This window comes from Tyto alba, unplaced genomic scaffold (genome assembly GCF_018691265.1).
Source record: "Tyto alba isolate M040663 unplaced genomic scaffold, T.alba_DEE_v4.0 Super-Scaffold_45, whole genome shotgun sequence".
Taxonomy (NCBI): Eukaryota; Metazoa; Chordata; class Aves; order Strigiformes; family Tytonidae; genus Tyto; species Tyto alba.
The window spans coordinates 10012541-10300898 of NW_024881321.1; the positions used below are offsets into that span (position 1 = coordinate 10012541).

Sequence of the window (288358 nt, forward strand, 5' to 3'; positions counted from 1 at the left end):
AAAAACCCAATGAACAAAAAAATCCCTACTCTACCACAATCTGGACAACAGAGCATACAATGTACTAATTCGTTTGATGGAAAAGTATAGATTGTGTGCTAGGATTGTTTAGGCACTGGGTGTTTTGCTAAGCCACCTGCCAGGTTAAGCCACTCCAGTAATGTAACCATGGTAATACTGCTGGTGTCAGCGTGAAAGACTGATTTGTGCAGCCAGTAAGGATTGGGCACCTTAATGCATTAACAGTGGCTGTTAGGAAATGTTTGGAAATAAATATGTAAAATAGGTATAGAAGGTTGTTTTGGGTTGTTTAGTGTTTTGCTTCAGGCAGTATTTGTTAACAGCAGGCCACCCTGTTTGTAGGGCTAAGCCAACATGGTTGCGAGCACTGAAATAGATAACAAACTGCTTGTAGATTCTGTTCTGCTGCTTTGATATTTGTGCTTTGATGGGAAACAACTGTTTCATTTTTAGCAGTAAAGGTGTGTTAGCCCATGCTTGTGTATCTGCTGATATAAACCTGAGACTTAGAGCAATAATTACAGAAAATCTGAAAATAGACAAACCCAACAAAACTTGAAAGTTTTAATTAGGCTCTATAAAAATGCTCAGCAACTTGGTCAAGGTGTTGCTACCACATTTTATGCCTCTTCTTCCCATACCTCTGTTTCTTCCCATGTGCTTTTCCCACACACACATTTCCTGCCCTCACATTTGCCTTTCATATGCCCCTCAGTTATGTGCTCTCCTCATACCTCTAATTTGCAGCTACAGTGCTCCACAAATAATAGGTTTGTTTTTTTCCAGAGAGGCAATGATCTGATGATATACTGTCTCCAGCATCAGTGCTGACTTAATTAATTTCTACCCCTATGTCAACACAAGTGCTGCAGGACTATAATGTGAATCAGATCAGAAAAGAGATCCACTTTAAAGTAAAAACCTCAGCACCTATTCTCTCCATCTCTCCTTTTTTTCAGCCAGGTACCTGGTTCACATGGTAGTCCCACAAGCGTAAGCATATGTAAACAAAATTAAAGGAACGCCTCCGTGAATTTTATAGAGGGTGGAACAGAGTTCTGATGATTTCTGATTTTGTGGACAGATGAGGGAAAAATATAAACTTATAAAATCTGTATTCACCCTCCATGCCAGAAGTCAGTTTGTATGAGAAGTAAAAACGGAGTCCTTAATGACCTCTCTGTACATTTTTATGTTGTGTCTATTTTGGTTTGCTTACTAGCAGCATTATTTGATGTATTACTGTTTCATGATTAGAAATTATTTTAATTCGTTGCATCTTATTTTACTGGTCTGAATTCCAGTTGACGCAGGTAGACCAAATTTTTGCTCTAGGCTAAGGCCCCGTTGTGGCCAACTTTTCTTTATTCTCTCAATATTTTATGGTTCTCCTGTAGAGCTTTTTCTTCTGACCTCTCATTTCTCTTTTTTTCCCCCTTTGCTCATTTTTCATGGTGAATGCCAGTTCTCAATGGTTCACTAATTTGCCAGACAGCACTGTGCTTTCTGGAGCGTATTTGTGTCCCCCAGGCTGTCAACTGTTGGATTCTGCATAGAGTAGTTGCTGAATTAGCATCTATATTTGCTTCTGAACTGAGTCAGGATTTTTGGGGTAGGCTGTGGAAAAAGTGAACTTATGGTTTAGCACCGAATTAAAGAAATTACAGCTTTTAAAACAATTGTGGCAATGGGAGCCCACTTGTGGACTTGGGGCTATGCAACTTTTTCAGTTTCTGAGGCTCTTCTCTTTGTTCTTATGCCCTGTTGTTGTATGGACTCCATTTGAAACATCTTAGGCACTCAGGTTAAATACCACAGCCAGGGAAGTTCAAAGTGTATACTTGTAAATAATGATAAGTTGCTCAGGGCTCTAGGATTTCTGTTTTTTTTTTTCATTCCTCATCTTTGAGAACAGCAGAATTTAACCTAAAATTTAGATAAAACGTAGAGTTGGAAAAAGAATATTTTGCTTTTAGTAACTCAAAATATGTAAGGCTGCTTTAAGGATAATTCTGTAGTTCCCTTCATAATTCTGCAGCTACTCAGAATAAAAGGCCCAATTCTCCATTGAAAGGAGATTAAAAACCTACTATGAAGATCAGATGATTCTTTCACATTCTTTTTGATTCTTCTGTTTTGATAACAGGCAGGAAACAAGGAGCACTGAGGACAAAATAATAACCAAAATCAACAGACAGAAAAGATACATAAATAAAAGTACAATCGGAAGAGAAAGGAACTGAATCATTCATAAGTGAAGGTCAGCAAATAGCATGCCCAGTTATTGCATTCAGTAGTTGGAAGTGTTGATTTTGCTGCTTGTTGAAAGTTTTTAAGAAATTTAGTTATTTTTCCAAACTGCAGTGGTTTGGGCCTGCAGACTACAGGGGAAAAGCAGTGGTAGGCAAAAGCTGCCACATCTGAATAGGAAAGATGCATGACACTGTATATTTTCACTGCCAGGAAATACCACAGAAACATTATTGCTTGTTTAGTGTGTATTCAATCATGGATAGAAAGTCGACTGCTTAGCTGGAGCCTGGCATAGATTTCCAATATCTTTCTTTTCCTCAAGCACAAATGTATGACAGCATTTGAGGAAGACCACAGAGTGAATCTTTTTTAATCCAAAAATAATCTTTTTAGATTTCCATGAGAAAATAATATTTATTTATTCGGTCTTTTTTTCCCATCTTGCAATTAAGTCAAGTGCTGACATAGATTGCTAGATCATTTATGTCCCAAACTGTTCAGATAGAGATGATGTCTTCTGGTATTGTGGATATACAAAATTAAAACTTTATGGCTTCTAGTAGTATTAATAGCAAAACCAATATACAGAGTTACTACATAGCCATGTATATTGCTCCATAATAGGTAGTCACTGATTTGCTGTACAGCTGTGCTCTGCAATCTAATCTATGTTTATAGTTAAGGTCATGTTCTGTTCAGGTACTCTGCAGGATGATGGTATCTATGCCTATATTGCTCTGATGGGTTGTTCTACTGGCTTCCATCATCTGCAGTGTTTTGGGTGTTGCTGCCCTACCCTAGAGGAATGGGCTTAGCTTTAACAGGGACATCCGAGGGGCTGAGCAGGCAGCTCTAAGGTGTTCCATCCGTGCCCACACTAGCAGTTATTTTATGTCACCCTGAGAACTACCTGGCACTGTGTGAGGTGCCCTCTTGCATGACACCTATTCCACAAGTCCTTTAGCACATCTGGGAAGGCCCTCCAGGTGCCTTCCCTAACTCTCCTGCTCCATATATACGCCATCATTTCACTAAGCAGCCCTTCATGAGCAATTCTGCCCAGCAGTGTCCATTAGTATCAACCTTAATTTCACTAAGACAAACTGACAAATTCAGCTGGAAAGGCAGGAGAAGCATGAGTCTACAGAGAGGACCTGGCACTCCTACCTGCTCTCCTTCTAACTGAGGGCACTGTTGCTGTCTTGTGCATCGAGTGACTGTATGGATAGCAGTTGGCCTTCAGCAGTGTCTCCGCTGTTCCTGAGTATTGTTCAGTTACATCATGTGTACCAATTTCAGACGTGAATTGACTGCCAGTGGGACACTAATTTCTCAATGTATCAGACCATGTTCATAGGTCTGGGGTAGGAGCTCTCAGGAAGCAGCAAGCATGGGCTGCCCCACAAGGGAAGAAAGCCACAAACTGCAGGCAACAGCAAGGCAGGGTGGGTGATCATCCCATCCAAGTGGGCACAATCCCACAGTAGCTGAGCAGGTACCATGCTGGTGAGCAGGGTCAGCCAATATTCAGGAGTACTAGGCATGTCTGCAGTGATGAAGCAGGTGCAAGGTCAAGCCAGCAAGATCAGTGGTTCAGATCAGTGGTTCAGGATCAGCAATGCACATGTCCAGGCACAGGCATACCTCAGGCAAGTCTCAGGGATGGAGGCCTGAGCTTCAACACAGCTTCAAAGCAAAGGGCAGGAGGCCCCATGAGGTTTCCCATAGCTCCTTCTCACACAGCTCTTTCCCCAGCAGCCTGATCCAAGGCTACAGCTGCACCATATCAGAGCTGGAATGGAGCACAGCCAGACGAACCCCAAGGAGGGGGGAAGAAGCTACAGAGCCTTTTGGTGCACTCAGAGTCCTGACAGCAGCATGCTTATTTCCAGATTTCCATTCAGTCCAGAAGGTATCAGTCTCTTAAAAGTAATCTTGTTAGAGAGGAGGCACAGCTGTTCAGGGCTGGGATGTTTACTGCAGCCTGGTGAAAGTCTGCAAAGCCATATGCCGTTTGATCCTCTGCTCCCTGGCTATTTACCAATTCAGTGTCCAGAGGACCAGCAGGTTGAGCTGTGCCAGAATCACTGACAAACACAAGCCCTTCTGCTGGCCCTTAGGGGGCCCTGCCACTGTCATAATTATATGAGATGACATTCTGCTGTACTTAGTGATCCATCGTACTCTAGAGACCATTGCAGTGTTCATCTGCACTTTCAGATCTGAACTGTCCACGTTTTGATAAGCAGCCACGCACAGACCTGGCAACAGCATCATCAGGCCATATATAAACACCCCCATCCTGACAACCACAGTGTCTCAGGAATTATCTTCACAGCAGTGATGCTGTCTTTGTGACTGACATCATGCCAGCGTGCACTATACCTTCAAGGTCACCATGGCCTGCCATGTACCTAGTGATTTGCAGGAGAAAGTGGGAAGCGTGGTCAAACTGAGGAGTTACGGAAGTGGACAGTCAGATGACAAAATCAGAGCAGCCTGACAAAAATGTTAGCCTTGATCTTAGTGCAAGTTATCTCTCCTTGCAACTTCACCTGAACTACAGTGTGTGGCTATAGGTGGTGGCATTGTGTCCAAGACTTCATAATGCTTAACAATTTCCAGGCTTCAAAATGTGCCTCCTGTTTGTCTCTCCTTCATCCTGACCCTTTCTGAGCCTCTCTTCTTCCTCTCCCCCATTAAAAAATCATTAGTTCTGAAATTTTCCTTTCTTCTCTTTACTCTGTGAAAAGTCAATTCCTTCTCCAGTTGCCGTAATAGATGACAGCCGCTTGGTTGCCTTGAGACACAACAGGTCAGGCTTGGCCCCTCGCTCCCAGCAGACGCCTCCCCAGTGTGAAACACTTGTAGTAACCAGCCGTCTTTGCTCTTTGTCTACAATCCAGGGAAGTTCCTGATAGAAGAAGGATAAGGAGAAAGACTGAGTGCTGACTACTGCCCTTCCCTTTCAGATAGAACACATTCACAGTATTTTGGCTGAAGTGTAACCATACATGCAGTAAAGCTGATCCTTCTGACTGCAGCCAAATCAGATCAGGACTTGGCCCATCACAGGACATGGACAGATAGCCACTTGCACTGAAACCCCAGCATACTCCTAGAAATACAGTGACCAGAAGTGAAGGCCCTTTACCTTCAGTGCCCAGTTACTTTCAGCTACAGATCCAGGGTAAGGATCATCTGCTCTTGCAGTCAGTAAGAGGACTGGTTACCTTCAGATAATGTAATGAAAAAAGCGTATTCTACAGAAGATGAAATAAAAATTAAGACCAAAGCAGCATTGTTGTCCTTTGTGGGGACCTCCCACTGAACCTGGTGTTCAGGGTCTCCATCCTGCTGCTGTTGGTTTCAGCACACCAGGTTGGGGTGCATGATGCCATAACTCATAATGAGCGTTATGGGTTTCTGCTCTTGCCCATTTCTGGCAGGTGCAGTCAAGTTTCAACTCCCCAGTCCTGTGAGCCCTCTGCTGAGCCAAGATGATCGGAGCTGGAGTTGGTAGGTGATCAAGGCAACAAGGATGAATCAAGCCACAGGGTGATAACCTGTAGGGCTGTTGCAAAAACTGGCTTTGGCTGTCCTGCCCTGTGCATTAGTTCTTTCTGTTCTCTGCCTCGCTGGTGCCCTAACCACGGTGCTCAAGTAGATCAAACATTTTAGGTACATACAATTACAGAGCATTGTGGAAATTACCTCTTTGTCATAGATTCAGTTGTCCCAGGCCACATGGGCAGCGGTCAAGAACTGCGTTTTAGGCACATCTTTACATGCCTATCATTACCTGGTATTCCAGAGGAAGGGCTTCCTCCCTCAGTCACTGGATGACATGGTGGATTTTGTGAAGAAATCACAGGGTCTAGTTATTCTTTGCTAAAATAAACAACAGGAACCAGTTGCTGCCTAAATTCAATTTCTGCTCTTAGCCTCTTGCATTTCTAATAAATAAGGCAGATAAACACAGGATATACAAAGTGATAGTCATACAGCATTAAATAGTAATACTTTAAACTTTATTGGTTAATAATCTGAATGTAATAGAAAAACAAGTTGTACTGCATAATTAAATATGGCTTAGAAGCAGAGCACAGCACAGATGAGGGGTCCTTACTACCTACTTTGGTCTTAAGTTACATTACTGGACATTGTTGTATACTTGCAGTTAGCATGCTTAAGATGGCATATTAAGTAATTTTTCCCCATTTACCCCCTCTACCTTTTTAAACAGCCATGTCATACCTTGAACTTATATAATATCTAAAAGGCAAATTTAATAGATCTAAAACTTAATGAAACAATCATATTGATTTAAGAAGACCTTATTAAAATGTAAATAGCTTTATGCATAGCACTTTGAAGATATAAAGTACTACATACATTTTATTTCTTTGAAGAAGATCAATACAGATAATTCTTCAGTTTTCCTTGAAAGCTGAAATCCTTTGTAATAGATGTACCAGAGTAAGCTGCTAAGTCTCATGCTTTAGTTTTGGATGATGCAGAATACTGTTAATTAAGCCTGTTCCTGCTTAAAACACTGAGAAACCTGTCTTCAGAAACAAATGGTGGATAAGCGAGTATGTCACGCATCAGACCTGTTCACACATTAATATAGCAGCAGAACTGTCTTATTCTCAGGGCCTGCAGCACAGCCCCCTTCTAGATGAGTTAGCTGAGTCAATGAATTTTAGCTGTCTGAGTTCATAGTCAGTTTTGTTGCCAGTGGGAGCTATTGTAAAGAAGGTAGAAGTGAGGCCCTGCCTCTCCTTTCCCATGGGAGTTACATTTAAGCAGTGGCCACACCACCAGCCCCTGCCTGGGCTATATCGCAGCCGTGCCACAGCTATGTCTGGGCTCGGGCACGTGCCTCCTCCGTCCTGACCTGGACCCACACCTGGCTGCCTGGCTGCGCTCGGACCTGCCTCATCCCGGTGGTTGTGCTGGTGTTCATGTCTGACCCTGGCCACCATCCCTGGGCCTCATCTTAACCTGGACTTGCCACTCCAAATCCTGGCTCCTTACGGTGAGGTTACTGCTCCTGCCTGCTGTGTGGTCTGCGCCGCACTCCTGGCTTGCCTCTCCTTGAGATGCAGCCAGTCCTCGCTGCTCCGTGACACTTCCCCATGTCCTTTGTAGAATGCCTGGTTGAAGCATTTCTTAAAATTTAACATAGCTGATTTACACACATAGCATTTTTAAATAGGACTGTTAACAAGTCATGCATGGAGGTGCATTTGTGCACACCACCGCAATGACTAAAAATTACAATTTTTTTTTAGCCAGTATTGACATCTTTCAAAAGTACTGCAAAAAGTTGTTTTGTATCACAAATTATCCTGAAGCTACATATGAAACTTAGCAGTGTTATTCCTCACAGACCTTGTTTTTTAACCTCACATTTTTCTGTGGCTAACACTTTGAAACAGACGCTTGGAAAGAGAAATTGGAACGAGGCTTTCAACTTCAGTGAAGTATATCAAACTAGATTATGGTTTGGACAGAAAGCGTCCACGTGAATTTTGTGAACAGTGATGCACCAATTCATCTTTAGTAACATGTATTTTTCAGAGAAAGCTATGGAGGCACAGAGCCCCTTACAGGTGTGCTGGAGTCTAGGCAGGGTCCCTGTATAGCCCCAGGTACTCTGACCCTCATTAGCTTCAGCAATGTCATTTATTCTAAAGGTGATGGATATGGAGATATGCTCTAAGAATGTTTTACCATGAACAGTTGGTACAGAGGGTCTTATCCCTCCAATTTGTGGTTTTCTGACTGCCTGGCAGGCATTGTATCACCTTCTGTTTTATAGTGGAGCTAATTATTTACCTCACTGCAGCACAGCTAACAGCAGCTAGAAACAGCAAAGACTGGGCAGTGCCCTCTGTGAGCAGAGAAACATGTACTAATGGGGACTTCTCACGTACAAAAGGACATGTATGTATGTGTGTATGTATGTATGTATGTATGTATGTATGTATCTATCTATCTACCTATCTATCTCTCTATCTCAGCTTGCATGTGATTTGTTAGAACAGATGCCTGCAGACCTTTTAGAAGGACAGCGCTGAGTACTTCATTTTATTTATAGATGGTGCTTTGTGCCATGAGGTCCAACAGCTAGCCATATGCTGGCGTAAATTGCTGGTATAATTGTCTGATGATTTCAATGAAGATTTAAGTAAGCAAAAGGTTCTATGTCTTAAACTAACATAAAGTAATGCATAAAGTCTGTAATTCTCATTATATTCTCCTAGGTCATACTCCATCCTTTACTAATTGGTTCTACAGGCACCCCTTTTCGAGTTCCAATAATGTTTACAACCTTTTCTTGATAACCTAATGCGCAGCCAGGTCAGACTCCAAATGCAAGGTGCTTGTATTCCATTTCTTTTGTATAGTAAGTGTCTGAACTGGCACTACACTTTCACCTACCTGCTAGTGCTTTTCCATGTCAGCAGCTGCTATGGTTGTTATGCGTGCAACAAGGGTGTGTGGCTTGGCCACTAACATTTCAGCATGTCTCTTCTGTTTAACTTTAGGGTACTCCTCAGCACTAATTTAAGGGTTTCTTTGGTACAGACATAAAGTAGGTCTATTTCAGGGTCCTTATCTTAGTTATCCTTTGGAAGCTCATATTCACCAGGAGTCTTGTCGTGATCAGGACAGCACAACCTTTGAAAATTCAAACAAGCGATATGGTTCTTCAGTCCATGAACTATGCAGCTGGCTGGGTTGGCTCAGTTTACTGAACTCTGTGTAGGTGGCTCTGGTGACTGCTCTCTATGAGCCTGCATCAAAAATGTGTTGTTACACTTTCCCAATCAATAATGCTCTTTCTGATATATTTTTTTTTTAAATGATCAGCATGAGGATTAAAACTTCCCCATGTGCAATACTCATTGCTTTGAGAATTTTCCTGAGAGATTGCATATGTCAGTCTTCTAAGTGGAGATTTATTATTTTAGTGTAGACTGCATTGTTTCTGTTAAGACTCCAGATCAGAAAACCTTCAAGGGTATGTGTAATGTTAGACATCGCTCAGATTAATCTCAACAATATAGGTTTTTGTTTCCTTCTTCTGTGTCAAGTTTGTTATAGCTATTGATTTAAAAAAAAGATATGTACGTTCTTGAAAAACAGCAGCCATGCAGGACACCATAGGCACTGGTGACAAACCCTTTGTCCTGGTGTATATAATCTATAGATACAAAAGAATACAATGAATGAGTAGCACATAGTAAAGAAAGAAAAAGCCAGTAGTGTTGACCAGCACAGCAGAAATCACAGCTTATTGCTTGTAAAACTCCTGATTTCTACTCAGTATAGCAAAGAGAGGTTTTCGAGTGGATCAAAAAAAAGAAAACCAGCGACCTTTGACTTGAAGATGCTGCACAAAAACTGAAACATCCCAAGAATGAGAATTACCCATGAAGAAATGTGCATCTTTAATAGACAAACATAGCTGGTAGCTAAGTTTTGAAATGTCAGTACAGTAAAAAAAGTAATTGTTTGGCACTGATGGGTTAGAGAAATAGCTGGATGTGACTCACTAATGAGGATCATTGGCAGAAACCCTGAGTGCCAAGGCTTGGGTGGGCATTTTCTTAACTTCTGACCCGCTCAGGTTCCCCGCCCTGGCAGGGCTGGCACCCAGAGCAGGCCAGCACTCCCACCCCGCCTGTTACTGGCTCCTGAGGTAACCCGGCACTTACAACAGCAGTAACGAAATAACGTTATTCTTTTAAAATATAATTCCCAATAAAAAGGCAGATCATGCAAATGAATGTTCATGTCAGTGCCCAGCATCTTAGGGCAAAGCATTCAAATAAACAAAACTGACACAAAAGGCATTAAAGAAACACAGGAACAGCCTTTTACAGCTTCTCACTCTAAAGGCCTCCTCGTCCAAAATAACCACGCTGAGGGCACGGAGGAGACTCTTTTCTTATCCCGTGTTATTAGCAAAAATGTTATTTGTGGATTAAATGCGCTGAAGAGGAAGGCTTCCTGCTATTACACGGGGGCAGGCTGCTGGCCCCCACCAACGCTCCCGGAGCCGAGTCCTGAGGGATCCCCGCGGCCGCGCTCCGCCGCCTCCTCCTCCTCTGCCCTCACTCCTTCCCTTCTCCGACATGGCGGCAGCGGCTTCCAGTCAGGCGGCAAAGCGCCCTCACCGCCCCCCCCCACCGCCGCCGCCGGTCGCGGGCTTTGTTCGTCTCTGCCTGCGCCGCCTCCGCCCCTTCCTCCTTCCCCTCCCTCACTCTCCCGCCGGAGAGCTGGCTGGGCCGAGCGCCCGGAGAGGGCCGAGGGGCGGGGGAACCACCGGGCCCCGCGTCCCTCCTCCACACCGCAGCGCCCGGCGGCCCCCGCGGGTCCGTGGGTGAGCGGCGGCAGGAGGCGCCATGGCCGACAGGGCGCGGGCGGCGCTCTGCGAGGCGGGCTGGTAAGTGGGGGCGACCTCGGCTGCGCCCGCGGCCTTGGCTGCCGCCGCCGCCGCCCGGCGAGTGCCGAGCTGCGGTGTGGGGCTCCGGGGGGGGGTGGTGGTGTTTCTCCTGCGTTTGAAGCGCCCCCCTCTCTCTCAGAGCTACGTCCTGGGAGTCGGTCGCGGCGTCCCGGGGAAGCGGGGTGAGCTGGGGGCCGGTCGCAGCTCTCGGTCCCTTTTGGTGGCCCCGCGCACCCCGGGACGAGCCGCCAGCCCCCCCGCGGGGCCCTGGGGGGCGGCGGGGCCCGGCGGCGGCCTGCCCGCCTCCGCCTCGCCGGGCTGCCCTGCCCCGCGGCCCGCCTCGGCCGGCTGTCGGCGGCAGGAGGCCAGGCGCCTGCCCGTAGTTCTGTTGTTTTTAGCGACGCTGTGCTCCCTCTCGGCGAAGAAGGAGGGGTGTGTGTGTGTGTGTGGTAGAAGTGGAATTAAAGTAGGGTAAATACGCACGCGAGGGTCGAGCCAAGGTATTGGCGTCTTGTAGTCAGCCCTAATCTTTGGGAACACCGTAACAGTTTTGGAACAGCGTGCTTCGGTGAGTTGTGCTTTTCCAAATGCTGAGCGTGAACTCTGCATCTCACTTGCTAGCTTAGAGGTGTTTTGGCACTGTTGACTGTTTTCTTTTTTTTTAAATGATCAAAGTCGTTTACTTACTAGTCAACACTTAATCTTTTTTTCCTTAACTACTTACAAGTCTTTCACCAAAATAAAAGCTCATTGCTAACTACCAAAACACAAAGTAACTTACTTTGGTTGTAATTGAGAAAAATTGCTCAAATTACGAGAGGCATCGTTATTTCCTATAGCATTTTGGGGATATTTCTGTTCTGCTGTTTAACTTCATGGTTCTCCTGGACTGTGATTTCATTTATGGATAAGTTGTGAAATATTAAAACAGATGTCATATGGTTTAGAATAGAATATTTCATCTGGAAAGGACCTATAACAATTGCCTAGTCCAACTGCCTGACCAATTCAGGGCTGACCAAAAGCTAAAGCGTGTTGTTAAGGGCATTTTCCAAATGTGTCTTAAACACTGACGTGCTTGGGACATTGGCCACCTATCCAGGAAGCCTGTTCCAGTGTTTAACCACCCTCTTGGTAAAGAAATGCTTTCTAATGTCCAGTCTAAACCTCCCCTGGTGCAGCTTTGAGCCATTCCCATGCGCCTTGTCACTGGATCCCAGGGAGAAGAGCTCAGCACATCTCTCTGTGCTTCCTCTCCTCCGGAAGCTGTAGAGAGCAGCAAGGTTCCCCCTCAGCCTCCTTCTCCAGACTAGACAAGACCAAAGTCCTTAGCTGCTCCTCACAGGACATGCTTTCCAGCCCCTTCAGCTTTGTTTCCCTCCTCTGGATGTATTCGACCTTCACATCCTTCTGAAATTAGGCACACAGAACTCAAGGTGAGGCCACACCAGTGCTAAATGCAGTGGGATAATCACCTCTTTTGACCAGCTGCTTATACTGTGTTGATAGCCTAGCTTTTACAGTGTTACTTTGTGATAATGCTAACCAAATTGAGAAAATTAGTGTCTTTAGGTCTGCTTCTTGGATAAGCATATTGTATATTTCAAAAATACTGTTCTAAGCAGTTCTAGAGTGCACAGTCCGGTGATTCCTGGCTATCACTGAATTGAAAGAGTCTTAACTATGCTAATTTTCATAACATTAGCTTATTTAAAGGGAAGTTTTGACTGTGACTGGAAACTCATCCCCCCTCTTCTTCCATGCTTATTCCTCTCTGAAAAGGATAAACCTTTTTGTAAAAGTATTCTTTATTTTCATAGTTTTATTTTCTTGCTTTCTATTGCCTATTCAAAATTTTATCACACGGTTTTCAGTTCTTAGTTGTTTTACTACTTTGTCAGCTGAATGACTGCCATTGGTAAATGGCTTTCAGGTTTTGGCAGTATGAGGCGCCTCTGAAACGATCTGTTATTCCGCAATGTTTGACTCTCCTTGGGGGCATAAACTCTTGAATGGTTATAAATACTTGTTATTCTTACAGTACTGCAGGGTGTGAGTTGAAGACAGACTGAAAGATGATCGGACAAGGAGTGGGCTGATTATCAGGCCCACTGGAATTATGCCTTGACCTAGTTGCACTGGGAAGGAGAAGGAAATGAATACATATACTTTTGAGGAACATGAGATGAAATGGAAAATAAATAATGCTTCAGTAATCTTGTTTAGCTAAGTGTACATGCACTTAAAATAATGTAGACATCCATGCTTTTTAACTATTTTGCTGTTGCTCTTATACTTATGACTTTTCTCATATTATTAGTAGATCTTAGTTATTTAACACATGTATGATTAAGACTTCAGCAGTATTTAATGTAGTATATTTCTGACTATGCTTGACTACACTGATGGTTAAATCACGTTCTGTACCAAATTGGTTGTCACTGTTGCTGTCACCTCATGTCAGAATGGTATGTTTTCTAGTACAAAAATGAAGCTGGGTTTATATGTTAAAATCTGTCCCTACTTAAACTTCAGAAGCACCACTTGGCTTTTCAAACCACGAAAAAAAACTGTTGTTCTTCTATAGTTGCAAACCTGCTAGCTTGTAAGATACTGCCTGTACGGATTAGATTTTTCTATAACTTCCTTAAATCTTTAAAGGTAGGAAAAGTTAATATAGACACTCATTTATGTGAATGTCTTCAATTAGTTTTTATTTTTTATGATTCTGAATACAAACTAAAGTTATTTTTCAAATAAGGCAGTAACACAGTGTAGTTAATATAGCATAGTAATAATATGTATATTTTTTTTCCAGTTAGGTATTGTAAGAGAGTCATCTATTGTAAAATCACCTCAAGATTTATAATATTTGACTTTTAAGCTCATTTCAGTATAACAGTTTTTACCTGTTGCCCTACCTAGTAAATGGAACAGTGGTAGCTGAAGCTGAGAAACTTTTTTTTTTTTTTGTTAATGATGTTTCATGAAAATGGGTAAAAGACCCCTGTAGTTTGTATGCAGTTTTGTAGTTTTTTTGAAGTGATGTCCTTGCAGCTGTCTTTAAAAGTATGCATATTTTGAGGCTAGTTCTTTTCATTACGCACAACACTGTACCTTGGAATGAGATATTGACTCTGCCTTTAGAGATGAGATAAGGTGTGTTTGTATTATGTTGCAGTGAAAAAGACATTCTGTCTTGGAACAGAAGTTCTGTGTTAACTTTTTATTTAATTACCCAGACACTTATGAGGAGGAAGACTAAGGGGCAGAGAGAATTACCTTCTTGTATTGTTACAGCTGCATTCGCGAATTTTTTAACAAATTTTCCAGTGTTCCTGTTAAAATAACAGACCTTAATGAAATCTGAGCTGAATCCATTTTTCGTACCAGAAGGGAAGTCCAGAAGGACTGCAGAATGCATCCTCCTTATGTTAGCAATGAATCACAGAACACTTCTCACTGGCTTGCAACAGAATTTTTTGTTTATTTTTTCGGAAATCTCCCAGGTGGCATTTCACAAGAGAATGTGACAAGCCAGGACTTCTTCAGTGTCCTAGATCTTTGCAGAACTTGTGAATTTATTACATGGAGATGTCTGTGCATTGTCGAAAATGAGCAATATGCCATGACCTACAGCAGGTTTAACCTGTAGTCCTGCAGATCTTTGGTCGGGTGACTGATCTCTCAGTGTGGGAAAGCAATACATGCAAACTGGATAACTAAATATTTTTTTAGTACAGCTAAATGTACACGTGAGTTCCTTGTCAAGTAGTAGAGACTTTTTATTGCAGTGTGTGATGCCATATAAAAATTAATAAGTTTACAGCAAAAATATGTAATCTTGTAAAACTTCATGCATTTTGAAGATTATGTAAACAGTATTCTGACTATGGAAATTTATTCCTGGAGATTAAGAGGAATTGGCATTGTACTCGTTTGGTAAAAGAACAGTGTTTAGTAGTCCATGAGAAGACCCTTATATCAGTGTGATACATTTTTTGTTTCATATACTTAGTAAGTGAAAAACTGTATAGTTGGTGTGTACCAAAGTATTTTAAAATTAATTTTAGGTATTTCAGCAAGTAAGGTGCTGCATACTGGATAACTTCAGGTTTAAGACTGGTATCTTCAAACTTGCTCATTGTAGGCCTGATCATGTGAAGTGATGCAAACTGTAAAGCAAAAGCAGGTGCATGCCTGGAAATGCAGGGAAGTGCTCACAGGAGTGAATCTTAACACCTCTTTCGAAGAGTGCGTTAGGAGTTTGGCCAATTTGTCAGTTCCAGGATCCTGCAAGGTGATCTGCTTTTCCTACACGTTCTTTTGCTGTTAGACTGAAATGTGTTTGGAAAGCTCAGCTGAAATTGGTCCCTGCATATGGAGCAAGCCCAGGCTGGATACAAGATGTTCCTTAGGCACAGGGATAACACAGTGATTCACAGGAGAGATGTGTTTGTTTTGAGATTCTTGACACTCCTTTTCTGATGTATGTCATTTTGTGAAGTTTGGTTGGTACTGGGGAATCTCAAAGTGCTGCATTATTGCATTCTTCGTTGGTTCAAGTGTGTGCCTTACTGGCCGATCTGATCAGTTTCTGTTCTTGCTGGATCACAAATAATGGGTAGCTAGAACCTGAATTCTTTGTCATTTTCACTGGGGAGGAGCAGAAAAGGTTCAATGTTTTACCTTCTGTTAAGGGAAGCAAGCCCAAGAAACTCATACAGATACTATTTTTTAATTTATTTTTAAAGAAGATGCTAGGTGATAACAAATGACTGATATCGGGTGGATTCGTTACAACTTTTACAGAAAACTAATTGAAGGATATAATTAATAGTTTAAAAGGGGCAAAGAAGGGTAGTTAAAATAAGGAGATGGAAGGACGTAGGGGACTGAAATGTTTGAAACTTCTCAATTTGCAGAATATAAAACTGTGAAGGGAAAGAATTTTGTGAGATTTATGTAATCTGCAGGCAGTACATAAGATGAAAGTAAAACTCTTACCAAACCCTGCAAGATTATTGCTTACTGAATGCTGCAACACTAGAATTAGAGAGTACTTATCAAAGCTAGTAGCAGACTGGTTTGAAAATGGGTAAAATATTTGACCAAAGACCTCAACCAAATCCTTATTTACCAAGGATAAAAAAATCATCCTATGTTATTAGTACAGTTGGTTAAAAAAAGAGAAACTAGATAAATCAATGATTGCTTCATGATGGAAAAAAGTTGCCAGTAGGCTTCTGCTGGAATCTAGGGGTTCTTCATATTAAAAAATAGTCTTAAGAAATGGCAGTGTTGTGGCACCGTAGCAGTTTGTTGAGATATGAGGATGGGTAAAATCTAAACTGTAGCTGCATCAAAATCTTATGCTACCATTGCCCAGTGCTTTTACATACAAATGTAGTTCAATTTTGGTGAATGCCAAATGATGCTTACGCAAGGGGAAATAATGCAAGCCTATCTACACAGTGATGAGTTCTAAATTTGCTAATGTTACTTGAAGAAGGGCAGTTGTTGGAAAGCTGTTGGGAATTGTTCACGAAGACTAAAATAACTGTTAGGTCATTATGTATATCAATCATGTGTCCAAATTGTTAATGGTGTGCATTGATGTAATCACCCTGGCTCAACAAAGGTTTCATAGACAGTGAAAAAGTGGGTGAGAGGTGTGGAAGATCTTCTCTGCTGGGAAGATGAACATCTTTAGTCTGGAAAACAGAACAATAAGAGGAGAAGTGATAGAGGTCCATAAAATCCGTAGATAATACAGAAATGACGACTGAAGCAAGAATAGCTATTTAATTCACCACTGGCCACCCAGTGAATTAAACCTGCTACCTGATGAGAACTAAAGTAGCTTTTCAAGCAGTGTGTAATTAAATTGAGGCACTTAATTGCCACATGATATTGTGGAGCAGAAAAATATAAGTGGGTTAAAATTGTAATTAGGCAAAGTCAGGTAGCATGGGTGCACAGAATACTGAACTTTGCGGTGGAATTGGACTACCAACTCTGAAACAGCTGTAAGCTAGGAATTATTCCAGATACTTCCAGATATTTCCTGTGTTTTACATTCTTTACCTGAATCATCTGCTGCTGGCTACCCTTGAAAAAAGGGAACTGTGTTATACCTAGACTGCATAAGTAAAAACATCATTTACATTCTTTTTTTTTTTTTATGTTGTTAAGTGTCTTTACGTATTAGTTCTGCTGAAGAAAGGATTTTCTCTTTTTGATTGGGGGTTGTGAGTGGGATTTTGGAAAGAAATGAACAGGACTGTTGGAAACAGGACAGAGAGAAATGACAAAATAAGTGTGAGAGTCCCCTGTGCACTCAGTCTCAGCTGTGATTTCCCCTGCCTTACTGCAGCTCAGCTTCCAGGTTTTCATTAGTTGCTGGGAGAGCCTTCCCTCCTCTCATCTTGTTATGCCAGATCTCATATCGATTTATGTATCATCTTTGGGAACACAGACTTCACCTGCTGGTTCCTGTGAATAACCCAGTAAGCTGAAGCACTAGTGTAAGACGTCCTTCGTTTATAAAGTGTTGCAATTTAGAGTGGAGATGTATGTGGCTACTGTGAACCCTTTACTCGAAAAAAGGAGGAAAAAAAAAAAAAAAAAGGAAGAAAAACAACTTGGTCTACTTGCATCACATAACAGCTGGAAGTCCTTTAAATTGTTACAGACCTTTTTTTAACACCCACCTTTTTAGTGGCCTTACCTTCCTTGATACAGTATGTCTCATGTTGATTTTCTCCAAGCAATGAGTTCTGTAGGAGTGTGTCGACTTTCCCCGTCTAATCTCCTTTTTTGAGACCTTGGAGACTTCAAACATACTGAGTCTTGTTTCAGAAGTTATTTCCCTACCCTTATAATTCAGACTTTGCAGTCTTTTTGAGACACAGATACTTTACTAGGACAAGTGTCATTTGATTCAATGACATAGTAGTTTCCTTCTTTCTGCCTCTCTTTGTCCCTGGGGTATTTGACTGACCTAGGGTTGAGCAGTGCATGTTATCTTTGAGATGGTGATATCTTCCAAGTTTCAAAATATTTTCTATCAGTTTGTTGGTAAGCTAACTGATATCATGACCTAAACAAGGTGATTGGATGGAGCTTATTACGTGACTGTGACTGACTCGTGGGCTGATTTCCCTCTTCCTTCCCACAAATCTTGTTTCTAAGTGTACTGTAAGCAAAGCATGTAACAAGGTGATTTTGGTAGGGATTTGAGAGAATGACTTGGGCAGGATGGAATAGCAGCAAGCTTGATTATTATTTGCCTTTTCCAACCAACTCAGATGAACCTCACAATGAAAGTGAGTTAATAAAAGCAGCAGTATGTTTAGGTAGTCTATGTTTTCCTGATGGTCAGTATCTTACAATTTGAGCAAAAGTAAAAGTAGGTGTGTTTTAAAGTTGTGAGTTCTTGGAGATTTAAATTATTAGTCAGAAAGCCTGCACCTTCTAGAAAGTGGAAATTTGGGGCATTTGGAATTGGTGTTGTATATAGTTTAACCAGATCTCAGGAGAAAGCCCTTTGCAAAGATTTTGCGTTCTGAAATCATGTTATATGAGACTCTTAAGACTGAGGGTTTTTTATCTCATCGGTCTCTTGTGTGCTCACATTCCCCAAATCCTGAGTCCCTGAGCAGCAAGCTGGTGGGAGGCTAGCTGGTGATTTTGGAGTGAGGTGCTGTTGTTCATACTGATAACTGATACTCAGTAGGTTTTTATATTCGCATATTCTACATAAGGGTTACTGCTGGATAAAATACAGCTTAATGTAGACAATAACTGTAGGAGTATGTAAAAGTATGAAGCTGTCCTGAAGCTCAACTTAGAATTACGCTTAGAGATGTTGGATTTTAACTTATTTTTTTTATGGGTTGCTTATTCTGTTATAGTCATAATGATATAACTAAAACAAATTTAAGGCTTGGTTTTCCAAGCTGTGTGTATTGTTTGTATTTTCAGTAGCATGTTTTATACTTTCTTAGAGCAAAAGGAAGATATTTAATTCCAACAACAGTAATTGTAATACAGCTGACAGAAAGAAGGAAAGGCTCTCTGGGTGGTGAATGCTATGTGAATATTTCTAATCGTTTTTTATGTACTTAATGTAATGCATAGTTGTGAGGTGTCAGAATTTAGGAAGACTGGACAGCTCTAGGAGTGATGTACAACCGTTGAGAGCTGCTTCGCATATTTAAGGAAAAAGAAAGTTACTGGTTTAAATAATCTTTGTAACACTGGTGAGTAATTGAAGAGTGATGGGCATTCTTGCATTGTCATCATTTTGAGCCCTTCACTTGGAGAAATGTAGCATAGGTATTAGAAACATGAGTGATGACATTAACTGACAGCAAGCGAAGACTCCCGAGTTTAGAGAGCAGACTGCTGAAATTGCTTCTTTGACAGAGCTTGCTGTCTGGGGAGCATGGTCAAGACTGGCTTTTTCTTTACTGTTGTTTGTCTCGTAGCGTTCCAGAAATGGCTAGGAGCTGCTTGTTCTGTGTCATGTCTGAAAAAGAGCTGTTGAGGAAAGCCAGAGGAGAAAATGCCATGTGTGTTCAGACAGCTTCAAGATACTCTGTGGCGTGGCAGCTGTGCCTTTGGCATGGCCCCAGCCTTAGAATATTTGCATTCAGTTTAACACTTTAGAGCGGCTGCCAATGTTTTCCTGGGGAAATGTGAGTGAGAAACAGTATTCACAGCTTGTATCTGAGCAAAAAAAATAGTCGAATTGCTGTAGCCTGTTATGAATCATAGAGAAGCAAATCTTCTCAAGGAGCAAAGCACGCAAGAGCTCTTGTCCAGTGCTTTCTGACTGCAGGGGCTGTTTCTAGCATCTGCTGAATTACAGCCGTGCTGCTTGCTGAAAGCTTATCTTATCAAAGTCTGGAGTTAGCGAGGTTATCTTGGGCACACCTCTGTGTGTTACCTGGGAAAGTTTGACATTTTTGCATTGCAGCTATTACTGCCAGATAAGAGTATGTGTACTTATCACTAAATCGCTTCTATTAAGTAGTTGTAGAGACTCATGTTAACGCTGCTTTTTTTTTTTTTTTTTTTCCCAAAATTTGCTGAAGTTTCACTCATTATTTTTACAGTGGTAAGATACAGTCTGTTTTTTATCTTAATATTTAAGTTCTTACATAGATGTAAATCAGGATATACCATTAAAACGTGGACTAGAATGTATGCTATCCAGGACCCTTACTGAGTACATCAATAACATTATTTTCCCATTTTATGAAGGTATGAAATCACTGATCTAGCTTTGATATTGATGGCAGTATATTGAATGGGGAAAATAAAACTTCTGACAGCTAGATCATCTTGTTATATAGTATCGCTTGATAGAACAATAGAAATAAATGTTACCATTTATTATGGAAGCACATTTACACTTCTTTCTTTTAGTTGATATTACTGTTAATTACTGTTAGGGTCATTGTACAGTGGGAGTGGGGGAGGCTGTAAAGGGCATCAGGGTAGTTAAGTTTACTAGGAGGTTCCAAGTACATACTTATTTTGTTAAACTGCAGTCCTGTATCCAAGAGAGTTTTAAATACAAAGTGGAGATGTTGAATTCTAAATTACTTTTTAGAATGGTAGCACTAATGAAGTATTACATTTTCAACTTCTTAGAATACTTTCTGCTTTACAGTTTGAGAGTACTTGAAAGTGCTAAGGTTTTCATTTAGTTATTTGGAGGAGAGTGTGAGGGGAAAAAGGTCAGTGAAGGAGCTGAAGAGAAGGTGGGTGATTTTCAAGGTCTGATTCTGACTGCAGAGTAGTGACTTCTGAATTAGGCATATTTTGTGCTGAAGCAAAGAGCTGCTCGGGAATGCTGAGAGGATCCTCATGTAAAAAATATGATCTATCATATTTGCTTTCTTTTCAAATCAGAATGTATAATAAGAACAGTCATGTTTCTTGGTTTTAAGAATTTATTCAGTGTTAGCTTTTTTAATTTAGATGTAACATATGTATAGATCTGTGTAATACACATAATAATTACTGATAGACTTGAAAGTTCATTCAACTGCTCTAAGAAATATCTTGGAGTTCTGCCATGTGGCAAGTACTTGGCAAATTCCTCTGCAACTTTTCACTTAAGTGTTATCTGCAATGTTTTATCTATTTTTCATAGAAAATAATATCAAATTTGTTTGTTTGGAACTATGAAAATAAGAATAAATGAAGTAGATGCATCAATGTGTATACTTAAAATATTAAGCTATACCAGTTTGGGTTTTTTTAGTAGTTTAAAACTGGTTTTGAATATGCAGCATATAATGATTTCAAACCATTTTTGTGTCATTAAATAAAGTTAAGTATGTGACATTTATTTATTTATTTATGGATGATGATGTGTCTCTGTCAAATTGGCCTGAAACTTTTCTTGCATATGTTTCAGAATTTCCTTTTGAAGGATTGGCTAAACTGGAGAAAATCCATGTGGAATGAGCAAATGAGGAAAGAAGAATTGGAGTATTTTTTATGCTTGAGGTGTTAAGTTTTGTTATTCCACCAAGTTTTCAGTCTTGATAGGTACTTATTACAGATATTCACGATTGATGCTCGTTATGATCTTGGATACTTAGGCAAAAAGATTCTCTATTATGTGATTTTTGAGATGGAAAAAGATTTCCTTGGACAGTGCTGCTAAAGGTTTACGAGTATGTAATCTTCTCTAAGTTTAGGAATGGCGAAGAGAAGGCAGGAGGAGACGTCTTTCTAATCACTTTGTTACTCACTGTCTCTTCTGTTTTCTTAGTTTATGTTTCAGTTCCTAACCTAACCATGTTGCTGTGTGATAACATGAAGAAATGGAAAAATTTTAATTTAATCTAGAATAGTAATTGCTGTTATGTTCTATGCTATGATCATATTTATTTCATGCTGTTCCACTAGAGAGATGAACTTAGTGCCTTGTAACTGCAGAATTCCACTCTTAAATGTTTTCAATTTTTTCTCTTTAGGTTTGAGTTTGTATTTTTTTTTGTTGTTCTGTGCAGAATAATTACTGTGTTCCATGGTTGTTTGTTTCTTAAATTAATAACATAATCTGCCAATAGCAGTTAGTAATAACTGACTTCCCCTTCCCCCTCGTTATTGGCTGTCCAGAAAAAAGTAATTTTCTGTCAGATGAAATGTTTCTGTGACTGAATTAAAGAGGAGAGGAAGTACAGGCTTGAGTTAGAACATCATTCAAAAAAAGCAGGGAGAACAAAGACTGTATGTTGCTCTCCTGTTATGCATTGTCTGGCTGGGAGGTTAGATAAATCTCTGGACTGTTGGAGCCCTTAATTTAAATCCTTCCTCTTCTTGAGCCTGCAGTGCTAAAATACTAAATGGAAAATATTAATTAAGCCAGAGAATATGAAAATAAAGCCTAGTAGTGAAGGAACTTTTAACCTCTTTTTTCAAAGAATGTTTAAGTAAACTATATGAAAGGGGACATCATTTGGTGTTGTACCATGTTTCTTTTTTATGCTTTGTAGCAGTAGCGGAGAAGCGCAATGCAGGTTTTAACTTGTGCAAACTGGTCTTTTAGTTCCTACTAACTTTGAAAAGTGTTTGCTCTAGTAAAACTTTGCTGCTATAGCTACAAGCATTTTAATAAACAATACTACCAGTTAGGAAAAGTGTGCTCCTGGTTGCATGTTCAAACTGCACTTACGGATACCTAATTTAGTTTTGCAGTAGTTTGGCTGCTCACCTTTATATTTTTTACAGACAAACACTTGTCTGTAAGTCAGTGGTTGAATGAGTCTTCTGTAGCTTATGTGTAGCTGGTGAACTGCAACTTGGAAATAATCATTGGAAACTCTTTAACAGATGCAGTAGTATTTTTCAGTTTTAGAAATACATCAGTCTCTGTGGCTGTAGAGCTTTTCAAATTAATTGTAAACACATCTTAGTTTCAGTGTGTGTACTTTTACCTTTCAAGAGTGTGCATGCCTTTGATCTGCTTATTTTGAGTGGTTTTTAGGTAAATATGCTATAAATCTGGTTTTAAAGGTCTGTAGAAATGGCTATTTTTAGCATAAAGTAGAATAAAATGAAACCTGCTACTTCTGAAGAGTTGAAAATAACTTCAGTCTATGCAGAAAAATTTGCTGTGCTGAGTTAAAATTATGCAATAATAGAAATAAGGATGTGTGTATTCTAGGCATTGATGACCACATCTATAAAAGAAATTACTTTTTCCTTGGCATTTGCATTTATAACATACTTCTTTGTTTCAGTAGCATTTATTCATCTTTCATCCTTGTCTTCTGAGCAGCTTGTAACTACTTCTTTTGCTTGTTTGTTTTTGTCAATTTTGATATGTAGGAGGGAGGGATGTGCATGGGGTGTCTTCAAAAGTTATTCTTTTTTAGTTAAAGCACTCAAACCAATGCTGTAAGAACAGTACCACTACAGCAGCTATTCTTGGGGACTTGGTGATAAAATTCTGTTGTAAGTATTGCAAATAAAACTGAAGGCATTTGCTTAGCATCTTGCTTTGTGAGTCAGCAAGCCCCGGGGATGTTAAGCTGCTATTATTTCTGAAATTAATACAAAGTGTCTTGAAGCAGGAGTAGTCTAGGGCTTTGACACTGATACGGAAGACATGCTTTAATAACAAAATACCAATTAATAATGTTTCCAAGTTTCATTTTGTAGTTTTATGGTTCAGTGCATTTTCTGTGTGTTAATAAAGTGAATACAGCTTGAATTGAGAAATTATTAATAGTCTCCTTCATGAGTACAGTTGATAATCTAGGTAAGGTGATTAGAAATGATCAAATTGATAATTGATCTGCTAAAGATACAGTCTTTTGTTACTTAGATATGTGAATAGTATATGTTACATATTCCAGTCTCAATAAGCCAACTTTTAAGTATCCTTACTGGAAAAAAAGGGACAAAATGATCAATTGAGAAAGCATTTTTAGGAACTGAGTCTTGTAAAGATGCCAAGTTTTGCTTTGTTTTGAAATACTCAAAATATAATTAAAAAAAAAAAGTTTGCTTAGACAACTTCTGGAGAGGCCACCCTAGTCCCAGCCCTTGCTCAAAACAGGGCTAAGTCTGAAGTTAGATCAGCTTGCTGAAGGCCTCGTCTAATTGGGTTTTGAATATATCCAAGGTGGCCTGCTTCAGTGCTTAGCCACTCTTGGAGAAAATTTTTCTCTCCCTTATGTCCAGTTGTAATTTCCCATGTTTCAGCCTGTGTCTTTTGTGTTTTATCATTTTGTTCCACACTTCTCAGAATTGGCTTTGTCTCCTTAAAGCACCTTCAGATGGTGGGAGTGAGGGGAGGGGAATGAGTTCCTCCTTTGGCCTGCTCTTCTCCTGGCTGAACAAACTTGACAAACCAAATGTTGCTCTCAGTGTCTCTGCCTATGACATGGGCTCCAGCCCCAAAAACGTCTTAGTGGCCTGTCTTCAGTTTGTGGGTGTGCTCTCATAATGGGGACCCCAGAAACTGGATCTGATATTTTAGATGTGGTTTTGTGCTGCAAGGAACGGAATAATGACTCTTGATTTGCTGGCTACAGTCTTGCTAATACAGCCCAGTATGTCGTTAGTCTTTACCACTGTATGGACAAGTTGATTTGTGTTCAAATTGTGGGTTCGTGGCAAAGAACAGAGCTCCTTTCTGTCCAGCCACTTCCCAACCTCAGTGGTTGCAAGGGATATGGCTCAGTGATTACCTTTGAGCTCTGTGATGTTCCTTTTGGCTGAAGAACTGCTACAAGTGGTGCTTGTCATGTAGTTTGGTTTTTACTAGCATGTCATCCCCTGCACCCTCCCTTCCCAAAAGAAAAATTGAAAATTAGTTCTGTTATATTTTTCTGGATGAAAAACTGTGCATCTCTTTTAAACTGTAAAATGTTTGTTAACGTGATTTTGACATGCTTATGCTAGTACAAGCCATGCTGATGTGTAATGAAAAAACTGTAGTCACAGAATCGTAGAATACAGGTTGGAAGGATCATTTGGTCTAACCTTCCTTGGCCTGGTCTAGACAAGGTGGCTCAGTAGCCTGTCCAGCTGAATCTTAAGTGTCCAATGTTGGGGAATCCACTTCCCTGGGGAGATAATTCCAGTGGCTGATTATTCTCATTGTGAAAAATTTTCTTCTTGTGTCCAAACAGAATCTCCCCAGGAGTGACTTGTAGCCATTACCCCTTGTCTTTTCCATGTGACTCCATGTAAAAAGGGAGCTTATATCTTCTTCATAGCCACCCTTTAAATACTGGAACATTGTGATAAGGTCTCCCCTAAGTCTTCTCTTTTCAAGGCTGAACGAACACAATTCCCTCAAGTAATGATCTTGACTTGGCTGAACAAACCCAATAATCTCAAATAATGTACTACTTGATTATAGAAAATGTGTTATACAAAAAGTAAGTGCTTAATAAGAACCATTACTAGAATGCCTTTTTTGGTCTGTCAGCTACTTAAATGTCTTATTTATCAAAATTACGAACTGGAGGCTAACACAAAAGATGAAAGACCTCTATTTTATGTGGAAGTGGTATTTTGAGTTAACTTTGCTACACATCCAAGAAACTTAACTCGTTTGTTCCCCATGCACATCTTTCCGTGCTTGGTCTATCTTTCCGTGCTTGGTCTCTACAGTGGATGATCTTGCTCTGTCTTTTGCTGTATTGATCAGAGTTTCTGTCCCCGTACTGTGTCTCTAATCAAGTGCAATAACTGATATCTACAGAGAAGCCTGAAAGTGTGACAGATAGTCAGAGATGATGTCTCAGAATGTTTCCCCAGCTTTTAACTATTGTCTTTTCAGCAATTTCCTCAGATGGACATTTCTGTTAAATAGGCTTTTGATGAATTGGTTTTGAACATACGTAAAATTTTAGCAGGCACAAAATAGTGTGTAACAACTTTATATGCTCTATAAAGCACTCTTTTCCTAAGTTTGCTGAATTTCTCACTTGCTAATTTAGAAACAGTGCATAACCAATCCTTTTTTATCTCTTCAATGTCACTTGCAACCATATAGATACGTTAAGTCCCTTCTTCGCTCTTTTTCATGGTGAAGAAGCCTATTCTGTGTAGTTAATCTTTAAAAGAAAGGTGTTCTGTATGTTTGGTTCTCTTTGTTACTGTCAAATAAAGAAGAGCAGACGGAAGATGGGATTCTGAGAGAAGCGAGGGTTTGAGAAAATAACTGATCTGAAGAGGACAAGGAGAAAGAGAAAAATGACATATCATTCAATCTCATTTTAGAGGAAAGTACCAAATGACTGGGAAAACGTGATATGGTGCAAATGTGGTAATATTCAACCCCCTACCCTAAAAAAAGTTAATTAACAGCTTATTAAGCTAAATATAATGCATGATAAATTACATGTGAGTTTCAAAATTGCAAGTGTGTGGCCTTTGGGTGGTGCCTTTTAGCCTGTCGTACTTGTGAATTTGGACAGAAGAGTGAGTGTAAGAATGTCAGCAGTCTTTTGCAGTTACAAGAGGTAGGGGCTTGGTGACTGGATGTTGGTATGTCACCGTTTGAGCCTGCTCAGCAGCTAATGCCCCGCAGCCGCTCACCCACCCTCCCCCCACGTGGGAATGGGGAGGGAATCGGAGGGGCAAAGGGAGACTCGCAGGTTGAGATAAAAACAGTTTAATAACAGTAACAGAACAATACGCTGACAGCAGTATCAGCAGGTAATGTACAATACAGCTGCTCACCTCGCACCGACCGACACCCACCTGCTCCCAGCCAGCGATCCCAAACACAAAGGCCCCACAGCCACACTCCCAGAAGTGAGAGCCCCTCCTGGCCCACTCCTGCCTTTATATAGTGAGCACAATGTCACATGACATGGGATATCGGCCAATCGGGGCCCAGCCCTCCAGCTGTGCTCCCCCCGCCCCCGCACACAGGTGAGGGCACTGGGACCTGGGGAGCCCCTGGGGTCTCAGTGTGCTGCAGCACTCCTCCTGCTGCCAGACCAACGGGAGCTCTAGTCCAGCCCCGACCAGGACATGGTATGTTCCTGTGTTGTTAAACATGCAGAATAGAAAGGTTTAGCTTTATCACGCTATCTTCATCTGAAGTTGATATACCTGTTTTACTACTTGACAGATGGAGTGTGTCATCAGTTACTACTACTCAGCTGAGGGGTGGTTATTTCTTGAGGTGTCTTCTCAGCTGGTTCTTGCTTGTCTGCCTGCATCCACTGGAGTCATGACCCCACCATATACTGTGAATTATATTTTTTCTGTGGAATGCAGATGTTTATTCCACTGTGCACTTTTTAGCTTAATATTACTTCCCAAGTGTTGTAAAACACTTGATTTCACTATTTCTTAATCAGAATATTAGGGCATAAACTTATAAGTAACTTGCATTAAAGAATGTAAGTAGTCTGGTTTTGAGTCATACGAGCATTGTATGATTCTCTATAGATGAAATGAAAAACAAGCTGAAAAATAAGCTTTTGAGAGCTATGGTAATCTGAGAGTGTAGTTGTCTTCAAGCTTGTGCCCTCCACTCCCGAAACTAAACTTATTGTAGACTTTCCTCTTTGACTCCTGTGATGGCCTGCTGCAGTGTCCTTGGTGCTCTTTAGCGCTTTTGTACTATCGTGCCTTCATTTCTTTCTTGTGGTCTGTCCTACCTCAGAACACATTTGGCTTCCTCTCACGTCCTTCTCCATTTGGCAGGCACCAGTATGTGTTATGGCTGGTTTGGAGCTAGGCGAGTGCTTCAATTGACCAGTTGATTGCTGCTGCTTGAAATGGATGAGAGCCAAGTTCTGTTTCCCTTTTCCACAATGCAACTATTAATTTGTATGTCTTGCTTCTACTCAGCAGCCGATTTCTGTGAAACTGAGGGGAACTTGGTGTCTTTGAAACCTCTGTTTCTCTGTCAAATTTGGCTGAAATTGTCCTGTGTGATTAGAATTCATCGGTGTGACAGGGCTGCTGGACAGACTGCATAATATATAATCATTGTTTTCTAAGGGTAATTGAATTCAACTGCATTTTAAAAACTTCTGGATTTATTCACTAAAACAAAAATGAAGAAACTAGGCTTCATGTGAAGTGGCTTATCTATTTAATCTGTGAAGTATCTGCTTTTTCCAAGTATTGAATATGAAAGGAGGGAGGAGAAATTTGGTAATAGTGTCTGTCTCTTCCTTGTGCTTGTTAGTTCAGCAGCTAGAGTGTTTCAGTGTAGGTGAAGTCACGCCTCCGTGATGCCAATAAGATCGTAGCCCTGCAGGTGTGAGCACGTCTCGAGCTCCTCTTGTTTATTCCCCATGCTACGTGTATTTGCATGTAGCCATTTAAGTTGGGCCCCTGGTGAAGCTGACTTAATGGCTGGAATTCCTTTGTGCTGCTCTTCAGGCACTCTCCTGCTGATCTGTGATCCCTCTCCAGGCTCTGGGCGTCTGTTGCTGTCACTGGCATCAAACTGGTAGGAGTGGGATGGACTGAGGTTCCCCTCTCCTGGCACCTTTAGTTTAAATCCCTCTTCACCAGCTTGGCAAGCCTATGACTGAAGATGTTCTTCCTCTTCTCTGAGAGGTTCACCCCATCAGCCCCCAGTAGACCAGGCTTCTCAAAGCAAGTCCCATGATCTAAGTAGCTGAACCCTCTGGCTGTGGCACCAGCCCTATAACCATTTGTTGATTCACCAGATTCGACTGGTGCTTTCAAACCCTTTTCCCTTGACTGGGAGGATTAATGAAAAAAGTACCCGTGCTCCAGAGTCTCTTACCACTGATGCCAGGGCTCTGTAATCCCTCTTTATACTCCTCAGACTGCTCCTGGCTGTATCCCTGGTGCCCATGTGAAACAACAGCAGCAGGTAATAGTCAGTGGACTGTACAAGGCTCAGTAGTCTCTGACATCCCTGATACGAGCCCCCAGTAAGCAGCACACCTCTATAGAGAGTGTGTCAATTTGGCAGATGGTGTCTCTGCACCTTTCAGAAGAGAGTTGCCTGCTACTATCACTCATCATTCTTCCTCCGTTGTGCTGATCGTTACACAGGGAGCAGATTGGCCTCCCTTAATCTGCTCCAGTGTCTCTCCTAATGTGATGGGTCTTTCCTCTTCAGTCTGCAGAGTGGTGAAGTGGTTCTGCAAGGGCACCTCAGGCTTTGGGGGAAGTCTCTTCCTTCTGCAGGTCTTTGCCATTACAAGTTTCCATTCTTCTGCATTATTGGCCCCCTTCCCTTCTGTGTGTGCTGGTGGGGGAGTTGTTTGCAGTTTGACTGTAGGTCCACTGCAGACTGCGCTTGGAACCAGCTATCTCACTCCTCCTCAGCCTCCCTGACGCTACTCGGCCTTCCCACCACCTCTTGCAGCTCATCTGCCTGCAGCAGGAGGGCCTCCCCCTGGGCACGCCTTTTGCAGGCAGCTCTGCTGCCTGCCACTGCCCCGGCAGAAAGGTCCGGGCACTCGCTGCAGCTTCTCCCTTCAGCAGCTCTGCCTGGGGGCACGCATTGGCCACTGCAGCGGCAGATGGTGCAGACCCCCTATGCGGAGCTGCAGCCTTTGCTGTTAGATGAGTGCCCACCATCTTGCCTTGAGGGCCAGGTAGGACGGGTGCCCTTGGCCTGTGCACGGTGCCCGGTTTCTGCGTTATGTGGACTTCAAGCCTCTCCACTCAGCCCATGGAATCTCCCTCCCTGGAAGAAGTGCCTTCCCCGCGTGCCCTCCCGTGCCATGCCCTGGCTGCCCGCTCGGGCTGCTGGCACCCCCCAGGGCTGCCTGTTGTGGGAGTGGGGGGTGGCAGCCATTACTCCTGGCCTTACCCATGCCCCGTGAGAGCTGGTGGGTCTCCGCGCTCCCCTGGGGTTTCCCTGGCTCAGGAACTCTCCAGTTCACTGTAATCTCCCACTCCACTGCGGGATGTGCCTGCACTGGAGCTGATCACCTCCATGAGTGAATGGATTCTGTTCCCCTAGCTCAGGCCCTGGGGGTTTCAACCATATGTTCTGCTTCCCGCGAGAGAGTGCTTTGTGGATCTGTAATATATGCTGTGGTGAAATAGTCTGTCTTCTGTCATGCCATTCTGTGTTTTATAAATAATCAGATTTCTTTGAGTTGCCTCAGTATCTCAGGCAAATTACCCCTCACATTCGTATTTTTTTTTTCCACTGTGTCTGTATTTTAACACTTAGCAACTTCAACAGAAAGTATTGACAAAGGCTCAGATACCTAGCAGTGAAACTGTGGAGAGATGTTAATGTTCATGCAGTGCTATTATTTGAAATCTAATTAATTCTAATTTTTGTGCACAATGTTACTTGTTGTACAATTATTCACTGCAGCTATTCTTTGCTAGGAAAATATGCTGCTGCAGTGAAGTATTTTTATTCCCTTCATGCTTTTAGAAGCAGATACTAAGGTCATCACCCAAGACAGGTTGGAACTGACCGTTTCCTGAAAGACTTGAGGTAGATAAAATTTCAACAGGCGCAGAAATAATTTTATCAGAATTTGTCCAAAATAGAAATGGCTGAGAGGTATGTTCTCTTATGGTTTAGTTTATAGGGCTTATATGGTTATTGACAGATAATTATCCTGCAAAGCATAATAGAATAATTTTTGAAGGAGATTTTCCTTATAGATAACAGAAGTTTCAAGACATCTTATTGTGATTTCAGGCAATGCCTTCAAAATAAGGAAGATGATGGTCCTAAGTGTTGCTTTGCAAATTTTACTTTTTCCCCTCACTGTGATGAGGCACCATGACGTGTCCTAACTGTAAGTTAGTCACGTTATTCTCTTCTGCTTTCTGATTCCCAGGGAGAAGTTGTGAATTTAATTTTTCTATTTATCCTAAAGCATTGGTTTTGCTTGTTGCAACCTTCTCCCTTACCTGGCAGAGATGAAGATCGGATGTGTACTAAGATGTTTAGCTTTTAATACTTCAGACGGAAGTAGACTGTAATTTAACTGTCTATGAAACCTGTATGGAAAACAGAACCTGCAGTAGCTGGACAGAGGGAAGGAGTGCGTATTAATGAAGAATGATAGAATTGCAGATAATTCTAAGTTTTAATTAATCTTCAATACACTGAACAGATAACAAGAACATGGGTCTCTTGTTACCATGTTTCCATATTTTCTAACATATTAACTAGTCAACTCTAAAGCAAGAACAGAAAAAAAAAATAAAAAAAAAAGGAGAAAAGGAAAGAAAAGCTTTTTAAAAAAGCAGCTAGTTATCTGACAGAATGGCTGTCATGCTAGTTATCTGTTTATGATGATAATGTCAGACTTCATGTTGCTCCATTCTTTCTGAATATCCTTTCTGAATCCTGCTGAAAGAATATCAGACTGCAGAAAACAGTGGTCTTGGTTGAAGTGATATTAAAAAAAAAATATAGTCAGAGACAGGGTTACTTACTTTGTCATTTTTTTTCTAGCTTTGTTCTTCATCCTTATGTTTCACTTCTGTCACCATTTTTTTTTGTCTGGGTCCTTTGCATTTCTTCATACCAAAGCTTCCAGTTTTCAGTCATGAGCAGTTTAAAGAGATTTCTTTGGCCAAGGGAAAGCTGCAGTGTGTAAATGCAGCTGATGGCTGGAGCTGAACACCTCAAGTTTTAATCCCTGTACAATACCCCTCTACACTCCATGGCTTGCCAACAAATTACTCCATCTCACCTCAATGAGAAACATAGGTGGAGCTGTGAATGCACTTGTACTTAATGTTATATAAGTTTTGATGATATATTGTCATGTTGCCTCTAGAAGATGGAGCTGGAGTTCACTTAATTCAGACAGAATGCATCAACTTAATTCATATCAAGAATACTTTGTGATGTGCATGTTACTATGCAGTTTATTGTGAGATGAAACTTCACACTGATGTTTGTGATCACTGATTCACATCATAAAAATTTTCTCCCTTACATCTAGTCTGAATCTACCCTCTCCTAGTTTAAAACCATTGTCCTATCACTACACTCCCTGATAAAGAGTCCTTCCCCATCTTTCCTGTAGGCCCCCCTTAAGTACTGAAGGGCCACTATAAGGTCTCCTCAGAGCCTTCTTTTCTCAAGGCTGAACAACCCCAGCTCTTTCAGCCTGTCCTCATAGGGGAGGTGCTCCAGCCCCCTGGTCATCTTCATGTCTCTCCTCTGGACCCACTCGAGCAGGTCCATGTCCTTCTTATGTTGGGATCCCCAGAGCTGAACACAGCACTCCAGGTGGGGTCTCATGAGAGTGAAGCAGAGGGGGAAGAATCACCTCCCTTGACCTGCTGGCCCCACTTCTGTTGATGCAGCCCAGGACACGGTTGGCTTTCTGGGCTGCAAGTACACACTGCTGGCTCATGTCCAGCTTTTCATTCACCAATATCCCCAAGTCCTTCTTGGCAGGGCTGCTCTCAATCCCTTCATCCCCCAGCCTGTATTGATACCGGGGGGGCTTGCCTTGACCCATGTGCAGGACCTTACACATGGCCTTATTGAACATGGGCCTACTTCTCGAGCTTATTCAGGTCCCTCTGAATGGCATCCCTTCTCTCAGACGTGTCAACTGCACCACAGCTTGATGTTAGAAAAACAGCAAGCCAGATGCCAGATTGCTTTGTCTGAGCATACTTACCAAAGTACTTTTTAGCTTCCTCCCTGTCTCTCTGTAACACTTTGCTGATGGTCTCCTTGTTTTTGGACAATGATTAAGAGAAGATTGCTTTGCATCAGATACAGGTGAGAAGTGAAAGGGTGGGAATTCTGACTAGGAATGGAAGCAGAGCAATGAGGAAAGCTGGAGTCAGGATTTTCAGAAGTGCGGAGCTTGTGGCTGTTGTACATTCAGTGTATACCTTTAAATTCATATTAAAATGCTAACTACTTAGACAAAAAAAGTGTAGTTATTTCAAGCAGGGCATGCAAAGTTAATGGTTGTCTTTTTGATGCTTTTAACTAAAATCTAAATGCGCTTGTTTCCATGCTGTGAAAGGAAGGTAATGTCATCTCACCTTACAGAAGCCCTTGAAGACAGATTTAATTATTTCATATTGTTCACTTGGATTCTCTGATGACAATATCTGAACAACAATAACAAGAAAAAATACATCTTAAGGGTGGCATCATATTTTATTTAGTGCAGACTGTAAATAGTAGCTATTGAAAATAAGAGTGACAGTGTATTATGGTATTGCCTATACCTGAAGTGGTGTGTGTAAATACACCTAAAAAGACTGTTTATGAAACCTCAATTTGACCTTCAATGTTTGTATTTTCTTTCTCTTCTGCTACTGTCTTTGAAACCTTAGTGTGTCTTTAATACAACTTCTGTGTAGTACTACATAGGTTTTGAAAGCAATCTGTAGATTTTCAATATATCCCATAGGATACATTTTTGAGAGCTTTATTTTTCTATTCCTAAATTTTCTATCTACATGTGAAAGTATGTGTATAAAGTCAACTTGAGAAAATTGATGAGAGGCGGTGGAAGTTGAATTTTTTTGTGGTGCTCATAGGGTGAAACAGAGTAGAGATTGTAAGATTTTGCGTTACTGCTAGTGTTAGCTGGCTGCACACTACTTGTGGCAAATTTGAGTTGCATGAGGTAGATTTAGTTTGGTGTCTTTCCAGTGAAAAAATAATAGCAATTTTTTTTCTGAAATCAGACACCTGCATTAACAGACTTTCAGAGGTATTACAACTAGGTGTGCCATACATAGTTGACACTGTGTATGGCACACGTCATGGGTTTATTTCTTTAATGTTGAGGCAATCATTTACTTTCTGGTGGCAAAATATTTTAGACTGGACTATGCAGGTAGTTTATGGCTGCTATTGTCTGTGAGAGTTGTGATGTTGTATGTGCTTGGAGATAGTGATTTTCAGAAGGGATGTCATTCAGTCATCCTGACTTACGCTGTCTCCTTTCTGCGCACTTCTGGAATCTATTGCAGCTGTTGGTACAGTAGGTGTAAAAGTAACTTAGTGTTTGAAGTAGCAGTTTCCCTGAAATCATCCAGATCAATATATATAATTTTCGTGAGTCAACAAGTTCAGTCATCCGTGGAGGATGGTAAAATGATTTGTTAGCCTCTTGGACAAGTCGTCTACAAGACTGACTGTTTAGTAGTTGTTTTTGTCTTCCTATTACAGAAGAGTAGGAAGCACAAGTGTAGTTCCTCCTTATGACTTTCTTCAGTATTCAGGAAACTAGGGGATTTCCTGGGATTCTCAGAAGATTTTGATTATGTATATATGTATTTTTAATTGTTGTTTCTGATGAGAGAATTTTATTTTCCCTAGCATTATGATTCTGCCTATTTTGCAGAGGCTTTATTTTTTTCTGACTTTCTGAAAACCTATCTTGCAGTTGCTTTCAAATACTGGGTAAATCTTAGCTTGTGCTTCAGAAAGTATAGCTCTTGTCTTGATGCCTGTTATCAAGAATGTGTAGTCTAGGACTTGTGTCACAAATTTAATTCTCTGTCCAAATTTAGCTGTCTAAAATTTAGTTGCCTGTGTTGAGCTGGTTACTTTTAAGTCTCCATTATATTTATAGAAATAATTACCTCCAGAAGGTCATTCATCTCATTCTAAGCTAGGTGTCTAAGATAAGAAAGATAAATTGCTGTGGTGATTACAAATGGAGCAGAGTTACTCATTCAGATTCAAATATCTAGCTTACCCTCTGCAGTACTGTTCAGATGGCACTAGTTCAGCTGCACATTGCAGTTTCTAGCTGTGTACATATATACATGGACATCCAGGCATGTTTTCAAAGAGCATCAGTGAGGCTGGTGGAGGGCCTGGAGAACAAGTCCTGTGAGGGGTGGCTGAGAGGAGGTTGTAGTAAGGAGGGTGTTGGTCTCTTTTTGCAAGTAACCTCTTACAGGCTTGAGAGGAAATGGTTTTAGGTTTCACCAGGGGAGGCTTAGATTGAGTATTAGGAAAAATTTCTTCACCAAAAAGGTTGTCAGTCATTGGAACAAGCTGTCCAGGGAAGTGGTTGAATCACCATCCCTGGAGGTATTTAGAAGACGTGTAGGTGTGGCACTTAGGGACATGGTTTAGTGGTGAACTTGTCAGTGTTAGGTTTACAGTTGGACTTGATGATTTTAGAGGTCTTTTCCAACCTGAATGATTATATATATATATATATATATATATATATATATATATATATATATATATATATAATTTATTTAGTTAGTTAATTAGTTATTTAAAGTGTAAGTTGGCCCTGTCTGCGTGCCTTTGAGGATCTGGAGGTTTGGATGAGTTACTGCTGTTTGCTTCACCTTTTGATTCTGAAGGCCCAGTTCAGAGGGTCAATGGTGGTTCATAAAATACTCCTTTTCACCTGAGTCATTTTTAAAGGAATATTTGTTTTCTCGGTTGTTGAGACATAGTCAAGATGGATGTATAATACAGTCCAGTGATTTTTATTTATTTTTTTAGACAACATTAATTGCTTTTGCTATTTAATTATGTTTTTAATTATATCAATAGATGTAATAAATCACCATATATAAAATAAATGTGCTTTTTCATGTGCCTTTCCCTTGGAGGATGTGAAGGAAGATAATAGAGGAAGGAGTGTGTCTTTGTGTGTGTGATCTTTGCAGTATTACTGAACACGAGGTATAATAGCTGTGCTGCTTTAAATCTTCAGTTGTCGATTAAAAAGACTCCAAATTTGCTCATAAAAATACCCATTTCTTGTCTCTGAATGCTTCCTACCTCAAACTCAGTTCTCCCTTCAGTGCTTCTTTGAGTTAGAGAAGCGTTGTTGTTGCTCTCTTATGGATGGCAGCTGTGGCAGCTTCTCTTTTTCATTGTAAGTGAAGAGGGCAGGGTGCCTGGGTGAGCCAAGAGCCGATGCCTGTAGGCACAAGGGCTCCCTTACCTTACCTGAACAGGCTGAGGGCTGGAGGATGGGACACACGACTCCTATAGGAGTCTGATATGCACCCGAGCTGGAAGCTGATGGTGTCTCAGATAGTATTAATAGGTGACTTAATAGAGAGCTCTTTAAATTGACCACATGATGATTTCAAGATCCTTGTAACTTTTGGAATATTCTTGTAGAATTTGAATGCACCATTTCCTGGGGAAAGTAAAATCATCAGTCTGAACTGAAAATCTGTGCATTTCTTCATTACTATTAGCTGGTGAATGAATTTCTTTTTACAATAAGAAACTTCTGAAACTAAAGCTATTTATACAAAGAAAACATAACTTTTTTTTTTTTTTTTTTGTTCCAAACATAGGCTTTTCTCATTTGTGAAAAACACGCAACATGCCCTGTTACAATTTTACTGTGTTTTGACTTAAATTATGACAGCTTGGTGCAAAATTTTTTGTGGCTCACTATGCTGAGTTGTCATGAGCGATATTATGTTGTTAATACTGTGTTAATATATTAGCATATATGTAGGAATACGTAATTGTAAAATAAATACTCATGTTAGTGTATTGCAATTCATATTCACTGCTTAGATTTTGATATTTTTTGTTTCTCTCATGTAGTTAAAAAAGACAATATAAGACTAAGTGAAATGTGAAAGTTTCACTTTTCGTTAAGCATTCACAGCTGTACTGGTAAACCTGGATTTCTTTACACTCTCACAGTTTGAAGAGGAAAGGTATGCTGTGGTTGTGACTACCTCAGAAAATGCTAATGATGCTAGGCATGATGCTACAAGACCTTACAGTCATAAATCCTGAGAAATTGTATTTGCTGCAATATAACACAGACAACTTACTTTGGTAGTGTATTTCCTATTTTAACCTCTATACGGGAGATATAAAACAGCAATTCCAAAACTTAGGGTTGTTATCCGAATTGGGGTTTAACAGGTAGAAGCAGTGTCACAACAACAAGGCAAAAATATTTTTTGTCAGTTCTGTAATAACTTTCAACTGATGATCTGAATTGTCTCAACTGTAATTGCATAAAAATGCATTGGATTTCATGAATACTGGGTGTGAAGCTGAAAGTTACAGTTAGCAGTATTAAAGTATCAGAGAAGCATTAGAGTCTGAGAAATGTAGTTGTCAGGGCTTTTGAAATCTGGTCTGGTGCTGGGACACCCATTAGTGTGTCTTCCCTGTACCACAGAACATTCACAGGGGAACTTGGGTGAAGGTAACAGTTGATTATAATTACATTTCAAAAAAAGTTTTGTTTTCTTGTTAAGAAATATCTAAGATTTTACAGTCTCTGCATTTTTGGGGCGTGAAGTTTGTTGCATACTGTACGTTCATTCCTAAAGAGGGGACTATTTCTTTTGTCCTGTCACTGAAAACTCTTCTTCCTGGCTGTTAGTAACACTAAGGGCCCTTTGCTATCTAATAGTTTCTCCTGGTTTTGGATCCATCTTAGTGTAAGTTCTGAGCACAAAGGAGCTTTGTGGTTTTTCTTCAACCTATATGATTTTTACTTTTTTAATGCTCTGAAACCTTATATTTTGTTATCATCCATTTTTTTTTTTCCACTTTACTCTTCTATCTGTAATAATGGTAGCCATAGTAGATATGTTTCCTCATCAAGAGAAATGAACTGTAGAAAGAAACAAAGTTTCTTGAACAACAGTTACAGTAACCTGTACATGGTTGGAGGGAATCAGCTGTTTGTTGTGTTGTCTTCAAGTTCAGGGATCAGCATGTTACTGTCAACACAAAGACATTTTTGCAAATTATGAAGGAATCTACTAACTGCTTAATTTAGTTGCTTATTGTGACTTAATTTATTTGCAGTAGCTATTAACTGTTGTTTCATTGGTCATAGTCTGTAGCTACTGTATGCGAAACAACATTATAAGAGCATAAAGGCAAGATACCTTTAAAAGTACTGTGAGAATCTTCTCTGCAAGCAGGTGATCTGCTTAAAAACAAATGCTACAATGTATACATCACTCTGAAGTGGACTCTTTGTTAGTGTTTGTTTTTTTTTTTTTTTTTTTTATTTATTTGTTTTTATTTTTTTTTTTTTTTGTAGTGTTACTGTAGCTATGATTGGCCAAGGATAAAAGGAAGCAAGATTTATAGGAAGAAGTAATGAATTTGGGAAAAGTGAACAACCTTTTGGGCTCAGAATTCTTTTAGTTTTTAACAGTGAACAAAATGTAAGGTAAGTGCAGATCAACGCAGATAAAGTTTTTTCTGGATAAGCAGCTAAGCTTTTATACTTCAGATGTCTTGGGGAAGAAAAAAGGGAATTTAGCACCCAGTAGACAGAAGGAGGAAAAGGTGGAAGCAGGGACACTCTTTCCTTGAAGATCATGCCTGAGACCGAGGTGTGTTATTTGATTTATGAAAAAGTTTTTCTTGGTGTCTAGAAGTTTTGCTTATTGACTGTTTGAATTCCTTCAGTGGAGCAGTAGCATAGTTTGGTCTGGGAAATTTTTCTCTGTATGTTGAGCCTCTCAAATGTGAATACCCATCTGCTTAGTGTGTCTTGGCTTTAGGAATCTGATAAAACTTCATGAAAGCTGCATCTGTGTGTAAAATTGGGAAACTGTGTTCTGAAATGTTTTGCCATGTCATGATGTTATCTTTTACCTATCAAGAGGAGATAAACATCAATATACAGGTGCATATTTCCACCAATGCAAAGCTGTTTCAGTATGCTGAAAATTAGCTTGCTTTTGGTGTATTCCCCTCCTGTGTTAGTAGGATGAGAATAGGAATAGCCCCTTGCTCAAACAGAGTTTGGGATAATAAATGATCATTTTTCTTCATGGGCTTGTCGTGGTTTGGGCCTGGTCGGCACCCAACCACCACACAGCAGCTCTCTCTCCCTTCTCTTCTGGCAATAAGAAGGGACAGAGAGCCAGGCTTGAGGTTCAAGATAGGACTCGGATGGGGAATAAATCCTCCTTTTATGGTCACGAGCAATAGGCAGACTTTTTGTTAGGGGAAGAAAAAAAAGAACATACATTTATTACAGACACTAACAACACATAACAGAGAAGGACAGTGAGAAACATTGCCACATCTTGAGAACACTTTCCCCCCACCCCTCCCTTCTTCCCGGGCTCAGTTCTGCTCCCGATATCTCTACCTCCTCCCCCAGCGGCACAGGGGCAGGGAATGGGGGGTGCAGTCAGTGCTGCTACTTTTTCCATCTTCGGTGGGGGAAGCTTCTGGAACTTGTTCCCCCTGCTCCATCATGGTCCCCCTCTCACAGGAGACAGTCTTCCACAAACTTTCTCCAACATGATTTCCTCCCACGGGCCTCAGCGTTCCCCACACTGCTCCATCATGGGTCACTAACTTTCTCCGACTGGATTCTCTCCCAGGGCTGCAGCCCTTCCCGAGCTGCTCCGGCGTGGGACTCCCCCGCATGCTGCAATCCTCCCAGCGCTGAATTACAGCAGCGGGGCTACCTTTTCCCATGAGACCCCGGCCTTCTTTGGGCACAGAACCTTGATTAACCAGGTGAAAACCACAGGCCATAAATCAATGTCTGCTCCACCGTAGATCTTCATGGGTGGCAGGGGGGGGCCGCCCTGCTGTCTCACCACAGGATACAGGAGGGTCTCTGCTCCGGCACACCTTCCCCCTCCTTTCTTCCTCCGTTCCTCCACTGACCTTGGTGTTCATGCAGCTGCAGCAACTCTTCCTCACAAGTCCCACTGCCCGTCACCACGTCCCTTCTTAAATACGTTATCGCAGAGGCGCAGCTGATTGGCTCAATTTCCCAAACAGAAGTGGAGCTGACGTGGAGCTGGGGGAGCTTCGAGGAACTTCTCACAGGGGGCCGCCCCGATAGCCCCCTCCCCTGTCACCAAAAACCTCCACCACTCACTCAATCCAGGACATTCTACCCCTTGCCTCTGCAAATCATGTATTTAAGAATTAAGATATCCAGCATTCAGTACAGAATATAGTATACCCATCAACATCAGAACAAAGAGAGAACAAAACCAAACTGAGAGGAGAAAAACTTCCCCACACCCGAATAAAAAATAGCATTGACAAAATACTGAGACACAATACAGAAAATCCACCCGTAGCCCCTTCACCACAGCCAGAAAAAGAACTTCCCCACAATTGCAACTACAGACATTGTAAAGATCATTCTACTAACGGAGTTCAGTCTGTATTTTGCTCGTTACCTCTCCCAATTAATATCCTTAGCAAATTGCAACCCTCTGCCCCACGTTGGGCTGTAAGAGGGCAGTTTAGAAGCAGTATATCTTGTACATCTTGATTAAAAAGCTTGACAAATGTGCTTTTAAAGTAGGTTGTGAAGCCTCTGTACTTCCAGTAAAAAACAGTCACCTCCTGGAAGTTTGTAGGGACTGGGATTGGGAAAATGTGCTGAATTGCCTAACAAATTTACAAAAGAGTTTCTACAAGCCAAGATACTCTCTAACACAATTACCTTCCTTTGTTAAATGAAGGAAGGGAATGGATTTAACTTTTGTGGCTAAAGGCGATCGTAGTTACTTGAACTACCTGCAAGCTGCTCTCTTGGTTGCAAAGCATACCACGTCTCCGTAAAAGGGACTGGAACTGCCACTGCGGGGGTTCCAAATAATCTTTGCCCTGAATTTCACTGCTACAGATAAGCATAGTTCCTTTTTTAAAATTTTTTTTTTTTTTTTCTAAATTTTTATTTTTTTATTTCACGGGAAAGATATATGAAATCTTCTCTATTGATTGGTACAGCCACCTGACTTCATCACAGCAAAAATTTTTCTGTAAGGTGCTGCCAGCAACTACTTGGCTGCCATCCTGCAACAGGAAGAGCCAGCATCCAAGTTCTGATGCCAAATTGTGTAGGTTAACCTTTGTAACCCATCTCAGATCGGCGCGCGCTCTCTCTGGGGAACAAAGCTGGCCTATTTATAGGAATACTCTGCCTGTATTAACTTGCATGCAAACTATGCGATTAATGCCCCTAGCAGTTGTTGCTGAGAAGCTTCCCCACTGTGAGGCAGTGTCTGTGAGAAACTACCTCTGTAGAAAGTAAATCCTTTTTTCACCATAAGATTCCATATGGCTCTGTCATTGAATATGGAAGTAGCGGTAAGGTGACTGTCGCTGAAATAGCGTCGTGTGCAGGAACAAGTTACAGTTCATGTCTGTTCACTTTTCATCTGACATATGACATGAATAGTAACTAGCAACATTTAAGTGAAAGATGTTGTGACCTGTGTTCTGAAATGTCATCTGAGGACTGTAAACATGACAAGGTGTATTGTAAGCTGACATCAGTTAAATTTCTGATGCCATACTTGAATGCTAGCATTAAACATAGTGTAATGGTCTGTATATCCACTAGCAATTAGCACAGAAGGAAAGTTTAAATGACCAGGTGTTTTCCAAAATCTGAACAGTAGGACAAATTGTTTGAGAGGAAAGTTGGTAAATGTTTTGTTTGGTGTTTTGTTTGTTTGTTTTCTTTCTCTAAACTCTCTTTAATTAGGGGTGAAAAATAGTCCTTTCGTTCCAGAAGATAGTTCTTCATCTCTTCCCTTTATCTTGTATCACAAGGAACAGGTTAAGGTAGGGGTTTTATTGTCTGAAGTACCCCTCCTTTGTCATTTTATACCTTTAATCTATTAATTTGGATTATCTCCATCCAGGATTAGGTTAAATTGTTGGCCTATAGTTGGGTAGCAAGATTACCTCCAAAATGCCTGGTTTTCTGTATATGTAGAGTTGAATGATTCACACTTCACACTTTTGTAAATGCGGCAGCAGAAAAACACTAGTAGAAAAGATTATTGGGCTTTAGCCATTGTTACTGCTTGCTCCTTTAGATTTTTGTTCTGTAAAAATGAGAATCTTAAAACATACAGGCTAAAGTTGTGTTCTGTGAACGGCTTAATAATTTTTCAGTGTTTTTATAAACAAACAAACAAACACAATAACAAGCAACCACAAACAGAAATTTAAGAAACAAGGCATGACAAGTTTTGACAAGGAAAGAGCAGTACTGTCATGTATCTTTTAATGAAGCTTTTCGGGTTTTCTAGGTACTTAAGAGAAAATGTAGTTTACATACAGCAGACAGAGTTGCTTCTGAGTGGGGGATTATTTAAAGTAGGAAACAATATCTAATATGAAGGGTTGAAAGCATTTCAGCAGCAAGTCTTTAGAATTTAAAACCAACTTTGTAAAGGGTGTGGAATGGAAGGGGAAACAAGAGCAATGCATTTCAATAGATTTAATGCAGATTCTGTTGTGGGTGTAGGTGGGATTACTCACCTGCATATTGTAGGGTTCATAAGAAGCAGTTCTGCAGAAAATACTTGGAGGGTTTTCTCCTACTTTCTTATACACAATACAGAGTATGATGCAGTATCATGCTGTTGAATGGGGCATAGGAATCAACTCTTCTGGTTGTTAATTAAGGATGGTATTTGTAAGATACATGAAAATGTTCTTTTGCTTTGGTCCATGCTGTAAGACATTAGCTGGAGTTAGTGTCCGGTTTGGGTATAGCACAGTATGAAAGGTGTGGGGATGGAGAGAAGGGAAGAGAGAAAAAGAAGTCCAAGTAGAGAACTGGAAAACAACATGACCTTTTAGGGAAAAACTGAAACAGTTGGGGTAGGTTAGTTTAAAAAGAGAAGCCTAGGAAATTCAAGTCTTCAAATATTTAAGAACTATGCTCTCCTCTCATAGCCGTCTGTAATACTTTTAAGGGCAGTACTGATCAAGGTGTGGTCAAAGAACGTATACTTGACTTGTACACTTATTTCTGCACTTACCTCTACAAAGTATATTTGGATAAATTTATTTTGCTTGTAGGATTAAAGTGTGACCAATACTGAAAATAAAACCAGTGTCAAGTAGATAAATTACTATATGATTTATAGGCATGCACATAAATCCTGTATATGTGAGTGTAATAATACTGCAGTAATGTGGAGAACGGTGTACTTTCAAGGAAATGTATTTATATTGTGACCCTTTTATCTTCTCTGAGAATATTGTGAACTGCCCATATGAAATATGTTTTGTTGGATCTTCGTCGTAAGGCCCTGGTATCTTGCATGCCTTCTTGTGTATTACATGAGGTCAGCTTACATTTTTTCTGCAGTGCTTCAGTTTGAGAGTAAAAACTGTTTAGATCCATGGAAAGGGAAAGAAATAGAAATGGATTCTTCCACCATTAAAAGTGCTATGTATGCTTATCTTATGGATTCAGTTATTTTAGATAAATGAGGAAACACATCATCCTCGTGGGCTAATTAAAAATGTTGACAAATAATGGCTATACTTATAATGTCACTATTTGAAGACAAAATGAATAAAACAGAGGCAGGCTAGAAAGACGAGCATTTACAGAGATCCTTGCCATTGTAGTTGTCATTGGTAAGGTGAAATCTCAAAACATATAATAAGGTTTTGCTGAAAATTTTATCCAGTGTTGTTGATGAACTCAATTACTTTCCCAGTATTAGCTTTGAAGTTCAGAAGACTGAAATAAAAATGTTGATTTTGATGATTAGGTAGTATTTCTAAAAACAATTCATGGACTTCAGCAATAACAAATCCATTAATGATTACTGTGAGGAAAAAAAAAAAAACCAAACCTCATGTTTGTGTTTATGCTGGAATTGCTTTTCCTTTGTCTGAATTTTGGTGTGGTTAATGGAATTTACTTTTTGCTGCCATGCTTCACGTTTCAAGTTTTAAAATGTTACGTTTTGTTTTGGCAGAGAACTAGGTGTTTTGTGATGGTAAACTTGGCTTTTCTATGCAGTGGAATGCCGGAAGCATCACTGCCTCACTTTGTACCTTGCAATAATAATTTAGCATAAACACTATAATTGCTCTATTTACCTTAATTTTATAAATTGGAAAAACATAAATTACATGAATTTAGAAGGCAGCAACATCAGTTTGAGTGCAGGAGGGAAAGAGAAACAGTACTAAATTGATTAAAAAATGGAATAACCAAGGTGGATCTGGAACTACATATTGACAAATGACAAATGCTTATGAAGATGCAATCCAAAATGTGACAGCGAGATAATGACTTAAAATTCATGCTATTTTATGCCAAATCAAGTTCTTTTGTGTCATTTTTATGTCATCATGCTTCTGCTGGTAATAATTACTCAATAGCCTTACTATCATTTTTTCCACACCCTAATTCTAATTCTACCTTTCTTGTGTGCCTGCCTTGAGTAAGAGAATGGTTTCTGTGGTTGGTCAAGATTTTCTGTGATGTCCAGTTAGAGCCCCCAAAGATGGTCATTTTAGCAGTGGTTTGTGTCACTGAACTAGAGACTTCTGTCATTTAATCAACTAAGTGATGGTGGGATCTTAACTTTGGATGACTGATGATGCTGGTAGACTGGAATGAATTGTTGAGTTCCTGCTGGGTATTGAGCAAAGCGATCTTAAAAAATCCAGCCAAACAAAATCTCTAATTATCAGTTGTAAAATTACATCCAGATTCTTAAATGTTGTTATATAGCACTTAGAACTTGTAGCTGTCACTGATTTGGAGGGAAAAGACTAAATCAATATCAGTAACACAATGACTCAATTGCCTACATTTATCTATGTGATAGTTTCTTACAGATCTGTTTCTGTATTGGAGGCATTATTGATTCTCAACTCCTTCCCAAGTCATTAGTTGATGAAAATACATGCTAAGTTCCTGTACAGTAAATTACTACTTCATTAGTTGTGTTGTATATGCTCAGACCTGGTCTTGGTTAATTCTTGTCTGGCTTTTTATAGATAGCTGAGTTCTGTAATCTGTCATGTGATCAACTTGGTTACACAGAGGCCACATATGTATCAACTGTTTGCTGGTATGTCTTATAAATGTTTGTAAATTAGGACTTTGAATTACAGAAGAATCGTAACATTTGAAGGCATGTGCCTTGAACCTGTGCTGAGGCAGCAGAACGAACTACAACACTTGTGGAAAATGTACCACATGGAGTATTAGATGTGTTCTGAAAGGAGATTTGGTATCTTTATCTATCTTCCACATTATTAGCATCTGACTTCAAGTTTCTCTTGTACTTAAATGTAAAATGTTTATGTTAAGTTGTTTGTTAAAGGTTTACCAAATCAATTTATAAAAGCTAAATAGCTTTTCCTCCAAGGTATGAAAGACAACAAGCAAAAAACCCCACTGACCTGATGGGCCAACAACATCTGTGAAATTGTGCCATAATTCCAGGTCATGTTAATTAAATCTTTTGCTTCAAGAAGTACTATAAATCAGGTCAGCTGTAGCTTTGCCTAGCTGTCTTGAAGAGGTCCAAGGATGGAGGTTCTGCAACCACCACGAGGAACCTGTTTCTGTGCTGCAGTGTGGAGAAAGTCTGCATTTAAGAATTAAACAACTCATCATTTTCAGCATTTATAACAGAAAGTTATTTGCAGCAGCACTGTTGCTTAGTAATTCTGATAGGATTTGCATTGTCTTACAATGTTGTGGCTTGTGTTGTTGTGAGAACAGATCCTAGTATTCTTTGTGTGTGTTGGACTGCTACTGAGCCATGAGCTAGTGTCTAGAAAATAACCACATGACTACATATGTTTCATGAATGATAAGTAAGTTAGAGCTCAGGACTGTGCATGTTGTGTTAGGATTGCTTTATTCTCCTTGTTCAATACTTTGTGTTCATTAATGTTGAAATTCACCTGACGTCTTATCCTATGGTTACAGAGGGCAGTGAGCTTTAGATTTTGGTATCATCTAAAACTATGTGTAATCATCACTGCCACCTTGCTGTCCAGTCCTTTGTCTTAAATTTTGTGGTGTGCAGTGCAGACCAATGGAATATATCCTGTTAACTAATCTAGAAGAGGTGCTGTTATATTCATACCCCTCATTTCCCATCTTTTAGCATGTGAGAAAGGATTCTTCTTTCCTTCTGTTCTTTAACTTTTCAGTCTCTTTAAGAACCTTAGGTGAAGGATTTTACCAAAGCTATTTCAACAACAGTCTTTCTACCTCCTCCTCCTTGCCTCCTTCCCCCTCCACTCATTTTCTTCATCTTTCACAGAAATCTAATAGCTGTGGGTGGGACATCTTCTTTCTGCCAGAAGGATTGTCTTCACTTGAAAGCTCATAGCGTTCTCATGAGCCTACAAATTCTAGTCTCTGTTATAGCTTATATGAGTTTACTTATAAAGTTCTATATAACTCCTAGGATTTCATGTGATTGCTCCTTTTAAAAATACTGTGTGATGTTTTACTGTTTTCCATTCTTCTGATAGTGGTGTTGATATGAAGCATGTCAGTAGATTTGTATTTTGACTCTTGTAGAGCTCTTGGGTGAATATTTGCTGGTCCTGGTGTGTTTTGTTGTCATTGCTTCATTTATTCTAAGACCTTTTATATTGTATTCTCAGTTTGAGAAACTTGCTTAGATATGTATTTCAACAATATCTTTAGTTTGGAAACAATCCAAATCTCTGTTGTTGAGATTTAGTTTAGAAATAATTTTTTTTTTTTAAAAAAAAAGCTTACATATTACAGCTTTTTCTTTCTTTATCAATCCTTTAACGTTTCAGTCACTTATTAGCCCTGTCATCTGTCAAGTTTCTTGCATCTGGATTGATTAATAGCTTTTATCAAATGAATCCTCCAGAATATTTTTGGTTAGTCTTTCTTTTGACTTTTTTTGTTTGGTGGGTATAATTAACCTCTCTTTTATGGTTGAAGCATGTCCATTAATTTGGGAGTTTTAAATATAAAATTCACTACCCCTTAACCATTTTGCCTGAAGCCATCAGTAATAATGGCCATGGAATAAATTTCTCTTTGAAGTCACAACATGAAACATGTTGGCTTGTTTTTTTTTTTATCATGACATAATAATTCATCACCGTTTAAAAATTTTTTTAGTATCTTAAGTATCTAATTTTTCCTGAGCTTTTGGCTGTTTTCTTGAACTTGGTATCAACTCATTCTCTGTATCTGTAAGATTCTATATGTAACTACCTACATTGTGGAGCAAGAAGTGTGTATGTGTTTAATCTTCACAGTAAAAAGACAGTATGCAGCTGCTGAAGTAGAATAGAGTTCTTAGTTTGACTCAGATACTCTTACATGTATGATGGTGAAATAAGTGATTTCTGTGTCTGCATTTCAGTGTGATTGATGACTTTTGGATTATGGAACTTGGTTACTTCCGGTAGAGAAAGTTAAGCTCAGTCTCCTGTGTTCATGCGGGACTGAAGAAGTGGAAATACAGTCATGGGTGAGACGGGCAAAAGTTCTTTCTAGACTGAGGCTGAGCAGCTGGTGATTTCAGTCTTTTATTCGGGGAAATTCTGTTCTCTTTCATCCTTTCAATCCACTTAATTCCCTACTTCCTAACAAGTGCTTCAGATTTTGACATCTTTAATATGAAAAATGTATACTTTGTTAGATAACTTCTGAATGTGAGCCACCTGTCAAATTATTTATCAGTAACTTTTGCAGTTGTTTTGAAGTTGAAAATAAAATGGCTGTTCACTTATATAAGCCTTGAGGGTAGTTACCTTTGCATATACTCACAGTGTTGCTAATGCAATTTAAAAGTATATCACAAATAATACCCTAAAAGTGCAGCTGTACAATTTATTAAAACCTACCACATGCAGATCTGACAACTTAATTTGTAGCTTTTATCCTGTCCTTCAGTGATTTCTTACCCTGTTTACAGATACCAGTGAAAAGAGATGAGTATTACAGCACTCAGTGAAGGCCATCTAATTTCAGCTTTTTGAAAACATAAGGAAGTAAATTCAACAGCTGCGCAGCCCTTTCAGAGAGTACCCTGCTTACTAGTTCCTTGTGTATTCAAGTGAGGCTTCTCCGCATGCATTTCTCCCTTTCCCAGTCGCTTGCTTGGAGAAGAACGGTGGGTGTCCTGAAACCAGCTTCTTGTAGGACTGTGTGATGAGACATTCTCAAATTTCTAGGATTTCTGACTCTTGTTCAGGGTTTTACAAGTGATGAGTGAAAAATACTACATTTGGGGAAGAGCAAGCAGAGTCTTAGGTTTTTGATGGTTGCGTTATTGGAGATCGCTAATGTGGCTGTAAAAGTGCTGAAAGTTCTATGTTTGGTTCAGGCACAAAGTTTTTCTTATTTTTTCTGTTGTGAAACGTGTGCTGCCAGTCTCATAATATAGTTTTAAGCCTTTTTTGTGTTATAAAAAAACAAAATTGCATTTCCAGCAGTAGGAATGTTATAGAAGAAAATAGACTTGCAAAAAGCCTATGTCACACTACATAACACACTATTGGAGGTACTACTATAAACACCTCACTAACGCAAGTGTTAAAATGTCTTAAAATGCATGTTCTATGTGTAAGAACTTGATGAAGAGTATGCTGAAAAGTTGCTGTTGATAGTTAATTTTTGGAACAGAGTAATTTCAGGGAGGCTGGAGGGAAAGAAAAGAAAAAACACAATACATGTGCCAATAATTAGAAAGACAAGAGTGGTGTGTGGGTCTAGGGAGGTGTGAGAGAGAATGATGGACTGTCAGGCTAATCTAATAATAGATGTATTCTGTTTGCATGTCAAACGTATTAAAGAATAATTCAAAAACTAGCACTGATTACTCAAGCTTTTATATAAAAATAGTCCTTGTCTTTTGGAAATAGATGAGAAGCTGGATTAGTAAAGGTGACTAAAAAGTCATGACACAAACACAGACTTCGAAGCACATGAAGTATTGCAGGGAATTCTGGGGTCCCTCTGCCTTTGGTGACCCCTAGCAGAAATCTCCTTACCACCAAATCCTGTCTCAGGACCTACTGACCCCCAGGTATAAGGCCTCCTCTCCCCTACTGTTGTAGTCGAGGGCTAAAAAAAATCTGCTCATTAGGGAGAGCAGATACATCCAGACCCTTCGACTCGCCCGTGTTGGTAGGAGGGGAAGGAGCTGGGTGGGGAGCAGGAGGTTCCTGCAGGAGCAGCACAGTGGGTGCTCGTGTTGGGTCTCACTGTCAGATGCTGGACTAGTATTGCTTATGCAGTGAAGTTAGGTTTTGTAGCATGTGGTATTGCATATGTTTAGGACTGTAATGCTGCTAAATTATTTTTCTTCATCCCATTCCCACTGAAAGTTTCATGTAGAATAAACCTAGAAAGTTTGGTTTAAAAGCATTGTGCTTTTTTTTTTTTCTCTTTTTTTTTTTTTTTTTTCTCGTTTGCTCTGAGTGTTGGCTGTACTTAGGTCGTCATTTCACTGACAAAATAGATTTTACTGCTAGATAATTAAGCTTAAACACAAGATAAATGTCCTTCGGAATGTGAAGCTGTGAGTGCTCGGGGTCAGAGTTCAAAGTGATGTTAAAAAATTGGAGAAATAATAGGAGACCCAAGATACACTTGGATAGCAATAATCATCAGTGGAAGTATGAGATCTAGAGGAAGATATAGCAGATGTACAAGATACAGAGCAAGATGTGCAAGAGGAAGTAAGTCTTTAAATGTGATTGCAGAAAGGGAAGACACAGTCTCTTTGCCATAGGTATATAGAGAAGGAGAGGCAACAGAAGGCAATGCAATGAGACGAGATGTTAGGAAAAATGTCACTTTTCTGGGTGTGAGGATATTAATAGTAAAATTGCCAAGAATGCCACTGAATCTAAATTTGTCATTCATTACAGATATTTGCCTTCTGGATAAAAGAACAGTTGGCCCTAATTTTGGCAGGGCTTTTGAATCTTTCTAAAATCTTTTCTGTTCCTTTTTACCCGAAAGTTTTGTTTTCTTTTGTCTGGTAGTTTGTATAATAGTACATTATCCTTTAAATAAAAAGCTCAGAAGTTGAAAGGAAGAACAGAGTCACTTGCCTTCCCAATATTGTCATGCAGGCTGTTGGGGTATGAAGAAACCCTCTTTAATATCTCATTTTCATATTTAGCATAATAATATTTTAACGTGTGTCTTTTTTTTTTTAACAGTGCTAATGATAGCCCCTCAATAAAATTTGTAACATTGCAGTGTAATTCCTTTTTACAACCAAAATTTAGCAGAACATTTTGAAATCCTATTAAGAGAACTCTGAAGTTTATAAAATATGTAATATAGGAGGACTGTTTTTTCTGTTATGGAACAATACTGTCACCCAGTGGTGGTCTGGTATTAGTGCATTCTTTGAAGTTGCAGTTTGCTTTGTTGTTAAAATTGTTATCTCATTTGTCGTGTTACCAAGTATGAGAAATTTGAAAGCTCTCTGTGATTTATTTATTTTTTTTTCCTTTAAAACCTTATCTTTTTTATGGCACGATTGTATAAATCTGCCTTCATAGCGAGTAATGGAATGAACATTCTGATTTCTGCATACATGCATTGAAAATAGCTATATAAAATTTACTATAAAACGTCAACATTGTTTCATGTGGCTGGCACTGAATTACAAGAAGTACTGTTAGTGCAGTTTGTGTTTTCTGCTAATATCACAGTGATTCTGTGAAGAGTTGTGAATCTGAAATATGTAAATTTTATAAAGCACGCTTATTAATATTAATTTTCCTTATTTACTACTTTCCTTAAATTAAGCTTGTTCATAAAATGTTAATTGTAGAGATGATAGAAGAAAATTACAGAGGATTTCTAGAAAAATGTAATACGGGATAGGAAAAGAATGGGAGATTAAAGATTTGTGTTTGAGCATGAACTCTTAATTGCAAATAAAGAAAACATGCTTTTCAAGGAAGCTGCTTGTGAAAAATAAATATTATTAGGCAAGTTGCTTACCTGGTGGATTTAAGCCTAGAATAAAGCTCTTATTTTAAGCCTTTTAAAGTGTGTGTGTGTGTGTGTGTGTGTGTATACACATGCATGTTTGTGTGCAGATCAGGTATTTGATCTAGCAGTATAGAGCAGACAAGCAAAAACACATCCTTGATACTGCCAGATTCTTCAGTGTTTCAGACATAGGTGGTAATAGTGTAGCAGAACAGAAATCTGTCTATTTAGGCCATGTCAGGTGTAATCTGTTCTTGATGAAGTAAAGTGGAAGATAAAATGAGATAAGTAGAGGCGCCAGTGAGATTGATACTACAGAGTTTTAGCCCTTAGCAATGGGAAATAAAAAAAAAATAAAAAGAGAATGTGCACACCTGTAATGTGCAAAAGTGGGTTATTAAATTGATACCATACTTGATATGAAAAAGCAGTGGGAAAACAGCTCTGCCTGTCACTGTTGTAATGTGTTTTTCTGTGTATTACAAAGGAAGAATTACTGAAATCTGTTTTTCGTAGAAGCTTATTGAGAACATTTGGACAGAAGAATTGCAGATTTGAATTAATATGTGAATGGTTCACATAGAAAATGCTGATTCGTTACTAATGGCTTTGTTTTACTGTTTCATTTGAAGGTAAGGTAAGAATTTAGGTACTTTCTAGATGTTCTGACAAAAGCTATTTCTGAGAGGATTGTAGTGCTACATGTCTCAGATGAGTGGAGCTGGTGGGGGGGGAGGAATAAGTGAGGTACCCCTCAGGTTTCAGCAAGCATAATGTGAAAGAACTACAGTAGAAGCATTTATTTTCTTCTCTTCTGGTCTCCTCTTGCAAGAGAATTCTCTACAAATAACTGTCTCAATCATCTGTAGCAGCTTTGTGCCCTTTCGGTTGTATACTGATTTTCTTTCCTTTTTATTTTTTAATTTGTATTAACGTTCCAAGTTCACAAAATCCCTGTGTGACTCATTCAGCATTACTTGCTGTATTCCTTTGAAATCAATTGAATTGTCTGCATTTCTTAAATTTAAAACTTTTGAGATTGTTTTAAAACATGTGCCAGAAAGAAGTCTAGTGAGTACTTCTTTTGTTGGAAACCAAAGGTGTTTGTAATGTACGTTGTTCTAGTTACAAGTCCTCATAGAGGAAAGCTCAGTGTGGTTTTGTTTGTATTGGGGCGTTTTTGTGGTGGTTTTAAACTTTTTTTTTCTTGTTTTTTTTTTTTGTTTGTTTGTTTGTTTTGTGGGTTTGTGTTTTTTTTTGTTTTGTTTTGTTTTTTTAATTTCCTCAAAAATATAAACATCTCTTTAGGTTACTTAAGATTTTTGGTGGATTAAGCCAAAAATTAAGATGCCAGTTGGAACACAGTTGTCTCCTTTTAAGTCTTGCAGGCTCATCTTCCAGGACAGTATTATCTGTATTGTATGTTAAAGAAATATTTTGCCTTGTTGCTGTCAGTGTAAGATGTAGGTGATCCGCCAATTATTAGCCTTTGACTTCTTAGAGAGCTTTGTGGAGCTTGACTGCTTCTCACTCTGTTTCTCACCCGTTTATTTCACCATATATTTATTTGCTCTTTTGCCTTAAGTGAAAGTGCGTAATTCTGAAATGTTTGTTTATGGGAAGGACCAAGGGAAATTTGTTGACTGTGGCAGCAGCATTTCAGTTCCCGGTTATTCCCTGTACCCCCATGCCTTTTAAAGAAAAGGTGGGGACAGTTTGGGATGGAGGTGTGGAGAGCAAGAATTGATGAGGACACTGTGTAGCAGCACTGCCAGGTACCTCTTGGGAGTTGGGAGCTGCTTCCATCAGTGCAGTCTGGTTCGTGGGTGCTTTAAGGATTGCTTCCTACCCTTTGGCAATAGGAAACGTGTTGTATTAATGTAATAGGATCGCATTGTAGTTCGCCTTCCGTTATCTAAGGTTGTGATAGGTTCTGCTATTTTGCAAAATGGTCAGAACAGATAATGTAGATGATGTGAGGCACTTGAATTACTATAATAGAGAAAGCTGCTGGGCTGGTCTCTTCTGACTCCAGAGGAGGTTTTTGCTGTCTCTAGTTTTGTTCAGGGTCAGATTTTTTTTTTCGTTCATCTAATACAGAGAACAAAACAATAGTGGCCTTATGTGGGAGGGTCCTACCTTCAGCATATCACATGCCCTTATGAAGAGCAAATAGAAAAAGAAACTATTTCCTTCAGAGCCTGGAAAAAGAATTTCAGATTTAATAATCTGATGTTGTGGGGGGGGAAGGATTATGCCAGTTGAAGAGTTAATTTTGCCTGTTGTAACTCCCTCTTCATACTTGAGAGATACAGATATATGTTTTTCTGTATAAATGCATTTATTTTAAAACAACAGTTTTCTAAAAACACTGTTTGTGTTTTTTTTTTTTTTTCTTTTCCTTAAATAATTTGGGGGCCTGTAGCAGGTAATATTCAAAACTAAAACTTCAGTAGTTTTTATGGGAGACTATACAATGAAGAGAAGATAAAAGAATTTATTTTAAATAAGAAATTTCTGTACAGTTGTAAAGAAAATCTAAACATGTAATTGGAGTGCTCATTGCTGTACAAAACAGTCTGTTTAAGAACGCAAAATAGAAAAGGCTGTTATTTGACGTATACCGGTTCCAAGCTTCTATTAAAGAAGGAGAAATCTCTGCTTTTTCTAATTCTGGTATACAGTGTTTCCTGGTTATGGTTTGTTCCCCAAAAATTTCCTGACCATCCCTGATGAAATCTGCACTTCTACATCCTGTTGCACAGAAGCAACACCTGATGTGTTACTGGAAAGCTCTGCTAATTTTGGGTTCTTTCTCTGTTGAAGTTATTCAGCATATTTTTGCTGACATAGTTGTTAATTTGACCTTTTTTCTTGAAAGTGATTTTGATCCCAATCTTATGCATTTAAGTAATTTATGCTTTCATGTAATAAATATCTATAAAAACCAAACCAACCAACCCCAAACTATAAAATGTCCCCCCACTTTGATGTTCACAGATTTTGCTTTTTTGAAGACTGTTTTAATAACCATGTTAATCAATCTTCTGCTGAAAAGCTTTAGTGTTTGCTTAAATCAAACTAACAGATGTCCCCAATGGCATTTCATGATTGGTGCCTCTGTTACATTGGCAGAGATTTCAGTCAGGTGGGCAATGTTTCTGCTAAGTGATGTTGCTTAAATTAGCCCAAGTCAAAAATGAATAGTCTTTCCCAGTGGGTTTCTCTTTATCTTTTGCTCTCAAAAAACTTCCAAAGTAATGAGACAAACTAAACTGAAAATTTATATATAAATTTGAAAAGTTATAAACTGACGATTTTGACTAAAGCAGGGTGGGATTTTTGATAGCTGTGACTCAGTCTCAAATTGAGAAAGTAAAACATGACTCAGCAGTGGATTTTGTGATAGCAGAATTAATCTTGTCCCATATAGAGAAGATTTATTTCTAGGTGAGGTTCTTGTTTATTCATTCTCTATTTTTTTTTTTTTTTTTTTTCCCCCTGGAAAAACAGTAGTGCTTTAATCTAAATTCTAGTTTAAGTAAGACAGCTACAGTCCTGGTAGGTTCAGTAAAATTGAAGAATGATTTAATTTACATTAGGAGCAGAAGAGAAGGAATGTTTCCATGACTTGCCTGACAGTCTAAAATGCTGCTTATGGATTTTGTACTCCCCCTAACCCTTGGCATTGAATTTATGTTCAATTTTATGCTGGAGATAACAGAAGGTGAACTTGTGGAGTTTATGATATTGCTCTTCCTAGGCAGTCTGTTGGTGTAATTAAGCCATAGTTGAAGCCTTGAGAGTAGGATAGTGCCTGTTGGCTCTATCTGTTCTAGTTTCCTCTGGCACAAAGTGGGAATGCTGTTCCACTTTACCTTCTGACTCTGGCTAATGAGATGTGCTAATTCACAGTAGTTACCTGAATCTTCACAGATCGTAGTATTTGGGCTTAGAGTCACTCAGCTGGGAAATTCTGCATTCCCATGCAAGCCACCAAATCTTGCCACCTTATTTTTCTCAAGTGTCTGCCTTTTATATAAAAAAAAAAAAAAAAAGGAATGTTTCTTATATGCATTTTTTTCCCCCCATTCAGTGCATCTGAGTTTAGGATTGTTTTGTTTCTTCTTGGTAATGGTGCTCTGGTCCCTCAGTATTTGCTGAGATGTCAGTGTCCAACCTAAACAGTTGGATCCCATCACGTGTCTGGGTTAGAGCACAGCTTGCATCATTAGTCTGGGAACACTGGCAGGGCTGGAGAGGGTGATGTTAATGTTGGGCTGGGCTAATGTGTCATGGTTTAGGCCTGGTTGGCAGCCAACCACAATGCAGCACCTCTCTCTCCCTTCCCCTCCGGCAATGAGAAGGGACAGAGAGCCAGGCCTGGGGTTCAAGATAGGACTGGGATGGGGAGAAAATTCCCCTTTATGGTCATGAGCAGAAGGCAGACTCGTTGGGGGAAGAAAAAAACCCCATACATATATTACAGACACTAACAACACATAACAGAGTAGGAGAGTGAGAAGCATTGCCACATCTTGAGAACACCTTCCCCCCACCCCTCCCTTCTTCCCGGGCTCAGCTCTGCTCCCGATATCTCTACCTCCTCCCCCAGTGGCGCAGGGGCAGGGAATGGGGGGTGCAGTCAGCACTGCCATTTTCTTCATCTTCGGTGGGGGGAGTGTCCGGAACTTGTTCCTCCTGCTCCATCGTGGTCCCCCTCTCACAGGAGACAGTCTTCCACAAACTTTCTCCGACTTGAATTCCTCCCATGGGCCGCAGCGTTCCCCACACTGCTCCATCATGGGTCATTAACTTCCTCCGACTGGATTCTCTCCCATGGCTGCAGCCCTTCCTGAGCTGCTCCGGCGTGGGACACCCCTGCATGCTGCAATCCTCCCAGCGCTGAATTACAGCAGCGGGGCTACCTTTTTCCATGAGACCCCGGCCTTCTTCGGGCACAGAACCTTGATCATCTGAGCAGGAGCCACAGGCCATAAATCAATGTCTGCTCCACCGTAGATCTTCATGGGTGGCGGGGGGGGGGCCGCCCTGCCATCTCCCCACAGGATACAGGGGGGGTCTCTGCTCCGGCACACCTTCCCCCTCCTTTCTTCCTCCGTTCCTCCACTGACCTTGGTGTTCATGCAGCTGCAGCGACTCCTCCTCACAAGTCCGACTGCCCGTCACCACGTCCCTTCTTAAATACGTTATCGCAGAGGCGCAGCCGATTGGCTCAATTTCCCAAACAGAATTGGAGCTGATGTGGAGCTGGGGGAGCTTCGAGAAGCTTCTCACAGGGCGCTGCCCCGATAGCCCCCTCCCCTGCCACCAAAAAACTCCACCACTCACTCAAGCCAGGACATAATGTAATATCTGGACTAGAATCAAAAAGACCTATGAAGTGTCTTTTCCTTCAAAAGTTTTGTCTTGTTTCTGTGTTACACTGTGGATGTTATTTGCTTTAAAAAAAAGTATGTCTTGAAGCATTCAGGAATATTTAATATTTCTTAATGTATATTAAGTTTGTTTTCTTAAATCATTATTCTTTGGGGAATTGTGATTTCTTGGTAGGTAGCTATTTAAATGTTATTTGGGTAGGTACTATGTTTCAGACTGAGTATCTAGCAAATATCAATTACTCAATGATTGCTGTAATGTATTTAAATAAAATGAAGAGCTGTGCAGAGAAGACAGATTGCCAGCTACATAAAAATGAAAAGTGGGGCTTTGAATAGGAACTACTAGACAAAATGTGTAACAAGTGTGACAATTTCTGACCACTCAAGTTTAAAACTATCTTTCTTTTTTTTTTTTTTTTTTAAAGTGCTTTTGGAGGTTAGAATAGGTCAGTATTTTTGAATTTATTAGCTGAATACATTTAAAACTTAGTTTTCAGATGAACAAATTTACTATATGATCACAGAATTTTTGCAGAAAGATACTGATCCTGGACTACCACCATGAGAGTCACAAATGCCATTTCCAAATGTGATTGTGGAGGATATTTTCTATTCTTATTTAAACTTCTTCACCATATTAGACACTGTAATGAGCTTCCATTTTTATTGATTTCTTTGTAGCCCAGGCAAGCAAGAACACATTTTATAGGAAGGCAGTGCCATTTATAGGATGCGTTATCCCTGAGGGCTTAATTGTGCAGTGTTGCTCTTTAGAAACAATGTGGTCGTGTTTTGTGTTGTGTGTGGGATAGGGGTTTTCAAATTTGTTTTGTTTTGTTTCCTTGCAAGTGCATGAGTGAAAGTATGCCGTTTACATCAAGTAAAGTTGAAATGATTGATTTTGAGACCAGGTTCCTACAGTTTTGGGGGGCAGGCATCAAGAGTGTAGTGTTACCCCCATCTGACATAATTGGGATGATGACTGTTTTTACTTTCTAAGTAGAGTTTTCTTGCATGCTTGTTTGTTTAGGAATTATGGAAGAAGAAATCTCTTACTCAACCTCATGTCAGTGTAAGGAAACTGATTATATGAAGTAGTTTTTCAAGTATTTTTAAATCTATTCTTCACCAGCACAAAAGATTCAAACTAAAGACAATAATCTTATAGATGGAAAAAATGTTTGCTAATAGATGTCATGTGATATTCTAATATTATTTTTCTTCTTTAACAGGTATCTTTCAGATGAAGGAATTGAAGCTTGCATAAGTTCCTCTGAAAAAGTTAATACAAATGACATTATCCTAGTTGCCCTTAATGTAAGTTATGATTGTGAAAACTTTTTTTCTGACAAGTCACGCTAAAAATGATATATCTAATGTCTTAAGTGTAGGTTTGTGTGGCTAACTAAGCGTACTGTTGTCTGTGTGATTTATGTAAAGGAAAGAGTACCCCTCTCTCTCTCTGTGTATGAGTTGTGAATTTTATTTGGAAATAACACTTATTCCGAACTGTGAAACCTGGAAGAGAAAAATTAACATAATTTGCAATAGGAAGATGTTTTTATGAAATGTAAATCTGAAGTCAGATTAGAAGCAGTAATGAAATCAGAAGTGCTTTGTACTGACATGGGTATGAAGTTGTAGTACAAAATACTAGTTTGTTGGGATAAACCCTTACTTAGTTTGACTTGTGGACATGATATTCCTTAAAGCATATTCAAAGTAGCAGTGGATTTTCCTGTGATGTGTACATATTTATGTAACTGCAAACAGTTTTTTTATTAACTGTAGAAATCTGGATTAATAGTTGTTATTCCTGCCAACAAATAAATATGAAAATACACAAGATGGAGAAACAACGTGGACACAATAAATCTTAAGACTTTTTAGGACTTGAGAAAGGTGTGCACATGAATTCTTATTTTTCAGAATTCTAGTATATACATTGTTGGTTTGGTAGACATTAGTAAGTCTGCTCTCTTTCAGTAACAATGAAGAGAGGGCAGCTACTTAATTCATGTATTTGTTAATTATTTTTAATTTATTTTACCAAATCATGAGGAAAAGTTTTGAGAATTTTACATTTTCTGTGTTTAAAACTTCTCAGTCATCCATACTCAGAAGTTTTAAAGCTTGTATACACTGTATATGGATTTATGTAAACTTTGTCATTTGTAATAGCTGTATGTAGTTCCAATGAGAAAAACAAGGTAGTAGAGTGCTTAAGAGAAAAGTATTCTTTCTTAATCAAATTGTGAATGAGAATAGTTAGGAAATATTTTGTCTATCTTCGGGATTTGGTGACTGTTGGTTTAAGATGATACTCTGTAAAGAGTATTCCCTCTGCTCCTTTCATTTATTCTTGGAAGCATGTGTTCAATCACTTGTATGTATGAACCAATTCATGTAATGAATTTGAAAAGTACTAAAGTTATAATGCAAAAATGCAAAGAATGTAACAGAAAACATGCAGAAGGTAAGAACTTGCTTTCTGGACTGTAGTAGCAAACCTGTGTGTATATTTGAGAATGTATTACTACTTTATAAAAGACCAAAATACTTCCAAGTTGCAGAGTATTATCCTGAATGTAATTGTATGCTGGAACAAGGAATAACATGATCATTTGTGCATGTATGTCTTATATTTCCAGTTTGTTCGATAGATAATACAAATAAAATAAACCAGAAATGTTACGTAAGTACTTCAAAGCCAGTTTTAATTGCTTATCAATATATTTGTCAGTAAATCAGTTGTTTTGATGTCTACGAGATTATTAAGTTGCCTGTTGGGTACGTAGGGAATAGCAGTGTGGCTTGAAGGATAGGATAACAGTGAATTTAGATTCCACTTACTTATTCACAAATTCTTTGACTGCTAGGGACACCTTTCAGGCAAAAGAAACCAAGAAGTCAAATTACTTATTTTTTTTTTTTGTGTGTGTGTGAATTGCTTAAATAAGTATGTAATAGACATAAATGTACCTTCAGTCCTTCAAATGTTTTTATTTTGTATGAGATCTTGCAAAGAGTTTGTAGAAGTTGTGTCCCCTTCCTGCTGCTGTGATTGCAGAGCACCTTGCTGGAGTCTTGTCAATTATACGGATACAGAACATGTGGGAACAGTTTATAGGAGCCTGTGTGCTACTCAGAGATAAATAACTGACTGGTGACCCATCAGTTCCCTCAGGTGGACTCAGCTAGAAAACTGAATGTGTTTTCATATCACTATCTAAGGCTATCTTGTGCAACAGAAAGTGGGTTGAGCATTTGTCCATTCTACAGATACTCAGAGTAAATACACTAAAAGAGCATCTCTACAATTAGTTTTCTGTTTGTAAGATAACAATGATTCTTGCTGAAAAACAGAATAAAACACTTGTTTACAGTGTTTTAGTTACTAAAATATGGTGCTGCTCATTCTAGGTTAGGATACTGGAATATTTTAGTGGCAAGTTAACGTACAAGTTCTAGTAGTAATTACATTTGGCCTTTCTTTTGGGAGTGTTTATGATCATAATAAATAAGGAGGGTTTTCAGCGTCAGTACAGTAATCTTCACCATCGTGTTCTACTTAAAACAACAGGCTTACTTCAAGCAATGGTGCTTGGAAAACATGGGTGTGTTAGGCTGAACCACTGTGCTTTCTTTTTTTTTCTTAACACATGTAAATACACTAAAAACCTAATGTGCAAAGTTTAATTAGTTTTTATTCCATTTCCTATTTTCACATGCTGCACCTTTTAGCCATCCAGTGCATCCTTTTGTCATACATCAACCTGATTGATATGCATGTCCAAGCAGTGTTAGGTGAGGAAAGTGCTTTTGTGGAGATTTGTTCTTTTGATCATATGAATTCTTCAGTTTAATGTTGTCAGTGGCCATGTTGCACAGTTGCTGAATAATGTCATGCAGCTATCTCACTTCCAAAAGTAGTAATCTGACTTGTAAGCTAAAAAGCATTTAATGGAAGTATGATGTGAGCTTTTGCTGCAGGTATAATTGCAAAAATCATCCCAACCCTTTATGAATGATTTGTGCATGTAGAAACACACAAACTAAAAATGCTTTTCTCCAAGTGCCAGATGGAGAGCAAAGAAAGTTTATCTCTATTTAACCTCAGAATTATGTCTAGTAATTAAACATTACTTAGTCATCTTGTTTCATTTATTAAAAGCATTTCAATCATCTTTGAAAATGTGATTAAAACAAGAATATAATTTTAAAAGCAAAAGGATTTCTTTTGTAAACTCTTAGTCTTTGAATTTCTTTCATCATATGCTGTTAGAGGAATCTTTTTTATAGTTATAAATAGTTGGCATTATGGAATTCTTTTTCATATTTTAAGATAATATATATTTTTTTTAATAGGATATTTTAAGTTAATATTCTTTTGTCTTCTATATTAATTTCAGACAGATTTAAGAACGATTGGCAAAAAATTCCTGCCCAGTGACATCAATGGTGGAAAGGTGGAAAAGGTAGATGATATTTTTGCTTCACTTTTTCTGTTTGGTGATTTCTGTGTGATGATAGCCTTCTATCATGCATTAGTCTGGTTTTGTCATTATTATGTATACCAAAGAACCCCGTATTTGAATATATTATAGGGTAAATATATGAACATATTGCCCACTAGGCTTCGTAAAGAGAGGACTTTTTTATTTCTCAACATTGAAATGCTTAAATAAATGGGAGCAATCCTAGCAACTTAATTTATCACTCAGAAGTCATTTAACCTGTTTAATCTGAACATGGTATCAGAAGTACATTTTTTCTGCTTTATTCATGCGAGAACAACATAGGGGGTTAGGAATAAAGTAAAGCAGCTGTATGATAATGATACATAGTGACACATGTTGATGCTGTAGTTAACTTACTGATATACCTGATTATAGATACACATCTTAAGTAATTTTCCTATGACTCTGTATCCTATAGGTTACGTGGCTAAACCATGTTAGACGGTATAACATTTTATATGCTACAGAATAGTATTATACTTGTTAAAAATCTAGCACATGCAAGTTTCATGTTTTATGTTTAGATAAAAGCTAAATTTGGCCCCTTCAGTATACCCTTCCTGTTGTCTTCCATACATTCAGTTAAGAAAGTGGATAAATTAAGGAATTTTATTTTAAACTTAGTAGTAGCTCTCGGTTCAAATCATTATCCCTAACTTCCAAATATTGACAGTCTATATCACTGATGTGAAAGTTCTGGGAAAACAAATTTTATTACTATTGAAATTCAAATAATGATAAATCAAAGTGGGTTTGTTTTAAGAAAGCAAGATTGATGAGAAGCTGTTAAGAGCTGTTCAGGTTTGTTTTTTTTCTGCTGATGCTATTGTCTAAATGGAGAGGTAACTGCTGTAAACACAGACTTTTACAGAACAGCAGCAGGAGCATTATTGTTGGATATGCAAAGCATGCTTAAGAGATATTTTATTGCAGGATCATAGTTTCTAGCCAGGCAATAGTCTGTGCACGCAACATTTCTTCTTAAGCTAACTTTCTGGGAAAAGTTCTATTAACTGTATTTCTTATTATGTAGAGCTATGTCTTTCGAAGGTATTACTTAAAAATAAACCGAATCAAGGTGATATTTTATGAAATGGATTGCTTACCTGTTTAGGTTTCTGGATAACATGCTGTTCTGGATATTTCCATGCTTAATTAATTTCTTACCACCTAAAATAATTTTATTTAGATGTTTCTTATATCAGTGATGATAACGTTTTTTCTTCCGCTTCAGCATCCTGTTTTTGAAATGTGGGAAACAAGCGAAATAATTGCATTTTGTAAATTTTTTTTTTTGCTCTGTTTCATTTCTCAGTTGTTTAATTGGAATATTACTGGATTTTGCATTTCAGATCATGTAATATTCACAAGGTCCAAATGTATTTGTTTAATTCTCCAGAGTGTTGAAGTTGTATGTGTGGTAATGCTTGCCTTATGTTTCAACAGCAAAACTACGTGATTTCAGTTTAAAGTGACTTTAATAGTACGTTTTTTTCAGAGTTTTGTTGCATTATGGTAGACTTTCTTTAGAGGTAGTTGTTCAGTTTTAATTCAACACTTGAATATATCTAGTAACTTGTCCATTTCCTTTAGAGAGGATGTTTTCTAAATTTGGTGTCATTATGTAATTCAAATGGTCAAGTAAAAGTGAAAGTGTCCATCAAAGTTTTGAGGAAATTAATGATGTTATACGTGAGAATCTACCTCTGTGCTTTAAAATACTTAATTCTAGTTTAGCTGCACAAGTCACCACTTGGGTTTTTTCACGTTTCTCAGCTCAAACTAGAGAATGTGCAATTGTGCCATTTGTTGCTTGAAAACTGGTGGTTAGTGCTTTGAAATACCTGTGGGATAACAGTTACCCTTTCATGGGAAAAACCTTCTGCACCTGTACACACACAAATACTTCTATATTTTGTAAAACTGAGCATCTCAGAAAATTAAAAGGTGGAAAAGGTGAGAAAAATCTAATTCTAGTTTAATTTTCAAGGATCCTTATTAAACTTGCTGCTCTCCCCTCAATGTCTGTTCTGCTTTGTGTTACTGTGTGTCCTTTTGAGGGTTTTCATTTTTGTTACTGGCGGTACAAAACGGTATATATGTAGGATCCTAAAAGAGAAAAAAGGGATTGTTGTTCAATAAAGCTTGATAAATTTTGGCATGGGATTGTCTTACAGTTGATGGAGATGGAGGACTGGATAGTAGGATTGAATGCTGCAGGAATCCAGTACAATCCAAACTTTCTCTTTGAAAGTTGGTTTGATTCAAGGTATTTCTGTTTTCCAGATTGTCAGATAGTTTATAGAAACCAGTGCTTACAGACTCTTTCAATTTTTAATGGTTAAAGAATGAAAGTATAGAGGAAAAGGGTATTTTTTCTTCTTAGGTCGTGACTCCTGACAGCAGCAGCAGGAGTTTCAAGAAGGTGGAGGAAACAGGCAGGACAGAAGAAAACTGTGGCCCCTAATGGTCTTTGTTAAGGACAACCATTTGTTTAACAAGTGGTATTTGTTAAATGCTAGGGACTTACAAACTTCTGTCAGTATTGTTAATGAGTCATGATTTTTTACATGTGAATTTCCAGTAAAATTTAGTTCGGTCTTACTTTAATCAATTGTCTTTACTTGGATCACAGATCTTAGAAAATTATTCTGAAAAAAAAAACAGACCAAAAGCAATACTTGCAAACCATTTGCCGGTGGATGATAATCCTCCAGCTTTTGAAAAGAAGTAGTGATTACACAGAAAAAGTTTGTGTTTGACTCCTATTTATAGTTTTTAGCCTCGACTATGTAGTGTACTGAATCTTTGCATTCTCAACTGCAGTGTTTTCTTTTTTTGGGTAACATAAGGCAAATCTGACTATTTAATAAATGCTGCTATTTAGCTTGCAGTGTATACAAATATTTTATGTTACAGAACTGTGTGTTTATAAAGGAGAATATTTGCTTTATTCAAATAAAGTAGATGGTTGGAACAAGAATGACTTCTTAGTACAATCTCTATGTAGAAAGTGGTCATTTGTGGTTCAGAAATGCTTCAGAAAACAATAGAAATTATATGCTACTATTGCTCCTCTCATCGGAGACTTAGGATCAGTATTATTTATCTGTATCTTGAGAACACGTGATGTATTTCCTTCTTGCATAGAAAATAACTATTTTATAATATTAATGTAATAGACAAGTATTTGCATAAAAGCTGGCATAGAGTCCTAGTGTAAAATAACATCGGTATTTGACCATTATAAGTGGTTATCAATTTCAGTCATTAACATACAGAGATATTTTATTCACTCATTTAGATCTATGTTTTGTATGGATTTAAAAAAATCAGTATTACCAGCATTAACCACAAGATGGCCACATTTGCATAGGATTTGAAAAAGCTGAACCCTCCCATTTCCATCTAGATGACTATATACCATGAATATATGTTAAGTATTTTTAATGTAATAAAAATGTGAAGAAGACCATAAAGTTATAATGTATAATTTAGTAATGATGTTACATGTAAGGCATAACTGATTTTCTTTTGAGTATTTATGTTCCATTACAATGGAAACATTCATTCCAGATAAAGCATTCAGAAAGGATTTAATTTCTGAGCTCAGAGAGGTGCTTTCTGAGTACCGACAGATTGGTGGCTAGCAGTTAAAAGATAAATTGCTAGCGATTCTAATTCTTGTTTAAGGTTAATAATATGCTTCCCAGTTCCTGTCTCATTACTTTAATACAACTAACTGTCTTGTTGCCTTTTAATGTCTCTTTGTGGTTTCCTACAGGCTTTTTTTAATTTATTTTTTTTTTAAGGAGTAATCAGATTTGCTATTCCAGTTACAATTCACCTGCATTTAAAAAAACCCACAAACCCACCAGTCTCGAGGTGCTTATCTTTACCTTCCAGTGGGACTGTTTGCTATATCATATCTCCTGATGTAACTGCATTTGAAACTGCATGTGTCAAGAATTATCCTGTGTATTTTTAGTTGTTTCTTTTTTTCCAGTTGAGATGATTTTGACAAGGCTATTCGTACAGTAATGCTGACAGATAGAACTGAGTTGTAGTCCTTTTAGAAAGCTGTTTGGCAGCCTTAGGTAAGCTGTGGGCCATGAGCCCTTCACCTTGATCAGTATCTTGTGTTCTTAGCTCCTCATGCCTATTTCAGGAGCTCTTAAAAAGCTGTGATTATTTCAGTATTTATCAGAAAAATAATATAACGTTAGTTATAACAAGGTAAATCTTTGTGAGAGGCTGACTAGTTTTTTTGTTTCAGACCAGTTTGAGTGTGCCAAAGCAATGCTTCTAGGAAGACGGTCCAATAACAGTCTTGAAAAGCATAGAATATAATCTAGTTGTTGTATTGCAAAACCTGTTGAAAATGATTAGCCCGCTATTGGGCATTGTTTAAAATGTTATCTCTGTAACTTAGGGATCCGAAGAGATTAATTTATTAGAACAATATTGTGTACCTTGATCAAATTGGTAAGTACGCTTCCAGACATTTTGTCACCCTCACTTGATCTGGAGAATCATGGATGATGTTTCTCATCATTCCAGCCTTAATGTGTGTAGTTGCTTGTCCAGTTTGTAAGTACTTCCGGAGAGAGCAAGCTACAGCTGTACTGTTTGAAATTTAAGAATGAAGGCATTACCTAAATAATAATATTGGATTGTATACAAGAAGGCAGTCATAGGTTCCCAGAATGGTTCAGGTTGATACAGAAATTGTCTCTTATATTCAACATTACTGTTCAAAGTGTTAGTAAGGGAACTGAAAGCTGCATTTTTGTAATGGAAAGTGACTCACAACCTTAAGATATAACCTGCTTTACTACTTAGGACACTTGATAATTTACTAGAAACTTTTTCCTGTCTTGTTTCTCACAATGACACTTTAAAATAGTCCACACAAGGAGTACTGACATAGATCTCCTGGATTCACCTGGAATCCAGTGGTGGTTGGTTCTGCAGGAAAACTGACTTTTCTTTTCCCCTGTCACTATGAGCTTGTTTTATGTGATGAGAAGGGAAGTGAGTTGGACTGGGCCTGGCAAATGTGGATGCGCTAAGGTCCTGATTAAGTCCATAAAAATAATTGTAGTGTTATTGTGGTATATATTTGAGAAAACTATGTACTTCCATTCCTGTTTTGCACCTGTTTTCTGAAACATGTAATTTTCTGACATGAAATTTTCTTTGTTAATGAAGTAGACACTATTGTCCAAGCTCAACAAAGGTACACCTCTGCTTTATTGTGATGTATACTTGACACTGTAGACATAAAACGCTGAACATGTTGCATGTACATTCATAGTTAGCCTAGCCCTCAATTCTTTGCACTTCAGAGTTTTTAAAGATTCTGCTAAGCAATTGTTTAAAACCAAAAGCAAGTATGGAGAACTTAAATTTGATCAACATCTGTGAAAGAAATAGCTATCATAGTAAAGCTATTAGTCAGCTGAGTGACAAACCTAGCTGTGGTTAACTAGAAAGGCTTCTCAGCTGCCTAGGGTTTCTTCATCTTTACTTTGAAAACACTGTATGATGTTAAAAACTGTTAGTGTTAATTTATGACAAGTGTAGACTGTTGTTGAAGCAACCCATGAGTATGGCACTGTGGTTCATTCACCACTACAGAAATAATCATTCCGTACAAAAAATCTGGAAGACATTTTTTTTTTTTTTTGTGGCTTCTTTGCTTTAGTTAACTGATAGAGGAGGGGAACTAGTTTTCATACTGTACATGAGATTATCCAGTTTTGCTTCTTTTGAAATAAAGGGGAAAAAGATTCCTTTTGTATGAGAAACAGAATTGATCTTTCAGTTGTTACTGAAAGAAATAAGGTTCAGTCAGCATCTACTAAAAATACTGTTGTTCTTATTTATGCTCATTTCTTCAAACTTTCAGTATTGAAGAAAAAAGGTAAGAAAGCTTCATGTTTCAGTAGATTCCAAATAAACAACCTCTTCAGCTTTTGAGAAATCCTCCATTCCAAATACTGTATTTTTCATGGTTTGATCTGAGGTTGTAGACAATGCAGGTGCCTTAAAATTTAACATTTATTTGAAAGTGTCAAGAATAGGAAAAGTATATTACTAGCTGTTATCTCAAGATGACTAAACCATTTAAGAAGTGAACTCTGCAGGATGCTGCTTTTGCTCCTTTTAGTGACTTTTCTTCCTCTTCTTAGTACAATTTCATGCTTTGCTGGTATTCCAAAGTATTTTCCTTTCTTTTTTGTTCTCATCCTAAGTGAAGTTCCTGTTTCTTCTAAATTATCTAGTGTTACTACTTCTATTCTTATATTTATTAATTCCTCTTTTCTTTGTATATATTTACCTCTGGTTATCTCATTTAATTTTGTGTTCTTCTGGACCGCCTATTCTGTTTCTCAAAGGGAAGAAGCTGATGAAATGCGCACTTTTTCATCTTCTCTGCTGTCTCAGGTGCTAGAGATCAGTTGAGCAGCAACAGATTATTTGTTTTTATTTCTCAGAGGGATCAGAATGACTGTGTACTCAGCTATAACTGAAATGTGATGAAGTGGTTTGGTTGGTCTGTTTTGGTTTGGTGTGTATAGGAGAATATGCAGCATTTTTAGGTAACCAACACAGTGATATCCCTTGAGGTTGTTACGTCCTGCTTGCACCCCTGCTTGAAGAAGCCATGTTTTTAGTTAGTGTTTACAAAGCAGTTGTACTTGAAATGTACTCCTGATACAACCGGATAGTCTTCAAAACTGTTTTTTTTTTATTTCTTTAGAATGCTTTGTCAGTGAGACCCTGAGGCACAGCGTGTGAAATCTTATCTGGACTCCATAGTATGTTGGAAGTGACAATATTTATGTTTTTGTTTTGACCCCCCCAACTCTTTTCATTCACTTCTTTTCCATAGTTGGTATCGCAGAGATGTATGAAGTATCACAGCTGTTTCTCTGAAAAAGCCATTTTTACCATGCTTTAGAACATACAGTACATGAGTGATAGAAATTAAACATGACTGCCTGATCAAATTATATTTTCCTTTGCCTGGAGGCATCTGTTAGTGTGTCTAGCTATTATAGTGTGTTTGCTTAATGATGTTAACAGTTTTGTCTTTTCTGTTTTGCATATATAGCTGGAAGGGCCATGTGTTCTGCAAATACAGAAAATACGCAATGTTGCTGCACCAAAGGATAACGAAGAATCTCAGGCTGCTCCCAGAATGTTACGTTTACAGATGACTGATGGACACACGAGCTGCACAGCTGTAGAATACAGTAGCATGTCAAAAATAAGGTGAAAAACTTTGAAAATAAAGTTTTGCTTTGATACTTAAACATCATTAAAATAATGCAAGTGTCCTTAGTAATATATGTAGAAAAATTGCTTGACAAAGCAGGCTTCCTTCTTGGGTTTTGTATGTAAAGGAGAACCTTAAATTCAGCATTCAAAGGTGTATACTAATAAAATTTACAGTAATGTTTATGCTGAAGTACATGATGGAGGAAAGTGGATTTTTGCAGCCATCTGCTGTGTGGGAGTTGACATGGCACAAAGCAATTTGGGTGTTTGCAAACTTAAGCCAAATTCCCAGTTTTTAGTAGGAGATCTTTTGCCTGACTGGTAGCAGGAACGTCACAGGCTTGACACACTTAATTTAATGCACCTAGTGATGCTTTACCATGGGCAAGGCTTTAGCTTGGATTGAATCAATAAATATTTCTTCAGTTAAAAATAAAGGGTAAGAGAACTAATTACTGTTGAACATGGGGATTTTTTGTGTGTTTGATTATGAAGATGCTGAAAACTATCTGTAGTGTTCAGTCTCTGGAGTTATGGTGTGCTTTGCTCTTCACTCTAGTTCAGATTATGTTGATGGAAAAAGAAAGATTTTCTTCCTCACTCTTTCTTTACTAGCTGCAACAGTTATAGATAGATATATACTTAATTTCTGAATGTCATCTTTTACTGTAAAGCTGCTCCTTCTGAGCCAGGGCCAGCCTGCAGTATTAGAGTGATGCTGTCTTAAAGAACAGATCACTTAATGATATTTTAATTTTAACTTGAGCCAGCAGAACTTGCATTGTCATATTCCAATGTGAATATAAAGAGAGCAGAAAAGGAAGGCAAACAAGTTCTTGTGTAAGTAGATTCTAGATCATAAAATATTTAAAGAGCAACACCCGGTAGAAGACATAATTTGAAAGCTTTTAGATAAAATCTCAAAAATATCAGAGAACACAACACTCTAGTAACGATGTGAGCTCTTCTTTTCTAGTAACATTGTATGAAAATTTAATTTGTGTTGTATGTGATTGTTACAGGTTTGAAGTTGGACTATTAACCTGGAATAATATGCTATTTCAGTACATACTGTTTCTTTAAATAAGTTAATACCAATCACAGTCATCTTCTAATTTAAAAGTTCTTCATGACTAGAGTTTCCATTTACTGCTCTCCTCCCTTTGCATAATTTTCATATTTTGCCATATTTCTTGTCTGTTTTTTTCTGTTTTAATTTTCTTTGGTTTTATCAGTTCAATACCAAAAATCCATGAATATTGCTGAGTTTAATGCCACTAGTGCTGAAATTGGCTGACACCCCTGTGTTCCTCACTATGTGGTATGGTCCCGTGATTGTAATGATATCTTTAGCATATTTTGAAGAGATTATTGTCTCTCAGTTGAAAGGTTATAACTGACTGTGTCCTGTTTCTCACAAGGAAAATAAGTTTCCAGATTGTGCTGCTTGTCATATCTTTCAACTATGGGTTGGAGATGTGTGATTCTTTCATACATCTGCTGTTGTCTTTCATAGGGTAGATTCACGTGAGAAGAAGGTAAGGTACCTCCTTGAGGGAGCTGACCACAGAGAGCATCCATATGTCTTTAAGTGATAGAGTACTAAGAAAAGCAGCACTACAAGATGCATGCTTTTTATATTTATTCTCTTACAGTCCTGGCTGTTAGTAATGTATAGAAAGCTTATTTTAACACCTTTACACCTTTTTTTTTTTTTTTTTTTTTTTTTTTTCCTTGTAAGTTAAATGTCTAAAACAAATGAGATTAATAATCATCTGGAGATCCTCCGTTTATTAACTATAAATACATCCTAGGATGTTGAACTTAGACAACTGACTTTGAGATATCTTCTGTTAGTCTAAACAAATCACATCCTTAGTTTGGTATTGTTGAATTGGATTTTAACCAAACAGACAATTTGCAAGCATTCATCTCTGTTAGAATCTAATCTGCAATATGGCATTTTTGTGTAATGAATGGGAAGTGTTCCAGTAAAGCTATTGAAAGGTACTGTGGATACTGAAGGAATCATTGCAACGGATTTTGATGCTAATTTTTTATTATTAAATATGTCAATGTTGGAAGTATAATAAGAGTAGAGTTTTATGTGATTTTGGTGGCAGAATATTAATAAGCGTATTTGAAATATTTGGCTTTGTTTCTACTTCTAGCTTGAACACTCCACCTGGAACAAAAATTAAGCTTTCAGGAATTGTTGAAGTGAGAAATGGATTCTTGCTGTTGGATGACAGTAACACAGCAGTTCTCGGAGGTGAAGTGGAGCATCTTATAGAAAAGTGGGAATTACAAAGGGTGAGGTAACACCACTGGAAATGCTTGTATTACAGGATTTATATTACATTTAATGACATCAAGCTTAATCTGTTGACTGTGAACTTTCAGTGATAAGCTTTTAGAACTTTATCAACCTAATATTTTTAGGGATGCAGCCAAATACATGTAAATAGGTCTTATGTATGATGTTTCAAATGAATAAATTATAAGTGATCTTTGCATGGGAACTGATTCCTTTCGTAGTCTGCAGGGATTGAAAACATTAATCAAATGTACTAAATTAATTTATTGTGCAGTCATGAGTAATTGATTTCCTAAACAGTGTGTTTGGTACCAAAATATTATAGAATGGTGCCTTTTACAATTACCAACTACAGACTGTATATTTTTGAGGCAAAAAGGTAGTAACTGTATGGAAATCATTGAAGTTGTTAACCATAAGTATGAATTTGGTATTGCAGATTTCATCAGTGCTTTAGGTAAATTTGTGATTAGAAAGACAAATTGGAGGTTTTAAAATCTTTCAACAAACCATAAATACTTGTAAGCCCCTTTACTTTGTTTTACCCTGGTTCCTGTCCCAGTAGAACGAAAGTTGCTGCAGAAAGACTTTTTCATACATTTCTTCACAAATGAGTGGAAGTTCTTAGGGTGGGAAGTTGTGACCCTGCTACCAGTAGTCCCAAATACTTGCCAGATCAGCTACCACTTCTACTACCGCACACGTCTGTATTTTTACATCCATGTCTCTGAAGCAGAGTAGCTGCTTATGTACACAGCGGTCATTTCTGTGCTAAGTACTTCTATTGGTGCTGATGTAAAGTTTGGCACAGTTGTTTTTGTTACAGGTAGTCTTCTTTGTTGTTTGCATTTTATAGATGTGAGCAAACTGGGACAAAATTTATTTGAACGTTTGTTTGAGTTACACAGTGTCCATTCTAGTAAACTCTGTTTGGCATCCTTTTTGAGCTTTTATAGTTGAAAGTAGTTTTTCAAAACCATTCCTGATTTTAAATGAAGCTGCCTGTTTGATTAAAAAGAAGGTTTTGGGGCCAACGGCAGAAACATCCCATTTTATCGGTTTTATTACTATTTGCCATGAAGTCTTGTGAGTTCTCTCTCCAGTTAAAAAACACTGTTTTAAGACTGATGGGGACAGAAGAGAGACACTGAATTAACATGTTCTTAAAAATACCGTATGATTTGTAAGAGAAGGGTCAATAGTATTGGTTAGCTTCCTTGGTGATATTTTAGACAGTCTGTTTTCATGTTTCTTCTGTCTGGGCTTCAATAAATAAATGTTGCTTTATAAATATTAATTTTTTTTTTTGAGGTCAATGTCAAGAAATAACTGAGAACGTGTTCTGTTAACAAGAAAGCAAACCATTTAATAACCATCGATGTGCTGCTGACTACAACAACTTTCAGCACTTGTTAGCCAGTTCTGTGGTTCTGTTGGGTTTATGAGATATGTTTAAAAGAGAGGTAACTAAGTTATCACTGATTTAATCTGGGAAGATGAAGTATAGAAAATTAACTATTGCCTGTTGCTATCCCCTCAATTATTTGGTTCCATCTTGCAATTTGCTACAGTATTGTTTTCTTTTTCTTGTTGACCACCTTGCAGCACATGATCAGGTTCCCAGCATGAATGTGGCTATGTCAGAAAACCTGTGGGTGACAAGAAATCAGTTTGGACAGGTGAACCATGACCACTGGAAATCATAGTTCCAGTTCTATATCCGGACTGACAGCTAGACAGATAGGGCTCAAACACATCTATAGAAGCTAGATGCTACTTTGATAGCAGTTTCCTCATCAAATTAGTGTTTCTGTCCTATTCAGAAAGCTTTACAAAGAGAATGGTTGACAAAGAAGCAAGATTGTCAACTCTCAAAGATATTTGAGTGAGGATATTATCACTCCTTGCCTAATCTTGTCACTGAAGCTTAAATGAAATGCTGAACTGTGTTTGCGTAAGACAGAGAACTTGTATTTGTGTTACTATTTCAAATTATGAAGCCAGTTTTTTTTTCTTTCCACTACAATGTCTGAGTAGTGTTCATTTGGCTTCTTGTGTAGATGATGGAATATGTTTCTTTTATAGATATTAAAAAAGTTAGTGCTATGAAGTCAAATAATATTACAAAACTTTAGAAATAAAGTTGTTTATCCAGTCTTAAATTGTTGTCCTTTCACCTACTTGTCAGCTTACAGTTGTGTAGTTGAATTAGTATATCGTTCCATCCAGAACAATGTTTGAAATTGCTTTCGGGAGGAATCAAGTTTTAGTAATGAAAGACTCTCACTATATCACAGTATATGTGGAATGAATGCAATATTATCACGCTCCACGTGGAAGAAGTAGGGTATTCCTTGTAGCATTCAATTTTATCATGAGGTAGTTCTTGCCTAGAAATTTCCTTTTTTTTTTTTTTTTTTATTAAGTGTCACTGTTTATGCAACAGTAAATAAGTAAGAAGTAAATGTGAATGTTACTTTGTGATGTTTTTGTCTAGACTTTTTGAAATACAAGGTAATGTGTTATGGACTTCTTGAGGTGAGAATACAGTTTCAAAAAATTACTGCTTCATAGTGTTCCTAGTGTTCAGTGGTGACCAGTGTTTCTATCAGTGAGGATCAGTATTGGTGAGATACTGCTGTTACCTCCCCTATGAAGAAAGAGTACTTTGTATTGCTGTTAATCAAAATATCAGACAATCCATAAGTGAATACTGAAACAAATTTTGCTGAGATGATTGATAGGACTGGTAGGCCTTTATAATTTTAAAACATGGAATCTGTCAAGTTCCAGATAATCTAAAAGTAAAGTTTTTCTAGTATGCTTAATGATTCTTTGAGTCTGGTGAAGGTGAGACTAGATATTGAGGTTACCTGATAGGAAAAGGGAGCAGTTTTATGTATACTTCAAAATTCATATTAGAAAAAGGTGTGAGGGTATAACAATATATTAATATCTAGAAGTTCAGTCTCATATTGTAAACCTTGTTTCTTAAGAGATTCCCTAGGAAATACTTTTTTAATGTCACAATCCAAATACAGCAGAAAAGGGTAAAAGAAGTGTACTATATGTATTTATAACAAAGCTTATTGTGTATGATAGTTACTGCTGTGCTACAGGCAAACTTAATTGTAAGTTAAAAAACATTGTTCATATTGCGAGTTTGCTTTTTATTCGGTGCAAAGCGATATTTAATTTTCAAAGCAGTTGTTCTTGCTTCTCAGCAGACAGTGCTGCCTGAGAAGAAAGTGTGAAGGCTGTTATTTACCATTAGGCAGAGTACTTTCACTCTGGATAACAATTTTATGCAAAAAACTGTTATGATTCAAAATCCATGATGCTAAATGTTTGTAAATAGTCAATTTTTAAGTGCTTTTTTGCTATTTACCAAATTACATATTTGAGCAGTAGTTTGGAACAGTCTTTTTCTTCTGTAAGTGTTCTGACTTGGGAAAGGAAAAAAAAAAAAACTGTGGCCTTAAGCATGTTTTTCCTGATTATCGGATATGAGGAGTTAACTGTGATCAAATGCTTGAGTTTTTAGGCTAATATATACATATTTTTATTATAATTTGATTCAGTGCTGGTGTTCATTCCAGAATTGCCTACACTTCTCTAGATCCAGACAAACAAAAAAAGTGTAGGCTTTACTGGACCTAGAGTGTGTACCTTGGGGAAGCGAAGTGGGTTGGCCATGAAATCCGCGTTGTACTGTGCTGCTTCGGTTCATAGATACGGGAAGGTATGAGCGTGCTACAGTGATCATGCCTTGGTTAGCTTATAATTCTAAAGCAGCACTTTAAGTGAACTGATTGAAAGTAAGCCAGAAAAATTTTGTGTTTTTTGCAGTTCTGAATGCTTTGTTTTGAATACTTTATTGAATACTTCATCAGTGTTTTTTGCTTCAAGGCATGAGGAAAAGTATATTTAATTTTTTTTTTTTCATCCTTGAAAGGAGTTAATAACCATAAATGATTTAGAAAATAGCTCCTGAATAAAAGTAATTAACTTGAAAAGAGTAGACCAAAAGTTTTGATTTTGGTATTTGTTAGCCAAATTAATCTCTTATTTTATGAAATTCTCTGCTAGTATAATGGCTTAAAGCATACTCTCATTTATGCTACTGTTCTCACATGATGGAATTAAATTAATTTTACATCAGGCTAATAAATTAATAGGTAAATGTCATATATAGCCTTAAGCAGTTAAAACTTTCTCTGCTGGTGCAGAGTAGTAAATGATGTATGTTATCATACATGGCTGTCCCAATGAGAAAAAAGGGATATTAAGAAATGAAGCTGATAAAACAGATGCATTACAGGAAATGCAATTTTAACAGCATTATAGACCCATTCTTTTTCTACTTCTGAAACCAAATATTCTGTGTAATATGAAGTAATTAACACATAAATTCACTGGAATTAACATTTGGTTAACTCTATTGCAGGTTGCTGCTGTTGTCACAATTTGTAAATAAAAAGTGTATCAATTATGAATGGATACTTAAATGCAATGTTTTACAAATCTATCTTTTCACAGTTGTTGGCGACTAGTAATTTGTATTATTTGGGGATGATATGTTTTCAAGCCTAGCTCACTGATTGACTGCTTGTGGCTAAGAGTTTAGAGTACTTCAATAGATACTGCATAATCAGTAATTGTTATGCTTATTGTTAGGGTCTTTGCAATCCAAAGATCTGCTGATCAATTTAGGATATATACTGTACTTTCCATAAGGCCATAGGGGAGATTTCCTTGTGGCACAGTATTTTATTCCAACAACAGGGAAAAGATACGTTTTTTAGGGAGAGCAAACAGCCTGAGCTCTTATAAAGCCTTGGCATCGCAGAATTGTTGTATTATGTTTTATCAGGGGATACAATCCCGACTAGTCCTTGCAGTATTTGCTTATGCATGGGTTTATGAATCTTGCAGAATAGTTAATGTTGGAGGGGACCTCTGGAGATCATCTGGTCCAACCCCACTGCTCAACAGGGCCACCTAGAGCTGGTTGCTCAGGACAGTGTCCAGACAGCTTTTGAATATCGCCAAGGATGGAGACTCCATAGCCTCCCTGGGCAACCTGTGCCAATGCTTGGTGACCCTCATGGTAAAAAAAGTGTTTTCTCATGTTCAGAGAGAACCTCCCGTCTTTCAGTGTGTGCCCATTGTCCCGTCAGTAGGCACCACTGATGAGAGCCTGGCTCCATCTTCTTTGTACCGTCCCTTCAGGTGTTTATATACACTGATAAGATCCCCCTGAGCCTTACCTTCTCTAGGCTGAATTGGTCTGATCCCTTTTTAAACATGCTAACACTATGCCTTTACAACCTCTAGTGGCAGCAAGTTCACTGAGCGCTGTGTAAAGAAACATCTGCTGCCTATTTGTGTGCTGCTTTGTTCTGGTAGTGTAGATTTTGGTATACAACTGAATTTTCTGCACTTGCTGTATGTGTTGCCTTCATGATTTTGCAAATCTTCATAATTTGCTTCATCTTCCTGCCCCTCATCCAACTTTCTCCTTAAGTGCCCCAGGATATTAAGTATATCTTTATTTTTTATGCCTAAAAAGTTAATCTTGCAAGTTTAATGTACTTTCTGAAATAGAGACATTTATTGTATGTTTTCTGTTTGCTATTTATTAATGAGCAAATTTATTTTACAGAGTTTAGCAAAACACAATAGAAGTAACATTGGAACAGAAGGTGGCCCTCCCCCTTTTGTGCCTTTTGGGCAGGTATGGTGTCCTTTGTCATTTCATGAAAAAAACAAAAACAAAAACAAACCTGTATCATGATATATAGGGGTCCTGGTTCCAGTTAGATAAAGGCTATGAAAACACCTTAGATCAGGATGCCTTGGATCTAAAAAATGTACCTGTTTTAAAAAAATTTCCATAATCCTGTCACTTTGTTGTAGCAATTTATATTTAACATTTTCCTCTCAATTTTAAATTTGAAATTTTATTTAGTATGTGGAGCCTTTGATTCTGCCAGTCATAGTCCCTTTGTAAACACCAAAGGTATTTACAAGGATCATACTAGCTACATCATGAACTCCAAGCTTAAAATGTAGAAGTCATTCAATTTGGCCTTTCTAGTGGACCAGAGGAATGTGCTTTCAGCAAAGACATCTAGATGTCCTAGGTAGACATTTTTGCAGTCATATTCTTTCGATAAAGTTGTGCTACTCTAATGGAATAATACTTTTTTTTTTTTTTTTTTTCCAAATGAGAGTAGGCAGAAGAGTTAATTAAAACTTTCTTTTGCATTTTCAGAAATGTGCATCTCACGTGCAAGTGGACAGCAAAGAGCTTGATCGCAGAAAGACTCTGCAAATGACAAATACTGTAAAAACTGTTGTGGACAATGATGAATTTGAAAAGCAAAGAACAGCTGCTATCGCAGAAGTAACAAAGAGCAAAGAGGTTGGAATGCATGTGTTGTACCATTTTACTTACTGTGATCTTTTCTTGTTGTTTTAAGTAATTCTCTCTTTAATGACACATGCTTTCTGATGCTTTCCTGCTTGTAATTCTACTCATGTATCTTTAAAAAGATGAATCAAAAATAGAGTCCTTCTGGATTGATAATAAATGTATCATAATATAAAACTAGTAAACGTATCATAATATTTTATTGTAGGCATGATTTTGTTTTCATGTCACTATTAAAAAAATGTGGGTTTTATAATTTAGCTAATGAGATTTTAAGTAATAAATACAGGTTCTCAGTTTTCATGTGCTTTTTTCAATTCTCAAAAGTCCATGATTCCCTGCATTCAGTCTGAAAGAACAGCTAGGAAGTTTAGTTCTAATGTGTCAGGGTTTTATGTTCTCCCTTGGTTTTCCTTTTGGTTTATTTTTCAAATTTGCTTGATAAGTCATAAAAAATAGAATTATATACCCTTTTTACAGCCTCACTTGGGCATACAGGAAAAAAATACCTACTCTAATAAATTAATATTTTGTGTGTGTGTAAATTAGTGCTTTTTTTGTTGACGCAAAGCATAATCATAAAAAATACAGCTGCAACTAATTTACTGCACTTTTTCTACTAGCTAAATAAGGCTTATTTTCATAAATTCTGTTGACTGAAATGTTATTTTTGTGCTTATCTAAAGACCAAGACCTTTGGAGGAGGTGGTGGTAGTAGCAGAAGTAATCTCAGTGTGAGTGCTGGAGGGAATCGAAACAGGGAACTGTTCCAGAAGGAGAAAATAACAAAACCTGAGGGAAAGAATGAAGGTGTCTACCGAGAACTGGTAAGATGGAAGACTTAAATGGAGCCTTAAACGTGTACTATTAAAAAACAAAAAACCAATGTAACAAAATTAAAGCCAAAAACCCCTGAGGAATAAGGGATTTCCTTTCAATTTATTTTGAAGTCTGTTTAGAATACTTAGGGTGCTTTTGTACCTGAGGTAATTAGGAGTTTCAGTGTGATTTTTGTAAAAAAAAAAAAATAAAAAAAAAAAAAATAAAAAAAAAAAAATAATGTTGTCTTATCCAGCATAATTTAAAACCATGTCCTCACAGAAGAACAATAGTAGTATAGTAGTGTATGTGGTATAGGACATTACAGTATATTTTTATTTTCTTGTTTAGACAAGCTTAACATTTTTGCATGTTAACATTTATTAATTCATTTTGGGCAGGAAGACTTTCATCCTTCAATTTCAACACATGAAATAATATTTTAATGTAGCTTTTCTTCTGAATTAATATTTATTTAAGAATCTGTTTTAAACCATTTTTTTGACATTGAGAAAACAAGTGGTACTTTGATGTTTAACACAGCAAAAATACTTTTGTTGTGACATGGGAATGTCATACTTACGTGATCACAAGTAATGTCTCCTTTTGAGTAAGGTGGATTACCACTGGAGAATCTGAACTGTATCCCTTAATCCAAAACATCACCTTCCAATGTATTTCATAACTTCATACTTACTGAGAAGTGTTCTTTGGGATCATTGCATTGAGTTAAGTGGGCATAAGATGAGCAGTCATTGAAGTTTTGTTTTGATGACTTCAATCTAAAGGTTTATGATGGAGTAAGTATTTGTTATCAAGAACAACTCTGGAGAGGAATTTCTAAGTATGCAATAACAATTAATGATTCTGATTTGAGTCATGAAAGACTGAAAAAGGCATCGCAACAATGTAGTAACTCAGTAAACCAGTATTAAAATATTGATTATAAATATAACTTATTATTGAATATTTTCTACCTTATTTACTTTTACCAAAGTTTTAGCAATAAGAAAAGACATTTAGGAACAGTAACTGCATGTTATAATTTTGTTTGTATAGCTATGTGTTGTCATCTTGCAGCAAGGAGAGCCTCCAGCAGTGCTGCCTTCAGCACTGTGTTCAGAAATGTCAGTATAGAATTGTAGAAACACAAGCTGAGAGGACCTCAAGAAGTCATTTAGTTACCCATCTGGCCAGTGTAGCACCAGTGGTACATCTTGTCATTCTTGACAACTGCATCTTGACCTAAGTAGGCTTAAAAAAACCCCCAGACAGATAAAAAACCCAACCAAAAAATTGTGACATCAAGTAGGTGTAATTGTTGACTTTCTTGTATATTGTTGACTTGTGTGTATATTTAGAAATGGTTAAAGGTTTTTAATACATCTGGTTTGTTACTGTCTGAGAAACCTGAAGCACTGTATCTTTACCTACAAAGTAAGAAACAAAGACGTAATTTTTCGTGTTTATTTGTAGACAGACAGTAAATTGCAGCAGTCAATCATCCTGCTCTCGTAATAGTCCTTATAGGATATGGCCTACAGTTTTCTTTGTCTTTTTAGTGTTGTATAGCAGAAGCAAGATACGCTGTGTAAATGAAGTTGTAGGGAGAGATTTTGACATCGAAAGATAATTAAGATACTACCTCTTTTCTCAAATAGTCTTTGTATCTGGGAAATTGACATTTCCTTGGGTCTCAAACTGTGACTGATCCAAGATTTTCTTTTATCAATAGCTGAGAGTACAGGTACTGTATATATGAGTCTTAATTTCCTGCTAGTCTTTGAATGTAGCTGTTGTACACAGAATTTCCACTGTTGAAAGGAGGTGATGAAGCAGTAATGGCTAGAATTTCTCTTCTTATCCAAACCAGCTACTTGTGTACAAAGGGGAGAAGAGTGAAGCAGATTTGCTGAGGAAGTACTTCTCTCTTTTGGACACTTGTTGCCATGCAGAAGAATCTAGGAAAATGGTCCACAGGAGGAACTGTTATATTCTGTCATTAAAAATAAGACTTTGTTTTTAGGCAACTTGAAGTCAAGCTCAAGTGGAATGGTGATTCCCTGTAGACACTGAGATCATGTTTCTGCCCCATTGGTCTTCAAAGACATTTTGAATTGCTATTCCTTTACTTAGTCTTTGTACAGTTAAATTAAGAGTATTGTTGAGTTTGGGAATGAAGAAGGCTACATGAAAACACTGGAGTTAACAGTGCTGAGCACATGGGAGTTGTAGCCAAGCACTGCAAAGTCATGTTTTGCCCATTACAGTGATTTTTGCTTACCTAAAGGTAGTTATGAAAGTTATTTGAGTTGTTATATCTTCTGGCTTACTCTATTGAGGTGTCTCTGTATTGAGATAGCAACCACAAACACTGATTTTGTGCCTCTTCCGCCAAAAGGAGACCTGCTTACATCTGTTGTCCCAGAGCAGTGTGTAGCTGGAATTGAGACAAAAAGTGCATGTATTAAAACATCAGAAGAAATGAAGATTGGAGAAATTGCATCATAAGACTGTGGAAAACAGAGGAGAGGAAGGGTTAAATGTTATTTGTCATACAACTCTCATGCAGTTGCAATTTAAATCATTCTAGCAATAAAGTTCATGTTCTTTTAAGCAGTTGGGAGAAAGAAGGTGTTGTGTATTTTAGATGTAACGTTCTGCTGGGTTTGGGGGTTTTTTGGAGGGTCACAATATGGCTATTTCGGAACCTGTAAACAAAATGTTATGTTTGTGGGACTCCAGCTAGTGTATTTGGTTACAGCTGTTGCAGTAGATGGATTACTGGCATCATCGTGGTTGGGTATAGGATGAGGAAGGACAGTAGGGCCTAGTCCCATTTCATGTTTAGTGAATGTAGGACTGTTTGCAATGGAAGAGACAGTTCCCAATTGAATGCTTTAAAGCACAGTGCAGATGTAAGGTTATTTTCTTTGCCGTTTTATCATGCTCTATACAGTTTATAATAAGAAAGCCTGTATTTCTGGAGAAGTAAATTGTATTTCTTTGCTTTCTTCTACAGAACGTCTAGTGTTTATATTTTCTGCATGCTTTAAGTGTATAACTGGGTTCTATATTGTCTGTAAAAGTTGTGAAAGGGTTCAAATGGGAACAAAGGGCTAGTTCTTATACCACTATTACTTTGAGAGATTCCTCTTAGTTTTCATGTCAGAGAATAGATATTACAGTCTGTCATACTATTCCAGTGTGTACAGCAAAGGAAGAGGTAGACTAGGGGAATTTGTACTTGAAATCACTTAATATTAGAACTGAAAACTGATGAATTAAAAATCATCATCATAATAATATTATGAAAAAACATCTACTGGCTAACTGTTTGGACCTAAGAGAGATCATATGTGAAGATTTTATATAAACTGAAATATTTATCGTCAATTAAATATGAAATAGTGTTTCAGTGACAAATTAATGACAAATTTAAGTCACATCTGGTGTTTTTATACAGTCTCTGTTGTATCTTATGATTAGTTCTATGTGTACCCTTTTATTTCAGGTTGATGAAAAGGCTCTAAAACACATAACAGAGATGGGTTTCAGCAAAGAAGCAGCAAGACAGGCACTTATGGATAACAGTAACAGCCTGGAGGCGGCATTAAATTTTCTTCTCAACAGCAGTAAACAGAAACCCATTCAGGGACCACCACCTAGAGGTAAACCTTGCAAAGAAATACTTTAAAACAGTGTTTATGAGGAAAGGATTTTGTGTATGGTGGATTACTTAAGTAGTTCTAGAAGGGCATATCTGCGTGGTTTTTTCCTTCAAGTTAGAATGCATTGCAAACCTGAAAGCAAATAGTTAGAAAAGGCCTCCCTATTGTATTCTTGTCAGAATTTTTGAATTTGAAGTCACATATTTGAATATCCTTAAATGGAAAATACCTGTATCTCTTTTTTCCCTGATAGATTATTATCTTTTTTTTTTTTTAAAGATAGAAAATACAAACATTTTATAAATCAAAAAAGTGTGCACTTTTTTCTTATCTATTCCCCACTCACAAAACACTTCTGATGTTTATAGGTAAAGGGAAGGGCCGAGGCCGAATAAGACCTGAAGATGAAGAAGAACTAGGAAACACCAGACCATCTGCACCAAGCACGCTGTTTGATTTCTTAGAATCCAAAATGGGTACCCTAACAGTAGAGGGTAAGTTACTGAAATTAATGTATCTGGACCAATATTGGACAGTGTTGGTGGAATTCTTTTTCCTAACTTTGTCATCTAAGAAGTGGTTCACAGAGCTTTCTCCACTGTCAGCTGTAAAAAAAAAAAAAAAAAACAAGGAGTGCTAGGTAGGTATTCCTCTCCTTTGAAGAAAGGTCAAATAAATTACACCATGGTGGTTTGTGCTTCTGTCTTGATTATAGAAGAGTTTAGGGTGTTTGTTTCAGGTTTATATGTCTAAAAGTCAGTAGTTGTGAAATAAGGTGACATAAATCCCAGTTTGTTCATCTATAAAGAAAAAAACATAACTCCAGTCCTTCTCCTCCGTTATATAAACAGCACGTTTTGTGTGCTGCCCAGTTAAGAGTTTAGTAATTGTGATAACCTTTATCATTTTTGTATTCACTCTGTGGAGGGGGAAAAGAAAAACCACCTTTTTGGCTGCTGTAAAATATTAAACAACTATTTCTCCTGGTTTTCCTGTTTAATAACTGTAAGGACTGAAGGAAAGGTAGGGTTTTAAAAAGAGGGAAGCCAAATAATCCCACAGATTTAATGCAAAAGATCTAGGATTTTTCTTTAATGTCCTTTTAGTTACTTTTCTTTCTTAAGAAGCCATATGAGAATGTGGTCTCTATGTACCAGGATGTCTGTTTAGGTCTAAATCATTCAATACTCTGGAAACTTGAACAGGCAGATACATTTAAAAAAAAAAAAAAAAAAAAAAAAAAAGGAAACTTCATACATCCTGAGGTCTCTAGAGGCTGCTGTAATGTTGAAGTGGTGGTAAGCTGAGTAATAAATGGAGATAATTTTTATTTTGGGGTATGACCTTGGAGGTGTTTCAGTGGCCAATGTGAAATGAAAATATCTGCTCCTATTATTTAACATGAGGGTTTTGTGATGGAATTGTAATTTTTTTTCTCCCTAGAAAATTACACTTTTCATAAAGGGTGACAAAAAGGTTATACTAGTTTATATGAACTGTTTGATATTTTGGGGTTTTCTAGTGCATTTAAAGAATGACTGCATATGTATGTAATTATTTTTTTAAGTTCCAGAATAATCTTTCTAGCTATTTATCACAGACTCTAGCTTTGTGTGTTTTCACTGGATTTGGGATTTAAAAAAAAAAAAAAGGTAATGTGGAAAACAAGCTTGCAGTAAATGAAAGCGAACAGGTCGCCCTTTTGGGAAAGTTACAAATGTCTGTCATGTCAGTATGCACCTGCATCAGACATACAAATAGAACATCCCCCTTCCTCTGGTGAGTTGAGTGAGAGATCTTTTGTTGAATGTATTATTTTTGTTTGTAGCTTATATGTATTAAAAATGTGTAAATATTTATCATCTTTGCTATAGCAGTGAATTTATAGTTAGCTGTGTTTGAGAGTAATTATTGAATTAAGAATGGAAATATGAAACCATTGTAGACTCTGTCAATGCATCAAAACCTCAGCTTTTTTGAGAATTACAAGGACTGTCTGCTTACCATTAAATACATGGCATATTTTTTTCAAGAGTTATTTTTTGTTAAATCTTTCAGAGCTTAGAAGCTGCACGTACACAGTTGCTACTTGCATAAGTAGTGTAGCATTTTACATTAACATATTTGAATATTATTTTTTCTTCATGTAGCATCTAAAATTCAGTATATTCAGGTGGAAGGAAACAGCAGTTGAGAAATTCAGTTCTTGGAGCTGTAAAGAGGATGCCTTTGTCCAAAAATGAAAGAACAAACAGCGAAGAAAAAGGATGCACATTTTGTCGTAAAAAACTTGCCTTAACAGATGGGCTCAGGAGTTAGAGAACCTGCTAGCAAACCCACTGGTCTCTTGCTGCTGCTGGTAGAATTAGATGCATTGTGAATCATTTAAAGTTCACTGAACATTTTTATGACCTGCTAAGGTTGATGTATGAACAGAAAGGCATTTGCTTATAAATGTGATAGCTTACAGTTCTTTTGATAGCAAATACTATATTGATGCTGTATCTAAGTTGAGTTTCATTGCAACAGTGTCTCTTTTGGCCTGCCAAATAAGTGATTTTAAATAGTTAAAGATAATTTTATATTTTAGCTGGGTCTAGGTCCTAACACAGATTGTAGGAAGTGAGCAAAAAAGTTACAATAGAGTTCCTTTTCTTATGTATGTTGTATATAGTTTGTTTATGGTAAGTAGCCACAAGTTTATTGGCTTTCTGAAATGCAGCTAGTTGTAGATTGAACATTTATATTATGAGTCTTCACTGTATTTGTCAGAAATTTAAAATACGTAAAGAAAATACCTTTCAAATACATAAGCATTCTGCATTAGCTGATAAAATTTTTTAAACTGTTCAGATAATGAATATAATCCCGTTTTCAAAAGCATGTGTAGGGAATTATACTTGAGATCTATCTTTTGGCAACTCATTTTGCTTACCAAAGAAGAGTTAGATTTTTACAATGAACAGAAATTAAGAGAGTGATAGTGTTTTTCTCTCACATTATCGTCATGTATTGTCATTGTCATTTGTCAATTGTCATTGATTTTTCTTTGGATAAGTTTTGTGCTTATATTGAAAGATTAGAGAAGGCTTTCACGTGTGACTGAAAGACATTTAAGGGAAAGAAAATAGAAGTAATCCCTGTGGGATATATACCTTTCTTATTGTCAGTAATTTTAGAGTAAGTAATAGTAATTTACCAAGAGTTGTAAAATAAGTTAATTGCTTCTCTTCAGATTATATTACTGAATAGTAGTGCTTGCTCAGGCGGACTTCTATGATCCTTTGGTTCAGTACATGTATGTACCCAACATTCTGTAGTGTAATAAAGCATAGTGTTATGCGAGTAAAAAAAATGGTTATGCTAGCATATATACTTCAGTTTATAATCTTCAATATTGCGTTTTAAAGATAAATACGCTTTGCTTTTGTGTGTTTTTCCCCTCTTAAATAAAAATAAAAAGATTCCATAAATGTCATAAGAAGAAAAAACATAATTCTGTAAAATCTTTGTAAAGGCTTTGTACTCCTTCAGTTGCCAAAAATTCTGGCATATATCCTAACATGCTACACAGGGGCTTTGGGTTTGTGTTTTTTAGCACTATGTTGTTTTTTTGGTGGTGTGTGTTTGTTTTTCTTTTTTTTTTTTTTTTTTCAGCATTACCTGAATGATTAATATATAATCTGGTATACTATTCCTGTGTCATGCTTTTTGGAAAAAAAAACAAAACAAAACCAAAACTAAACAAAACAAAAAAAACAACTTGTTAGCATTTTTGAAGAGTTCAGAAAATGTTCAGATTACTTTCAGGTTGGGTTTTTTTTTTTAGAATATTTCAGTCTTTTTTTCCTTCTGAAGAAATAATAATACATGTTCTTGTACTTTCAGTTATTTGGAAGTCATTGGGCTTTAAAGTGGTTGCTCAGTTTAATTTTGTTAGTTTTTATTTTCCTTACTGAATGTGTCTAGCCCATAGGGTTGTGTCTATTTCTATGCCAGGTTTTATTTTTATCTTCAGAGTCTAATTCAGATGGATTTTTCAAGAAATACATATGCATATGCTGAATTACAGGATTTTTGTCTCTTTAAAAGAGCGTTTGTTTTTTTTTTTTTTTCTTTGCCAAGTTTGAGAACCTGTGCAGTCTGAATTCAAGCACATATAAAAAAATCATTTATTGAAAGTGTTACTTTTCGGCCACTTTTATGCCTCTGGTTGAAATTAATCTCATTTAAATTCTTAATTGTTAGTTGTCTTAAGTTCCATGTGAACTGAGATGACGTGAACGTTAACAGTGTTTGTAGCATGATGGGGTATTTGCAGTGATTATAGTTAATGTTGTGAACACATTCATCATGAAGCCTGCATCCAAGAGTTTGCAAAAATATAGGATATATACTATTAGCACCTTCTTCATTTCATTTGGTACTGTCAGTTGTTCATATAGAATCATAGAATTGTTTAGGTTGGAAAAGACCTTTAAGATCATCAAGTCCAACTACTAACCTAGTACAGCCAAATCCACCCCTAAACCATGTCCCTAAGCACCACATCTACACGTCTTTTAAATAACTCCAAGGATGGTGACTCAACCACTTCCTGGGCAGACTGTTCCACTGATTGACAACCTTTTCAGTGAGGAAATTTTTCCTAATATCCAATCTTGGTGTCATCTGCAAACTTGCTAAGAGTGCACTCGATCCCCTCATCCAGATCATTGATAAAGATGCTAAACGTAACTGGCCCCAGTACTGAGCCCTGGGGAACACCACTTGTGACTGGCTGCCAACTGGATTTAGCTCCATTCACGACAACTCTTTGGGCCTGGCCAGCCAGCCAGTATTTTACCCAGTGAAGAGTACATTACACCTGTCCAGGCCATGAGCAGCCAGTTTCCCCAGGAGAATGCTGTGGGAAATGGTGTCAAAGGCTTAATTAAGTTCTGCATAGACAACATTCACAGCCATTCCCTCAACCACTAAGTGGGTCACCTTGTCATAGAAGGAATCAGGTTAGTCAAGTAGGACCTCCCTTTCATAAACCCATGCTGACTCAGACTGATGTTGTCCTGTACGTGCTGTGTGTTGGCACTCAGGATGATCTGCTCCATAACCTTCCCTGATGCCAAGGTCAGACTGGCAGGCTTGTAGTTCCCTGGATCCTCTTTCTGGCCATTCTTGTATTTGGGTGTCACATTAGCTAACCTCCAGTCAACTCAGACCTCCCCAGTTAGCCAGGACTGCTGATAAATGATGAAAAGTGGCTTGGTGAGAGCATCTGCCAGCTCCCTCAGTACCCTTGGGTGTATTCCATCTGGCCCCATAGACTTGTGGATGTCTGAGTGGTGTAGCAGATCACTAACGACTTCCCCTTGCATTATAGGGGCTTCATTCTGCTCCCCATCCCTCTCTTTCAGCTCAGAGGGCTGGGTACCAAGAGAACAGCTGGTCTTACTATTGAAGATTAAGGCAAAGAAGGCATTATGTACCTCAGCCTTTGTCACTGTGTTTCCCTCGTCATCCAATCAAGGATGGAGATTCTCCTTAGCCCTCCTTTTTTTACTAATGTATGTATATAAATGTTTTTTATTGTCTTTTAAGGCTGTAGTCAGATTAAGTTCTAATTGGGCTTTGGCCCTTCTAATTTTATCCCTATATAAACTCACAAATCCTTCTGATCCACCTGAGTTGCCTGCCCCTTCTTCCAAAGTTCATAAACTCTTATTTTTTTTCCTGAGTTCCAGCCAAAGCTCTCTGTTTAGCCAGGCTGGTGGTCTCCCCTGCCGATTCATCTGTCTGTGCATGGAGACAGGCTGCTCTTGTGCATTTAAGATTTCCTTCTTGAAGAATGTCCAGCCTTCCTGGACTCCTTTGCCCTTCAGGATTGCCTCCTAAGGAACTCTGTCAGCCAGGCCACTAACAGGCCAAAGTCTGTCCTGTGGAAGTCCAAGGTAGCTGTTCCGCGGACTCCCCTCCTCACTTCTCTGAGAATCAAACTCCAGCATTTCATGATCCCTATGACCAAGATGGCCTCCAACTGTCGCATCACCCACAATTCCTTCTCTGTTCACAAACAACATGTCCACCATGGCACTTTCTCTCCTTTGCTCACTTACCAGCCTGTGTCAGGATATTATCTACCACACACTCCAGGAACCTCCTGCCTAGACTGTTTCCTCTCTGCTATATTGTATTTCCAGCAGACATCTGGTAAGTTGAAGACCCCCACAAGAACAAGCTATAGCGCTTGAGACTTGTCCTAGCTGCAGATAGAACATTTCATCATCATCATCTTCCTGGTTGGGTGGGCTATAACAGACTCCCATCATGATATCTGTCTTCTTGACCTTTTGCCTGATTCTTACTCGTAAACACTCAACCCTATTGTCACCATTATCAAGCTCTAGACAATTAAAACACTCCCTAACATACAGGGCTACCTCACCTCCTCTCCTTCCTTGCCCAACCCTTCTGAAGAGTTTATAGCTGTTCAGTGCAGCACTTCAGTGGTGTGAGTCATCCTACCGTGTTTCTGTGATAACAAATATGTCATAGTTTTCTTGCTGCACAATGGCTTACAGCTCCTCCTGTTTGTTGACCACGCTGCAGTGCATTGGCATAGATGCACTTTACTTGGGCTATTGATCCCAGCATCTTTGTTTGGGGAAAAGTCCTAATTCCTATGTAACTATTCCCACGCACTTCTGTGGTTTCTAACACGTCAACAGTCCTTGCATCTTTGCTGCTTCATGGATCTCCATCCCCTACCTCCACTGAGATGGCAGACTGAAAGACCTCATTAGTACACCATCAGTGGTGTCCTGCCCCCAGGTTTATCTCTAGAAAGCCTGGGTTTATCCCTTTCCCCCCTTCAAATCTACTTTAGACCTCTTTCAGTGAGCCATGCTAACTACTGTGCAAAGATCCTTTTCTGCCCTCTTGCCAGCAGGCCTGGTGTGATGTAAACCGACCCATGATCAAAAAATCCCCAATTCTGCTGGTGACACCAGACTCAGAGCCAGGTATTGATCTGCTGGGTCTTCCTGTTTCTTTCCTCATCATTCCCTGCAACTGGATGGAGAGAGAACATTACTTGTGCTCCTGATCCCTTAACCACATGTCCCAAGGCCCTGAAGTCTCTCTTGATAGCCCTCAGGCTTCTTGTTGCAGCTTCATCACTGCCTACCTGAAAAAACAATAATGAATAATAATCTGAGGGCTATACAGGGTTAGAAGCTTTGTCTTCATCTTTAAACTGGGCCCCGAGGAGGCAGCACACTTTCCTAAGAAGTGGGTCCTATCTGCATATTGGGCCTTCTATTCACTTCAAGAAGGAGTCTCCTATGACTTACCATCTTTTCATCTTTATAGAAGCGGTTAGAGACATATAGTTTTCTCTTAGTATTAGAAAAGTAGTGGTCAGAAATGAAAGGCACATCAGGGAAACTTCTAGAAACAAGTCAAATATGTAACGTTATATAGGCAAGAATAAGGTCTCTTCATTGATTTTTCTGCACAGTAGCTACTAAAGAGAGTGCAAGCAGGCACGTTTTTCTGCATTTATATGTAGCACATTACAGCTTCCACTGAATATAAAAGAAGATTGTTTGTTCTGCTACATTTCTGACCCCTTGGTATCCCATACGGTCTCTAAAATCCCAGTTTGTTTTTTAAGTAGTGAGAGAGATGGCCTTTGTATAGGGATAATGGTTTTGAATAAATGAACATACCCCTACTACTATACTAATGCACATGATCAGGAGCCTATGATTACCTGGAATGGCCATATTTATCATTATCACAAGCATTAGACTTCTGTATACTTCAGTCGGATTGTAATTTCTTCTAAATGACTTGAGAACCTGTGTAAAGTGAAAACTAAAGGCAGTTTTGCTGAACTGAGATAAATATTTTTTAATTCTGTGCTATGCCACATTTTTTTCAAGATTGTTTGTGATCTGGGGAGAAAGTGTCTGAAAAGAAAAATTGTTTCTTTTCAAGTACAAAAAGGATTGATTTGCTTTCCTCTGTGTATCCCTTCTTAGGGATAATTATCTACTGCTTCTAATTGCACCTGAAACCTCAGTACTTCTGAGAATTTCTAAATTCACATGTGGATATGCAGTAACTAGGCTAGGTGCTTCCATTTGTGAACAGGAACTGCAGAACAGTTGTTCAGTTTGTTATCTTGATTTGGTACATTTTCATAGTTGGATTTAAACCAAGGAGAAAAACATTGATTAATTGAAATACTTTTGTATTTTGTTTAGGAGATACTTCTATTCCTTTTTAGAGATAAGACAGCATATTAAGCTCTTTGTTGTGTTTAGTGTTGGTTTTCTTTTAAGAAGTACAAATTAGTCATAAGAAAGTAAGGTCTTTTGCTCTGTAAGTGGTGTCTTTTGAGGGTTTTTTTTAGGTTTCATCTCATTTTTTCAGAGTTAGTGAAATACAGTTTTAAGTAATTACAGCTGTCGCAAGTATTAAATACCTGACTCCATGATCGACTAGTTCTTTAATTATAAAACATAGCGTATAGTAAACATACTTTATTTAAATGAAATTCAAAGAATAAAAATTCAACCTGTAGTTTCATACTGCATATTTATTTATTTTAACCGTGACTAGTTGGTGAGACCTATGAAAAGGTTTCTGAGTTGAATTTAAGTACTTTCAGTTTTGGTTGGCAAGAGAAACCTGCTGACTGTGAGAGATAACAAAAATAGTAGACAAAATTGCTGTCAACTAGCTGCTTTTGCTTGCACTTGTATTATTTCTGCTACTGAGCACAAAAGATTTTTTCATTAATCTCTTTCTTATTTTTCTTTTGTTATGAGGAACAATTCATCCATCTTTGCCAGTTTATATAAGTAAACACAGGGATTATCAGGGAGAACAAAACAGCACCAAGAGCTTTGACTGTAGAACTAAGGAATAATGGACAAAATGCTGAGAACCAGGCACGTTTCAGATGTTTTTTCTCTCTTCAGTTCTTAGGGACTGAAACAGGCTGGTGCTTCCATTTGCTAAGGATCCAAAGCCACAAAAGCTCTTGGCAGACATCTGTGTCTTTGAAACACTTGAGCAATGATCAACTTCTTAATATTTTTTTTTTTTTTATTATTACTAAATAGGGTAGGTAGTGAGAAATATAACAGTGGTTTTGGTTAAGACCCAGAACTTAGAAGGCCAAAACTTTTTCAGTTTTAGATTTCATAGAATTGCCTCTTCAGTCCTCCAAAGAGACGCTGTGTGCTTGGGGTGGACATTTGTTGTGGTTTGAGACCAGAGGGCAACCGAGCGCCATGCAGCATGTTCACTCACCCCTTCACCCTATCAGGAATGGGAAGGAGAAAATGAGGCAGAAATGGCTTCGGAATCTACGTAAGGAGAGGAAGGGCTGCTCACCCATTATGCTCATGGGTAAAAGACAGACTTGTTAGGGAAAGAAAAGAAAAGATCACCTTAATTCAAACGCTAGCAAAGACAACACTTAACAGACAAGGTAAGACAGTGAGAAGCGCTACCACATCCAATAACCCTTCCCCACAGCCCTCCCTTCTTCAGGCTGACCTCTGCTCCCAGTCTCTCTCCCTCCTCCCCCAGCGGCGCAGGGGCCAGGGGATGGGGGTCACAGCCAGCTCGCCGCTCCTTCCTTCTCAGGACATGGGGTGAACGCCGCACATCCCTCCCCTGCTCCACGGGGCTCCCCTCTCACTGCAGACAGCCCTCCGTGAACCTTCTCTGGTGTGAGGCCTCCCCACAGGCCACAGCCATTGCCGAGCTGCTCTGGCGTGGGTCACCCCGGCGTGTTGCAGACCTCCCAGCGCCAAACCACAACAGCAGGAGCCGCTTCTCCCCTCAGAATCCCGGCTTCCTTTAAATGCAGACTCCTGTCCTGGTGTGGGCTCTTCCACACGCTTCAGGTCGACCTCTACTCCACCATGGACCTCCATGTGTGGCAGGGTGGGCGGCCCTGCCATCTCACCACGGGATACAGGGGTCTCTGCTCTGGTGTGCTTCCCCCCACGTTCCTTTTCCTTCCTTCCACTGACGTGGGTGTTCCCATAGGTGTCTTTCTCACAACTCCCAACCCCCTCTCCGGTTTCCCTTCTTAAATACGTTATTGCAGAGGCACAACCACTGTTACTAATTGGCTCAGCCCTGGCCAGAGACAGGTCCAACTTGGAGCTCGGGGAGCTTTGAGAAGCTTCTCACAGTGGCCACTTCTGTAGCCTCCTCCCCTACTACCAAAGAAATGCACGAGAGAAACCCAACGCAACATATCATGCTCTTCTGTTAAACTGAACCTCCTGTGCAACAATCTACAACATTAATGGGATTAAAGGAAAAGCAAGTGAGAGGCACCATGTCTACGTAGCCTGTAAATAGGGCCAATTCAGGAGAAAGGAGAAAGTCAGGTTGTAGTCTTGGTTTCTTGCTCCAACAGTTAGGCTTTGACTGAAATACAAATTTAGACGTGCAGTTTTGATTTAAAGGTGGTGAATTAATTCTACTCCAGCATTGTTTCAGCAATTAGGGATCAGCATTTAAAAAAAATAATTTTCCATTTCTAATCTGAATTTTAGGTACTCAGCTTCTAACTGCTGTATATTATGGCTTTCTTGCCATGTAGGGAGCTATAAGAATTTGCTTTCCTAGTAGCTATTTATAAGACATAATTGACCTGTATTTTATCCATCAGCTGCGTTAGCTGTGTGGATTGAGCTTTTCTAGCCTCTTGTCAAAAACTTTTTTTCCAGACTGCTTTCTCTCTTTTCTCAACAAATTTATTTGTCAGTTTTCTTCTTCAGTTATGCATCCCATAACTACAGATCGTACTCTTGTGATTTGAGTGATGCTGTATAGCATCAATATCATGTGGACTCTTGCCTCCATTCACTGTACATCTGAGCATCCCATGTAATTTAGCTGCAGTTACCCTTATGTTCTCTACTGCCAGTGCTGTCTGCAGGAGATAAGTGATGAAAGAGGTACTGACTGTGTAGGAGGGTTTGCAAACAATTGCCTTTGGCAGAGGTGTTCTTACTGTCTCATACTAACTCTTCACCCAAATGTCTCTCAGAAGAAATAGGATTTTAGTTGAAAGTGAGTGTTTATTTCAAGCAGGATACACACCCAAACTCTTAGTGACCCAACCCCAGACATGTCAAAAGGGACAGGGCATTTCTGTGCTTTCTAATTTGAATTTCTGTCCTTCTACTTAACTGTTAATGCTTGAGGTAAACCAGGATATGTGATGTGTGGGAGTTTTTTGTTTTGTTTTTATATGGTAACATAATCTTTGGACAAAATGAGGCTAGTATATCTTGTCTAATTTCAACAGTCTTTTTCTTGTTTTAGTCCATTATGCTTTATTCACAAAATAAGTCAAAGGTTTGAAGTGCATAGGTAATGCAATAGAATATAATTATAAATTATTTGTTTCATTTTTTGGTCATATAATTTATTTGAATATCTGGGGGCAAGGCAACTTGGGAGGAAAAAAAGAATCTGACCTCAGTGTTAAAGGGAACTTGTAACCTTTGGAATTTATCATTTAGTAGCTGTGGTTTCAACAATCATGGTGCTCTATTGATAGTAAGAGATCTACATTGTAAAATAGTTATGTTTATTATGCAGCTTTACTTCTAAAAATTGAACTTCAGTCAGTGTTAATTGTGAATATCAAGAAAATAAAACTTTTCTTTTTAATAGTATTATGTTAGAAATGGTGATGTGTTAAGAATCTTTTTTTAGTTTAATTTTGTCAGTATCTTCTCTTTTACTATATTTTTCTCTCATATATTTAATTTCATACATTTAAAAGATTAAAAAAATTACCAGCTTTTGTTTCAGTCCTTTAATCCTGTAAACTAAAGTTTGTAGTGAATGCAATGGCAGAATGTTTTTTTTTTTGCCACTTCGTTATCATTTTCCTCAGCTTGCATTTTTTTTGTTTCAGCAGAAATATGAACTCAGTGTCCAGTTATTCAGTGTTGCTACATTTTATAAAGAATGATACTGGTATTTATGTAACAAAGCTCTTGAGTAATTGGAATTTTACTCCATTACATGAAGCGTATGCAAATGTATCATTATTTTCCTTCTAATTTTTGAATCTTTTGGCCAGTATAAGACAGAACATGCCCAGGGTAGGGGGGGTGGTGGGTGGGGATGTTGTAGCTCTCTCAGTCATGCTTCCATAAAGTTGCATAAAAATATAATTCAAATTGGAAGGAGAAGCCCAAATCATTGCCCCCAGTGTGGTAAGGGCTGTTGACTTTGAATTTAAACACAATATTAAACATGATAAAATCCATGGGAGGGAGAGAGTTACAGGAAAATGTACTGCTTAAATGCCATTGTGCATGGAGCTGTGCTTTTTAAATTGTGTTGGCTGGGATCTCCAGCTGCAGCAGGTCCTGTTGGTTTCTTGTAAACAAGGGAGTGTGATTGGTTTTGTATGGTCTTCTTGTGTCAGCACATATTAAAACTAAAGTGAGTAAAATAACTGAGTGATGTTTTCAAACTAGGAAATGCTTGTTGTCATCGTAAAACTACCCAGTAGATGACAAAAGCCCCATCATTAATTTTGAAAGAGCTTTTTCCCACACCACGTTCCCAAGCATCCAGTTACAATGGTTATGACTGGGCTGATGCATCTTGCTGCTTGACAGAATAGCATATCAAATCTTCTTGTTAAATGACAAATTAATATTTGTTTGTTACTGCCCTGTAGGAACTAGTACTTTTTTGGGAACATTAGCTAATGGCTTGTTGGAGGTGGGGCAAGAAGTAGAAGCAAGGAACAACAGCTGCAGTAGACAATCTGAAAAACATTCCTCATCACTTAACTTTTTCTGTTAAAGAAGCTTTAGGTTTCATTCAGATTTTTGATGATGAGGCCAGACAGCACAAATTCATGAAGAACCTGTCATATTCTCATCTCTAGCATTTTTTCGTTGACTACTGCCAACAAAGTAACATTTACTGTTATTTGACAGTTCCCATTTGTGAATGGTTTGTGCTTGAGCGTTAAACAATCGGTTAACATGTCCTTCTCATTTAAGGCTATTGGATATGATGTAGTCCCCTGGGAAGCTTTTAGCAAACTAACTGCATCTTTGTAGAAGACATCAGTTCACTAGATTTTACATATCTTAAGGTTAAAGTAGAAAAATGTCAGGTGTTAGTTAGATGCAAAAGCTGCTCACAAAGGTAGACCTAGAAAATAGATGCTTATGTTCACTGTTTTGAAATTCTCTAGTCTCTTACCATGCTGTCTAACATTTAGTATTATTTTAGTTTTCCCATGCTATTTAGAAAAATTTTGTAACTGAAAGTTCCAACACACTTTAAAGTCAGTTTGTTGTTTTTATATCATAATCACATTATGTTGGGTAAAAATAATTTATTTGATCATCTTGCTTTTGCAACTGATATCTTAGAAATTTGTTGTTGTTAAATAGGTCTGAAACAGATGACATTTTCTATTAACATTCTGCTAAAATTTCTGTTGCTTGAAAAAAGGAGATAATAGAAATTCTTTGTAACTACTTAGTTCTGGGTGGAGCTATTCATGCCAATGTTTAAAAGTGTTGCTATTTTTTCTTAGCAGTTACTGTTTTAAATTTTCATGCTGCTTTGTGGAATAGTGGATTATAATTCTAAATGAAACTACTTAAAGTCCTATTCTACGGGTAATTTTTGTTAAGTAGATGAATAGCATTTGAGTTCTGAGTTAGTTCTTTCTAGATTTTGAAGATTAATATTGCCTTTCTAAAGACAGAAAATATTGTCTTATGTGAGAATGCTTGTAACTTTCTATTGGAAAGTAGTAGGTCAGAGAGGTGGAAGAAGGGTTGAAAGCGAAGATTTCTGCAACTGTGTGAGAGAAGTAGGTTGCTCGGATACCTATTATATCCAGATTTTTTGGTATCTAGTAAAACTAGATATTTTCATTAAGGTGCCTAGACAATAGCTGAAATTACTTATTACATGCTATGAAATGGCATAGAAATTTCATTAATCTTTTTCTAATTATGGAAGAATATATATATATGTTTTTCTCCAGGCTTTAACTAAAGTATTATAAATGCTCTATGCTTTGGGAATAAGTCCTGTACAGAGCCCTTGTATGTACTGGATGCTGTCTGAGGTGACTACCCATCTCAGCTCAGAAAATGTTTCATCATTTAGAAAACGGTCAAAGGACAGCCCTTCAGAGGAAACATTTAAACTCTAAGTCAGTCCTAAAATCCTGCCAACTAGCAAAATATTAACATGCCCCATCTAGTCTTTGGCCCATTTCTGCTTTTACTGTTGGAACAATTTTTCCCTGTGCAAGTGACTTTGTTTAATGAATTTCATGTTCCAAAATATTAAATAAGAATGATTTATAATTAAGTACTTTAGAATTCTATACATATTTTCCTTTAAAGGTATGTGCAAAGCAGTAAACATTCAATCATATCAGGTGTATTTAACATTAGGAATAGTCATGAGAGCTTACGTTTAGAATAGGAAGAGTGGAAGCCCAGGGATTTAACTACCCGAGGAGAAGTAGTATAAATTAGAATGTCATGAACGAAGGTTGTTAACTAATTGGGAAGATAAACCTCTCTATAGAAGTAGGAAAGTGTAATGAAGATACTGACAGAAAAGTTACAAATATAAAACAGAGACAAATGGTATTTTCATATTCTGTTTTTAAAAGAGAGGTAAAGAGGTACTTTTAAACTTGAAGGTTTTAATCTCAAGAAATTAAAATTTTAGATATTAGAAGATTTTAAAAGTAATATTTTCCTTTTTAAAAAGACAATGTATATTTATGAAACTCTTGGTTCCTTCTGAGTAATACTTAATTATATATTTATACATTAAAAAAATGACTAGTTTGAGTCATGAATTTTGCTGTAAGACTTACTTTTGTCAAGATTACAATCATGCTAAGCCTCATGTATGCTAATGTAACTTAAAAAAACACTGTGTCTTTTTAATCAAACCTTTTTGACTTCTAAAAGTTTGGGTGAATCAACTGTACGTAAAAATAAAACCACATTCCTATTAGCCAGTTTAGTCAAATGGATAAAAATTCTTTGAGCTATAGATGATAATATGGTGCTTGGAAGTATTTTTATTTTTTTAGAAAGGATAAAATTTAAATTTTAAATTTAACTCTTACCATGTAGCAATTAATTATGAAAAGTCATATATTTGTTGTCAGGTGTCAACATTCATTGTTTCTAGTGATAACATGTAAACTGAAGTTCCTAGTTTTTCCTGCCCATAGAAGTGTATTCAGGGCCAGGCAGCAGAGAGACTAAGTGCATCGTTCCACCAGACTCATGCACATTAATACATACGTGGCCAACTGCCACAGATGGACACCGGCAAGTGAATGACACTTGTGCAGGCACCCACATGACACAAAATTGCTCATATAAACTTGAGTCACTCTAATGGGTTTATGCTTTCCTTTTCAATCAGGTTCAAAGTCTGCTAGCAGATTTCATACCCAGCCACTCACATGCACACGCTCACACGGGTCTCTCCTGGTCCCTAGAGCCTTGACCTCTGCTACCCACCTCAGATTGCTGTTATCCAGCTTGCTGGCTAGTACTACTTAGTTTGCAGGAGAGCTACGTGGCCGTGGTTTTGTGGGTCTGCCCATTATTGGAGCTCAGACCTGTGATTTCTGGTAGATGGCCTTCAGACTCATGGTCTCTTCGGTATTCAGCTGCCAGGTCATTCTTGTCCCACTTACCAGGTTATCCTGTCTCAAGTTTGCCAGCAGGTTTAAAAACATGTACCCTCACACACCCAATAGAGAACTTAATCACACAGAAGATTTTTAGAAACAGATTTTAATGTGCAGGGGTTGACCTGACAATTGTGTTGACCAGAAGCCTGCTTACTTGCAACTGTTGTGTTTAATCTCATTCCTCCTTTATTTTCTCATGCTTATTCTTCCTGGATTCATCTTGATCTTTCCCCTCCTTTGGCTCTTCACCTAAACATCCCATTAAAATCTCCATGTTTCATGTTTTCCTTAAAAAAAAAAAAAAAAAAGATTCCCTAAGAAGTTTCACACATCCCCACAATTCCCCTTCTCACCAGCATCACACAGTAAGTTTGCTCTTTCTCATGAGATCCATGAGAATCTTGTTTTTCTTCTCATCTATTGTAGTTCTGGTTGAATCTCTTGAAGGCAATGCTTGAGTAGTTCCTGTTATGGCTCATTGATCAGGGTCCCCCAACTTCTGTGCTTTGTTACTATTCCTGTTATCTGTAGTTTGTCAGCTGAGTTCATTTTATCATTTCTACTGCTTGCCTTTGTCTTTTATGCTGAATTGCTGTTAACAAGTTATTTGTACAGAAAGTTTAAATTCAGATTAAAAGTGTTCCTCTTTTCTCCTCATTTTCTTCCCTTGTCCTTTCTCCATGTTGGAATTCTATTTTTCTGTCTTAAATGGCTGTTAATCAAGTGAGTTACTGATGTCCATAGGGAGTAATGAGTAAGCTGGAAATTTATGCCTGGCTTTTCTCACACTGGTAGCTGGTTCGATTCTAAGTATAGCCCAGAGTAGTGTATGTTTTCCTATAACTAGGAATTGCAGTTCAAATATCTCCACTGAATTTTCTGTGTACCATTCAATTTCTGTATCACAAAGGTAAATACTGCATACTTTTATGAGTAATATTGTTGCTTTATCAGTTAGGGTCTGAAACACTATTTCTAAAATATGTTGTGTGAAATATGTTAATAATTGCAATGATTTTTTTCTTTGTAGAGCCAAAATTGCAATTTCAGCCACCACATCAAGTACAGCACAGAGTTATGAATACAGAACAGAATGGCATCAAAGAAAATCATTCAAGACACATTTCTCGCAATGACATGAGACAACCAAGGAATGAGAAACCCCCTCGTTTTCAAAGGGATATTCAAAATTCAAGGCAGGCTTTGGAAAGTGGTGGGTTACCAAGAAACAGAGGTCCTGAAAGGCACAGCTCTTTAGAACATTGGACAGATGAGAAATCTAAAAGTGACAGACATTATCCTAGAAATGACAGGCCAAAGGATTTGGGTTATCCCTTAGCCACTCACCAGAATGATACTACTTTCAAAAAAAGGGATAACAATATGCAAAACAGGGTAGGAAAAGGGGTGTCTTTCACAGAGTTCAAGGAGAACTCTGCTGCTCAAGATACTACAGACAACAATAACCAGAAACGTGGAAAAAGGGAAAACCAAATGCACAATTCTGAAAATTTTTGTGATAGGAAGGCACGAACAATAAGTAGTGAAGCCTTTATGGTAAAAAGTGAGCAACATTTTGGCATTAATAATGATTACCAGAATTCTGGTAGAACTGATAATTTTCATGCTGTACCAAATGGAGATACTGAGCATCATCAGAAAGGAAGACGAGTAGGACCTATCAAATCATCAGGACCCGCTACGATTCCATCTTTTGATGATAAAATGTTGTATTACAACACTGGTCCCAAAAGGAGATCTGGGCCCATCAAACCTGAGAAAGTATTAGAACCATCATTTCACATGGAGTATGGAAAAAGTTGGAGACCGGGGGATGAATGTTTTGCTCTTTATTGGGAAGACAACAAGGTATGCCTTTGCCAAATGAGAAATACCTCAAAGTGTACCTTTATTGTTCTTACATACGTGTGGGAGATTTAGCATGCTAGCACAGAGACATGGGCTTTGTTCATAGATGTGTAGTGTGCTTCTTGGCTAGCTTCTTATTATATTTACTTACTTATTTATGAGATATGTTGCTTGTATTGATTCCATGAAATGTTAAGCACTTAAGTCATCCTGAAGGTGATTGTTTCTCTCATTTAGATGTTTAGGATGACGAGGCTCCTAATTTAAGCATTTGACTTAAGTGTCAAAAGTTTGGAGGGATGAATATGGATCTAGGTGCCTATATTCTTTTCCAGGGAACAAGAAACAGGATGCTGTGCTACCTAGAATAGTCTGTAATGGTAGATATTTAGATATCTACCATATGGTAGATATGCCTTTTTCTAGAACAAGTCAGCATGCAACCTTTACTAGCATGAGGGAAGACCAGAGCCTGCAGGAATGGGCGACTGTTTAAAAAAACTTTCTATTTCAGTTGTTACAGAAAGGAAACAGCAAAAGTCTTATTTTCTATTATCACTAGTAGACTGTTAGCTGAAGAATTTGTGGAACAAGTGAGTTATGCTGCATGATAGCTTTGTTTTACTGATTTTTAGAAGTTTAAACACTTCGTTTTCAGCTGTGTTTCGTATTAATAATATTTCTCTTGTGGTAAGACCACTCTACTTTCATCTTCTCCTTTGCTAAAACAAGTTTTAGGCTATTTGCTTTGATTTGTTATTATCTGTTCAGGAGTACTCTGTCACTCTTCTTGGGTAGTTTCTTCAGTTTTTGACCCTTTCTGACAATCTTGAGAACTACCTCAAATATTATTGTTCTTTGAATGTTTTTTATTGCCACCATTTTCTGTCTTTTATTTGTTGTTTATTTTCTGTTAGTTATTTAAGATTTTTTCCTTTTCTTGGTCTTTTTACAGGAGGTAGTTAGTGTTAGCTCAGCAGCATGACTTTATTTTTTCTCTTTTGTTTGTATGACTAAAACAAATGCTAAAGTATGCAAAATTTTTGGTAGTGGCAACAAATAGTGAGTTGACTCTCTGAAACAGGAATATGTAGCTTGGGTGGATGGATTACTGTGAAATATAATGGCATATGATGGGATTGTTTTCTGTTTTGAGAAGCATATTTTCATTATTGTGAGATGAGTTTTTGAAATTCTGGAAAGTATGACCCTTGCAAAATAAGTAGATATGAGGCAATCCCAAGCTGTTACCTGAAAAGTATTCATCACATTAGAACAGGGGCGGTTTTTGAGGTGTTTTTTTGTTTGGTTTTTGTTCTTTTTTTTTGGTAGTTATAATAAATTCTGCTCCTCACATCTCGGACAATTTTGAAATGTGATGATAAAATACAGTTAAAACTGTATTTTGATATTATGTATTATATTATGTAATATTATGTATTATATTATATAATATATTATATGTGATATATTATATAATATATTATATATTATATATTGTATTATGATAAAAAACAGTTAAAACATGAGCTTAACCATGTTAGGAGGCGGTGATTTCTTTGTGTTCAGTAAGACCTTCAAGAAAGGTGATCTGTGTGTGCATAAATGTCAAAAAATCAAGTTCTGTGTTTTGAAAAAGGATTTCTTGAAGGGGCAGTTTTATATTTTCATCATATTTTATTATGTGTTAAAATAGGTATATATTAGTGTGTACAGTATATGTGGCTGATAGGCACTGATACATGTGTATTGAAAATATTACAGTAACACTTCTCTGTATACAACAGCATTTTTGTTAGTGATGAATTCGTTCTACTTTCAGAGAAATTAAGTCTTTTGAATGTGGAATCTAATTTCATAAACTGCATATTTTCTTAATGAGTGTTCTGTATACATTCTGTGTCCTTGCAGTCTACCGTGTGCAGTTTTAATATATCTGGTTTAATATCTGATACAAATATTATTCAAAATACAATATGACTAAGACTATATATACACACATATAGATATATACACACATACACATATATAAAAATATATATATATATGAAAAAGGGAGTTGTTAAGCTCTTTGTGGTATTTCAGGTAGTATTTTGACCTTTGAAAATTTCTCTTAAGTTCTACAGGGCAGAAATTGAAGCTCTCCATTCTTCTGGGACAACTGCAGTTGTTAAATTCTGTGATTATGGAAATTATGAAGAGGTGCTTCTCAGCAACATCAGGCCTCTTCATGCAGACACATGGGTATGTGATAACAAATTGTATTAAAAAATATTAACTACATAGTCTGTACAAAATCTGTAACCATACAGAAATTAATACCTACTCATGCAAAGAGTGCTAATTACATGTGTAGAAAAATAGTTAAGAAAATACACGAACAAAATCTCAACTTTTAGTTGTCTATATGAAGCTTCATAAAAGTGTATTATCATGTAGTATTTTTCCTGTATAATAAATTTCAATTGTATTGTTTGAAAATGAATCGTTGACCTGTCAGACAAACAGTTCTATGCATATTTTCTCTCTAAAAGTTGTTGCTTCCTTTATTAAACAGTTTTCTGGTTTATTTCATGTATATTTTATGTTGTTCTATACAGTTTGGGAAACAGTCTTAAAATATATATTCTGAAGGTTTTTACCACGTGTATGTATAGCTAAAAATAGACATCTGTATTACTTTATTTTGTATCATGATTTTATTCTTGTTTCAATGATTTCTTCTTTGCCAAATATTGTGGTGGAGGTGTATGTCTCAAAATCTGTTTTATGAGGTTCAGAATGTATTAGCCTTATGGAAGTTGGAAATTTCAAAAGGCTTTATTTGTGGATGTCATGGGAAAAGAGGTACATTTTGATTAAAAAAAAAATATCAGGAGCGCACAATTCTTTGCTGTTGACTCTTACTATAAAAAGCTGCACTTTTATATTCATACCTGTATATTGATTCCTTAATGATGAGTTGATTGTGCTTATCTTAATTTCTTACCTGTGGCTCATATAGTCATGTTACTACTGTTGCAGAGGCTGAAGAGTCAACCACTGTTTCCTACCAGTGGTCTTTTAACTTGTGGTGTTGCCTGTAGCTCTCAGATGCCTTTATAGCCTCTGAGATGACCTTTTTCTACTTAAAAAGATATCTGAAGCTCTTCTCAGATGATGCATTGCTGCTTTTATTAAAATTTACCCTTTTTTTTTTGTTGTTTTTTTTCTTCTTTCTTTTTATCCCACTAGCTGAGCTATAAGGTGCTAGTTTATTACTGGATGATTGTATTTATTTTGACCCTTTTTCTGGGTTAATAATCAGCCTTCATGCTTTTGATTACAGTATCGAGGAGTGGCTTTTATTTTACTTTAACCCTCTGAAAGTTAGCTCTCACAGTCTAGGGACTTGGCCTGGTGTTGATCTAGTAGTGAGGTACAAACCTGAAGCAGTGGTCATTCATCCTGCCTCTTCTGCTTATCTGACTACATGTTCTTCCCTCACCTCCCGTGTTGGATCGTCAGTCATGTAAGCCACAGGATGAGTCAAATGAGGTGGACCACTTTTTTGTTCCACCCAGGTATCTTTTATTTCAGAGTTAGTTAAAGCAGACACGACATGGTGGGACAATGTATGGAGAGGGGATTCTGCCACTGAAGTAGCATAATCCTAACATCATACTGCATCCTGATCTAGTCATTGAGGCTTTCTCAGATGATACTGGGGAGAAATAACGATTTTTCCAAGGACCTTTTGGTCCATTCATAAATGAAAGATACCTTTCTCAAGGTTTTTTTTTCTCTCAAGGGAGTCTAGGTAAATAGCATAAAATCAGACTACTAAATTTAGATCACTAGAGTTGCATAAGATAAATGCCAAACAACATCTTCATACTAAACAAATTTTTTATGGTTTCTTTCCCAGTTTTTACCGTTTTGTTGCTAAAAGCTCCTTGCAGTTACAGGATTTTTGCAGGAGAAAGTTGTTTAGGACCTTGCTCTTCACTTTTTTATGTTTGGATGCTAACTCTAGTCCTCATTACGCATTTGCAGTTCTTAATCACCCATTGGATTCATGCTCAGATACTCAGGTTTCTCTTTTAAGCTGAACACTGTTGGTCACTTTTCTTTGTCTCAATGTTCATATTAGTAAATGAATCTAGATAGCACACACAGACGCAAAATGAAGTTCTCATGCTGCTTAATACTTAATTCTTTGTCATAAGATTTAAGTAACTTTGTGATATTTTCTCTTTAGAAGAGAACAAAACAGATTTTAAACTGACTTCCGTAATTACTTTTCTTTCACTGATTGATGTTATCAGCAACAATTAACTTGTTTTATTAGAAGAGTTATGCTGAGCTTTATTTCAGTCCTTCTAGGTAACTTATAGCTATGTCTTTCTTAGCTGTCTGTACTGAAGACTTATTACTAATGTAGAAGCATATTGTATGTGAGTTCTGATGTTCTAATATTACCAGGTTTTCAGACTCTTTTTTGAAGCAGTTGTTGATACTAAGAAAAGATTTAGTGGCATAAATTTAGTTTATGTGTTAGAATTAATTATTCTTTACTGTTTTCTCTAGCACACCTTTTGGTACTTGTGTTGAATTTACTTTTTTTTTTTTTTTTTTTTCCTAACAAATATATACTGGTGAAAGTATACCACAGGGAGGAAGGGGTTAAAAAAAAGGGCAAAATCTTGGTCAACTAGTAACTTGAAAAAACAGCCAAACTACCACAGTGACCTTATTTTGATAACATGACCTATTGCTTAAGCACCTGAGCTTTTGATCTACTTTTGGGAACCTTTATAATTATCAGATAAGTAAATTAAATAAAATTCTTCACATTGTTAGTACGTTTAATTAATTTCATTTTTCTTCACCCCCAGCTAGTTAACTGTCTTCTCTCTTTTTCTGTTGTCTCTAATACTGAACGACACTGCATTAGTACAAGTTTTGTGGTCTTGGTGGTTTTAGCTTGGTTTTTTGTTTGTGATTTTTTTTTTTTTTTTTTTCTTGACTGTAGATTGAATTTTTCTGATATTCTCAGAATACATTGTGTTTTCCACTTTAATGGAAAAAGTGTTACTAGATCTTAAGGCTTCTTGCTAATTGATTGTATATATTGTCCATCACTCAGTTTGCCCTGAGTCTGTGCAAGTTTTTAGTCCCTCTGACATATAATATGCTGCTATTTATCTTTCTGATGGTTAGAAGCATAAAACACAAGGCTGTGTTTTACATAAGGTAAATCAAAAAGCTAGTGGGGAATTTTTTTTCAATAATCACATACAATACCCATATAAATATATGTAAGGATACTGAAACTGTTTTGTTTTTTCTTTTTCTCAGTGCTTGCAAAATGTGTCTTAGGTATGCAATTCATAAATATTTTTAATAATAAAATTATATTTGGATTCCACTGTTTTAGAGTTCTTCTAAATATCTTGTATGTAACACTACAGTACTGTATCCTATTTCCCTCAATGTAGCAGGGGTCCTTAATGAAAATATTATAAACCCAATTTTAAAAAATCACTGAAAAGCCATTGTAGAAATAAAAACTGCTTGTTTTTCTCTGTAAAATATGTAAGATTATGCTAACAACTGAAAAGCATGGAATATTTAAGGGCCTTCCTGACTCAATAGTTTGTTCTGTAGGAAAAAAAAAAAAAATAAAGTCAAGATAATACTTTAAGTCTTAATTTTATTCTCTAACTTGTAGGATTTTTTTCCTTAATAAATTATGAAAATGAGTAGTCTAAGTGCTTATCTTTTGACTTTTTTCCCCAAAGCCAAGTCTTTGCTTTCCCTTTTCCATTCTGTATTTCCTTAGTCATGTGATAGGCCTTGTTGCACCATTTACACTATGATTACCCATCTTTTTTTTCTTTTTCTATTACTATATGAAGGAACTAAAGATTGCAGTTTTTTAATCTATATATGTTATGGCCTTATTCTGATTGCTCTTAAGACAAGCTAGAATTCATACAAACTCTTTGATTACAGCAATTCACTTAAAAATACTAATTATTAAGTCTGTAGTTTATCTCAGTTTACTCTTTCTGTATCTTGCACTGTACTCTGCCTAAAGAGGTAAGAGGGCAAAAGCTATTATTAAGGTATGTATAATGCTAGTTCTTCTATAATTTGTTTTGTTCTGTCGAGACGGAAAATCCACTTTGCAGTTTCCTTCAACTCATTCCTCCAGTAAGAAATGAGTTATGGAAATAGCAAAGGGTCTTGGATTCATGCTAGCAGACAATTTGAGAGCTCAAATTTGGTAACGTTGGGTCTTGTACCTCACAGAGCTCTAAGAGCATCTAGAGGTGTTGAGTTATCTTAAATAAAATTATAATTCAGAGTTCTCTTCTAGATGTCCCCTTTTTTCAGGTAAGTGAAAAAGTAAATTCCTGTGAGTTTTCTGAAGGTGTTCGAACCTCTCTCCAGCTGTGTAAAGAGCAACACTGAAAACCACTAAATGGTAAAGGCTTATAGCTGCCTCTTTAAGCTGGAGAAGACTTTTGCCTATTGGCTTTATAGAGGCTTTGAACCTGTTCCAGTGTCTTGATTTATGACAGGCAAATATTTACTTGAAGGATTGGGTGCCATTTCTTTATGTCTCTTCAGCCTGGATGGCCTTGGTATCACACTATGATATTTTTCTGTTGTGTGTCAAGCAGGAAGTCTTTCCCATTGAATAATTAAGTAGGTGCAGTAGATAAATGTGTCTTGGTTGGATTTCTTATCTAGCTTCTGTTCTCAATGTCTATACTAAAAACAAGGCTGTTAGAATTGTACAGTCTACTTAACCAGTTCTGAGGTTGCTGTAGAAAAAAATGTCCCTAAATAGTTTAATTGGACAAGAATTTGATGTCTTTAGTTCTTTGTCTTCTGTACTGTTAGAAAAATCTCTAGAATAATTTTAAAGTTTATAATTACTCATTGACTAAATGAATTAAAAGAAGCCTGACTGTTTTAGTCTACCCTTCTTCTTGAGTGGTGGTGTTTATTTATTAATTAATTTTAATGTAAAAAGTTACCATTGTGAATTTAGTTTCCACAAAAGCCTATCCTTCTGCTTTATTAAAACACTTCAGTTTTAGACAGTTATTTTGTTGCAATGTGTCTCATTTTCCATCTCACCAATATGTGGTAATTTCAGTTGCCTCTGTTCTGCCAGGCTGAAAAATTGCTTTTCATGGTCTGTCCTAAACTTTTTTTGTAAATTTTCTTACTAGAGACTTTTTTTTTTTTTTTTTTTTTTACATACTGGAAATGTTGCCTTAAGTTCCATCACAGCTTTTGCATTATCACACATGCCTTTACACAGAATTAGCTTTTGGGTGCTACCAGAATAATTTTTTATGTAATTTCTTTATTTCACTAGCCTTCTTTTAAGAGGCAGTATTTAGAGACAAGCATTGTGAAAAGCATTTATCCTGATAAACTACTAGTAAGTATTTTTCTTTACCACCTATATCCTCTGAGAAACTACATAGTTTTTCAGACCAGCTTGGTGTATCCATGTTGGAATATAGACAGATGATCACAATATAAATATTCCTCTGAAAGTTACTGGCCCTTAGCTGAAATGTAATAACTGACATTTAAAGGTGGTTAAGGAACTTCATTTTACTTTTTAGTAAACTAAAAGCAGGCAAATATCAGTTGAGAGGAGGTAATTTATACTGTTGGTATAAAACAGTTGCTTTCAATTTTCTATCTGTATCATTAGGCATTGCAAAATATGTTTGAGTCTTCCACTTGAGCATTTCCTATTCATCAGACTATGAAATACCACTGCAAATTATTTCCAGCTGTACAAATCACATTAAGGATGCATTCTTCTTGCAGTTTGTAGTTACTGAAAACTTTTGTGACAGTTAAAGCAGCACAGTTGGAGCATTACCGTGTTCTTCTTCTCCCCACCATCTTGTTATTAAATGTAATTGCATATGGTGATGATTCATTATTTGGAGACTCCATAAGGACTCCTTAAGTTGTTTACTTAGAGAGAGACTGTTCCTAACTAAACACCTTCCTTTAAAGTGACTTGTGATTTTGTTTTGAGATAGTATAGCTTAACCTGTTTCAAGTATTGTGTTTCATCCTGTTCTCATGTGATGGAAGTTCTTCAGATTCTCATTTTGAGACTTCTGAAGGGTTTGACGCTCGGATTTCTCATTACTATGTGTGCTGAGGTTGAACATAGTGAGTATGTAAAAGAAGTCTGATGTGTAAAAATGTCTGGACTATTCCTGCCATCACCATTTCTCTTCTGATTTCCCTCTCTACTTCACATTTCAGTGTTCTGAGTTTGTTCACATTTAATAGATTAATTCAAATGATTTTAATTGAAGAGGAAAGTGGAGGAATTTGTGTAGCATTCCTGACTGGCTGCTCTCTAGGGAAGAGAGACATGATACTGTTGGCTTAGCATTGCAGAAGAGAAGCAATGACAAATCTAATTTGTAGTGGGGTATGTGTATATGATTCCAGATCTTAATTCTTCTTGTGTATATAGCATATGTTGAAGAGACATATTAAATAATGTACTGAAGTTTCCCTTGTACAGGGATGGTTAATGACTGAATGCCAGGGGTGGGGTGGGGTGTGGGGTTGAGGGTTTTGTTGTTTGATGACCTGCAAGTGTTATCAGTAATAATATCTGTAAACAAGAAGTCTCCTATAATGTATGACCTAAAAAAAAAAAAGGTGACTGCAAATGCAGTTTTTTGCGGAAAGGTGTTTTGTTTTTTTATTCATAAATGATGAAACACTTGTAATTACTCCTTTTAGGTTTGTTTTTTTTTTTTTTTTTCCCCTTTTTTTTTTTTTTTTTTTTTTTTTTGAGGGGCAGAATTTGTGGTTTTGTGTGGGGGATTGGGTTTTGGTTTTTTGTAGATGTGTTTTTCTGCTTCTACTTTCTAAGGATATATTTTGTAAGGTTTGTAAAAATGACAAGGGCTCTACTCATGCTTTATTTCCTTCATATTAATAATGTCATTTGCAGGTTTCTTTCATATCCCAAGAGAGACATTTTACAGACTATCATTAAATGAGTGCATACGGATGTCTGAGCTATACATAATTGTTTGTATTGTCAAATAATAGTAGCAATCAGATTTTCTCAGAATATCCTTAGAGAGCATAAACAGAAGAGGAAATGTTTTGGTCTGACATCTTTCCGACAAAATTTGCTTGCCTTCTCAGAACTTGGCTGGTATATCTAGATTTTCAAAGTGAAGTAGCATTTACTTCAACCTTACACAAAGCACTTACGATCTTTGCTAAGTTAGTCAAGATACATTTTTTTTTTTAATAAGTATAAAAATGACTGATTGTTCTGATTTATTGGGGTAGACGGGGTAGAATGTCAAAGATTTTGAGATTAATTCAATATTCCTTTTAAAAATTACATGTGGTGTTGAAGACCTCTTTGCCAAAGTGGAATACCTATTTCTCCAAGAGCAAGATTTGGTTAACAAGAAAGCAATAAATATGTGATGACCATATAGAGGTTTTTTTTTTTCCAGGTTTTGTTCATTGATTGTGTATGTCCCAAATACTGAACATCAAACATCTTAGGATCTTCTAACTGGGGACATGCTATCATGCAGGAGGATATCATGGAATATCTTCACTTCTCATACTGTTTCAGATTCTACTATGCTTATGAGGCATGTTTACTGGTAGTCTTTTTGTTTTTGTTCTTTCATCACCCTATATTCACAAAGTATTTTCATTTGTTAGTACCTAGTTGGAAGTGTTATTTCTGACTTCTTACTGGAAATCTTGAGAGATTATTTCATGTAGGTTCATTTCAGTAGATATGAAATATTTTGCTGAAAAGGTTTGTGTAATTATGTCATATTATCTTGTTTCCTTTTTTAATTTGTTCATTAAGTTGATCTGTTTTCTGATGGCCTGGGCATTTTCATTCTTTCCCTACATTATATTTGCTTATATAGGACTTTCACTGTGGGTCAAATGGCATATAGGAGAAAGTGATAACAGTGATATTTAACTATTGCAGTAGTCTTTGTTCCTTTCCTGACAGAGCTCTCTCAGTGTATGTTTTCACTCTAGGACAGTGATGATGAACCTTCTTGAGTGCTAGGGCTGAAAGTAAAATTTTGCAAGATACTGGATGAAGACTGGGTAGGGCATTTTGTTTTGCTTGCTTTCCTTCTTGGCCCATTCCAGTCTTGCTTATTTTTGCTTTGCATGTAATGGGCCTTCTTTTGATGTATGACACCCGTTGGGTTATGTCGGCAATCCTCACTGCTGGACATTGTGAGGTCCAGCCATTGGAAATTACATCATAAGTCATAGAGTTTTCAGCATCACTGTCCAGGGAGAGGGGAGAAGTTGAGTCCCCAGTGAAAGAGTTGAGACTCCCACAAGTTCCAGGCCAGTTGAAGGAGGGAGGTACTCAAGAAAGGTTGATCTCTTGACCTGGAAAAGGACTTCATGTCAAGAAGGAAGGGAAGAACTGTGGACATGAGTAAATTAGCGTGTGGGGGTGTTATTATGTAATGCTTTGCTTTTCTTACACATGGAAAAGTTTGGGTTGTTTCTTTTTTTTTTTTTTTTTACTTTGTTCCTAATTTTTTGACTAATTATATGTAGATATAAAAATTTGTTGAAAATTTTATTTTAGAGATTAAGAATCATAGAATTTTTTAGGTTGGAAAATACCGTTAAGGTCGTTGGGTCCAGCTGTTAACCTAGCACCACCAAGTCTGCCACTAAACTAAGCACCACATCTACATGTCTTTTAAATACCTCCAGGGGTGTCAACCACTTCCCTGGGCAGCCTGTTCCAATGCTTGACAACCATTTCAGTGAAGAAATATGACTTTCTTAAATTTATGTGACTCCGCACCACCTGTGAGCAGTTTTGTTTGGGGCGGGTTGTTTGTTTGTTTGGTTGTTTTTTTTTTTAATTAGGAGTTGGGATATATTTGTTTGTTCAAAAATTTTCTGTATGTTTACTTAAATCCCTATTGCCATGTTTTACTTTCTGAATTTTTTTTGGTGCAGTTGTTCATTCACAAGTAAAATCACGTAGACCTTTGTTTACTGGATACACACATGTGTGTTTGACTTCAGGGATTTTTCTGCCAAATTTTGTCATGTGTGTGTGTGTTCATACTTGATTCTGTTTCACCTAAAATGTCACCAAAACTCACAGGTTCCCTGTTTAGGTTTTGATAATGGTCTCATGCCCTAACAGCAAAGCATTAGATAATTTCTCATAGTGTCACTCAGTGTTTCTTTCTGAAATTTTTGTTGGCAGACTTTTCTGGTTAGATACTAGACTAAATCCAGTAATACAGCAAATATTTATTTCCTCCATATGGAAGTTTATGGTTCTGCTTACAAGTGTACTTAGTGCAAAGAAACTGAATAACAATTTTTTTCCCAAGTCTAAACAAGTATTCTTTTTCACTATATGGTTAAGACTATATCTGTATTACCAACATAAACTAGACCTTTCCAGAGGTCTTCAATGAACTTGATGTTCTAAAAAACTGGATGCATACTTTATTCAAAAATCAATTAAAAAAAATGTTGGGGAGAGGGAAGGGCTGACAGCTGTATGTGGGAGGAGGAATGGAGATGGACCCTTAATTTGCTGCTCTTTTCTGAAAACTAGTGCAATTAGTCCTTATAGTAACATTACTCTTTATGGCACATAACTCCTTATAGTGGTTACGGTTACTGATTCCCTGTTGTTAAATATGTCTTTTGTTGAAAAGATTTCCACTTTGAATTTGTGGCTTTCTTTTTGCTGAATTAAGAAAACTTGATGTGTCATTTTCTTGCATGTTACTTACACTGAAGTGAGATCTGCTATATATCTACTTTTCTTTTAGAAATTATTGAAAATAAACATTTAAATATGTATAGTTTGATACTGATACTATTCAGTGTGAAGAAGCTTTTACTAAAGGAAAAGATATGGTGTGAATTGCTTAAATATGTATTTTTAAGGAGCTTTAATTATTTCAAATAATTCATCACTTTTTTCTGTATTGAGAACATAGTGACAACTTGCAGGAGAGTATGTTTGTTTCAAGCACAAACCTCACAAGCAGAGTTGCATATTATTTTAATATGTGCCATAGGGAATGGCTGCAAGTATAAATAACCTGTGCAATACCCTTAAAGAGAACAGATAAGCTAGCACAATGTCTGTGGGATAATCATGTCCCAGGCTTACATTATCCTAGTTTTATGGAAATGTAATTGGAATGTAGTCTATTTAGAAAAACAAATGAATGGTTTGTTTTCGGAGTTGAAAAGCAATGACGTACAAATAAAGTCTGATCCAAGTTAAGTGCTGTGTTACTTTTAGTCGTCTCAGATGTAAGTATGTAATTCTTTTCCTTGTCCATCCATCCATTTTTAAATTTCTTGATTTTCTTCAGGGGAGTCTACAAATTTTCTGTCATTTGGTATCTAATGTTTGTTGCTTCCCTCAAAACTCAGGATGTATATTGTCTTAACAGAATCATTTAAAAATTAGCTCTGAGAGACGAAAGCAGCTCCTCCTTCCTAATCCTGACCATCCTTTTGAACATGCATTAGTTAAAGATTGCAACTGTACGTCTGAGCAAGAAGAAGGAAAGAATGATGAAAAAGGTGCATGGGAAGAGAAAGGAAACCAGTTTAAGCAATATCAAGACATTACATTGGTACAGCTCTCAATGGCATTGCAGCCAATATGTCAGAATTAGGTCGTAGATTTGAGGGTGTCACATAGTTGATTCCTTTGTTTAGTTACAACAGATTTAATTGTAGTGTGCTGATACACTTCAGAAGATCCAGTCAGGAGTTAAGTAACGATAATAATGGTCTTATTGTTAACAACCCTAAATGGTATAATAAGTGGTTAATTTAAAAAGTTGTCATACTGCTACGTTATAATTTTTTTTAAAGTAACATTTTTTATATCTTTATAATTAGTTATATGTAGTTCTATTCATCAGTGATACATTACTGCAATGTCTTAATATGTGTGAGCATACTAAAAGTATATTTTTCTAAATATGTAATGGTACCCTGACTTCTTTAAAGATATGTTAATAGGGCTAAGAGTTTATATAAATATCTGACAGCAGCGAGGGGTCAGCTCTATGTAGGTCTAGCAGTACAACCTTGAATCCCACTTGTCCTCATCACTCATAATTTAACTCAGAAATTTGTATGGCCATAAGCGCAGGCTAGTATAGATATGTTGTGTACTGTGAAAAAAAAAAATGTGAGCATCTGCAGGCTCAAAAAGATTACTCTGTGAGATTACTTCGTGAGAGGAACAGATATTTTAAGTAACAAGTATAACTTGCAAAGAAAATTGATCAAGAATAAATATGCTGAATTAATCTGTAATAGACACTTCAAAAATGCTCTTGTCATGATGTCAATGCTTGGTTAAGATCCTTGAAAAACCTACATTAGTGGTAATTTCTCATTTGCTTTGGATTTTCACACCTCATTAGAGCATAATTTCAAAAATTACTATCAAAAGCTGCTCTAAGGTCTTAAAACTTGTGCTTATTAAATGACAGAAACCTTTTTTTCACAAAATCCTGTTTCCATTCTCAGTTGTTATGAAGTTCTAAGAATCCATTTTAAGTATTAAAGAAGTTAGATGAATTAGAAGTTTAAGGGAATACTGTAGACACTTTAGGCAATCATTTTTTTTTCCTTACAAATAAGTTATGCAATATATTGCAATTTAAATATTTAAGTTTAGCTTTTTCTAAGAAACTTGTTAAGTTTTCAGTATGGCCATACTGTGATTGAGTTTTCTGTTTGGTTTCTTTTTTTGATACATCTGGAAAATCTTACAGTCTGTTTTCAAGTGATAAAAGCACAGGTAAGTAGAAACTGCAAAAATCAAGGACTAAAGTACTCAAGGAGATCAACACTGGATAATTAAGCAAAAGAAGAATGTTTTAAGAAAGGAGTTTAACCAGCAAAGAAGAGATCACTTGGTGTGTTAACAGCAGGAGACAGCTGTTACCGGCATAGTGGGCAATGAAAAGAGGCATTAAATCGGGCCCAGGAAATGGCAGTTGAAATGCACATGAAAGAAAAGTTCATTTTATAAGGAAGCCAACACTCTTTCTTTGTACTGAGTCCAGCAAGTTTTTCATACATTGAGCATGTGGATGAAGCTAAAACTACAGCTGAAACTGGAACAGTGGTTTGACAGTACTGAAATGGAAGATGTCCTTTGCTCTCTTTGCCTTCTGTCTCTTTGTCCCGTGGTTCCTGGCCATGGTTCCTCCCGCGCTGCTCCTGCAGACCTCCTTGCCTAGGCTCTGGTGCTCATCCCTTAATAGCCCAGAGAGAGCTATAATTGAACAGCCACAGCAGGAGGGCCCAGCGAATAGATCAGAATTTTCTGTTCATAAGCAGGAATAGACAGAGGTAGCTAGTTTGTAGGCAGCAAACTGTTGGAGCTACTCAGCTGTGACTTGCAACTGCATGCTAAATGTACGTGAGCATAACATTCAGCAAACCTTTTGTGTCATGCACAGCTTCTGTCCTGCACTTTACTGTCATCCACCTAGTAATAATTCTCAGAAGTTATATAGTAAGCATTTACTTCAAGGGCTGTATTTAAAAAAAAAAAAAAAGTTTCTAAACAGTTCTTTTGAATGTGCTGAAAGAAGTCTTGCAGTTGAAATTCAGTGAGAAAGCTTTTAATTAAATACAAATTTCCTCTATTGTTAATTTTAAGAGTAAATTGGATGCTAAAGTATTTTAAATGATAGGTTTATAACTTTATTGTGCAGCTATGAAATCCATTGTATTATTTTATGTAAAAGCATGCTGATAATTACTTGTCTGGACTGAAGTTACTTGCTGATTCACCAAGCTCAGCTGGTGAATTATGGTGGTGGTACAAGCTCTTCATAATGTATGGATCCAAAATGAAAGCACTGAGTGTGGATATATATTCCCATTTTACACCTGTTTAGTTCTTGCTTGTCTTCTGGAAAATAAATATCAAAAGTAACAGCAGATTTTTATGGCAAAATTTTTAACAGAAGCTTAAATTTACAGTGACGTGTGTCCCTGTTTGCCATCTTTTTTTTTTAAATACCTAAAGAATGCTGACATCTTCCACCCTCTCTCTCGTGTCACTCTAACCTGTTACTGCAATAATTCCTTTGTGCATTTTATTGTTTTCATAGTAAACCCTTCCTTGCTTTTTCATATTGATCTGCTGGTTTTTGCAGTTGTGCTTAGTGGTATCATTTAATAAGAGGTACATAGCCCTAGGTAGGCATTGTGCAAGTAATTGAAAACTCAGTCCTGGATCCTGGAATATTAGACAAATAATGAATAATAAGCTGAAAGATGGAGATAATAAAATGTGTAAGTTTTTGAGGTAGTGTACTAAATGAAACATCTACTGGTAACAGAAGGAGAATGAAAATGCTCTGAGAGATTTGTGGCCACCTTTGCTTTATAAAATGTAATCTTGATCTTACATGGATAAGGAAGTAGGAAATGGAGTAATTCACAATGTGTCACAAGCAACTGATAACTTGAAAGCAAGCAGCAAGAAAAATAGAGCTGGTGGCAAAATGCGTGATCTAATTGACTGCAGTGTTATATTGGAAGAAATGTAGACAGCTGAAGTTTTTAGGATGAAGAATAGAAAAAAAAAGGAAGTGAACATTAGAGATACTAAGTTTTGCCTACAGAGGTTGGATGGTGTTCCAGAAGAGGGATGGCGAGATTTTGAAGTCAGTTGAAATAAAGATGAAACCAGAAAAAAATCCTTAAGGTGGAAATAAAATATAATGGCAATAGAAAAAGGATGAAAGATCAGCAGTGGTGGATTGAGAGTCAGTGATCAAGAAATGGTGGAAGAAAAGGCATGCAGTTACTTGCAAAACAAGAAACAATGTTTAATATAGGTATGGCTTGGCAAATTGTTATATTGGAGAACATTAGATCCAATTACAATCAAATGGGAAAAATGTAAGACTCAAGAAACAAAGGGCAATGCGTCATCTGACGTGAAGGTGTCAGACTTCGACAAGACAAGCAGTAACTGATTGGGGAGCCACTGCATAGAGAAGAATGAGGGAACAGTTGAAAGGTGTTCTGTCACTCATTTGTTGTTATCATTTGCTGCATTTCTCGCTTTCATTTCATTCAGAGCCTTAAGAAAATGAATGTGATTTCACATTTCATTCTTGCCTATTGTAATAAAAATACTTTAATTGGAACACATTTCATCTGAAGCTTTTAATTCTGTGTGTAAAGATGACTACACCAAAATGTCAATGTGTAAAACAAATTCTAGTTTTAATTTGATTTTACTGAATTCAGAGGATCAAAAGCATTAACTTTGAGATTTGATGAAGATTTGCACTTCTAGAAACTTATTCTGATATCCTCAGAAAGAGTTTGGCTATTAGTAGGTGAGATGTGATGCACTGAACTATTTAATTTCTGTTCTTTTCGAGCAGAGACTACCAAGAAAAGATTCACATTTAATTTGCTACAGTCTCTTGAAAACACTAGCATGCATTGCTAAATTTTCAGTCATGCATATATGCCATTTAGTTTTCCAGTTTTGGAGAAATCCAGATGTCACGCACGTGGAAGTTCACCAATTAATTCTTGAAGAGTGAACTATTTTATGTTAGATTGAAGCTTTGGCAAAGAATTTTGAGAAAACTTGCAATTGTGTCCTTCCTTACTCTTTTGGCATATTATATGTGACTATTTTCAGTTATTCACATTTCTTGGAGTGTACTGAAAGAGCTAAAGGTTTAAATATACCATTTTAGGCATCTAGCTTACCTTTTGATGTTTTGATGCTTGTGCAGCTTTCATTGTCAGTGATTGGAAATTACTTTGTATACTAAGTTGAGGGTTTGCACTATGGCTAATGGTATTGCAAACTGTGTGGATTTTTTGGTTAGACATCTGCTTTTCTATTTATTTTTCTTTCGGATAATCAGTGTCTCTGAACCTTTTTAGTACTGCAAGCAGTAAAAGAGTTACACTGGGAAAAGTAAGTTTTATGGCAGAATTCCATGCTTCTCAGCTTTTGGCTACAGTGAAACTAAAAGTTATAAATCAATTTTGCTGTATTCAGTCAGGTTGAAAATCTGTTTTCTTCTACAGTTGTTGCAGACTCTCTACTGTTCTGGAAACAGCTATGACCATAGACATGCACTGTAAATAGGAGACCTTACCATGAGGATTGTGGTTGTCTGTAACCGTTATTTTAAAAATGCATGTTTATTGATATTCAAGCTGATTCAGAAAGAGATGTTTCACGAGTAAGATCTGACTTTTTGCAACAAAGAAAGTTAGGCTGTAGGTTTTCCTTTTTGTCTCTTAGAGTGAAATACTTTACTGCTGTGACTTGTTTACTCTTTGTTACATGCTGCTGCACTTTAAGACTCTTCCTGGGTGTTGGAACTGCTGACAAGCTTTTAATGAATTATTCAGTGTTCTTGGTTTGTGTTCGTGTATGTTGCTACGTTTGAATGAAAGGTTATTAAGAGTTATATACTCAGTACTTTTTCCAAAACCTGGATTTCTTACAGCATATTCTCTCTAGACCTGGTGTCTGCTGCAGTGTAGTGTTAGGATATTAAAGAAATTAAATAATAATTGTTTCTCTGAGACACCATTTGACAATCATACTCATGTTCAGAAACTTTTTTTTCCAACCTGTAGTTTTTACTTATATATTTCTCTTTGTTATCAACTCTAATGCTCTTAAAATTCATCTCTGTCTTTAATGTGTACCACCTTCAAGTATTCCATCAGGTGAATGTTTTTTCTTTCAGTATTTCTTGACCAAAGTAAATATGTAGCATTTTATTCTTCCTTTGTAAATCATTCTCCAATCTCTTGATTATTTTTGTCGGTTTTTTGGTTTTTTTTTTTTTTTTTTTTTTTTTTTTTTTTTTTTTTCTCTGAAATAATGTAATTTGTCAATATCTTTCTGGTATTGAGATGCCTAGGAGTGAATGCAAATATGTAATTACCTCTCTTCTCATTATTCAGAGGTTATATATATTATTGTTGCACATAGCAAATTCACATCTAAATTGCTGTCCACTATAATTGTAGGCTTTTTTTCATTATTATCGTATCACAGAATTTTATTTACTGTTTCAGATCTGTGTTTCTAGCAGGAATATTACCAGATACTCTTCCCTGCATTTCCATTTCCTAATTCTTTTATTTCATTCCACGCACATTTCTAAACTTCCAAAAGATGGTATTTCTCTTGCTCTGGCAGGTTATCGAGGTTATCTTGTTTCTTGAGTTTGTTGCCTGTATGACTCTTGGAAAATAATTTTCCTTTAATATATATGGGGGTTTTCTGCAAATATTTAATAACTTCTGCTGCTGCCCCGGGGATTGAATTTTGAGATTGTCCATCTTGGTTTTGTTAGCTTCGCTAGGTTTGAAAAACCCACTCCCATTATCTCACTGTATTAAGCAGTCATCAGCACAAAAGCAGCAGTTGCTATGTGTGCATGCATTCATACATGTATATGTGTGTGTGTGTTGTATGTATGTATGTATGCTTATACCTACTCATGTATAATACATTTTCTTACACTTCCATTTAAAACAATGCTATTTACCTGCAGGAGGAGGAGGAAGAAACATATGAACAAACTCTAGAGTTCCGCAGAGGAGGTGATGGTCAGCCAAGACGGTCCACACGACCTACTCAACAATTTTATCAACCTCCAAGAGCTAGAAACTGATTAATAAGAAATAAAAGGTAAATATATGATATTGGCATTTTATTTATGGGTTTAGATTTCAGGAAAATTGTATCTGAATTGTTCTATACGTCAATGTTCTTCGGTCTTTGTAAAGTTTGTGAGAGAACTTTCTATAGCTTTGCCAGTAGCTGGTTGTATAAGAACCCTCAGTGTTAGGTTGCTGATAATTAATATTTTGAACAAATAAATTATTGTAATCACCATTTTACAAGCAAATAGACAACTTAATTCCTAGAAGAACCTTGTTTCTTGTTTAAAAAAAAAAGTACATGTATGACCTGCTTTGTTTAATAGCGGTGATCTGTTTATAAGGACCATGCACAGAGCAGTGATTGCTACACCTATGGAGGACCGATATTAAATCAGTGTCTTACCATATGGTTGTATCCTTTTAGTTTAGAAACTACTTGTTGCCATCACCTACCTGGAAGATACATTTGGCATATTACTTCTACATTTTGTTAGGAATATTGGTATATTCATGATAGAAGTTGAGTATCTCTGTTTCTCTGGATTCTGTGGCTGTAGGAAGCAACTTAATACACCTGTGGGAAGAGGGAAGGCAATAAAAACACTTTGGCAAATAGCTTTTTAGCTCTGTGTAAGGACTCATGTCATCTGAGCAAGCTTTTACCTGGTACTTTTTCACCTGAGAGCAGCAGCGAGTTGCTCTCATTCACATATATTGGACCAGCTTCTCCTCTGAAATAAGTGGCTGCAGTCCCTGCTGAACCTAGAACTGTCTGTCTCTGTCCCAGGTCCCATATTCTCCTTTTTATGAGACATTTACGTGAATAAAAATTCTTTCTGTTGTTTTGCTTGGAGAATTTGCAACACTAAAATCTAAAATCATGAGCTCACCATTGAATAGTGAGGTACAAGACCTAAGAATATTTACCATACTCTGAATGTTGACGAAATACTTGCACCTATGCTTTATTAATTAGGTAGAAATTAAGGTAGTATATATCATCCTCAAAAAATACACCTGATACGTACGTTCAGAAATCTAGAAAGGCCAACGAGATAGAACAGTTATAATTCTTTTACTAAACAAATCAAGTATGCTGACTGCTTACATTTTACATGTGTATCTTCTAAATCCTTTATTTTCAACTTTGATTAAAAGTCTACCCTCAGTAATGAAAGTTTTGTAAAATCATGTGCTATTCGGTGTATATCTGCAATATGTCTTTGTCTTGAATCTGATTTTTTTTTTTTTTTTCCCCTACTAGTCAGTTTGTTTTTACAGAGCTCTTTGTAGTTCCTTTTCTTGCTCCAGGCCTCCATGCCTCCAAGTTGCCTTAACAGGTGCTGCTTATCTCTGCAGCTTTTGATACTCCTGACATGCAGTAATGTATGATTTTACTTTTTTTTGATCATATGCTAAAATACCCTTTTTCGTTTGGGGGAGTACTGGCAATATAAGAGCAAAATTTATTCCAGACTCTTGCCAAGGTGATAATTATTCTATTTTTGCCCATATAATTTGATTTTTTATTTTAAGGAAGTGTATCAATCACTATCAATAAACATGCCATGGGATAATTTATGCAGAAATAATTCTGGCATATGCCTGAGCTGAGTTCTAAACTAGCTCAGTTAGTTCAAAGGAGTGTCGATGTTCTCAGTGTAGACAGCAGTCAAAATCGGGGGGGGGGGGGGGGGGGGGTTGGTTGTATCTTTCATATTTTTAGTATTTCTCCAATTTTACAGTATAAATCTGGAAAACTGTGTATGGCTTTGGTCAGCTGGGAGAGAGGGGAAGACACATCCAGAAAGAGTAATAGTAACTCTTGTATCTCAAGATGAGCGAATGAATTGTTGGGAAGTGCGGAACAACCTTTCTAAGGTACAGGTGGTTGTTCCTTGCAGGTGTTCTTATACCTTGCTTTAAAGATTCTAGCAGGATCAGGATTTAAATGGACAGCAGACTTGGTATCAAAACCTACCTACCATAAAAACAAACAGTTACAGCCCTTCCCCTGACCTGTTCAAATACTATTGTTTTCTGACAGACATCTGTAAATAAAGGAGTTATATTCAAGTGGTAAATAGAGTCAGTTAAATAAAAGTAGAAGCATTTGTCAGCAAGTAGCAATGAACTCTTCTCATCCAGGAAAAAAAAAATCAAGATACATTTTGGAAAATGTGTCATGAAGCTGGATACAGTTTTTCAGCAACTACTTATTTTGCTTTAGAAATCACATCTTTTATTGACAATGCTTCCAGATATATCCTTATTTTTCTTCTTCATAATTTAAAGTTTTCTTCCTCAGTTGATGAAATTAGGTATTTCCTGTGTCCTCTTTTGGCCCAGGACTATTTACTTCAACATCTGCTTGAATTAGATAGATAGTGCCAATCTGTCATCCAAAACTTAAGTTGCTAACCCAGTGCAATATACAATCAATGGCAGCTTAAACCTGGTAAATTTCGGATACTTTTGGAAGTCCAACTCTATTGGAATATTATGCACTTTCTCTCCTATGATAGAAGTAGCAAATACTATGGGAGTTTTACATACCTTAACTAGTCATCACCGTAAATGCAATTCATTATTAGAAAATAAAACTTTGTAATAGGAAGATCCATTCCCTCTGTATCAAAAGATGCAACGCAGTCTTCTTTGGCTGCCGTAACTGAGTTGTCTTGAACTTTAATTAAGTGGAAACTATCTCTAAATGGCTAAAATGTAGTCAGTTAGAACATTTGTGTATTTTATATTAAAATAATGTGCTAAATCTGGCTATTTTAAGTAGCTGGTTTATTGAATTTAGGTTTGTATTTGGAAAATTTCCAGTATTAAGCTCAACTACATTTCAACATAAACTAATGCAACAGCTATTGGAAGTTAACTCCAAAAAGAAGTCGTCAAGATATCAAATTGGTCTGAGATTCTTGAAACACTGGGATCACTCTGGTAGAAAAACAAGAGAGGCAGGAGATACACCTTCTGTATAGAGGTTGGGTGGTGCTACTTAAGTATAGTTAGCTCCTATATTAGTTCCAGTCAAAATAATCCTTTATTTTGTCTAGAATTCATGATACGGATTTTTTTCCCTCTGCCTCTATGTTCTAGTAAATAATTGGAAAACTGAACATCTGGTTCCTTTCTCTTCAAGAATGTGGCATTTGTGGTCATCTCTGAATGTTGCCGAAAGTGGAAATTCTTCCTCAGTTTAAGACCACTATTACCAATATTTTTGAGGATGAAAATATTGTAGTGCTGTATCCAGAAGCTTTTTCTGTGTAGCACAGGCAAGATTTAGCCTGCTAGATTTGTTTTCTGAAGCTAGTGTAGAGTCCAGTGTAGCTGCTCTCTTTTGCCTTGTTTGATAGGTAAAGTGATGTGAGAAGGTGTTTACTGTGAGACTGTGGTGGACATATTTATCAGGTATGGCTTGTATCTCCTCATAGCACATCTCATGCTACTGTGTATCTTAGATTGCATTTTGAAATGCATTACACTTACCTAATGAGGCTGAAGACAGTGAAATTAGAGAGAAACCAGTAATGAAAATCTATTAGGCTTTTCCAAAAATAAGTGGTGAATGTAATCAGTTCTTCTCTGATTTTAAATGTAGGCAGAAAATCAAGCATAATCCTTTCATAAATTGCTTTCATCTTACCCAGACTTGTACAACAGTATAACTTTAAAGTCTTGACATATAAAAGTTCAGGAATATTGAACGTCAGTTCCTAGAAGTGGGTTTCTATATGGCTTTTCCTCATTTTTATTCCTCGGACCTTTTGAGAGCGTGGCATATTTTCTTATTTTCTTATAACCTATTAGATGAAGACATGATTTATCAGGGGAAGTTTTAAGGGATCCAGTGATAAATAATTTTACCCCAACTTTCCTCTGAAGGATGCTTTACTTCTTCACCAGATCACTGATTAATGACACCTTTACTTCCTGAGAAAGGAGTACTTCAGTATTATGTAAAGTAACTTGATTTTTTTTCCTGAAAAGAGATGAAGAGCCCTTGATAATTATATTATAAATTGGTATATTCTGTAGAATTTTAATATTACCGTATTTAATATTTGAAATGCTAAGGTGCCTTGTTTTCAAAAGCAACTTTGACAATTCTGGAAGTAAAGTTTGCTGGCCATATTTGTATTGAGTATTATAGGGTTGTATCAAAGATGAAACATTAGATCCATACAGTAGACATACCACCTCCGACCCAAAAGCTTTTATATATATCATGTTACATCACTTGACAGGGAGGACTTACAAGCACCAGTACAACAATGCAGAAATATACTGTTATAGTGCTTCCTGGATTAATTTTCAGCACAGTCATTTAGGTGTGGAAGTTGCCCTTGGGAATCTGGAATTACTATTGACAGATATCAGCTCATAATCTATGTCCACGGTGTAATAGAGTCTTAATTGTGAAAAGGCTTAAGTTTTTAAAATCCTAGTCGTTTTTTAGAAGTGGAATTTGATTCCATTGGTGTGCCTGGAGAAGAGAAGGCTCCAGAGGGACGTTATTGCAGCCTTAAAAAGGGCTTATGAGAAAGATGGGGACAGACTTTTTAGCAGGGCTTGCAGTGATAGGACAAGAAGTAATGGTTTTACACTAAATGAGAGTAGAATCAGACTAGGTATAAGGTATAAATTTTTTACAATGAGGGTGGTGAAACACTGAAACAGGTTACCCAGAGAGGTGGTAGGTACCCCCTCCTGGAAGCGTTCAAGGTCAGGTTGGATGGGGACCTAAGTATCCTGATCCAGTTGAAGATGTCCCTGCTTGTTGCAGGGGGATTGGACCAGATTACCTTTTAAAGGTCCCTTCCAACCCAACCCATTCTATGATTCTAATCTTGTGAAAAGCTTCTTGCCACGCTGTTCTACTCTTTGGGTATTAAGAACAATTCCTGCAGACCTGCAAGGAGTCCTGACCTGGTGTTTATTATGACGAGCGATAAAGTAGTCACGTTAAGGTGAAGTAACAGAAGTATGGGGTAGTCAGTACCTCACTGGTTGCAGTTGACCTAGACATGATCAGTTATTAATATGCAGCAGTGTGAGGTAGAGAACACTAACTCAGAATTTTATCAGAGCACTACACTGAGAGCCCTCGAACCCACTCTAGGGTATGACTCAAATACTAGCTTTAACAGGTCTGTAAAATATGATATTCCTCCTAGAGAATCAAGATATAAGAATTAGAATCCAAGAATAACAAAAATACATCCTGAGCTTGCACTCCTATATAGAATGTCATGATAGTATAAAAAAGAAGAGGAACAAGCAATCAGAAATGAATGTTTTGAAGGGTCATAGCTTTTGGAAGAGCTTGAAAGAACCTAAGAATGTGAACCTCTTAAGTGCTTGGTCATTATCTGTTTCTTTGGTCATCCTTTGCTCCATGACAGAATTAATCTACACCTTGTCACACTTGCTATAAAATCTGTATTGAAGTCCTTACCAATGGAGAAACTGCATCTTTGTGAGAACTCATTGCCAGAAAGCATTCTTTCTGTGTATTATACCAGTCATATTTATTGAAGTGCAACCTTCTAACCTATTCTTTTAAAGACTTAGATCTCTGTAAGTAATGAAAAGCAGATATCCACTCTTTTGGAGGAAGAAAATGAAATAACAGTAAAGCGTATGTTACACAGAGTGGAGACGTTTTGTGCTTATTTTTTTTTTTTTTTTTTTTGTTCAGAAACCTTCTTGAGTGTGGGGAAATTCACTGGCAGCTTCAACTTACTGAAGACTTCTAGAAATTCTGGCATTTTCCAAGCAGCAGGATGGAACAAAGAAAAAGCTCATGTGAGCTGAAGGAATTTGGACCTGACACTACAAGAGACTTTTTTAAAGTTCTTAGTTATATGAAGCTGAATAATTTTTACATATGAAAGAGGCAAATTGTCATTGCTGCCATCAATAAAACGACAGTGCACTATTCTATTCTTTGCCTTGTATTCTTTTTACTGAGCCTCCATTGTTAACATATTACTAATGTACCATGATTTTTATTCATTTTGAATTGATTTTGGTTCTAATATTGTTTCTAGTAAAGTAAAACTTATATTTTCTCAAAAGCAGACACTATTGGGCTTTTAATTTAGGTTTTAGGCTAGCATTAGTGAAACATGTTAAAAATTTTCAGCTAATCATTGTACAGTGAAATTCTGAATAGGTTTTTACTGTGTTTTCTGTTTTTTTTTTGTTGTTGTTGTTTTCTTTTTTTGTTGTTGTTGTTTTTTTTTTTTTTTTCCCAAAGTTGCTGAAGGCCAAATTATGAATTTGCCTACTACGTTTCTCGTGATCTGTGACTAAAAGGTCAAAGGGGAGGAAAAAAACACATTGTTTTCAATAGTCATTTTCTAAATAATTTTAGGTAAATATTTTCTTTTTAGGAATATTTATATTACACATATAGAAACATTTCTAGAAGGTACAGGAAAGTAGTTTAAATAAAAAACACTGAAAGATGCATATGAGTATTTTAAACGTAAATATGTGTATACATGCATACATGTGCCACCTGTTGATAGTAGTTTCTAACTTGTAGCTTTAAACTCTGCTTTTACTGCTTCATATTATTAGAATTTTTTCAGTTATCATTGATGCTTGAAAGAATATTTTGTCAAACTACTTTTCATTCTAAGCTGTATCTGATTCTTACGTGATTTTGACAGTTTCTTTAGCTGAGAAGCACTCAAGATCTATGTACCATGCAAATCCTTTCTGAGCTTTATTCTGATGATTTAAATAAGATTGAAATAGCACATATGTTTTGAGGTGGTTCTTTAAAGACAGACTTTTACCTGAGAGATATATTGATGGTATGAGTTTGACAATTAATTCTACTGGATTTCTCTCTGAGTGTTCATACAAAACTGGACAGAACCTGGTTTATTTGGATGAAAAGAAGTTTTATATTGATGATGTAATTGAATGTATTTGCAGTACATAATGTGAATTACTGTCTGAATACAGTCAGATCTTACCAATCACATAAATATTTGCAGAATAATAAGGAACCAAATGTTTTGCTGACTTAATGGATCTTAAGCAGCTTCTTGAAAATTCTAATGCAACTCACTAATAATTCTAAAGAAATTCAGAAGCTTAAAATACGAGCTGTACAATGTTGAAGTTCTTCACTATCAACTGACACACAACAAATTCTAAGAAGTTTGTTCAATTTAAGTTAGAAACTACTTTCCAAATACTATGAATCATCCTGGTCAGTTCTGCTAAATTGTACCAGCAAATAAATAAATTGTAGATCTAATACATGGGATGTTGGATGCTTTACTTCCAGAATTATTACTAAGACCACTCATAGCAGCTATTCAGCTTCATAAAGTGATGCAGCCATAATATTGTTTTAAGAAGCAGATTTGATTTTTCCTTAGAAATAGACTCTGCATTAAATGAGCCCTGCAGTCAGTGTACCAAAGCAATTTCTGAAATTAAAATAACTTCTATGTTCTTTTGAGCTTTTGTTCTTGCTGTGAACTAAATCATAAAATTCAGAAAAGCAGTCTAACTTAGTGAACTGTAAAAAATAAAGCCTACTTATGACAATTTGAAGACTATAGAAATACAATGCAGCATTCCTCTGTAGTGGTTGTGGCATTCTGAAATTACCACATGTATGTACAGCTGTCTGTAGGCTAAAGAAATGTATTTGAGATTGTTGGGTTTGTTTCTAAAACAGTAAAGGCGGTGTCCTGGTCTTTTCACTGGTGTTGAGGAACTGGAAAGCCAGAGTAAGCAAGCAGCTGGAGAGTCTCCTTGGAAAGAGATGTTGTCTTTGTGTGTTTTATGATTGTTTTCTCTTTTGGTTTCAACTGAAATAACTTCTGAAAGCTCTGCCTGTTTAGGATATGAAGAACCAGTGATTGAGTAGATGAAAAGTGTTTGCATTAACCTGTTCTGATATATTCATGCTTATTGATCCCTATATCTGGAAACAATACGATGGTAAACTAGGTATGTATATAAAACATTTTCTTGAGTTACATAACCCATTAAAACCAGAAATATAATAACTTACTAGTCATATTGTAGTGAAGTTTACATACAGAAGAACAACAGTAATTTATTTAGCTTTTATGTTCAGAAAAAGTCATCACGGCTAGGTAGGTCTTCAAAATGATACAAAAGTTAACATAATTTGTCAAAAGCAACAGCAAAAGCAAGCTACTGAACTTTGTGAGGAGACATCCGTGTAGTTAAATAAAAAAGGCTGATAAGGAGGACTGGATTCTGATCATCCATGCTATTTATTTACTGGCTTGATTTCAGACTATTTTGGAGTGTTCTTGACTAGCTGTTACTAAGACAAACCTGTCACAAAGAAACTTTACCCTTTGTAAGCTGGACATGAGCCAATCTGTGCCTCTTGACCTGTATGTCCCTGCTCTGTGGCCCTCCTTTACTAGGGTTATAGATACAGCTTATGAGAATTTCTGTCTTAAATTTAGGAATTCAATTCTAATGAGATGTTTTCTTTGCCATGTGTTTGTATATAGCATTTTTTACCTAAAGGATATTTTAAATAGTTAGAATTTTTGATTTAAATTATTCTAAAAGTTGTGTGCCAAGTTGGTGGTAATATTGGATTTTTTTTTCTCCTTTATATTGTTGAGATATAAAAATATTTTGAAACAAAGAGTGGAAATGTTCTGGTTTTATCTTACATGTTTTTAGAGTTCTATAACAAAATCTGATTGAAGTTGTCATGTTTTCATTTAAAATTCTTCCTTGCACTAACATCTTCTGATAGATACTAATATATATTTTATATATATACTTAATATAGCTTCTCCTTTTGTCACTAACAGGTACTTTCCTATTAAGTTTTTGGCAAAAACTGTACAAAGCATTTTGAGGATCGCCTGTCAAGGTCGCTCTTCCAAGAAACACTGCTGGAATTGTCTCTTCAGAGTCTCTCTGTAATGACTTGAGCCTTATGCAGATTAAACTTGTTGGGAATATGGCCTTCCAAGGCAGTATTAACAACATGTATTTCCATTAGGTGTCAAAAGGCTGATACCACAGGAAGGACAAATCGTATCCATGAGATGTACTTGGCATTAGATACAGAGTGAGTAAAAGCTTAATGGAAGATGAAGATTTAGCTTGAAAATCTGAAGAGACGTTTGCAAGAGAACTCCCAGACAGCCAACCTAGCTACTGATGGTTGGTCTAGTGTTAGCCAGGTAGCTGAAAGAATCTGGCAGTGTAGCTGTCATGGCTTAGGCCCCGAGGGCAACTGAGCACCTGCTCCCTCCCTCCCCTGTCACAGGGGGTGGAAATATTGAGCAAGAATGGCTCAAAGAATCCAAGGACCGGGAGGAGTAGCTCACCCATTATGGTTACAGGCAGAAGACAAACTTGTTAGGGGAAGAAAAAACATCACTTTAATTCAAATGCGAACAGAGACAACACTTAACAGACACTGTGGGGACAGTGAGAAGCCTAATCACATCCAAAATACACCTCCCCCCACCCCTCCCTTCTTCCTGGGCTCAGGTGCGTTCCGGATCTCTCTGTGTCCTCCCCCAGCGGCGCAGGGGCCAGGGGATGGGGGTCACAGCCAGCTCGCCGCTCCTTCCTTCTCAGGACATGGGGTGAACGCCGCACATCCCTCTCCTGCTCCACGGGGCTCCCCTCTCACTGCAGACAGCCCTCCGTGAACCTTCTCCGGCGTGAGGCCTCCCCATGGGCCACAGCCACTGCCGAGCTGCTCTGGCGTGGGTCACCCCGGCGTGTTGCAGTCCTCCCAGCGCCAAACCACAACAGTGGGGACCACTTCTCCCCTCAGAGTCCCGGCCTATTTTAAGTGCAGACTCCTCTCCTGGAGTGGCTTTCTCCTCACACTTCAGGTCAGCCTCTGCTGCACTGCAGACCTCCATGTGTGTCAGGGTGAGCAGCCCTGCCATCTCACCACGGGATACAGGGGCCTCTGCTCTGCTGCACCTCCTCCACATCCTTCCTTCCTTCCTTCCACTGACCTCAGTGTTCGTCCTTCTCGCAGCTCCTCACAACTCCCAACCCCCTCTCAGTTTCCCCTTCTTAAATACATTATCACAAAGGCACAGCTGGTTGGCTCGGCCCTGGGCAGAGGTGGGTCAGCCTTGGAGCTGGGGGAGCTTTTGAGAAGCTTCTGGCAGTGGCACTGCTGTAGTCCCCTCCCCCGCTACCAAAAAAAAAACCCACACCACAGAAACTCAGTAGCATAAACAGTCCCTTTCTAGTTTATGGTTGGAGGGGACTTGATACAGAAGAATCTGCAGTGTATTTGTGCATACACAGGAAGATATAGATCAGAATGATTGCCTGTAGATGCTTTATTAAAGGATCCTAGTTTGACTAGGACTTTCATCACGTGAATCCAACTCCTGTAAAATCTTACAACTTTGAGAACTATATAAGCCTCAAGAATGGCTAATTGCACTATTTAGCTAGCTTAGTTTAGCTTTTGACTTGTTATAGAACTATTGAGGTGTTCTCTTGGGCGTTTTTTTCTTTCTGAAGTGTTTTGAAGCAACCTATTGGAGGAGAGCAGCTAAACTGTGGAAGGTACTCCAAACATTTTCTCATAGTGTGATATACATATGTAAAGCTTTGTGTATTAGTAGTATCTTTCAATACAATGATAAAGACTCATAATTACTTTTTTTTTTTTCCTGATACTAGTTTCATATCAGTTGCTTATGTTGGTACGTGCTGGCTTTAAATCACAATTTTATTTTGAAGTTTTGAGAATAATTCAAAATAATTTAAAAAATAAAGATAGAAATTACATCATGCCTAATTTTTGCACAAGATTGAAAGACCATAAAAAGTCAGTTTCCATACAAACACATGGGCTGTTGATGGGCACAATTATATTCTGGAAATTATGATGGCATGAATGAAGCCAGAATCTAGTAAATATTAAAATAAATCTTACATGTCTTCAAATAAATAGGAACTGTGAGAAGGCAAATGATTAGGTTTATAATAGCAACAGAGTACTATAGATTGTCTAAAAAAAATTCTGCAGCTGCTTCTAAGGGAAATGTTTGCAGTCATATTTTAGTGCCTTGTAATATTTCATGCAACTCGACGAATCTATTTCTATCTTAAAATGGATGCATAGGTAAGTATTGTGCAGAACATATTCGTGCCATTTTTAGGCAGTTTAGTGTGTCATGGGATCTTGAATGCTTTGATTTTATACCATGTGTTTCTAAACTGCAAAGGTTAAAGAACATAAGTAATGTTTTATATTTGTTTTATAGTCAAAATTTTCTTAACCCCAAGTGTATTTTGTTAGCCATTAGATAAATGGCTATGCCTCTGATAAAACAAGTGTAATCTTACATGACTGCACAGATTTAAGTCTCAATTAACCATCTATTTTGTGCTGATTATTCTTCTGTAGCTATTTAGCAAAGGAACTTGGTTTGTTTACAATAATAATAAAAGTAAAAAGCAGAATAAATAAGGTGTGCTCTATCATTTTGACATGCCACAAATGAAACTGTGTTTTGTACTAGGGGACCAGAATAGCATATACAGTGTTCCATGTGCTATTTGAATGAGTGAAATAGCTTTCTTCAAAATCAATTTTTTTTTTAATGTACAAATTTTATTTTCTCTTCTTCCCCCTGCTAATTAAAAAAGACTTCATCCCAGTTTAATTGATGAGATAAAACAGATGATCTACTCTGGCATTTCACTGTTTCTGCTATATCAGTCTCTTTGGGTATGTTATGATCAAATGTTCCCAGTAAGAGATACTTTGGATGGCCAGGTACTGTGTTTTTTAATCCAATTTGTTGGATTAAAACATATACCAAGACTTGATTTAGCATTGTACGTGGCAAAGTTGAGATAAATCATGCTGACATTAATCAGAAGTAGGAGCTATAGCTAAATTTCAGTGTACTACAGCTACAGGAATGACAATAGAATTCAGCACATGCTGCTCTATTTTATTTAGTTGCTTTAACTTTGAACTCTCATTTTCAAAAGAAAAAAAAAAAAGAATAAATTCTTACAACTGTACATAAACCACTGAAAATGTGACCAAATTTAAAGCAAGAAGCTGACGCCTACTACATCTTTTGCAACTTTTTGTTTCTTTCTAGAGTTGTGAAATGTGAAAATGTGCCATGCACATCAGCCAAGAACCTTTGCACTCTGTGTCTGTGCAATTTGACTTTTCCAAAATACTGAAGATCTGAACAATTCTGATATAGAACAGTCATATTTGAAAACGACTTATCCCTGCAATTCAGTTGGTGTTTATACCCCGTGAGGAACCTGCCTCTGCCTCTGACACTGGCTTTCTCACAGCACTTTGCAAGAAGGCAGACAACATTTGGGAGTCTCAGATGAAAGTTGATAGAGAGGTTAAGATACTGATGTTGGTTTACGAGTTCCTCCTAAGTTAATGTGAGAGGCTGGACGCTATACTTGAAAAATATAGAAGAAGCCAGGACACTGCAGTTGAATAGTTGTTAAGGATGAATGCTGTATCATTAATGTGTTGCAAACTGCAGTTGTGCGTACTTGAACAAGGACAAGACAGGTGGAAAAATTAGCTATATAAATGATTACATGCTAACAGTTTTGCCACATAAAATATGCCATCTGCAAAGTATTTAGCATCCTGAAATGCAGACACTAACTGGTAGAATGCACAGTATTTCTAGAAAGAATCTCAAATCTAAGCTCCTTTGAATGTGTCATATATATCAGCACTACTTGTTCGACTTTTCTGTGGTTACCTTGGTGTGGATGTTAAGAAGGCCTTTAGCACCGTTTACCTGAGGTGTGGGTGAGATGCTGTTGTTTTCTAGTAGGCCAATAAAAATGGACTGCCACTACATTATTTGTTTTCTCTTTTCTTTGGTGGTTAGAAACAATGATAGGTATGTGTTGTTGCTTCCTTGGTACTAATGATGGCCACTCTTTCACTAAGAGCAGGCCTTATCACCTCTTATGAAAGAATTGCGGGTCATATGCTTAAACCCAGCCAATCTGTGTAACTGAATTTGTGTCCTCATCTGATCAAAACATGGACATCTCCTGTAATTTTTGTACCTTCTACTATAAAGAAAGCATTCATGAATGATGAGTCACACTGTATCTTTGTTTTGTACAGTTATGTTCACAGTGGGCAACAAGTGCCCATGGGATGATCCATGTATCTCTCAAGAAAATATGTGTCTGAAGCGTTTTTCTGGACCACACTGTTCAGTTGGGCCATTTCTGATTTGCAAGTTGTAAACTGTGAACCATTGCATTAGTCGTTTTTGTGACTTTTCCCTAGGTAACATGACACCTACAATTCAAAGCTAGTGTAATGCAGAATAATGATATTTGGTTTGGTTTTGTTATGTTATTTTTTCCCTGGCAAAGTATTCTGCTTCAGGATTAAATAGGCAGGAGTAATACAACTATACTTTTGTGTCGGATCCTTTCATCCAAGACTGCTTATCAGTGCTACTTTACATTTTAATATCACATTTTTAAGGCAGTTTTGACTTTTATCACATAGGCTGTAGACTTTTATCCAGATATTTCTTCAGTATAGCAAATAGGAATTTCCTGACTCCTGTGCATATGAAGACTTTGTTAATTTTTTGTGGACATTGATTACCTTTATTCCTCTGATAAAGTTCCTTAGCTCTTGAAAGCACTTAGCTCTGTTATTCCCGATTACCCCTATTACCAGATTGTTCCAGAATTTAATTCCTCAGAAGTCTAAAAGTCTTCTAATTACATCCTAAATGTGTTCAGTTTTACACACTTGTGCATGTGTCACCATTGACCTCCACTTTAAAGAGCTATCATCTGACCCTTGAGGTATTTGTAGGCAATTTTTAAACCCTGTTGAATGAAGACATGGAAGAAAAAATATTCTGTGAATCCTGTTCAATAACCATTTGTAGTCTCATAGCATGCTATCACAGGAGGTTCTATGACTCACATGGTCCTTCATGCTTATGTTGTGTGCAGCAATTTCTGTTCAGTTATATATGCCTTCACTGAACTGATGAATTCTTTAAAGTTGTAGTTCCATGTGCTTTTCTTCTAGTGATCAGGGTTTTCCCTGACTGTATAGTATAACAGATCAGTGCAGGTTAGAAAGGACCTCAGGAAGTGTATCTCTAGGCCAACCTCCTACTCAAACCAGGGTCAGCTATGAGATCACATAAGGTTGCTCGGGGCTTTATCCAGTCAGATCTTGAAAACATTGAGGGATGCAGAAGCATAAGCTTCATGTGCACCCTGCTCCAATGTTTGACTGTCTGTCCTCATGGGGAAAAAAGCCTTAACTTACATACAGTCTGAGCCTGTCCTATTTCAATGTGTGCTTGTTGTCTTTTGTCCTTCTGCCATGTGCCACTGTGAAGAGCCTGGCTCTGTATTGGTAAATCTCCCTATGGGAAAGCTGCTGCTAGGTCCCCCTGCAGCTGTGTCTTCTCCAGGCTGGGCAAGCCCCATTCCCTTGGCTTCTCCTCAAAGGGCAAATGCTCCTGCCCTTGACCATTGCAGTAGCCAAAATCTAAAACTGTATGTGATGGTGGGGTCTAGTGAGTCCTGAGTAAAGGAGGATGATAATTTCCTTTGATCTACTGTCTATGCTCCTGTTGATATAGCTCAGGATAGTGTTGGCCTTCCTTGCTGCAAGAGCATACCACTGGCTCATACTCAATTTGTTGTCTGCAAACACTCACAAGTCTTTTTCCACAGAGCTTCTTCCCAGCCTGTAGCACTGCAAGAGGTTCTTCCTTCCCAGGTGTTGGATGTTTTATTTGTCCTTTGTTTAATGAAATTCCTGCCAGCCCATTCCTCCAGCCTATCTAGGTCCATCAGAATGGTAGCCCTGTCTTCAATTGTATCACTTTGCTCTCTTCCCAGCCCACCTCCAGTTTGGTATAATTGCAAACGTTATGAACAACCACTTTATTGCCTCTTTCAGGTCACTGATAAAGATGTTAAACAGGACAGATCCCAGGGTAGACCCCTGTGGTAGCCTGTGTTTACTGGCTTCCAGGTCAGTAGGTTTGTTGGTCATCTGCAAAGACATAGCATATCAGCACTCAGTGACTGCTCTCATCCTTGAATCATCTTCTATATTCTTAGTCAGCATAGCTCACAAAGGAATATTGCTAGGACAAAGCTTCGTTGGTAATAGCAAGAGGTAATTATTCAAGTAATTGGAGGCTTGTCAGATAGTAACAATCTGTGCCTCAGAAGACAAGTGAAACCTTTGTTTAGCAAGAGGGATTTGCAATAATACTGTATGACAGGTAATACCTGTAACTGCAACATACCATGTGATATTTATTATTTTAATTACAATTTTGATGATTTTTTTTTTCCATCTTACAATGTCTTATCTCCTTCTGTAATATTAGGAAGATCCAGAAATAGGTTCTTTTAAAAATAATTTAAAGAAAGCAAAGACAGGGGTATAATTGTGGTAGAAAGAATAACTTGGATCATACAGTCTCTCATGCTGGCTGATCTAATGCTGCTACTGTGAATTTGCGGGTGAAGAATTGAGCACACGTACAACACAAACTCAGACAGCAGCAACTGAACCTGGGGAAGAAGAGGTTGCTTATTATGTTGTTATTACCAGTATGAAGCAACGCTTTAATCTTAAATATGCTGCTTGGAATGCTCTGAAGTAGGGCAGGGAAACCATCTGCTGACAGCAATACGTTATGTGATATGGTGGGACCCAGAAGCAAAGCAGTCTAATGCTGTCAGAGTAAGATCTCTGTGCTAGCTACTTGTATTTCCAGTGTGGAATAGAAATGAGAGTCTTGGACGATGTTGGTAGCAGGGTTAGCCTTGGGCACAAGATTAACAAAGTCTGACGAGCACTGACTTGGCAACAGAGAGGCTGGACTAATGTGTCTGTTCCCAGCAGCGGGACCTGAGGAACAGGTTGCTCCTGGCGTGGTCCCCAAACTGCCTCCAAAGAAACTTGGAACTGTACAAATCATAAGGGTAGGCATATCCTGAGGTGCCCATTTAACGAAAAATAAATGCTCTTTTCCTCCAGGACTTTCTCTCAATGGGTATGTTTTATTTATATGTTTTATTGCTATCAGTTACTAGTAGAAGCTGTAACATATATCTGTTTATCCCATAAAACTTGGAATAGACTGTGCTGGTCACAGAGTAATCTGAAAAATCAGAATACCTTATTTTCTATTAGCTTGCCACATCACTTTAAGTACATCCCTTCCTCTATATTTGCCTGTGCACTGTAGAATTAAAGCATCACCTGAGGATTTATGCCAGAATAAATTTTAAGTATGCGTTTATTGAGCCTTTTTCGGTCCAATTCCTCCAGTTGCTTATTTGGATGTACCAAATATGAGAGTTGCTAGCATATTTAAAACTTCCCTTTGCATGGAGATTTATACTGTGATTTCATTTATTATGAGCTATGATATGCTGTGAAGATAAATAACCCAAAATACGGTATAAAAGTCAACATCGATATGTGATTAATTGAAGGAGTTATGGAGGAGAGACCTCAGCTGTGCTTGACAAATTCAAAAATTATTTCCAATTTATCTAATGCCAAGCAATATGTAATGAACAAGATCAAATTATAATGCTATGGTCTATTGAGCATGGTTGATTAAGATCATTGTTCATTCACCTAAGGCCTGTCATTTAATATTTACATTGTTAGAGAAATGCATGACTTGGAGCCTAGTAGTGCTTACCTTTTCAAAGAAGAGCTATTTATAGAACATAGTTCTTTATAAATATCTTAATACAGGTAAACTTGAGCCTAGAATACATTGAAATGTTCTCTGCCTATTAATTAGATCACGTAAGTGTATACTTTTTCTTTCCTGAGCTAATTATACTGGTCGAAATCCTCCTATTGCAAAGATTTATGATCATGTAAAGAGTCATTCCCTTTCCCTTATGGAAAGAGATTACAGTTGTCTATATGCTATGACTGTACCAGTATAGCCAAAGCAGAACGATTTTTATTTGTGCCCTTGTGTCTTGCATCCATGGCCTCTGTCATACAAGCAGGTAAAGAGCTGCTCTTGAGGGCTTGGTGGGCAATGTTTGAAGACACCCTGCCCCAGACTGTGGGTATGACTACCTCTGCACCAGGGAGAGACAGGGGTCTGTGCTACTCTGCAACACAAAGAATGTGAATGAAAAGCATAATCTCTTCCTTTTTCCTCCTCACTGTGTAAACAAAGTAATCCATGCAACCCATTTCCAGTGAAGATTCTGCCCATACATCACCCTTCATATTTTTGGTTATGTAGTAACGGCAATATAAGAATAGGTGACCACCTCCTATGTGTCTTGCCCCACCTACACTGTGTTTCATAGTGTGGATTGTAATAAAATGGTATAATTTTTCTTTTCCTTTTTTAGCTTTTCTGCACAGGGAAACAATTCTGCAGTCAACAGAGCCTACTATGATCAATAAGACTTTTACCTGGTAATTCTTATGATTATCCATTGCAAGTAGGGTATAACTTGGCAACAAATAGGAGTGAATGCTGGCTGTATTTTACTCATTTTCTAATTGAGAAAGAAAATAGAGAAACTGCTGCTGCTTTTATTATCAATTAATGGTAAATCTAGAGCAGCCAGATGGGCAATGTCATTAATTTCTCTGTGTTCCACATATTCTTGATTTGCTACGCTACTTCCGTACATTGTCTTTGCCCACTTTTTGCATTTTTCTCAGTCATTTTACAGGAATCCAGATTTGCATTAATGGGTTTAAGTGCTTATTTAAAACCATGCAGAACTGCATTTTTTCTAACTAGTGCTGAGGATTTTGCACTACAAAAATGTTTTAAACCTCTACAAACAGAACAGTTTTGAATACCTAGAACATTATGTCAGTGTCTATTTTTTTTTTTTTTTTTTTTTGTAGTGCAGGAAAATTACTGTATTAGAAGGCTATATGGTGTGATATAAAAACATACTAAAAAGGAATGTCACAATTGCAAATAAGCATCTGTCTCAAAACCAGTTTAAAAACTCTGCATATAGATTGTTGAAATCATCCCTTCTTACATGTGAATAAAAGTTGTTGCTTTCAGAAATAATACTTAATTGTTTTGAGTTCCAGCATCAGTTTTAACATTTTTGCTCCGGTGCTGATATCTTTGTTTTGAATTGTAGCTTCTCTGTTACAGTAATTCTGATATTCGTCATGGTTTATAGGATACTTTTTCTAGGGAATAAGATCTTTCTGCATGCTGATATCCCTAGATTTCAGGCTTAAATCTGTTAGAAGTAGCAGAAATTTAGGTCTCTCCAGGATATACAGAAACACTAATTAGTAATTTTCTTATTTGTACAGTAAAAAATGGGGCTTGATTCTAAAAGGAAATCTTAATGGCTTTTGTAGCCCTTAACTTGAAATGTCAGCTTGAATGACAGGAAGCTCATGGAATTTGTATGTTGAGCTAGATTAGCTCAAAGCTCACATTTCTATGATGCAGTAACAATTACGTAACGTTTTTCCTGAAATGAACAAACAAAACCATAAAAAAAAAAAACAAACCAATTTCCTGCATTGTCCTTTTGTGGCTCCTCCCCGCCTTTGTGGCTTTTAAAATAGATGTTATAATAAAACATTTGAAATTATCTTTCTGTTTGTATTGTGCTCAAAACATAGTGAAAAGGTGTCTCTGACTATGAATGCTAATAGATTCACTAAATAACCTTATAAAATACAGAAATATTTTATCTCTAATCTGTTACTTACAAAAGAATATTCAAAATTGCTGTTCATATGAGGAGAAGCACTGTATGACTATTTTAAAATATTTAACTAGGAAGTGCTTAATCTAAACATACAAATTTCCTTTACTTTTTCCCTGAGATACATGGGAAATTGAGAAAATGTGGCTCATTCTAGTTCTCTGTCAGTCTGTATGAAAGACTAGAATAATTATAAATAGCAAAGAAGACTAAACATGTTTATCTACGCATTGCCTACTGCCAAAAATTGAGGCTTGCAGGAACTGGAAAGGAATCTTGCCTGCTCCTATTAACACCTGTGAAACAGCTGAGTTAACTTAATTGAAGTCTTTTACAGGTTGCATGAATTATTTTCCTCACATGGTTAAGGTTTCATTATATGGAAAATTCTTCAGCAGCCTTCATTTTTAAATGCTTAATCATTTCTACTACATTGGAAGATTTCATAACCTGAAAAATTAATGTAATCTTGGATCCCTTTGAGGGATCCAGACCTAGAATTCCTTGTTATAGAGCATTTGAATGCTGCATAATGAATACCATTGAATAGGCCTGTAAAGAAAAAATACCTTTGCCCTTGACAGCTGAATCATATTAATGTGAGAGCTTAGGATAGCCCATGTTTTCGGGGGTTAAAAAAAAAAAAAAAAAAAAAAAAAAAAAAGGCAATCATGTTTATTTGGACAGAAAGCACTTTACATTCAGGCGATACATAGTTTTTGCCTCAAATTCCTCAACACAGTATACTTCAGTTTTCCATCTCTGAGGGAAGGGGAATTAATGGACTTTCTAGAGTTAGTAAAAAATGGATCTTAATTCTTTAGTGATATTCACATTAAGAATATCTAGGCAGCTGTCTCTGATGTGTGTTCTTCAGAGTGCTTATGTTGAATACTTGAATTTTTAGCACCTCTTGACAGAGTTTTGTGATTCTCTGGTAATTACTTTGAGAAACATCCAGTCAGTCTTTCAAACTGAATCCCTCCGGTTTTGAATGAAAAATGTCTAAATCAGAGTTTTTCAGATTGTGCAGAAATTTAAGAATATGGCTTGTTCATTAGGGATAATTTCAGGCAGATGCTACTTGTAACAACGGAGAGGAATATGCCTGACAACTGCAATTTCCTTTTTACCTCAGATGTTATGTTTCCTTAATGGCTTTCTGTAAAAGCATCTGACTTCTAGAGCAGACTTATTTGAAATGGAAGGTATGAAAACATAAAAAAAAAGCAACTGGATTTCTATCCTATTTCAGTTATGTTTGTCTTTATTAATAAACCTATTATGTTACACCTCTATCCATTCTGGCTAAAATTGCACTGCACTGTATTTTAACTAGTGATGTTCATGGTTCAATCTGTGACCTTTAGTAGGCTTGGGTCTAATGCTGTGTTAGAAAGCTCCTCCCAAATCCTTGTAGTCTATATTTATGGCTTATGACTATGTAAACATAGTCATTGTACTCACTGCATCACTTAAAATACAGCAGTTGCCTTTTTTTTTTTAAGTTGGATTTGATTTCAGCCTTTTATTTTCAAGGAAATATTGTATCCTTTGTTATCAATAAGTAGATTGTTGTTGATTAACAGACCTGCATTTAGTAAGCAAATTTAACAGTTTGTTTACAAAAGTGAGATGGAATCACTGAGCTACAGAGCATGACTGCATGGCTACCTTGAGGGCCATCCCTTCTTCCTCCTATCCCATCTCAGGGATGGAAAATTAAGAGTGCAAGCCAGCGTTATAGATCTTCCTCACAACAAACAATCCTCAAAGCATCCACATAGAGGTGATTGATTGTTGTGTGTGAAGATTTGAGAGAACCACCTGGATTTTCACAGGTAAATTTATCATAACCTGATACTGACTGAGTGAAGTGCTTGAACTTTTAAAACAAAGTTCTGTGAATTTCCATGTAGAAGCAGCTCTGGCAATGTGATTTACATTGACTGTCCAACCAGGGACACTAGAAGCATATGGTGGTTTGTGACTTCTGCTGCTGACAGCAGACCTTTTGGTGGGAACTCGGGTGGGTTGCATTTGGAGTCCATACATCCCCTGGCCATTTCCGTTGTGGGGCAGAATGTCCTGGTGGATGTCCACAAGATGGGTCTTATAAGAGATTTTTGTGAATTTTATGCTTCCCACTCCCCATGTTCATGTCACTGGGCCTATTGTTAGCCTGACAGCTAAGATGAAGCAGTGGAGGCTAACTGACTTTCCAGCATGGTTTAGCCTCTTAAAGTGAGGTACCTTACTGTGAACATCAAGACTGTAGTTGCAGGCAGTAATGGACAAAAAGCTTAAAAAATACTTGTGATGGAATGTCTTTATGTCCAGCTGAGGTGTACAATACTGCTTTAGGGTCTCAGTTTGAGTGGTCATTAAGTCTTTTCATAGAACACTATATTTTCCTTGGAGTTTTTTGTTGTTTTGTTGTTGTTTGTTTGTTTGTTTTGTTTTGTTTTGTTTTTATACACTGATTTTATTTGTGAAGTGATGTAAAGGAAGTGTACTCCGAAGTAATTGCTAGTTGCTTTATCAATCCTGTATTTAAGACCACTGTCTTTTCTAGTAATATAGCAGTATCTCTTACTGCAGGAGGATGTTTATCTTTCTTTGGTATTCTTAGTTCCAGAAACTATATACAGTTTGGATAATTTGCTGGTTTTCTGTTACACAAAATTTTGCCTTTCTCTACATTACTTCTCTTTCTGTCCTTAGAGAGAAGGTACTTCTCACAAAACAGTGCAGAAGTTTCTGGCTAAATGGGCTGCAAGGAGGAAATATATCTGTCCAATTTCCATTTTTATTGCACAAGGAATCTATTAATCTGTATTGGTTTATAAAATAGAGTGAAGTTCAACAGCGAAGGACTACTTTTCCCATTGTCTCTTGTTTTCATCTAAAAATTGTTTCTCTGTTCAAATTTTCTTTTATATTGCAGGGAAAACCTTACATTCTATTTAATTTGCCTTTTTTGCCTGTATTCAAAGGGAGAGAATTTAATAAATTTTAGAGTTAGAACCAAGTCATGCAAATGAAACAGAATAATCCTAAGAGAAGACTTGTTCAGACTTGCTAGTTGGCTGTATTAATGTGAATATCACAAATTGTTATGAGTTTCCAGATGTTTAATTGGTACCTCTAGCAGCATATTCTTTTCAGCTCTAGGCATAGTCCTCAGCTCTGCAAAGTGGCCATAGCAGCTCTACTCCAATGAGATGGAGCTCGACTTCAGTTTCTTTCTTTCTCACCAGGGTTCTCCCCTTTCACATAATTTTGTTTCTTTTTCAGAAACGCAACCATCTTGGGAACACGGCAGTCAGTAGGTGTTTAAACCTGCACATGGCAGTACTTTGTTCATCTGGGAAACACAGTATATAGAGTTCTTCAGTTAGCACAGAAAATTGAGATGTACAGATGCATTTTGATCACCCTGCTGCTTATACAGACATACATGATTTTATTTCCTTTGCCCCAGGCAGCACTATGTGTATCACAACTAATGCTTACTTTCACTCTCAGTTCATGGGAATAACTTCTGTGCTCTCTTCTTAAGAACAGGAGAGGACGTGCAGAAAGGTGTGTTTTTAGCCCAGGAGTACTTCTGCACATTAATGGCTCAGCTGCTTCTCCGTATCACATCTCCAAACAGCTCCTAGCACACTTTGTTTCTTTCTGATAGAGGCAACTGCAGAAGGGACTAAACCACACACCTCGCAGCAAAGCTGTTCACCCCTGCTGCTGTGGTAGATAGCAGTTCAAGATACAGCAGGGAAAATCAAATAATGAATACGTTCCATGAATATACTACAGTGATTTTCCATTTTCTCCACGCAGTTATACTGGTTTGAAACTATCTGTCTTTATACAGAGCTGGAGTCTTCAGTAGTGCATTCTTTTGTTATGTGTAGGGCTTTTGCATATGACTAAGGGTCATGTACACATAAAGTGTGAAAAAAAGAAAAAAATTGCAGAGATTAGTTCAAATGGAACCTAGACATTTCAGATCTCTAAGGCTGAAGGTGGCAAGTGCACGAGCTAAGATCCAAAATCCCAGTGTGACACACAGATCACAGTATTAATAAATTCAGAGTCTAATATGACAGAAGATAATATACAGGAACATAAATGTACAAACAATTTTATCAGATAGAAGCTATATCCCCAGGAATTCCCATGATGAAGGAGCCCCCTAGGACTGGGAGATGATACAATTACAGTTTGAAGAGAAATACAGCAAGCATGACTGACTAAAGGTAGAAGTTTCTGAAAGCATTAGGAAAAAAAGAAATAGTTTGAAAGACTGTGTGTGAGAGATAGGTTCACTTTTTCATATTAATAAAGTGAGGATTACACCTGTCCTTAAGTTCTGGGGTGAGTGGAGTCAAGGTCCTTGGCACTGGGCTTGGATGGGCTTGCTTTCCATCCTTTATTCTTTTCTTCTGTTTCTTTCTCCCTTAGCCCCTTTTGCTATGTGCAAGCTCCATATTTATGTGAAAAAAATTACCCTGATTCTTACGGAGTCTCGTAAGAGCCACCTGTGCTAACAAAAAGGGACTCTTACATTGCAAGCTCTGTTTGGGACAGTACCAGCAGAGAATAAAAGCCAATCCTGGATTGCCAGGAGAGTGGCATATGGCTTCTTCCCAAGGGAATGAAAGGGAAGTTCCAGAGAGACATCATCTTGGAAATTCTTTCCAGAGCAGGATCATCAAGATCTACCATCTCTTCCCAGCTCTCTCTAGGTACTGGCAGTTGTCCAGAGAGGGAGGCTATATTATCATACCTGGACCAACAATTCTATGATCATGTATTCCCATTCCAGGTCCATCACAAGTGTTGCCATTCCTGAGCTAACAGAGAAAGCCTCCAATTAGTTCAGAAGCATTTGAGATTGATCAAGCTAATCTACTCTTTGTTGTTAACTGAGCTGCCTGAGCATGCCTTTAGGCATGGCTGGGAAAAACCTTACTGTTTAACCCTTGCTGCTTTGGATCTGACCTTCAGTTTCAGCCAACATGACTGTGAGTCAGTAGATTGGATGCAAGCTGTGTTTTTGTTGTTGATGGTGTTTTTTTTCCTTTGAATGCACAGCAGGGCTTAGAGCTGTCTTCTAGTTTGTTTGTTTGTTTTTTTTTTTTTTTTTTTTCTACTCTGTCAAGTTTTCCAATTCTAATGGAGTGACAAGGACAAACAATATAACTGTCAAATTGTAGTAAGTGGAACAGCCTATTGAAGAGGAAGGTGCATTCTTGTTGAATTACCCAGAATATACAGAACTTTAGTAACAATGGGGTGGTGCTAGGGAGGAGATTGTTATAGGTCTGTTCCTCACAGGTATGTTAGAAAGGAATCAGTGTTATGGAATAGATTGTAATAAACCTAGTGTATGAGCCTTGGAAAGGTGAATGGCTCTACTGACTAACATAAATAGGTGCAGCTGATGGCAAACAGCCCAGAGGACCTTATTTTTGATTTAGAAGTTTCAGAGTTCTTCATGTTACATGAGAAAAGCTTTGGATAAAACAATCCTTGAGATAAAGGAGGCTGTCAGTGTAGAAGGGAGATCTGAAGTGCACTGTTGTGTCATTTACAGCAAAGCAATGTGCCCTTGCTGAAAAGAAGGCTGATGATATCCTTGGCTGCATTAGGCAAAGCATTGCCAGCAGGTCAAAAGAGGTGATCCTTTCCTCTGCTCAGCACTGGTGAGGCCACACCTGGGGTGCTGTGTCCAGTTTTGGGCTCCCCAGTGCAAGAGAGACATGGATATACTGGAGAGAGTCCAGCTAAGAGCAAAGAAGCTGATGAAGAGACTGGAACATCTCACATATGAGAAAGGCTGAGAGAACTGGGACTGTTCAGTGTGAAGGTAAGGTTCAGGGGGATCTTACCAGTGTATATAAATACCTGAAGGGACAGTACAGGACAACTGAGCCAGGCTTTTCTCAGTGGTGCTCAGTGACAGGACTAGAGGCAGTGGCCACAAACTGAAGCATAGGAGGCTCTCTCTGAATGTTAGGAAACAGTTCTTTGCTGTGAGGGTGGCTTATCACTGGCATAGGTTGTTCAGGGAAATAGAGTCTTCATCCGTGGAGATATTCAAAAGCTGCCTGGAGATTGTCCTGGGAAACCAGCTCTAGGTGGCCCTGCTTGAGTAGGGATATTGGGCCAGATGACTTCCAGAGGTCCCTTCCAACATCAACCATTCTGTCATTCTGGGATTTTGTGAAAATAGAGTTATTTTCTCTTAAGATGAAATCAGTAGAAATGTCCTTTTTTCCTTTTTTTTTTTTCCCCCCCCTCTTTTTGTTTGAGTGGATAAAAGAGTATCTTGGAGCTTTTGTTAATGAGGTGGTTAACAGGAAATAGAACCAGTTTATGCAAAGTGAAATGCAATCAAAATGGCTAGAGTGTTGAATAATGAGTGTCTGGTGACAGGAATAGTATCATCTCTTGACCTACATAACAATTATAGCAGCAGTTCTTGTTCTACCTAACAACTCCTGGGAAAGAGAGACCTTAAGTGGGTGCAAGGACACAGAAACCTGCAATAGATGGGTGAGTGTTCACAGCAGTGTATAATTTAAACTCTTCCTGCTGTGATACCTATAACTAGCCCTGGAATGGATTATCCATCCGGGGATACATCATTAGTTAATGAGGAGCATGAGCTGTTTAAGACTATATAACTATTCTAGTTTGGTTTGAATTAAGATAAAAAAGCCTTTGTGAAGGCTGGAAGTGATTAAGCAGGAGATACAGTTCTCTCAGATTTTAGCCCTACAGAAGTGACTAAGAAGAAAGAGCTCCTGAACCCTATGACTGAAACTGGAGATGACTTTTCTATCAAGAGGCAGCAAAACAAGTGACCCTAGAAGAATTCTTCTGGGTGTTCCCAAGGGGAGTCTGGAAATGGGACTGTTACAACTGTTTGCTGGGCCTAGAGATGGCAGCAGTACTGGTAGAAATTCAGCTGAAAGTGTACCTAGGCAGCGGACCATCAGAAAACTCCAGACCCTAAGGCATTTTACTTGCAGAAAAGGGAATTTACACATTGAGATGTTCTCATCTGCTTTTTTGTTTCCCACAGCTAAGCTGAACCATCTCTTTCCCATATGGCTGTTGGAAGCAAGTTCAGAGATATCTTCTCATCAGGAAGGGCAAGATTTACTGGCAGAAAAGGAAGGGTCTGTAATTCCATTACCTTTGGTAAGGACAGCCAGAAGTTCAGAAGCTATTCCTGCCAAAAATTGATCATGCTTTTGTTCCTATTTCAGAAACCGGGGAGGAGTGGTAAACCTGCAAGGTGATGTGGCCCAGTATAGCAGGAGGAATTTAGGCTCTAGTCGATGAACTCCAGGCAGGTGTTTCTTCAAAAACAGCTTAATCCTGGGGCTCTGTGAGAGCAACAACTTGCAGCTGTGGACAGAGGCCTGGTAGATAAAAACCTGAGGCAGGCAATTTATGCATAGGTATGTATGCAAATAAAACTTCATAGAGCAACCGTTTTTTTGGACATACCAAATTATTTTGGCTCTATAAGAAGTGACACTTCATGAACTCTAAACCCACTCATGGGTTATATTTCTCTTCAACTACTAAATACCCTTTTTGTATAGGTCAAGATGGAGAAAGAGAAAAGGTCACATTTGTATGATGAAACCCTTAAAAGCTTGTGAAGTATGCTGTGGCCAGGTGGTTCCAGCGCATCGGGACATTAATGCTTCAGGTTTTAGTGACAAAGGTGAATCTGAAACTGTATAGCTGCTTTTTGTCAGTTTTTAATCAATACCATGAGGAAAAATTCCTGGTCTGCAAAGATGCATATCCTACTTGTATGTTGCAGTATAACTTTACCCCAAGATGCTTCCTGTTAATCAGTGTTGCTTGTCCAAACAGAAAAGGGAGTGTATGCTTCAATTCTGTTTGAAGGGAGGGAAAGAAGCCTCTGGGATATATATATAATTAGGTATAAGGCCATTTAAAAATCCAGGAAAATATCTGGAATTGTTGTATAACATAAATAGGTACAACCGATAATAGTGGAGAGAATATAGATGGATAAATACTTATTTTACAAGTTTCAATTCTCCGTTTAAGAAAGAAAAAGAGTTTTCAACAAGAAGTCAGTCTCACGTACAGACTCAAGTTCAGTGTCTCGTGTGGGCAAAGACTCCTGCAGTTATCTTCCAGCTGTTCTGGTCTGTATTCCATTTCTCAGAGAGGACTTCAATCTCAATGAACTGTCTCAGAAACTGTTCTTGCTTGTGGGTACTCACCCCTATGTTATTTCTGCTTGTGTTGGAATTTAGAAGAACTGAAGTGCTTTTTTGGGGGGTTCTTGTTTGGGTTTTTTAAGAAAGATCCACTCAGCTGAACGATGCCTAAGGTATTAGCTTTTGAGATGAGAGAAGGCTCAAATTCAGTAACTGTGTATAACTTTGCTGTTGATCTGGAGTAAGGGCAACTCAGTAAGCTCTGTCTGACTCCACAAAGTCAGGCCCTTTCATATTCTTTTGTTACCTATGAGACGAGGACGATCAGAGAAAGCAAGGCAAGAACTGTGCTGCTGGATGTGAGTTCTTGCTGGCAGCCTTTGGCAGTGACCAGTGAGTGGTACTCTTGTGCAGGGCTCTCTATAGCTCAGCTGCAAAATAACCTTCCCAGACTGTAAGACCCATGCAGACCCTTCATTTGGTTTGAAGAGTTTGACAGGATTATTTGTGTGAGAAGCTGATTTTAATTGCTTAATAATTTGAACATGGGCATAGGGATTCCTATATCACTGGATCATTAACTGATTGCAACAACAAATTAATATAAATTGGCTATGAATACATGTAGGCTGGAAATTAGGTGTTACCTAAATTAGTTTGGAAACAGCCCAGCATTAAATATACTGTTCTCAAGTTCATTTTGACCCCTGTGAAATTTGCCAAAAACTATCACAGCCCCCCAAATGTCTCGAAGGTTAAGTACACAGTCTTGACTCTGGGGCTCAACACTAGGTTCTACTGTGCCTTTCGTGTCTCAGGAGTCATCTCAGCCATTCTCACTCCCTGGCAGCAGCTTTCAGTTTCAAGGTCTGCACAATTCAGTAAAACACCTAACTGTTTGGTCTCTATCCCTCATCTTCATGCAGCTGAACCCCTAGACTAATCATACTTGAAATACCTGCTAACCTTGGATGAGGAAATCAATAACCATAGCCTTGTTTCTCCCAGCACCTTCTTTCATCCTAGCCATGTTGGTCTTGGAAGACCTAACCTTTTTATACTCCGTGCCCCAATTCCAAATCCCAGTTTAGTTAATTCTAGCTAGATTTCTGGCTAGATCACCTCTTATTATACAGACTCCTGACTGTTCCCTGGCCCAGATTAATGATGTGCAGGAAGTTTAGCTTTCCCACTGCTGGTCCAAACACAAATCCTAGCCACAATCCTGACCGTAATTTGAATATCTTAATTTTGTAACCTTTATATACTAATTCTGCAATTCTCTGAAGAACCCTGCATAAGGCAGTTATATTAGCTTCTTTCTATCTGGGTTATCCTCAAAAGTTGCAGCAGGTTCCTAACTGTTCCTTTAAGTACAACTACTGTGACCAGATTGACTGATCTGTCCCAGACTTAGTTGTCCCTGCTGGTGTTGTAAGTCACCTTAGCTCTGTGTGCTGTGGGCCATTCACTAGAAAATTTAATTTTTTCACTCCAGCCTCATAAAAGCCTAACCTTTCAGACTAGCAATCATGTTTTCTTTGCTAGAAGGCAAAAACTACCAATATGACATTGAGGTCTTCTATAATCTCTGATATGTATATCCAACAAACAAATAACAGATCTCCAGCTCCTCCTATCCCAAAACATTACTTTCTGCTTAAGGCTAGAGTTAAAGCCATAGTCCAGCAAATGTTTTCTACCTCAAAAATAACCAAAAATCCTTACTTTTTACTATCTGTGACCCTTATACTACTTATATGGACAACGTAGGATACTACAGCAATCAATTAATATTAAAAGTAGTTTTCCAGACTTCTGTCTCAAGACATGGGTAGCCCTACCCCTGTACTTACCAAACATCTCTACCTGCCCCAGGATCACCTTCAATTCAACATCTCTATGACATCATGTCTTGCATTATCCATTGTTAGTCTTCAAAAATTTGTCAATAAATCACCCTTCACATACTTTGTCCCCCTGTCTTATTTTTATCTCCCAGCCTTAACCTCTCTCTGCAAAATCCAAACCGATTCTTTCTCTCTTTCACATTAGTGTATTATGTCTTCTAAATCTGTAACTTTGAAAAAAATCATTAAATGCATAAATAAAGATCATCCTGTTACACAGTATACATGGAGTTCAAACAAACTTTTGACCTGATTTTTAACTGAAAGTTCTTTTAAAAAACTAAGATGCTACCAGATAAAATGGAAGTTACGCTTTGGCAGGGGTTAAAAGATTATGAAGTGAAGAACAGGAGTAATCAGTTTTCCAAAAGGGGAAATGTCACTAATAACAAGTTTTATTAAATAGATCTGTACTGTTTAACATAGCCATAAATAATCTGGAGAAAAGGAGTCTCTAGTGAGGTAATTCAGTATGAAGACAGAGAATTGTTTAAGGTAGTTATAACCATGAAGGTATATGGAGAAGAAAAATAGATACTGGTTCCTCTGGCTGCACTGAAGGAGGAATGATGGGACAAGGATACCTAATGAGGTAGTAAGAAAGGATCAACAAGAAAGGAATCAAGGGGATGTGTGAAACATTTAAAACTCAGTAGATCAGCTCTCATTAGGGTAGATGAGAGGAAACCATTTGAAAAACAACACAGGACTGTGAACAGAGGAAGGCAGGTAGCAGAAGTAAACCTACAGAATATAGAAGGAAAAGTGTATAGGAGGAGACCTAGCCAGTGACTTAGAATAAGGTTTTGTGGTAACAACAATAATGGGAGGGCTGGGTGTGAGAAAGAGAGGGTCTACCCCTCTCTTCCGCAAGCACTGTGTAGCCTGTAGGTGTGAGACAGTCAAGGGCCATTCAACTTCAAAACTATGAACCAGTACCCAGACCTCTTTTCTGCACAACAATAAAGGCTTCACCTTGGTATGTATGCTTACATGTGCACATAACTTTCAGCTTCTACAAAAGTTCGAAGTATATGTACACTTTTTTTTTTTTTTTTTTTTTTTTTTTTTTAATAGGAGAAGGTGTGAGTCCTCTCTGTAGGATGAAGGAAGGGGGAAATTCTTTTATTAAATGAAAAGAAGAAAAGGAACAGTCCAAGCGAGGCACTTACTTCTGTCTGGAATCATGGTGGTCTTGGCCTGGAAGTTTGATCTACTCAGAATGATAGGATAGGGGGCACATGACCTCTGACTAGATCTGGCGTGGACAGGAGCCAGTGTAATAATTTAACAGTAAAGGTTGGGATTAAGTTTAGGGATACCAGAATCTGAATGGCTTGGTTTGTTGGTGGATTCTATGAGCTTTTCAGGGTTAAGATGGAGTCATGTTCTGGTAAGGAAAGTTAGGTTTGGGATGTTGTTTTAAGATTAGGGTTAGGTTTGGGATGGGGACAATATGGCATAAAAAATTGTGTCTACTGAAATACTAAGGTATCCTGAGGGATAGGGGGGATATTAAAGAGACAGGTGAGCTGAAATTAAATAGGAAAATGAAAAATGAAGTTAAATTCTTTTAGATTTTTATATGTCACTTCAGTACAATTTACCTATTTCTTTAAAATCAAATTACCACCATAACTTAAGGGTACTTTCCAACTAACAGTATCTGTGCATTTAAGCACTCATCTGTAAATACAGACAGAGAGGTGATATTCAAGCCACCTACACACTGAATGTAATTACTCTTTGTACAGTAGAAGCTTTAGAATAATGTTTCTGGAAAGAATAACAAATACATTTTTCCTGCATCATAAATCATAGAATGGTTTGGGTTGGAAGCGACCTTAAAGATCATCTAGTTCCAACCCCAATGCCATGGGCAGAGACACGTTCCAGTAGATCACGTTGCTCAAATCTCCATCCAACCTGGCCTTGAACACTTCCAGGGATGGGGCATCCACAAGTTCTCTGGGCAACCTGTTCCAGTGTCTTACCACCCTCACAGTAAAGAAATTCTTCCTAATATCTAAATCTACCCTCTTTAAGTTTAAAACCATTACCCCTCATCCTATCACCACCATCCCTGATAAAGAGTCCCTCTCCATCTTTCCTGTAGTCCCCCTTTAAGTACTGGAAGATCACTCTAAGGTCTCCCCGGATCCTTCTCTTCTCAAGGCTAAACAAGCCCATCTCTCTCAGTCTGTCCTCAAAGGGGAGGTGCTCCAGGCCCTTGATTGCCTTTGCGGTCCTCCTCTGGATTTGCTTCAATAGGTCCATGCCCTCCTTCTGTAGGGGGCCCCAGAGCTGGACACAGTACTCCAGGTGTGGTTACACAGGAGCTGAGTAGAGAGGCACTAACACCTCTCTGGACCTGGTAGCCCTGCTTCTCTTGATGCAGCCCAGGATACAGGTGGCTTTCTGGGCTGCAAGCACACACTACTGGCTCATAGTTTTCCATCCACTAATACCATCCAGTCCTTCTCCACAGGGCTGCTCTCAATCCACCCATTGCCCAGCCTGTATTTGTGCTTGCCATTGCCCAGACCCATGTGCAGGACCTTGCCCTTGTTGAACTTTGTGAGATTTGCACGGGCCTGCCTATCAAGGTCCCTCTGGATGGCATCCCTTCCCTCCAGTGTGTCAACCCCACCACACAGCTTGGTGGTGTTGGTGAACTTGCTGAGGGTGCACTCAATCCCACTGTCTGTGTCGCCAACAAAGATGTTAAACAGTGCTGGTCCCAATACTGACCACTGAGGAATGCCACTCGTCACTGTTCTCCACTTGGATATTGAGCCACTGATTGCAACTCTGAGTGAGACCATCCAGCCAACTCCTTATCCACCAGGTGGTTCATCCATCAAATCCATGTCTCTCCACTATAGAGACAAGCGTGTTGTGTGGGACATTTTCAAATGCCTTGCACAAGTCCAGGTAGATGATGTCTGGTGCATCATTTGAGTAAGAGAAAAGTGAAGACAAGTTTGAAAGAATGAAATATAAGTCTTAAGAAAAACCATCTGGAGACTGAGAAAAAGCTCAGATACCTCACCCAAGGGATGGGTTTTTCCTGTTGTGCAATGCATGATGACTTTTCTTGCCTGTACTTTGTTTCCTCTGAGATAAAGAACTGTGCAAAATTTATTTTCTTCCCATGCTGAGTAGTATATATAGGGTGGTTACATTTCATCATACTATGAGATTCCACATTGTTGTAATTTGATTCTGTTGTAGGTTTTTTTTTTTTTTTTTTTTTTTAATCACATCACTTTACCTTTTCTAAATCAATAACCAATCACTGTTCCTTCAGGAGGAAAAATTGCAGTTCATTAATTCTTGCTTGAAAGAAAAGTATGAGTTTTATTTCAATAGCATGCATGCAAAAGTTCACTGAATCCTTTAAATCTTTTTCATTGTTTTTCACTTCTCATGGGATGGAAATATCATTTTGGAGTTGACAGAGAGCAAGGTAGCAGGACTAAACCAGAAAACCCATTTATAAAACACATTTTACAGGGTTTTCTATCTCAACAACTTTCCCATTCTTGAGAAGGTTAATCTTACTGATGTTAACTTAGCAATCACCAACATGTGCTTTTATTCATGGGCTGAATCTGTCTTCTTCAGTTTTTCTATAATGCAATCTTTCAAAATTCTGTAGTGTCACAACTATTAAAATAGTGATGTTTGCCTTTTTCCCCATCTGTTTCCTGTGCATGAACTGATGTCTTCGGCTCTCTAATGGGACAAGGAGTTTTTCCTTCTATAGAGAAGGTGGAACCAGTCTCTCTTAAATAGTACACAGGTAAAGGATGGAGGTCAATGGACACAATATGACTCAGGGAAAATCCTAATTAGACATTAGGGAAAAAAAATCATAGTAAAGGCAATCAGGTATTGGAACAGGTTGCCTCAAAAAGTTGTGGAAGATGCTTGAAAATACTCTGAACTCAATTGGATAAGGCTCTGAGCTACCTTATCTAATGTCAAAGCTTTCCCTGGTGTGTGGTCAGGTCAGATGACCTCCTGAGGTCCCTTTCAACTTAAATTAGTATATGATTCTGAAACACTCACCAAGAAATAATCAATATGCCTGTGCTGACTGAGAGCTTTCCTCAGACTGTACTGCTACAGAGAGCAAATTACTTTAACTGAAAAAAAATGCAATATTTTTCCAAGTATAGTGCTGTTACCTGTTGAATAGTAAGTCTGTCTAAGTTGATATAAGTGGTCCTGACCTCCTTAGTCATTGACACTAGTGTGCAAATTAATGTTTTTGTCCTACCACATCTGTTTACTGTCACATATTGGTAGGGACAAATAGTAAAGATTAAGATCTACATCCTTCAGTCTATGAAAATGCTAAAGAATTCAGTAAAGTTGTTTTGACGTATTTTGCCTCTGCTGTTGAATTTCCCTTTCTCATGTGGTAAACTTTGATTTAGCAGTGGAACTCAAGTTATCAACAGAACTGGTTCAGATATTTTTGTAATCTGCAAAATTTAGTTCAGTCTTCTAAAAGACAAGAAAAATCAAGAGACTTGGGAGTTTGACTGTGATATTTGAGGCTTTCACATATATGTTTCCACATGTAAAATTATAAGCCTTCAGGATCCATCCAGTAAAATATAAAATTAGATGTGTTGGTATATATTGCCATTTAAATCTAAGAATAATTGGAAAAATTAAGAAGATAGGCAGAAAGAAGATAGTAATGAGTTTATCACTCTACACTGTAAATTCTTGAGCATAAGCTAATGTACAAGCAATTATAACCTTCACAGAGAGGAAACAGAGCACCCTAGGCTCTACTGCCCTTGTCTGGTTTTTGTGGTTTGGCAGTGTGGAGAAGCTGTAGAAAGAAAATCTTGTAAGCTGAGTCCATGCATTTATTTTTAGTTTTATATGAGGCTTTTGCTAATGGCAAAATGTCCTTGAGGTTAGGGAAAGTTTTTTTGGCACAGCTGAGTTTCTGCATTCCAATTTTATTATGATCTGCTCTTTGCAATTAATAATAAAGCAGTCTGAGAGGAAACCAATGAAAGCAATGAGACTAGAGAGGCCAAGTTATTAACTCAGTGTTATTTCCCCCCTTATGAGCAACAAATATAGTCTAGGGCACACAGCTACCATTAAATCTATCCCATAGACCATCTCCTATTTGTTTCTACTACAGGTTTACTCTCATATAACCTCCTTGACTTCAAATGATTTCAAAATGCAAATTCTGCAGGAATGTGGTACTGGGATGATCAGGGAATGGAGGGCCAATCTTTCCAGAACAAGTTAAAAGAAACAGACTTGTTTAGTTTAGCAATAGAAAGTCTGATTGAATAGTAGAAACATAACCAGGGTAAATGTTAGGGAACAAGAGTTAAAAGAGAATGGTAGAAGAGGAGCCAGATATATTATTTTTTCCATGGATAAAGTCAGGTTAGAAACTAGAAGTAGGTTAGTAACCTTCAGAAGGATGTAGGCTTTGGATATGTTTACTAAAGGTGAAATAGCTTGTTTGACTCCATTAGAAGACAACGGCCTTGATTCAAGAGCTCTTTCTATTCCATATCCAGGGGAATTACAGAAGGGTATGGAGCAGTGTGTGACGTTTCTTACCTCTCCCCAGAATCTTTTGCAGTTTAAAGAAGTTTCTGTCTGCATGAGAGATTGTTCCTGCCTTTAATACGCTGGTGATTGCTTGTTTTCTGGGGTATGTGATTTAAGCAGTAAAATGCCATTCACCACAGGTGATACAACATGCAAAATTGTATCTTGTTTTGGCAGAAAGCTTTTCAGTATGTTCATTTGCCTAAATCAGTCATTATCTGTAAGATAATTTGCAGTTTTTGTCAGAAAATTTCAAATCACTTTAAAAGTATTTTTATAGCATAGAGAGAATTTTATTGGTCAGGCTCACTGAGACTGTGCTTGTATAATTTTCTAAGCTTCCAATTATTTTATTACCCACTTTTTCTTCTTGCCTCCTTGCCCTTCAACAGGAAAATGTTTTCTATGGATGTACTAGTAGAATGCATTCTCACTATTTTTAAGCTGGTTTTACATGGGTCATATCACCTTTAGTCTTACAGTATTTTTTCTTAGTATGTGGCTTGCTATCTTTTGATTAATTTCTTTGTCTCCTGGGATTCAAATGTGCATTTGTGATCTTTGGGTTGAAGACCTGCCATGAATTTGAGCTTTCAACTGCTTTCTAGTCTTTAATTAAGCATATTGACATATTGTTAGTAAGGATTATAGCTTCCTATGTAATAGCTGGCAGCAGCACTGATTCTGCTGTTATTTTTATTTATGAGGTATCACATTAGAAGGAATCATCACTTTGTTCACTGAAATCTTTGTAAATCAGGAAGAATCGATCCCTCTCCATGTGGAGAAACTCTATTATTCTCATTCTGATTCAAAGAGATGTTTAGAGGTAGGGAGGGGTGACTGACCTCAGAAGTTTGGAGAAAATTACCAGGTGAACTTGGTATGTTTTTTAAAGGACTTCAAGAGTAAATGAAACACATCAGGGCAGATTCTCAGCTGGTGTAAATTAGCATCACTCCACTGAAATGAGTATAGCAAAAGCAGTTTAACCAACTGACAATCCCTCAGATTATGTATTTCTTTCTTGTTTTGTTGCTGTTTTTGAAATGAGAGGACTCCAAGTGAACTTTTTGACCAAATTATTCTGTTAGGGGTCAGAGCAGGTCATGAATAAAATAAAGAGTACAGATCAACTCTGAGCTCTTTCCACATGAATTACGCCCTAATCATGGCCTCATGCACTCCCAGAACTCAATTCCCTGCAGCCTCTTTTTTGCTCCTGCCTGACCCTGATCTGGAATTAAATTGTTATCAGAATCACTGTAGCATATATTGTGTATAACAAACAAAAGTTGGAATCTTGGCATATTCAAGACTAGGAATGATCTCATCTACCTTAAAGCACTTTCAGAGAGCTGTTCATCCAGTGAAAGCACCAGCATCTCCAAAATGCTCCTACTAGCAAGGCTGAAATTTAATAAAAATAAATTTATGAAGTATTAAGACAATGTATGATGTGATCATTCAGACAGCAAGTGAGTTAGCTCATACTAACAATCCTGATCAGATTTCATGGTGGGTAATGCTGTGCTTTGTCAGATGACTGACATCCTCAGTGTTCAACACAACACCATTTTTTTTGTGGAATATTTTCTTATGTTTAAAACATAAAGATGTTTAAAGAAAATAAAAAAGAGAAGAATTATTTTCTTCTTTGCTGCCTGAAAAACATTTAAAAAATGATGCTGCAAACTTCCATTTAAATTTAAATGTTAATGATACAAAGTCTGGCAAAATTGTTCTATTTGCCAAAAGATTGGTGTTTATTTGATAAATAAAATTAGCTTCTAGAAACATTTTTTCAAAGCAAGTTCATACTTCAATGATTATTTTCATTTAAATAATTTATAAAAATTTAATACCCCCCTGAATTAAGCATGTGTTTCCTCCACTTAGTGCAAGTAATATTTCCATGTGCATTGTTTCTTATGTTTTCAGCAATCAGAGAGTCTGAACTTTAATTGTGTGGTAAGCTACTTCCTTCTGGTAATTATGTTTTGTAGGGGCAGGACTTCTCTATGTACAGACCCCACAACAGGTAAAGCCAAAATATCATTCAACCACATGTCATAACAGGATTTCACCAGCTGCTGCTGAATTTTGTAAGGGAAGATATTGAAATGCCAGGTTGATCCTTAAAGGACTAAACCAGTCTATGACACATCTCCCTTCCTTGATATCTACTAACCATACAGGTGTGTTCAGTAGCCTAATGAAATTAAACATTTTTGATATTTTATCTATGATTCAATGATGGTTTTTGCCCCAGGGTTACGGAATTTACACGTGTATCAGACCTGACAGGTCTGATAGCAGAATGGGGCTGCCTTAGTTCCCCTCCTCCTTAAACAGAGAGGTCACTCTTTTAAACTCATCAGACACTTCTTGTTGTGAGATTAATTTAAAAATTAACTAGTCAGTGTGTTCATATCCCTCCTTTAAATAATGCATATATTTACCTTAATTTATGTTTTAAATGTTCTTCTATTAGAAGAGTTTATATTGGAGTACACTTCTAATAGAGTAACTGTGGAAAGCTATGCAGCATAACCATCCATTAATAGATATTAATTATTCTGTGAATAAAAGCTATGGACAGGAGTGCTGCTGCATGCATGTGGTGAGAATATGATAAGAAATAGAAAGTTTATGTCATACAGTGAAATAAGGCTCTTTTTTCTTTTTTTTTTTTTTTTCTCCTATGAATTATATTTTTGTATTTCCTTGAGTTTTGATTTAGTTTGGAAGAGATTAATTATATAAATATGATTTTTATGTATTCTAGTTTAATATTAGTAAATTGATACATTGTTAAAACAACATATGATGCAACTATTCATTTTGCACAAGTTAGATTTTTTCGGCTGCAGTGAAAAAAAAGCTTTTTTTCTTTGTCTGTGATTATACTATTTACACTGTTTTTTATTTTTCCTGTATTGTGAGCATTTAAACACTGAACAGCTTGTTTCAACCTTTGAAAAGACAAGGCTTAATGAAATATTTTAATATGATCAGCTCTAGTTTTTGAAATGCCTACATTCTGCCACTTTGCTCTTAAAATTTAACATTTTCAATGCTTTACAAAAAAATGCAAATGATTGAGCCAGGCCTAGTTTCTTCATAATTTGTACATTTTAGAAATTCAGGGATAATTTCATATCTTTTTCTATTTTGTAAACTGTGCAATTTAAATTGCAACAACAGGTTTTGTTCTGTTGCCACTTGAATATACTTGTACTCTACATTGAAGTAAAGATGATGTCTGCATGAGGACTGAAAGTTGTATGATGTGCACTAGTGGAAGTAATTATAGTCTGAAGTGACTAAGGAACTTGGAGGACAAACTGAAATCTTTGGAATTACAGAAGAAATGGAGCACAAAAAAGCTAGCTTTATGCTACTGCATGGACTATTTTATGAAAATAGCATGCTTCTAAACATGTAAAAGGTGCACAATGTCAACTTCTATTTCTTTGACCTAGTTTGTTCTTGGATATTTAGACACAGCCCCACCTCCCAAAGTCAGTATGAAGCAAAAATCAAAGTTGAGTAGGAAGAAAATGAGCAACCAGAAGTATCAGATTTGCTTTGTGATGAAATATCCTCATAGGAGCTCTCTTCCCTTGGGCTGTGAGCGCTGCCAATTTATCTGGTAATGCCAGCTGACTGATACGGTCTCTTGGTATCTTGTGGACATCTCCAGTATTTCTGGAGATCTCTCTTGTGGCTTAGGACCTCAATTTAGGCTTATATAAGGTTCCCTGACATGAGAGGGATAGCAGTTGATCCATGCTTTGATCAATGTTGGCATTAATCCACAGGCACTTCTATCTTCTGTGATGCTGTTCTGGGTCATTGCAGTTAATGGCCTTTACTGAAAAATGCAACATGAATTACTGAGAAATGAGGCGAGGACTCACAGATGAACCAGAGGAGAGCAGTCTGTTTGTTCTTTGAAACTTCTGTTGTATTTACATAGTTATACATGTATGCAGTCTGGTTTCAACTGCCTTGAATGTATTTATTGTAAAAATATTCATGTACAGCTAGGACTCAAACTTGGCTCTTATGAATGCAAAGACGTTCTCTAACCAAAAAGCTTGCATTACTTGTGGACAGGCGCACAGCTTTAAACAGGTGGTTTTGTTTCATTTTTTTCAGTGCTGGTTTCTACGTGTGCTGTACAATTCCCTGTGCGATTTGGAACAAACATGTTTATTGTTCCAGATGAGATTGACTCCCCAGGGAGTTCACCTGTGCAGCAAACATCGATGTACTTTGCTTTAAATTGGAGCCAGAGGCAGTGGAGAAATCGCTATAATAGCTCTGTCCCACTGGAGGGCTCCCCAGCACTTGAAGTAATTCTACTTTTTAATAGTTATCTCAGTTTTAGGGCTGTCTCTTGCCTGCAGTGCAATGCAGAGCTGCTCCCTTACAGCAGAGAAACGGGTTTAGAGATGTGAGGGATGCAAGACTAAATCCTGCACACCCTTGTGTGTAATTTTAATCACTGCCCTCAATATTTTTATCATGCAAATAATTTGATAAATACAACTCAGAATTTAGTGTTGCTCATTATATTTTGAATTTTGTGTTGATTTCTGAGTGAAGTTGGCTAAATATCTTCACTGCTTCTTACCTGATTACAACTTTAGAAAGGTAATGACAGTTGTTCTGGAATTTTTCCCTTTATTGTACTTGAATTTTTAATAGATGTCTTTAGTATAATCCAACTACTTAGAAGTGTTCTAAAGGGAAAGTGACTACACTTGAAGTTGACTACTTTTCTCTTTCTCAATCGTGTTGCTTTTACCTCAATTTAGAGTTAAAATCATTGCTCAATTTAATTCATGAATGGTTTTAAGTTTCTTTTGAGATTTCAAGTGGTTGTTGAGTCTTGGGAGTCACGTGTTTTAGAAGGATACTCTAAAGTGTATGAAGGCAAGTTAGTGGTCTGTTTTGTGTGTAACAATGGAATAGCTTTCTATGGCCCTCCATCTGAAATTAATTAGATGTGGCAGGATATGTTGGAAAATTTCATTAATTGTAATGAACCTTTGTAACTATTCTGACTCTTCAGCTACTCTTAAAAATGTGAATTATTGGAAATTTCTACATTTTCTTCACAATTACATTATTCTAACTTCAGATTGGAATTTATACTGACTTATCTTGTAATTTAGCTAATCCACCTTGTTACTTTTGAATTCATGATTGTTTTTTTTCCTGCATCAGTTGCATAGTATTTTAGAAGTCTTATATTTTAAGTTGAATGCAAACATCAGCTTCTTCAAGAGATTTTTTTACTTTTTGTAACATGTTAGGTCATCTTTGATCTTGTCTTTAAGATAGCAATAATCACCTGAACCCAGTACATTTTTATTGTCAGCTTATGGAAAAGGACTTCTCCTGGGGCTGTTGACTCTAAATCATGTTTCTTTCATATAGAAATCCACTACTAAGATTTGCCTGTAGGTATCTAGAAATGAGCTTTCAGATGCATCTTTTTAACCACACTGGCAATTTCTTTTAAACTATCAATGGTACATTTTTCTTCTTGTTTCCCAAAGCAAATTTCTGCAGCCTTTTGCTCGTCCCAAACTGCTGCAAATATTGAGGCTTATTCTGGGATTTAAAAAGAATTATCCTTTCGTTGAGTTCACTGAGTGTTACTTGAAAGGGACTTCAAACCATAATTTAAAAAATCTCCATTTATACCAGGAGTTGTTCAGCTGTGAGGAAAATAGTTATTATTAGTGAAACTTTTTTATCCAGCCAAGATCTTAGCCAAGGGATATTTTGTGAGTTTAAGTGAATGAACTTTTGTTCATCCTTCTTAATGCTCTACTGATATTATTTACTTCCAATTTGCCCTGACAAAATAAAATATCCACATCCAGGTACAGTAAAGCTATCAAAATGTTTTGTGGTCTTCACTTAGAAAGAGACAGCAGTGTATAGAACATTTCCTAATTATTCTGAGCATGGAGATATTAAGATTATGTATTAAATAGAAGGAAATTGTAGCACAGTGGCTTGTCTGATGAGTACCATCTGAGGAGGTTACAGCACTTTTTTTGGTTTGTATGCCATGCGTGCTTTGTAATTTCTGTTTCATCCTAATAGGCTACTAGAAATTCAACAGCTCATGTTGACCGTTTACAGAGTTGGTGAAGAGTACCTGTGTGGTCTGGAAACCCTGTTAAAATTCATGTGGCAATAAAAGTATCAGGATTCCTTTCCATTAGAGATATTGTAGTGTCAGTGAAGCGTAACATACAAAACAATAATGAACAGACTGTATGGTTTATAATTTCTGAGCTGCACAAAATGTTAGGTCTATAAATATATTTTAAAAGACCTACCAGCAAATATTTAAAAATAATTGCAAATTTTTCAGTGATGTAGACACATAAGTGAAGGAATTTTGCTGAGGCAATTATAGTGTCTCCTGCTGCTGTGCCAAAAGTATTAGCATGATACATGAGACCTCACACTGTTTGCAGATCCCTGCAGTAACCGGAGATTTAAGGTTTAGAACTTGGAGGTGAGCTGAAAAGATGTTGTAAATAACTGCACAGATTTCAAATCTAACAGGATGACTGTGGTGCTCTAATACTGCTGCGCTTGTCCAAAAAGATTTGCCACTGTCTATAAAAGCTTTGGGATGGTTTGTCTTTGTAAGTATTTCAGGAATGGACTATAATCAAAACATCTAGACAAATGCTTGTTAATGTGTTTACAGACTAAAGAGATGTAATTTCCAGATCTTGAACATTTCTGTATATACCCCAAAGAGCTGATGATGTCACTTAACTTAGAGAAAAAAAAAAAATGGAAAAAAAGTCTTTTAATGTTAGTTTTTCTTCATCTTTTATTTTCTCTAACATGATAAATTTGTTGCCTGTTTTCTCTGAACATCTCATGACACCTCTCTACAGAAGGACAGGAGGGCACCTTCTCTGGGGTCATAAAGGCAGTGAACAGCACAGCCAGAAACTGAACCCAACATCCTCACTCCCAGCCCTGTGTTACATTCTTTTCCCTGATGGCAAGCTGAAAGTACCATGGATATAAGTAAGTAAAGAAATCTTGGTATGCTACTTAAATCCAAATATCTGTGACTTTTAAATTTATATACACTTCCATGAAATTAATAATGTATTCAGAAATGTTTATTTTTTTTAAAGCTATTTGTGCTTTATATATCTCAATCTCTCATATTTTATTTTTGAATAAACTTGATTCAAATGCTGATTATGTGAATTAACATTTCCATATTTTCTAGTTACGAATAAGATGATGAGAGTTTTGAAAGAGTTTCTCTGAAAAAGTGGAAAATTTAAGATTTCTTTGATTTTTTTTCTTCAGTGGTCATTAAAAATCAAGAAGAACATACATCTGTGATTATGAGATACTTTAGTACTCATTTTTAAATAAAATAATTAAGATTAAAAATGTAGAGAATTATTATCTTCAGGTATGCTTATACTTAAATTATGGCTCTTCTATTTCGGAGGTGCTTTGTAGGTGTTTCTGATTTCGTACATATCAGTTAGGATATGTGAACTGAAGTGTGACCATAGCCAAAGCCTGTGGGTGTTTGGATCTCTGTTTACACTTTAGGACCAACAATTTTACCTGGAATATTGCTGCTACGGAAGATCTATGTGTTGGGTTTGTGTGTGGCAGGGTTTTTGGTAGTGGAGAAAGGGGCTACAGCAGTGGCCCCTGTGAGAAGCTTCTTGAAGCTCCCCTGATTCCAACTCAGACCCACCTCTGGCCAAGGTCAAACCAATTAGTGATAGTGGCTATGCTTCTGTGATAACGCATTTAAGAAATGGAATCTGAGAGGAGGAGTGGGAGTTGTGAGGGAAATACCTATGCAAACACCGAGGTCAGAGGTAGAAAGGTGTGTGTGTGGGGAGGTCACTGGGAACATAGACTCCCTGTGGTGAGAGGGCAGGCTGTGCCCCTGCAGCCCACGGAGGTCCATGGTGGAGCAGATGCCCACCTGCAGCCTGTGGAGGACCCCCATGCAGGCACAGTTTGTGAAGAGGAAGTTCATGGAGGAGACTGTGTCCTGTGGGAGGGACCACATGGTGGAGCAGGGGAAGAGTGTGAGGAGTTCTCCACCTGAGGAGGAAGGAGTGGCTGAAACGACAGGTGATAAACTGACCACAATGTCCATCCCCTGTCCCTCTGCACAGCTGTGGGGGGGGATGAGGTAGAGAAATCAGGAGTAAAGCTGAGCCTGGGAAGAAGGCAGGGGTGGAGGGAAGGTGTTTTTAAGATGTGGTTGTATTTCTTACTGTCCTACTTTGTTTGATTGGTAAATTAGTGGTGGTGGTGGTGGTGGTGGTGGTGTCTAAATTAAATCGATGTTCTTGTCTTTCTTCCCTAGAGGAGTCTGTCTTTTGCCCTGACCATAACGGATGAATCATCCCTCACTATCCTTGTCTTCATTCCAGAGACTTTTGTTGTATTTTCTCCTCCTCATCCATGAGGTGGAAGGAACGAGCAAGTAGCTGCGTGGTGCTCAGTTGCCCCCTGGGCTTAAACCACAACAACCTGGAAACAGATCCTTAGATATGACCAAAGTGTATTTTCAGGTCTGTAACTGAATCCAACCTATGTGTGCATCCGTGTGGATGCAGATGTCAAAGTACTCTTGATCCTACTCTGTAATTTTGAATTGGGGATGAGTATGAAAATGCATGTGAACACGCTGAAAAGCTCTGCTTAGAGTTTATCTTGTTCACCAACATTTTAGCACTTAATAGGTTCTGATATCATAAAAAAACCCCAAATATTTTTGTTCTTATGAGTGTTACATGTTATAGGAAGACATGTTTACTTCTCCATTTATTTTTGACATTGTTAAAACAGAGAGTTGGTCCAGTTGTGAATCTATCAGCTGTAAACAGTGCTCTTTGCCTTTGGTCAAATTTTAGTCTCCTAGAGTTTTCACTCTGCCTGAAGTGAATCTCTGTGAGCAACAAAACCCTGAAAATAAGAACATATAATGGAAAAGCTGACAAGACCTTTAACAACAACAGAGCCATTTGTTTTGGTATAAACAACATAATAACAGAGTGGATTTGAATATCATCTTAGAATTTCTGTCTTTTGTTGCATTTCTGTCCAATTGCCTGCATGACTGTTTCACAGCAATACCTCCTGGAATATTCCAAAAGCTACAGTTATTCATCTACAGTCTCCTGCCACAACCCGGCAATAAAATGCACATTAGAATGTTAACTGCTCTTGCTTTTATAACAGAATAAATGTAGAAAACCTAGGCTCGTATGGGATAAGGTAGTTAAATTAAGCCTAAATACATTGTCCTCTGTTTGCAATGTGCTGCGATATTGAGTCTTGTAAGCATGAGGTGCTGTGACAGTGCCTAGCTGTGTGCTAATGGGTCACAGTGTGAAGCTTAAAGAAGAGCACAATCCCTCTTCTTCTCCTTCTGTCCCCGTGTCTTATTTGAAATAAAAGGACATTGGACTAAATGGACATGTAACTACTGAAAGACACTCTTAGTCCCAAAACAGGTATCTGGGCTTCCCAGTACAACACATTGTGCAACCAGCCCTCTAGGAATGGGATTTTCAAAACTTAAGAAGCTCTTTAGAAGGGAACAAAGATGCAAGAGAGAGGGAAGTTGGCTTGCATTTAGCTGCTATCTTCTAGACTATGAAAAGCCTCTTCATACTTCTCTCCTTCCTCTCCGGATCAGAAACTGTAACCCTTTTTCTTTGGTCTCAGCCCCTTGAGGTTAGGGGAGGATAATGCTTTGAGTGTGACCTTTCTTCTAAAATATCTGTAGTAGTTCCAGTGCTATTGCCTTTCTCCTAATTGGAAACACATTATTTAAAGCACTCAGGGAAAGTCCAGTCCTATATAATTAGCTCATGTACATATTACTATTAAAATCAGTGTCCCTATGGAAGATCATAGCAGCCCTTATTGCTCTTCAAAAGAGTAGATCTCTGTTTTGCCTAGCCCTGAACAACAGTAGCAGCACTCTGAATAAAGATAGGTTTTACTCATGATTCACACTTAAGATGATGTACCCAGCCCAGGAGCCAGGAATAGTTCATAAAGAATTTGACTGGCAAGCTTGTAAGATAAACTTCAGATGAAGTTTAGGTGCTTTGCTTTATGCTACTAAACCAATAAATCCACTAAAGCCACTTTTAACCCATAGGGCTAACATAGTTCCTAATTTTTATTCATGTGGCAAAAGCTAAATGACTCGTTTTTGTTATCTGATAAATAATGAGCTCTTCAGTCCTTATTAGGATGTGTGGAGGGAAAAAGTCAGAGTCCTGGAGATAGGGATGGGAGAGTAAGGAAAGAAGACTATTCCTAGACTGCATTATCTCCGTTAATTCTTTTCCTTTATTCACGTCCTCAGAGCTACTCTGCTAATAAATTGGAAATAAACAATTAAGATTCCAGACTTGGGGAGATTCAGGTCATACTGAAACATATTAAATATAGACTTATTATTTTCAATAACATGCTCTCATACTTCACCTGTCCTTGACTGAGTAAGATGCAAGAAGCCCCATCTGCAGTTGTGAGGTTACAATTCAATAGATAATCCAATTATATGGCTTTCTGAAGCTAGATCAAGATTGCGTACAGAATTGTATTGATTACATTTTAATGCCAGCACTGCAGCAGAATGGCAAAACACCGGTCATCTGCCACAGAGCAGATGGGTTGCCAATACATACAACATATGTAAGCGTTGTGAAGAAACTCTATGCAGTTTCAGTAGATACTCAGATATTAAATATGTGATGTCTCTGAAAGGTAATGACTTTAAAAGTCACCACCTAAACCTGCTGATAATGTGGTTAGCTTTTATCTACCCTGGTGGCCTGTCCTGAAGCTGTGTGTTTCAGTGTAGAGTTCTGATGAATGCTGTGGTTTGCTCATGTAGGAGAGTCCCAAACACTGAGATGCAAAGAAAAACCTCGATCCTTTATGCTAAAGCTGTAGTGAAATTTCATCAGTGAAGTGCGAATTTGTAATCTATTCGTATGCTGCCTGATATGAAAGGGCTTTGTTTTTTGGCCAGTGCCTAAATTTCAAAAATTCCCAGAAATGTCTTGGACTTGGTTTTCACACTAGTACCTACCACTCACCAAAGGACAACTGGACTCCAGGCACTTAACTTTCTTTCTGCTTATGTTCCCCTTTTAAGATATTGCAGAACAGAAACAGGAGAAGGTGGTAACGATGTGAGAGTATTCACAGATAACCTGAAAATTGTGGTCTCCCACAAATTGCCTTAGCTATTAGGCAATAGTCCATCTGAACAGACAGTATTTCCTCTTCTACTGTTGAAAACCTGCTGATGTGCAGGAAAAAAACCCCAAGGCTCTTCTAATCTATCTGTTCCTTCCTCTTAATTCAACCTCCCACTTAAAAGTCACATCTCTTTTTCTTCTAATTCTTTTTGTTACTCAGTTTTGTGCTCTACCCTCCAAACAACACAGTGTACTTCAGAACATTATGGGAGCAGAGTGTCAAGGAGAGACCCATGGTTGGCAGCAATGATTCCGAAGCTATAATTCTGTAAGTATCAAAGGTCTCTAAAGACTTTCCTGAAGTTACATGAACTTGATGTCTTAAGAATTGAAAAAGAATAAAAATAGCAGCTGAGGGTGCTGGGAGGATACTCTATGATTTTCTCTGATGAAGTCATCTGTAGAATGAACTGTTGAGAGATTTGCTGGGCTGAAACAAAAGCTGTGTTCCCTTATGTGTTCCTTTCTGGAGTTACAGAGCCATGGTGTTATGTTGCTGGAAGCTATCGTCCATGGTGTAACAACAGATGCAGCTCTTCTGTGGGTGCCATCTTCTGTCCACAATGTTTAGAAAAGAATATTAAAACACTGAAGACTCTGGATAAGTTTTGTTAGCTGTCTTTGTAAAAGACAATACTATATACTGTTTTATTGCAAATTCATAGAAAACCACAGTATTCTTCCATTGTGATGCTGAGAGTGATTTAACATTTTTCTGGGAAACAATTAGAGCTTTATTTTAATAGTTGAGGGTTCACTTGTTTACTTTAAAAAAGTTGTCTCATAATTCAGCTTCATGGAGCTTTTGATAGATTCTTTCTGTAAGGGAAATGATAAATTATATGAGCTACAGAGATCCTTGTGTGTGTGTGTCTATATATATATATAAAAACATGTATACATGCACACACATATATGTAAGTGTGTATATATGTGTGTGTATACATATATATACACACATATACACACACACATATAAGTGTGTATTTTCTAAATACCTCTGTGTGTGTATATATACACACAGACTTGTATACAAAAGGGTGCATATTCCCCTTTCATATTATGGTCAAAGTTGTTGTCCTGAAAAAATTATTTTGCAAATCTTTTAATGAGATAAATTTAAATATTTTGAAATTAAAACTATAAAAATTGAAAACAGAAATTAATAATTTATTTGCTATTTGAGAAGCAGCATTGCTTGGAGAATACTCAAGAGACATGACTTTTATCACCTCAAAATAAAGAAACACTTTGACATTTACTGTACATATACAATAATATGGTATTTGGTAGGCTTATATTTGAGGATTGTTTGTGAACAATTATGATACAATCTTAAAGTTTTAGTATGAAATATTTTCCTTAATGTTAACTTTTAGTAACTTCTTCTAAATCTTATTCTCCTTTATGGTTTTATGTACCTGTAGTAGATCCTGAAATATCTTTTGGAATTGTAATCTGCTCAGGATCAAGAGACTAGTATGTGTTTCATGGATTTCACTTGACGGACTTGAATGATGATTTCCTAGGGGGTTTCAGATGATGAACGAACGAAGATTTATCTCTCCTTCCTCTTTAATACTATGCAGTATGATATATATTCAGAAAACTCAGCTTTTACAAAAAAAAAAAAAAAAAAAAAGAAGAAAAATAAAGATTGAGCACTAATCATTTCTGCTCATAGTGCATCTCTCCCTTTGCATTCAAAGCTAAATGGCCTCATTTTCCTCAGTACCCAGCATGAATGGTTCAGGTAGCTGTGGGTAAGAAATCTCCCTCTGCCTGGTTGCTTTGCAGCATGAAGTTTGGTTATTATTTATCTAATGTATTCAATCTTGTGGGTTAAGGAGAGAGAAAAGCAGGGGCTGTGAAGTTAATCACTGCAATCTCCTCTAGTGAAATAGCCTGAGAATTGGTGGGCTCTGTTACAGGTCTGAAAACAAAAACAAACCTGTGCACTGGAGAAAGCAAGAGATTAAAGGTGAATGAGTTCAAAAAACCATGGCTATCTTCGAGAGAAAGTCCTGACAACAACAGCAAGGCGAGTCTGGATAAAGACCTTTTTTTACTCTCTGCTGTGGCTGTAAACTATCTTTCATATCATCCCTTGAAGGTAATCACGTAGAGTCTTATAGATTAAAGTAAAAATCTTGCATCAAAATCTAACAGGTTTATTGAGAAACAGATTGGAAAACAGAGCTCCTAAGATGTGAGTTCACTTAAAACGGACTGCAGTAATACATACTACCTGCAGGTTCAGACTAGCTTTGTGTTTTGAGGTAAATCAAATTCTGTTTGGAAAGGCCTAGATATTCTACTTTCCAGGAGAAAAACATGTTCTTTTTCGTTCCACCATTTGGGTATAAAGAAGTAGTTCCAGATATAGCAACAAATTACACATCTGCTTTAGTGTAGTTAAACATGATGTTCACAAGAGAATGCTTAATGATTATTCCAGATTTCCAAGATACTTTTTGCAAAAAGGTGGGAAGATTATGGTCCGGTACAGACAGTTTCTCTGCTAAATTTTCAGTGGCTAATGTGAACATTTAATCGTCATGGCTGCATGGTGCAGTGTCTGTAATTAGCACTCAGTGGGAAAATTGTTTAACTGTTTGCACTAGATATTTTAATACATGCTTTGCAGCCACTGTCTCATCCATCTCACAGTGCAAAGAATTGCTTATATTAATATAATGATTTGTGATTAAGCAAAGTCAAAACTTTTTTTTTTTATTTATTTCTTTTTTTCTTGCTGGTATTAGTTACTCTATTATGTTAGGCTTCAGGTTTCTGTGGAAAAAGTAATTCATTACATGCCACCTGCACAAGAGGAAGTTATGTAAGGCTTAGGAAATATTGTCCTTTATTCTTTAATTTTACATTACATACTTGTATGTAGCTCTTACAGGGATAATAGGACCCACTGTGGGATGCAGGTGAAAGGGCATTTTGACAATTGTATAGATCTTATTATGGAATATTTTAAGGGAATTGTGGCAGTGTGTGAGACTTACACATGGATTGTGGAGGAACAGTATGGGAAAATAGAAAAGGACATTAAAGGACATAGTTGAGTGTCATCAGGTTGCTGGTCAGTACACTTGTCTGTCTGATCCTTGTGCTTAATTACCACAGTTTACCATATCTTCTTATTAAACCCTATTCTTACTGTCTGTGTGGTTGAGCTCTCCATTCTGAGTGTGTGTGTGTGAACATTAATGAATTTTAAACCGGAATAGCCAGTGAGTAGTTAGTACCAGCAGCTGGAGTGGGACCATGAACCTCCAGGGGCTCAGAGATATGTGTGCCCACAGCTGGGGAGACCAGAGGAGGTAGGACCAGCTACTGGATAGACTGGGTATATAGGCCAGTTGCTAGAGGGATCAGTATTGCACATGCACATATAACATGTACGTATTTATAATTGTATGTATGGACTCCTATGGTGCTACATTCTAGTGACAGACTTCAGTTTTGATCAGCTGGAGGGGAGGAACAGGGATCAGACTGCCTGCTCGTATGAGTGCTGTGTGTTTTCTCTCTGCATTGATCCATGTGATGTGTATGAATATGGATATATCTATATATGTACACTATATAATGCACGTGTGCTTACTGGGAATGAATGCTCAACGTCACTACTGGTTGCAGATGGGGTCACAGAGGTGCAGATACCTTGCATCTACCAGGCCATGGGATCTGACAGCTTCTAAAGAGAACTCCAGTCTGAGCAAACAAGGCTCTTTAAAAAAAAAAAAAATCCTTATGTGCAAACATACGTTTGGAGATGGATTTATTACTGCCAAGCAAGTTTAAACCTCCTGCTTGTGGTTCATACATATATCCTCTAACATTGCTCTGTAATCCTTAGAGACTTTATTTTCTTAAGATTGTGTCACAAGCTATTTTCATAGAATAATGAGACTTTAAAATGAGCTTACAAGCAGAAGAATCATAAGTCATAAAACACAAAGAATAGAGAAACTCACTTTATTAAACTGTCTATTTTGAACAACAGAACAAGTAAAACCTCTACTTCTTTATGTGTGATACTATAGCAATGGTGACTTTGCTATTACAAATTTATACTGCAGCTGGGGAAATGGCTAGCTGAGGTTCATTTTTGAGGGTATGGGGATAGGTTGGGAAGCTGATTCAAGGACTGCTAAAGACAGTGCCTCTAGGCTTCATAGGTATGTTGATCTGGCCTGTGTAGAGGAGTAAAAAGAACTTGCTGTGTTCATGATATAGAGCATTCTATTAGCTGTGTATTTTTATTTGGTGTGGTGATGTAGGAATTCACTGCAGGTGATTTGAATTCATATGATTTTAAAGCACTTCTAAATCTTATCTGCAATTATTCTATACATGGTATCTGCTCTATGTAGTGCTTTGTTAGGTGATGGAACAAATTGATCTGTTTTTTTAAGCAAAAACATATGAACCATGAAAAATAAGATGTTAAAGAAAGCTTTGCTAAAGAGTACAAGACCAAATGACAACATTCCTAGTAGGGCCTTGAGCCCCTGATCCTGTTCTTTCATTGCAGCCCTGCCCAGCCCTCTCAAATGTCCTGCCTTGGTCCCCATCAGAATGACGTTTTTGTGTACCATGGTTTTTCTTTTTGGCTGATTCCTTTGGGACACCTAGGGGAGTAAGCCTTTTCCCTTTTGCACTATCACAGGTCTGAAGATAACATGATTTCTTAATGAAATCTCTCTGTGTAGGAATAATTACCTTGCATGAGAAGTCAAAGCCATCATTTCCCACTTTCTCACCTCTGCAGCATGCTGGTTCCCACAAATTCAAAGGGCAGAAGAATTTATAATGGTTCAGGTGATACAACTGTGGAGCAGTTCAATGTTTGTTCCACTAGTGCCACGTGCTGGGCCAACACAGTCCACCTCTTGCTGAAAGTTTTTTAGCCTGTGTCACTGCACTCTGGGCTTCACAGTGTGTGTGCTTATCTACCTCCACGGAGACTTCCCTCTTCCCTCAGCCTTGCATTTTGCTAGTCACGGCTTTCCTGACTAGCCTCTTCCTGCCAAATAAAATCAATCACAGAATACCAGGTTGGAAGGGACCTCAAGGATCACCTGGTCCAACCTTTCTTGGCAAAAGCACGGTCTAGACAAGATGGTCCAGCACCCTGTCTAGCTGAATCTTAAATCAGTGTTGGGGGAATCCACCACTTCCATGGGGAGATTTTTACAATCAGCCATTGGAATAAAGTTATCAACCAGACAGTCATAGTCTTCTCTCATTAAGCTCCCAGTTTCTCTTCTTCCAGCCTCCCCAGACTTTTTTTTTTTTTTTTTTCTTACTTTTGTAATCAAAACAGATGGTTTCCTTGTCCATTATGCTTTTGTGCATTGAGGGGAAACTGGTTGCCACTGATACTAGATGTAGTCTGGGTTCTTTGTTCTTAATTTTGCCTTTTCAACCAGCAAATGACAAATCATCCTGGAAGGAATTGGCTTGGCCTCCAGCAGCCCCTGCGTGGAAAGAGTTAATGAATTCATGTGGATGGCAAATGGAAAGTCTATTTGTGCTTAGAAACTGTAACAAAGTTTTCTCAGTGCTTATAGAGTATTTCATGGTTTAAAACATTAAAATTGAAATCAAAGCACATAGAAAATTTTGGCCTAAATTGTCCAATTTGTTGAAGCCATAAAAACCCAAACCCTATATTTTTATAATAGAAAGTGTTGCAAACCTGAGTCCTCTACACCGTTACAGTCTTGCAGGAGCTGTAATTCCATGTCTATTTAAGACTCAGCTGGATTCAAAATTCTTTAACTAATGAGGTGAATTCTCCAGGGGGCAGGTACCTGTTATTCAGTTAAACTGTCAAGGGAAGACAGGTTGTAGCAAACAAAAAAAACCCCACTGACAGTTACCACAAAGGACATCTGTCTTTGAATGGGAGAAGAAGTTGCTAATTTGAGACACAAACTTACAGTGATCATTTAGGTAATTATATTCAATTATGGTTTATATAAGTAATTATAATTATTTTGTTATGACGTAAGTCAGAACAGTTAGATTCAGTCATGAGGCATGTTGGTGTCTTGCCCACAGAGGGGGAATACTCTCAGACATAGTGGGTCTCTATCTCCTGTGAGCCACTGCATCCAAAACTGGCTCAGAGTCTCTAGTGCTAGTCACACAGCTGGAAGCTCATGGAATGACAAGCGATGGAAATACGAAAAAGAAGCTATGTACCTTGCCTTCTAGCCTATGAAGGCTTGTCCTGGGAATACTTTTTCTAACAATATGTCTGGTGAAATTTAAAATTCCTGAGTGCTTCTCTGCTTTTTATTATTTTCCCCAAAAGATTATGCCACTGTTTAATAGTTCCCCTTATCAGAATATTTTTTTTCTAATAATTATTTAACGTTTTCATTTTCAATAATGTAATAATATATATATTTTTTCTAATTATAGCTACTATATTTCTTATCTGACTAAAACAGAGAGGATTATTTTCTCACTACTGTGATGTGATACCTCAATTGGAATTGCATTGCCTTTTTTGTTTGCCTGTCATATTATGTAGTAATCTAATTCATTCCCAATTAAAATCTCCATATCTCTTTTGGGATCAGTGATTTTCAGGTTCTTCTCACCCAGAGGCTAATAGTTAAATTATTTTTCCCAGAAGTACTAAATTCTAATCCTGTACAAAGACTTGTGAAACTGCTCAGTTTTATCATTTGTGACTATTCCTATTGAATTAGATAGGACTACTCAAGAGTGCATAAACTGAAGCACATATACAAGCCTTTGTGATTCTAGGCTTTTATTACAACTAATCTTTATTAAAAGTAAAAGCGATGTTATAAATATCAACTTTTAGATCTCTTAACCCTTTGATGAACAGGTGTTTACAGTTTGTGTTGAATATGGTGTATCGATAATTTCTGAGTAAAATCAGAATGGATTGTTTAAATTAATATATATTGTTTTAGTCTAAAAATATTTTATGTCTCAATGTTTTTTTATTTTTCTGAAATGAGAGTGTAAAGTTTAGAATTCTAACGAAAAATCTGCTTGTTTTACTAAGGAAGTTGAAATATTTTTTTCCACCTCTTCATGCATTATTCAAAGCAGCCAGATGCTTTGGGTATTCTGGTTGCCTTTGGAAGGAAGGAAACTAACATTTCCAGTTTAGGGTTATAATTTAAACTGAAATATCTAGGTCTAGCATAGTTAGTGTACTTTATTGCTCGCTGTCTGATTGAACGCAAAAGACTGAGTTATCTTTACAACTCTCCAGTTTTGATTTATCTCACGTTCTACACTTCTTTGTTGAGGTAGATTTTCTTCTGTGTTCCAAAGAACTGTCATTTCCCAGCAGCTTTGAAAAGTTTAATATTTTGGCCCAATTTCCTTTTTTAATTCTTTCTTGATAAAACCTTTTGATATGCTCTGGCTCAACCACAGTTACTGGACCCAAAGCTGGATATAATACATGTAGTCTGTGTTACACTGCAGAATAGACTTTATTATAGCAATGGTGCTACTTTTACCCTTATCTGAATCTCAGAGTTTATGTAAAATTCTGATTTATAAAGAAGTGTGGCTGTTTGAACCCTGATTCAATCAATCATCCTTACTTTGGAAACCTCCAATGCACATGTGTATTGTAGAATGCTTGTTGAATAGAGAAGGATGAAAGGATGTGTTTATGTTTTGTTGAGCTACTGTATAAAAAAAGGTTAGAATAGCTGAAGGTTAACAGATGAGGGAATCTCTTTGTATTTTTGGTAGCTCTTTAGAATTTCTGAGCTTTGACTTCTTAAAATATTTTAGATGACCAGACAAAGAACATGACTTAACATGGAATTGAACAAGCTGGGTAGCTAGTCCTGGATCCAGAAGTCTGCATAGGTATCTTTACTCAGATTATGAAAGTCAATGTTAGAGATACAGACTAAGTCTCTTTCTGCTGATCTGTTTGCTTGCTGCATGGGGAATTATCTTTCCATCTCCTCTGTGCTTATGGAAGGAAACAAATTCTTCATTTTCTATTCTCTTTGGAGCATTTCAAGCAAGTAAGACTTTTCTTTTGAACATTCCTGTTTTCCCACCATCCTTATCTAGGTTCATTCTAGAGGGAGACAGTGACAGATTTTCTAGGAAGTGAGGGAGAACACCCAATCTGGTAAGAGCATTTAAGAATATGACGAGAAACATAAAACAGGCCTACTGTGTCAGAATGAATACCTGATATGCAACAGTAGCCTAAGGAAGAGTACATGAAGGAAGTTGGCATTCTGTATTTTCCAGAACATTCTCCCAGCTTCCAGTTGTTCTTGACTGATGGATTTGACTGGGGTGTCTTTGCATTTAACAGTCCTTGGTGGATTTTTTTTTTTTCCCATGATGCTGTCCTGTCAGTTTTGAACCTACCTAAACTTTTAGCATTGGCAAACCTCAGTAGCAAGGAAATCTACACTATGGGGTCACACACAGGAGATAAAGGAAGGTGGTTTATTCATTCTGACACCTCCAGTTTAAACTAGCTCTTCTTTTTCTTGACAGACATCTTGGGTTCCTCTCAAGGAGGTTAACACCTCATCTTTTGGTACAATTTTAACACTCTTCTACTGCTGCAATCTTTGTATAAACATGCACACACTCTCACACATCACTTCCCCATGGACTATTCACAAAAAACTCACCATGCTTTGGTGGCCAGCAATCAATTTCAATCAGCTCTGTCTGTCCAAATCTGTTCATATCAGATTGCAAGCCTTGGTCTATCAGCTGCTGGATAAATTCTCCTGGGCAGCTGAAGGAGAAATGAGCCAGCTGCTGGCGCTGCCCTGTTAGAGATAAGGTTATTTAATTGTGATTCAAAGCCAGTTACTTCCTTTCCAGTGCAAAACTGTTTCTGTGAGGAGAGAAACTGAAAGTGGAATTTGCCTTTTGTTATTTCAAAAATAAACAATGTATGCATATTTGAGGCCAGACTGACTTGGATTGAGCAGCCTAGTTTTAGTTACTTAAAATAGGAACATTGCCACTGGCCTCTCCCCAGTCAGCAGAGTGAGTTATCTGTTCAAGGGAAACCTGGACCTCTTCCATTTAAGCTCCTGCATCAAATTACTCTGTAGAACCTTACCTTTTTCCACTGACAATAAAGGGAGTGTGAGGAAACTGGATAACTAACTTGAGCATTAAAGTCTGTTAGCTGAAATTAGGCATAAATAAGTTTGGGCAAGGGAGGTATGTGGGATATTGACCACGACAGTGAATGGGAAGCTATCAAATGCATTAATTATCTGAGCTAGGTTGCTAGTTACAGAACATGAGTCTACTAGTATGTTAATGACCAAAGCTGCCTTTTAGCTGATTCTGTAGAAACTCATGCTTCACGTCTGAAGTCCTTTATCTGGTTCTGCTACCCTGTCTGGACAGGGATCTGTCTTGTTAGTATACATTTGAAATACTTTAATCATGAGTAACTTTCTTCTCTGCTCCCAGAAAAACACGATGTGCTCTTTTTTACTGCACTTGTAGGATAAAAATTTATTTGAAAGCAGAGCCCTGCTTGTTTGCTGCTGTGGTACTTTGGTATTCTAATCTCAATTCTGCCTCCTTTATCCTCTTAATAATACATTATAGTGTAATTTATAGGTGGTACCAAAAGAAAAAATACAAAGTGAGATCATAGCACAATGTCAATTTAGGAATTTAAAGTTTAATTGCTATCCATTCACTGTACATTAAGTCTACTCAAAGAGCAGTACACTGGATTGATTGTTGTCTATTAATCTGTGTAGGAGAAAAAGTTTAGGCAAGTACAGTTGAGCTTTGTTCTGACTTTCAACATCATGCCATAAATTAGCTGTACTGTGTGATGCTGCAGATGGTATATGTGCTATTTTTATTGTTGCATTTTTACTCTTTAGCTTTAATTTCCTTATTGCCCTTTATAATCACTGGGCAATTGGTAAGAAACCAAAAAAACACTCAATTCCACAGACAGGCTTTTTTTAACGGGATATATTTTTATTAGGGTGAGCTGATCAAAGGCACTGAGAAATAAAACTTTAAAATGAGGGGAATACCTCAAATCAAGAAGGCAATAACTCTGCAGTTGCCTGGTGAAGCTGGCAGAAGATATATGCACCTTCTTTGGCAATGATACCTTTTTTCTAAATAGCTAAAAACTTAATACTGTTCACCTATGAGTGTCCCACTGAAAAACTCCACTAGCAAGAGAAAGAATAGTTGGAAAATAGACAAAAAGTGTCTTGAAATTTTGTGATATACAGAATGTAGTAGATGAAATATATGACTCAAAATCTATCAGCAGCAAGATATACATAGTTTCAAGTTCTTTATCAAGTTATGCAAACTCTTTGTGTTACTAAGCCCTTTGCATTTTCTAATTATTGCTTTACCAGTGTTGTTTGGTGTTTCTCAACACTGCTATGTGAATGTAGCTGGCCAGCTGCCTGGTGGAGAAGGACCTAGAGGTGTTGGCCTACAGCCAGCTGAATATGAGCCAACAGTGTGCCCAGATGGCCAAGAAGGCCAACAACATCCTGGCTTGTATCAGAAATAGCGTGGCCAGCAGGACTAAGGAAATGATTGTCCCTCTGTACTCAGCACTTATGAGGCTTCACCTCAAATCCTGTGTTCAGTTTTGGGGCCCTCACTGTAAGAAAGACATTGAGGGGATGGAGCATGTCCAGAGAAGGGCAATGAAGCTGGTGAAGGGTCTAGAGCACAAGTCTTATGAGCAGCGGCTGAGGGAGTTGGGGTTGTTTAGCCTGGAGAAAGGAGGCTGAGGGGAGACCTTATTGCTCTCTACAACCACTTGAAATGTCAGTCTCTTCCCCCAAGTTACAAGAGATGGTATGAGAAGAAACAGCCTCAAGTTGCACCAGGGGAGATTTAGTTTGGATATCAGGAAAACTTTCTTCACTGAAAGGGTTGTCAAGCATTGGAATAGGCTGCCCAAGGCTGTGGTTGAATCACCATCCCTGGAGGTATTTAAAAGACCTGTAGATGTGGCGCTTAGGGACATGCTTTAGTGGTGGACTTGACAGTGTTAGGTTTAAGGTTCACTCAACTTGATGATCTTAAAGATCTTTTCCAATCTAAATGACTCTGCTGGTCCCTGGTCCAGGCAGGGGTATCAGGCAGACAAAGGGTCTGTGCTGGTATTCTGGGGGACCCATGAGTGTGGGGTGTCTGTGGGACAAGTGTGTGTGTTGCATGTGTGCAGTGAGCACCCAGCTCTTCCAGCTGGTGAGCTGGGGACCCGTGGAATGGGTATGGGGTGCTAAGATCTGAGCTGGGGTGCTGGGCAGGCAGAGGGGCCATGCTGGTGTTCGTGGAGTCCACAAAGGTGTGGATGCTTGTGAACCTGGAGAGCGAGGGGTGTGTGCTGCACTAGTGACCTCCTGCCTCTGCCAGCCCAAGCAGAGGAGGGGACGTGGCTGTGTGTGCCTGTGTCTGGTGCGAGTCCTGAGTGTGGGCGCTGCTGGGGGCAGCGCCTGGCCTGTGGCCGTCTGTGTGTCTGGGATATGCGCTCAGCTTCACTGCTGACTGAACCTGCAAAGGGGACAGCAGAAGCCACATCCTTCAGCCTGGGCAGAGATCCCAGGTCCCTGAAGTACTGATCTGGGCTCCAGCAGCAGGACAGGAGGGGTCTTGAGCTGCGGTGGCTAGAGGAGATGACCACTCTTAACTTCCCTTAACAGTACAAGGCTGACCCTTCTGTTTGTACAGGGCTAAGCCAGAGCTACTGAATGCAGGTAGGGAGAAGCTAACTCTGTATGGAGACATCTGCATTTCCTTCCCTCCTCCTGCTTCAGGTTTTGAGCAGGAGGCAAACTAAGATGTGTTTTTTCTCTTTCTCAGTGTGGTAATTATTGAAGATTCATGAGCTTCATTTCTGGGGTTGTCAGCTGATAGTGTGACCTGACTGGTTGGCCAGCAGCATTCCCAGAGACCGTCTAAAAGTGCTTATGGGTTAGTTTGATCCACTGTCCACACTTTAATCACACCTGTTCTACTGCATTAGCTCTACAGATAAGGAACAGTTATGTCTCAACTAAGACTACCATGAGGAATTAATCTGTCAAAACATTATCTTCCCTAAGCACCATGTTTGTTTTGCATCTTTGAACATCTAGTTGCTGCTAGAGATGCATTTCTGTTACCTCTTGCCTTCGCATAGAAAGGTATTAAATCAGCTGGATTATACACACTTTAGGAAGAGGTCAGAACTGATCTGTCTGATTGGAATGCCAAACTAGAAAATCAGACATCTTGCCAAGAAATTGCAGGAAGAACTATATTTTCCTTTTTAAAGTTTTGTTTTTTGTAAATTTGTTTCATCTCCTTAAACAGCTTTCTATCCAGCACTTGAGTGAGAACATGCTGCAGCTGGAAGTCTGAAAAAGGTCATTTAGCTGAAACATTTGTTGATAGGCGCTTGGGGATTTTTTTGTGGTACTTAATACTCAATATATAACAAACAAGATGCCACCTTATCATATGAAACTGCCAGAAAAGAAAGTGCATACAGTAATAAGAAACCAAGGTGTAGTAAGTGAATCATGTCTTTTTCAGACAGTAAATTAATTGTTAAGACCTTTTTCATAATGCTCTACATGTCTAGCTATGTATTTCTTTTTTTTTTTTTTTTTAGGTTGATTCAAGAAATCCTATTTTTTCAGAGCTATGTCTGTAATTCCACCGTAACTGACAGAGGTTTAGAGTATGCTGAACTGTGTTCTGAAAAGAGAGGACAGGAGGGAAAGGAAAAAAAGACATCAAATATAGCAGTGCAAGCAATTTACTTAGAAGCCTTTGGCTTTCTATCAATGAGAAGTGATTAAACTTGCATCAAAGATTTAACACACTGATGCGGCACACTGTGCAGCTGTACACTAAAGTATATATTAATAGTACAGAAAAAACATCCTGTTATAATTCCCGGTGATCTGCACAATTAAGGCAGCAACATTTTTGTATTTTCTCCTGTACTGGAATAGAATGCTGCATCAGTGGCTTCATTAGTATGCATTGTTGTATGAACTGATTCCCTATTGTAGCTGTAGACTGTCACTGGCAGCCACAGGAAGTCTAAGAAATTATACAAGTATGGATCAGAGAATGATTTTTAATTAAATGTGACAAATAACAAAAAATCTATGGTTTATTTTGATTGATTTATATTACGATAATAACATTCTCTTGATAATGCAAAGACATTTTATTTTAAATTTTTAAACTTTTTTCCTAGTAATTCAGATTTTTGATCTGCTGAAATATCTGTTAAAGGAATTTGTATATATTAAGTTCTATCTGAATTTTCTGTTGTTGGATGTTCATTCTGCTACAAATCAAAAAGCCTCTGGTTTCTCTGTATTTGTGATATTCCTATGGGAACGTTCTCAAGAACTGAATGTTCTGTGCATGCCTGAATCTATTTATTTTGCTTCTAACATTATCCTTCATGAAGTAGTATTTTGATTCATTCCTGTGGCATTTGTTTCTGAGAATTTGTTAACAAATATGAGTCATCTAGAAAAGAAGAAAATTCCACATGGCATGTAAAATATACAAAGGAAGTAACAATTCTTACAGGCATATTTTAACACTTTAGTCTGTCATGATGCCTGTTGAATGTTACTTTTAATCAAACATTTAATAATTTTGCCATATGTTTTGATGAAAGCACTAGCCTAAGTCATGGTGAACCTTATATTGTAAACTTCTGTTCTCAGGACTTTTGTTCAGATATGGACACATATATATGCATATATATGAGTGTATATATCTCTATATCTTAAACAAAAGAAAACAATCTTAAAGGACAGTCTTATTCCTATTCAAATTCATGATGAAACTTTTATTTTGTCATTATGTTTCAGTAGGAGGAGCCATAGGGCCTCAGAGCGACTTCCTTTTAATTTAAAATGAACAATGCACTTTTAAGACCTAATGTATAAATATACTTTTGACTTTTCTGCTTTCATCCCATTGATTTTCCAGATACAAATTGTTTATGTAAATCAAATATTTCAGTTTTTTAGTTCATATCAATATTTTTCTTTTAATTACTTCTTCCAACATTTAAAGGAACATTTTATGAAATGGCAGCGAAAACTGTCACTGTACCTTCATCATCTTTAATTTTCCATGCAGTCAGTGTTACTGAAACATTGTAATGCACTGCTTCCTATGACTAATCTTTCACATGGAAATGAGTCCTACTGTGATTATGCATCTACACTCTATGATAGATAATAACAATGTCAAGAATTCCACTACAGTGTAGTCAATTGGTATCTGTCAATCTGTCAACTGAGACCTGAATGCGCTCTGTGGTGTGGGTCTGTAAAACACATTAGCAATAGTTTACATTCAGTATTTGTAGCATTCTCAATCATGACAGTGTATGTTGTGAATGCATATTAAGAATAATGTGTCATGCTCAGCTAATTTTTGACATACTGGTTGACATGTTCACACCCCCAAACACCTTCTAAAAGCTGCTGCCTTTTCTTTCTCCAACACAATATAAGATGCAAAATGCCATGTCTTATGTTCACAAAATGTTATAGATTTTATTTAAAGTCTCAAAAGCTCTACACTGTCTGTGTTCCTCAGGGATTTTGTCATAGGAATACCAAGCCTTTTGCTGGTAGCAGACACCTTAACTTAGTACCATCTGAAGACTGCAAGGTAGTCCCTGCGAATTGGGCTGGTAGCTTCAGTCCTGTTCCCAGGGGACAGATATCCACATCATAAAACAGCCTTCACATTTGTTACTGGGCATGTTTGTTGATGTTCTTGCATGTACAGAGTGGAAAAAAGTGATATTCTGTGAGCAATTCTGAAAGTGAATGGCTTCAACATCCTCCTGGAAGTGGTCCCATCATAAAGGATTTGAGATACATTGAAGAAAATCATGGGAGGTATACACTCCCCTGTACTTGTCTGACACTCTTCAGGGGTGGATAGGTATTTTGTTTCCTTCTCGTAGCAGCTTTTTGTCTGTATTAAGTCCTCATAATTTCTCAGCAGGTGACACCTGTTATTAATAGGGAAGTTTTTCTCTTGTGCTATTTTGAGCATCAGATAATGTGCATGACTGTCAATTGTTCCCATTGGAACCTGGAAGGAGTAGAGAGAGAATAATAGCAGATTGTTCCAGAGCATAAAGGAGATTACGATTTCTTCTATTACTACTAATGTTCCAGGAAAAGCCAGTATATTTACCCATTTTTATAGTTAGCATACTTTCTAGATACATTGTAGTAAGGATGGAAGAGAAAACATCTTTTCTGAACAGGTTTTCATTACTTAATGAGTTTAGGTTAAACAGAATAATTCGTGAATTTTTATCTGATTTAGTTCAGGGAAATCAGCTTTATGGAGGTCATGGTCATTGTGACTGCTGCTGTCTTTAATTGGATTTACCATGCACAGCTCATTAATAGTGGTATTATCAGATGACAGCGAAAGACACAGTGTATTGTTATCTAATTCAGAGGGTGCTCATGTTGTTGATTTATATGAACTGTAGACATTCTTATTAAAGGACGGAATGGTAAAAGGAAAGGCAAAACCCAAACATAAATGATGAATATATTTAAACTCTATTCCTGGCAAACAAAACATTACTTTCTACTGTTTACTGCTTCCTCTGTTGCACTGATGATGGAGTAGATCCAGAAAAGGACTGGTGGCTAAAGCAAGGCTGTTAGAATGAAGGAGCACAGATGTAAAATTGTTTACCAGAGACTCACCATTTCTATCTTCCTTATAACTTGTTGTCAGGTACTGCCTCACAATAAACATAGTCACTCATTATATGCCATTCTTTTTAAAAATTTAACGTTTACCAGATTTCTTGCACCATCATGCTCTATTTATAGCATTTTGTTGTATAGCTTCTACCTTAAATCGCAAAGGGCCAGACCTACTTTTCATATCTTGAGGAAGCCTAACACAAATTTCTTTCCTTGCAAAAATCAGACATTCTCTTCTTATTTTGGAAAGGAAAAAGAAGTCATCAGTCTTTCCTGTAACAGACTAGTGATTACTTCACTCATCCTGGAAATTGGAGAGCTGGCTTTGGTTGCTACATCTGTCTGAAGAGCTTCTTCACTGGAATGGTTCCTTTCCACAGGTTATATGCTCAGTTGCAAGGGGACTTTCCCACCCACTTTGTGCAAGATATGTGTGATTATGCAAAATCACTTCCTCTGTTGTGCTTCTTACTCATGAATTTCCCTGACCTACAGGCCTCTGCCTTAGTGCACTTTAGTTTATAGTAAAGGTAATTATGCAATACCTGTGAGACAACAGTTCAAAATGCAGTGTTCTTTGAAACACACTGACTAAACAACAATAAAAAGACTCCAGTTCTTAATGAGATAGGTGTTATATCATTTGCTATATTCGTGTTTGAAACTGAGCCCACAGGACTGATTGGCTTTGTAGTGTGGATCTTCCCCAATTAAATGTACCGTGGCCAGAAAACATGTTATATTGGCTACCTATGTGTGAGTTTGGCAGTTTGGTGAGTTGTCTTGTGAGTGACAAATAGGGATGAAAATTGAGTAGCAATGTCCAAAAGCTATTTGATGGCACTTGATTATTGTGAAATACATGACTAATGACCATAATCAGTGAAAGTGTATCTAATATTTTTGAACTGTCTTTGAATACTATTTATTTCAAAATTATAATACTGTTTTTTAAAAAAACCCTCATACTCTCTTATTTTGAACCAACTTAATTTTCTCCCATCTGTCTTAAGAAGAAAAATAATAACATGCACAAAGAAAGAAAAACAGCATTTGGAGTCATAACTGGATGGTGGTTGTGGTGTCTCTGATTTTGGAAATAATTTATTACCAATTTCATTGGCCTCAAAATGAGAAGTGTCCTAATGAATCCTGGGTGGGAATGAGTTGATTACCCTCTAGGTAGCTTATTGACTGCAAGAAATAAATGTAGTAGTGTCCTGCTTCTGCAGATCAGTCTGAGATCCAGTAATTAAATGAATGCTTATGTATCCCATATAGAATTTCATTAGGATATTGAATCAAGTTAGATCTCATTGGGAAAATGGCCATAAACATGCAATGTGCTATCATTTTCTGCCTGTGACTCTGGAACTATGTTCTGTTTCCCCTTCTCTTACTTTTCTAACTGTGATGAGTAATCATCTGTCATGTTGTTGGTGAGTTTCTACTCAGTGTTCCTCACCTTGTAATGAAAGTGAATGATTAGATACCTATTAGGCTGTAGTACTATTTTGGTTTACATAAATTTATTGATATTGGCCATGAGTCTTTTTCATTTATCTATGTCTGCCTCAGCAGATGGATTCACCATTTGAGCACGTGATTCCATTCACTCTGAAAATGACCTCATCACTTGGGAAATCTTCAGGAGCAGTCAGTGATGTAAATGGTGTAGGGGGGTGGTGGTGAAAAGAGCTCTGCAATTCACATTAAAAATGGTAACAATGGTCATACAGCCTTGAGAAGTACAATATGTTAAAGAAAGTTAGCAGTAATGTGTTTTCAATAGGACAGCTTTATGTACATATGGAGTCTTACTAAATTCAGTAAGGTAGAGATGAAACAGACATATACAGGGTTAGAGGGACTTTTATCAGATTAGTCAAAATATTAATGGAAGTGTTTATCACTTTGCTATTGGTAGGCTTCATGTACCTTCTTCATTTTTTTGGCGGGGTAATTGTATCCCCACATTTCATTGAATCACAGAATGGTTGAAGTTCGAAGGGACCTCTGGAGGTGATCTGGTTTAACCCCTCTGCTCAAGCAGGGCCACCTGGACTCAGCAGCTCAGGATAGTGTCCAGACAGCTATTGAATATCTCTAAGGATGGAGACACGGTGACCTCCCTGGGCAGCCTGTTCCAGTGCTTGACTGTGACCTTCTCTGAGTTTACTATTTGTAATAATTTAACCTGACTTTTTTTGCTACTTGCTGCACTGCACTGTGGTTAAGCTGTTTGGACCTGTCAAACTTTTTGAAACATCTCAAACCCAAATAGTACTTGGGACAGCTCTATGACTATGCTACTTGTAATGAAACAGGGAAATTACAGGAGTGAGAGATGATACATACGGAGACATCAACCAGATAAAGCGTGAATGTGCAACGTTTAAATGGTACTTCTGAGAAATGGAACATTCAAATCTTATCTGACTGTTTCCATACATACATGGGGGACTGTGTATTCATTAGATCAATCCTACATCAGACCACTACCTTCTTTCTTTGACTAGTTAGGAACATACTCGCTTCAATTATCTTTTTTTTTTTTTTTTTTCTTTTTTGTTAATTTTCATTCATCATTGGCTACTGCAGTTCTCAGTGTTTTTAGAAAAGTTCTGCTGTCCCTCATACTGTGGCTGTACCAAAGGTTTATTTGTAAATTTGGTTACCACATTTTCAGTTGAACAACATCTCTTGAGAGTTTTCTTAGCAGTAAGTGCTGATGAGATTCAGTGCACATATCTTCAGGTCCTTTGCTTTCTGCTTTCAATTAACAGCTCATTTCAAATTGTTCTGCCTTTCTTATGGGTGAATTGCATTGTGGCTTGCTGAGTCAATCATTAAGGGGTTCTGGACTATTAAACACTTCTTGTTTTTCACTTTATGGGATGTTGGATTTTGTGGCTGGGAGGGCAAGTGACAGATGGCTTTAACTCAGCTTAAATCATAACATTACATAAGTTACTACATCTTATGCAGTATGTTATCTTTTCTGGATATGTCACTTTCCTGTCAATTATTTATGTTATCTCATCAGTCCATCTGATTTTTGTCTGACTTTGTAGATTAGTTACTATTAAAAGAGGTCAGTATATTGATCCACTACACTAACTTGATTGAAGACCTCACACTAAACCTTACCTATATTGTGATTTTCTTGTGCAGCATTAATCCATAAGTAGTCTTAGGAACTCTGTAAACTCTGTTGTCAATCTATACTCAATATGTGACTTTTCTTTTTTGAATTTTAAATATTAGAAAATAATCCCCTTTATAAAACATATCTAAGGAAAAATAGTAATCAGCTTGGTTTTACACATGCTTCATAAATTAAGTCAAGGTCTATCTGTTTTCTTGACATCAGTGGACCCTCACAAGCACCACTGTCAGCACTGTTGTGTTGTCGATAGTCATGACTCCCTATCACAATACAGTTTACCTCTTAAAGGCAAAATTGGATCAACTGTTGAAAGTAAATCTTCTTTGGATACCTCACTTTATATTTGTTTGGAATCTAACTACCAGAAGAGATTAGATGGATTGTAAACCTTGCTGAAAGTACAAATATAACATTTCTGTGTAACTCTGAATTGCATGTTTTCTTGATGAGCCACTAATTGTATTTTCTTTTATAGAATACATTTCTGGAATTTACTTCCATCACTCTTTCTCTTGGCTAGCATTTTGAACTGAAAAAAGGGGAAAGAAAACTGTTATGAAAATGAAGTCTCTGAAGAGATTGTTAGTTGCTAGGATGTCCACAGATATGTTATTCCTATCCTTCCATATATGTATCTTCAGTCACTGGAGATACTATGTAATTATCAGAATGGTGATTGCACTTGGTAATGCCAAATTGTAATGAGTCCAAATTTACATAGTTGAAGAGTGAGAAATGTGAGTTAATGAACTATATAATAGGATGATAGCATTTGGGTTTGTTATAAGATGCTAGAAAAGCAGAAATCTCCTTTCTAACTAAGTCTGATATGTAGTCAGGTGGGGTTTACTAACAGGGGTAGAAGATGAGTTGGAGTGTTACTATGTAGTAAAGGGAGTTAGGGAAGGGAAGAGAGGGTTCCTGGAAGAAAAACAATAATGAATAACTAAGATGAGAGAAAAGCTTACACAGAGATTTATATTGCAGTCATTTAAGTTAGCCATAAGGCAAAACACAGGGATTCTGGGAAGTTTTTGTTAGTTTCTATGTTAGAAACTGTGTTAAAGCAACATCTGCTTAGAGCTACACAGTGCTTAGCAGGGAGAATGTATTTTTGGCCTAAAGCATGTAAAAACAATCAAATGCAATCAATATGGAATGGAGGAGTGTCTGTGGACTAATATTTGAAGATCCACTTGCACAGAAATTGTGTAATACATTCTTAGTCCAATGGGCAGATGAGAAGAGCAAGCAAACAATCCTGCCCCTCACTCTAGAGATTTCCAGCATGTTAGGGTTTTTTTCATTGTTTAGCATATAGGCAAAGTCTTTATATTATTCTATTGGAAATGAAAAAAAAAAAAAAAAAAAGAAGATAGTTATTGAAATGTACCTGACCTGAATAAATACATGGATTACTTTTTTATCTGTGGTCATTCTCATTAACTTTCAGAGAACCAAAGTCCTGTATGGTGAGTACAGTGCTAAAACACAGGCATCTAGTGATAATGGTAAGATGATCCTGTAGAATGGACAAATGGGGTTGTCATCATGCTGAAAGGCCAGCACCGCCTCTGGCTTAGGATCCCACTAATTAAAAGCTGTCTTCCCATATGCAGGGATCTACAGAACTATCCTGCATTCAGCATTTCATGGAAGAGACATTTGGCTCAAACTGGGTAAAATCTGTGGAAAATGTTAATTAAATCAGAAAAAAATGTGGCAGATTTAACATGGAAGTTTCAGCATCGAGTAGAATGAATATATACTAATACTCAAGTATCCGTGCCCCAGAGTATTTAATGGAATTTTTCAGCTGTCTGTAACTTGCATAACTGCCAGCTACTGCAGAGATCGAAGTGTGGAATGGAATAACAATACATAGATGTGTCATCCTAGATTATTTCGTCCTATAATCTACAATGAAGCATCAGTATAAGTCTATAATTTGCAGCATATGCACCAGTCAAGTACTGGCTGAGTATTGTTTAATTCATAAAGGTTTGTATAACTTTTTCTTATTCCTAATTTTCAGAAGAAATAAGTACCTTCTAAAAATCATATAATGATTAATTTGGCATCTTCTTAGTAAAGCTAATATGTTTCAGATGAGTGAAAACCATAGTCATGTTTTATTTCTTATTTTCTATCTTTTAAGTGTTGTCTTGGGTGAGTATCTAAAGCAGAAATTGTTTGAACAAAAGATGTAGTTGAGCTATAGTACTCTTTGTAATAGATTTTTAAAAATTTCTCTTAAAAATGAAAGCTGTCAGAAACTTTTTGTATTTTTACTATATTGCAAATGCCTAAAGTGTGCTATTATGAAGAGCTCATTTGAGTGATACAATTTAGGCAATTTACGATAGTCAAAGGTCTATATAAACCATGCCTTTCAGAGTGAAGAAAAACTACTTTTCCTACTCAACACAATGCTTCCAATGACAATGGAGAAGAAATTGGCAGCAAGGAACAAGTCTCCACAGTTCAGTGAATTTTTCCAAAAGTAGAGAAAGTCCCATGTTAATATTAGTACTGATGAAGTTCATAAAGTATATTTTAAGCCTCTTTTTCCCTATTGTCATTTGATTTTCTGGCACATCTGTTACAGATTTGATGTACTGAGATGTATTTCAGGGAAGGTCTGGGGAAAATAGATATGGTTGGAGTCAAGAAGATTTCTCCAAGTGGTTCTTCAAAGTACAGTGGGTCTACCAGAAAAATACTGATGTATCTGATTCTATTACTTTATGGTGAAGTATTTTGGAAAAGCATAGTTTAAATCTTTGTTCTGTATTTAACAAAGGACTATGTAATAGTAAGTTATGTACCCTCTGGAGCAAAATCAAGTTTGTAGAAACATTATTAAATTACAGGCCACACAAACAAGGTTGTTTTAAGATGATTTTGCAGGGAAGTGAATGTTTACATGGACAAGTAATGTTTTTTGTTTGATCAATTGGTGCACCTAGAATAGATGCTTCTGTGCAGAAGCTCTTCACCTGGTGACTTATTTTCCTGTTCCTAATAAAAGGTTACCTCTCCGTACGAGTCCTACCTAGTTCATCACAGTTTCAACAACATTAAACCAAGGAAACATCCATATAGAACTGCATTAGAAACACAACTTATAAATGTTGACTTTCCTTTTTGCTTTCAACACACACAAAATGAGAATAATATCATGTTAAATCAGTTCTTTGAGTGTATTCACGAATTTGGGGGATCAGCTATATGAGAAAACTTATATTGTTTGCATACTCAACTATCAGTATTTTTTGATAACCATTTCATTTTTTAAAAAAATGAAAAAATAAACAAAATTATTGTAAAGTTTTTGCTGTATTTGCTACGAACTGTATGAGCTGTTTTCTCATCTTATGGATGACATTTCATCTGGGAAAACAGGTGTTGGTCACTATCCCTCACTGGTGAAGCGTGTGGCTCATTCTGTTATTTCCTGCTGCATTGATATCTGAGCGGAAGGCTTTGATTAAATTCAGATTAGTCACTGGGTTTGTAACTATCACTGTGCTCATTGCTGTCTTACCAAGAAAGGATTCTGATGTATTTAGATATCCAGGGGCAAGGATTGAACATATTATATACTGACTTTAATGGATGAGTAATAATAAGTTTCAATCTAATGTATGATGGATAGCTCTGTTACTATAAATACAAAGTCTCCCCCTTTGCTACCGGTTCAGCCTGCTGGATATATTAAGCTTGAACATGTAGGAATTACAAGCTATTCCTTCTACTATAGGTGCTGTTTCCCTGAATATGTCTCTGAATGTTGTATCTGTATGGAACAGTTATTTACTTATTTTTACATAAAAGAATTTGGGGAAGGAAGAGGAGGTTAGAAAGGACTCAGTCAGATTTTTCAGGAAAAAAAAAAAGTAAGTGTTCTGTAAAGCAAGTTACTACTGAAAAACCTAAACCAAAAATTAAATCTTACCTCCTGAGTAAATTTCACAAAAGAAAACAAAAGCACTTTAAATGGCACATTTAAATTCTGTAATCAAATGGGAACAACTCAGATCAGGTCCTTCTTTGAAAGTGCATGGCAGCCAGCTGTTTACCAGCCTTGCTTGGTAAGTCATATCACATTGAAACCGTAGTGCTTAAAAAATTTTTTTGAAGGACACGTATTTTGACATTTTAGTTTACCAGATTGTACATCATGTATGAGGATTGTTATCTTGTTTTTTAAAATCTTCTCCTGTGCTAGTGTTTCCTCTAGTTTATTCTTACAAGGTCTTTGTCTCAGCTCTCAGTGCATTTTTTAACTGCTGAGCAGGGTGATAAGCTACCAGTGTTCTCAGAAAGATAATCAGGAACCACAGAGTACCACATCCATCAAATATGTCAATTATACATGTATTTTTCTAGTGATTTTTCATCCTTGTTTATAATTGGGAAAAGAAGAGGACAAGAATAGGTCATTTTGGCCTGAAGTCGTGCTGCAACATGAAGCTTAACAGCAATTGGACAAAAATTAATCTGGAAAGCTTTTGTTGACAACTATTGGCAGCTGCTCAGTGAGGAAAATAATAAAAGCTTTAGAACATTTTCTTCAGTTATCAAAGCCATTTATTGGCTAGATTCAACACCTGGTTTATGCAGATTTCCCAAAGCACTCTGAGAAGTGCTCTTTGGCTCTGGTTTTCTGACTTCAGAACAGAACAATTCAGCCTCCAGGGCCTGATGTCTCCCTCCACCTGTTTCTGGGAGGTGGATTTCACTTGCCTCCTTATCTGTTCTGTTCAGTTCCCCTTGCAGGTCTCTGTCGCCTTACCTCTATTTGCTATTCCCTTTATGCCAGCAGTCACAGTCAACTGACGCCTTTGCTTAATTACAGTGATTCAGAAGTTGCATACTTGTATGACTTTGGTGGATTAGATGCCCTGTGAGACAAAGTTCCTGATCTGAGGAGTTTAGATATGAAGATGATAGGTGTGTTGAGAATGCCTAATCTAGAGAGCAGGACAGATCTAAATCAGATGGATGTAGTGCAAACAAAAGATGAAACAGAGGGATGGGAGCCGTGGTGGAAGGCTGTGCCAGGGCACACTTTCATCTGCCAAGCTATTTCTTTTCCAAGTGTAAATTGGCTCCATATCTGTAAGCTTTTTGATTCAAGTCAACCTCAAACCCACAGCTGCATATTTTGTTTTTAGGCAGTACACTGAAGAACTGAAATATTAGGCATTGCTAATTCATTAATTTGTTTACAGGTCATCTGATCACAGGGTTGCTAGTTCTTTGCTAAACTTAAGTTATAAGAAAAAAATCAGAAAAAAGTCTATAATAGGATTTTAGGCCAATTTAGATTATAAACTTATCGCTGTTGCTTGTTTTTAGATTAAAATGTTTGGGTGTTTTTTGTGGGAATGAGCTTTGTGTAAAAGTATCAAACTTTTACACAGAAATCAATTTTTTTTTCCCTCTAAGAAGCTGAAAACATTAAAATCTATTTATTACTTATATGCACTGACATCCATTATTAATTTTATGTCCGACTTTATTGCTTTCTTCAGGGCAAAACTAACATTCATTTGTTGATCAGTGATATACAGTCCACACAAGGTGTGTGTCTGCTGATTAAATAACAAGCACATTATGATCTTTATTTTCTTTCCAGTTTTTTTTTTTTTTTTTTCCTTTTTTTTTTTTTTTTTTAATGAGTACTGGCAGTAGCTGCTGCTTGACAGTCAGTAAAGGGTATTTTGCTTGCTGCCCTGGTGGACCAGCATTGCTCAGTGTCCACTTTCAGCCACCAGCCCAGAATTTTTTTAAAATTCTGAAGAATTTTCTCCTCTCTCCATAATTGGTAGTTAACAGTATAGAGGTTTTTTTCCTAGACTCGATAATAAAATCTAAGTTGCACATTTATCCCACCTCAGTTAGGCATTTTTGTTGGAAGTGAGGTCGCGTCTCCCAGAGACTGAGAAGGAGGAGAGGAGAGAGGGAGAGAAAGATGACTTCAGAGAGAAGTTCAGGGCTTATGTGTGAGTGAATTGTTTCCTGGAGATGCTTGCTTTCCTCTGTGGGTCAAAGAGGTTACATCAAAGTTGGCTGGAATGGTAACAACTCCTATTTTATGTGGTTCAGGTACTGGAAATTAAACAGGGCTAAATACTCTGCTTCTGAGCCTCTGTACCAAAGGGCCAAGGGCACAGGTGTCGTGACAGTGTCTCTGCACCCTGTCATTGGGTGTGATAACTGCATGGGCCAAGGCAGTTCTGAGCATGGGTTAAGACAACTTCCTTTCCAGCAAGGCTGCTAGATCAGCCACAGCCTTGCCTCATCACCTTCCAGCTCTGGGAAAGGTTTCCTAGGAACCTGGAGCTTCAGTTGGCACATACCCCACACTGTCATATAGACCTTGCAGAGGATGTCCCTCTTGTCACTGGAAAACCAGATATGGAAGATGACATGGACTCCTTTTTCTCATTGTCTAAGACCATCTGTATTCATTATGCCAATTTGTGTTGCTACCTCAATGGCATCTTGACTTCACCAAGGCAGTATCAATTTGGCTTTATGACCTCTTGTGCTATTAAGCCTTTATATGAGATTGAAAAGATATTGAAATTCAAAAGACTCACTGTATACTTTGCCAAATCATGTAATTGGCTCCCACACCAGGATTTTATGGTGGTTTTTTTTTGTTGTTGTTTTGTTGTTGTTATTGGTTGTCTTTTATTATTTAAGTCTTTATGTAATGGTCAAAATGAGGAACCAGAATTGGTGGTACAATTTCAAAAGACGTACACAAATTCTGAATCATTTGTTTGCACAGATCCTTGTTTCATGTTTGTAAATGCTCATATGCATTTGTAAACCTTTGGAGATAAGGCTATACCTGATGTAGTTCAAGTGATTCTTCTGAGGCTTAAGAGGAGAATAACTATAGGAGATTTAGGATTAGTGTCACTCTAGTGTGCCATTTTATAGCAGAGATTGGTGTTTGGTTCAGGTTTATACAAATTAGGTGAAATATTGTATATGCAGGCCCTCATAGCAGTTCTGAACTCTCTTTTGGTGGCCCATAAAAATTCAAATACCTGTTTGTAGGAGGCCTACTAGCTTCCTCTCCTTGTTTAAAATACATTATTTACTTACAATGGACTAGCTGCAGTGAATGGATTTACTTCTGATACTCCATTTGTTAAAATGGGGACCTCTTCTTTTTTGGGAGACATATTTATGCCCTTAAAGACTAGTATTTCAATGTTTACACCTATCTATTGTGTATTTCATTACTCCTGTTGGTCAAGAGGAATGATGAACTATGTATCTGTCATAATATGTATTGATCTTCTTAGAGATGATTTAAACGTCTATCAATACTCTCTTCTGGCCTCCATATAAGATGAAATGTTGTATCTTCTCTCCATTTGCAAATCTTATTGTGGCATGAAACCCTCACACAATTCTTTTCATTCCCTGTAGCAATAAGTCAAAAATATCTATATATTTTAACAGTTAATCAATTAATAGAAAATTACTGCACTGGATTTAGGTTGTTTTTCTGATGTTAACTTAATTGTTATCATTCAAGCTCTCTTATTGTGTGTAGTTTCATTACAACTTGTTTTCTGGTTTTCAACAGTAGGACTCAGTCACTCTCCTTGATAATGTTAGTCCAATTAAGAGACCAGAATAAAGCATTGATGAATTTTACTTTTCTGTGACTGGGGTATATCTTATGATAGATTAACTATGATCTAGATTTTGAATGTAATTATGAGCTTTTATCATTCTATTTCAAACACCTAATGTTCAACTATCTCCTTATTTTCTTTGATGTTAATTTGGAAATCATGTCTGGATGACTACATTCAAAACTACATTATGTAAGCAGTGGAAATGCCCATAATAGCAATAGAGTCCTGACCATCATCTCTATCCCAGCAGCTCCACGGATACTTAGCTTCCTTCATTGCTCTGTGTAGGATATTGTTCACCTGGATATGTTTTCACTGCTTTGGAATATTTTTTAACATAATTGATTAAAGTGCCTCTATATAAATTGAATTTCCCATGTGGACTTTTTAAAGCCTTTGGAACCTCATAAGCTCTTGTAATAGAAGAAGAAATATTTCACGTGGCTTGAAATCCTCCTTGCGTAAAGGAACATTTCATCAGCCACCTTCTGCTCTGGTAAACTCTGCTGGCACTGTGACACCCGAATCCCATAGTCTAACTCTAACTAGCTTTTTTGTCCTTGCCTCAGGGTAAGAGATTCAAGAAAGTTATTTTGTTGTTCAGCAACAGAAGATACTGCTGAGCCAATGCATTAAAGTAACAGAAAAGTTCCTCTCTTCTTGGAGACAACTTCTCATAAATTATAAAGGGTATGCCACTCTCTGTGGGGCTCTTTGGATACAACTGCTTTAAAATACTTGGAGTAACTAGCAAACCATTGCGATTCTAACTTGATATAACAAAAAGGAGGGAGATGAAGAAGTATTAAACACATCTCGAGTTAAATTAAAAGTAAAACTCAGAACAAATATAGCTTAAACTTCAAGCTTGGGGCAAACAAGCTAACTTCAACTCATTTAGGAAACCCATCCTTCCCTCAACCTGAAAAACTTCACGAAGCAAACCCAAAATGAAAGCGAATAAGGTAAATGTTGAAGGCAGGAAGTACCTTTGAAGGCAGATGACATTTAAAGGCATGGTCTGTGTGAAAAAGTGTGAGCTCATGAGAGGATTCAGAGGATGTTTTCTCACCGTGCAGCAGGCATCCTCAAAGTACAGCAGCAGAACATGTATCCTTTTCCTGTTTTAGCACACAGGACAGAAGCAGTTCTTCAGTTTAGAGGCCTTGCCCTATTGACAATCATTTTAACTGAAACAGACAAAAATGCCTAAGTCTGGTCTGGGAATCAGAGTGGATGCTGCAGGGTACTTCTTTAGCTTCTGCTGCTATGACCTAAGTGCATGTTTCATGCCATGAGTCCACTTTTTTCCCCTGGTATTGATTTTATCCTCTCAGTACAAATTCCTGTGCAGCAGGAGTAGTAAATGATATCTTTGCTCATGAAGCTATCAAGCAGCAAAATCTATTTTTTCACAGCTGTTCAGATACAAAGGAGATGAGAAAAAGAAAAAAACTTCATGCACAATATTTTTGTACACTCAATGAACATAAACCATGAGAAAAATGCACATAAGTCAAGAGAAAAACATCAACTGTGTTCATGGAGTGTCTAGATTCAGTGTGAGATGAGAAGAATATTTTCTGCCGTGTCATCTGCGTAGTGTGACACTGTACAGTGAAGTTCATTCTCCAGCTCTCACCATTATTCAGCAACAGTGTATGGCTTAATTGCTTCAGTCACTGGGTTACTCATCTTGAGAGGTAAGTTGTCTTTCATACAAGAAATTGATTTCATATTTTGTGCATGTTTTTTCTATTGCTTTATATAGCCTTCAGTTTCTTAAACTAAACTGGCTTGCCTTTAAATTCACATGCTTATTCTTAAGATGGCAGTGAGAAAAGAACAGCTACCTAACACGACTTTGTCTCACAACACACAGCTTGTGAACATATTACTTGTCCCAGTTGATATAAATCAAAATTCATAGTAGATTTCATCATAACTGTACTTCCATGTGCTTTTCCATCGTGACATGCATCCCAATTGGTAAATCAGGACAGTAGTCTCATATCTCCAGCCAAGTGATAGAGCTGAAATCAGATGAACGCTTTCTGATACATATGAATGTCACTCCATACAAAGTATCAGTTTTGAAATTATTATCTGTATTTTTTTCAACAGCATAAGAATAATCATGGGTAAACCTGGCAGCTTGAAGCCTAAGGAGAAAGGTTGATCTTTCCCTGATCTCCAGTGAGATGGAAGCCTGTAAGGGCTTTCAGGTTCTGCCAGGAAAACAGGCCATAGGAGTTCAATAGGCACACTGAAACAAGTTGGTTTGTGGGTCTCAAAACATCTGGAGACATTTCTGTTAAAATCAATTAGTTAAAAGTTGGAGCAAATGTGAGATTCATAATTACACTGGAGAAACGCAGACAAGCCAACTGGTCTCTATGTGTAATGGTAGGAACAGATAACTTAACCTGATGGCAGAGCTTTGTAGTCCATATGTGAGAAATTTTATGCAAGGAGAGCTGGATAACTTTTTTTCTCTGAAAGGAAAGAAAATATATGCTTAGGAGGGGCTGTTTGTGGCCCCCCAGTGAAGACTGCTGTACTGCTGTTAAGAAATAAAACACTGTGAAGGTGAGTGTGAAGTCTGGTTCACGACGCCTGGGCAATGTGCACGGCTGGTGGGGAAACTGGTCATGAGAAGGACTAACAAAGAAAGCAGTTAGTAGCAGGAGCTAGCAGAAGGCCGAGATGGCAAGGGATTTCCTTGCTAATCAGAGACACAGGTGATATATGATAAATGCGGGTGAGTTACTCAACCTAGTAAGTAGGGAAGAACAGCAGCACAACACACGATCGAATTGAGCAGACCCTAGTGGGACCTGTTATTCCAACAGCCTGAACACAGAGTACATTGTATTTAATGTCATTAACACACTGTTGTTTGGGGTCCTGAGAGCCTGAGATTCAGCAACAACTCGCTACTGGAGCAGTTATGTACAGCTAAAGGAGAAGGGCTTGTTTGGGAGTATTCCCCTTGTATTCTGAAAAGTATTTTGCTTTTCAGAGAATATGCACATTTCCAAAAACGTCGTATCATTGTGCTTTTTCTAACTCCAATAAAATCTATTTATTTAAATATTTTTTTGTTTGCTTGTTTTTAGCTTTTTTTTTTTTTTTTTTTTTTGTTTTTTTTTTTTTTTGTGAAGTACAAAATATTGTTTACTGTGTGGCCAGACAATGTAGTTGCTGTTCCTGGATTTCTGGATGGGGACTAAGGCACTAGTTCTAGAAAAACTGAAAAACTGTGTCTGTCAATAAGTGCCTGGCAGAAAAGTTACACTTCTAAGATATTTTTACTTTTTTCAAAAAAGAGAATGGTATAACAGTATGTGTGTTCATCTAATCTAGTGGGCAATAATAATTTGTTGAGAGTGTCACCTATATTTTGAAATTAAAATGACTGATCCTTACCAGTAGTTGAAAAATTCAGTTACTGCAAATAAGTAATTCACAATATGCAAACAAAGTTCAATTTTAGTATTCTGATGGCCAAGTTGCACTTCACTATGAAGTGGTAAAAAAAGATGTCCTGCATTGCAGGATTTTTATTATAAATCTCTGACAAGTGCTCATGTATTCCCAGAACTGTTCATCTAATATTTTCAAAACTGCTGTTACAAGGTATAATCTAACATTTCTAGGAAAAGAAGAATGAAAGAAAAGTTTTTATATTCTTATTTAAATAGAAAATTTTGTTGTCAGCAGTTAAATTCTGACATACATATATATTTTTTGTTCAGCTAATGGTTTATTAAATCTGTTTTCTATAATTTTAACAGAAGTTGATGCTTTATTATTGAATAGAAAAGATATTTCAAAATTATTCTCTTCAAAGAATAATTAAAAGAATAATTGTTATGTAAAGCATGTGTTGATTGACTTCATAGGTAACTGTTCTCTAGTCATTCCTGGTTTAGAACTTTTTTTTCCTTTCTCTAATGAATCTTCACATGTCTTTTGAATTGTCAGACATAAGCAAAGTCAATTCTCATTTCTCTACCATTATCCTCTCTGCATTATATACTGTCTATTTAATCACCAACAATGTCTTGCATGAAGAGCTTACAATAATTTCACTGAAAGGTGCTGCTTTGGGAGTTTCTTTTATTACTAAACTTTCTAAGAAATAAAGCTCATGCTTCAGTTTTGTGGTAAGCATGCATGTTCATTGTGTGAATTTGCTGGTTGATTCATTGGTTTGACAGAGATAGATTTCTTAAAGTATTTTTTTTTTCTTTCAATCCTTAAATATTTGATCCTATTGATATCTTCTACAGTCATATATAGTAAACAGGATTCATTATTTTATTTTTCACACAATTGCTTGTTTTAAAGTTACTGTGAATTTCACTTTATTATCAAGATTGGCCCTCCACGAACTATGTTAACAGCTTTTAATTAAATAATATTTTTAACTATTCCTCAAGACTGTTCCACATTTTCAAAATTGTCACTGAGTATTTGAGTACCACATAGCATGGGAAATAATATCAGTTGAATGAATAAATATTTTCCATTTTTTCCAGGTCTTCATTGCACTTCTGTGGAAACCTGCTCCAGGATGTTAGGTGCAATTGGCTGTCTTCAGTGGGAGTTTGATATAAGCAGGGTGCTGGCTTTAGGTTTTAAATTATTTGATCATGTGAAGGCCAGAATAATTGATATAAATAACTTCAGTAGTCACCAATCATTTTCTAGACTTTTTGGGCTGGCAGACTATTGTACTTAGATAATGTTGTTAAGTATTTCCCTGAAAATCCCATACAATATACTGAAGCAGGCACAGTTAGCAAGAACTATAGATAGTAATTTCTGTGGAAGAAATAGTTCCATTATCTTAAATAATGAAGTTCAGAGGCAGAAAGATAAAGGCATTTGCCCTTGTTGTTTTTAATCCTCTAAGCTTCAGGATCAAAAAAAAAAAAAAAAGAGATAGATGTCTCTATGGTATGTATGGAAAAAACAGAAAGCTCAATGACTATGATTTTTGCTCCTTTTTTTTTTTTTTTTTTTTTTTTTTTTTTTTTTTTTTTTTTTTTATGAATGCACATAAGTTTCTTGACATTAATCTGCCATTGCAGGATATTTTTCAGCTACAGTACTATATGTCTTCTGTAACTAGGAGTCTTGACTGACTTTTTCATGAATGTGATGGGTTTAGGAAAAAAAAAAATCCCTGAGTAGAAGGAAAGATTAAGGTTTCTTTATATTTTTAAGACAAAAAGGGTGTGACAAAAGCATGTAGAAAGTGATTTACAGTAGTTAACAAGTTAAACTGTTAGTTCTGCTTTTATTCTGTGTGTCTTTTTTCATGTGCTGTTAACTCTATGTCTATCAGTAGTTTTAATAGGTTGTTCCAACATAAAAGGAAGAATCCAAAGTAATATACTTTCAAAAAATTACATGATTTTTCATACCACAGAGATCTCTAGAGGAATGAAGGACTGTGGTGAAAGGATGTCATTCTGTGACACTGCAAGAAAGAGTCTTTTAAAAGTCAGAGAAATTAAAAGGGTCACTTCTGCAAAGCCAGTGTTACACATTGAAAGCTGCAGAAGCATCTATTGCTTGATGAAATCTCTCAGTTGCATGAACAACTAGATACAAATCTCCAGTAACCAAATTCCAAGCAGAAACCGTCACTGACAGATGAAAGCTATTTGAAATTAAGATGCACTTAAGCATGTTTACATAAAGACACAGACAGTCATGTGTGAATATTTGGCCTTAAATATGCAGCACTGAAAGAGTCCATCATTATTTAAAGTCATACTTTTGAAAAATGCTTAAAAGTGAAACTTAAACAACAGTCTCCTTTGTATTAAAGAGACTTCGGAGTAGGCAGATGTTGTAGCTATGATTCTTATTCAATTATATTCAGCAGAAAAAATATTTAATTCCCTCTCCCACAAAAAATCTAAACCAATCTTTTTAAAAACAGGCAGCAAATTATGGTATGGGTGGCTTATTTTTCAAATCTTTTTTATTTTAAATTAATTTAATGATATAAAAGGTTTAAGAATCTCATCAATGAGAAAAAGTTCTCTTTACATCTTTACAGTAATGGAATATTGGGGTTTTGGGGGTTTTGTTGCTTGTTTGTTTTTCCCCTCAGAAATGGTTCTCTTGTAGGAATGTAAAGTAAATATACTTGGTGTGTACCTATGTTCTATAGACACAGGTGACAGAGGTACAGCCATGATGTGATCACTGAGGTTTAGAGTAATTTGTAAGTCATGAATTAATCTAGATAAGATTCTCCAATAGGACACGGGGAGAGGTAAGTGGACATTATGTATATCACAGAGATGAAACATAGTCTGAAGATACCTATCTCTTCCCTGTTGCTTAAATGACTGCTTATACCAGTTTATACTGTTCAGATAGCAAAAGTTAGGTGAGAGAAATCCTCCTGCAAACAGTTGGAGAGAATAGTCAACAGATAATGAACTGTTTTGTAGTGTAGCACTAGTAAAATTAAAGAAGTAAAGCCAATGGTTTTTAAAGAAAAGTGAACAAAATATGATAAAAAGTAATGACACCCGTTTTGATTTTTTTTTTCTTTTTAATCTAGAGAAACTTTACTAAGGCTGTGCTCACCCCAACCACTTTTGAGTGCTTGACAGTTAGATGGAAGTATCATTACTTTTTGATCCTCTGCATCCAAAGTAAGAAGATAAGCTTTCCCAGAGTGTGATTCATCTCATGCTTTCTAAATGATTAAACAACCAGATGGCTATTTTACAGTAAGTTAGTTAATGGTATAATGGTGCCAAATGTGAGGCTGATACATAATTCCTCCACAAACATGTGTACTTTCTGGTTCCTCCTTCTTTGCAACAGATTTCCCATCCCACTATTAATATCACCTGTATATCTGATAAATAGTAAACTGGATTTGGAGGGAAAGCTCTCTGTAAATTGTTGAATGAAACTCATCACTGAAATTTCACTTAAGCACAAGAAAGCACTGAATTTTCTAAATGCAAAATTACAATGCAGCGGTTCTTGGGGGTAACTAATCATGAAAGGGACAATACATGTTACAGATGTATTTGAAACACTGAATGCTTTCTAGTCTTCTATAGCTTCTTCATGTCTGTTCTCAGCTCTAACAACTACATCAATACAGATTCATTTTGAAGGAAACTAGTGATGTTTCTGCGTTGATTAAGGCCTAATGTTGTTGCCATAGGGATGACGTCCTCAAAAAGACTTGGATGAAAGGACTTTTTTGATGTAGCCTTTCTTTTATAGGCATGTTTTATCAGTGCCTAGGCAGTCTGGGCACTGTTCTCTATTTAAAGTATGCCTTGCCTGAAATTACTTTAACAACACTGGGTTAGAGTATCCTCAGTTAAGTGGCTTTTAGGTGACCTCAAGGCATTATGGTTGTGCTGATTTTCATACAGGAACTCTGTGGGCAAGGTGAGTTGCAGGAACACAGTATGAGATAACAGTAAGTTGTGATGCTCTTGCTAGGAAATTAAGTGGGTGATGTTATGGCAAGTATCTTGCCCTCTGAGTACTTGAACTGAAGAAAGGCCTTAACTTTGAGGCTCATGTCACCACTACTTGGAAATGACCTTTCTGTCTTTCACAGCTGGGGATTCTGTGTCCATGGGAGGTAGCAGGCTGTGGGCATTCAAGATCATCTCTGAAGATTCCCTCCAAGGGTAGGGGTCTTGATTCAATAGCAAAATCAAATTCATGGCAGCGGGAGGCCACAGCACATGCTACTTTGCTTTGGTCCTTAAGTCTAGAGGAAAAAAGAGACTGATACCTTGGGTGTAAATTTTGTCTCTTCTGCTTTGTGTGGTCTGCTGTGCACAAATTCAGGCTCCTGGGGATCTTGTGAGAAGGCCTGAAAGCCTGCTGCTGGGTCATGTTCTGTCCCAAGACCCTTCCTTTTTTTGAACCAAGCCACTGAAAGAACATAGCAAAATATGCAGAATTCCTATGCTGAGTAGCAGAAATGGTTTTACATGGTACAGATGTAGTGGGATGATTCACATATAAAAAATGTTTGTTCCAAAGTTTGTAGCAGTATTTTCATATGGTTGTGACTAGGGCACCTTGTTCTAGATCCTGAAACTGATTATATCAGAGAGAAAAGAAGGTATATGTGACCCCAAAACCAAAAGATGTCAACTGAGAATTCAATGATTTCCTGTGTATCACCTGATGTACAATTCTCAAGGCAGAGCAATAGCACATAGAATCAAATTATCTGTTCTTTTTTAACCTTTGAGTAAAGTTATTGAGAGTATAATGGAAGTCAGTACAGAGCTGCATCTCTGCCCTGGACCAGGTGCCTTTCCAAGAACAGTAATAACAAATTATAGCCAAAATCAGAATCATAGAGTCATTTAAATTGGAAAAGATCTTTAAGATTATCGAGTCCAACTGTTAACCTAGCACTGCCAAACCCACTACTAAACTACGCCCCTAAGTGTCACATCTACATGTCTTTAAAAGATCTCCAGGGGTGGTGACTCAACCACTTCCCTGGGCAGCCTGTTCCAATGCTTGACAACCCTTTCAGTGAAGAAAGTTTCCTAATATCCAATCTAAATCTCCTCTGGCATGACTTGAGGTCATTTCTTCTTGTCCTATTACTTGTTACTTGGGAGAAGAGACTGACACCCATCTCATTACAACCTCCTTTCAGGTAGCTGTAGAGAGCAATATGATCTCCCCTCAGCCTCCTTTTCTCCAGGCTGAACAATCCCAGCTCCCTCAGTCCCTCCTCATAAGACTTTTGCTCTAGACCCTTCACCAGCTTTGTTGCTCGTCTTTGGATATGCTTCAGCCCCTCAATGTCTTTCTTACAGTGAGGGCCCCAAAACTGAACACAGTATTCGAGGTGCGGCCTCACCAGTGTGAGATTGTACAGGGGGACAATCCCTTCACTAGTCCTGCTGGCCACACTATTGCCAATACAAGCCAGCATGATATTGGCCTTCTTGGACACCTGAGCACATTGTTGGCTCATATTCAACTAGCTGTTGACCAACACCCCAGGTCCATTTCCACTGGGCAGTTTTCTAGCCACTCTTCCCCAAGCCTGTAGCATTTCATGGTGCTGTTGTGATCCAAATGTGGGACCCGGAACATGGCATTGTTGAACGTTGCACAATTTGCCTTGGCACATCAATCAAGCCTGTCCAGATCCCTCTGTAGAGCCTTCTTACTCTCAAGCAAATCAATACTCCTGCCCAACTTAGTATTGTCTGCAAACTTACTGAAGGTGAACTCAATACACTCATCCAGATAATTGATAAAGATATTAAACAGAACTGACCCCAATACTAAGCCCTGGGCAACACCACTTGTGGATGGCCACCAAATGGATTTAACTCCATTCGCCACCACTCTTTGAGCCTGGCTATCCAGCCAGATTTTACACAGTGAAGGGTATGTCTATTCAAGCCATGAGCAGTCAGATTCTCCAGGAGAATTCTGGGAGAAATAATGTCAAAGACTACTAAAATCTAGGTAGACAACATCCACAGCCTTTCTCTCATTCACTAAGTGGGTCATGTTGTCATAGAAAGAGTCAGGTTTGTCAAGCAGGACCATGCTGACTGGGCCTGGTCATCTGGCTGTCCAGTACGTGCTGCATGATGGCACGCAAGACAATCTGCTTCATAACCTTCCCTGGCACTGAGGTCAGACTGACAGGCCTCTAGTTCCCCAGATCCTCTTTCCAGCCCTTGTAGATGGGTGCCACATTTGCTAACCTCCAGTCAACAGGTACCTCTCTGATTAGGCAAGAGTGCTGATAAATGTTTGAAAGTTGCTTGTTGAGCACTTCCATCAGCTCCCTCAGTACCTTTGGGTGGATCCCATCTGACCCCATAGACTTGTGGGTGTCTGAGTGGTACACCAGGTACATCAGGTCACTAACCTCTTCCCCTTGTATTATGGGGGCTTCATTCTGCACCCCTCCCTGACTTCCAGCTCAGGGGGCTGGATTCCCAGGGAACAACTGCCCTTACTACTAAAGACTGAGGCAAAGAAGGCATTAAGTACCTTAACCTTTGTCATTATATTTCCCCCCTCATCCAAAAAAGAATGGAGATTCTCCTTAGCCTTCATTTTGTTGCTAATGTATTTATAGAAAAATTTTTATTATCTTTTAAGACAGTAGCCAGATTAATTTCTAGTTGGGCTTTGTCCCTTCTAATTTTCTCCCTTCTAACCTTATGATATCTTTTTAGTCCACTTGAGTTCCCTGCCCATTTTTCCAAGGATCATAAACTCTCATTTTTTTCCTGAGTTCCAGCCAAAGTCCTCTGTTCAGCCAGGCTGGTCATCTTCCCTTACATCTTGTCTTTTGTCACATGGGGATGTCCTGCTCCTGCGCCTTTAATATTTCCTTCTTAAAATATCCCCAGTCTTCCTGGACTCCTCTGCCCTTGCCCTGACTCCCAAGGGACTCTGTCAACCAGTCTTCTAAACAGGCCAAAGACTGCCCTGTGGAAGTTCAAGGTAGCAGTTCTGTTGACGTCCAGTCTCACTTCTCTGAGAAACAAAAACTTTATCAATTCATGATCGCTATGCTCAAGATGGCTTCCAACCATCACATCACCCACAAATCCTTCTCTGTTCACAAACAGGAAGGAGGTCTCAAATCCTGGGAACATTTGTCACATATTGTTCTCAGTGAGGCCACAAATATGTTCTCTGACTATGTTTTGATCAAAAACTTGTAATTTTGAATGTGTAACTTCAGAAAAAATGTTTTAAACATAGGTAATTAGATATTTTTGTAAGAGTTTTTTTTTTTTTGTTTTGTTTTAGTTTTTTGTTGTTTTTGTTTTGGTTTGTTTTTGTTTTCTTTCTTTTTTTTTTTTTTTTTTTTTTTTAACATAATACTGAAATTTCCTAGCCAACTCATTTGGTTGCATTTGCTTCTGTCTTTGATTGATAGAATTAGGAAGACAAACTAGAGAGCACTTACTAGGCAATATACAGGATAAAAGAATTGGCCAAGCCAGTGTAGCAAAGAATTAAGCTTCTGAGATAAGCTGTGGCAAAGAAGCAAATGAGATCATGCATATGTGCCCTGTATCCTGACTAAGAAGTGAGGAATTGAATCTTTCAGTTTTATATGAGCATTGGAACTTGAAATGTTATCTTTTTTGTTTTTTTATTTTTTTTTAAAAGGAAAAGTTACAAAAATAATAATTTTTCAGGGCAAATGGATTGCCAAGCTGTAATGATTTTATTTTCAAAGTATTAAGGCCATGTTATTTACATTCATCTATAATAAAATGGAAATAGGATTTGTTAACAAGTCATAAAAAACCCATCAAATTATTGTTTAATCACATAATTCACAAGGCTATGTCCTACAATAACAACTTATGCTTAGATAATAAAAATAGATAACAGTGTACGAAGAGAACTAGATTCTGCTGAATACTAGTAATAAGGATTTTAATATTAGAAATAAAGTTATTAAAAGACACAGAAAACAGAATTTTGGATATACTCAGTAACATGACGTCAAAAGTAGTATCTGTAAGAAGAAACTAAATAAAAGAGATGAGATGTTTACTGAGTATTAATAAAAATGACAAGGATATTAAAGACAGAAAAATTAAATTTGAGGGGAAGGAAATTGTCATTAAATGAAAGTAAGCAATCTAGAACAAGGAAGAAAGGATTTTCTATAAATTGTTTTAGTTTGGGAATATATCCTGAACAAGTGAGATGGTTACATAAGACTGTCAAAAGGCATCATTAAACCTATTACCAATAGACTGTTCAGCTACCATATAATCAAATTGTGTTAAAGGATTCTTTTTGATAGCACTGACATTAAAAGATATCATCAGACTCAGCTATTATTGTCTTTAACAGAACCACAAGTAACAGGAGGTCAAATATGCTCATTCAGATGAGCGTGTCACTCATCATTGCTGAGGTTTGTTCTGTAATGTTTCATTTAAACAGACTGTTTATTTCATTTAATAGTCATAAAGAAATATCATATAATGAGAAAACTCTGATTTATCCTCAAAATAGCTGACAGATAACATAGAATTAAGTTAGTCTTTAATCTCTCAGCTCTTTTTCATCTTTTGTTAATATGCTAGTGAAAAACTAATAAAAAAACCCAAAACAATTAAAATATAGCAGCTCAAATCCAACATGAAGAGCCTTAGCAAGATGTCATTTACTTCCACTAACCATATAAAGCACTGTATCAAATTAGTCTCATTGCTTACAATCTCTAGAAGAAAGTGAAAGTTAAAAAAATCTTATTACAAGGTTGGGGTTATATTTATCTGTATTCTTTTGAGTTAATTGTGAAAAGTGAATCCATAGCATTTGCAATGAGGCATTAAAGAATTACAAGAATTTAATCCAAATAACCTTTGCAAATAGATTCAAAGCTGAAGATCTTGAAACTGAAATACAGCATTTTTTTTGAGTGAATTAGTGCAAATAACTTGCGAATGGGATCTCTTGAAAGATAAATGACTGTCAAAACCAGTGATTTTTAGTTTTGTAATCAAAGTATTAGTCTGATTGGAAACAAAATTTTCTTCTCTCTTTTTTTACTAAAATGTAAATGTTAACAGATTTCAGGTGGAATACAATGGTTTCTTTTATTCTTATTTTATTATATTTGTGATGTATTTCAAAACATGGCAAAATAAACTATTTCTGTAATAAGCTATGAACCACAGTATAGGTTCATTTTCTGTATTGGCTATAATCTCCTTTGTCTTAAATGGGAACTTAAGTTGACATATGTATTTAGACAATGAGTTGTAGGTGAACTTTATCCGGTGTTTTCATAATACTCAGTTAAATCTAGTAGGATGAACTGCATCCTTTTCCTACTTTAAGATGGGATGAATTGGTCTGTGGAGGTTCCCCTATTTACTTCTATGGCAAGATGTTAAGTGAGATCTCACAACAAATGACTCTATAGACTAGATATTCCCCTATTAGGAGGAGCATTATGTTCATTTTCCTGGTCCAGGCTACATGTAATTACAATTGACACAATTTCATTTTGTACATGGGAGAAAATGAACACAACCCTTTGCAGAATGTTCCAAAAAGCAGGAAGCATCTGAATGATGGATGCAAACATCAGGAAGCAAGGAAAGATCCTGAACTTTGATCTTGTATATACTGGCTGAATACTTTGATTATTGCGTAACTGTGCAGAAGACTGGAACCATCATATTAGTATCTTTATATATATAACTTGTGGAAAAAATAAGACTGTTGACATTTTTCAGTGAATCCATCCTCTCTCCCCCCAGATTTCTAGATGATCATGCACAAATATTTTGACTGAAAAAATATTACTATGAGAAAAACTGATATTAGTCAGAAATATTGCAATACTAAATCAGAATAGACTCCGTATTGGCACATTTTTACTACATGTGATCAAAATTTTTGCAGATGGTAACCTGGCACTCAACTGTTCTTTATTCCATTACTTTTGAAAAGTGATTCCACTGTGCATCGACAAAGTATTTCATAAATTTGGCTCTCCAAGAAGCATTACCATTCATTTCTTTGCATGATTTTGATTCATTTGGTCCTATTGCACATGAACAGTTTGATCAGAACTGATGTGAACTCATGCCTGTTTGAAAAGTCATGAAAATTTACATAGGCAGAAAATAATCAGCAAATCTGTTGCTAAGATAAGCCTCTTGCTTTGAATAAGTTCTCAGAAACCAATTTTTGCTTCATATACTTATGACAATTTGCAAGCAGTCACCCCTTTTATTGCATTCAGATGCTTGCTCAGAGAAAAATATCATGCCATGAATCATTAACATCACTTCTCTCAGTAGCTATGAGCTCCTTGGAGTTCTTTTGGCGAAGTACCAAACTATCTCGTCTCTGCTCTGCTTGTGACATTTTGTTTGATCACATCATAAAGTGGTAAGGCCGTGGAATGTATACATAGCACTATACACTAATAAAGTGTTTATCCTTTAGTGTCTCCCAGAGGCTTGCCTATAGCTTTTTCCAGTAGTAAAGAGAATGCGTTTGCTTGATGTGATCTTGTGTTTATATTGTCTGCTGGGTCTACGTGATAAGTCATGTTCTTTCCTCCTTTACTTTTGTAGAATCAGTAAAACAAGTGTATTCTTAAAGGTCTGTTCCTCTATGTGTAACACATGCTAGGTCCATTAAATAACTAGGATCAAATGGTAATAAAAACTGAGGTTAGAAGAACATCCTTGAGGAAAAAGCACTCAATAATTTTAGTGTTACGTGAAATCACAAAATTCGGTGGGACTGATGTTTAACTCGAGAGAGTTTTAGAGTAATTAGAAGGGTCAGAAGATTTCCCAAATTTAGGAGGACGTTCAAGACTCAACATGTTTATTCTGCCATTCAAAAAAAAGTTCATGATGCTTGGTATCCGATTCTTTATTGCTTACCATCTGATGTTGTTATTTATGGTAGTTAAGGCAGGTGCAAACAGTGAGTATTGTGACTACCTTTCTACTTATATTTTGTACAGTTGTAAATCAACAGCTGAATCAGCATCGAGTGCTGCAGGGCAGTAGATAAATGATACTCTGGCTTTTTTAGCCAGGTAGGAGTGCCTGTTGAGCTAAGGCTGAAAATCAATCAAGAAAAATCAATTGGAATATCCTAACAAGTTATTAAAATGAAAATGTAATGTTAGCAGTTTTTCATTGTTTACTCTGTCATAAGATACCAGGTAAAATTTTGGAAAATGTTTAAATGCCTTTCAAGTCCAAGTACTCTTTCACTAGCAATACAGACATTCAAGCACAGACTATTTAGGCTTGTCAAAGCACTTCACAGTATATGTGATTTATTCTGTGTCTGTTTTAAAAGCATCTGCCAGCAGAGTGATTGTCCTCAAGAATGTGATCTTTGGTTGACAGCAGAAGCTTCCATTATACAAACAGTTATACTCTAAAAACAGAACTAGTGGAGGCACTGACTTACCAGGATGATACAGAATACCATCAGGACTGATTTTTCCCTAGGCCAAGCATAGCTTTAGCTGTGCACATCCTGTTTTTACAAAAGTGCAGAACTGCAAAGGCACATTGTTCAAGATCCAATACAGGGCTGTGGGTCTTCGAGTTTACTTTTGGAATGCCTAGGTGTTACAGACATGGTCCTATGGAGTCTCACATCCCATGATAACATGGCTCCCTGTGCACACCTTCGGAATGAAATCCACACAGCCAGCACCTTGAACTGGTTGTAGCCTGAAGTCAACTTGCTACTGGGAGAGCCACTGAACACCAAGCACAGGGACAAGTCCCAGATTCCAGCTGCTGCATGTCTCAGTAACAATGCAGGAAGGTAATTTTGTTCACTGAAGAGCCACAGGTAAACACAAAGCTCATAATTTTATTTAAAAAGCCCACCTTTTCGTGGCAGGAACAATAGCATTCTGCTGCTCTAACAAATATCTGTGGTGACAACACACATCAAGGAAACAAGAGACTGATTCATTTCTCTGTAGTACCTGAAGGGATTAAATCAACATTCTACTTTTCAAGTGGGAAGCTATAGAAGTTTTCCATCTGTCACACTGAAGCTGTGCAAAAGATGATGACCCTATGATGAAGAGCATAACAATTGCCTAATGGTCAAGATTGTCACCTACAAAGGAGAGAGGAAGATCATGAGGTCTATTTTCATAGGACAGTTATTGGATAAAATATTTAACTGCTGAAACAATTAATAAGACATTAAAGAGGGGAAATAATTGATATTAAGGCCAGCCTGACAAGATGACATAGAAATTAGGACTTGCTATTTCCTGTTCCAAGAAGTGGTTATATTTGATTGAAAATTGTAGCTACATAGATAGCATACAGTTAGAGCTGTATATAACTATTAACTTAGTATTATTGACATGCTGATTAAATAAACATTAGCTAGAACCACCAAAATACACCGTATGTGGATTCTGAGGTTTAATAAAGCTGTAGTCAGTGGGGAAAGATCATTGAAAGCAACTGTTTTAATTTCTTAATTGATGTTAATAATAAGATCAGTGTTTTCAACATTTCCATCAATAATTTGAAAGGAAATATAAAAGTCCCACTGATAAACTTAGCAGAATTAACTGCAGAGTATTAAACAGTGCTGAAGACACAGAAATTTGTTAGGTTTGTATTCTTATCTGTGTCCTCTCCATTAATATGTACCTTGGTACAGTCACATATAAATGTAGCCTCTTCAAAATAACAAATGCAGAGTTTAGCTAAAACCTGTGGACTGCACTTTGGAAAGGTTTCTAATATAACCTTTTAAAAGCTTTTCTAGTAATCATAATAAATAAAAGTCTGAGTTTGAACTCGCATTATGAAGCTGTGGAGAGAAACACCAACAATCCTGGGATGATATGAATTAGGGATTTTTACTTCTGTCTGTGGTTTTAATGCATTTGTCTGAGGCAGATAAATAAGAGAGGGCCAGTGATTATGCCTGTGCCCTGGGGTCAAGGTAGACTGATTAGTTCACGTGTGTGATGGTTAGGACTTTCTCTACAGCAGGTTTGTCCTGAAGAGAGCTGGTTGGAACAGTAGAAAGCACAGACAGGAAAGGAATTAGCTGTCAAAGCGGATGATTGGTGTGCAAGCCTATTCCTTGGCTCTCTTTTCTATAATGCCTTATATAAGTGCACCTGCTGAGACCTTGATTAGAATAGTGAGATCACTTTCGCATATATTTTTTCAAAAAGGTACAGGATAATTCTAGAGAGTTCAAAAAAAGTGTCAAGTAGTTGGAGAGCCAGAAATAATACAAATTAGTGGAACACTTGAGAAAATTATCTTATTTGGCTTTTTAAAAAAGAGGGTGAGAAAATAATGAGCTTATAATACATAAATACCCACAGAAGGAAATCAGACTGGTATAAAAGACTTTACAAAGAAGTGAAAAAAGACACAGCAAGAACCAGTTATTGGAGGTGAAGACAAACAAACTCAAATTTTAAGATATGAATTATTAATAGTAAGCTGATGAAAGGAGTAGATTGATATTCTACCAAAGGAAGTACTGGATTTTTCACCTTTTCACCTCAGAACAAGACCTTTCAAGAAGATATGCTAAAGTCACATGCAAGCTTTTTGTTCAGATATGAAAAGGACCAGCTGGAATATAATCACCAGTCACATGCAGACAGTCGGTTTAAATGACCTAACAGATCCTTTTTGGCCTTTATTTTTATGGATCTATATGCCAAAGCATTAATATTAATTGGAAATTATCAAGTAGAGTGAATAAGTTTTGTAAGATTTACTTTGTATTGTCCTAGATAACAATTAAATACAGGTGAAACATATTTAAATATATGAAGAGCTAGAAATAATTTTATAAAGTAAACAATACATGATTTGCGTTATGACTGTGTTCTCTTTAAAACACAAGGTGTGGACTTCTTTAAAATATATTTATTTTTTTGGAAAGCACTGCCTTGTCAACAACAAAAAGGATTTTTCCTACACTGAGGGTAAAGTAACAGCTATGACTGTGTTTTATTTAACATACATTTTATGCCTGATTTGAAGATGAGAGATAGCTGAATTAAGTGCTTAATTTTTGGCTTAAATGCTAGTAGGTTTAGTAGAAGTGACATGCTTTACAGTGTTAATTTACAGGCTATGAACATTCCTTTGTATGGAACTAGATGGGTAGCCTCAATTCACTGCAGTTAGCATATTGGTTTAAAAAATATCATACATGGTTATTTTTGGTCGTTATTTCTCAAGGCTATGCCTGAGCCAATGAGCTAGTGTTCAAAAGTTGGTATTTTTAATATCTGTCAAATGATCACTAGCAATCAGATGGTCTACTTCTTTTATTAAAATTAATAGCAACATTCTTAGTCTGGGCAGTAATGAGATAGCACTAGATGCATATATACTGTAAAATTGGTTTGCTTCTTATTTTACTTCAGGAAAGTAGCTCTGTCAATAATCTGCACAGTGCACACGTTAATTCAGTCATGGATTCCAAATAGCAAACTGAGCAGTAGAAATCTGGGTAAGGAAGAAAGAGTAGTTTGTTATGGGGAGTTGCAAAGAGCATTGACGTGAGCCAGTGCCCAATGTTGTCCTAGTAACCAGGGGTCAATCTGTACCATCAAAAACAAGGTCAGTGCAGATGGACTTCAGGCAGCTAAAAATTCATTCAATAGGGAATATAGTAACTGTATTTAGGGAATGTAGATGTAATTAGATCTATGGTGAAACAGAGTGTGGGACAAAAAAATTGCATCAATTTAATTTATGAAAATAAAAAAAGGCCATGAACTTCATATATTTTAAGGTCAGAAGTCACTGTTTGATGTGCTGGTTAATATAGGTCATAGGACTTTCATGAATTAATTAGCATTGACTTTTATGACCTTTATTGTTTGTCCTTTCCCTGTTATATGTAACTACTGAAATCACCAGATCAGAAAGAAATTTAAGATATTTTTCAGTTCATTCACTTTGAACTTTTCAATGTTATTTGCAGTCCACTGCATCAATGTCATGTGTTTCTGTAAAGGGGGCTCATGTGCCCTTTCTCATCTAGGCTCTGCAAGAGCATAATTCCTATTAGCTCCAGGTAACTGTATAACTATATGAAAATAAAAATGATAGCAAGCTGATATTTCCACAGAGAAAGGGAAGGAGAGGGAAAGGAATGAGCTAGAAGGGAAATGGCATGAATGTGTTTGCTCTTTTTTCTGGATCAGTTTTCAAAGCAATGGGCTAAAAGAGGTGAGAAAGAAAACAGACTTACCTGTTTTAAAAGGTCATTACAATGAATACCTCACTACTGCTTTTTAAAAATTATTCTTCCTTCACATTTTTAAAGGAAATTAAAGTCTTCAGTATGCAAGGGTGAAAAGAGTCTTGTATTCAAAAGCAGATACCTATGTGACAATATATGTATATGGAGATTACATGGGAGTTCTACATGGGTATATTCCCTTTTTCTCTGCAGATCTGCAAGTATAGGGAAGTCTGCACCTCATCATGACCTTTGTATTTACTGACTACTATTAGATTTATATTTCTTCTATGATTTTAAAAAATTGTTTTGTGAATAAGTGTAAAGTTTAGAATCCACAACAACCTGTCACAATTAATTCCACATATTAATCACATACTATGTGAAAACATTGCTCCTTTATTTGTTTTGAATCATTTACTTGATCATTGAACTTGAAGGCCTAATTTATTTGTTGATTTCTTATACTGAAGCCTTTTCTTTTTTTATTGGATCTGTCTGGGATATAGTTAATTTTCTTCATAGCAGTGTGTATGGTGCTGGGTTTTGGATTTGTGATTAAACAGTGTTAGCACACCAACATCTCTGCTATTGTTGAGCAGTGCTTGCACAACCTCAAGGCCTTTCTATTTCTCAAGCTGCCCTACCAGTGAGTATTCTGGGGGTGGGAAAGAAGCTGGGAGGGGACATATCCTGAACAGCTGACCCCAACTGACCAAAGGGATATCCCATGCCATATGATGTTATACTTAGCAATAAAAGCTTGGGGAAAGAAGGAGAAAAGGTTCATGGTTAGGGAGTTTGTCTTCTCAAGTAACCGTTAAGTGTGCAGAGGTTCTGCTTTCCTGGAGATGGCTGAACACCTGCCTGCCTGTGGAGAAATTCCTTATTTTGCTTTGCTTCTCTGTGCAGCTTTACCTCACTTACTAAACTGTCTTTATCTTGACTCATGAGTTTTCAGCTTTTGCTCTTCTGATTTTCTCCCTCGTCCCACTGGGGATGGTGGGAGAGTGACTAGGCGGGTGTTTAGCTGTTGTCTGGGGCAACCCACCACAATTATCTTTGACAAAGTTTGCTACCTTCATGAATCATGAGTAACAGCAGCCATCCCCCACTCCCACAAGAGGTAGCGCTTGTTGCTGATGGGGTCCATCTGTCACAGAAGGGAAAGAGCATCTTTGGCCATAGGCTTGCCAATCTGGTGAAGAGGTATTTAAGCTAAAGTTACCAAGAGAGGGGAACCTCAGTCAATCCCACTCCTATCAGTTTGATGCCAGTGACAGTAACAGACACCCAGAGCCTGGAGAGAGATCACAGGTCATCAGAAGGGCACCTGAAGAGAAGCACAAAGGAATTCCAGTCAGTAAATCAGCTTCATCAGGGGTCCAACTTTAATGTCTCTATGAAAATGCACATTGTGTGGGGAATAAATAAGAGAAACTAGAGGTGCTCATTCCTGCAGGGCTATGATTTTATTGTCATCATGGAGTTGTGATGGTATGGCTTCTGTGACTGGATTGTTGGAACGGAATGATGCAGGCTTTTTAGGAAGGGCAGTCAGAGGACATGAGGAGGGTGTATCACCCCCTATGTCAGTGACCTTCTGGAGTGAGTGGAGCTCTGTCTGGGGATGGATGAGGAGCCAATAAAGAGTTTATGGCTCAGAATTAAAGGGAGGGCAAGGACGGGTGATGTTATAATGGGGGTCTGTTACAGGCCACTGGACCAGAAAGACCAAGTGGATGAGGATGAGGATTAGTATTGGGATTAGGTTTAGAATTAATATTAGGATTAGGATTAAGATTAGGGCAGTGAGGAGGGAGCACAGCAATTTATTACCCTGAGCTTCAGGAGAGCAGACTTTAGCCTTGTCAGGGATCTTCCTGGCACAGTCCCATGGGATACAGCACTATAGGGAAGAGGAGCCAAAGAGAGCTGGTTAATATTCAAGGATCACGTCCTCCAAACTCAGGAGTGATGTATCGCAACAAAGAGAAGTCAGGCATAAACTCCAAGAGGCCTGCATAGATGAACAAAGAGCTCCTGGAAAATATCAGACACAAAAAAGAAGCCTACAGAGGGTGGAAGCAAGGACAGGTAGCCTGGGAGGAATAGAAAGAAACTGTCCGAGCAGTCAGGGATCGTGTTAGGAAAACCAAAGCTCTGACAGAATTAAATCTGGTCAGGGGCATCAAGGGCAACAAGAAAAGCTTCTATAAGTACATCAGTGATAAAAGGAAGACTAGGAAGAATGTTGGCCCTCTTTGGAAGGAAATGGGGACCTGGTTGCCCATGACATGAAGACTGAGGTACTCAACGACTTTGTTGCCTCAGTCTTCACCAACAAGAGCTTCAGCCATACTGCCCAAGACAGAAGGAAAAGGCAAGGACTGGGAGAATGAAGAACTGGGAATTATTCTCAGAAAAAACCTTATATAAGTCACAGTGATTTGTACTGACAAAAGAAGATGATGTTCCACTTTGTCTTTAAAACATGTGACTATTATCTTGAGATATTCAAAAAGAAGCTCTGTAGTATCTAATCCTTTTTGTACTTCAATTGTCTAAAAATGAGTGGGCAGTCCTGTGACATTAATGAGGAATGTTACATGTCTTTGACTTAAGAGGTATGGTCATTTTGAGCTATATTTTTTTCTGAGAGTAATTTCTGAGTTTAAAGACATAAGTAAATAGAGATCAGAATGGAAATATATATGGGATCATATGTCTGAATCGCTTGCTCAGGTAAAATAGAAAGTAACTGAATTTCTCCTTGAAAATGTTGAGAAAATAATTATTAATCTAACATATCAGACCTAAGAAACATGCTGTTACTAATGCATGTGAATACACTTATGTAAAAATATTTCAAATTTAAATTGAAATAGATTTAAAATGAAGATGTCCCAACCATTTGTGATTACTCCGTTGTTCTTGAAAAGCAGTTATTTATAATTTTTCCAGAACGAAGTAAATAATCAAGTCACAGTTAAAGACTGATTCAATCAAGAACAAAACTCAAGCCTGTAACTTAGTACATATGACAGTATTTGCTGAGAAGACCACATATTTGTAAGACAGTGACCTAGGAACATTTCAGATCTAATTTCCTGCTTTTGTTCAGGAAAACAAAAGGTCAAAGTGCATTAAGAAGAGGATCAAATATGCATGGAGTAAGACTTTATTTGAGATCCCAGAGTAACATATCAAGGATAGTTATTTTTCTCTCTTATTTTCATATGTTAATTTTTTTACTAGTCTAGCCACTGGCACTGTTTCAGGTCCCAGAATTGTTGCTGTTTTGTTAAATGGCACACAATTCAACAGCTGCAGGGGAGCTGTAAGGTGTGGATTGAAAAATGACACCTATTCACAGATCTTCACATTCTCTTCCCAAACATATATCCCTAGCCCACAAATTTTTTTCCTGCCTCTCACAATGCAGTAAGTCTTTTAAAACAAGATGTCAGACATGCCTCATTCTGTAACAAGAATCAAAAACATAAAAGGCAAAGACATATCAAGGACATAAGGTACACAGCAAAATAGAATTTGATCACATGTGTACCAGAAATCCAGACATTTTGTTGCACTTTTTGAGTAAAAAGCATTAAAAGTGCATTCAGTGTCATGACTGTCTGCCATACACAGTGAATCATGGCAGGTTTTCTGTCATCATGCTTCTTCCATTTGCTTTGTTACAAAAACTCTGTGAACCAGACACTGCTAAATTAGCCTGTTCTTTCCCGCAGTGCTCAGCATAAGGCGCACATCAAAGATGGAGAAGAAGTAACAGGCATACTGTATAGGCTGGCAATACTCAGCTGGTGCCAGCCTGTTGGGATAATTTTCAACTTGTTGCCAGAATTGCCTCCAGGCTTCACTATGATCCACATTTGGGGCTTGGCCTGGGAACGGAGTCAGAATGCTGTGAAGTTTATCTTTGAAGCCTATTACTGACTGTGCACACTGCAAGGCAGGCACAGCAGAAAGTAGGTCCAACAGATTTCACACTTCTAGGCAAGTACCTGATCAGCTTTCCAGATCATATCTTTCTGGCCTCTCCCTGATGAAACTGTGCCTGCCCGATACCTGCATTTCACTCTCACACTGTAGCTTTCAAGGAGACTTTTTTCTCTATGATTGTCTAAAATAAAGTAGTTGTAAGACCTGAAAACAATGTACCTCTCTGTTTGCACATTTTTTTTTCCCCCAGGAGTACCACATGCAGTTATAAGAAGTTCAGAGCTAGCAACTGACAGGGTGGAAGCTCTCATAAAAGGCACTTTGGAGTAAGCTTCTGTAAGGCTCCTCAGCAACTCCAGGGTGCCAAGTTACCTGTGTAAGATTTGTTGGCTGGGAGATTGCCGTGCTTTCTTTCTAGCTTTTATCTTATCTGGGAGAATATTGCCCTTCCTGAGTTAGATTTTTGCTGCCATACTTTAAAATGAAGCTTTTTATCTTTAAATTTCTTGGCTATTGAACTAAAGGACTGTGGTTGAAAGCTCTCATCAAGGGCACAAAGCATGTCTAACCATGCCTTATTCAATATTTCACAGTATTACTCTGCTTGGTCTATGCATAAACACTGGTAGAGAAATCAAGACTTGATCCTACTTTATCTCCTATGTTAAATCCCTAGATTGCTGCAGATTAGCTATTTACCACTATGAATGAGACGATGCCACAATTAACACTTTCTGTGGGTTCTAAAATTGTGACCTTGCTCTCAAAGACTCTTTGTTTTTCAGAGAACAGAGGAAATGGTTAACGGTATGGCTCTGCCATTTCATATTTGTGACTGACAGACTGCTGTTGTAGGTAGCCAGATTTGAGCTAGGTATTATAAACTCTCTTACAGTTAATATAACGAAATAAGTACTTCCAGGACATAATTAATCTCATGCTAAACTTGCTGTCTAAAATAGATCACGTGAATGGTGCTATAAGAGTACCAAGAGACCCTAGGGTGAATAGCTCATCTGTTGACATCTAGATAGCATAAGTTTAAAATTAAGTGAGGTGAATCCTAATCTAATCTGTTGCTGAAATGTCAATTGGCTTCCATACTATAGCATTTTTATGTAGGAGAGTGCCAACAAATTGGAGTTTGATTATTGTTTGAAAAATTATCTAAAGAAGACAAAAGATGGAGTTCAGTTCCAGGTTCAGACTCCTGACTATAAGGTCTCTGCAGTGCAGATATCTATATGTGAACTATGTATATAAAATACTATAGTTAAGAGAGATCTAATTAATACAGTTAGTGGAGCTGAGACAGCTGTTCAGCTGGGCAGATGTACATATCTTTAGACTTTTAGACTTAGCAGTGAGAGCTCTTTTTCACTGTCCGTAATGGAAACCTAGACACCATGGAAATAGATGCATGGTATGTACATACACTTTGGTGTCTGAACATGAAAATGAACTATATCTCAACATCATTAGAGCAAAATTTTTATGGTGTTTCTGAAGATAACAGTGATATATCATTGCTTATAGTGATTTCATCCTAGTAGATGGATGAATGACTGTGTCTTCTACATTTTGCTCATGTTCAGGCTTGGAACTAAGACACAGGCATGTGTATGTATCTGTTGCTGGCTTGGTAGATAATGACTCAGTCGTGCTGGACAGAAAGGTGTTTGGGGGATGATTATAATCAATTTAGCATTTAGATGTTGGGGAGATGTAAGTGCTATACAATATTTTTGTACCCTTTTGTGACATACATATCACTCTAGGAACTATTTTTGCTTGACAAAGGAATAAATGAATTTATAAGCTTTTCTGTGACTCTCATTTGAATCTTCAGCTATGACACTGTCACAGTTTAAGCAAAAATTCTGTGTGAGTTAAAAAAGCTGAATAGTGTAAATATAGGCTAGGGATTTTGATGGGGTAGACAGGAAATGGAATTAGTCCCCAGCTGGAGACCTTCAAGAGTTTTTACAATAAATACATATCAATGAGAAAGGACAAAAAATTGGGCTGAGGGTACATTTATTGTTAGTTCCACTATACTGCTGGTTCAGAAGTTGCAATGGCTCATGCTAACTCCTCACAGAAGAACTACATGGCTGTACATAAGTATACAGCCTTTGTGAATTTATAACTCAGTCAAGATCTATTGTTCTTTAGAGTGTCAGGGCTGGATGACCTTAGAAATATAGAAAAACTTATAGCTTGTGCAGTCAGAGTATCTTATGAAATGAGTATTCAGAGTCTAAAATTTCTAAGTTTGTGTTTGTAATTTCAAACATATTCTACCGCATATAGAACCTGGGCCCTGTCTGGGACCTGGACAAGCTCAAGAGGTGGGCCCATGTGAACCTCATGAAGGTCAACAAGGCCAAGTGTAAGGTCCTGCACCTGGGTCAGGGCAACCCCTGGTACCAATACAGGCTGGATGATGCAGCCCTGTAGAGAAGGACTTGGGGGTACTGGTAGACTAATAGCTGGACATGAGCCAGCAGTGTGTGGTCACAGCCCAGAAAGACAACCGTATCCTGGGCTGCATAAAAAGAAGTGTGACCAGCAGGTCCAGGGAGATGATTCTGCCCCTCTACTCTGCTCTCATGAAACCCCACCTGGAGTATTGCATCCAGCCCAGGGGTCCTCAGCAAAGGAAAGACATGGACCTGCTGGAGCAGGTCCAAAGGAGGGCCATAGAAATCATCAGGGGGAGGGAACATCTCTCCTATGAAGAAAAACTGAGAGAGTTAGGGTTGTTCAACTTGGAGAAGAGAAGACTCTGGGGACACCTGATTTCAGCCTTTCAATACTTAAAGGGGGCTTATTAGAAAGATGGGAACAGGCTTTTTCAAGGGCATCTATAAGATAAGACAAGGGGTAATGGTTTTAAACTACAAGAGAGTAAATTTAGATTGGACATAAAGAAGAAAATTTTTGCAGTGAGAGTGGTGAGACACTGGAACAAGTTGCCCAGAGAAGTTGTAGATGACCTGACCCTAGAAACATTCAAGACTGGGTTGCATGGGGCTTTGAGCAACCTGATCAAGTTGAAGATATCCTTGTTCTTTGAAGGGAGGTTGGGCTAGATGACCTTTAAATGTCCCTTCCAACCCAAACTATTCTATGATTCTATGAATCTATAGCTGGGTATTGCACCTGAAGGATTTTCCATGTCTCTAAGTGGTGCTTAAATTCAAGGATTTCCTTACATAAAGTGTAAATGCTTAACCATTTTCTTCCAAAGCCCATAATCTAGGTCATGCTACTCAGTACATTGTAAATAGTCAACAATATACATGATCTACCTGTGGATAAAACCATGCCTTCATCTGTGCCATGGAGGTCAACAGGTTTAAGCTCATATTTTCTGCTATATTTTTCTACAACCAGAGTGGAAGGTAGTGTTACTGTGCAATTCAGATGCCACTTCCAGTTCAAGAATTTGCAAGAGGTTGAACCGTAATTTTGAATCTTGTGAGTAGAGCAAATGAGATGTCTTGGACAAGCCTGGGAATTTTGATAGTGTGCAAGGTGAGGTGATATACTTTGATTTTTTTTTGACTCTGACATATTTATTTATTTTATTTTTTTTTTCTGCTTCAGCCAGTTCTGGAGATATCCAAAGTCATTGTTTTTCTTTACCTACTTATATTTATACAGATATGAAACTCATTGGCAATGATGGCAGTGTACATTGAGCTAATGGTCTCATTTATAATTTTTGATGCTTCACTTCTAACTACAGTGCTAAAAAGAAAGTAAAGTTAAGCCAAAATATTCCCTTGAACATGCTTAAAACCTTGCTGTTTTTTTTTAATGACATGAAAATTGTGTTTTAGAAACACTTCTTTCCTTCTTATGAACTTTACTCATGGTAGTGTAGTTTTCAATTCAAAACACTATGAAATGACTGCCTAGAAATATTTATCCAATTCTGTGCTGAGTTTGGATGATTACTTGTTTTCTATTTTCTCTCAGACATTTGCTAACTGTTGAGAGATCAATTTATCTAAACATTGTGTAGGAGGCCTAAAAATTGAATAGTTTATTTTTGTTATGGAATATACTTTCAGTTTTTAGAAAATGTAAATCATCTATGTTTTTTATGCATTACTCAGTTTTTGAATAGATGTAATTAAGCTGCTGTAATATAATATCATTTTGGTTGCTTTACATTAAAATGTCTTTTTATGTATGAGAAGAGTCAGCTTGCAAAATTGAAATGAAATCTAGGAGTCCAATTATTCACATCAGTATAATTTTACTGTCTACAATAGAAATTTTCTTAACTTACCATGATGGTCTGGTTCTAGCTTTCATTGATAGAAATTAGGACAAAATAATGGTATTAATCTGACATAAAGAAAAACCTTAAAGTTCTCTGAATAGAGAATATTGTGGATGTATATAATATTAAAGCATAACCAGCTGTAGAGCTCTGAATAAAGAACCCATCTGAGAATGCACCCTTTTCAAAAATAAATAATTGCTGAATCAATTTCAGAATCATTAATACTAATATCAGAGAAGTCATGGAGAAAGAGAGGAAATGGAGTAAACATAGTGCCAGTGCTCAAAAAAAGAAGCAGCTAAAAATGACAAGAATATCAGTTAAACTAACACTTGAAAATTCTGTAAAAAATCATCAATTATTTCAAAACATCTGGAAACTAACTGAAAGGATAAATAACACTCAGGAGAAATCTGTCAAAAATTAATATTTCCAAATCACACTCTGTCATGACATTCTCATAAGTAAGCATGCTCTTGTCAGACATACTGGATGCATGCAGATAAATTAAAAAAAAATAATAGAAGAGTAATTTGTAATTGATCTGAATAAAATTAGAAGGTATATTGAGGCTGTTTTGAAAGGAATTTTTCCCAAACTTATTTCTGTTCAAAATTTTCCTTATGGTTTGTGTGGTAGCATATGGAAACTGCTTGTTACAGTTATGGAGATAGAAGCATGGATAGTACCTACAGTGTACTGGAGGACAAGATTAGAATTCACATCGTTTCAGTGCTGGAGAAGAGACCTTAAAAATAGAGTGCAGTTCTGTAGATATGAGTGTAAGCAAAAATGAACAAGGAATAATCAACCAGAGAAAGAATATCAAAACACTGGAGGAATTGCCTGGAGAACTGTGGCATCTCCTCCATTCAGTGCCTTTAAGAACAAGCAGGATAATTCTCTATGAGGAGCACTCTTTCTAGAAGCAGAGCTATACTCATCAAGCTTGTTGAGTACCAAAGTGGGAGGAGCAGTTTATAAATTTGTGGGCAGAGCTGCTATTCAGAAGGATCTCTACAGTCTAGAGGAATGAGCTGGCTGGAATTTTATGAAAATCAACCAAGGCAAGTGAAGTTCTGCACCTGAGTAGCTGGGGAATAATATGACTCTGTAGAAAAGGATGTGAGGGTCCCAGCAGACAGGAAGTTTAAATTGACAGTATGCCCTTGCAGCAAAGAAGGCCAACCTTATATTGGGCAGCAAGAATGTAAGCCGCAGGTCAAGACAAGTGATTATTTGCATCTATTCAACACTTGTGAAACTACATTTCAGTATGGTGCCCAATTTTGGGTTTTCTAGTACAAGAAAAACATTGACATACTGAGGACACCAAGCCAATCAGGGGACTGCAGCACTTGAAGTACAAGGAGGGACTGTGAGATCTGGGTCTGTTCAGCCTTGAGAAGACCAGGCCAAGGGGAGACCTTGTTGTTGCCTATAACTCCTAATAGGGAGAACAGAGAATATGGGCTCAGACTCTTCTCAGAGATGCACAGCAGAAAGACAAAGGGCAACAGATACAATGTGGAACACAGAAAAACCTTATTAGATAGAAGGAAAATTTGTTATTGTGTAGGTGGTCAAACATGGGAGCAGGTTGCACAGAGGAGTTGTGGAATCTTAATTTATGGAGATACTCAAAACCTCACTAAACATGGCCCTGAGCCACATGCTTAAGTTGCCCTTTTGCAGCAGGAAGGGGATGGCCTCTAGATATCCCTTCCAATATAATGTACTTTATACTTATGATTCTATAGGGGACAAATATAAAATTGCTTAGGAAGTATTACATTCTAAAACATGCTCCGAACTCAGAAAACAAGCATTTTATTTGACCACATACAGTGTTTGTTCCTTGGTTATATAAATGATTTAAGAAACTGTCCACAGTAAAGAAATCAGTAGGTGACAGCCAAATGTTGACTTAATTAATTGATTAACAGTTGTATATGGTCACACAGTTCATGCTGCCGGCTCATCTACTGTATGAAGGGTCATCTGAAACATCTGAAAGGTCAGAAATACATGCAAATACAGGGCAATTAATCAACAATTACAAGCTGCTGCACATCAAACTTGTGTGTGTGTGTATTCAGCTCATAATGAATACACTGATGAGTGAATGAGCTACAAGTACCCACTGTTTGCTGGGACTAAGGGACTAAGTGTTTACACTGACAGTGGCAGTAATTAGTTTCTGGCTAGCTGGCATGGTAAATTACCACCTTCATATTCCTGCATAATCTCTTTTCTTTTTCTCTTTTTCTTCCTCTTTTGGTATTGTTGCTTCTACCATTCTTTTTCCTTTTTTTTTTTTTTTTTTTTTTTTAATTTGGTTAAATTCTCTCTTTTCCTCCACTTCTCTATTAAATCTCACATTTCTTTCAGGGCTTCTCCATAATTTTACATTCACTCTATTAATTCATTAATTTCTCAGATCATCTTTTGACTGAATTATAATTCTGTGCCTAGTTTTTGTCTTCTTTCATCTAATAGTAAGTTCCTTGGAGTAGCTTTGGACTGATTATGTTGAATATTACTGAATTTATGAAAGGGATTAATCTGGTCCAAGGTATTTAAGTACGTGTTTGTAAAGCACCATGTAAATGCATGAAAATAACTGTGATTAACTCTAATAATATTACTGTTGTCATGGTTAATAATAAAAGTGATCAACACTAATATAAATATAATTTGTCACTAGTGCTGTAGTTGTGCAATGAAGGTGGTTTTAATAATAATAAATACTGTCAACAAATAATATTCTTTTTGATTATAGAGGAAGCATTCTAGTAATGTATCTTTCTCATAATTTACCTGCTGTAGGTAAAACATGAAATGGATCAGTAATTATTAATGTACCCCAAGCTACTCATTTAATGAGAGGAATAATTACTACTTACTTCCATTTTCTAATCATTTTGCATTGCAGTGTGGAAATGTATATATCGGAATAGCAAAGAGGGGCCCACTGAGCCCTTTGGATTTTATTTTCTAGTGTCTGGATGGCTTAGTTCTGTAAGACATATTTTTAAAAATTATGTAATTTTCTTAAAAAGAGATCCAGGACCACAAGAGTGAATGCCCTGACTATGATATAAAAGGTGGTAAATGCCTGTATTCATTTTATAATGTCAAAAATAGTTGGAGCTGGGAAAGCATTAGGAAGAGGTATTACCCTTTTTTCATGCTGTTACTTTTTCCAGGGTATCAGTTTGTGGCTACCATGAGAAGCAGGCTCCTGTGCTAGATGGACTTTTGATCTACCTAGTGCAGCCATTTGTATGAACATGGGGAGCATGAGGTTACTTTGGACAGATGCCCCAGCAATCAACCATCAGTTGTACCTAGGTGGAACATAATGAGAGAGGTATGGAAAATACCCTAACTCAGAATAGCTCATGGGCTTATGTGTTGGGCTTTCCTTCTGGTGGAACAGAACTGTGGATGTCAATCTTCTCAAAGAGAAGGGGGTTAAACCTTTACCTCTGTCAATTAGTGTGTGCACTCCTAGCACTGTTTTAAAATGAAGTGGTGGCCACCATGCCCTTAGCGTTGTGCTAACTGCAAGTCTGTGCAGAGGGTACCTGTTCTTCATGACCAGATTGGAGGAAAAATGCAGTTTTTGAATCCTCCTAAAGTACAGGCCTGAGATAACTCTTCAGCAGCTCAGCTGTATCTAGACATTTATAAGAAATATCACTTTGTGCACCTGGATCTTTATAAAAGTCAATTTGTAGAATTTTTGGTATTCCTTATAGTTGCAGAGGAATATCAAAAATATAATCATTCCAAAGACAAAATAAAAACAAACATCTGGGAATTCCCTGAATTGTGGCTTAGCAGAACAGAGAGGGGTCTTATTTTTCTCTGAGCTTGACTTCCTTTGTGTTCTTAAAAAAAAAAAAAAAAAAGTCTTTTGCAAGACTTTAGAACTTTTATGTTTGGCCAAGAAAAAGGCAGGCTTATGTGCCTGGAGACTTGGGAAAGGTGGTCAGTAATGGGTAGCTACAATTAAAGATTAATTAGATATTCACTCTGCTTTATTTTGAATGTTTGTGCCAACTCAGAAATCTCAATTTTCTTTGGTAATTAGGTAGACTTTCTGCATAAATAAGATTATATTAAGACAGTTTTTGTGGATAATATTTGTTCATAGACTTGATTCATGATCACTCCTATTTTAATTAATTACTTGCTTTTCTATGAGTGATAGGGAAGTCATACAACTGCACCCCTGCAGCACGTACCTGGGGGCCTTCTGTTGAAGTGTTTTTGAGTAACAGAGGTAAGTTAATGTTGGGCAGTCTGATTTACATAATAAGTGGTGGTTTTATGTACATGTGCAAAAAGAGCTCATTTATTATTGTAATATGATTTACAAATATTCCCAAAGGGAAGAAATCTGTTATTCCCTTGTATCCTCTTTCTTATACATGGTAATCATTGTATGTACAAACACATGCACAAAAAAAATCCTGTCTCTTTGTTTAAAAGCAGTAATTATCTCTACTTAATGTATTTGTCACAGTGTTAATAACCATCTGATAGGGAATGCTTGTGCTTTTTTGCATTCATTCAGGCTTTCAGTAATTTTTTTGAATACTTAGAAAATTCAGTAAAGCTCAGCTGTGACTGAAATATTGGAAAGTGCTACAAAATCTACTTAATTATATCAGTTAATACTGCATCAGAAATTTGTAATTTGTCCACTGCAAAAGAATAGTTCAAGCGTGCTCCCAAACTGAAACAGGACATGACTTGTACTCCACTCAGATAAAATTGTTTGGTATTTTAATTTTTGTTTTTAGTCTATAGTAAGTATCATATAATAAGAATAATTATTTTTTATTCTGGGAACACTTGTTATAAACTTCATACTGCAAACCTTAAGAGAGGCACAAGATGGACCTTCTCTCTGAAGCTGTGGTTTACCAAGCTGTCTGGGTGCAGTACTGATGACATCCAGACAGTCTCCGCAAAGATGTGTCACGGAGCAGGCAGCTGCAAGTGTTAAGGTTAAGATCCCCAGAGTAATTTATAATAGCAAAATCTAGCTTTTAGGTACATTGCACCCCTGCCTGAGAAGTTCTCAGGATTAAGATGCATGATCATGGGATCCTCACTTCACCTAATGAGACACTTCCTAGTTAATCATGGGAAAGCAGAGAGGAAATGCTTGTTGTTGAAATAATGTTATTAATTTCCAATAAACTAAACTTTTGTTTCCTGCCAGAGACTGCCAGAGGGGCCTGTCTCCAAATGGGACCTACTGCTTTGAATCACTTTTAAAGGGAGGATAGAGATTTTAGGATTGTATCAAAGTATGCTCATAAAATGCCCCTGGAAGGAGTGTCTCTTTTTTTTTTTTTTTTTCATGAATTCAGTGGTTACAGTTCTCATTTGACAAGGGGAAGAATCTTGTTTAATACCTGTCAAGATATAAGTAATTCTGACTGTTCCAAATACAGACTTTAGTCATCTGATGAAATGCAACGGCAAAAGCCTTCAGCATAGGTTGTTAACTGATCTAGGACCTTGAAGATCTACCAACTTTTGAGAATGCAGACATCTCTGGGGTGAGATGAGAAGGGATTAGCGCTTCACTGCCAGAACATGAAAAATATGACGCACATCAGCCATGAAAGGACTTCTATAGGTGTAAAGCATGTGTAGTTCATGGATCTGTGGGGTTTTTGGTTTGTTCATTGTTATCTTTTAATCTGGTTATTTGATGTGTTGAACTCAATAAGTCTACAGGAGGGATTAACAAGGGAGGAAAAAGTAATTAATCTCCAAATGATCCTTATGTTCAGAAAGTACTTGGGGACCAAGCATGCAAGAAGAACTCATAAAAATATTCAGCTCAGATTTACTCACCCCACATGTCTGAAAGTGTCTGGTTCACAGTGTACATGCCTAGAAGCTGAGGTGTGTCTAACATTACAGTGTGGTCTTATTATATGATAATAGAAATTTGAAGCCAACTTTTCTGTTTCAGTTATTGATTTTCATTGGCTTTAAACAAATCTGAGATTCTCCAAATCAAGGTGCAAAACTGTGAATCTTTCTTGGAATTCATGTTATGTCTTGCACATCACTTAAAATGGTCAAAACTAATGGGTTTCTGTGCTGTTTATTTAAAATAGACAGCTTGGCATATTTGACTTCATCCCTTTTAATCAGCAAGAAAAGTGCAGGCTAAAGCTAAATCTCCTAGCCTCAGAATTTGTGTTCTTTATGGTGTTATGGACTACCATCAGTAGAAAGAGAAAAGGATATACCCTCTGAAATAGCAACAAGCCTTTAAGCAGTCTAGAACCCAGATTTTCTGCTCTAAGACTTGGGCTATTGGGTTACACCCAAACCTCCCCATTAATTAGGTACGTATTTTCTGAAAGTAATCAATAGTTCTTATTGTAATTAACTGTATCAGTGAAGAAATGCCAGGCAATGTTCCTATACACTTAAATCTGTACTGTGTACACTGGTAAATGTACCAGTTTCCAGTATGCAAAAAGACCGGGGCCATTTGAAGTAGTGTGTTTACTGAGGTCATCTTATTTTGAAGGGTTTAGACTTTCAATAGCATGATGTGAGCTGTTCTTTATTTATTACTTAGATTCTAGAGAGCAGCCCTGGACATGTGCTTCTATAGGCAATAGCCTCAGTGGACACAGTTTAATTCAGGGGCTTAACTCAGAGAAATCTGGGAAAAGAGATACTGTGTTGGATCTCTTTCCATTTGGCCAGCTCTAGGGAGACTCCCTGTTCAGTATGTGGTCCACCAGTTGTCATGTCACTTGAGTCATAGTTTCCTTAAGGCTTAATTACTCTTGCTATATTGTATATAAAATAGTTGAATTGGGGATAATTCCCATGCCGAAGAGTTGAAAGAAATTGCACATTAACAAAAGTCTTTTCTTCTTATCTTTTAATCTGTTGTATAAATGTCACAAGCAGGATCCAATTTAATTACCAGGAAGACAGGTGATGTGATATATTATTTCTGCTGTGAGGAGCAGCAGTAACAGATACTGATCAGAATATGACCCTGATGATGCAGATCCAGTTATAACAGAAGGACAGGGGAGAAAAGACATTGCGTTCCCTTTGATGAGATGTGACAAAAATGCCAACAGTGAAAGAAAGCAAAGCTGCAATGTTTGCCTATTGCTGCTAGTATCTGTACTTATGTAATATTTCACTGAACACAAGAATTAATTCTGACACTCTAGTTTTTTTTTTTTTTTTTTTTTTTTTTTTTTTTTTTTCTTTTTGTCAGATGCAATAACAATATTCTGAATATTGCTTGGCTTTATCCAGGGTGAAACTGACTGAGTCAGAAATCACTTCTGCATGAATGTTGGTTTTATTCTCAGAAATCTCATCAGCAATAATCCAACACTGTGTACAACCAGATTAGTCTGTCTCAAATATTCTACCTGCATTTTCCACTGCAGCTGCTTTTACTTCCATGACAATATAAGCAGCAAATTTTATTGTCTTGCTGTATTTAAAAGCAGATGGGTCTTGGCCCACTTAACCCCAGGAGGATGTTGTGATTCCTTCTTTATCAAACAAACTTTTGGTATTTTGTTGCTGATTGAAGCGCCAGGATTTAGAATCAGTGCTAAGTTACACAGCACCATATTTCTTCTACAAGTCTTTGTATGTGTTTTGTACAGTTATATGTGTGTATAGGAGAAACATATCCATTTTGCTGCTGAATAGTTGTGAACTGTAATCTAAAATTCATGCATGAAACATTAAAAATGAAAAAGCTCTGAGACTGATAAATAATTCCCTAACTTACGTTCTTTGTTTACAGGCCTATCTAAATTTAGAATCATCAACACAAGCAAAGACTGACAAAATCATGACATTACTCTTTGAATCAGAAATTTTTTGCCAGGAAAGGTTGGGCCAGATGATTCTTGAGGTCCCTTTCAACCTGGTATTCTATGATTCTATGATTGAATTTATTAATTATGATCAGTCCAGTTGAACTTAGTAGTAGAATAATTCCAAACTGTGTGTCTCCAAGATGTATAAGTATTTGCAGGTCTTCTTTCACCCTTATTGACCTTGTCTCATTTTTTTCCACTAGGGAAGTTATATTAGTCACTATGGCAAAGGAATTATATGTGATGATCACTTTGAGGCTAATGCTAGTTCACGACAGAACACTCATTGATCTGAACTTGTCATAGAGATCTTTCCATATTTAAGATCCATTATGAGATTTCCATCTGTAATCACAGTCTTCCGATAACTGCTGTGCTACAAAATCCATCTGGTTTCTGTGTAAATCTAAAAAAGAAATTAGGTGGACAACTTTCACTTCTATTCCATAGGATGCAATAGCTTTAATTAAAATTGCCTCTCTTTCTGAGGATTTTGAAATGTTTGCTTTATTTTTCCTGTTCAGTGAGGTCTTTCTGTTCTTTCTGTGAAACTATCAAGTTCTGATTTTCTTCTGTGTTTACTCTTTCATTGATGGTTTTATGAGATCTTTTGGTGTCATCCACCCTTCTGTCCAAAGGCAACAATCAGCAACTCAGAGATGCTTCCTAATAATCAACATTTGTGTTTTCCAAACTAGGGGAGTATTACTGCTGATAGAGAAAGTCAGCAACAAAAAAATCCCCCTGTAAAATATAAAGTGGATAATAACATGTTTCATGTCCAGTAAACAAAACCAAGAAGCTGTCTGAACAAATAAAAAAACTTAACCAAACAAAAACACCCTCCCACAAAAAATCTCACACAGTCTGAAAGCTGTGGCTACTGTATGTGCAATAGACACCTTATAAAGCATGCTTCAGTTATTGCTGTAACCTGAGATCCACCATGATAGCTCTTAGTTGTGAATAAGGGTATTGAACTTTTTAAAACCTCTTTGCCACCTGGTCAAATTGTATTAGAGCTGGAACAGTCTATATGACTGGGCTGACCTTCAACGAAATAAAATGTAACCCTTTGAAAAGACGATTTAATCACTCTATAGAAGTGAAGCAGTGATATGTGCAGTCCCTGACAAAATGAGGTATGTGGGTGAATACACTGCTTAGTCATTGACTATACTACACATACAATAAATATTCACCTTGCTATGTGTTAATAGTACTTTTTGATTATAAAGTGTTCAAAATCTCATTATGGACAAAAAAGAAACACACCTCATATATAACCTGATTTATTGTTAGTGTATTTGAAATCTTAACAGTTTCGTCAATGAGTTATTATTAGTCCAGATGTAACTCTCAAAAATGTAAAAAAAAAAAAAGAGTAATATAAAAGGAAAAGAGTTAAAAATTTTACACACACCACCCCTTTTCATATCATAGATTCATACAGAATTACAGAATCATGGGATGACTGAGGTAGTAAAACCCCCCTGAAGATCATCTAGTCTAACCCCCGTGCTCAAAGCAAGATGAATTACAGCAGGTTGCTCAGGGCCATGTCCAGTTAGGTTTTGGATATCTCCAGGGATGGAGACTCCGCAACCACTCTGAGCAACCTTTGCCAGTGTTTCCCCTCCCTCACTGTGGAAAGTTTTTTCTTATGTTTAAGTGCATTTTTCAGCATTTCCATTTGTGCCTGTTGTCTCTTGTCCTGTTAATGGGCACCACTGACAAGGTTCTGGCTCTGTCTCTTTACTCCCCTTTTGAAGTATTTGCACACATTGATAAGATCCTCCTGAGCCTTTTCCAGGCTGAACAGTCTCAGGTCTCTCAGCCGTTCTTGACAAGAGAGTTGCTCTAGCCTATCCATCATCTTCATGCTCCTTTGCTGGACTCAGTCCTGTCTCTTGGTTTAAGTGTCTCTTGTACTGAGGAGCCCAGAACTGGACCCAACACTTCAGATATGGTGTCACCAGGCTTGTCCATTTGTTTTTATGCTGGTGGTGTGTTGACCCTTCCAATGTTTTTCCACATCCTAAGATGAATGATTTAATTCTGGTATGTGTGTGGGTTGTATAGCTGTCATCATCCCAAAACCTTTGCCGGGAGAAGTATGATCATAATGATAGTTTCTTCTTTGTTACACTAGGATCCATTTGGGATCGTATTTATTTACTTACTAACAAGCACTACACCTTGCTCTTTTGTCTGTGGTCTGCAAGTTCACATTATATCTGAATTTTCTGTGTGGTGTTTTTTATATATGTTAGATAGCTGTTTTTTCTTCTCTTTGTTACCCCTAAAACTGTTTTTGCCCAAATTAATGTCTGTATTTCTTTAACTGACCATTACCAAATTGTTTTCATCCTTCCAGTTTCTAGTTTTCCAGTGCCAGTCTGTGCTCATTTTCTTGTCACCATTTGCCAATAACCCCTTTACAGTGCACCTTGTGTCCCTCATTCAGGACTGCTGCTTCCATACCAGGCCCATATTCCTCTACACTCTGTCATTATCTTAGTGTCATAAACATTTAATTCCACACAGAATAGCTACTTGATATTACTGTCTTTATAAAATTATGGTTATGCCATACAGAAATTAACAAAAATAAGATAAATTAGGCTTGGCTACCTGTTCATTAGAAAAAAATCTGCTACACCTAAACAAACTAGTATGAAGTGGTAGACAGGTCAAAACAATTTCAGGCAAATCAAGCCTGATAAACCTCAGTCCTAAGGAACATCAAACTCAATATAAAGCCTGTGGCCTGTTGCTAACACTGGCAATGAATTCCACTTCACATAGAAGGAATCCATAAGGTATTTCTGGATCATGGTAGAAAGTTCTAAATGGTGAAAAAAGTCTGAAAAGTGGAGAAAAAATATGACATATATAAAGTTCATGGTTTATCTCTGTTTCAAATCAAAGTTTGCAGTGTGTTCTAAAGTGCTGGCTTGCTGGGAGTGTGAAGAAGTTGTTGCTGTGACATTTAGAGAGCAAGCATCCATAATTGAAAGATTAAACTTGATTTTTTTTTTCAAGGCAGATCTTGAAGGACTGAAAAATCAACAAGACTTGATTAATCAAGTCTGCAATGTCAACAGAAAAGCCTTTCAGGCATCATATTTGATGTATGTATGAATCATGAGCATCAAAAAGTACATACATTTGCAGAAAATGTACAAAAGCCGTTGTTTTGAAAGTTATACAGCCTGAAGCAACTATCCCAACAGGGACTTTGCCAAATAACAGTGTTCTGCAGTGAATTAATTACACTGCTAAGTATGTCAACATATTTATAGAGGTAGTCCTTGATGCATTTGTTCTAGTACACTCAGTGGAAAACTTACTAGAAATATCTCCAGAAGCAATCCAAGCTATCAATCTGCTTCAACAGTGCTAAGGCAAGAAAAGAGCACCTTGGCCACACAGGTAAAGAAAATTATACCTAACAACTCTTGGGTTCACTCTCTTGCCGTCCACAAAATCCTTGCCACTAAGATCATATTTGGAAACTCACATTAAGGATGGGTGAAAGGCGTGGCCTTCTAAGGCCATCAGAGAATTTTCGACTTACTGGCATTGCTTCATAGATAGGCTATGATTTCTTCTTTGTAAGCAACTTTTCTTTGCTGTCAGCTAATGAGGCTGTCAGCAGAAAAGGTCTAACATGATTCTTTGAACCAGGCTGTAGGCTTTTTTAATGACTAACATTTGTCCTTAGCTGGTGATGTCTTCAAAAATTCATTTTGTGTGCTGTGTCTAATCTACCTTCTTGACAGCTCCAAGCACCTAAATGAGCAGATCTTTTCTCTCCTGAGGCTGAAACTGAACCTTTGTTTACATGTAACTTGATAAAAGCATTCATCAGAAAACTTAAAGGCAGCTATTTTCTAAGCATATGGAACAAGTTTATCTTGTTTAAGATCTTATTGACAGAAAACCAAGAAGAGTGTCTGAGAATGTTACGGACCTGATACCCAGTGGTAGAATTGTTTTCCTGATGGGATGGGAAAGAAGTGCTTATCTGTCAATTTATTTGAGCTGCTATTGGCTATATTATATAGGTGAGTCATTTCGAAGTGAATAGTAAATGTCTCCTAAGACTGTGCTTTCTCTGTGACTTTTTATTTCCCAGCAGCTCAGAACTGTTTACTCTCTCTGAATAACAACCCAAGTTTCTCTGTAAAAGCCCTGACAATTCTTATTCTATTTCTATCTTCTGAATCAGCCTTCTTTTCTATCACAGTGCCAAAAAAACTATCACGTAAATACTTTTTGTCAAAAGTGATTATAGATTAAGTATTCCTGCAGATTTATCTTTGTTTAGAATGTCTTTTAATGTTTGCAAAGATTTATTCATCATCATATTCTTATGGTGTTTTGAAGTGTTGTCCCTTTAAAAATATTTTCCTACCTCCAAAAGACCATACTACATTTTATTGTTATTTCCAGTGTTATAAGAATCCCAAGAGAATTAAAAAAAAATATTTTCTCCCCTACAAATAAAAATTTCCATTCCAAAAAACTTTGAAACTCTTGTTCTACTAAGGCTACAGTCAGCTTTGTCTTCTACTAGAGCTAATTTAACATTTAGAGGGCAAGCTCTCAATCTGTACAAATATACAGAAAGAAAATCTGACAAGGAATGAAACTCCAGACTCTGGCACAGCTGTACTGAATGCCTCTTCTGTTCTGCCAGGCCAGCTTAGCTATCTTGCTTTTTCTTCCGTGCAGGCTGAGAAGCCCAAATCTAATTAAATAGCAGAGAAAAACAGGACATATAATTGATCTGTGAGAGCAGAAGGGGAATAAATTAGCATCGAAAAGTTTAAATGAAAAAATAATTTCAGTGTATTTATCAGATTGGCATTTGAGCCAATCCATTTGTTTTGGAAGCCATTTTTACAGTTAGCCAAGAGATAATCCACAATTTCACCCCCACCATGCTTTTTCCTTTCTAAAGGAGAAATAAAACTCTCTTGAAACATCTTCAGAATTTATCCTTCAAAGAAAAACAAACAAAAAGATTTAGTTACATACCATTTTCTTGTCCTTGCCATGTATCTAATATTCTCCCATAAGACACATATCCTGCCAAGACCTTTTTTATTCATCTACGTTTTATGTCATTTGTCTTCATGAAGTGCCACCTGGCCTTTTAAATTCTCTTTGGCAGAGTGCTCTGAATATTCAGATAAGACATACATAATCCATTGAAGGGCCAAGTCTGAGTTTCATGATTCTTGCTGAGAAGGGGAGAATGAATTAGGAACTGCCCTTCATATTATCACATTGTCATGTTCAAAGAATATTTAATATGTAAACACTATCTTATTCTGAGTATAATCTGCAGCATTATCTTTACAGATTATACAAGCAGGTGTACAGTGCACTTCATAGTCTCATTTTAAAGGAGCTGTAATTCCATATCTGCTTAGTGAGTCTCTGCTCCAACTCAAAGAGCATCATCATGCAAATAAGGACATAAATCTTGAGGAGAAGCAAATGCAACAGAAACTTATCTGTAAATGAACAAAGTTTCACAACCAGTCAAATATGCAGTATTACTCACTATTTGGTACACCACAGATGCTTCTAGCTTCTCTAATCTCAGTTTGTTCGATGTCTCCAGCGCTTTTATTTGACTCACTCATGACTTATGATCAGAGATGTCATGACATGCAGTTAAGCAGTGTAATTGTGTGCTGGGTGGGTATGCTGTTAGGGCTGTGGTAAATCACACTCTTCCATATGTTTGATAATATCCCCTTGTAGTGCCATAATCTCCGTGTCAAATATTATCAAATTTTCAAAGCTATGGGGCATGATGGATTGCTGCTGCCTTCCCTTGTATCCTTTAGAATAGGATATTTTGTAGACCTCACAGTCTTTCTTCAGCTGTCCATACTATGAACACAGTAGGATATTTTCATACCTCAAGACAGCAACTCGGGCACCAGGATTAGACAACTTTTTAAAAATGTAGACCTGGTTATTTTTCAGGACTTCCTGTAATTCATATTAATTAATTTAGAGGTGGAGGCAGAGCACAAATTATGCTTCATATGGAGAAAGCATGCAAAATTATCTTTTTCTTCTTCTCCCCTTGAAAGGAAAAAATGTTCAATTTTAATGATATTCTGAGATGGGTTATGCAAAAATTGACTGGAAAATGGGGGAAAAAGCCTCTACTCTGTCCCTCTAAGGAAAGGAGAAAGAAACACAGATATCTGCTGCAATTGTAAGAAGAAGATATTATCAAGGCTGAATTACATATGCAATCAGTGAATCATACTGGAAAGTGGTACAGTCTGTTATTAAGGAACATGTGGGCACTGGCCTTTGGAACCAAAAAGAAAAATAGACTGGAGGAAATTGAGCTATAGTGCATATTTGAATTTGATTTTCTGAATTTTCCTAAACACCATTATTCATTTCATACTCAGCTCCCAAAGGAATGTGAGAAATTGTTCCTGAAAAATTCTGTAATGTTTCACTATAGGCCATGATTTAATGTATATGGTTTTGCTTTAAATGTATCTTAATTGCTTTATTCATGTGTTGAAGTTTCAAAACCAGTGACTAGAACTGAGACTGAGACAAATTGGTGGGTGTTATCAGATCGAGGCTATAAATGTCTCCATTCAGAAGAAGGAAAATGTCATTTCTCTGGTAGTAATCCATAATTAAAAATTTTACATCAACATGAAAAGACACTAATGAGATATTTTTGTGAGTACAGAAGGATGAGTTGTTACTAAGGAGGCTGCCAAGATGTACAACACTTGCAATGATGTGCATCATTAGATGAAATTTCAAAATATTTAGGTGGGTGCATACAGAATTGTAGAAGACCCCTGTGGTTCTACAGCTCAGCTTTCCACTGTAAGCAATGAGTTGTTAATTCTGCTAATGTGAGTCTCTATTGGAAGTCAGAGAATAAAAATATTTACCCCAGAGTAATCCAGCATGAACTATAAATTTTTATTAGACTCATGATAAATACATTTTCAAGAGAATGGGGTAGCATTCTTCAAACCATACTTCACACTTTACAAAAACTTTTGATGGCTGGATATTTGCTATCGTTTTTTAGTGATTTGGATAAGTTCTTCAGCTCATTAGGCAGTTGAATTCTCTGTATGTGTGTCCCACTGTGCTCCCCTTGCTTACAGAAAACTCTAACACTGGCTCTTGTCTTCAGAATATTTCTTATTTCTTTTGTGTAGTCTTTCTGTCTACTCTTTCTTCCTAGAAATAGCAACTCATGGTCTACCTGTCTTAGTCCTACAGATTAAGCCTTCTACAGATTTTTCTTAAAATTTAAAGAACAGACTTATTTACAGGCACTGACACCACTGTGATTATATGGCTATGCAGAAGAGTAGAGATTTGCCTTGGCAGTTTAGATCATAAAGTAATAACTCTTCCACAGAAAATTTAAAAATTGCAAACCCCCCTCTAATCTCTAAAATAAAGTAGATGTTTTATTTTCATGGTGTCATTTTAGCTATATCTGACCTAGTGTAGGTGTGGGAATTTGAGGTCAACCTCTAAAATTGAGTCCCAGAAACTCAGTCAGAAATTACTGCAAAGATGGAGTATTTAAACTTTTATATTTGGCTACAGCTGGATATTATGAGGGTGGAAAGGTAAATCTGCAGTACAGCTAAAACTGCATTGAAAATTAAGAAAGTAATTGACATGAAAACCAATGCAAAAATCAATAGTTTTGGTGTTGGTTCCCCCCTGCACCCACAATGATATATCTTTAGGCTTATTAAACTTCCATGTGGCTTTTATTGTTCTCCTGTGTACTAAATAGGTAATGATGACTTGTATTATCTTGCTTATCACACAGAATCTGAATAAATAAATAAATAAATACACCTCTGAAGTACTATTTTAGGCATCTACTGCTTGTCACATAATGGGTAACTTAGTTGAAATGAAATGCTTTCATTATGAATGTTTTTCAGTGCTAGGATCTCTTTGTTTTGTTATCTTGTGTAAGACTCACTCAGACAAAGTAAATGTAGTGTGCATATGTCACTGTACATATGAGCTCACTTTTCTAGCTAGCTTTGGCTCCTCGTAACTCAAATTCTTTCTTAGGTGATGATTTAATAGTGGGAAAGGAAAGTCTGATGAAACTGTTACACATCGGAGGATTCTGCACCCATAACAGAGGTGAATTTTTGCTGATTCATGTTGCTGTTGCCATGCGTTGTAATGTTTCACTATCTAATTTATAGTTTCATTACTTCAGGTGGTCAGAAATGTATTTCAGTGGAAGATGAAGTTTCTGCATATACACATACACAACTGGTAAGAAAATTGCAACTTTCTACCACAAGAGTGGCTAGAAAATATTTCTTTTCAGTCAATTTGATGTCAGCCTGGAAAATATGACTCATGAAGTAATGCTAAACATTTTGTTTCAAATCACTTAAAACATTAAACTGATTATCTTTGTCAGTACTTATCTGAATCAGTTTGTAATTTGATCACGAGTTCTTTTCAAGAGCCTGTAGCACTTGAAAAAATAGTATCCCTCCGTAATGAATGCAGACCTCCCTTTCACAAGTGGGAAAATCAGGAGATCCATGAAGCTCTTGGTACATTTTGAACCTGACTTCTAAAAGAGCATGGAGAAATTATGCTCTTGTACTAAATTTCTTACAAGAAAATATACCAGATTGTTTAAAAAATGTTTTATGTTGAACTGACTAGAAAAGAATTAAAGAGGAAACATTTTAATTTTGGGATGAGATTTATTTTTACTAGAAATGACAGAAATGACTCTCTCATCTTTCCAAATTAAATTGTTGAGATTATGCATAAGAAATTTCAATTTTTACTACATATTGGAATAAAACTAGAAGTCAAAATTCTACCATTAAAAGTTCTCCAAGACATAATTTCTGTATCTTCTCAGAAGACAAACTAGAATAAAAAATTATGAAAGGAAGAAATGTAGGACACAGAAAGATAATGAAGACAAAGTTTGTAGGTGTGTTTTTGTAACTGACAGTATGTTAAACTTGGACCTGTCACTTTATTCTAAAATAAAGACTTCTTTTCACATTTTAAAACATCCTTTTGTTACTGTTGCTAGTAATATTTTTTGGAGGACTTCATCAGGCAGAATAAAAAAAGGATGGAAGCTAGCTGCTGAAATTTCCTATATGCCTATAAAGAGGTTCCCACCTTTCCTTAGGACAGTATGCCAAAATGGATCAGGTATTTTTGTGAACAGCTAATAGACCAAATAGTTCTGAAAAGCAGGAAGTAAAATGGGAAGATCAGTCTAACAGATGAGGCTCTGAGCAGTCATTATTTTAGGAGTGTGGATCTAATGAGTAGTAAACAAAAACATCCCTTAATTAAATGGACTGTTTTTGAAAATTAGAGGTCAGACACTCAAAGTAAATGGCATCCAGTTATGTATGTGTCATTTGCATACTTATTTCTTTCACCCAGTACAATTGTATGTCCTTCCTGATTGAGGAATCATTATACTTTTTTTTTTTTTTTTTTAATTTTTTTTAAATTCTTTCTATGTATATTGATATTTTTAGTGTTTAATTTACAGTAATGTCAGAAACTCCGAAGACAGTTATGATAACATTACTAGATTGTTTCTTAGCATGCTAATAATTACCTTCAAAAATCCCAGATTTGGCTAGATATTTTACTGAATTTCTAAGTCAGAGATACGTTCCTTTTGGAAACTTCAGTTTCAATTTAGTAAGCCTGATGTGTCCCACCACTGACTAAAACTTTTAGATGAGAATATGGATTATACTTCATCTTGAATTTCTCTGCCATAAAGGAAATATTATGTATGTTTTTCTTAAGTCGTTGAACTTCTGAATTCCTTGGGCAATCATATCTGGCAATAACATTGGTGTTTCTCTGTCTGTTACCAAGGGAAGTGCTTATATACATATCAATATATTTATTGTAAGAAGTAATTTTAATAAATCTTACCATTTCATTTTCAGGTTTTGAAAGGTGGCATACTGTACTTAGAGAGAGTGTATGTCCTTGGCAGATAATACCAACCTGAAAATAAATGGGTTTGAAGAAATAAAACAGAAAGAGAGATCATTAGGAAACCAGCAAGCTGTTGAAAGAACAGACAGCCAGATACTGTTCATAAAGATTTGAAATGCTGCAGTGTTTTCTTTTATGGCAGTTCTCATTCAGAAAGGTCATGATGGTATGGAGGATGAAGGGTTATCTTTTATGATTTCTGGCAATTTAAAATAGTGTAAACAAATAAATTCTAAGAATGAGAAAATGTTTATCAGCCTTCAGAGACTTTGCAAGCGTTTAGTTAAATTACTGAAGTGCTATGAGTGTCATAGGAGGTGATGAGAAGATCAGTAGCTATAGCCATACTCTGTAGATTTTAATACCTCAGAGAAACATTAACACAAATTCCATGCAATAATAAAAGCAGAAATCTAAAATCAAGGTATCATTACATAAAATATTTCCTGAGTTAACAGGCAGGATGGAAAGAGCATTACAAAATGGGTGACATTTCTATGTAGGAAAGAAAGGAAGAAGACATTTGATAAGCAAATGGGGTCAGACAATCTGTGGAGGGTGGGGTAATGTTCTATTTATTTCATTTTCTACTGCCTTTCTCTAATAAAACATCACCATGGGTAATATTGGGGCAGCTTCCTACTTCTGGATATTAGTTAAAAAAATAAGTTGGTAGTGTTTTAAAGCAGTCAAGGTAGTCAGTAGTAAAAGGTCCCTGTTTTGAGCATGGATATAGGCTCAGGTAGTTGATGAACTATAAACACTTTTCTCAAAAATAGGATTGACACTGTCAGATCCCCATTCCTTGAGCATGTAAAGAATATTCAAGCCCCACTTCAACTCACTTCCTAAACAGAATCGCAAGGTGCTGAGTTCTATAACTGTAGCCAACAGTTGATCATGCATTTAACATTAGTGACTTTTTTTAAGCATCTGTTGAACATTATGCCATCTGGATGTAAGTGTGGTGGTCAAAAGTTTTGTGAAGCTACCTGCAGAGAAAAGAAGGAAATTTCTTGAGACCCTCTTTCTTCTCCCTCACATGCCTCTGTTGCCAACCATCCTTTCTTAATTTGGGCAAATTTTAAAATTATTCATAATGTGGAATGATTAAATTCTTATGAGTATAGAAAGATGATGCTACCTTTACAATTTTGTTCTGGAAACGTTTTCAAACAGGGGCTATCTAATCTTTTATGAAATTCAAGCTACTAAACTAAGCATAAGAAGTATATTATGATACTGTGAGTATAATAAGCAAGAAAATAGTATGAGATACAATTTTCATAGCTAAGTTCAAGGATTTCTTATAAGTCAAGTTTGAAAAGATGACAAAATGTAGACATGTTTGCCTATATTTTTGTTTTAGGTGGTGGTTATTATCCACAAATAAATTACGAGTGTTAAAAAGGTTACACCTATGAACAGAGTTATAATTTTATCATGAACAAATAGAAACTACTGCCTATAAAGATTTACTCACAATACACACTATATTGTTTAGATTTAAAAAAAAAAAAAAAAAAAAAAAAAAAAAAGAAAAACTCTTAATGGATTTTTAATAGTGAGGTTTGCATATTTTGAGCATACAGTTTTTATTGACATCAAAATGACTGTAGTGAGTTGACCTTAGTTGGCCAATAAGTGCACACCAAGCTACTCTATCACTTCCCCTTCATTAACAGGATGGGGGGGAAAATATGAAAAAAAGCTTGTGGGTTTCAATAAGGACAGGGAGATCACACAGCAATTAATCTCATGGGCAAAACAGACTCAACTTGGGGAAATGAAGGATAGTGAGAAATAAGAACAACACTAAAAAAATCCTTCCACCACCATTTCTTCTTCCCAGGCCCAACTTCGCTTCTGACTCTATTACCTCCTCCCCTTGGGTAACACAGAGGATGGAGAATGAGGGTTGTAGTCAGTTCATAACACTTTGTTTCTGCCTCTCCTTACTCTTCATGCTGTTCGCCTACTTCAGCATTCAGCCCTTCCCATGGGATACAGTCCTTCATTAACTTCTCCAACATGGGTCCTTCCCACAGGCTGCAGTTCTTCAAGAACTGTTCCAGCATAGATTCTTTCCACAGGGTGCAGTCCTTCCAGGAATGGACTGCTCCAGTGTGGGTCCCTCATGAGCCACAGGTCCTAACAGAAAACCTGGTCCTGCATGGGCTCCTTTCCATGGGCTGCAGCTTCTGCCAGGAGTCTGCTCTGGCATGGGCTTTCCATGGGGTGCAGCATCCCTCAGGGCATGTCCACCTGCTCTTGTGTGGAGTCATCCATGAACTGCACTGTGGAGATCTACTCCACTGTAGTCCTCCATGGGCTGCAGGAGAACAACCTGCTTCACTGTGGTCTTCACCCTCTCTTTCACTGACCTTGGTGTTTGCATAGCAGTTTCTCTCACAGTTTCTCACTTCTCCCTTTGTCCTGGTTTGGGCTGAAATAGAGTTAATATTCCTTTTCAGGGACTAGATGAGTGTTGTGTTTTGGATTTAGCTTTGGGTTTAGTATGAGAAGAATGCTGATAGCACACTGATGTTTTCAGCTGCTACCGAGACTTCAAGGACTCTCCGACTCCCCTTGTCCTGCTCGTGCGCAAGTGCACAAGAAGCAGGGAGGGAGCACGGCCACAGCACCTGACCCAAACTGGCCAATGGTATTGGTTAGCAGGTGGTGAGCAATTACATTGTGCATTGCCTGTTTATATATTTCTTTTTTTTTTTTTTTTTTTTTTTTTTCTATCATCGTTATTGTTCTCGTTTTATTGCCATTATTAAACTGTTCCTATCTCAGCCTGCGAGTCTCCCTTCACCCCTCCGATCCACTCCCCCATTCCCAGGTGGGGAGGGGGAAGGGAGGGTGACCAGCTGTGGTGGTTGGTTGCCAACCAGGCTCAAACTACAACACCCTTACAGCTGTTGCACAACAATTTTTCTCCCCTTTTTAAATATGTTATCACAGGGGCACTACCACCACAACTGATGGTCTCAGTCCTGGACAGTGGTGGGTCCACCTTAGAACCAGCTGGAATTGGCTCTATTGGACACAGGGGAATCTTCTGGTATCTTCTCACAGAATCCACCTCTGCAGCATCCCTCACTCTGCCTGTCCTTGGCACTTTGAAGAGTTTTTATGTGCTTGAAGTTAATTCCTTTGTAAAATAGAAATATAATTTTGTGATATCACTTCTCATTTCATCAGACAGGATTATGTTATATGAAGAAGACGATGGCTTAAAATGAGGAACAAACACAAAAACTCCCAGAAATAAAGATCTTGTTTTCATGCAAATGCTTCATGCAAAAAGATTCAGAAAAAGGAAATTTCAGGAAGCCTGTGACATACAGGCAGTTTTATCAGAATAAAAGATTTTTCTAAAGTCTGGCCTCCAGGAAAAATTAATCAACTTATACTTAAAGCTTTCAAATAGCATATATATCAGCAGACCATCAATATCATGTGAGCATGATTACATTCTGTTTTTTTTTGTTTTTTTTTTTTTTTTTCAAAATATCCAAACAGGGAGCAGCCAGAGAAATGTAGATTTTGGTGTTTTCATAATACTAAAAATTGTGAAAGCTTCTTAACAAAATAAAATGGTAAAGGGGAAGTGTAGGAAAGAGTTCATTAATGGATAGGTTTGGGAGGCAGTAATGTGATATAATGAGCCTCGTCTGTGTTTCTGTATTTAGTTAAGCACTGACAGTTTTCTCTTTGAGTTCACCTGATATCACTTCTACTGAAAGTCTTAGCCTTCTTTTCAGAAATACTAATCACTATTATCCCAAATATAAAAACAGTATAATGTTTTCAGGTTTTCTTTGCAGACCACTCCTTGTATTTTCAGCTTAGTGTCATCATACAATCATGAACTCTGTTCTGAAGATTTTTGGAATTAAATGTTTGAATTTATGCTGAATTTTCATGAAAAGTGATTTATTCAAGAGCAGAGAGAAGATGTATTATTTATTTATTATTTTTTTAGCTAAGGTATGTGATAATAATCTGCCCTGGATAGAGTCTTTTATGCACCCTCAGGGGAGACTGTGATTTAGTCACCATGTCCCTCCTGTTTCTTTTTCTATTGAGTATAATACTGCTGAATGCATGATTTGCCTAGTTCAATGGGAATTGGTGGAGACATGGGCCACTATTTTTCTTTTTCATGTGCTCTTGGAGACAGCTAAACAGAAATCCACTAAGATGCCTTTCACTGCCTACGCACTTGCATGGTTTTAATTTGGTCAAAAATTCAGTCCAATGTTTTTGCCCATTTCACACCACTGCCTTATTGATTTCTCTATATATGTTCCTGACAATTTAGTTCTCTGACTTGCATTCGCATGTCAGAAATTGACTCTCTTCCATTGAAATCAGCAGCATCTCTCCTATAAATTTAAAATTGAGATGACAATAAGTCTACTAAAAAAGAAAAAAAAAAGCCTCTCATGGCTGTGCTGCTGTGATCAGTCACTCTTGTAGGGCTGCCCAATGAGGGCAAGTATGCTAGTCTGCTTCCTTCAAGACTACCCTGCAATACTGACTGTCTTAGTATTGCCCATAGACATGAAGCAGTCTTGTACAGAAGACATGGCCCACGAAACTTGTGACATCTGCATCGAAGACCTTTTAGGAGCAGTCACACCAGACCTGTTTTCCTCAGGTCTGTTGCAGGATACATATTCTTAGCCATTAAGATGAATTCATGATCAAAACCTCACTGATGACTATGGCTGATTTATGTACAAATGCTGCAGACACCAGTCTTACACATGATGGCCAAATGTTTTGGAACTGCAGCCTGTGTCTCCAGGGCAAAAAAGATACTGTGTTCCCAGCAAACTGTTAACGTCCATTGACCAGGGGTACGTGTATCATCACATCATCTAGCTATCCAAGTTGACTGTGACCTCACTTTGATGACCAGACTATTCACATGGAGTTCATTTATTCTTTCTTTCAAGCTGTTAAATGTACATTCTGATGATTCAATACCTGCTAGTGCTTCCTATAAGATCAGGACAGTCATAAAAGTCACTGTAACATGATGAGCACTTTTTTAATCTGTTCAGAGGTTGGCTACATGACTGTTCCCAGCCCTGTGATGACCTTATATATGCCTTGATGTAGGTCAAATAAGAAAAACCATGTGCTATCATCACATATATCTACTGGGTCACCCACTGCTGTCTCTCAGAATTTTTCTTAAGATCTGCACTTCCTCCTGAATTTCTGAGAGCTGTCCAGGGGTTTTTGCTTCTGCATGTACCTACAGAACTGCCACAGTAGAATGAAAATGCAGCCCATGTGAGTATGAAATTAGTGCCTGGAATATTTTTATTGAAATGAAAGTGCAGTAAGATTCTCACTATATCTCTTACCATGTTTGGAGTTAGAGAGAATCCTCAATGTTAAAATTTATATGTCTGTACAAATGAGTTCTATTTTTTTGACACAATGCCTTATATACAGAAGTAAAATGGTTGCCTAAGATTAATACTTGCAAGTAATGAAATCTGAAGAATTCCAAACATGATTTATGAAGAATTATATTTATAGTTTCAAGGCACTTTTAAATAACTCATCTCCTGGACCTCATATATTTGTTCTGCAGACAGCTGTTAAGACTTAATGCTGCTTTCTGCTTTAATCATATTTCTCCTTGCAGACACAAATTAGTTTAAGTTTTTCAAATAAGTAATCCAATAAGCTTTGGGAAGCTTCCAAGTGCTAACACCATCTGAAGTATTGTTCTTTTAAAAAATAACAGTTGATAATGAATATAAAATTATGTCTTTTTTTTTTTTTTTTTTTTTTTTTTTTTTGCATTTTGAGGATGAACAAACTGATTTGGACAAAAGAAAATGTTTTTATTTTCTTTAGAAGCCTACTACTACGTTCAAAACACATGTTTGGGAGTTCTGAGGTGTCCAGATGCATTCCTTCAACCTCTTTCCCTCCTGATGCAAAGATGGGAGAAATCTGGCTGTTCCACTTCTTTTGGTAAGCACTTGCCTAAAACAACTCTGAAGTAGAAGCAGCTTCAGGATAAGATGCTGGCATGGGAAACAGAGATGAGAAAGAGGGAGAATTGGGATAAGGAACTAGGAGTAAATAAGGAGGCAGAGGGGAGAATGGAAGCCATCAAGCTGTATCAGCTGAATCTCCCTGATGGCAGGCATCCCCTGATGGGCCAATTACTTCATCTCAGCAGCAGGAGACAGACATTTTCTGTGGATCCCAGGCTAGTAATGCTTTAATGTTGCTGAAACTTGTTGTCAGGTGGCTGCACATAACACAGCTGTGTGTAGAGATACGATTTCTGCCTAACCGTGATTGAAAACCACTCATCCATGGAAGATGTGATACAGAAACAGACCAGGCAAGCCTTTTTTGACAAGAAAAGAAGTCAGCACAGATGAGCAAATTCTGATTCCTCTGTTTGCTGGAAGACTGAGGGTAGGGAGAAACACTGACTCCTCTATTCATGTACCAGCAAATAAGTGAGTCCATGACCTTAGTCTAGCTCTGAGGACAAATGCAAATAGCATGGCACATCATGGTAACTGCACACTGAAGTTTACACCAAAGCAACATGGCTACACCTAAACATCCTTGTACTCCTTGTCTTCTGCTGTCCTTGAACTGTGCCTGACATTTTCTGGGAAAGAGGTAGGTAGTGTGGGCCAGGACCCCCACCTATGAGAGAACAGGAGCAAGAAGGCAAGCAGCATGGATGTCTACAGGTGTGGGCTCAGCCTGTGTCCTAGCTATTTCTTGATACACTCATGTAGAGATTTCAGCAACTTTGTGGATGCTGGAATCTTTTATCCTTAGTGATGGTATCAGATATGTATTGTCTATGCCTTGATTACATGCCCTAAAATATATACTTGCCATTAAACGTGTATTTAAATGCTTACATCACCGAAGTGCGAGGGGTATTCTCCCATGCATGGGCATACATTGACAGTAGAAAACTTAATTATCTTGCTAGGTCATTACACCTGTTAAGCCTAGGTTGTTTGCAACCTTTGTTAAGTGAAAAAACTTGTTATATACAGGTTGCACGTAGAATATATTACATATAGAATATAGGTAGGTATATTTATTTATAGCTGTTTTATTGAAGGGAGTGTTTTGCCTAATTAAATGCAACTCCCGTGCAACATTAGATAAAGTAGGCATGTGGAGCTTTAAGAAGAAAATGTCCTTCTGTCCCATAAATCTACATTAATCGTAGTTCTGATTGCAGCTGCTAGAATGCAGTTCTGTAACCTCTGTTTAGTTGAAGCAGTTTGTGTAATTTATTTTACAGGGTAGTGGAATTGAATATTTGAATGAATCCTTATTTTGTATGCAGTATTTGATAAAAACTTTTCAGTGTGAGTTATGGTAAAGCAACTGTTAATTGCTGACTTTCAAATTATTTTGTTATAAAGCAAATTTCCATGAATTACTAAATGACCAGGTAATGACATTACTTCAACAGGATGTCAGAGAGGAGTAATGGATATCACAGGGTTTTCTAAAACTACAGAACACTGAGTCAAGAGACTTCTCTATTTTCCTCTCTTTTTGTGTACCGTTCTTTGTTTTGACTTGATATGAAAAGTTTTAGTAACATTCTTATTGAAAAAGACCATTTTTTACAAACCCTTTAGAATATTTTTGGAAAATTCAGGAATATATCGTTTCTGGAAAATGTTTTTTTTTTTTTTTTAAATGTTTTAGTTATTTCATAAATATTTAGAAATAGAAAAGCTTCTAGGATACATTTACTTCCAATATTTGTATTTTAACAGACAGTTTTAGTAAATAGTTGGAAGGTTAATTTATAAATAAAGTCACATGATAGTATTGTTAGTTTCTAAAATAGGAAACCTCAGCTGAGAATGTTTATTTAAATTGTGGTATAACTAATTATATAGCAATGTGAAACAGTTTAGCTAACAAAAAGAAAAAAGGTCCTTCTCCAAAAATTGTTAAGAAGAGGATTTAGTGCTTTGTATGTTAAAAGTTAACTTTTTCAACAGTTTATCAGTAAAAAAGAAGCACGTTTCCAATTATGACACTGAAATATCATTATCTACCCAAGACTTGTCTCAGAAATGTACTGAATATAACAAATTTCAGTTCTAAATTGTAAATATCATGTGACAAGTCACAACTTGTGTATAGATTGTACATTAAGAACCAGAAGGTTGTACTCGCTCTAATCATTCAAGGTCAGAGCCACCTATGTTTCCCTCTACTGCTTTCTTGCTTCATTAACTGCACAGTGGCCCAGTTTTGAAGACATAGTGCCACCTCTTCTCTGGGAATCCCTGGAGTCTGTGGTTACGGCCCTTCTCTTAAGCATGGAAGTTTGGAGTCTCACAGTTCTTCAGCCAGTAATGTAGGTTATTATGTAAAATGTGGAGGATGCCAATTTTACCATCTTTTCAAACAATATCTATACTCAAAGAAGAATAACATATTCATATGATTGCACAGACAGGTGTGCATATAAACCCCTATTCATACCCCACATGCTTTACTCATGGAAGAATAAAGTTAGTCAACTAGAGCAGTGTGGTTTGCCTCTAGAAAGGCTGAGTTTTCTGCAGAAGAATACCTAATTTAGGTGGTCTAACTTGTCCTCCCTAGCTTTCAGAAGCTGCATCTAAGTGATGTGACAGAAAAGCTCTTCCCAGCTGTCATTTCAAGGTGTGCAACACAGTCATACCTTGACTATGTCTTGGGATGATACCTGGTGATATTCCCATTTAGTCAACTCACTGAAGAAAACCAGGCACATAGATGAGGCAGGAGCCCTGGTGAGCTCCATTATGTCCTGGTAACTGCACTCTCCTGTCATCTTAAATGTAGCCAAGTGTCAACTCTTTACATTGACTATACAGGGACCTTAAAATGCTAATCTCAGAAGTAGCAGGTCCAGAACCAGCTATGTATCTTCTACGTCTCAGAAGTTAGGATATCCTTAACCTGCCACACATTAGTTTCATGATTTTAATTTTATTCTTTCCATTACAAGTCATTTTATCCACAAGTCTATATTGTGGATGTGGTCCTGTCTGTGCCCTGCAGAGCTATCCAGCTCTATTAAGGCACAACCAGGCTTGAAGCTGGTACTTATGTTAATATCATGGGCTCTGGGCACAGTTTATGCTCAGAATTTTTAGGAAAAAATAAAAAGCTATTTGGCAAAACCAAAATAACTATGAAAGGGGATTGCAGTGTTAATGGATATGGTGAATACCTTAGAAAAGGTCCAGCAATGCCTCCTCTGCCATACAACCAAAGTGCTATGCAACCAAAGAATGTTACTGCCCTGTGATGATCCCCCTACAGCAGATTATGTCAGTTTTGTGGACAAAGTCCGTTGGTAGGGAAGTGCAATGTTGCCAGTCAAAACCAGGTTGGGGATGCAATCCAGTGTTCATCATTCCCGCTATAGCTGTAGGTTTTAAAATTTATTTTTATGGCACTGGAAGAAGCTCATGATAGGGTCAGTGTGGCATGGTTTAGCTATAAGCCACCTAATCTTTTTTTCCTCTTTTAGTAGGCTTGAGTTATAGCAGTACCACTAACTGAAAACAGTACAGGAGAGAAAGCTTTTTAGGACACAAACGAAGAGTGACGCAATCCAATGATAAGTCTGTCTTCACTGCTGTAGCCAGAAACACAATCTTTTGCTAAGATTCCATTTTTTTTATTGCTTAAATATGCAGTGTCGGTGCTTACATAACATTTTTAACTTTTTATTTTCACAATGGGGATTTCATGCCTCGTGCATAATTGAAACATGTAAAGTTACTGTGAAATCTTACTGAAGCATATGCTGAGTTTAATATGCATGGTATTTTTATTTTTCTACTGAGAAAGAAAATGAAAAACACCTAGTAGTGCTAGTATGAAAAATTTAAGTTTCATACCAAAAGTAAAAACTTATGCTATCTGTCCCTTTTTTATGGAAGATTATCAATATTCTTATTATTTGAACTGTAAAAAACTTTGCCATATATTTCAGTATTCAATTAAGTGTTGTAGTGGTTTACATTGATACCAAATCTGAAGTACCAGTGTTGACTTTCTGACCCAACATCCCAGAAATGGGAGTGAACAAACACTTGTATGTCCATGCACAATACCATAGCATAGATCATGTATTCACTGGGTGGAAATCTGGATGTAGCTTCAAATATGGGTGCAACTCACCCCATAATTTGATTATGACTACACACAAATTCTATCCTTTTGCTATTGCTTCTATTCCTTTTGCATGGCTTCTGTGTCTGCAGTCCTCTTGGGATGCCGCATTTGCTGTTCTCTGTGTTCTGGAAAGGGCAGCAGATTTCAGAGGGGAGCTGAGGACAGTGATAGATAGCATCAGAAGGACTAGCTGCAAGGTATAGCATGTCAAAACAGTTCAAAACACAGGCAGGAAGAAAGTACTGTGAAGAAAATGTTGGAGATAGATGACAGTTGATGGGAGAAAATATCAGGTGTATCATTTAGGAAAGAGGCTGGGAAATGTTAGAAGGTAACACTGAAAGCTAGATGAAGGAACAGATTAAGAAAAAGAAATTAGGTGTGAAAAGGAGAAACCAAAACTGTATACATCCTGTATCATTGAGGAAATGCTGCAAGACATTTTGAAGTTAATGAGTGTGATTTGACTAGGTCTTTAATGAGAAAATACAGAATTCATGTAAGTATTTTCCTTGGACCCTTTAGTCATAGTTTCAGATGGCTGGTGAATAAGAAGCCATGTCTATTAAAATTTGATAGAATTACTGGTAGGGCATGAGGTATGAGAAGCAAATACGAAGGTTTTCAGGAATTGCACTCGGTTTGTGATGAGTTTTAACTGAGGATAATAAATGGTAAAATAAATTTTAGTTAGACAGAAAAGGAATTACAGAAATATGAAGTAATTTTGGATACCAAAAAGTTGAATGATGAAGTTTAGTCTAATTTCCTCTGATTTAAGGGCAAGACTGCTCAAATAATCTAAATTTTTTTTTTTTCATATCCCTGATCCCACCAACAGACAGGTGTTCATCCATCTCCAGGACAGCAGGACTCCATTACATGTAACGATTACTTGGGAAGACAACAGCATCATTCCTAAAGTCCCCTCCTTCCTCCTTCTTCCCTCAGCTTTATATGTTGAGTATGACATCATATGGTATGGAATATCCCTGTGGTCAGTTGGGGTTAGCTGCCCCAGCTGTGTCCCCTCCCAACTCCTTGTGTACCTCCAGCCTACTCACTGGTGGGGTGGTGTGAGGACCAGAAAACGCCTTGACTCTGTGTAAGCGCTGGTCAGCAGTACCTAAAACATCCCTGAATTATCAACACTGCTTCCAGCACAAATCCAAAACACAGCCCCATATTAGCTACTAGGAAGAAAATTAACTCTATCTCATCCAAAAACAGCACAGGGGCCCAAAACTGAACACAGTATTTGAGGTGCAGCCTTACCAGTGCTCAGCACAGTGGGTCACTTCCCTAGTCCTACTGGCCACACTATTTCTGATAGTTTGATATCCATACAAGCCAGGATACTATTGGTCTTCTTGGCCACCTGGGCACACTTCTGGCTCATACTCAGCCATCTGTTGACCAACACCTCCAAGTCCTTCCCAAAGAGGAGTTGAAGGACAGATTGGGTGACCATATGGTATTGCACCAGACAAAAGCAATTCCTCCACCTTTGAATAGATGCCAGGGAGTATTGCAGTTGTATCATCAAAAGGTGATTGAAAATTTTTGATGAAGCAGTCTTTTTACTGGAAACTGAAGCTTTGTTGGAACTGAATCTTTCAATTGGGACATGCTTATTTCAAGAAGAGACTGAACAAATAAATTTAACTTTTTTTTTTTTTTTTCCTTATTTTGCTAACACTGAGTGTCTTATTTTGGATTCTAGATTTTCCATTTATTTCCCTTTGGTTAGTGTATTACATGATATATGTTGGGTCATGCATATTTTTGACACTAAAAATTAAAGTTTCAATGAGTTTTTCCTGGAACTTTTTACATAGACTACTTTGTTTTTCATTCTACTACAATTTACAAAAAGATTTATTTTTTTTCTGCAATATTTTAAAAACTTCACTTTCTGATCATTTAAATAAATTATCATCAGGCAGTTCTTGAGCATGATGACTACCAGGCTGCATATAATTTCAGTGAAGACAGATCTTTGTACGATATTTGTACTTTGGAGTCTTGTCCTGTGTGTGTATGTATGTGTGTTTTGTGTGTGTGCATGTCGTGTGTGTGTGCATGTGTGTGCATCACGTTATTCTAAAATACTTCTGCATTTCTGCAAAACTTATTTTCTTTAGTCTATGTCTCTGGCATGGACTCACATTTTTAAGATACAAAGTGCAGTATTTGCAGTCTGCCTGGATTTGGCTATGTCAGTATAGGAATCCCATCAAAGTTGAAGACAAAACTTTTGTTTCTTGTCTCTGGCTTACAAAACTGTATTTTGCACTGGGTTTCTCTGTAATATTCCTCTCACATGAAGGAAAAATTTGAAATGTTTGCTCCTTTCAGCTATGACAAGCCTCCCATGTTTTGTTTGTAGAACACACAACTCTGTCCCTCAAAGAAGTGAGATTTGTTCTTTAAGACCTGCTCCTGTCCTACTGTCCTTCTTGCGTATTTTCTGGGAGCCACAGGAGTGGGGCTGCTACATCAGTTGGAATGAATTGGGAGCTGAGGGTGATCCCAGCATGGGCAGTGCCCACACTGAAGCGGTGCCATCCAGCAGGGACTGAGCATAGTAGGCAGAGCATAGGTGGTAACCAAAGGGTGCACTGATAGCTGCTGGTACGGTGAGTGGTGCGCCAGGGCCAGAGTCCATCCAGGAGCTCCAGTCTGAAGCAAAAGAAGGGTGTGCACGGGACGAAACTGTGGTGTAGTTCAGAGGCTCATCCAGGAGGCAGGGATGGAGAGAAACCTGTGCTCCTGTGGGGTTGCTGGAGCAGGGACTAACAGCTCTGGGATGAGCCATAATGGGGTCCTGGGCCACAGGCAGGGTGGCAGAGGCACCCGGGGGGGCTGGGAAGGGATGAAGAAGCCTGTGTATGACCCCAGGGACCTAACAGGGATATGGACAGATCCTGAGTTCTTGTTTCAAGGACAACGTGTATCTATGGAGCTATATCCCCAAGTTCGGTATGTGGGCCTCAGCTTCCACTACTGGAATCTGCATGCAAATTAAAGGAGTGGGTTTGCTGGTAGAAAGACGAGATCTGATCTGTTAAGATATCAGATAATGAAATTTAAATCTATCTTAAAAATTTGCATTTATAAGATTTCACACCAGGTGTTCCATAGTGTCCTTTGGGAAATAAAACTTGATTGAACCCTGGCAAAGGGTGCTGTCATTGATTTTATTAGGATTAATCTAAAACTCAGAAAGTATCTGTCTCATAACTTCCCTGTAGAAAGTTGAAGAGATTTTTTTTTTCCCTTTTTTTTTTTTTTTTTTTCCCTCCTTAATATCTATTTTCAGCTGTCTTGCTTCAGATAAATATAGGTATCAAGGCAGTTATCTATAAACACTTCATATAGCAGCCTTCTTTTAATTTTGAGTTATCTCATTTTTTTTTCCCTAGTGATTCATTTTAGTGTAAGGAAAAACATTTTATTTAGTGAAACTTTAGCTATCTAAAAGTTAAAGGTCTAGGTTAGTCATCTAGACACTCTCTAGAGTCAGTGGAGAGGAATAAATGTCTGAAAAGTGATTTAATCCCATGTATTTTAGACATCAGAGCTATGATGGGCTGAATCATCCCTGAAGTAACATTTCACTACAGTAATTGTGAATAGCGTAAATAATAATTTACAGAACAAAAATATTTTTAAATGGATAAACATATAAGATAAAAGATGAAGATTTTTTTAGCTTGAAATATAGGTGTTTAAATGGCATTCCTTCATATCTACTTATATGCCTGACCTTTTTCTATTCATTTATAATGAAATATTTTTTTCTATAATGTACCTTTTCTGTTTATATTTTGTTTGCTTGTTTGGAAAAAAAATATAATATTTGTAATTCTATGTATTCATGTCTGAGACATATGAGAAAAAAATAATGTGTATGCTATAACTGAGGTTTTAGCTGAATTCTCTTGAATTTTTTAAAATTGTCTTCCCAAATAAATTTAACACTAGGATAACACACAAAATTGTATAAGAGCACTCAAATCAAAACAGACAAGGGATATGGAAAAATGCACTTCAGTAAGAATAGTTGGACATAAGTTATATTATGAAATATGATATAATGATGTACATTTTTAAAGAAAGCTGCATTACATTCCTTTATATTCTTTCACTGTTCTCTATCATTGTCACGTTAAAACTAGAAATCACCTTTTGGCGGTTCTGATGCAAGTATCATGATTTGTTTGTGCTTGATATAAACTAGCCCTTAACTATCAAACTAACGGGCCTAAGTGTACATTTAAGTACCTAAATCTTCATGTCTAAATGCAGATTTCTAACTTTAAGCATAAAATATGAAAATTGGTTTCCTTAAAGTATATTTTAAAGCCCAGACTCAGAGATCATATGTTTCAGTTTTACAAAAAATGGTATTTTAAAATGCTGGTTTTTGGGTGTAGACCTCTTGCATACACCTTGTGCATAAATATGAATTGGAAGTTATGCATAATAATACTTTTGAGAGGCCACAATGTTTGTTATTCATGGCTATCACAATCCATTCATGTATAGAAAAGTTTTGTGCTTACTTGATAGTTTAACATTGTAGCTTTTGCATTTAATGAAAGCTGAGATGGGTGTTTTTTCAGTCTGTTGTTTTATATAATAAAGCATCCATAATTCAGTGCTAAAGAGCTGAGGTATTTTCCATTACTCCTTTGTCCTCAGTATGATGGTACTGAGTACACACTATTTGAAATAAATTGTGCTTGGGTCCTCAATAGTTATATGACAAAGAAAAGTCTGCAGAGCCAGCTTCTCTAGTTTTTACAGTATAGTGATGTCACATCAGAGCTATAAAATATGCCACAAACCAAGACATATGCTCTCTGGTTTTTATAAGGCAGAGACAGGTGCCCAGGTTAGGATTCCTCACAGTCTGGACATGTTCTATAACATTTTGAGACACTGAATCTAATGTAGTTAAGAAACATGTGTGGACCCTGCATTGATAGTAGGTACTCAGTGGTGTAGTATTTTGACTCTCACACTACGTTTATCCTAGGATGAACAAACTCTAGTGATATGAGCCAAGAGTAGAAAGCAACTTGCACAGTATTATACAGTAGCTTTTGAAGGGGTTCACTTTAGGACTTTGGGTTGACCCACTTGATAAAGTGACAACAGAATCTGTACAAAGACATTTCTCTGTTTGTTTCCAGTATCTCAATGTTGTTTCAATTTTGTACACCCACTTCACCTCCAAGACCACTTTTAGGTAGCAAACAGTCCTTTCATGTAGTACTTAACTGCTTGGTTGATTACAAACCCTTTACTTTACTTGTTGACCAGTAAGGTAGTTCTGGGTCTCCCATCATCCTCCACTTCTATCAGTATATCAGCTAATGACTAGGTTTCTGTTTTTCAGTCTCTTGCTAAAACAACAGTATCCTTGTGGATTTCACAGCTGCTACTACTGCAACAATTATACTTTTACTGAGAAGCAGTAGATAGATAGAGGCAGGGAGAAATGAAATAATCATGTACTTTGCGCTGTGCTTTTTTTTCTTCCCAGGAAATCCAAGATTTTTCTAGTTTTCAGACAATTGGTCCTCTGTTAACATGTCACTGATGCTAAAAATTGTACATGTAATGAAAGAAAGATATTGCATAGATTAAGGTGAGCCATTTGCTTTAATAATGTTGCATCTGTTTTGTGGCACAGGAATTGCTTTATCTTGGAAAATCAAAACAAAATTTCAGCATAGACAATGAAGAATATATTGTGACCATCCTTATTGAGCAGTCAGTCTGCCCAAGTGTGTAAGCTACCTGGAATAAAAATTGGAAAATATTTCAATAGAAAATTGCATCAGACCATTATGTTTACCTTAAATGATTAATTTTCAAATATTTTTTTTGTCTTAAAGAAACTGAATTTACTTATGTTGACATTTTACATAAAATATTGGAATATTTAGTTCGAACATTATTTTTTGAGACATAACTTCTCCCTGATTATGATTTTTTAAGTCACTGTAGTTTTTTAAAACAGTTTATTTAATCCATGTATCATATATCTACAAAAATGTCCTTCAGGTTTTTTTAGATGACAGTTTTTCCAAATACTCATTTTCTGTGTTCTGTTTTTATGTCCTATTGAAGATTGCCCACATCTAGGTTTATTCCATCTAATTTTAGGCACTTATCTGAGGTCCTTATTGAGAATGTGGCATGTAATTAACCATATAGTCTTTCTGTATCTCAGAAAGAAGTACCTAAAAATGAGGAATACAATCTGAGTGCTGAATAATCTTCTGTCACTATCTGGTTTTCCATTTGCAAGAAAAGCCAAGTTAACTGAGCTCCTAACTTTGAAACCTCATCCTTTATACAGGACAAGAAAAGCTTGCGTTCATTGTCAGTGTTTTCAGCAAGAGAAATAAGGTGTCTGGGAATAAAGGAAATAAATATAATTTGAAATATTTTTTTGATATTTCCATAGTTAGGAACACTGTAAAGACTTGAAAGATTGTTTAGTTTGACGAACTTTGTACATTTCATCTTAGTTACACAGAAAGATCCCGATCTTTAGGTTTATTAAATATGACTTAAAGATAGAAATCTTTAATTTTGGTGAATGAAAATGAAGTTATGGCTTCAAGTTGGGTATCTCTAGACATGTATGGAAAAGAAGAATTGATTGATAGTTGCAGAGCATCGTTGGTTGGGTTATACAAGTGGACCATATTACAACATCTTTGAGATCCTGCCTTTTCTGTCCAAGCTTTGCAATTAATTACATAGGGAAAGACCTAGATTCACATTGATTTTTTTTTTTTTTTTTTTTTTTTTTGTAATGAAAAGCTGGTGTTTATGCTTTAATACATTATAAAGAAATGAAACTAAGAAAAAGAGACACTATTTAAGCCCTGTCGGAGTCCAATTTCCATTCCAATCTTGGTAACCAGATGTATAGAGGTTGTAACTGTGAAAAAGTATCCATTTTCTTTGAGAAGACATATCACTTATTCTTCAATTGAGGGAAAAAAACAAAAGGTAGTGATGTCATCTTTCTGATGTTAAAAAAATGAAGAGTCTTGAAAAAATCTGGCAAAAAAATTAATTCTTTGATATAATGATATAAATCCTCTTTAAACTCTACTAGTTGAAGTTATCAACTATACAGTCTTGGTATCCCTAGTTCTTTTCCTTTTACATTGTCTATTGTCAGCCTAAGTTTTTAGATTGTTATTGAAAACCAGGATTTGTCATTACATTATATATTAGTCAAACATTATAAGTAAGTCCAGTATTATCATTTTTTCCTTTAAATGAAGAGTTGTAAAATTTGATTTTATCCTCTCTTGAATGTCAATTTATTCAACAATGAATATAATTTCATTTTTCCCCTTTACTTCTCCTGTTCTACACCCACGCTGTGCCATTTTTCTCAGGTTGATCATTGATCTGCACTTAGTTGATAACTATTCCTAACTTCTTCTGCCCGCAGTTTCTCCTAGTAATTATAATAATGAAAAGTAAATAAATTAATATTTGGTTAGAATCTCTTTTGGTATAGCAGAGTCAGAAGTCTCACAAAGATGATAAAGCTCTTAATTTGCTGCAGAGAGCAAGGAGGTACCCATTTACAGTATTTACAGTTCTCCTGGCAAGGATATAAACCACAATATCGTAGCCAGTATCTCTGTAATTTTGTTGTATGAAATCATTTTATGTTTTTAAAACTAACTATAGTGTTTAGAAGGCCCAATATCTGCATAGTTTTCACATCAGATAGTCTAATAATTAGTACCCTCTGTCCTTACGTGAACACAGGTGATAGTTTTAAAATCCAGTATGAAGGTTTTAAGAGGTGGTTCAGTTGTATTCCTCTGCATCTGTGTTCTATTCTCTCCCACTATATCTATAGAAAAAATCTTATTATAGTTGCAGAAATCTGTGGACCTCTGTGTTAATAACCTAATTTGCTTATTCTGTTCTTAATTGGTTAAGATAAGAAACCTTGTAATGGCAGAATAATTTAAGTGGTTCTGTTAGTCTCTTTTGAAGGAACCATTGATTTTTAATGCTATTACTTCCTAAACTCATTTTACCAAGGTTTTATTTACTATTAGCTTTTAATCCTTGCATGTTAATGCATTTATTAACCTCTGGAATCCTGTGAGTCTGTGTTAACAAAACCAATGAAGAAAACTTAAGCTGTTTGGCTTGGATTTTACATGCTCCATGAAAAGCATAATTCAGGAACATTCATTTTTAATATTTCTGAAATTAAGAGCCTCTGTGTTTCTGGAACACAGATATAAGGAGACTGCAGAGAACTACAGATAAAGATGATTTTTGCTATATTTTTTTCAAGTCCTTCCCATTTCTCTTCTTTGTTTTGATCTAGTCATCAACCAGAGAGAGGTGATCACAGATATTATTCTATTTTCTCCCAGCCAATTTTATGATAATGATTCCTGGTCTGGCACTCTGCCAGACTGAGGGTTAAAATAGGATTGTTTAAGTAGTAAATTCATCCCTCCTCCAATCATCGCATTAATCCCTAGCCTATGCAATCACCCTGTAAGAGGTAAAGGTGTGGAATTAATAACTTCCTTTGAGATATCTGATCTGATAACTCTCAGAAGGGGTGAACTGCTACTGAAGATTCTTACGATCAATTAAGTTTTGATTAGATTTCATTAAATAACAAGTTCCATATATTCCATGGGCAGTAAATATTTTTCACTCTCTACTTAGCAGTATTGTGGAACTTGTTAGCTCAGTTTTATTTTGAACATTGTTCTCATTCTCTTTAGAGCACGAGGTCACCAGACTGCAGGCCACAGCATAGCCCATCAGACCTGGATCCTAACAGATTTTGAGAGCTGTCGAAAAATTATTTAATAATGGTTATTATTATTAACTTAGATTACTCACTTTTCGCAACAGAGGCATCTCTTCATGATCTGCTTTCCTTGCCCAAATCCTGCTATGTAGCAGCCATTTGCGTCATTCTGGTGACCCACGCAGAAGGTGTTTCATGATCAATTGACAATTGCTGAGAACAGTTTGAGAACTATGGAAGAAATGCAGGATCCCTTTGCAGGTCTCTCAATCATTGTGTTTTAGAAGTGAGGTCCATAAATCTGATGTAAAAAGCAGTAATATTTGCCAAACCTTGAACACAAGGGGAGGGATTAGAGTGCTTTGCCTGAAAGGCTGGAGGGTGGTATGTGTCTGCAGTCCTCATGTTCTTTGAAAATTAAAGTCTTTTCCACAATGCTGATATAAAGGCCCATCCAATATTAAGATTAACCACATAAATTTGTTTGTTTGTTTGTTTTTTATAATTTTTCATACTTTTAACCATAATAGATCGGTTAAATCCCTTTCTTTGAAAATTTAATCTGAAAATACTGATCACTAAAACAGTAGACAAGTTAATACATTTACCTGGGAAGTAAGAGAAAGGAAGGTGTCCTTCACTGCCTCACTCTTTGCATGTTTTATGCTGTTGCTCTGTTTTAAAACTGACCAGTGCCCCTTAGGAGTGGAGATCAAAAGTTCACTGTCATGGAGGGTGATGGAAATATGTAAACATTGTCTTTCTTGAGTCTGTATCTAATATTATAAACTTTTCATAGTTGGATGGGCTCAGTGGCTGCATTTCAGCAGAAGGCATAGAAAGAATGGCTGATTGTTCTTTACTTTCAACTCTTGAGTGGCCTGGATAAGTAATACTGTAGCCATTTGATCTGAATCTAACAAAGAACCTAGTTCTCTCACATGTTCAGGAAAAAGTTGCAATCACACATCTCTCATGTAGAAGTTGGGAACTGGCATTACTTCCTTTCACACCTTTGAATGAAAATGGCACAGATGGATATGCTTTGTGGTGAATTAAATGACTTTGTAATACCTTGGTTAGTGGTAGCCTTGGCTGCAGTGATCACAGTATTGTGGAGTTTGGGATCCTCTGAAGGTTAGTACTAAGACAAAGGTTTTAGATTTGAGAAGAGCAATCTCCAACTTGCTCAAAGCTCAGTTGGGAGGGATTCTGCGGGAAGCTTCCATGAAGGATAAAGAAGCTAGTGTGTGCTCAGAGTTTTTCAGGAATGTTCTCCTGGAAGTACAAAAACAGTTCATCCCCTTTAAAGATAAGGGGAGTAGGCGGAGCAAAAGACCCCCTTGGCTTAACTGTGAGCTTCTAACTCTGCTCAAAACCAAAAGAGAAGTGTACTAGAGATAGAAAAGTGGACGAATACCTCTTGAGAACAAGGGCATTGCCAGGGAATGGAGAGATGCAGTTAGAAAACCCAAATCTCTGATTTTAAATTGGCCACAGATGTCAAAAACTACAAGAAAGGGCTCTTGAGATACATAAACGACAAGCAGAAACAGAAGACAAATATTGGCCTACTGTTAAACAGGAAAGGTGAGTTAGTCACCAACAGTGCTGAAAAGGCAGAGGTTTTCAACACTTTCTTCACCTCTGTCCTTACCAGCACTGTTGGGGCCCAGGCCTTGGGAGCAAAAAATCCAGGCCGATTCACAGATCCACCATTAACGAAGGAAGAGTTGGTTTGTGAACTATTACAGGAGCTTCACCCTTACAAATCAATAAACCCTGATATTATCTGCCCAAGGGTGTTAAGAGAGATGGCTGATGTTGTGAGGCTGCTCTCCTCTGAGAAGTCGTGGAGACTGGGGGACATTCCAGAAGACTGGAAGAAGGTTAATGTTACCCCCATCTATAAGAAGTGTTTAAAGGAAGATCCAGAATATTATACATCCATCAATCTTACTTCAATCCCTGGGAAAGATATGGAATGAATCCTCCTGGGGGCTATCACAAATCAAATGAAGCACGTCACTGGGAAAAACTAGCACAATTCACCAACTGCAAATTGTGCGTGACAAATCTGCTCACCTTCTGTGACAAAGTAACCTGCTCAGTTGATGTGGGGCAAGTGGTGGACATTGTCTACCTGGATTTTGCCAAGGCTTTTGATATGATTTCCCACAGCCTCCTCCTAGAGAAAATGATGCATTGCAGTCTAGACAAGTGGTCTGTGCAGTAGGTAGGGAACTGTCTGATCAGCTGCACTCAAGGGTGGTGGGAAATAGCTCCTTTTCAAACTGGAAACCTGTCACAAATGGAGTCCCCCAGGGATCAATATTGGGTCCAGTGCTGTTTAATATCTTCATAAATTATCTGGATGATGGGATCAAATGTACTCGAATGAAGTTTGCCAATGACACCAAACTGAGTGGGGAAGTGGGCATTCCAGAAGGGAGAGCCATCCTGCAGGAAGACATGGATAGGCTGGAAGAGTGGGCTAACAAGAACCTTATGAAGTTCAGCAAAGACAAATGTAAGGTCTTGCACCTGGGAAAACATAGTCCAGGAGTGCAGCACAGACTGGGATCTACCTGGATGGTGAGCAGCTCTGTGGAAAGGGACCTGGGGATCCTGGTGGACAACATTCTCAATACGAATGAGCAGTGTGCTGCAGTGGCAAAGAAAACCAACAGGATGCAGGGTTGCATCAACAAGGGCATCACCAGATGAGATAAATAAGTTATTATCCCTCTCTACTCAGTGCTTGTCAGGCCATATCTGGAATTTATGTGTTCAGTTTTGGTCCCCACTAAACAAAAAAGATGTGAACAGACTGGAGAGGGTCCAGAGAAGGGCCACAAGGATGATCAGGAGACTGGGAAGCCTGACATATGAGGAAAGTCTGAGGGAATTGGGTTTGTTCAGCCTTGAGAAAAGAAGGCTTACAGGAGGCCTTATCATCATGTTCCAGTGTGGCTACAAAGAAGATGGAGATTCCCTTTTTACAAGGAGTCACATGGAAAAGATGAGGGGTAATGGGTACAAGTTACTCCTGAGGAGATTCCTATTGGACAGAAGAGGAAAATTTTTCAGAATGAGAACAGTCAGACACTGGAATAATCTCCCCAGGGAAGTGGTGGATTCCCCAACATTGGACACTTTTCAGATTCATCGGACAGGGTTCTGGGCCATCTTGTCTAGACCAGGCTTTTGGAAAGAAATTTTGGACCAGATGATCCTTGAGGTCCCTTCCAACCTGGTATTCTATGATTCTGTGATTATTGTGTACTGGTGGGTGTGAGCGAATACAGCAGTTTAGCCTACTCAGGAGATGTCTGAACCTCACATTTGCATATTTGTAAGATAGTTGCTGTGATGGTCAGCTTCTCTGAGATGACAGAACTTTGTACATGCATAAAGCTTTCAATACCTAAGTAATTACAGAGACAAAATCATAGGTGATATAGAATCTTATTCTAATACAGATGCCTTAAGTTAGATGAACCATACCTAAAAGTGACTGTTTCTCTTTATTGCCTGGGAAAGGAACCTAGCTGACAGGTTTAGACATAGATGCCCACTTTATAGGTAGGATACATCCCACGCTAGGTATCCAGGTGTCTTTTTGGACCTTGTTCTGGATCATGTACATTAACAGTCCAAGTGCTGAAATATATTTAAATAGTAATAATTGACAACTGAAAGCAGAAATTTGAAAGTAGATACTAGATTCATGGTATCCAAATGATACTTGTTGAATTTGATTAGACATTTTTCATCCTCACAGAGCAGCTGGGAAAAATGGAAAGAATTAATTTACCCAATGCATAAGACACCACATGGCCATGCAGCTCAACATCTGGAACAGCGACAGGTGCATACAAGGTAGTGTAGTTTTTTTCTGAATTAAAAAAGTTTCAAAGGATTAACTGAAATAACTTAAAATGTGGACACATTAAATTGATTTAGCTTAAAATGAGTTTTACTTAAAAATTAGTTCTTTAGTTTTAGTGATAACTACTTTGCTTTAAATGAATCTGTGGATATGGGTATACAACTGGCATCCAGTTATTAGCTGCTGTTTACTGAGCTGGGGTACATGCTTGTTTAGCTTAAATTTAAATGTTTGTTATTACCTTATTTTTCAGGGAGGTTTAAATTGTGCACACAAATTACCCATAATTCTGCGATATTAATCTGACAGGATAATTGAGTAAATGTTCACAATTTAGTTGCAGTTCTGAAACCCAGGAAATTAGCTCCTATACTGCTTTTTAGTAGAAGCATATTTTCAAATTAATTAGATCAATTTTGAGCATAGTCTTGAACTGATAATGTAGTTAAATCTATGCTAAATAAAAATAAGGGTGGTCCACAATGCCTAGTTCTTACTACAGTCCCTGGATTTCTCCAAAAAGCCTTCTCCAAGAGCAAACTGCTTTAGAAAGGATGAAGTCCTAAATGATGTAAAGCAAGACAGTGCCTATTAGTCTTAACCTCTTTTATTCAGCAGTAAAAACCTAGCTTCTGACTCTACAGATGGTATTGACTGGTTTAACTAAGTTGTCTCTTAAACTAATTTTCATTAAATTGGTGGCCGGTTGTACCAAGCTGATATTAACTAATTTTTTTCCTTCATTGAAAATAACTGTTGGAATTCAATCTTACCTGACAGCTCTGAGAGTATGCAATTTGTAAAATTTTGACTATTTTTGATTGACTCATTTATTTCTGTTTAAAAGGCTCATTCATAGTGTAAGTTGTCATGTTTCTACTTTTTTTTTTTTTTTTATTATTATCATGTTCTGAGGATTTATTTGACAGTTTTCAAATCTAGTGCCAAATTAATGTAATTTATTTCAATGCACCAATTTCATAGTTCATGAATTCATGGTTATTCTTATGAACTTTTCAATATAACTATTCCTTGAAAATTACAAGACTGTATAATATCTAATAAAAATTATAAAACAACAGAAAACATTATCATCTGGATTCAGGGATTCTTGTTGCTTGTGCTCAATTTGCTCACTACAGGAAGTTACAATGTCATGAAGTAAGAAATATTGTAGGAATACTTACAAACCATGAGGGGCATTTGCAAAAAGCTTTGCTTAAATAGAAAACATGATATGAACTCTTGGTATAAATGACTGATAGATTTTCAAGTTCTTTTAGAATTAAACTTGCTTTGCTATCAGACACACAGTGATCTGAGGTACCCTGAATGTTCTTGGCAGAGAATGGTGTTCAGGACTACTGGGTCAGTTGATGACATTGCTGCAAACTCTGTATCGTCCTTTCTGAAAGGCACACCAGCATGCTCTGAACTAGCACAGTATGAGAGAATAGTAACAGACTTCAGAATACCCAGCATTTTTGCACCAAACCAGTGTTGATGTGGATAAAAAATGAGCTAAGTCTCTTTTTTTTTTTTTATTTGAATTAGCACTTTTAAACCTGACAAACACTCTTCTGGGAAGTATAATTAATTTGAGACTAACATTATGAAAGCAAATGTCAGGTTCTGAAGACACATTCCACACTGCTCTGTTTGCCTTTTAGCATTGCAGGAATTTCATTTAAAATTTTAATTGTTGGTTACTTAGAGGTAAGCAGTTACTTGATTTTCAGAAGTATGAAGTCATTGGATTAATACACATCATTGGGCAACAGAAATAGGGAAACTGAAAACATTTTTAATTCTAGTTCTGTAATAAATACTAGGAATAGGAAGGAGAATATACAAGATAAAAAAACAAACAAACAAACAAAAAAAAAAACAAAAAACAAAAACAAAAAAAACCCACAAACTAACAAAACCACCCTTTCTTTATCATTTATCAGGGAAAACAAACACACACACACAATCTAGCAATATTTGTTTTATTTTATTTTTTAAAGTATTGGTATTTATAAGTAAATTATACCCAACCCTTCCTCTTCAGTGCACATTTTAGTGTTGAAAACTGGGCATCTCAGAATTAGGATGACTTATATGACTGTGTTAAGTTAAAATACTATGGCAAAAAGTACGCAACAAGGAAAATCTGCCAGGAGGCCTTTTCTGTCTTGGCAGTCACATGTAAGTCTGTTACAGCAGAGCAAGGACACTTCAGCTTCTCATTTCTGCAAACTCAGTCACAGAGGAGTGAACATGTCACAGGTCACTGCAGAGCCTTGGCACTAGTCCAATGTACCAGTCAATAAGGCATAACCCCAATTTACCAACAACATGATCTCTGGTTAATATGTCACAAAGTCCATATGTTGACAAGAAATTCAATATAATTCTAGAGGGGAGCTGTGGTGCTGCACCATGTGGTGATCAGGCTCTGCTTTTTGGAATGACTCTTCAAGGCAGTAGAACTAGAGCAGAACTAGAGATTCAAAGAATAGAAATATTAAACTATAGGGGAAAATTCTAGAAACTTTATGTAGACTTTGTTAGAGGAACTCAAACTTATTTACTCATGACTGTAGTAATACAAATGATCTGGTTAGAAATGTGATTTTTTTGTGTGTGTGTGTCTGTGTGCATGAAAGCATTATACTCAAGAATTCCTGAGTTAATTTATGATACTATATTGGGCTAGAAATATATGATACCAAGTAACTTATCTGCCTTACTCGAATTTATCTACTGCATTTTGTCCAACCTGGACAAACATAATTGCCTCCACCCAGAGAGACTGTGGTGTATAACAATAGCTATGTATCTAGCATGGTATTATGTTGACATACTGGAAATTATTTATGATTGTGAAGTAGGAGAAATTGGGCTGTAATGGACACAAACCCAGTCCAATTAAGAAAAAAGTAAGTAAAAGAAATTTGGTGTATCAGTATGCTTCTAATTTTTCATCCAGTTACTAAGAATGAGCATCAAAAATTGTCAAAAAATGTGTGTATAACAATTAATACTGGGGTTTAGGTGTCCTTTTTTGTGCCTTACAAGGAAAATGAGCTTATTTATAAGCTCACATATTTTTCACCAAGATAAAAGGAGGTAAGTCAAGACAGCCAGCCTTGTTCATCCTTGTGAATGTATGCTAGCCATTTTAACTGAACTTTCATGGAGTTAAAAGGCGTAGAACTACACCCCTTTCTATTTCAAAAATATATTTTCTAGAAAGAGGGGCTGACCAGCTATCCCAGATACACAGATACACTTCCTTGCATTTGATAACATTAAGTTAAACTGCAGTTTACGGCTCAGCTGTAAATGTGAAATGGAGTGACTATTTCTTCTGCTGCTTCAGTTATTTGTTTTTATGTAGATGTATTTTAGAAAGTTAAGTATATTTTCACAAAAAAATTGCAAATATCTAAGTAATTTTTTAATTGTGATTTACTACAACATGTGAAAAGCTAGTGACTGAAATGAAAAGCTTTCCTTTTTTAGGCTAATACCATGAAGATGAAGCAAAGAACTTTGTTAGCCTTATTTCAGATTATAGTTTCTCATTTTCATGAACAAGTGGCATATAAAATCTTTCATCACATAAATCACAGTGTACTAATGCAATTTGTATCTTAGTGCATTAAGACAGTTCTCAATGTTCCTGATCAAAACCCTACCAAAAATAGTGTGAAATCTGCAACAGGCTTTTGGATCCAGAACATCTGAAATTTGTAAATATCCCTAGTTGAAGACAGCAAGAATTTTTGTTAGTTTATCTGCTGTGACCAAAGCTGCAAATATCTTTGTTCTTTAAATGATGCAAGGCTTAGATATATCACAATTAGGATTGTTATAGCTATGGTTTACAATGCTTCTAACAATCATCTGATATTTAACTTACAGTGTCTGTCCTTGTAAATCTTAATTAAATGTCTCTCCAGTTTCTAAATTTAAACAGTCATCTATCATGTCTCAGCAGTAGTGTCTCTATCCATGAAACCCTTTTCCCTGTTAACATGCAGCATATACTACCAATGAATTTCCTGCTGTGCTCACCTTCACAAGCATCAGTAATATTGGAAAAGTAGAGTTATTCTTGCTGCATAATATTATCTGTCAGGAAAAGCTGGGTTACCTCCTCCCTTCTCACCCCTGTATACTGCCTAGAATTTTTGTTCTTCTATCTGATTAACTTGAACATTCGTGATGCATTGAACAATCAATACAAGGAACAATTTAAGAAAGTACATTGTATCAGGACTCTACAGTCATGATATGTAGGATGTATAGTTGCCTGGTTATATAAGTATGAAAGGTAATTAAAGCATAAATCATGAAATGCACTCGTTAAAAGTTTACCTCTCCATAAAATGTATTTATCAGCATTTCCTATAATGAATGTGTCACAAATGGGGGAGATAAGAAAAATTAAAATGAGAAGGTCAGGATTTAAAAAAAAAAAAAAAAAAGTGAAGAAAATAACTAGCAGAAAGGTTGGGAGTGAAAATTTATGAATTGGGAAAATAAACAGTCTGAGAGATTATATTTTTCATGTTGACACTGCATTCACAAAAATCAGAAAACAGATGAAGGGGTTTTGCCATGAAAAAAAGGCAACTAATATTATGCTTGAATGTAAACTCTTAACATGTGACAGCACGAGTCTAGTTGAAAAACCTCAAGGTCATAAAAATATTGTTGCCAACTTAATGCAAAGAGTTAAAGAGCCCACAGAGCTGGAGTCTCCAGCACTGTGATGTTGTGGGCAGCCTTTAAAGAAGTGGCGGGCAACAGCTGTGAAGAGCTGCAAGATCCATGGAGTCAGTACCAGGTACAATGACTAGGAATGACATCTAACCGAAGTTGCTTCTTTATTACTCATAGTGTTTTTCATTTTAAATTTCTTTAGTCGGTTCACAGATGCAATAATTTCATATTATCATCCTCTTTCCCCGGAAACATTTGATGATTTCAGTGGAAGTGACTCCAAACTGTAGTTGACTTTCCTGTACGTTGCTCAATGGTTTGTTCAGATAGGTGATGATAAACTGGGACAGTTGTTTGAGTTCTACTGCCACATAGTTTAATAAATACTTGTCTAATTGTGCTTCAGATGTGGTTTGATTTTTAGTAAGCCTAATTCATTCTTTTTGAAACATTCTGTGTATATATCATGCAATTGTTAGAGCAAGATAAATTGTAGGCTGAACTCTTTGCTATCAAATTTACTTTACAGTGTTAGGATTGACTAATGCTTATACAGATGCTCTGCTACCATGACCAGGCTTGGAAGGCCTCCAAATATCACTTGCTCATTTACATCTTCCAGGAAGCAATGGCAGATTTCCATGTGTGTTCTTCATTTTTCAGGTTCACATGGACTGTGTACCGCCTTCCTATTTAAATACTCTATGACAGCAAGATTTGGAGCATATGTTCACATGTTCCTGGCATCATTGGCATTGATCCACACCTTTGTAATATTAAAATATACTGTTCCTGTGCACTTGCTTAACCTGCTGGGAAAGGGGTTTTAGCCCAATGAATTGCTTTGCTCATCAGAATAAGAAACTCTATTATCAAAGGAATGATGAAGACATCACCTCAGAAAAAGGAGAGATACCTGGAAGATCTAGCAATAGGCAAAAAAAGTCTAGTGTGATATCCAAATCTCTCCTGTTTGTATTGTCTGCCCATGTTAAGAAGAACTGATCAGTTGCTTTTTGTCTTGGGAGGTATTTTGTATTGTGGATAAAATCATCTTTTATTGTGGAGAGCAATGAGATGAACAAAGACCTTAGGCCTACCTAGGACTCTCCTAAAAGTAAGAAGAAACAGAGTTGCAGGGGACCTGAAGAAGGCATTAGCTCTGTGCAAGTGAACTTACGCTGGGCACATGTACTGGCATATGATGATCTGTACAATGACTGCACATGTTCTGAGGGAAAATTTCAATGCAGGAAAAGCAGCATGCTGGCAGACCATGACCAGAAATGGTCTGGGGGAGAGCAATGGCCAAGGAACATTCCCAACTTGTCACTCTGAGATGCAGATATATAATTTGGTGAGGCAAAAGGGTTTAACTGTGAATGCATGATATGCCAGGCTAGCTGACATCAAGTGTAGTCTTTTATTTGTTTTATCTGCTGATAGAGATGCAGCAATTTATTTAATTCTCCTACCCCAAAACAAGTTCTGATGAGAAAGAAATCTTATTAGTGAGCTGAACTACCTGACAAAAATCTGAAGCAATTCAGAAGATGGTGATGTGGTCATCAAGTATGCATCTTTTTGAGACATATCATGGTGAATTGCAATGGTATTCAGAAACACTATTCAGAAAATTTTTGAAGCATTATAAGACACAGTAATTGTTTGAGAAATGGTGGTTGAATGTCATAATTTTGTGCATAAGTAGGAGCAAGTTAGGTTTTTCCCCTCAAACCATACGCTTGAAACATGGATGGGAGCAAAGGGATTGCTTCTGAAACACATTTTCTTTGGGAATTTCTATGTTCTCTACCTGGAGCCACCTTTAACTCATTTAAAAACATTTAATTCTCATTATCATTTCTTATACCACCCCCCTTTTACTATCGTTTTAACACCTTCTCTCTTACCATATGTCCAAGTTGCAATGTATGATTAACATAACTGAATTTGTTACTGTAAAAAGAAAACACCATCCAAATTAATTTTTTCAGTGTTTACTTAGTGCTATGGCTGAAATTATAGACTTAATAGAATTTCTGATGCACATTTCATAGATGTGTAAACAATATTTTACCATAGCATTTATTGCACAGCATTTTATCTGGAATTTTTATCTGGTACAAAGACAAGCATTTCGGCAGTAGATAAACTCTTTTTGGGGAACACTTCACAGCTTAAACTTGCATACAGATGAAGATTTACAGAGATAGCAAAACACCAGAGGAGCAAATGGTGGAGAATATTTTTACTCCCTGAAGTTCTGAGTGCTAATTGCAAAAATCTATTAATTTTACTTTGAGCATTGCACAGGATATAAAATAGTCCTTATGCAGATCTAGACCTCTGGTTTGGTTATATTTTTTTCTAGATTTTTTTTCTTTTTTTTACCTGAGTTTGAATATGCAGTTATAATTTATAATATTCTGGAGCATGTTCCCTGTGAGGAGACTGAAGAAACTGGTCTTGTTGAGCCTGGAAAGGAAAACGTTCCAGTGGGGACCTAAAGCTTGCCCCCAAAACCTGTGAGAAAGGTACCAAGAGAGTGGATCCAGGCTTTTCACAGTGCTGAATGGTTTAAGGACATGAGACAGTGGGTGTAAATTGAAACAAGGAAGATTTAGGCAGAATATAAGGAGAAAATTTTTCACTATGGGATCAGAAAATAATGAACAGGTTCTTCATTTTCATCCTTAGTTTTTTCATGGCCTTACTGGTCAAAGCCCTGAGCAACATGATCTTATTGTATAGCTGACCCAGCCTGGAGGAGGAGGTTGAACTGGATCCCTCCTGAGGTATTTTGTGGGTAAATAACATCACTGAGTATATTTCTGGTCTGAGTGGGCTCATTCTTTTTTTGGTGGGAACTTGTACCAGTGATCTCCTGCAAAAGCAGTTTGTGCAGAGACACACATGTGACTTCTGACCTCATCTCCACAGCCCCACCACAGTTTCCAAAATGACTATGTCAGCCATATTCTTTCAGTAGCTTGGTAGTTCCTTCAGTGGCTCAGGCTGGCTGGCAGTGACTGAGTCCTGTCAGTCAACCAGCCATTTCTCATGAGCCAATCAGGTGTATACTTCCAGGCTCTCCCAAACAGCAGTGCACAGAACTTGTATTCATTTTTCAAACATTATGAAATAGTACAAAAAAAGCTCTTTGCAACATGGTTCCAGAACGTGGCATAAGTAAGGTAGAAAATATCTTACCGTTCCTAAAATATTCTAATACTGGGAAGAAGAGCTGAAAATGTTATACCAAAACTTAGGGTGATATATTCTACTTTTCATGCCAAGCAAAATGTGTAAAGAGTAATAGCTTGTTACTTTTCTCATCTCCCACAGGCCCAAAATATTAACTGGTCTGACACTCAAAAATAATTGTATTATTGGTTTTCCAGCCCTTATGAGGTAGCTAGAGTAAGAAAAAACGAATGGGTTTGGTGAATTTTCTAGGAGTTTCAAAGGACGTGAGTGAGGTATCTCTGGCAGGGAGTTCCTGCAGGCTCAGAAAAGGAAGAATAAAGAGCTGGTTCAATAGAGCTCAAAACTTTATAAAAGTATAAAAGGACAAAGATGGAGGCATCTGCTGGAGACTGTTTTACCTGAAAAGAGTTGTAGCTATCTCTTTCTGTCTACCACTGAAAGGCAAGTCAGCCAGCCTATCACTCTTGTCAAATGTTACGTACTGTATCTCACACTCATCTCATATCAGACAACATGAAAGTGACTTCACAACCAAGAGGTACATTTTTCTAAGGAGCGTCACTCCACAAGTTATTATAAAGGGGCCGTATATAAAGCCTGAAATATACATAGCAGTGATTTTGATGGCATATAATTGTAATAACAGTAAATGGGAGTAGAAAAGAAAATAAGCAAAGGAGACACTCTTCTAAGCACCCTACCTAGGTAACTCCATGACTGGATGCAAGCTGAATTTCCATACATATACTTTCACTTTCTGACAATGTGTATGGCTATGAAAGTTCTTGAATACATTTACACTATCACGCTTTTTGTGTCAAACTGCCATCTAAAAGTACCTGAGGAGATTCAAATATTTGTCCCTTGATGCTTTATTTGTTTTTAGAAGTCGCATATTCAAAAAAAAATCTTGTTTGGAAAGTAGTTAATAGGTATTTAACATCACTATCTCTGAAATATCATAATTTCCATAAAAATGTGGATATAATTCTGGAAATATTCATTAAATGTTTGATGATATATTTTGTCCTCAAACAGAAGGAAGTTCATGAAATGTCATAACAATATTCATGAAATATTTCATGAAACCCTCATGAGAAATCTGAAATTGTCATGTAAGTTTTATGACATTTTCATGAAATATTAAGTCATGTATGAAGAAAAAAGCATACTGAGCTACAACTACAATGAAATACCACATGAAACAAAATATCCATTCATGGAAATTTCCAGAAGAACTGTTTACTGAATCACAGAATATCTGAGTTGGAAGGGGGGACCTCTGGAGGTCATCTGGCCCAACACTTGCTCAAGCAGAGTCACCTAAAACAGGCTAGCCAGAACCAAGTTCAGATGATTTTTCAATGTTTCTAAGGATGGAGACTTAACAACCTCCAACCTGTGCCAGTGCTGTCACCCTCACAGTCAAAAAGTTTTGCCTGGTGTTCATGGGGAACCTCCTGTGTTTCAGTTTGTGCCCACTGCCTCTGGACCCGTCACTGGACACCACCAAAAAGAGCCTGGCTCCATCCTCTTCACACTCTCCCTGCAGGTATTTATATACATTGACAAGATCTCCCCTGAGCCTTCTCACCTCTAGGCTAAACAGTCCCAGCTTTCTCAGCCTTTCCTCATAGGAGAAATATTCTAGACCCCTAATCATCTTTGTTGTTCTTCAATGGACTGTCTCCAGTATGTCCATGTCTCTCTTGTACTGAGGAGCCCATAAGAGGATACAACACTCCAGGTGTGGCCTCACCAGTGCTGATTAAAGTGGAAGAATAACCTCCCTCCACCTGCTGGCAATGCTCTGCCTAATGCAGCCCAGAATAGCCTTTGTTTCAAGGGCACATTGCTGGCTCATGTTCAAACTACTGTCCACAAGTAACCCTAGGTTATTCTACTTCATCCTCCTGGCCTGTCTTTCCTAAAGATTTTGTATCCTTCCATTGCAACACTCCAGTCATATAAGCCACCCCAGTTCTTAAACATGAAATCAGTTTGTGGACATAAAACTGACATTTCTTAGAAATTCTGTGAAATTGTTCATGAGCTATCAAATTGAATTTATATGAAATATATAAAAAAATATAATGCAAGGAAACCTCATAACCAGTTGAATAAAATGTAAGTTTAAAACTGTTAAAAATAACTCTAGTCCTCAGAATAGAAACACTGGACATCTCTGAGTCAGTGACTCTGGCATCTGTCATTTGGAGGGAGAGAAGTTTTCCTGACTCCTCACTGCATTTTAAGAACCTCTGCTACTGCACCTCCCAGGGTTCACAGGGAAGCTCTTTCTCTTTTCCCGTTGGGTATTTTTGAGTATGTGGTGTACATTCATAGCACAAAGCAAGTTACACACAGCACAAGGCAGCAGCAGCAGCTTCCGGTTAGTCTCCCAAATGTATTCTTTGCAGTCATTTGATGTCAGGTTAGGCAGGAGATAAAGAGTTTATTTTTGTAATATAAGTGGAAATTCATAAAGTTTAACTAGAATTAGTACTGCAGAGGGCAATTCTGCAGTATCCCGGTATTCTGGGATCACTTGGATATCTATTTTAGTCTGGGATGTTACTCCTTATTGGTTATAGAGGGAGGTTAGATGATTAATGATCTGCAGATCTGAAGTCAGAGTAAATTAGTCATAACACATGACTAACTAGTGTCTAATTAAAGGCTTCATAGGTCAAGTAAGCAGAGAAAAAACTGGATCATCCAAAATTACAAAGGAATTTCAACAACGCTAACATCTGTAATGTCTGAAAGCAAATATTCTTTTAAAGTTAAATAAAAGGTGTCAATTGACATCCTGAATCTTTTCATTATAATCTTTGAATAACACTGGGGAAATTGCCAGCATGATCAACCAAATTCTGAATTAAAAGAGTCAGTAGAAATAAACACGTGAGTTCTGTCTGTTGTCCTGTTCAATGTGGGAGTCAAAAATCCATGCAAAGTTGTCTACAGACTGTGAAATTACAAACTTTAAGATCTATACAGATGACCAGGACTGGGAAAGGTATTAGTTACTGCTGGGGAGTTTTGGTAGTTTAGATGGGGTGTTTACAGTGATATTCATAATGGTGAATGATGGACACAGTTTTATAAATAGAGGAGGTTTCATGCTGACTTGCAGTTCTGAAGTGACATCTGCACAGAGCTCTAGAAAAATGGTGTTGGTTTTCTTGATATTCTACATCTATTTCCACAGATCAATTTTTTCCTCCTAGAAATGAGCCCATAAAAGTTTTGAACTGAGGCCATAGCTCTCTGTTCAAATTATTAGAAAAGGAGTTGATATCAAATCAGTCCTTGTTGGGGTAGAATGTTTTATCCAGCACCAGGAGTTCTAAAGCTTCATTTATTTCTGTGCTTGAATCACAGCCTGATCCATGGAATCCACTTCACAAGCTGTTGATCTATATATCACATATAAATTTCTCGATGCTATTGGGCATCGGTACTACTGCCAAAGCTCCTTGTGCAAACTCACACACTCAAACCCACCTTAAGATGGGAAATATTTTGCCACTAGTCTCAATTTTCCTACTAGAAGATAAGAATGAGGATCTACATCAGAAAGAACAGAAAAGGATCTACAGTGGGGTGGGAAGCAAAGAATCGTGAAAACTTGAGCATTCAACTTGTCACTGGAGGACTGTGGTCCATTAATACTCACAGTGAAAAGTAGAAATCATCTGAGAAATATGGACATTATCAGTGCAAATGTCAGTGTTTGAATAGTTTATCTATATTCCTTTCACAAGAAAGCACTCAGGATCACTGATTCATCTCATTCTAACTTAGACATGATTAAAAGGGTCATATGGATTGTCCCCCTAAAAGTGCCCATTCCTTCATGTTGACCAGGAGAAAAAGTAGGGTGTCAAACTTGGATGGAGACATCTAGATTACTGATATCTGAACCTCAATCTGAGGTCCACAAAAATATCTGTACAGAATATTCTAGAGAGAGTAACCCTATGCAGTACTAAATTTGCATTGAGTAATCTAGCCCTAGAAATGACTGTGGAACACTTTTTCCATTCTGACTAGAGTACCACAACTTAGCACAAAATAGTCGTCTTTTGTGGACAAGTCCTAGACTGAATAAAAAGGAGATGCCCTAATAATATTTTCAACCCATACAGTGACTTTCTTGCACAGATGTCCATCTATTTTATGAATAGTATTTGTTCCTGTAACACTCTCAAGAAGTGGAGGAGAACTATTCCTACTTGAAAAACTTTAGATTAAGGACAGAGCTACAACATAGGATTCCCTATTTCAAATTTTATCTTTAATGGCTAGACTGCGCTTGTACTTCTGACATTTAGAAAATTACACTGGAATAACTTCATCTGAGAGGTTGAACTTATGCATGTGCACTAAACATGTAGCATCAGTTTCCCTCAATTGTACAGAATGCTTTAAATCTTAGGGACAGGGCTATAATAAAATTATACAAACAAAGGAGGTCTCAAGATAGTAACGTTCATAAATTTGCTCTGTGGAGCTATTAAATAAAGGTGGACTGGCAATCAAGATCTTGATTCGGCTTTGTGTCTATGAAATGCTGGATTATTGCTGTAATAAAGGGGTCTGAAGTTGCTTTGTAACACTTGATAGCTACTGTCCCGAGAATATGGTACAGGTGGGAATAGAGTATGCAGTGTTAACCAGAGATGATTTTCCTTATGTGATGATATTATGATGAAAGCATTGGACTGGAAAGTCTAAGTTTTATTTCTTGTTCTTACAGAAACTTCTAGTATGATCTGTACAGGAGAGATGTGGACAGACTGGAGAGGGTCCAGAGAAAGGCCACAAAGATGATCAAGAAACTGGAAAGCCTGTCATATGAGGGAAGGCTGAGGGAACTGGGTTTGTTCAGCATTGAGAAGTGAACAACATAAGGGTAGACCTTATCACCATGTTCCAATATTTAAAGGTGGCTACAAAGAAGATGGAGATTCCCTTTTTACAAGGAGTCACATGGAAAAGATGAGGGGTAATGGGTACAAGTTACTCCTGAGGAGATTCCTATTGGACAGAAGAGGAAAATTTTTCAGAATGAGAACAGTCAGACACTGGAATAATCTCCCCAGGGAAGTGGTGGATTCCCCAACATTGGACACTTTTCAGATTCATCGGACAGGGTTCTAGGCCATCTTGTCTAGACCAGGCTTTTGGAAAGAAATTTTGGACCAGATGATCCTTGAGGTCCCTTCCAACTTGGTATTCTATGATTCTATGATTCTTTGCAGGCCACTTATTCTGTCTGCACCACACTTCCTCCTTTTTGTGAAATTCTGCTCCTCAATGTATAGATTCTTATACCGCAGTCACATCCAAGTGCTTCTCAGTGCTGGGTTAATCATTGTGACTAATGTTAGTCCTGTGCTTATTCTTGCCCAAGCCTGCAAGGAAGAAATGTGTGTAGTACAGTATTTTAACCTGGTAGATGTGTGGAATAGAAGAAAGGGTATGAAAGTTAGAAAAAAGTAACTACTTCAAAAACAGATGGTGCCAACATTCGTAACTGTTAGCTCTTGATTGAATAATTTCCCAGTCTTGGACTGCCCCATATGAAAACTTGCAGGAGAGTTCAGATCTGGCATAACATTGAAGTTGTTTGTTTTTATTTTCAGATAACACTAAGAAGGAACACTTTCTTGAGCAAACATAACAGTAGAAGTTCTCATGGGAGGTACAAATCTTTTGAGTATGCTTTGGCATGCAGGGTTGTATATGCTAGAAATGACAAATGTTGGTGGTGCTTCTGTAGGTTTACAACAGAAAAGATATGTAAATCTGGTCTTGAGGGGATTATTTAGAAAATACTCTAACTGTGTTGCTAAATAATAAAGGTCAGAAACAAATCCATGGTCTTAAGGACAAGGGGCACCAGCTGGGTTATGTTTACACTGCTCAGGGCTGCAGCATATTTACCTTGTAGACAGTTAGCAGACTTCGTTACATAACTCTGAGTCATTCAGATTGCACTTGCCTAGAAATTTGTTAAATAAGAAATGAACCCCAAAACAGGGAGACATTAGAAAAGATAAAGGGATTATCTACTGCTCAAACTTATCCACTAGCCATCTTTTGTTAACACAGAAGTCAAATATTTGTGGTCATGGTTATGGAGTGCTTTCATGATAAAGAAGACATGATGAAGAAAGAATTACTGTAGAAAGTCACACCAAAAGTTCTGACATAATTTTTCTAATATTAAACAAAAGTGGATACCAAGGAAATAGGAATGGAACAAACATGATTAAAATTTCTCAGCATACTCTTCCAGTCTTTAAAAAACTTGCAGCACAAGGAATTTTTGAACAAGAAATGCTGATGTGTTTGAAGCAAATAACTGCTGATGAAAATTTCTTCTATGAACTTGCATAGTCTCCACTTGAATTTAAAAAAGCATTTAGCATCTACAATGTCTTGTAGCAGGAAGTTCTACAGATTACTTACACAGTCTATGAAGATCCATCTTTTCTTCTTTTGAATGTCACACCTGGCTTTGTTTGATAGCCTGTGGTGCTTGCATCCAAAGAAAGAATGAACAGTCAATCCCTACTTACCTCTTCTTCGCTTAATATTCATGGCTTCATTGATTCCTCTTATACTTCCATTATCTTTTTTCACATTCTTTTCCATGCTGAAATTCTGTCCTGGGTTTGAGTGAGTGGTGACGTTTTTTGGTAGCAGAGGAGGGGGATATAGGGGTGGCCCCCTGAAAGAAGCTTCTTGAAGCTCCCCCAGCTCCAAGTCAGCTCCACCTCTGCACCAAAACTGAGCCAATCAGCTGTGCCTCTACGATAACATATTTAAGAAGGGACCTGGTGACAAGCAATCAGACTTGTGAGGAGGAGTTGTGGCAGCTGTGTGAACAGCAAGGTCAGTGGAGAAATGGAGGAAGAAAGGAGGGGGGAGGTGTGTCAGAGCAGAGACCTCCCTGTATCTTGTGGTGAGGCAGCAGGGCAGCCCCCCCCACGCCACCCATGAAGGTCTATGGTGGAGCAGACACCAATTTATGGCCTGTGTTTTTTGCCTGGATGATCAAGGTGCTGTGCCCGAAGAAGGCCAGGGTCTTGGAAAAGATAGCCCCCACTGATGTAGTTCAGAGCTGGGAGGATTGCAGCATGCGGAGTGTCTCAAGCCAGAGCAGCTTGGGAAGGGCTGCAGCCCGTGGGAGTGAATCCAGTTGAAGAAAGTTGGTGTCCCACACTGGAGCAGTGTGGGGAAATACTGCAGCCTGTGGGAAGGACTCATGTCGGAGGAAGTTTGTGGAGGACTGTCTCCTGTGAGAAGAGGACCATGTTGGAGCAGGAGAAGTTCCAGAAGCTCCCCCGACCCAAGATGGAAGAAGCGGCAGCACTGACTACACCCCCCATTCCCTGCCCCTGCGCCACTGGGGTGAGGAGGTAGATATATCGGGAGCAGAGCTGAGCCTAGGAAAAAGAATCTACGTTCTTTTTTTTCTTCCCCTAACAAGTCTGCCTTTTACCCATGACCATAATGGGTGATCTGCCCCTCTCGGTCTTATCTCGAATCATTTGTCCTCTCCCATCTCTGGAAGAGAAGGGAGGACTGAGCAGCTGCATGGTGTTTGGCTGCCGACCAGGCTCAAACCATGACAGAAGCCAGGAGATCCAAAGCTGAAACATATGAAGTCTTGAGGCAGGCAATCTTCTGTAGATGGGGCTGGCCATGAGCAGTGTGGAAACAAACCTGTGCAGCCCCTCTTGATCTGGGATCCTGTGGTGGACATATTCAGCAACATATATGTAGCTTTAGTAAACATTTGTGTTGAATAAATGTATTGAGATGATGCAATGCATTTTCTTTCTGGTTCAGAACAAAACCAGGTAAGTATTTTATGTAATGCTGAATTTATTTTTTAATTAAATAAATGGAATTTATTGTGAAATTTTGAGGAATTTTCTGCATAATCTGATAAAAAATATTTTGGCAATCATTAGCTGTTTTGCACTGTGCTCTTATCTGGAAATGTTTTTAGGGAGTGCTTAGTGTGTTTGAAAGGTGTTCACATAGGACCATAAGTCTGTTAGAGTACAGTTCTGCAATCAGTCCAGCAGCAGAACGTCTTTTCTTATCTAGAAAAGTCACCAAACAACTGTATTTGCACCTTCAGCTGCCAATCTGAACATGGCTTTTGTGTACACTTCTATTCCTTAATAACAAGCTAATCTGCCACTGCAAATTACTAAAGACAAAATTAGAAATAATGACAGAGAGAAAATTCATTAGGGATAATATGTTTATAACAATGAACCAGTACCTTCCATAGTAATAAAAACATTAAAAAAATTATAGTAATAATGCTTTACATTTTAAATAATTATGCACTAGTAAATTCTTGACAATTTGGGGTGAAGTAGATAAATAAATCTAATATACTTCTAAAGCATTTTCTCAAATTAAATGAAATATTTTACCCATAAGATCCTAACTGCAGAACAATATAACAGGGGGCCTCTATTGGTTTTTAACCATGGTTCAATATTTTTCTTGAGAAAAACAATTTCCCAGTTTATTATTTCTATCCAATAATAACATTAATACTTTTTTGCATGAATCCATTGTCAATTAGGTGCATATCTTGTCATTCATACAGAAAATGTTGCTACTTTTCACAGGAAATTGGACATACTTCAAACTGATTATTACAGGTAAGGATTTTTGAAAACAACATAAATCTTTGGCTTGCATTAAGTAAATGATGTAAGGTGTCTATTGTCTTGCATGCACTGAATATCAAGTATCCATGTTATTTATAGAGAAGCAGCAGATTAAGCAAAATAATCTGTAGTTCTTTCCAAAGCAGTTATTGCTATTGCATGGACTGATTTGTTTTATATAAAGATTATAGACAGTAATTCTTCATAAATAAAATACAGGTAAATTAAGAAGTATTACAATTTGTGTATTCTAAAACTGAATTTTTAGTATTGTTTCTTTCAACACTGAGATTATGATCTGTCTAATTTAATGTAAATTTTGGGAAAAAAATCAGAGATTTTAAATACTATGTCATTGCCAGTAATTTTCCTCTAACACATATTCACTAGCGATCAGATTTCCAAATCATGTATTCTATGAAAGGGGAGAAATAAATAAACAGCATACAAGATCTGACTCTTTGACAGAGTGGTGTGATAAAACTTCATAGAAGACACATGGAAAATATTGTTCTAAAACACAGAACCTGATCCAACTCTTCTGAGATTAGTGAAAAGGAGATTCCTCTTGCTCAAGTTCTAACATCTATAATGTGTTTACATCTGATTGAGTCTTTTAGACGCCATTTGACTGAACACTAATATAAATGTAAAAATAGATCAGATAACTTGAATATTCAATGTTTTCTTCTGGGTGCTATCAAGATTTTAAAGATTTGCAATACTTTGGTTTTATGACACCACAGGTGAATATATCTGAATATATTTTATAATAAATATTAATATTTAAATATAATGTAAATTATATAAGATAGCTAAGGGCTAGAATTTACAAAAAAACATATCCATTCATGAAATTCCCATTTCAATCAAAAAGAAAAGGCTATTTCAACTCAAAGGTCAAGTCTTAAATGGGTTAAGCTTTAATTCAGTATTTATTTAGAATTAATATAAACCCTTTTCATTTCAAGAATTATATCACGTTGACACAGTCATATTTCTTATTTGTCAATGTGCAATAGCTTTCCTTTCAAAGCTAAGTGTACAGTTGGAAAATTTATTTTAAAGTTTTACGTCTTTTGGGGTTAGATAGCCAGTCTTCAGGCCAATCTCGTCACTGCTTGCCATAATATAAGCATTTGAACATAAAAAATATAAAAAATCAGCATTTAGTGTTAAATGCTAAGCATTTTACTGCACAATGACTATCATCACCATATAATAACATCTGACAAATAGGCTATTACCATCAGAGGGGAGTCTTTTAAATCAGTCCTTAACTACTTTTATTAAAGACTTGGAAGGTAATCACTGAAATTATTATTTTTTTTTTTCTTGTGTGTTTATGCTTCTGTCTGGAGTCTTTAGAGATTTGCTGGTTGCAATCTATCTACTACCTGTTGTGAAACACCAGTAACAAGATAATACAAGCAATTAGAAAAGCATTGCTCACTCCTGAAGTGTTATTGCCTTAAATGAATGTTTCCGAAGGGAATACACAATAGTGCTTCAGTGACATTTTTTTGTTCTTATATCTTCCCAAAGACACCTTTTGTTTCTTACATATCCTGCCTAATCAGTAACTCACAGGTGGCTGCAGAACAGTGCTAATGCAGTAAATATACTCCCTTTGGAGAAAGTAACATTAAATCTCAAACCCACAGAAAACAAGGTCAGTCTATGATCCCTTTATACATTATGTCACAACAGAGTCTCTTGAAAATGCTTCTTAGTTAGATATAATGTTACATTTCTTAAACGTTTAAAAATCTGTAGTCTATAATTAGACTTGCCACAGTGTTACTTACTAAGGGTGAGAATTGCACACATGGATTTCACCTCTTAGCACCCAGATGTAAGCCCATGTATCTCCCACTTGCTATGCTGTACTGCATGCTTTTTTCCCAGCCTGAGACCCTGTGTGATGGTCCCAGCTGGTCACCCTATTCTGTGACTCACTAAGTGCATCTCAAACAGGGAGACAAAACACAGGCTTTGATAAGGCAGAGTCATGCTCATGTCCTCTCCTAAGGCAGAGTTACAACGTGAAGCCTGTCTCACTTTGCCCCCTGTTCTGCCAAGGGCTCTTTTGCCTCTTGTTTTGACAGGATAAATTGAGTCTGAGGTTTTCCACACTGTTAGTGACTTCAAAGACAGTAGGAAGGGATCTACAAAGTGGTTACTAGAAATAATACTGAAACAAATTAGAGAAGAAGCACCACCCTCATATACACACCACCAGTGCTCTTTTAGCTGTTGGGTGAGTGTCCCTGCCTTCTGGGAAGGTTGATCAGGGGACTCCTGCCCTGTTCTGGGAAGGTCTCCACTACTGAGTACCTCTATTTTGGACAGAGAACTCTGGAACTCAACTTGGTGGACATGAGTTCTCGTGTCCACAGGTCCAAGGGCATTCCCTCCCCGCCCAGGCTGGACACATCTATACTGTATGGAATTTGGTTCTGCATCTCCTCTGGGCCCTAAGTGTAAACTCTAAAACTAAAAAACACTTTTGATGTATGGATTTTTTTTTTTTTTTTTTTAATTCAATGTGCAGCACAGTTCACCTGAGTGGTGCATTTTTATCATGAAACAGAAGGTGTGTTTTTCTTGGCCTATTGTCTGACTTGGAGGTGTGTGATGGCATGTAAGGAGATAAAGTTTGCTGGGATGTTGTTGGAAGACAGTGTAGGAGAGGAAAAAAACATGTCTGCTGCAGTATTTTATCCATATCACTTAACTGAAAAAGAGACCAAGGTTTGTGGCTAAATTTGAGTGCAAAGTTATTTGACAGTGTATATGTACCCTTCATTTGTTTTTGAATAGGTCTCTGTCTATTTGGATTATGGCTAAGGAAAACTGAAGAACTGGGTTCATGAAGGTACCATACATTTTAAGTATTTTTCTTGTCTCCCTCTTTCCACAACCTGCAAAAAATATTTGCAAAGTAAGTAGACCATGTAACTCCTTTTCTTTTTTACTAAAAGTCTAGGTGATCCTTACATAAAAGTATTGAGAAATTCTGTTCAGGAACCAGAATGTTTGTGGTTTATCAGTAGCTCTTATTTCCTGGAGCTAATGTTGGAGAAAAAGTGAGTACTTCTCTTGTAACTTGTCTTGCAGCTTGTCTTACAGTTTAAAGGGATACTATATACCAATTTTCAGCCAAGTAAAAAAATATTTATTGTTTTCCCCTTAATGTATTTGTTAATTTAACAGACTGCCACTTTTATATGTGATATTGACTACTAAAGGCTCAGTTACAACAAAAAGCAACATTCATGGCAGAAGAGTGAGAGGTTTTTAATTATCAAAGAATTAAAATTAGTTTTCAAAATCAGGTGGCATGGTCAGCCCAAGTAAAAGCTCTGAACCACATTTTCTGTTTTGATAACATGCAAATAGGAGAGCTCTTTGTCACTACAAGCTGTAAAATGAAATAGGAACCTATATAATATACCATAAAAATTATAGCAGTTTACTTGTACTGCCATGCTGTTTTCTTTAAAACCTGAACAAAATATAAATTTATTAAAATTAATAGATTTATGCTAAGTCTCTCAGAAAAGAGAAGCAGTAGCTACTTTTGCAGTCAATTAACACACTCTGCATGGTGAGGATACAAGTGGCATTTATCCCCTTTGAGCCTCTTGCCTTTTTGATAGATTCAATGCCTGACTGGGCAAACCATCAAGGAAATCAGTGTCTAGAGACTACTTCATATTTTTTTTCTGCCCTTGTAGAGGTGATAGCTTCTTAAGCAAACCCATGGGTGGTACTTGCCACATTAATCTCCTGCCAAATTATTTCACAATTTATGTAGCTGAAATTAAAATGAACCCAGCTGATGAAAAATACAAAAGAGTAAATCATGAACAGCTTCAATTAATAAAGGGCTAAAATAAACTTTTGCCATTTGGTCTGTAGAAAGAAAATACTTCCAACAACACATACATAGAGAGGCTCTTTGCAGCCATTGAGGCCTTCCTCAATGAGATCTGTACTTATCAGAAACTCAGGTTGACTTCACCAGGCACTGAATGATGGGAAAATTTGTCTAAATTGTCCTTTCCTTTAGATTTATTTTTAATTTATCACCAAAAAGAGATTTATTCAAGGACATGGGTTGGCATTGGTTGAAAAAAGGTACATCTTTGTATGGGTACTTTTGGAAGGAGATTGTGGAGCCAATGGAATAGTCAGTCTTGTATGTCACCTATATATTAAAAAGGAATTAAGGAAATTTCAACTAACTGTGTATATTTAAGCTATAATTCTGTAGTGTGAATACACCAGAAACACTAATCAGTGACAGTCTCAAGGGTACTATCCAGTAAGCAACGATTTAATTAAGTATAGTCAGTATGTTTTTTGAAAAATGAGTTTATAGCCAGTATTTGATTTTTTTTTTTTTTTTCCAAAAGAGGTAACAAAAAGCTGATGTGAGAAAGTCATAGGCATAATGTGTCCATGCATTAATTTACAGCTGCATTTTCAAAGTACTACACAGGCTGTTAGCTAAGCAATTCCCATTAGAGATGGCAAATGAAACCTTATTTCCTGTTTTCAAATTGAGGGTGCAAGAATGCTTTTTTAAATACACCTATAAAATTTGTGAATACATTACAGTGATGACCTACTGGTTTGGAACTCCAAGAGAGAGAAAATGTTTTAAATAAATGGGCAGAGGGACTGAATGACTATGGATGAGTATTAAAGAAATTCTGTTCACTTTGTAAAGCAATGACCCAGAGGATGACATGTGCAGTAGAGTGATAAAATTTCCCGATACAAAAAAACAGAGAGGTATAGTAGTCTTGACAGAAAAAAAGAAAGTATAATACAAAATTACTTGGATAGACTAATTGCCTGAACTGATAAATGCAGTTCAGTACTGAGAAATTTGAACTCCTGTAGCTAGAGGGAGTTTCATACTAAAAATAAAAACCATAATTTAAATGACCAAACACAAGAGAATCCTGATAAGTGTCTGAGAACAATGATTATAAAGAATAAAAAAAAATTAGTTTGGTTTCTTTTTTCCTATATAGACTCACAGTTGATGTGGACCACTCTCAGTGTACTGAAAATAAAACTGCAAAAACATGGCTGGTTTGGAGACTTGGGAGTCTTACTGGCTGTCCTAACTTCATCTGGCAGTTCCAAGGATGGTGGCCTAAAATTCACTGCACTCCCAGCCCCTGCCTGCATGTTGTTGTATCCCTGGGGAGTCTCAGTTTGTCTTCTTGTAGGAAAAACAGCAATACAACAAATCTGAATGCCAGACTTTACAGGAGAAGGTGGTTTTATTTTTAAGTAAAATTGATCTAATTATTTAATACTCACACTCTTGTGCCCATATACTCATATACACCAGGAAGCTTGCATTTAGGCTGTCTGTCCAGGATTCCCTTCAATGGATTGAAGGACAAAGGATGCCAGCTATAAAGTCTTTCTCACATCTCATGGCTCCCACTTAGTTTGGCAGCCATGTTGTTTTGAGTATGCTTTTTCGTACCTTCTAGTTGCTGACAGTGTTTGGTTTCTCTATTCTATACCAGACATGTGACTTGTCAGGATTTACTCACTGCACTTTTTTTTGCTTGATTTTGGTGTCTGGGCTCTTGACAACCTGTAAATGTAGTGGACATCAGTGTATGCAATTCTCATAAACCCTCCCTTGGTGTTTATTTCTTCCATTTTTTCCACACCAGATGTTAAATTCCATCCTTCACACATTATAATATTTCTATTACAACCCTCTACATTGCTGAGTTGCTGTTGTTAATGTGACCTCATATTGGTGTATGAATGAAGAGTCATTAACCAGATGATTTCTCAAGAAATCGTTAACTAGATAACTACCTTGCAAATGAATGAGAGAAAAACAGGATGAGCCCACCATCGTCCTTGAGATAAGGAAGGAACTACTGAGCCACCAAGATAAAGGAGCTGCAAGTTAGCAACAAACTGCATCCAACAAGGCCTGAAGGACGAGATGTGCATAACTACAGAACTGAGTCTGTGCAAAAGCAAGGGTCAACTAGCGAACACAGTGAAGAAGACTATGAGCCTTCATCAGAAGACCCCTGCCCACGACCACCAAGAAATATTGCGCAGGCGTGATGGGGAGGGACTTGGGGTGGGGGATATGTTAATGATTTCTCAGAAGTAATTGTAATATCCTCTCCCTATTCCTGGAATTATAATGCATATGTATTAGAACTGATGAATATGTAACTTTGGCATCATAAAAGGGGGTCACTTTTGGCTCCAGGGCACGCACGCTGTGGAGGAGCGATCCCCCCTGCATCCAGGGCTGAATAAACATACCTACTTTATAACCTTACTGGTTGTAAAGTCGTCTTTCGGCACATCAATATCACAAAGGCAGATGGGACAGATGGACATTCTTGGTCCAAGAACAGTCCCTTCAGGTGGCAAAAAAATATGCCCTAAAACAGGCCACAAAGAACAAGGTGCAGTATAAGATTTATTTCTTGCAGTGCTCAGATCCAGCCAGAAAGATATTTCACCATATAAGAAGAGAAAATTTTAGGCAGTTTTTGTTTTTAAGATGTGTCTCAGTGCTTGTGGGATCATAAGATAATTGAGGCTGAAAGGCAACTCAGGATATCATCCATCCTCTTGGTGAAAGCATGGTAAGTTACAATATCACATCAGGTTGCTTAGGGATTTATCTGATCTAGTCTTGAAAACCTCCAAAGACGGGGAGAACACAGCTTCATTGGTCAGACTCTTTCAATGCTTGACTGTCTTTGCAGTGGAAAAGTTATTCCTGAACAAGGTAGGTAGATACTGCTTGCTGAGTTTTGTGGGAACAAGTTTCAGATTTTCCAGATTAGAAGATATATGGCCTGATTCAAAACCAGATGATTGTGTAAGGTGGCAGAGAGATTTGTATGAGGCAAATGACTGTTTGTTTTCATAGGACATTCATGGGGGTCTGGTCACGTTGCAGTAAATTCTTGCTCTCATGAAGAATTCCAGTCATGTCAGTGGAGCTGTGGCATGGACATTTTAGGTTGGAAGCACGTATCCTAGAGTTAAGCCCATGAAAAATAGATAACTGAATTAAATTTAATTAACTCAACATGGGAATGTTGGCTCTCTGTGGGAAAAAGAAGAGTAATTGTGATTCAGAGAAAAGTAATAAATGGAGTTTCTCAGCTGATGCTGAGGTAGATCTCCAGACTGCATGACACTATGACAAGTTTTATCCTCAGAGGAATTAGTCTGATTAAGATAAATCTAAAAGACAGGATTATGTTCCCAAAGGGGAATGAAGTCACAATCAGAAATGGGTGATAAGAGGGGCGAGGATCTGTTTCACAGGTGTAGCTGCATTAAATGATGCAGAAATTTACACTGTTGCCCGTCAGAGTCAGGAGTAGTCACACTGAGCAGTGCCTTCAGCACTGGTAGAATACTTTCGGATAATCAGAGACCCTGTGGTTGATTTTACCTCTCTACTTTCACAGAACACTTTGAGTAATTTTGTGGGTTCCATGAATTCATAACATACGAAGACCAAATAACGCATGTGATTGATGAACTGCAAATTCACGCAGACCTGTCATTGTAAATCAGGCAGTCCAACCCCCATGTCATTCTTTCAAAGCTTTCTATGTTTTCAACATCCTTTATAAAACTCCTTAACTGGAAACATTGTATAAGGAATTATATCATGTAAACTATATAAATTTAGTATCACCTTGGTAATTGCTCGATTTTTGCAGGATTGCACATCTGGCAGTTCTGCAGCAATGATATGGGTGTTCCACACATGTCAGAAGGGATTCATCTACCTTTAGATATCAAGAATGAGATATCTGTGCCTAGGTTAGGAATGGTAGTTTCCTTTTATTGCCAAACAATAAACATCTTCAAAAGGTGAGTCATTCTAATCTTGGTACCTTAGATAACTATCTCCTGAGGAGATGAATTCTCTTCCACATGTGCCTGTCTCTTTGTTGTTAAAAGAGACAGGATTTACTTTAGTCTAATCTTTATTTAGACATCTAATTTGGTTTAGGGCAGATGACTTCTACCATAGGTTTTTTATCATTGCATTTTTATTGTACTGTTTTCCATATAATCATTTCTAGCTTTACTAAGGTGATCTGCATTTCTTGTCCTGAACATACAAATGGCCTTGCTAAGTGATTCATATCTGCTTGCATATGGAAAGGGATAGATTCAGAACAACATAAGCAGAATGCTAAAGGGAACACAGAAACATGGAACCCCAAGAAGAGAGAAACTGAGTATATAACAAATGATAAGTAATGGTTTTTAGCTCCTTGAAGAAATTGCTTAAGCACTGTGCATAATGAAGCCAGGGGATCTATATTATTACTGTTCTGTAAAAGAAGCCGGAAGAATTATTTAATTCTGCAGGTAACAAATTACTACTCACCAGTAAAGGTAGTAAACAAATGAAAAGGACAGATAAGAAAGCAAAGCTGAATTTCAGCTGGAGTGCACCAAAAGTGCTGTTCTTCACTGGCAGTTTCCAGCGCCTAGGACCATTTTCTTCTTCTTGTGTTTTCTTTTTTTAAAAAAAATGAGGAACTCCAGTTTATCATTGTTAACTTTTTTTTTTTTTTTTTTTTTTTTAACTAGTGGCCTCATTTGTAGCTTTGTCAGCTCACAGCTGTGAGGTAGGAAGCCAGCACTGAAGAATTCTAAATGATTTAGTTGTAGAAAAGATTCCCTGTTCAACAAGGAATGTTGGTCTGTGTCAGCTGGGTTTCACTCTTGATTCAAAACATCATTAATACTGACATGCTGGAACTGATGTTGTGCAGTATAAAGCTTCAAATACTGCAGTATTTTCTACAAGAGGTGGACACTATGGTTCTACAGTCTGCAAGGACTCCTCAGGGCTAAGATGAAGCCTTGGCTCCATTTCTCCTCACTTATTAGTTGCCTGGACAATTCCCTAATCATCTGCAGAACTATTTATTTATGCCACTATTTCATTTGCTTCTCTGAGACAAGTTCTAAGGAGAAAGAAGCAAGATGATTTCATCCTTAATGCATAATGTCTTAAGATTTTTTGTTCAAACAGGTCAGCTCTAATCTAGAAAGCTGAATAAAATCCTACCTTGGACTGACTCACAGGTTGGGTGGCAAATGAATAGCCATGAAGGGAAGGCAAAGTTTGATGATTTTAAGGGCCTTCTTTCATGCTGATAATGGCACAGAAAGAAACAGTTGTGGATGTTACAGCTATGATAGTCTGATGACAGAGGAAAGAAAAAAGTTTGTAGGTGGAGGTAAAAGGATTGATTCAACCAGCTAGCCAAAATGGAGAAGAAAATCAAACTCTTAGGCATACAAGATCTTCTGAAGTAACTGTATGCACTAGGGAGTCACATTTGAAAGAAAAACTCCTCCTTGTTGTTTCAAGGTATTTCTGTTTATAAAAGAATGGAAATTTTTCAGGTCAGTGAGAACTGTAGGCATCAGAAATGTGTTTTAAGCTTTATCTTAGGAGACACCAGCTGATATGTTTTAGCTATCAATACAACTTACACAGATTTGCTTCACATGCATTCCTTTTGAAAACACAGCATATGCTAGGAAAATATTTATGGTTTTAGCCCTTATACTAGCAGAAAAATGATAGTCCCTATTTTAGTTCTCTGTCCCCACCTCTTCTCTAACTGTACCACAAAGACTCATGGAATAAAGTCAATCTCCTTCCTCACTTTTACTCTTTTCTTTTGCCTGTGGCTGCCTCCAGAATACTATTTTGACAACACAGCTCTGTTATGAAGAAGATACATATGCAGTTAAACATAATATTTGATATTTACATGCCTCTGTTCTTTCTTAGATCTCAGAGGGAACTGTAAAGAAGTGTAAACACTCCCACTGTGATTTTGTACACAGAGAAAGCAATATACAGGCAGAGGCAGAACTGAGCCTTCTTATCTCTAGACATGAGCTTCTAATTTTTGACCAACTATATTGTCTAGTTTTGGTTTTATGGGGAAAAAGCCGTATATTTGAGGCTTCAGCATGCAATGTGTGAAACCGCATGTAGTGATATATCTCATTAAGAATATCTTCTTTGGAGAAATAGACCATCTAAAAAAAATCTTATTCTCCTGTACAGTCTGCTTAAGAGAATTTCTATTCAGTGTTCTTCCTGAAAAAAAATAAGAAAGGAGCTTATTCTCATGTCTTGGTTTCTGACTAAATTGCTGATAGTCAAAAATCTTTCAGGGGTAAAAAAAAAAAAAAATAATTTTTGCTGAGAAAAGCATAAAGGTATTTTGTATCTCCTAGACTAATTCTATAACCTTTTGGCTGCAGATCTGAATGTATTTATGAGTGAAGATGTGATTTATGCTTCAAGTGAAAAGAAAGATGATAAAGATGAATTAGATCATCCAGTCCATTTGATCATCGAGTAAGCTGCACCGACAATTCCTTGTTAGAGAAGAAAATCATATTAAAATTATAAGAACAGAATTAATAGGGAACACAGAGGAAAGAAAAAAATGATAAAGAATACGATTTTAGCCTAAATAAAAAAGTCCTTGAATTGTGATAAAAAAATAGCTCATTGTGAAATAGAGGTACCCAATTTGATTTGGGGAGCTTAAATATCAAACAGTGCTGTAGAATTACATCAGAAACAGCAGTTCCACAACTGGGTAAGAGTCTGTGTATTAAGCTCTTCCTTGATATGAAATCAGATTTTGATTTAATTATTGACATGAGTAGAGCTACTGCAGGTCACATAAGGGCTTCCAGTTATATACATTGTTGTTTTCTTAGACCTACAGTGAGACTAATGCAGACATCTTTCAAGATGCATTATGAGTTTTGTCAAAGAAGTAAAAAAAATTCTGGTATTTATTACAGATCTGTTGTGGCACCACTCAGAAATGTTTTCCGCTTAGATAAAAATGACAAAAACAGAAAATGAAAATCAGTTTTAAAATATTTTGTATTTAAATAAGTATTTGAGGTCTGAAGTATTTTGATTTGTAAGGGAAAGCTAATGTGAAAATCACATGGGATTTGGATCCAAACCCCACATACCAAGTTTCTGAACATGGAAAAAGGGAGGGAATAATTATTTTTCTTCTTTCTCAGGGACTTAAAGAAACAGCTGGATTTCAAACAGACTTAATGGGTGCAACTTAAACAGTTAAAATTCTTGAAAACAATAAACTAGGTTGTTTTTATTACTGGAAAAAACAAAGTCTGTGAGGAGCACTCTTTTTTATTCCAGCATTAGTGATTAAGATATTCCTAATTTTAAAATTATCAGGAAAGAAAGAAAAAAAAAAAAAAAAACAAACAACATCAAACATCTTACAGGCTATGTCTTTCTCATAGCAACTACAAAAATCTAGTCCAACATTTGGAAAACAAATTTACCCTTTTAAATTAGTGCTATGCATTTCTGTATTATGGCTTCCTGACTGGAAGTTGCTGTGGTTTGAGCCTACTCAGCAGCTAAACGCCCCACAGCTGCTCACCCACCCTCCCCCCACTTGGGAATGGGGAGGGAATTGGAGGGGCAAAGGGAGACTCGCGGGTTGAGATAAAAACTGTTTAATAATAGTAACAGAACAATACGCTGACAGCAGTATCAGTGGGTAAAGTACCATACAGCTGCTCACCTCCCACCCACCAACACCCACCTGCTCCCGGCCAGCGATCCCCAACACAGAGGCACCACAGCAACACTCCCAGAAATGAGAGCCCCTCCTGGCCCACTCCTGCCTTTATATAGTGAGCACAGTGTCACATGACAGGGGATATCGGCCAATCCGGGCCCAGCCCTGCAGCTGTGCTCCCCCTGCCCCCGCACACAGGTGAGGGCACTGGGCCCTGGGGAGCCCCTGGGGTCTCAGTGTGCTGCAGCACTCCTCCTGCTGCCAAACCAATGGGAACTCTAGTCCAGCCCCAACCAGGACATAAGTGTTCCTCCTGGGCATAGTGCCCCTGAATGCCTATTACAGCTTAGCCTTTCAAAGACAAAACAGAGTAGTTTATGTTGTTGTATAAGCTCAAAATGCTGGTTCTTAGATATATTATTTGTCACTTCACAGTGTGGAGCTATTACTAATTAAACAGCCTTGTTTTATGAAGTTTGTGAATTTCATAAAAAGTTTAGAAAACAGTGTCTGCACTTAATGTAAACAATCTAAGGTTAGAGGTTAGGTACTTATTTATTCACAAAGCTCTAAGGTTTCATGACCTTTTAGCTCCATTTTGTTCCCTACTTGATTATATAAGTCTGTTTAAGGTATTTTTTTTAGTTTTTATTTTTTTTTTCATTACAAACTTTACAAATTCTCAACACAAAATTAGTAACCTCTGCATGGTGTTTCTCTCTTAATCCTTTGTGTTGATGCTGTGTGACATGAATTAATATCAAGTCAATGATAACTTCAAGTGCAGTAAAGACCTTAGAAGGGAGATGACAAGCACTTTGATGGCATCTGTTGGTAAAAACATACAAGGAATACACAAGGCAGACAAAGAAAAGGAGGTCAGTGAAAAAAATAAATAAAAACAGCAGAGGAAAGGATAGGGTAGAAGAGATCAGAGATGCATTTAATGCTGACAGGCATCACAAAGAAATCAGAGGCCAAAGAATTCTACCCCAAAAGTGAAGCACCTTCAATTCACCTATGACATACAGAATTTCCACCTGTCTGTTACAGCATGACTATCATCCATAAGCCTAGGTTTAGGCAAATGTCTTCTTTGAATAGTGCTCTTCTGGGGCACCCATTGCCTATGTAAATTCCAGCTTGCAAAATCACTTCTCTAATTCCTGTCTTTTCTGTCAAGTTTCTGGCAAATCTCCATTTTTGGAAGTCCAGTGATGTTTTTTTGTAACCTTTTCTTTGTGGGGAAGAAAGTTTCAAAGCAGAATGAGAGGATGAGGAGTTTCATGTGTACCTGCTGATCTACTGACCTTTACTGACCTTCTACCTTTTGGTAAAAAATGTATTGTGTAGCTCAACACAAGCAGGAAGAATGACTATGCAGAGATGAGTCTTCTTGTTTCCACACTTAGAAAGCAGACTGATTTTGTTTTCACTTTTAGATTTCTTATAATGATGACAGAATGTGTAATTTTCTTTTCTCTGGAAGAGTGGCTGTATGGCACCCAAATACATTTTTAAAATACATTTTAATGCACCTAGATAGTCTTGTCTCCGGGTATCTGATGCAGAAATTTTAGAATATTATTAATCTATAATAAGAAATTTCAGATTTAAAATGAGTTCCTCTGTTTTCATCCAGAGGTCCTCAGTCACATGTACAAGACAGACTGCTCTCTTCAGCAACTGTTGTTTTTCCAAATTCAATGGAGATTTCTGCATCAATCATTTGCTTATTTTTTTATCTTGCTTATTCATTTTTTCCTACCCTACAAACAAATTCATACATTCAAAGTAATAGATACTAGTACTGTTCCCTCAAATAAAACATTACTGCAAGTCAAAGCACAGTTTGTTCTTTTGCGAATAAGGGCATAATATTTAAATTTTTCCTACCATGAAAAAAAATAGCATTTATGAATAAATGTCAAAGAGGAGTTCTTCAGTTCGAAACTATTTCTCCTATGTAGGAGCATACATTCTGTGTAGCAGTGGTGCAAACATACTTTAAGGGTAATAATTGTTGCTTTGTATAAACAAAGAGCAGTATCTTCTGCAAACTTTGCATGTGCCTTTGACTTAGATAATATGAATTCAACACAGAAACTAATGCCATTTCTTTCTGTCACTCTTTATCTGAATTTTAACTTGAGTAGGAAGAAGGAAGAGAAATCCAGTCATGTGATATCAGGCTTATGGCACTGGCTGCAGAGTCAGGTATTGTATTGCTTATCTACCATTGCTACTAGAAATTTACATCTTGAACCATGAAAGCTGAGGCACATGTTTCCTCCAGGTCTTGGAAGAAGAACAGAAAAACTAATGAAAACATT

The 288358-nt window shown here is 37.3% G+C and overlaps 1 protein-coding gene across 2 annotated transcripts; it reads left to right on the forward strand.

Annotated features, from left to right (window-relative positions):
* The first annotated feature begins 10524 nt into the window (after nucleotides 1-10524).
* Nucleotides 10525-124543, forward strand: TDRD3 (tudor domain containing 3). Of its 2 annotated transcripts, XM_032993915.2 has the most exons (14): nucleotides 10525-10735; nucleotides 57038-57122; nucleotides 60218-60283; nucleotides 67446-67606; nucleotides 69784-69925; nucleotides 75595-75666; nucleotides 76207-76356; nucleotides 77052-77192; nucleotides 80699-80855; nucleotides 81224-81349; nucleotides 97649-98487; nucleotides 100606-100731; nucleotides 117138-117274; nucleotides 122966-124543. In XM_032993915.2, exons 1-13 carry the CDS (start codon nucleotides 10695-10697, stop codon nucleotides 117255-117257), a joined length of 2226 nt encoding a protein of 741 aa, XP_032849806.2. In that variant the 5' UTR covers nucleotides 10525-10694; the 3' UTR covers nucleotides 117258-117274; nucleotides 122966-124543. The 2 variants fall into 2 exon arrangements, with proteins under 2 accessions (XP_032849806.2, XP_032849805.1); XM_032993914.2 differs by lacking the exon at nucleotides 10525-10735 and having other exon boundaries at nucleotides 57037-57122; nucleotides 60222-60283.
* Nucleotides 124544-288358: the final 163815 nt, after the last annotated feature.

Coding starts and splice junctions, on each gene's coding strand:
- TDRD3 (XM_032993915.2), top strand. CDS start 10,695: ATGGCCGACAGGGCGCGGGCGGCGCTCTGCGAGGCGGGCTG. Junction 57,123..60,217: donor TTATCCTAGTTGCCCTTAAT/GTAAGTTATGAT, acceptor TATTAATTTCAG/ACAGATTTAAGAACGATTGG. Junction 100,732..117,137: donor CTCTTCATGCAGACACATGG/GTATGTGATAAC, acceptor ATTTACCTGCAG/GAGGAGGAGGAAGAAACATA.